The sequence below is a fragment of the Catharus ustulatus genome, chromosome 3 (assembly GCF_009819885.2).
Source record: "Catharus ustulatus isolate bCatUst1 chromosome 3, bCatUst1.pri.v2, whole genome shotgun sequence".
Classification (NCBI taxonomy): domain Eukaryota; kingdom Metazoa; phylum Chordata; class Aves; order Passeriformes; family Turdidae; genus Catharus; species Catharus ustulatus.
In genome coordinates, this window is record NC_046223.1 from 85,883,926 (window position 1) to 86,107,047 (window position 223,122).

Below are 223,122 nucleotides of genomic sequence, written 5' to 3' on the forward strand. Positions count from 1 at the left end.
TTGTCGTTCTGAAGGGTGCAATAATACATATTTGTTGAGTCATGGAAACTATATCCACCCTCACACTAAGGAAATTATTAAATCCTGCTACTCCACAATTAATGCAGAAAGCTATCTTTGCGTCAGTAATTCTGGTAGAAATCCAATACTTTGTAGGTAGACATCTGACCTAACTTCAGTGCTCTAGAAATAATATTTTTTATTTGAAAAGATCATGAATATGACATAATACAACTTATCAGCAGTACAATCTTCTGCAGTCCTCACTAAGTCCTTCAAGTATGAAAGACAAATTTCTTTGTTCTTCTGTCAGCAAATACCAAACATGAGAATGTGAATCATCTTTTCTCTCTCTTCCTCCACTCTTATCAAAGGTATATCTTTAGGATTTTGATGCACTCTCACACAGCAATTTCCTAGGGCCACAAATGAGAGGTAGGAAGTGGTCATCTTGGCATCTGCAGCCAAGGGATCCTAGCCAACCTCCCAACACAAAACCCATTAATTCTTAGCAAGGATTAAATTCCAGAATGCCTAGAGAATTACAGAGAGGTGGTAACACTACTACATTTTCTACAAGCGTCCCACTGATTTCTGTTTTTTTCCTAGCTCTCTCCTGCCAAGTAGCATAGGAACTCTTTGTTCATGAGTAAAGAAAATACATAAGCTGAGAACAGGTGGGTTTTTTTAAATGAAAGAGGCAAAATCCCTGCAGATTTTAATTTTTTCCCGTGTGCTGGTATCAAAGTATAAATATACAGGCCTAAAAGCTTAATTATGTATGACTATTTCAATCCCTTTAAAGGTCTCTGTTGCTTCCAAGGCAGTGATTTTTGTTAAAAGCTAGTGACTGAACTTGAAGCCAAAGGCCATGTAAACTGCTTATCTATTGATTAGTTAGTAGAAAATGCATAATTGCAAAGACTGAATTGGTTTTGTAGGGAGGCACCTTGAGTTTAACAATAAATGTCATGTGTAATTTGGGACCAAAAACAAAGAACTGAATGGCTGCCTTTAGACACAATCTGACAGCTGAAATACATTTGTCAAACCAGAGGGAGCCTAATAATAACTTATTCAGGCAAATGTGACATTATCCAGCCCAGAAATATGCTGAAATGGTTCACTTTGTATCTACATACAAATGTTTTCTGTACTTCACTGGTAGTCACTGGCAAATAATTTGGCAAATTTCTCCTTTACTCATATTTCTCTTTTTTTTCTATTATTGAAATTATATTTCATTCTTGATATGATGAAATTGTTCTTTGCAATTGAAATATTCAGAATGTTACAGTACTTCTTATTATACAGATAGTTATTGTGTAAAATTACAGCAACCAAAAATTAAGGCTTGGATGTGTATCATCTTTTTTCTTATGAAGACTTCATTTTTCTTATATATGTTTGCAGTTTAATGGTTGATCAAAATAATTACAGTAAATTCACGAATACAAGCCGCACTGAGTATAAGCCGCATGGCTGGGTGCTGGCAAACATTTCGTTTTTTGTCCATAAATAAGCCGCACCTGAGTATAAGCCGCTCTGTGTTCGCAGCGAGGACCCGCGTGCAACGAAGTTGCCAAATAGTAACCCAACCACGGCAGGGCGGGGTTTACTGGCTCAGCTCGGGCCATGAGGGCTCGGGGCTGCTGACAGGGCTGGGTGGCCCAGCTCGGCGCTGCTGCCCGGTGGGGCTGCTCGGGGCCGGCCGCCGCCACCGCTGGGCTCGGTCACCCCGGCCTGGCGCTGCCCCATGGCGGCAGGGGGGGCACAGAGCCCGCCGGCACCTGCGGCGGCGATGGGAGCCGGGGATGGAACCTGCCTGCTCCTGCGGAGGCGGCAGCGCGGGAACGGGAGCCCCCCAAGCCACGGGGCCAAGCAGAGAGAGTTGCCCCTGCTTTCCCTGAGCTGTGGGGCCAAGCGGAGAGAGCTGTCCCTGCCTCCTCCGAGCCGCGGGGCCAAGCAGGAGAGAGCTGCCCAGCCTTCCCCACCCCCTGTGCTGCCTGCAGGGAGCAGCTCCACCTGCTGTGCAACAGAGTATCAATTTGTAACAACCGCGTAAATGCAGGGTTTTACTGACAGGAGCTCGGCTTTGCAGTTTGCACTGACTTGGTTTGCACTCCCAGGGTTGAAAATGTCAGAAAATTATTCACATATTGGCCGCACCTGAATATTAGCCACATTCCCGGTATGGGACCAAAATTTTGGTCAAAACAGTGCGGCTTGTATTCGTGAAATTACTGTATGTTGTAAATTAATTTCTGAGTGCATCTGCTCTTTACCTCCTGCCACATATTGTTTATTTCTGTGTCGTTCCAGTTCCCTCGGTCAAAATGGACAAATGTTTCCTCCTACTGATAAGAATTATGGCAACAAACCTGCTACCCTTGTGGTGCTCCTATTCCACAAATCATGTTGGAGCTGTACAATGTGTTTTATCCACTCTTGGAATTCTAAGTTAATATGTCTGTAGTGTGGGGCTATGGGAATGGTTGTGACAGCCACAGAGCTAAGAAATACCACTTATTACTCAATAGAGTACATAATGTTATGTTTTGATATGTCATTTTGCACCATTCTGTTAAAACGAAACAACTGGCAACTTAGGTAATCAGTTTTTGTTTGACCATGTGCAAACCTCAGCCATACATGCCTTGATTTTCTCTCACTGGAAGCACTGCTTATGGCAGTTATTTATATGGAAATTATGGCTGGTGCATGGCTGCACTAATTCAGGTTTCCACTGTGAGAAAGAAATTCTCAGGTTTGGTAAGATACTTTACAAATACAAAGCATCATTTCGGATACCTAAAAACCTCCTTGCCGTTATTACATGTTCAAGTACCTAATTTTTAATTTCAGCTCTGGTCAGCCTCAATGTATCTCCCTCCATTATGAACTGAGGGATAGGCAACTGAAAATTCCTATTTATCAGCCTGATGCAAAGCCAGAGAACTCTCACTTCCACTGCAGAGATTCATGCTACAAGTTCCTGTCTAGTCCTTTGCTATTTGCCCTGGTGACCCTTCACTTCTCTCTCCCACCAGATGCTGCCTGCTCTCCTGCAAGGTCCAGCCTTGCCTGTCCTGGAGGGCATGGTTAATGGGGTGAAGGGAAATAAGGAGGCTATGATAGGGCCAGTGCAGGTTAGCGGCACAGTGACAGTTTTCTAACATTTGCCACCAAAGCAGCACTTGTAAGCCTCCTGCTGCGTTGCTTTACAGCTACAAGGTTGAAGTTGAGAAACTGGAACTATGGCCTCATCCTTCTCCATGGCCAGGACTACAGAATGCCTTACAGCACCAGGAATTTTTCTCTTTCTATGCTCAGGGGCCTGGAATTCCAGCATCTGTGAACTTAGTTTGGAAGACATCAACCACCTCTAGTCCTACCATGTCATTCAGAGCTGTGACCATTAGCCCACCACTCCTCAGATAGCCTTAGTGCAGATGGACAAAATAAAAAGTTAAGAGCAAGCATGTTACATAGCAGAATTCAGAGTTCAGGTGCTATAACTCCTCATCTCATGCCTCTTTTGCATGGTAATACTCTCTTATTTCTTTCTGATCTCAAGGCTAAAGGCAGAGATTTGAGTAGCAGCAGTAGAAGAAAATGATCTCCTGGAGGACTCAGGCTACTGGATTTGTGCAGGCTCAAATCACAAATTGCTATGGAAAGGCAATACAGCAGCAAGGATAGGTGTAATAAGGCATTTTCTAGGCTAATATTGATCACCAACCTCATTCCTTCTTCCTTTTGTTTATACTCAAATGAATTCTTGTCATTTCAAGCATATAGACTTGATTTCTCTCTGGATTTATTCTTTCTCCTTCCACTCAGATGGGTTTATTATGCAATAATACTGCAATGAGTGCTAGGTGGGAAGTAATGATTCATTTAATTATTTGTTTGGCTTTGATACAATAGCTTTCTAGAATTTGCTTTGGAACACAATATTTCTCAAGAGCAATTATTTTAAGATTGTGATCCAAGGGGTGCTCAGATGGGCTGGACTAGTAAAACATGAACAAAAGCTCAGAAATAATGAATAACCATTTCTATTGTTTAAATATAAAAAGAAAATAAGCAAGTCTTTCTGTCCTTCTATGGAAAAACAATAAAGGACGGTTATTTATCTAAATTAAAAGAAAAAGATGCCTATATGCCTCACTCAGTACATAAAATTTTAAAATCATAGAATCATAGAATAATTTGAGTTCAAAGTGACCTTTAAAGGTCTTCTAGTCCAAACCCCCTACAATGAGCAGGGTCAAAACAAAAAAATAATAGGCTTTTCATATGTCAGCTCTTGATTTAAATGTTAGAGCTGATTTTACGTAGGAAGTTTCCATTGCAGTCTTTCTGAAGCAGCAGCAGAAAATTATTTGTGCCATTCCTGTGCAATTCTGACTAGAACTTTTAGCAGCCTCATAGAAAAGCTAGCAGAAAGGTGATAAAGCCCACTATGTTGAAATCTTGAACAAAATGAAAAGCAGAATCCCTCTTAGATGGACTTCTAGTCCTTCCAGCAAGAAGCAGACAATGTCTTATAACACAGAATGACAGCACTGCTCTTTGCAGAGCCAGCACTGCACCTTCGTGGGGATTGCCCTCGGTTACTGTACTCACGGGACCCAACTTCTGAATGCCTGTTTTGGCAAGGAGGTCCCAGTCCCACTGTGCGTCAGATGTGAACATGTTAATATTCAGATGAATTGGCACAAAATGCCAGGACTCTCTCCACAGACTCTCATATGTGTGAGGGTTTTGTTGATAATTACTGTGGCAGAAGAGCATCACACTAAAAATGCCCTTTTTAAACCATTTCACTTTGTTCATGATACTTACAGTAGTTTCACGAATACAAGCCGCACGGATTATAAGCCGCACCCCCGGTGCCTCGACAATGTTGCTGTCTTTGTCAATAGATAAGCCGCACCCCGAATATTAGCCGCACTTTCGTTCGTCACGAGAATCCGTGCGCAGCTTTCACAAATTGGCCAATTAGTAACAGGATCGCGGCATAGCGGGCTTTACTGGCTCGGGGCGGGCCCAGGCAGGCTCGGCCCGCTCATGGTTGCTGACGGGGCCGGCCGGGTGGTGCTGCAGCCGCCGCCACGCTCACTGGCCCCCCTCTCCCGTCAGCACCGCCCCGCCGCTGCGTTCACGTACTCGCCCTGCCGGCGGGCCAGCCGCTGCCGCCGCTGCCAGGCATGCCGGCCGCGTCGCCGCTGCGTTCACGTACTCGCCCTGCCGGCGGGCCAGCCGCTGCCGCCGCTGCCAGGCTCGCCGGCCGCCCCCTCCCGTCTGCACCGCCGCCGCGTTTCCTCGCCCTGGCCGGCACTGCAGGCCCCCGCACCGCCGGGCTCCCCCACGCTGCTGGCCCCGATTCTGCTGGGCTTCCCCCGCTGCCAGGCAGCCCCACCCGTCGGCCTTCCTGCTTCTGCCATGCTCCCCTGCACTGCTAGCCCCAGTTCTCCCGGGGTCCCCCGCCCTGCTGGCCCGGGCTCTGCCGCCCCCCCTGCCCCGCCCTGCTGGCTCAGGCTCTGCCGCCCGCCCCCACACTGCAGGCCCCGCCTCTGCCAGGCTTTCCCACCTCAGCCGGGGCCGGCCGGGCTCCAGCTTGGCTTGGGGCTGCCGCGGGCTCTCACTTCCGTGTTGGCAGCTTTTAGAATTTTGTTAATGTATTAGCCGCCCCGGAATATTGGCCGCACTTCCGGGTTTCCACCAAAATTTTGGTCAAATTGGTGCGGCTTGTATTCGTGAAATTACTGTAATACTTTATTTGCTCTGCAATAGTGGGAATGCCCTCAGATCTCATCAGAAGGCGCCCCACTCTGCTCAAGACAGAAAGCAGACTGTGAGCATATACAATAGGCACTATTCAAAATTTAATTGATAGAAAAGGTCCATATGTGAGTTTAGATACAAAGAAAATGTTTTCTTCCCAATAAAATAGCATGGATGATGGAAGCTATAACAATTTTAGGGTGGATTAAGAAACAATAAACTTGAAAAATTATGTGCCAGAGAACAGGTAATAAAAAATGGTGATTTTGCTTGGGTATGTTTTTCACCAAGTACTAAAGTTTTAGAGACATAAGTTTGAAATAGCTTAAAATAGCTTTTAATTTAGAATAAGGCAGAACTATATTCACTACATTTTCTTCAGTACAAGAGATCATTATTTCAAAAAGACTGCAATTGTTTTTCATTATGCAAAGAGAATAAGCTTCAGCAAGTGGAAAAGCTCTTGTGTACCACAGGTAAAAGTCATGTCAGGAACTATGCATATAATTGGTATTTAAAAGTAATAAAATAAGAGGGTGAAATTGTAAAAGGGTAAAATTATTCCACTCTCATCTGAAGAAAATAAATTTGTGGGGAGAAACACATGTGGTATCTTTGAGGACAATCTACCATATTATTCCAGGAGTCAATTCTGTCAAGACCTTGTTATTAATAGTATAATACTTTTGTGAATATGTACATTTTTTGCAGTTCCTGCTTGAAAATTGATGTGGACTTTCACTGCTTAAAGGACACTTGATGAAGCACTGGAAACAGAAGATCATGTCCTTCCTGTTATGAACAATCTCCACACAGATTCTTTTTTTTTTTCTTTATTTGGTTTTCTCCCTTTGGTGTGCAAACTTATTCTGCCAGCTAGCATTTTTGTATCTACAGTGATACAAATTTAAGGTGATAGGAATAATAAGGTTTGAAAGTGGAAGTAATTTTTTTTACAACACAAATTGGCATATTTTTTAAAAGTAAGGGTCTTTCAGCCTCACAATCCCTCCTCAAGGTCTTCATCACATTACAACTGTCAGTTGAGTATGTGGTTATCAGTAATTAAAAAAAAAACCAAAACCACAATGCAGTCCTTTTAAATTTCTTCACAGTTTACTAATAAAAAGTAAAATATAAAACTTGAGTAAGCAGCATTATCAATATATTGCTTTTTAATTAGTTATTTTCCAAAAAAAATCCACTAAAACAATTTTTAAAAGAAGAAAAAAATAGGTGAAGCAACTCAATGTAAAACTTCATAGCCCCTCTAGAGCATAAACTGTGACGTGAACTAAGCTGGACCTTCTCCACACCTCTAAGAACACAAAACAACTCCATAATGAAGGCTGAAGTAGTTGGTTGTCTTTGCATGGTGATACATTTGTTTAGGATAAGAGTTTCACTCAGATTTGTATATCTTTTTTAAAATATTTTTAATAATTCTAAATATTCAATTTTATTTTTTAAACCTCCTATAAAAATATGTTAAAGAGGAAGTGTTTTAACAAAATAATTTAATTTGGTTTTAAATTATATTTTATTAATAATTTAATTTTCTCCAGGAAAAAAAATTAAAATAAATGCCTAAGAATTTCCATCAAAAAAGAAATGTGTACTTAACATTTTAACATTGATAAAATGCTTTCACTATGAAACAGACTGAGATCACAGTCCATTTACCACTACTCTAATGAGAGAAAAAGGCCACTAAAAGCCTTGGCCAGTCTCAGGCCAGAAGCTACTCCTACCTCACACAAGATATATATTATTGGAATAATATATAACGTCTAGCACAGCACTTCTCACTGCAGAGCTGCACAGAGCACTGTACCCTGCAGGGCTGACTCTTGAGATGTTACCTAAACCAGGCTTCCTCTCTTTAGGCATGAAAACTAAACTGGACACTAGTTCTGAGAAGCAGCTCTGCAAAAAATACATCACTTCCACTCTGGACCTTAAACCAGGAGAACCCCAAACTTAAATATATGATTGAATGTCCCTATTTTAGGAAGATATTCTAGCAAGTATTTAACTATGTGTTCAAGATATCTACAGAAAAATAAAGGTTTCAGTATTTTCAATAGAACAGAGGATACCTGGAGCTGTAGTCAAGAAGATCTAATCTGAAGAAGTTAAAGGTCCTTTTCAGGATACTAATGGGTAAAATTATATGATGATTATATGATTTTGATATTGGAGACTACTGATCTTTCTTCATTAGACAGCAGGGTCTTTTGTCCTGTGATACTCTGATTCAGGTGTGAAAGGTGATGATGATAATGGAGGCAAACTATTCCATCCATTGCCTTTCCTCAGTCACAGGAGGTGCCTTGTCAAGAAGGGTAGATAAGACACTTAGCTTTCAAATGGCTAAACTAGGTGAAACTAATTTTTTTCTAAACATTGTGGGAATAGCATACTTTCTATTTTCAGGTTTATCTGTTAAACTACGAAACCCAGAGTAGCCAATCAAAACTCGGAGATTATTCATTATAAACTGTAATTATGCAGCCATGGGGGAGTAAGTACACAAAAGACTTTAAAACACTAATTAACTCTCGGAAGTAAAAAATGAAATGTGACTGAATGCACATTATAATAAATATAGGAAAAATTATGCTGCAGTGACAGCTCAAACAAAAGACTCCTTTTTAAGTTAAAAAAAAAAAGGTGATTTCACATTTAAACTGAACTCTCACTTTTTGAATACTGGGTTTGCAAAGGGAAATTAATATAGCATATATGTGAGCTAGTAGTGAAATGTCCAGAGATTTTCTATTATTTTCTTCAGTTCAACACCCCCAAAATATCCTGAATCTTTCACCTTTTACTCACCTCTCATTATCAAGACAGAAAATCTATTTGGAGAATTTCAAGGTTTTCAGCTGCAGCAGAAAAGCTCACCCTTATTTCTATTGTCCCATCTACCTACCCTGATCTCCACCTCCAACTGCACCTGAATTTGACTGGGTTCTAATTTTTTTATTGAAATAAAGGTATTGCTCTGAAGTCCACCTCTAACACCTTGAAAATTTTCCCTTTACAATACCTCTCCCATCATTCATCATCTTCTAGTTTCCTATCTCCTGGTTATAGTGGTTTCAGGGTTTTACCATAGCATTCCTGCATCAATCCATGTACCTATGAGCAGCATCCAGGGAAAGAAGCAAGTTAAACTACAGCAATTTGGAAATATTTCTGACTTGTACTGATCTTCAGCACAGATTTTAAAAAAATTCTTATGACTCACGACAACATCAGAATTCACTGTGAGAAGAAGTTTAATTTAATCTAAATCACCAAAATTCAAGTCCTAGGAATTGAGAGTCAGATAAAAATTTAATATATTATAGTCTTCTGGATCAAATAATTTTCTTATAAAATAGATATGTTCACTTTCTGGAATGCTGTCAATACAAAATATTCATGAAACACTCAGATTGTATATGACAAACCATAAAGGCACTGAGAAAAAAAAAAAATTATTTCATAAATTTCATTAGCATAGAGTAAATAATATATATGCATTATCAATATGCAAATTCAAACATATGGAAATATGTCTCCAGTCATAAAAATGCTTGTACTGCAGTATTTTACATGTTTTGTTGGGGAGGGTAGGTAAACCTATGCTCAAATACTGGAACATTTTGGAGACAAAATGGTTTATCAGAATTGTTAGGTTTTTCTAACTGGAAGGAGGTTTGAGGAAAAGAAAATTATAGAAGATGTATTTCACATGTTTCTTAAAAATAACGAAAGGCACTCAACTGGTATTTTCCTATCAAAAACAACTTCTTACTTTTCCATCCTTCAGACAGTTAAAGAATAAGAAGCTGAGTTGCATGGCCCTGCTGGACATCCAGGACATTATCTTGTCAAGAGATATGAAGTCCACATTTTTTAACCTGAAGTGCTAATAAATAGGTTTCAAGACATCCCTTGTGCATGACTGAACAACGCCCCCTGTCCTAAGACAGCTTGTTTTGGAGGTAAAATTACTTAGCTGAGGAGCAATCTAGTTTCATTTTTGAAAGATAAGGCAGCTATTTAAAGTTGCTTAGAGGCTTGGAGCGTTACGGTTTTTTCTAGCCAAAGTTTGTAGGTTTGAATATAGAAGAGTGAAGTAGATAACATATTAGAGACATGGAAATTTCAGTTAATGATCTGATCCTGCAATTTGTGATATATTTATTACTTTGCCAATATTCACTGTATCTGTGATAGACAGAAGTAGTTGATCAGGCCAAAATCATAACAACTTGTTAATCTGTGTTCAGGGATTATTTTAATGAACAGTTTTAAGATAAAAACACCAATTATGTGGTTGAAACACAATGTAACAAAGATAGTCTGACAAGTCTAAAAAGAACAGAACAAATGACCCTGTTAGCATAGGAAAAGTCAGTCTGGAGAGCTGATATTACTATTTGTAGTTTTTAAAAAAACACCTGCTCATCCTCACTGGATGCCAGGTGCCCACCAGAACTGCACTATCCCTCCTGTCCTCAGCTGGTCAGAGGAGAGAAAATAAAACAAAATGCTGTGGATTGAAATAGAGACAGGGAGAGATCGCTCCAGTTAGTGCCACAGGCAAAACAGGCTGGATTTGTGGAGAAATTAATTTATTACAAGAAGAATCAGAGTAGGATAATGAGAAATAAAGCCAAACCTCAAAACACCATCTCCCCCACCCCTCCTGTCTTCCCAGGCTCAACTTCACTTCTGATTTTTTCCACCTCTTCCCCAGGGAAAGAAGGAAACATGGGGAATGGAGGCTTAGTGGTCAGTTTATCAGGTTGTCTCTTCCACTCCTCACAGTCTTCTCCTGCTCCCCTGTGGATCCTTTGCACAGGGTGCAATCCTTGAGGAACAAACTGCTCCAGTGTGGAGCCCGCATGGGGTCCCAAGTCCTGCCAGCAAACCTGTTCCAGTGGGGGCTCACTCTCCATGAGTCCACAGGTCCTGCCAAGAGCCTGCTCTAGTGCAGGCTTCCCACATGGTCACAGCATCTTTTGGGCACCCAACTGCTCTGGGATGAGGCCCTCCTGGGGCTGCAGGTGGATCTCTGATCCACTGTGGATGTCTGTGGGCTGCAGGGGCACAGCTGCCTCACCACAATCTTCCCCATGGGCTGCCAGGGAATCTCTGCTCTGGAACCAGGAGCACCTCCCTCCCTCCCTCTCTCCCTCCCTTCTTCACTGACTTTGCTGTCTGCAGGGCTGCTCCTCTCCCATTGTCTCACTGCTCTCTCTTCTCCTTCTTAAATTTGTTATACCACCTTGGCCAGCGGCTTGTCCTTGGAGCCAGCTGGCACTGGCTCCACCAAGCATGGGGAAAGCTTCTGGCAGATTCTTCTCTGCAGAGGAGTCATCTCTGTAGCACCCCACTACCAAAAACATGCCACATAAATCCAATGCATACACTGAGTCTCATTTCTGCTGCTGAAATAAAGACCAGGCAGCACCCACAATCTTAGTTGATGACATTTTTATTATTGTCCATGCTGATGAGGAGACTGAAAAGGGAAGAACATAGCATTTGAAAGAGACGATAAGATATGGCAAAACATAACTAAAACAAAAAAAAACCACCAAAAAAAAAAAACAAAACAGAAAAAAAAAAACAACCAACCAACAAATAACAAATTAAAAAACCACCATGTTGACAGGCTCTTCAAAATTGCCTTCAAACCTTCCACTATATTCTTTTATATTATTCATTTAAATACAGTAAGCCTAATTCTATAATTTGGAAATACTCTAAAAATCTCTTCCCGTACACATATGCCCATTTTGGCCCCATGAAAGATCAGTTAAAATGAAAAACACAGCAGTGTTGGGAAAAGAGCAGCAGAAGAGATGCCTCTCACAGTGGCATCTCTGAAAAAGCTGCAGTGAAGAGAATGAACTTGAGTCAGTTGGGAGAAGAAAGGCCAGCTATAACCTGTAAGAGCAGAAAATAAAGGCTACACACTTAGGGCAGCTGCCACCTGAAAACATGAAAAATAAGCATTCTGTTGGCAACAACTGAGCTTGAATTTCAGTTTCTTTCTAAGACCTCCATTTTCTTTCCCTGACTCCCATAGCACCACAGGAACCCTAAAAAAAAGGAAAAGTCTTTTGAGTAGTATGGAAAAATTCAAGCTTGATTTTGTTCAGATTATTTTACTTGCTTTTTGTCTATATGCAGAGCTCCTGCTGATGCACAACATCAATTGATATTTACCATGTATATCTCTAAAGAGATTTATATTTAACATTTTTTATTCAACACAAACACAGGCAGTAACACAGTAACACAGTTCACTTGAAATATGCTCTTGCTACAGAAATGATGTTATTTATGGGCCAACAACTTTTGCCAGTGCGTGTTCTGCACAAGGCAACCCTCCCTGTCTCATACCATGCAAGAGTGGAATGAAAGCTGTTAGCATCCTGACAGCAAAACACAAGGCTGTCACTCCACTTTAAGAGGCATTTGTCTGGGAGAACAGCAGAAAACAAATTTCCATAAAGGCCTTCTTAAAGCTAAACATTATGTTAAGAACTATAATTTTTAATTTAATTTTAAAAAAATAAAAATTGAAGACTCTGCAGTCTATTTGCATTTTTAATTATTCAAGGCTTACCAGCTCCTGCAGCACTTACCATCATTAGCAACTGCATCAAGTCTCTGCAAGGGTGTGTGAGAAACTTCCCTTCTCCTTCTTCTACAGAGACTTTTCAACTATTTAGCTTTCCCAACCTCCAGACTTGCTGATTAGTTTGGAAATATGCCACCTTCTGTTATTTGGCCTCTCACATACTGTTGCCTGTCTTCTCTCTTTCATTTCATAAAAGAAAATGTAATACCATGTTCAATAATTTCACAGCCAATGCCATACGAAGTATTCATAAACCCAATACAAAATGTTTTGCATTTCGTGACACCTCATATGTTCATGACCTCCTTCTCTCCTCTTGCAGAGCATAGTCAACTTTCCCACACAAGGAGGATGGTGGGTCAAAGCCTTGTACTCATTCAGTATGAAAGTTTGTATTTGTCACCACAACTGCTGCACTTTTAAACAAAGGATACCACAAGACATTCTCCAGAGGAAGGACTCTCAGCTTAGCTCTTTCCATTGCTGAGCCACTGAGATCATGCAATAGTCAGCATGAAAGTATCTGGCAAATGGGATTGTAAATAGGAGAACAAAGTGCTACATGAAAAAGCACAAATTAAATTTATCCTTGAAAACTCAAGTGTGCTAGTCCAGGAAGGGTGTTGTTTTCCATTTAGTTTGAGATAGGTAATTCACAGACTGAATGAGTTTTAAAAGTTAATTCCTAAATAAGGGAATGTGAAGGCTTTTCCTCTGGGAAGAATGTATATATGTCAGCATTCTACCTGATCCATTTTCAGACTCAGGGGAAAAAGCTGTATCAGTGGGTAAGGGGAATAGATGCTATACCAGATAACAGTAGTTTGGTAAAAATTGATTTTTCCTGAAAATTGATGCAAAACATCAGTAAGATATGGGAGACCCATGGAATTCTGTATACTGCTAGAATGTCTCATTAAACAACCAACAAACCAACAAAACATTTCCCTAGCATGTTTTCAGCATCTTCCTTTATTTAGCCTTTTATTATTGCAATTACTTTTTTCATAAATTGTTGAATTGTTTACCTTTTATTACTGAAAACCAAATGGGATTGAAAAAAAAAAAACCTCGGCCTGTTTACCAAGAATCCCCAGACAAGATGGTGCCAATTTATTTACCAGTGCAAACAAAAATATTTTGGTTTAAACTCAGATCTTATAAAAACAGCTGTAAACAAACTGTCACATCAGTACTACATCAGACAGTTGTTGCATTAAAAATAACTTTTTAAATGTTTAGCAAATTAAATAATGTCCTCTTCTTCAGTCATTGTTGTGTTTTAAAGAGACATCTTTATCATGCCATGAAATCATCACATGCATGGGTATATGAATAATTTATTTTGAATTCACTGAAGCATGCAGTTTTATATGTCGCATTTATTCTAATCCTAATATTTTTATCGATGTAGTTGCAATCAGTTATCACCACTGTTGGTCACCAAGGTTCTAAATTGGACTTTATCTATCTACACAGTTTTTAAATGTTATTTTTGAGTGGAAAATCTTCATTTTCTTATTTTCAAGTTCACTATTTAATATTCCAAGTGCTGGTGCACAGGGTATCAAAAAAAATGCAGCCTATAGGTCACACAGGCTGTGAGAAGCATTTGTATGCAGACACACACGATCACATAGCATTTCTGGCCAGCCTTCCAAGGCCATGCTTTTCTTATGCAAGTCCATGTTGCATCCTAGCAATTAAACAGTCTTTAATGAGCAAAACCTTGAGGCCCACTCCATTAGTACCCGAATGACAAAACATTCAAGCAGCAAAATCCTATATTTGCACCTGGTAGATAATGCATTATTTTTCAGGCCCGGACTCTTTGCCACAAATGAAACAGAAGAAAGTCTTTTTGTATGCAGAGAGCATCCAAAGCCAGGCGGATTGACAGTAACACATAATTTTCATCCAGAGAGCTCAAAAACAATCCCATGCCCTTAGCTCTTGTTCTATCACTGTACACCAGCTATCTCCTCACAGAAACAGTTTTCTTTCTGCAGCACAACTCAACAGCAAAATTCAGAGCAAAAGCATATGAAGCACTATTATTCTCCTGCAAACTTTCCAGATAGAAGGAACATTTGTAGCAAAGGATGCACCTTAGATTATCATTCCTAAAATATGCTATGTTACCATATTTTGCAGATTCGACTTGTGAATGTTGGTATATTCAACTTAGCAGCTAAAGAGGCTCCTGCCACAAAATATTCACCATTTGCTCCTTCATTGCTGTTGCTAGACAGGCAGGCAGAATAGCACCAAACCCACTGAAGCATTGTCATATATCCTGATACTCACTTTCAGTTGCCTTACTGTGCTTGACTGTAGGTGCTCCAGCTCAGGAACTGGTTCATGTTTGCTTCAATTCGTCCTTCCATTTGTTGCAGCAAGGTCTGCCACAGAACAAACAATAGAAAACACCAGCTGCCTTCAGTCACACAACTTTAATCCATCTGGTTTTGTCTGCCTTTCATTAATATCTCAATAAATGTCTACAAATTCTCCCCTACTGCTGTAAACAGTGAAGATATCTAATAGATGAACAAATGGTAAATGCTATAAATATGCAGTCTGAAATAACATGAAAATCAGTAGAGTGTCAAGTTGCAGTGTATAGAGATGCTCTGCACAGTAATCTGATTGTTCCAGATGTATTTGTTTAGAAAACATTTGCAAAGACAAAAACAAGATCTAAGGGCAAAATAGGATGTAAGACCAACCTGGTCTAGTAGAAGATATCCCTCTCATGGAAGGGGAGTTTGGAACCCTTCTTTAAGGTTCCTTCCAGTCCAAACTATTCTACAATTCTGTGAAAGTGTAGACCACAATTTGAAACACATTTACACTGACAAAGATCCCAGGGTCATAGTAAATGAGCTAATTAAGCTTTAGATAAGAAAATTACTGTGATTTCTGGATGCTTCAGCCAGCAAATACTAAGATTACTGAAGAGCTGGTATTTATCTCTATAAAGAGCATTAGTGAGACCATTACTGGAATATTATGTCATGCTGTGCAGTATACAATTTAAAAATTACTTATTCACAAGTTAGAAGGGATTAAAAATGTTTTCAAAGTTGTAACCTGAAAAATACATCTGTAAAAGTGTTAATAAGCTCTAATTAGTTTATTAATTAGGAGGCTAAGATATTACTTGTTCAGCTTCTTTAAATGCATGTAAGTAAAATATTCATGGTTCTTAGCTCTGTATTATAATAATTTTAAAAATGCATAATGAGATTCAGTAACCAGAAAACAATGAAAGATTAAGTTCAGACTCAGGTTTAACATTTCAGCTATGAGCCTAAGGAATCACAGGGAAAATACTAGGGCAGATATGTATTCAATAATTTTTTGTATTTCTGAGTTAAACCTTTCTTTCTATATATACCATATCTTATGCAGAAATAATGTGTAGCTTAGGGACTGTCACTAAATGAACATAATGTTCACCTTTAATTTAAAAATTCATAGAACATTGAATATTCCTCAAATTACATGGTTTTGGCTTTTATTTTCTTTTTTCTTTTAAAGGAAAGGAATCTCCAGGAAAAATATCTTTATTTTCCCATACATTTCAAGTGGATGTCATCTAGAACAATACCTGTTTGGATTTCATAGTTCTTCACAGTCTATTCAGAACCTATCTGTCATATTCAGCATTCAAAGATTAGTTCCTAAAGACATCATTAGAGGCACAAAACTCAGCATCAGGACTCACCAAAGACAACCACAGACAAAAGCATGATCTGAAGCACATGGTGTAAGGCACTCACAGGCAGAGAGAATTCCAGCAGACTGTTTCTAATTAAACAGTCTCTTATAATGCTCAAAAAAAATGTACAGTAGTTTCACGAATACAAGCCGCACGGAGTATAAGCCGCACTTCCGGTGCCTCGACAATGTTGCTGTCTTTGTCAATAGATAAGCCGCACCCCGAATATTAGCCGCACTTTCGTTCGTAGCGAGAATCCGTGCGCAGCTTTCACAAATTGGCCAATTAGTAACAGGATCGCGGCATAGCGGGGTTTACTGGCTCAGGGCAGGGCCAGGAAGGCTCGGCCCGCTCATGGTTGCCGACGGGGCCGGCCGGGCAGTGCTGCAGCCGCCGCCACGCTCACTGGCCCCCCTCTCCCGTCAGCACCGCCTCGCTGCCGCGTTTGCTCGTCCTGCCGGCTGCCCCGCCGCTGAGTTTACTCGCCCTGCCGGCGGGCCAGCTGCTGCCGCCGCTGCCAGGCACGCCGGCCGCCCCGCGCCATGTTTGCTCGCCCGGCCGGCAGGGCTGCCGCCGCCGCCAGGCTCGCCGGCCGCCCCCTCCCATCTGCACCGCCGCTGCGTTTGCTCGCCCTGGCCGGCACTGCAGGCCCCCGCACCGCCGGGCTCTCCCACGCTGCTGGCCCCAATTCTGCTGGGCTTCCCCCGCTGCCAGGCAGCCCCACCCGCCGGCCTTCCTGCTTCTGCCATGCTCCCCTGCACTGCTAGCCCCAGTTCTCCCGGGCTCCCCCGCCCTGCTGGCCCGGGCTCTGCCGCCCCCCTGCCCCGCCCTGCTGGCTCAGGCTCTGCCACCCGCCCCCACACCGCTGGCCCCGCCTCTGCCAGGCTTTCCCACCTCAGCCGGGGCCGGCCGGGCTCCAGCTTGGCTTGGGGCTGCCGCGGGCTCTCACTTCCGTGTTGGCAGATTTTAGAATTTTGTTCATGTATTAGCCGCCCTCGAATATTAGCCGCACTTCCGGGTTTCCACCAAATTTTTGGTCAAATTGGTGCGGCTTGTATTCGTGAAATTACTGTATCTGCTTTTGACCATTCAAGAATAAAATCTTCTGCTACTATGAACAGCTTGATTTTCAAAGCTTCTTGTAAATTCTTCCCTGTACAGAGTGTCAGGTCTCAAGAGCCATTCTGCTGCCTTCTTCCAAATTGCACCTGCATGTCTGGGATGCTTACAAAAAGCTTGAGAATATTTAGGCTGTTAATGCTCTGTAAAATATTTCACTTCTTGTTGAGCTGTTTTGTCTTAATATGCTATACTCTTCATTTATGATACTCCCATTTTACCTCAATGGTTAAACCATATACTTTTGGGGACAAGTACAGCCTTTTTCCTGAGCTCTCTACAGCCCTGGGCCAATAGAGCCCTAGGACATACCTGTGTTCACTGGCAATAAGTAAGAATTTAATACAGTTAATTGACAAAAGCCCTGCAGTTAACAATACTTTGGCATCTCCAAAACACTGAACTGCAGATATGAACAACAGGGCACTAGTTCATATTTACTGCTGCTGTCCTCAGCAAGGTAAAATGTGTCCTTTCACTCATGGTGCACACAGGAGAATGTTTCAGGACTGAGAAATCTCCCTTCAGTTTTGGACAGCGAGTTCAGCTAACAGCATCTACAGCCTCAGATTGCTTCAAAAATTACTTTTTCCCAGTGGTCAATTATTGTGCAATGTTTTCAAGTACTGATGTTTCCAGCAAGCCCAGGAGTCTTTTCTTTCAAAGAATATCATCCACTAAATATCACATATAATAACTCAAACAAAATTACATAATTTCTACAATTATTCTTTACTTCTTGTCCTGTACAGCATTGTATATACCCTGTATAGCTGTATGACTGCCCATATTCTTCACCTAGTGAGCCTTGGTTGGCTATCTTCCTTCTAACTTTTGCATTCAATTCCTCATTTTCTTTTGTCTTTTGTTCTTTCTTACACAAGCAACTTAGCTACAAATGTAAGATAAATATCAGCACACCCCCACTTTGTTTTAACCTCTCATTTAACCAGATTTTATATTGATAATCACCATTTTGAAACCATGCAGTTTGCATAGGAGAGGTGCATTAATGGAGCATGGTTACAAAAAGTGATTTAACTTAACATCAGTCCTGTCTTGCAAAAATAGAGGGCACTTTAGAGTCCCTGTTAATTTGTTCATGAGGAACATTCAGCAAGATGGGCTTGCTGTGAGGAAGGAAGGTTCTTTTCAGATAAACTGAAAGGATACAGGAGCTTTCAAGGAGCAGCAGCACCGTTGAATGTTGCTGCAACATTCTGCAGCAAATAACTGTAAATGTGGTTTGACTAACTTGATAGTGCTTCAAAAGCACAACACACAGAATAACAGAGGAAGTTATTTATCTCTGGTCATCAAGGAAGAGTAGGCAAAAAACAGTCTTTCTGATTTTGGTTAAAAAGAAACAAAATTATTCATATATTAGCATACATTTCAAATAAAGATGAATCAAAATTATATCTCGTGAGGTCTTCATCTTATTAATTCAATTCTGGAACAAGTTTTAGGACCAAATTTTGAGAACCAAGACCATTCAGACCTTAATTTATGCCCAGAAGGATAATTTATGAGATCAAATGTGCCTGAAACCATGTGTCTTTATCCATCTTTTCCCAGTATATAAGAGTCAAAATCCTGTTATTTATTCTCACATCCATTCTGTTCATCAGTGGATGGTGGCACAAAGTCAAGACTACTTTTAAAACTTCCCCTAGAACTATTTTACATAAACTATTCTAGCTTATTCTATTATGAAAAGAGGGAAAAAAAGAAGTAAACAAACAAAAAGCAAAACATAATTCTGCTACTAAGCACAGTCTAGCTGAAATTACTTTCATAAATAATTCATTAAATCTCCAGTATTAAAAAGGTTAAATCATTTTTATTTGATGGGGTTTGGTGTTATTAATCCTTCAGAATAAGAATTAGAAATTGAAAAATCTCACATTATTTGTAACTGTGGTGGAGATGCGTGTTTTGTTTAATGCAATTATAAAGGAACTTTCTGAGTTGAAAATGTACTTTATTAAATTTCTAATTATTACCATAGACAGATGCAATGGGAAAATTTTTTTTGCCCAGGCCATCCTAAAGACAATGCAAATTTCAATGAAGGAAGAAGCATGGCTCTTTTTAAGCTTCATTCCCATATTTTCCTTCCTGCTAATTCTGAAATTGGGCATTATCTGGGCTATCTTCTGTGTATCTATTCTTCCTATTGAGAAATTAATTTCCCATATAAACTTGGAAATCCATGATTATCTCTTTTCAAGTGAATTATTTTTAATTTCAATGACAATTAAAAACCAGGTGGGAAAAATTATATATTTGAATCAGAAATGTAAATCTTCATGGTTTTGAACAAAGCAAAAAAGCAGGGTTTTTTATTTTGGGATGAATTAAGGGTCTCTCTTCTCCTTTTTTTTTCCCTTCTTTTTTTTTTTTTTTTTGAACACCTAAATATTTACAGCTAATAGAATGGACTGAGAAGAAAATTTTAGAATGGATTGGGATGGTGTGGCCCCTTCTTATTTTTTCTCCAAGCAGCTTAAAAGTAGGGCCTTTCAGTCAACTGTAAGACTCATGTTCAAACACACATCTGTCTTTTTTGATGGTATTTGAGCATTATTTCCAAGGACAACAACTTTACTAGGTTTCTGTGTATTTGTCGGTAAACTTTTCTCATTCCCTCTTCTTGACACCAATAGTTTTTATAGAAAGTGTTTTATACATTGCATTAGAGAGGGAGTAGTAACAGATGGTAGGAAAAAAAGGGGTTTGGTTTGTTTTGGGTTTTTTTTTTTGCTGCAAACCCCAGATTTTAGTCCATGCCTCACCTATAACGCATTTTCTGCAAGTGAAATCACAGGTCAGACCACGAGGGATAGCAAGCTCACAATCTGTCTATGGAAAATTTAGTCCAAAAATAGGCTACATAAGAATATTTGGTTAAAAAGTTCTGTAAAGCACTGTCTGTTTTTAATTTTTTCTGAAATATTTTTTCTTCTAAACAATCAGAAAAATCCAGTTCAAAACTCACATCGTTTTTCACTAAAATAGTTTTTAATATCTTAAATAAACAAAATAGCCTTAAACTATTTATATTGTGGATTGAAAGGCCACCCACATATTTCTGAAAAAAGTATTATTTTGGCAGTTGGAGCAAAACACTTACAAAGCTGGATTTTAAGAAATGTCTGTTTCACCGTCTTCAAATAGCAAGTTGGCTCAGTACTGGCTCTGATATCCGAAAATATCACTGGGTTTTAGTTGCATTTTGCACTTGAAAAAAATTGAAAGGGTTTGCAGATGTCTGTCTTATGTTCTGCTGTAATTTTTTCTTGTTTGTTTTTCCTAGTACACGCCTATTAAACAAAACAAAAACAAGAAAAATTCCCAAATCTTGGTCTACATACCAAACTAGGAAAAGATTGCAGTGCACCTCCAGCTCAATTGTATAACCACACGGGCAACCAAAACTAATCACTTCTATTTTCCTGGTGAAGTGTTGAAAGAGCTGCTATTTTGACCAGCATGAATTAGCAGGCAATATTTTAACTATCAAAGTGAACCCTAATTCAATCTCATGATAAACCTCAGATGTCAAAGTGTTTTCAAACTGCCAAAGCAGCCTGTGAAGGCACAATAACCCGAGAGTGAAGCCCCTGAAATAGCCTCAGACTTCCCTGTATGGCAAAATGGCACAGGGCAGACAGAGAAGGGGTTTCAGCTGGTGGTCCCAAAGAAGCCCAGCTTTATCCCAGTGACACGTGGTTAAGTGAATTAATGTGTTGCAGTAGCAGATGAACAATGCTTAGCTCACTTCTGCTGCATTTGCCTCCAACTCCAGTTTGATGGAAGGAGTCAAGTGAGTGCCAGTTCAGAGATACCTCTACAGGACTGCTCTCTACTGTCCTACTGGACACAGCTCCCCACAACCTTCAATGGAGCTGCCAAAGCCCACCTTTGTTTTCTAGGTGGGTGTGGCTTAAAAGTAAATATTTTTGCTATGGTAACATGTTAGATGGGACACAGAAGATGCACACACCCTTTTTAATGAAAAATGCTTCCCAAAGAACAGAAGTTAGAAAACAAAAGTGTAAGCAGTACCTGTTGAAATTATTTTAGGGATTTATTCAAGAGTGCCCAAAAAACCCAGAGCAACTCATCAAGGCAGCCAGCTGGCAAGCCCAGCACTTCCAAAGTGACAGCCAGACTGCGGCAGCTGCCAGCTGATCAGATGTTGTAGCTGTTGAGATAGTATTTTCCATATCGAATCATATATTTATATCTAACTCCATTACTATCTAAAATACTCTTTTTGTTCTCAAAAATAGAGATTCTGATGGAAAACTTATCAAGAAGAGATTTAGAGGCAAAATTAGATATTCAATATTTAAATGGCAAAGTTACGTTCCATGTTCCCAGAATGCACAAGGATCAGAATCTCAGTTCACCACCTCTGTCTCAAATACTTCAAGGGATAGAGTATATGAACAAACTTAAACCTTTGAAGAAGCAAAACAGTTTGCTCTACAGAAAGGCCTTGTACAGTATGCATACAGAGTTCTGCAAAAGTAATTTCAGGAACTGGTCATGGAAGCCCACTGGAGCAGATCAGATTATAAATTGAAAAGGAAACACTGGTTGGATCAGCTATCAGCCTTGAAACTGTATTATCAAACAGCCTGAGAATGGGTGCTTGAAGGTGCAAAGTCAAGAGTCTTGTGAAAAAGCAGGTTCTGCCCTATGTCCCCAGCTGAAGTCCAAATTATTCCTCGTTTTTGCAAAGCCACCAACCACTGCTTGAAGGAAAGAGAATGAACAAAAGGTGACAACTCATGTTCTAAGAATGTTGTTCTAAAATCAGATCCCGGGACTCAGCATTGACTCATGGCCAATGAGCTGCATGAACTTTTTTACAAGGGTAAAAATAGCATATTTGCACATTGTTAATTATACACAGTAAACTAACACCTTTATACCAGCTGCTGTGTATCACTACAATGGCTCACTGGGCATTTATTTCTAAGGTTCTAGGAGGTGTACTAAGGGGGGAAAATATAAATAATGTAAAATCCTTATCCCATCTCTCAAGGTTATGAAATTCAAATGGCTTCACATTTTTTGATGCTGATTCTCTTTTATGGGCTATGATCAGGTACCAAGGAAGCTAGCTAAAACATGATGTCTGCAAAATAAAGCATTACATCACATCTTGACTGAAACAATAGATGTGAACACCTCTTCTTCAAACCTTTTATTAAAAATCTCAGTGTTCAAAGACAGCAAGTTAAAAACATTCCTCAAAGTTTAATAAAGACAATTCAGAGTATGTGCACTTAGTTCTCCAAGCACTTGAGTGTGCAGCACTGCACAGGATTCAAACTCTTCGGCATAGAGATCCAAAGTGGTGAAGAATATGAAAGAAAAATCACATTTAATTGGACCAAAAGGTTATTAGAATTTTCTTGGATAGCTGGTGTTTGTGATAATACCAGCTTAATTAGGCCCTAAGTAAACTCTGTCATGAACCACTACTAAGACAATTCTCTCCCAACCTCAGCATACCCTAAACTCTGAGCTTCCATCTCCAATGCCTTTGGGAAGGGCTCAAACCAACAACATACTGCTTCATCATTGCCTGCGGTATTTTCAGCTCTTTACAGTCTCCATGTTTAAAATGGCATTTCTGAATTCAAGAGGATTTTCATTTTTTTCAAGATTGAGTGCAACCCAATCTCCTTATTTCTTCTCTTTCCACACTCCAGAGCTGTTACCTTAAGGAAAGAGAGCAAGTTACATAAGGGGAAAGAAAGGAATCTGAGATATTGCTACCTTTGTTGCTTGCAAGCCTTTGATCTACTTGTACAAAGACAAATATGCTATTTTGGCTATCTGTATTGTGCCTGCTGTGGAAGAGAGAGGGTTTGGAGAAAAGGAGGGAATACTTCCTACAGGATTAATTCTCACATCACAGTATCTGGAAGGATAGCAATATCAGAATGGGTGCAGAGAGGCAAACAAAGAATTGAGGCAAATTATAGTCCTCACTGAATGAAGTAGTCAAAAGAGACCACATTAATCACAAGCAGGTTCCCATCTTCTTGAAGCAAACTCAATAAATACATGTCTCAAATTACAGCTAGACTGCAAAATTACAAATTAATGATACATAGAAGAATTTATGTTAAAGGAGCATTATTAAAGCTGCCATTCAGCTGCTGGAATTCAGACTTAGGAAATGACAGAACTGTCTGTAGAGACATTGTCATTGACCTCTCAGCCTCTACAGAAATATATAAACTACTGCAACATTTTTTTTCATAATCATACTCAGAGTGCAGACTGGTCAAATCTCACAGAGTAACAGAAACACAAGGGGCTCACATCCCTTCTCTCCACTGCAGCTCCACACCTCAGCACAACCTGGCATCTTGCTCTTGTCCTGTGACTTCACATCAGGCTCCCAGAGTGCGTGGATCTGAGTCAGTCTGTGTGCTGCCCACAGATGGAGCACTGAGATAGAAGTTGTGATGTGCCACCTGTGATTCACCACTGCTGTCCACTTCATGTCATAGTGTCCAGATTTACTGGATTGAGAGCACCGAGATGGAAAAAAACGAGGCACACATCATTCAACCTGTCTGATTTGATGTTTGTTTGGATGGACTGGGCTCATATAAGGGGCTTACCTCTTTTCTGCACATTCTTAAAACATTTTTACATAGGCAGTATATGAGTACACTCTCACAGTTCTTTCTACATAGGTCCTCAGTAGAATTTGGGAAGACTTCATGGACCATCTTCCCAAAACACATCTGTGGAAAAGGTCACTGGCACTAGCGGTGTATGGCTGAATCTGAGGCAGATGTTAAAATCTAAATGTAGGTTTTCTCACACAATTCCCAGCCCTAGGATTCTGCCTTGCTCAAGAGATGCCTAACCTGTTCTAAATAGGTTACTTATTACCAGCCCGGATTATTATTTAACTCTTCAATTCTAATACCTGCTATAATCATTCTGGTTTTGAACAGCTGACTTTCAGTTTCCCATTTATTCCCCCTACTCCAATCCAAACAATAGGGTATCTGTTGTTCCTCACCAAACTGTCACAGCAAAATCCAATGTTTTGTTTTATTTATTTTCTTTCTAATTCATTACCAAGTGCTTTCACCAGTTCCTTCTCCAATTTTCTGACTCCCACCCAGCCTCTATCTAATCACACTTAAAATTTATTCCATTTGCCCCTTCTGGTTTTACTCTACTCCTCACAGCAAGAGAAAGATTACTTTTTCTTCTTCAAGAGACCAGACTCACCAGAAATCAATTAAGGGAAAGTAAGGGAAAGCTGCTGAAGCTTCTGCAGCCCTAACCTCAAGCATACTCAAGTAATTTGTATCAGCAAGTTATTCTTATGAGCTATGAGAACCACATCCAGTTATTCTATAGGGATGGACAGGTTTAGCTTAAGCATCATTTTGGGATCACTCTGAGGAAAATCTGTTTGAAGAAAAATGGTATTTGAATTTCTTTGGCCATTTTAACTATAAAAATTTAAAAATTCTCTACCAAGTATTCGCCAATTTCAGTTTTCAAAGAGATTGAAAAAGGTTGCCCATGACAAAACAAACAAACAAACAAAACCAAACAAACAAATAAAAAAATCCTTCAACTTTTCAGACATCTTTGAAGACTAGGGAATTTTAAAGATATAATCTCAGAACATTATAGCAGGGGCAAAAAAATATCTTCCCCAGATGGTACTGCTGTTTGTGAGGAGCAAAAGAGAGAGAATGATGAAAGGAAATGACTGGAAAAAAAAATTACTGGATCACTTTGGTTGAAATTTTCCAAAAGAAATTACAAACATGCAAAATAAAAAATTTAAAAGCTTCATTCCCATTAAGGCATTCTATTCAGAAAAGTTTCCAATTACCACTTATTATAAGGAAATTCTGTAAAAGGATTTATATAATTCTGCTTACGTATCTTTTAACTCCTATGCTTTTGTGGAAATTAAATTATTTATTGGGGGGAAATGGTAATATTTTGCATACTGTGTTTGCAATTTAGATTGCAGAATAAGAAACTCTAGGTCTTTCTAGGTTCCACAAATACTGACCCGGAATGGTTTGCATGTAGTCATTCTTGATTTGGGACAGGAGGACAGATTCCTGGCTTTCCTTTCAAACCTATTTTCTCAGATTAACAGAACACTTTTTACACATCCTACACCTACACACTCTTAGAACTACAATTATGGGCATTCACATCATCAGTAGCCTAAAAAATCCCTTTTACATCAGCAACATATAAAGAGAAGCAGTAACTGCTTATGTTAACTGCAGCTAAATTTATCAGGCTGAGTATTTTGCCTCTAACCATTTTAGTTACAACAAGTCACACAAAGATAGCACAGAAATTATAACATCTGAGGGCTGTTGAGGCTACATTGCCATTAGCAAGAGGCAGAGGTGCCAATAGAAGCAGTTTTATAGGTAAAACAATTAGTTCTGAGGACCTACTCTTGGTAGCAATACACAAATGTACATTATTTTGGGTGTTTCACTATAGACTGGCCCTACTCTGGTCCCATGGACAGCCAGCGAACTGTTGGACTAGAGCAGGTGAGGTCCTGGAGCACACCTTCTGACTTTATCAGAAGGAATTTAATTAATCTCTGGTATCTCTAACTGAGACAATCACTTCAAAAAAAGCACTCCTGGTCCAAACCAAGATGCTATTGTAGGCACATCTTGTCAATGAGGTTTATGAAGCTATAGTACAAGCCAGGACTGACCCTTTTGAAGTTAGTGTTACAAAAGGAAGTCAGCAAGATCCAAATCAGGACCCTGGAACAATATTACTGAACTTTAAAGCTGAATTAAAAATGCTTGCAAATATAAACCTATAAAGGTTTATATTTGCCTGCAAGGGAAAGGGAGGCAAGAAGACAGTGTGAGGTCTCAGCAGGTGAATTAGAGATAAAGCTCATCAACAATTTAAAGAATTACCGGGAACTGTTACATTAGTGGATAAGCTAGGTAGCCTGTAAATTCATTATTATCTCAGTTGAACAGAAAGACTACAGGAAGAGAAAACTTGCTTTACTTTTTGTTGGGGTCATGCAGGGCTAGATAGAGAATCTATGTGGATTGTGTGGCATGAGGAATTTGTAGACTCTTACAGGGTAGGCAGAAGTTACCAATTTCTAGATTCCCAGAAGTCCCTTTTTTAGCTGAATTCTAAAAATTTAAGAGGGAACTGTGATGTAAACATATGTATTGTTGTAGTTATAATGCCTTCAGGCCAAGTAACTATTATCCAAATGAGGCATATAAATTAATTCTTCTGATGTGCAAGGGAGATTCTTTGCTTATTTATCTGGTGTGGGTGAAGGGACCTGTGTGTGCATGAAATGGTTTGGGGAGTTGTTTGTTTGATTTAATGAGTATAATTTTTGTATTGAATTTTCTAGCATACATTAAATTTCAAGCAGATCATTATTTCTATGCAGAACCTCATTGAAGTATACCATTATAGACCTTAACAAAGAAAAGCACACTACATGGTTTCAGAGAGTTCTTTCTGCTTTTTCATAGAACGAAATAAAATAATTTTTAAATCCCATATCAAAACCTGCAATTTTATAAAACAGTATTCAGAAAATATGAAAAAATACATGGAGAAGATTCAGGCTCTCTCTCCATGACCAGGTTTTCTACCTTCCAGGTTCAGCAAGCTAAGTTTAGCACAAAGAAATTGATGATTCGTCCAGGTCTCAGGCTCAATCTTATTTCTTTGGCACATTTCTATCTCTGCCACAAAGGCTTGAAAGATTTTGAAGGTGGGCCCACAAGAACCTCATCAAGATTAACAAGGCCACGTGCAGGGTCCTGATGTGCAGATGGCTCTGGCCATCTCATGCAGAAGTACAGGCTGGATGGAGAGGGGATTGAAAGCAGCCCTGAGAAGGACTTGGGGCTGCTGATGAATGAAAAACTCAGTATGACCTGGCAACGAGCATTTGCAGCCCAAAAGCCAACCATGCCCTGGGCTGCATCACAAGAAGTGAGACCAGCAGGTTGAGAGAAGTGATCCTGTTACTTCACTCTCATGAGACCCCTACCTGGAGTCCTGCGTCCAGCTGTGGAGGCCTCAGAGGGCAAATCTGTTTCTCTGCTAAACATTGCCCAGCTTTTCAAATAATTTTTGAGTATGAGATCCAAAGCTGCACTTGAAACCAGAAGTTTAAATTAAAGGTTTCAGAAATGTAGGCAAAATGTTATTTGCTTGTAGAAAACAGGCAAAATGTAATCATGTGAAGGCTGATCATCTAAGCTGTCAAACTAGAAAAGAAAATCTGTCTCCATTAAGGAGAATATGTTCGTGAAAATCAGCCAAAGCCCGAGTGAGGCAGAATGGTACAAACTTTCCTGTTTAACAGCTATCTGACAAAGGGGTCTCAGAAGCACTTGGTATGGTTCTAGGTCAGCATGACTCTAATCTGAAGGATCCTATGAGCAAAGGGAGATGTTTAATTTCGGTAGGCAGTTACAAATACATTCCTTGTGCATTCCTAATGGGTTGTGGCTGGTTATCCCCCATGAATTCATCCATAAAGCACACTCCTTTTTGTATAAACACAGACTGGAATTTAGTGTTAACTCTGTTATCCTAGTTACTATAACCATTCTTTCTCATCTCATTTTAGTAAAAATTATTTTCTTTTGTCTTTGGAACAGCCTTTCAGTCAAAAAAGAATAGAAAATAATAGGATTCTTTTCTTTGTAATGTACCATTTCTTGTTTCACACTTAAACCTCAATAACTCTGGAGAACTAATCCTTTCCAGAGGAGGGGAACTTGTCAGAGTCTTATATGTACTGCGAGAACTGTGTGGTGTCTGAACTAGACAAGGAAAGTTTTACACAGAATAAACTTGTATTACACAAACATGGTTTAAGTAACCCTAAGATAGTCAGAAAGTGAAGAAGACCTCATCCAGTATAGGAAAGTGAAGATAAATGGATTGTCCAAATTGGAGACTTATTCAAATGGGAACTTATTCAATAAGCACAACTGTGCTTAATGCCTATTAGTCTGCTGGATCTCAGTCCTATCCCATGGAGGATCTCACAGCTCCATTTTTCATTTCCTTTTGCTGTAACCTTATATTCCCCACTTCATTCCAATATCTATCTTCTCCTAAACCTGTTGGCTCACTGACAGCCAACCTTTGGTCCCTCTCCCCTCCCTCTACATGTTGGGGCTCAGCCATGTGCTCGGCTCAGCCATGTGCTCTCAGATGAGGGGATTGCACAATTGCTTGTGATTTCTGCTTTGTTTGCAGGAGACATCAGCCCCACGCTACAAGTAGGACCCTGAACCACTGAATCCACTATTTCCAGATGGCAGAGAGTGCTGCTGGAGTGCTTCAAGATGTGTCAGCAATGAGGAGCAGTGGTCTGCATGGCATGCTTTGAAGGGGAAGGAAACCTCTCCCTCTTAGAAGACTTCTTTAGCCCAGATCACTCCAGCACAGTTGGCAAAGCAATGGGGATCGAGTTAAGGCATAGGAATGGGATTGAAGCAGGACAAAAGGCAAGAACAGCTGATTTTGCTGCCAGAGACAGAAGGGAATAGCCATTTAGCTTGCCTGGGTGTTGCCCTGCAGAGTGGAGCAGGCACATCAGGGCTGACCCCATCCCTGGATGGAGAGAGCTGCAGCCCAGCTCTCCTCACACAGAGCTGCCCTCAGCTTTCTGAAGGGTGTTCACAGGAAGGATGTCTCCTTTCAGGGCTGTCTGCCTCCTGTTCCAAGGAAAGGGCCTCCTAGACACACAAGCATTTTGAAATGTATGGAAAAACAAGTTCTGAGGCCCGCCAGTTTCTGACACTACACAGCCTTGCCTTTTTATATCTCCAGAGAGAAGGTCCTGTCAGAAAGATTTGTTATAACAGGAGTTGTTTTGTGAGGAATAACATGGAAGCCTCATTTGAAACACCCTGCTTTCTTTTATCTTTGTCTCAAGAACACTGACATGAAATTAATCTCATCTGAGAGTTTAAAGGGCTTAATTCCATATTCTTTTGTGACTGTTAAAAGAAAGAAGCAGGAGGCAAATTTAACTACAATGTGAAGTTCAATTATTTCAATTACCACCTCCTGCCTAAGTGAAGTCTGTTCCTTCAAAGACATCTGCAATTTTATACTCATTTACTCTTAAAATAGCATTAATTATAATAGTTTAACTGGAAATTATAAAAGAATACATGAAAAATACAGAAAATAATTACAGACGTACATTAAAAACTTGCATGCATGTTTAATCTATAAATTAATTATTTACCTTACATAATTAATCATGCAGCTAAGAACAAGCCTCAACAAGTATCTCATGAGTGTAAAATGAAATTTTGGTCCCTTTTAAAAGTCATTAATATGGGATCCTACTCTGCAGGCCATTTCACAAAACAGAATAAAGAGATATTAAGTAGTTGACGCTTAACAAAAAGCACAATAAAGTGGTATAAATGGCAGGGGAAACTATCATATCACTTCAGTGCTTTCTCTGGAATGGGGATGATAGGTGTTGGGGGGAATGTTTCTCTGTGTGGGAACTTGCTAGAGTGTGGATCAATGAAATGACAGAACAAAGAGCAAACAAAAAAGACAGAAGAACCACCGGGAAAGATAAGACAATGAAAGATTGTTGCACGGTAGGAAAGGGAGTGAAGTGACTATGAAGCTGACAATGCTCTAGGCAGCAACCCAGGGTGTCCACTGCAAAAAGTCTGCAAGGAAAAAAGATGCATGGATAAAGACCCTCAACAGAAGGAAGGCAGGATTTTATCATTTTCTGTAGTATTTGTCAGTCAGTACGCATGGAATTTATTTCAGTTTTGCAAATGGTACCGAATAGACACCTTACATGAAGAAAACCTCAGTGTTGCAGATACACAGGAATGGAGTGCATTTAATACTCTGGTTACAGACTGCCCTGTGTATGGTGGTTACTGAATTTAGTCAGAACAGAAGATGAACTGACACAAACAGGTACATTTCTGAGAGATCCATTTTAAATCACAATCATATTTTGTGATTAATCCTGGGAATTCTTCTCTGCTCCCTGAAAAGGCAGGTGCTATAACATCGCAGTGAATAACCAATAAAGTAACTTAAATTCTGCTTCGATTGCCAGGTTCCATTTTACCCAACCTATGGCAAGCACCCTCTACATATTCAGTGAGAAACTGAATGAAAGATGTATAGTCCCATGCATGAACAATCTAAATATCAAAAATTTTATTACCAGACTTCAGCCAGAAAAGTTACAGTGGGCATTGACAACAAAACAAGTGCAAGAAATTTTTACATCTCTGCTCTTTTTACTGGGCTGTACAGCACAGGTTGATGCCACTTCTTTGCTGGGATCAAAGACACCCACACTTATTTTCAGAGTACTTCTGTGCAACATACTTCCCAATCCATGTGCACTGATCCTGCATTATTACCTGGCAATACTGAGTCAGAAAGACAGAAAATAATCTGCTTTTTCTTTTTTCTAAACCATATTAATTGTGTTATTTAGATCTAAGGGTGGAGTTTGTCCTGATTCTGCAGTGGTGAATATTAATGGAACCAGACCAATTGAAATTCTCTGGCCACCATTGACGAACCTGCAGTGTTAGCATTTTATGAAGCACAATGATATCATCCAACAAATAATATTTCATCAGATCCTAGCTGACAGCTTATCTCTAAATCAGAATTTTCAGAATAATTCAGTTTATCAGAAGTAAATCTGGTAAATAATAGCTCCCATTATCTGAACTCTCATCCTTCAATCCTTCTCTATCTGTCTCTGTATTATACTTCATCATTCCTTGGAGTTTCTCCTTAGCCATACATGTCACTGTTGCCAAAATTCCCCAAGGGTGGCATGAAAAAAAAATACCTAGACAAACAGCTAGAGTATATTTTAACCTCAAACACTGTTATGTTAAAAACATAATTCTTCTGTTCACTGGATATTATATCCCTCTGCTTAAACAGACATTGGCAGAAAAAGAGAATGATTCCTAGAAAAAAGAAAGAAAATAGTATTTTATGCAAAAATATGTCTTTTTTATACACATATAAGGTAAAATTTGGGGGGGAAAAATCTCAAATGCTTATCCCAAATCACCCTCATTCATTCTTGATAGTAATAAAAATAGTTCCCTGTATGGCCTCAGTGATAGAATATAGTTTAAATAGGATTAATGCCTAAAGGGAACATGCACTAGTGGAAAAAATAAAACAGAAATTAGTGATAGTTTTATTATCTGTTTTACTTTAAAGTTATAACCAGGATACCTCATCATATCCTGAAGTGTGGTCAGGGGGCCTCATGACCAGCTCTGGAGTGCCTGTGACACAAATCACAAAGTCTGGAGACAAAGCAACTAATCACCACAGTAGTCAAATATATCAAGCATGTTATGGTCATTCATAATACAAATGGAAAATACTGACATCACTCAGCACAGCCCAAATCCTTTAATAAATTAAAATATCATTTAAAAAATTGAACACTGCTGAAGATGGATCGAACATAATTCTGCATATTGGAGCCATGTTTCAAAGTCCCCATACAAATGCTAGGACTTCCTCAAGAAAAGGGATCACAGAGTCTCATTTCCAGTTGTCTGGAGAAGTCCAACCATTAAGCAGGTCTATAACAGAATAAGCAGCACATCTATGCTGTTAGAAAGCATTGACATAGAGTATGGTTATCATATTCAACCAAGATTCTGACTCACTTCTAAGCTTTTAAAGAAGATAAGACATGAGGTTCAGAGACAAAGAACTCAAACCCAGTATTTTTAGATGTAATTTTTGTACTCATTTCATGGAGTGTTTGCATTCATCTAGTTCAATTTGTGGCTTTTTGAGATTGACTTTAAAAAACCCATATTTTCCTGATTGCTCAAGTAGGGAACCTAGCCACCTGTTGATGCTGCTGGGCTCAAAACTCCCTCTTAGCACTGGAATATTTAGGAGTAACTTCAGCAAGGCAAAACAAATTTTAGGCACAGCTCTTTTATTTCTAGGTACTTTATCAAAAAAATACGGTATTAATTCCAGAGGTGATCACTAGCTAAGGAACAATCAGATACTAAGAAAATGAGGCCCAAAAAAATTTAAATTAATATGTACATTTTTTAATGAAAGCTACAGGCATACACATTTAATTCACCTGGTCTCATCTCTGCTCTTTCATAGTGCTGTATCATTCAAATGAGATTTTATGAAAGTATCCAGGTCTCTGCAAATATCCATAATGATACTTTTCCTGATGACCTTCTTTTCAAGAGAGATGCTGATATTTTTAAAGAAGTGGCTGTCTCTCAAAACAGCATTTTTTATTATGTCATTATAAATTAAGTAGATTTCTTCCCCCACTCAATTTACATCTTAGTAAAAGAAAGCATTTAATGTCCTTAATATCTAGACGAGAAGCCTGGGAAACATAGAGAATTTTTTTTATAATTGCCACTGAATTATTTTTGCAACCTAATAGCATAAGCCTGATGAATGGTTTATCATGGCATGTTACAGGAAAGGGCACTACTTTAATCAAGAAGTTTTCGGTTGCTTTACTAAAATGTTTTAGTAGGCAGCAAAGGCTTAAGAAATTAAAGATAAACATAAATAATAGACATACAGGTATATGATCTACAGGTATTATAATTTAAATGCAAATAATACCCATAAACTACTATCTTTTGACTTGGCTTCATGCCTTCTAAGCTAGTTCAGAACAGGAGAACAGGACCTAAGAAGGAACAGTCCTGCAGTCAGACATGTCATCTCAATGCACTACAGAAAAGAAGATTCCCCATATGTCTGTCTATTGCTGGGTAAAACAATTAAGATAGGAATCTAAGTAACAATAAATTTCTTATGATTGCATTTTCTGTATAATTAGCTGTTTCTGTATTTCTCTCTGTAGGAAAAACCTGCAAACTGTAATACTTTTCACTGACTCCTTTTTTATATCCATCCAGTTTTATAATTTCTTCCAGCTTCTTTTTGTCTTTGCTATCACAGGTGTTCAGCATCTCCTCCAAGGCAAAGAAAAACTGGATTAAATTCTAATTAAAGGACAATACTGAACTACTGTTGGTGGACAGATGAGGAAATGGAGAAGAAACCAAAAATATCTTTAAAATATTCTGCAGTATTTTCTCTTTCCATATGAAGTTTCCCAGCTAAATGCAATTGTAATAACACTTCTGCAGAGTATAAGAAAACAATGTTAATATTTTACACCATAACTAGTTCTAGATTTTATGTCTTTTCACCAATATTTAAGCTCAGCTTTGTGTTTACTGCAGTGGAGTCTTTGAAGAAGCAGCTGTATGGAACAATCCTGCCAGGCAGAAAAGCCACACAGATTCCTGGCTAGCTAAAGCCACACGTTTGAACACAGAATTAAGTGGAAGGCTCCTTAGCCCAACATGCTCTATCAGCCCATGGGACAGTGACTGCATTTAAGAGAAGAATAGAAGGTGACTAAAGATTGATTCTTTCCCTAGAGGATTCTCCAGCCTCCTGAAAAGAGCATGTTGAGGGGCTGCTTCAGTCAGAAGTTGGAGATAGATGATCAGATTTTACAGTTACTCCATAAATCCAGCTGTTATTAAAACCTGCAGAGTATTTGGTCTGCACAGCATCCCAGTGCAGTACACACCAAGTTTAATTAAGTTTGAACTGCAGCTCTTCTTTCTGTTTCTTTTGAGCATGATGTCTGATGGTTTCACTGGATATCTCTTCCCACTTACGTGAAAGTTATTATTTTTCCATGCTTTAGTCTTTTCTCATAGCAACAATTCTATACCTCTGACTATTTTTTTATCCCTCATTATTCCTTTTCTTTTATGTCTGGGGTGAGTAGAGCTTCACTCAGCCTCTGCAGATGGAGTATACCTGTTACAACAAAATCAAAACAGCAAAATTGATGTTTCATCCATTTTTCTTAACAAAAATTTTCCTAATTCTAGCCCTCACCACAACTGGTATTTCAGGCAGAGAAATGCCTTCATAATGACATAATAGACATTGAAATTCACTTCTATCCCTACCCCCAAGTTGTAGAAACATACTTATGATTTTCAAAGTTCTTTTTTTAACTATTCATTTCAGAATAAGGTTTTTGTGTTTCCTTATTTTTCAGTCAGCATCTTTTTCTAACTAATCCTGTCCCTAGCCAATCCAAGCTTATTTCAGAAGATACATTTTTTCCTAGTAGAAGAGTGCAATATTATGCACATATGAATCTGCCTTTCAAGCAACAGCAAAAGGACAGGTTGTATTAAGTTGTGTCTAGGAGATTTCTCATTCAAATACACATTTCTTCAATAAGCACAAGTGGAACACAACAAAAAGTGAATTTCTTTTCCTGACAGCTTTTTCTTGAAGTGAGAGTACCTTAATGTATAAATTCACCCAAAGAAAAAAAGGGGGGCCAGTTAGTCCTCAATAGCATGTTAACACTTGACCTTCAATACAAATGTGTAAATTAACTGTTAATAAATATCTTCACTGATTAACAAATGGAACAAACTTCAAAAGCAAGCCAGTGATCTAAATGAAATTGAAGATGTCTGGTTTTTATGTGCTGAGAGGGATATGTGCCTCTGTGTCTTCTGACATAGTTAAATATATTCAACAGAAAGCTTTCAAACAATGTTGTATTAAATGCCATGTTGAACTCCTATTACTTTCAAGCAGGTCCATTTAAGTCAAGAATACATTTGTATCTAGAAGATAATAGCAACACTACTTCTGCTGTAAACCCTGACACAGAGCAGTTTACACATGAAAGACAAAGTCCTCCAGATTGATCCTTATTATCTAGAGTTCACAATTTGTAAGTAATTCTGAGTGCAAGGACTTGAAAATAAAAATATGACACAATGCCAGCATAAGAAACCACTGAGAACCTCTGCCTGTCTTAAAATTTTTAAATATATTTGGATAAAATAATTGTTGTAAAGAAATAAAACTATGCTTTTACAATCTTGAGAGGATAACAGTGGGATTTTGTTACTTCTCGTGTTGTCACTAAGTGAGCAATAAATTCATTACTCTTTTTCAAAAGGTTTCCATGATTATGCAAATACCTGAAATGTGGCTTCTGTCATTTTAACACACAGAATGTCAATATATCTTCTAACATGCCCATGATGGCTGCAAAGTCAAATATATTTTATAGTTCTGCCATAAAATAACCATTTGAAAATCCTTCCTTCACATGTAACCAGATTAATTTATTACTAAACAATAAAACATGAGTCCTAATGAAAAAATAGGAATTATATGTTATTGTCCCAGAACTGAAAAAATTGCAAGACATAGCCTATAAAATTTCTTTCTCTCTTTAGCCACATCTCAGAACTAATTCCTCACCAAATAGTTTCTCTGATGGCTTTGAAAAGATGCCATAACAAGGCTCAATCAAAAGGCATAAAATAACAAATTTGACATTACTGAGAGAATTGGAGGCTAGTCCTAACTAGAGGATGAAAGCAATAGGGCTAAGCAACTATAAAATAAAAACTTGGGCTTATTCTGTGAAGAGAAAGCCATAAAATTAATCCTTGTATGAAAAATGCAACCACCAGAAGATGGTTCCTCTGAATTTAGAAAATCTACAGATTTCTTTTACAGTTTTATCTTCCTTAGGCAGTGGTTAGGTCCAGGCTATAGCAAAGCATTTTTCCACTATCACTTTGTGATGCTGACTTTAGAAAAGGCTTTTCACTAGACAGTGATTTGGCTTCTTTTAGTGCTAGCAAAGAGAACGGGAAAAAATAATTACTAAAGTTTAGAATGTTCTCCAAAACTTCTAGGGATTGATGTAGTTACTGACTGAGGCTGGATGCTGATTAAGTGTTTCAGCAGCATGGGATGAAAAGTGGGACAGGCAGGGCTGTTCACCACTAGTCTGATTTACTCACTCCCCTGTGCTGGGAAATGAGAGCTCTGTCTGCCACTGAACTCATCAGAATTTCTGCTTGTCTGGAGTGACCACATGCAGCATCCTGTGTCCTTTTGTAGGCTCCCAGGGCACAAGGAGAACATTAACACACCGGAGAAAGTTCAGTGAGAAGCCACCAGGGTGGTCAAGGGCCAGAGCTCAAGATGCAATGAAAAATGACTGAGAGAAAAGGACTTGTACAGCCCTAGGAAAAGAAGGCACAGTGGAAGTTTTTCAATGCTGGTCCTATATATGACCTGCAATATAAAGGCTTTCCAATATCAGTCAAAGGAATCTTTTTATAAAATATCTAAATGTTCCTTCTTTCATAAGAAAAATTTTGACTTTGCACTATGAATGCCATCACTTTAAAATGCCAGCTGACAGGCCTACAAAAGCTAGTTATTTAAAGCAAATTTAAGAAAGTGTGAGTCAGCATTCAGAAACACATCTCATATGTCTCAAAAAACAATGGACAGCAGATTTTAGTTCAATAGCCTATGATTCATTTTCCCAGTTTATGTATTAAGTGCTAAGGGGTGTCTCTGTGTGTTTAAAGATAATTTGTATGCCACCCAAAACTGCAAACCTGCAATCAGCTTCAAACATGACACAAAATAAGAAGGCATCAGGTTAAATTATTTCTTTTTCTGAGGCAATTGCATAGTGCTGAAATTTTATCACATTTATGCATCACAGTTTCTATGTCCCTTCCATTTACTTCATGAAGTTCAGAAAAAGGACAATAATTTCCAAATCATCACCTCAACCAATCTGGAACCTCATAGAAGTAGTCCTTGCTATAACATAGAGAGATGTCTCATTACCGCAGTCTTTCACAGCACCCAAACATAAGAAATGCTAAACAGTACTATTTCAGTGTTCAGTTGCATATCTGAGATTTTAAAGTGTTGGCCCTGAAAAGAAAATTAGACTTAAGACAAACATGAACTGGAGTTGACAAATTTCTTCTTCCACAACATAGAGAGCTCACATTAAGCTCCCAATATAATTTTATCTTTCAAATTAAAAGGAAGTTCCAATTGTGTTTCTTTTACTTATCACAGTGAGTTAGAAATTACTTTCTTGGTTAAACAAGGTGATTGCATTAACAAAAACTACACTTTCCATATTCAACTGCATAAAGAAATTTTACTCATAGAACCTTTGCTGCAAAATTATCAAAAAGACTTTTTAAAATGCAGATCTGAAGGCACAAAATATGGGTAAGTACTTCACCTAACTCTCAGTTTTTCCAGAATGCACAAATGCTTCACTTACCTTAAATGTCAAAGAAATGCATAATACAAGAAAATAAACATCCCGAAGCCAAAAACTTTTCAAGGGCTTGAAACAATCTCAAAAAAATTATTGAGATCACACCTACCTGTGCTAGAATAGAAGCATTTGCCTGAAGAATTTTCCTTCAATGGCATGAAAATAGTAGCTAATGTATTTATGTAACCTGTGTATATGTATTGAGAATCTCTGATTGCAAGAAAGATATGCAGACTTTTTATAAATCTAACAGATGAGAGGTTTACCACAACATACTCAGATAGATCACTTCCAAGACATATTACTGCTTAAACATTCCAATAGTTCAGACTAAATCCTCCTTTAACAGGAAACCAAGCAACCCAGCTGGACCGGTGTCTAAGCACTTCTTCAAAGTCTTATTGCTGCTAGAGCTACTCCCCTGCTACAGTGGATTGTAAAACCAGTAATTTATTATAGGCATAGGCATGATTCAGAAGAAAGGTAGCTCCAGAGTATTACTTCTCTGTGAGAAACTCAAGTGAAGCCGGAGTGCAGCAAAATCTTAATTCCCCTCTGGATGTTGCCTGTGAAATGCTAGAAATGCAAACAAATTTAATTAAATCAATGCTAATCCCCAGAAAAACAGAGGGAACTGAGGCATTTATTTCCCAGATATTTTCAAGAGAGGTAATTAGCCCACAAACCAACCTACAAGATAACAAGTAGGAAGGGGATGGCACTCTTGGTGCTCCCTTAAGGAAGGGCAGTAAGCCAGAGCTTGGCTAAGACCTTCAAGTTCTTCAGGGCAACCAGAGTGAAGGAGAGTCATTTTAAAGTAGCAACAATGACATCAATGAAATCTCCTGAACGTGTTTGACTTCAGAAAAGCTTCACACAGTTTCCAGAATGCTTCTGCCACACCATGGTTGAGGTCTCAGACCTGAAATGACCCAGAATTATCTGTCTGGCCTCCAGCTGGTGGCTCAGGAGTTCACAGGTCTAGGAGAGGCACTGTGGCAGATCTGTCAATCTGAATCCTTTGCTTAACTGTGAAAACAGCCTTGGCTATTTGTTTAAAACAAACAAAAAAAAAGCAAACCCACAAAAACAAAACAAAAACAAAACAAAAACAAAAAAATAAACTAAAAACATTGGAAGCCCATAAATACAATTTAGGAGGTTCAGAAAATTCTGTGGACAATTACTACTACTGCTACTGCCACTACTACTACTGCTGCTACTACTACTACTACTACTTCTACTTTTCCCCTAAAAATTTGTCACGGGCGGCAGTGATAAGACAGACAAATCAGGAAGAATATTTAGCCTGATCCATTGTCAATGCCCACTGTAATAAAAATGTTCTGTATCTATTATATCAGCCTCCAACTATCTTAACACAGGCACATATAAATTCAGCCTCAAAAAATCATTATTACATTAGATTATTTTGCTGGGAAAAACTCAAACCAGGAAAAATTCTTGCTAAAATTGTACAAGAAACATTGTATAGGAAAGGTGATAGAATCAGGCACAATATTCCAATGAAATGTATTCCATTAAGATACATTAAAACTTTTACATAAATTCAGGATAATTTATTTTCTATCTGAGGTGTTCCCTAATCTTGTCTTAGTTTTCACTGAGGTACCAACAGAGATGGGGAGGTCTTTGACTCTTTGTATTCTGTATTCAGACCCCAGTGAGAGACAGGAGAAGTTCCATTTATTTTTTCTAATACAATTACATTGCATACATCAGCTATGGATTAGGTTTACGATTTTCTAATTCCTTTAGGTGGTCCCTTAAAGGTTGTTTCTGGAATCATTCACAAACAGAACAGGTGTGAGTAACAATGCTTTACAGTAGCCAATATATCTATGTTTTTTATATAAATACTTTGGGAGAAATTATCTTATAATGTAAGATGGTATGACTCCTTTGATACCAAAGTGACTGAACACATTTACCACTGTATAGGATTAAACATTTTAAATTTTTAATCAGGAAAGGAGCACATCATTGCTGCCATCATTTCAACCTCACATTGCAGAAAAGAATTTTTGAATAATTTCCTTAAAAAAAAACATTGTCTTTTAAAAATCAACAATGTAGATGAACCAATAGTTATGAGCTAGAGCATAAATACACTTTCATACTATTTCTTCTGCCTGTATCAACACATCTGTGTTTGCAAGGTTCTAATAATTTTAGAGGGATGATCTTTTTTAAAAAAGCACAAATTGGATCAGTGCAGGTAAATTCAAACAATCTATTTGAATACAAAAGTAAGATCCTTAGTCTAATCTTACATAAACAAACTTAAAACAGTCCTATCTTTTCTGCAAATAAGTAATCACATGCTTCAGGAACTGTTGGAAAGATGATAAAGATGATTCCTGAAAATCCACTTTATAAGAGAAAGATACAGAGAGACTGTTCAAAGGTAAAAATTTGCTTTCATTCCTCAGGAGAGAAACTTTCAAATAGATTTTATTAAGAGAAAAAAAAAAAAATGTATGGTGAAATATCAATGACTAAAAAGCAGCAGAGAGGCCTTTACAATGAGAGAAGATGTCCCCAGAGCTCACTGACATTTCCAACACAGAAAAAAATCTGTCAGGGATTCCTTTTTTATTATTATTTTTGTGGAAAGTAGGAATTTTATAAATCCTAGAAAAAATATTTAAGCAAAGCAAGTAATGACAGTCAGTCTTAATAGCATCAGAGTACCATGAAATTTTTTATAACAATTCACATTCAATGTAGAGTCATCTCATGATGAAAACAGAACTGACCAGCTAAATGTTCCTTTGCTGGTGTTTTTATTGAGATCAGAAATTAATTAAGACTTGAAGCTGTTTTGTCTGATACCTAGGGAAAAAAAATAAAAATAAAAAAATAAAAATAAAAAATAAAAATAAAAATAAAAAAACCAACCAAACAAACTAAAAAAAAACCCCCACAAAACACAAGAAAACTACTTCTCCCTTGCAAGAAAGAAAATCTATACCATTATGATTCAATCCAGCACTGACATGCACCTTTTGAAGATAAAGGTGTGGTCAACAATTGTGCACAAGAACAGCCTTCCAGTTTTGAACTGTTTGTGGTCCTTCTCTTACCACCATAAAAGCAGAGTTTTAACACATTTGTCCTCCCAGTACTGCCTTGAGAGAGGAAAGTTTTATGGAAATGAGCTAGACTGATCAACAAAGCTCCAGATCATCAAAGGCTTTTAAGCCTCTCACTCCCCCTCACTGCAGCCTTGGCGATCTGACCCAAGGACTCTGCTGAAGGTCATACAGCTGTCTGTAGATGAGCACAGAATTCAATCCAGCTCTCTAAATTCCCAGAATACTAGTCTAATTACACTTCCCCAAATCCTTATGCCTTTAGTAGACTGCTGAGATGATTTTTCTGTATAAGTAGTACTCTGATTTTTTACACATAGATACATCCTGTCACTCTAAAACTACACACCTTCAGTTGCAAAAATACAGGAGGTGGGAGCTGGTTGCTTTCAGACAGTTTCAATTAGCTTTAATGTTGCATCGGTCTGGATTATTTCAATTAAAGCCTCCTTCAGCATTCCTATTCAGATAACAATTGTCTTTGTATTTTATAAGGCAATGTTTACATGCACATGAGGTAATTTTCTGCATTGCCTGCACCCAGCCCAGCCTATGCTGTGCACACCTCGTATTTCCTGTGTGCTCAGGTGCCCTAAGTGTGTTTAGTTGCAGTCTCTGATTCGGTCATTAGATGTCCCTGCACCCTTGGTAGGATTCTGCACCCCTGGTAAACAACATAAAGCTGAACTAGGTCAGTTCTGGGAAGTCTGCTTGCTGTGTTTATGCTTGATACTATCCTGTTAACAGGTCTCCTCTTTAAGAAGGCCTGTTGTTTACCATTTTGAAGATGTAATCCAGGTGTTTACATATCCAGAAATATCAGCTAGCTAATCCCAGTTAAATAGCATCGTTCCTTCTATTCATCAGGACAAGGTGCTGCTGACTGTCAGCTCATGCACTTTGTCCAGTTTAGACTAACAGCTTTACCAATGACAGCTAAAGATGCAATTGACTTTTCATATGCTATAGGCATATTGGTACTTTCCCTCTCCACTTGAGTCTGTGCCTTTGTAGAGCTCTGGCCTTCGCTCCCTACTCATTTTCCTTATGCAATATTCAGTCTCCAGAATTATAAAGTAATTTTTGTGGGGAAGAAAACCCTTTGGTTTTCTTGCAAGTAGATTCGGTGGGGGTGAAAGCCTGTTGATTTCCTCATAAGTTATAGTTTCTCATCAGATGGGATTTCTGGACTCCGCAATTTTATAATCAATCCCCTCCCAAATTTAACTACAAATTAGTTAAGCTTCAAAAAAAATAAGAAATAAATCTTAAAATACAAACTGCGGTGTAAAAAGCTCCACACTGGTTCCCTCAAGACTGTAAATAGCTTCAACAGGAGCACCAACTGCACAGTTAAAGTAGCACAGGCCCATTGCATTGCATCAAAAGAACTGATATCATCTATTCTATCAGCAGAAGGAATGCATTTTTATAATGCACTCATCAAACAGGAATTTTCAGAATTGACCAACAGTATTGAAGTATCCATTCTGTATTTGTGGATGTGAAATAAGTCTCACAAAAACAGGGGAGAAAAGGTGCTTTTCTTCTCTATCAGGTGGCAAACTGAATGAATGCTGTACAATATTTTTATATTGCCTAGTGATTCAGTAGCTGTCATTTAATTTCGCAGAGTCCTTTTATATTATGAAGTGGAAATATACTCAGAAGAACCAAAACTCCCTGATATTAAATGTTTTTCTCTGTAAAGAAATCCCTGCAAATGTAACAAAAAGAAGAACTGTAGAAACTATTTTAATTGCTTTCCTATAGTTCTGAAAGAAGTGATGGCACTTTGATGGGAAGTTAATGTCTGCAATTTAACAAATATGTGTATTCTTATCTTTTCACTTATATTGTTTCATGTATTGTGAATGTGTAGGACTGTGTTGGTTTCCTCACCTTCAACAAGCACCTCAGCAAAAAGATTTTTAGTGAACTTTTTAGTCACTGCTCTTTTCACTACTTTTATATTCTGTGAAATATGATGTAAGTAAACTATATATTATAAAAGAGGTTCTGAGAAACCTCTGGTTCATGATACATTCTCACTCTAAATTTGCACCAACCTTTGTAAAGGTTCAGATGCATTTAGATTCTGTGTAAAAAATTTTAAGATGTCTCTGAAACTACAACCTACTTTTACAATCCAGTCACAATTCAGAAAAAATAGAAATCTGGAATCCAAAACAAAAGACTAATCTGTCTTAGCATCCTATTTAGACTATGTCTTTGCTACTTATTTATCATTCTAAGATTTCTACCTCTGTAAATCATAGCTGACAATCTAAAAAATCTAATATATGTATTATGTTGAAGGGGAAAACTATGAACATAAGAAAGGAATGCTCCCAGGGCTTCAGTCTAACAAACACATTCATGTAAGCTACACTCTGCTCAAAAATTGATTCAGTAGATTTTATGAAATTGATTATGTACTTTAAGTCAATTATATATCATTTTGTAGAAATCAAGCCAAAACCATGATGGAATCAAGTCCTTTGTACACAAGTACACTTGGCAGACTTACTTACAGGACCCTTCAGATTATAGCTCTCCATCTGTTGTGTGTTAATGGGAATTAGAATAAAGCTAATTTAAGAGCTGAAAGGCAATGCACTTTCACTAAAAAAGCACAAATCCAGTCTACTAAGATGGTTACAAGAAGTCTCAGTAATGCAAATATAAGATACTTATCTGCTCTTGCTGGATCTGTGCAATTTTCTGGAAGGAGAAGTTTTCTTCCCTTGCAGCAGAAGCTCTGTCTTCAGTCTCTGCAAATTTTCAGAAGAACTGTCTGCACTCATATCTGAGTTCTATAGAAGAAAATTATTAAGTCCCATGTGGGACTTTTCAGTTAGTTTTACAAAACACTTAAACTGACAACTATTCTACAGCACACTGTTCTTTGTGGAAAGTAATATAATTTAATGGATGCAATAAAATTAAGCATGTAACATAATTCATAGCAATTTAAATTTATGTGTCATTAACTGCTATGCTGCAGAAAAGCAAAATATAATTTGAAAACATTTCTCCTCCATTGTGAATAAAGACCCAATTTTGAAGTAATGATGATACATTACAGAAACATTTCTGTACTTTTTGGTAGGCTCTAGAATATTGAATAAGGAGCTCTGTATCTTTGCTTTATGCTTCTCAATCATCCTCATGGTGATAGCCAATACTTTGTTTTACATAAGTGTTATTTGTCAGGTAAATCACTTATGCCCAGGTCTAGGTATGTGCAATCAGCATTCTTCCTCCCAGTGAATTCCATTTTTATCCAATCTGCTCCCATGAGGCATGCAGCACACGTGACTCCAATATAGCTTCCACAAATCCAGTAGTGAAATGTTTTTATTCACCAGTTTCACTTATTTATTTGTTTTGCTGTGAAATTTGCTGGGTAAGCACTGTTTCCAAGGTGTATAAGAAAATCAATGTCAAAAGTCTTGCTGGGAGAATTCTAATGCATTTGAAATTTTTTACCGTGGTACTTAATCTATCTTACCTTCATTATCAGGAATCTTGTCACATATGTGATAAGACTTTGTTACTGCATTAGAGAATTGAATACTGATAAGAGGTTGTTATATATGATAAAAATTTGATCAGACTGTCATATTGCAGTAGATTTCACAGCTGATGTAAGAATAGTGGCAGTGATCCTATTCGTGGATTTGTAAAGTATACGTAAGGTTGGAACTCAGTCCACCTCTGCATTCCTCTTTCCTGGTTTTGCAGAGTCCTAGGATATTTTAAGTAAAAATTACATCTGTTTCCTGAGTGCTTATATACAGCACTATATTCCATTGCTTTCTATAATTTCTCTTTTTCTTCTTGTTGCCATGAAGTATTTGTTACAACTAGACCTCCTTTTCTTCTGTTCCTACTTCTTCCTTATGATTCATTTTATTCCATCACAATATCTGCGTTCCAACTTCTTTTTATTTTGTAGGCTTGTTGGGGTTTTTACACTTGCTTTTGTATTTTAAATTATGCTTCTGGACAAAAAACCTGGTCATCATGAGGAATTTTTGCTAATCAGAGTGTGATTTTTTTCTAATAATTTCCATAACTCCAGGAACTCATTCTTTTAATATGTGTAAATTAACTTCTTTTTTGTGACCTTCACAAGTCCCAACTTGTTTGGAAATTTTATCAACAGATAAGTTATACTTTATAGCACAGAGTTTAAAAAAATATGCAATTTTTTCTCAAAAGTGGCCACTGATGTTTTCATTTACTAACAGTGTCAGTGTCAGACTTTCTGTGAAAGTGAGCATCTCACCCTTAAACCCTTTCTTTGGCATAAAAATTTTTGTTGGCAGAGTAGCTGTGGCAAATGTCTGTGTCCAAACCTAGACAGCCCAAAACCTGAAACTACAGTCCTGGAAATACCAGCATGGGAAACTGCCCCTCTTGCCAGTTAGAAAGTCTGAATATCAACAGTTTGTACTGCACCCTGCCCTATGTATCTGACTTGAAGTCCTGACCTGGAATTGGGATCATGCAGAGACATCCCACAAGCATATTCATGAAAACCCTTAGTACACAAAAGCAACAAAAAAGTTGCTTAATAAGTACTGTTTTAAAATCAGCTGTCTAGTTGGCATTACTACTAAGACACAACAATACCAGTTCAGGAATTTTAGTTTAGTGAAGAATTCTCTTAGATTTTTCCTAAGGGTGTTGGATTTCCCAAAATAGTTAATTATTTCCAGTCGAGAACAGAGAGCCAGCATCAACACAAGATATACAGACATGTTTTTCATATATGAAAAGGAGAAAAATGGGGAAAATATAGGGAAAGAAAAAGGGAATCATATGAATTTGACAGTCAAGGTAGGACAGAATGTTGTTTTCACTTTGCTCTTGTAAGTTTAGACAGAAATATGCTTATCGCTTTCCTAGGATAAAGCCAACATCCTATCAACAGAATTCCTACAAAGCAAGACCTTTTCACTTATGAATGTCTCAAAGGTATTCGAGCAAATGGGCCTTATGTAGAGGCCACAAAAAATTTTCAGAGAAAACTCAGGTCCCAGGAAAGCAGGAACTTCTTTACATGTCATGACCACACTTACTCATGTGGAGACTGTAGGACAAGGCAAGACAGCTTCTAAAATCCTGCAGGGCTCCCGGTGAGGGATGCTAACCTGGGATTTCACATGTTCTGTGCATTAAATAAGGATGACCATGCTTGTTTCAAATTAGATAATTAAGTCACTGCTAAAAAGTTAATATGGAGCTCTGCAGTTCCTGGCTGCTCAATTTTTTTTTCTTGTCGCTCTTTTCTGAGCAATGCTGAGTGTGTGCTGCTACAGCTTCAACACTAGCTGCACATAAACACAGATGGACTATTGGAACTGCTACATAAGTTACAGAAGTTCTCAAAAATGCACATTCAAACAGAAAACAGAGGCATCTGTGGTAAATGAAGGAAACACAGGGCAGTGACATCCTCCAAAGACACTGTTCTTTCTCTTTCATCCCAGGTTATTCAAGTTGTTTTTGGGGATAAGTTGGAGCCAATGCCGAGTCCCCAGATGTGAAGGTAGGGTAAAGAGACCTGTTTGTTTTAAAGTGCTGGTCTAGAAAATTCTCCTGGAACATTTCCACAGATTCTAACACCCAGGAAAGCATCTGAGCCCAAACAAAGCTTCCAGCCTGATGAGAATGTGAGCAGTTTCACAAAAAGTACCTTTTTGCAGAAGCAGAATCCCAAACAGATCTCAGACAGCAGTAAAACAGCTGCCACTAACACCTTCAGGACATGGCAGACAGACTCTGATGACCTTCAAATATAGTGTGATAGTAGCATTTATTTGTTTCCAGCGTGTTTATGAAAGTGAGGCTTGTACAATACACACACAGCATCCCTATTCCACAGCAGCTTCTTATCTAAATAGACAGGCAGATAAAAGGTAGAGAGAGGATTAAGCACACAAGCAGAGCAAGAGGAGTAAGAGCTGGCAAATTTCATGTCAGCTCACCTACTTTTGTTTACTTGTCCTTTGGGCAGAGTTTAATTAGTAAGGGATTACTTGACAAAAAGACAGAGGACAGGGTATAGATATTAAAGATGGCCAGAGGGAGGGAGGAGAGGCACACAGAGAGAGTCTGGAGAGAGGCTGAGCTCAAGCTCTGTAAGAAGTGGAGCTCAGGGGGTTGCAGAAGGTGGCTGTTCCTAACTGGAACTGCAAAAAGCAGTCAGATGTCCATGTGTGAGCTGTATGGGGACAGAGGCACCACCCTGTTTCACCTCTAACAAGTGCACAGCACAGAGGCAGCCTTGAATTGGGAATAAGGACACACAGCCAGCCACTGTGTCTCACATAGGTATGAGGCTATACAGAAATTTTGCTGGTTTTAACTTCTTCTGTGCCAGAATCAGCCTTGAGCTGGCTCCTCCAAAACCATTGTCTGGCTGATCATCAGTGTGATGCTATTCTCTGCTGCCTCAAACCAGAACGATGAGGAATCCCAGTTCACTGCTCAGTAATCTCAGGGATAAGGTCCTCTTCCATCAGCACTGAGCAGAACATCAAGCTCAGCTGACAGCAAAGCCTGGTTTCTGAAAGCTGCATCCTCCAGGGACAGCCCTCATTGCATTGAGGCATGAAGAAGCTGGGGCCACTGTGGGGACCCAAAGGTAGCAATGATGAATGAGAAATTGAAATTAAAAATATATCTGAAAAGGAGCTAAATAAACCCTCATGTTAACACAATCTGCTGAGAGGTAGAAAGAAGGTACACTGCACTAGCTTATTTTCTCCTAATAAAAGGTAAGCCTTCTCAGTTGCAATTGTCTGGTAAATTCTGAAGACAGGAGCTACTTGCATATAGCTGTAGCCATCAGTGAAATGCAGAGGGAAAGATGGAGGAACTGCCAGTGGATGGTGGTGTTGTATAAGATAAAAAAAGTATTTTCTCACTTTTTACCTTGCATTATCTGCTAGGAGTAGCTAATAAACACAATAATCCTTCACTCCACTCTCACCTTTCAAAATAATGTACCAGAGTGGGCTGGAAAGCAACTTCAGGCTGAGACACAGAGGAGATGAGAAAACTGCAGAAAGAAGAAGAATTAAATAAGGAGATGGAATGAAATAGGAAGGTCAGAAAGCAGAGAAAGCAGATGGCAACACAGGGAAAAGAAAGAGACCAGACGAGAGGCCAGATGGTGACCAGGGGAAAGAATCAAAAAAAAATGGTACTTGGACAAATAATTGGTTGCAAAATGTGATTTTTAAAAATGAATACAAAATATCAATCAAAGACTAAGAATTTAGGGTTTATTCTGGACTGAAAAGGAAAGAAAATGGGATTTGTGTAGAACAGATTTTCTTCTCGGCTTCTCCCTTCCAGCCCACCATATGCCCCATCTCAGGGTGCAGGTTTTACACTGGAAGTAACTTAACCACAACAGTTCCTATATCACAAAAATATTTTTGAACTCACATACTATTACTTTGATCAATTCTTGCATTCATTTTTGGGGATGGGTTATCTTTAATTGAAAGTTTGCATGCACAATGTTGTTGGAAATTTTGAAGCCTATTCTAGGAATCACAGAAAGAATGATCAAAAATTTAAAATCTCAACAAGTTATTAACACCATTTCTAACAATACACAAAATGAACAAATTCTATAATTTTTTTTTCCCATCCAGATTAAACTTTTCCTTCTTTGAAGTGTAATTCAGCTCCTAGACTCCTAATTGTACATGGAATAATTCTTCCTGCTCTGTGTGTATTATGCTCTGGTATCTTTGTGTGTGAATATATTTGCCACATCAATTTTTCAAAGAATCCCTTTGAAAATACTGTTTGGAGCTGGATGTGTCTTATAGAGGTCCTGCAGTAAACTGAAGTGCTGGTCACCATGAGAGTGTCATAGAAGGCACAGTGAGCAAGGGGCCCATGCTGATCTCATTGTCCAACTCCCAGGAAGACCAGGGTTAGCTAGAACAGGCTGCTCAGTTGGGTTTTGCTTATTTCCAAGAATGTAGAACTTACAACCTCTCTGGAGACCCCTGTCCCACTGTTCAATCATTCTTATATTAAAACAGTCTGTTCAAATAGAACTTTTCATATTTCAGTTTGCAACCATTGCCTCATACCCTTTTGCTTGGCAGCACTGAGGAGCCTGGTCCTGCCTCCTTACTCCCTCTCATCAGGTATTTTTAAATGTTCTTAAGATTCCCCCCTGAGTCATCTCTTCTGAAAGCTAAACAATCCCAGCTGTATTCAGCATGCAGAGTAATACATGTATAATACATTTGGCCTTGTAGAATAGTACACTGAAACTGCAAACACTTCCAGACATACAAATCTGCAAGGAGGCAAAAAAAAAAAATCATGGAAGTGTGATGTAACTGACATCTTCATAGAAAAACAAGGTCACAACCTTATTAAATTATACATGACAACTTCTCAAGCTGCTTAATGAAAGTGAAAAAGCAATTTTTATGTATGAGAACAACTTTTCAGTAACTACTTTTGGAAACGATAAAATTACACCCATCCTCACATAAAATACCCAAAAAATATTCAAAATTTTTCTGTTTGGAAGGGACACCGACTAAGAATTCATCTAATTGATATTTCCCTTAAAGCTTTTCAGTACCAAATATCAAAATGAGAAAGAACAACTGAGCAATAAAATCAAGAGCTATAGCATGGTTTAAAGAAAGAAAATGTTTCTTTACCTTTGTTTTGCATCAGCTGCATTTCCAAAAATGCAGCTACAAGATACAGATGAAGCCCTGCTGGCTCAGAGACCTTCAGAAATAATGGAAAATGATGATGATGGTAATAATAATAGTAGTAGTAGTAATAATAATAAAAAATTCATTTAACAGTGCAAGATAAGGTAACATGGGATACAAGAAACAAAGCATGATGCGAGTAATGGCAGTGTCACACTGGTAATGTTATAATAGATAAACCATAAGGGAGTTTATTGGTGGCAACAACAACATCAAAACTGATTTTGTGAGATTCCATAGAAGGAACCAGCAGCAACAGTACTGGGAAAACCAGGTTCTGCACATACACAGAGTCCATTATGTAAACAGGGATAAGCATGATGCTGTCAGACACACAGAGATAGGATTCCATCAAAAGCATAAAAAAATCTTGTCAGATGAGAGGTCAATACTTGTACAGCTGACAGACAACCTGCTTCCTGAGGCAACATTGTCAGAAGAGGTTTTTCACAGCATTTCTCTGGGTTCAAACAGAGCAGATTACTGATAGCAATTGAAGTAGAAACAACAACAACATACATATTAGTAGTTCTTACATTATTTAAAAATTCTCCAAGCCTTGCCCAGCCTAATTAAAGGCAATCTCCACACTATTTCCTGTTTTCCTATATTTAAATATTGGAAATAAAAATTTATCATTAAATATTGTAATTAAATTTTTATATTTACTTCTGCTGGACTGTGAATTACGACAGCCACTAACTTTGTTAATGACAGTTATCTCCACACATATAAATCAGGAAGTTTCAGGTCAGGTCTTTAAGTAAGAGTCCTGCTGACTGTCACCTGCCCCTTTCAGAAAACCATAGCAGCACCCATTCCCCTCCTGAAAAAAGAAGAACAAGAAAGTCTTGTTCTATAAAAAAAATATAAAAAATTGTATATAAAAAATATATACTGTTTCCACAATGAAGGTAAATTTCCATAATTTGTAAATGTTTTTATCTCTCTGGGTAGGTTTTTAATTTCTCTTCCTCTAACCATAGCTTCAGTGGAATACAACCCTGGAGCACACATTATGGTTTTTTGCAAGACCTTTCCAGAAACTCCTGCCTATCAGATCAGTCTTGTGCACAGGAAATACAGTAATTTCATACTTCACTCTCACATGGTAAATGTAGAAAGCAAAACCCTGATGAACAAATGCAGATGCTGTGGATGACAAGGAATAACTACGAACTGTGAAAGAAAAAAGTGAACATTGCTAGGCTAAGCAAGAAAGAGTAAGTATTATCTTACACTCAAAGAGGAAAAAAACTAAGGTAGTGTAAAGGTACAAGCAGATGTAGTACTTAAGACATCTTCCTTCTTGCCTTCTCTTTCACAGCTAAACATCTCCTATTACCATTAAAAAAAACTGAGCTTCCATCTTTCTTCTTCTGTTTAGAGAAAAAAAATGGGAAAAGATCACATCTCTGCAGGCTTTCTTCATGTAAAGAGATGTATTTGATAGCTTCATTCTTTTAAAGATGATAACTATAATGTTCAACTTAAGTTGCTACCCCGCTGAACAGAGTTTTGTGAACAGTAAATCTATCAGTTACTCTATCAGCTAAATCTAGAAAGATCCTTTCCCGGCATCAAGAGAAAAGCAACATGCCAAGCATAGGAAGAAAGATGTTTCAGCTCCTTAGGACTTCCCAGGATAGAAGCTTAAGGCAGCCCCATGAGTAACAGAAGGTTGTGTATTGGTAAGCAAGTGAATGATAATCTCTTTGAGCAGATGTACTGTAGTCTTTATCTCCACTGACTGGAAGCGGTGATCAGCCTGCTGTTTTGCTGCTTACTAGGAAAAAAAATCATTTTAGTTCCATTTAGATGTTAGAAAATACCAAAGAAAGTCATAGCACTATCAACATGAGCATCATTTGTTTATTAGCGATCATCCTAAAGCAGGCTGATGAATTTTCCTCAGAATTATGCTGAATTGCTCAGTTACTACCATACTTTTTTCATACCCTTATCTCCTTTGTCACACTGAACAGTATCTAAGTACATTAATCCTTTTAGGAGTGTACAGTCTAAAAAAGTTTCAGAAGAAAGCAAAGGTAATGGGGTCAAGCAGTCCTGAGAGATATATTGACTGGTAACTCTTCATGTAAATGTATGCACATGATACTTTTCCTGTTCTATCTGATAAGGGGTTCCAGGACTTCACAACTGTGATAGCAACAGCATAACAGCAAAGATTCTTGAAGGCCTCAGAAAAACCTGGATATATTTTTTGATTGCAGAAGTAGCCCAGGATTGTGTTCATGAAAGACAATTAAGAGCTGCATTAATGCATCACCTGCTTCAGTTTTGTGTTTGGACTAGAATTCCACCATGGTCTCTGCAACTGCAGAGCAGCCGAGCATCAGGCTCCTGGTTTTGGAGGAGAGAGGTGTCACAGAAAATAGACAAGCTTGCTCTGAGCCTGAGCAGTAAGCTTGACTTTAATGGAAAGTTACTCTGAATTAGGGACTGCAACTCAATGCCTAAATGCAGTCATGGATGAGATCAAAGACTCAGTTAATCTACTATTTTATCTGTGTTTATGGCAAATAAATGGATAAAGAAATAACGACAAGAAGAGGAAAGCAAAAGTGACCTGGTTCCCAACTTGCCTTCAGTTCATTTGACTGATTTTGTGGAATCTGATTTTGTTGCAACTGGAGGATCCCATTCCCAGATAGTTTTACTGTTCACAAATGTCTCAAATTCCTTCTTATTCTTAAAGGAAGAAAATGTTTATAATATCATCATTAAATTGGAAATTATTTCATCTCAGCAAACTGCCAAAATCCAAAATATAAAAGCTCAGGAACAAGGCATGCAATAGATGCCTGAAAATTAAATTGGATATTTTCTTTCTTCTATCTTACAAGAAAAACTGAGTAATTGAATCATTTTCTCAACCGTTATGCCACTTGTCTTTCAGGCCGAAGATTTCAGGACTCGGTAATATTTACTTATAGGGAAACCCTTCCATTCTTCTGATAACTTTCACCACTATCTCATTCCAATTTCTAGTCTTACTAGGCAGTATTGCTACTGCAGAACAAGAGTATGACACACCATTTAATTTTTCTTTTAAATTTTCCTTTCCATTTTATCCCTGCAGATCAGGAGGCTGAGAGATAAGGCTTGATTTGGCCAAATTCAACAGTAGAAAAGGGGCCAGAAGAAAGGGTTCCTCACTTTTAATCAGAAGCCTGAAGCTATGCTTCATGTGTGTTGGTTACTAATCATCTATCTGGCTTTTATGGAAATAACAAATACCAGAGAAAAGCTTGAGGTTATTTAAAACTTATTTCAGAATTTTATATCTCCCCTTCCCCAGGTTGAGAAACATCTCTCAGGTAAATGCAGTGTGGAAATTTTAAGGAAAATAGTTGGCTAGACCAGTAGAGAAATTACTTAGGGTACAGAAATTACCTGAAGTGGAACAGAGATGGTATAAATTCTGGCTGACAGCATAAAATATTATTTTATTTTATCAGTAACATGAGTGAGCTGGCATCCTGATTTACATACCTAGGGAGGATACCTAAAACTCAGCACTGTGCAAAACAACTTCTAGGCCATCTTTATGTGGCAATGTCCTGAGCCCCAGACTTACCAATAATTTAAAACACAGGTCTTCTGAATGGAGTCCTTGAAGGCCTAAATTGTCTGGTTTTGGGTTTTTTCAACCAAAGGAAACAGCTTTAGTTGTATTTAAGCAGCATAACAGTGATTATTCTAGGTATGTGCAGCAATGCACTCAGATGACCAGTAACAAGTTGGATTTAACCCATTTGTAGTCACTTATCCTGGGTGAATTTTGGCATCCAGCTTTGCCCTTCCCATGTCTTGGTAGTATATTTGTAGTGCACTATTGAGTTTCAGCAGAATTTTTTAAATCACCTTTTTAACAATATATAATTATTATTGACAGCAAACCAACTAGAAGAAACACTTCTAGATTAATTAACAGTGACCCATAATTAAACTCTTCAGTACTTAGAGATGGAGTGGTCCCTTGATAATATTGCTTTAGTTTTAATGAGTGTTTATCATCCTTGTTTGCTTCCCCTGTGGCAGTTACCAAGGCTAGCTACAAAATTTCTTAATTAAGTGGAACTACATAGAAGGGACTGCCTTAGCAGAAAACAGCTTGAAATATTTACGATTTAAGCATAATCTCAAAGTATGCAAACTCCTGCCCTACAAATTTTTAATCATAGTTTACCTCTAGAGCTCAATCCTTTTTGTAAGTCCTATCTTGACACTAAAAACAGTGCCATATTTTAGGACTGTTCTTGTTCCTTTATCTCTGAAAGATAAGAATGTGTTATTAAATGTCTGCCTTCTCCAACATGTGAATGACTCAAAAATACACTTTTATATGAAAGCTTTGATATAGGATTTCTGTTTCCTAGCCCAGGTTTCACTAACCAGTTTCTAGAGTAATTAAGTAAATCAATTTATTGCACATTTTCAAAATGTAGTCTGACAAATTAGACTTCTAATGGAATTAAAGGATCACATTCCTACCAAATTCCATATGGATCTTAGTACCCCGAGTGCTCTGAGGAAATCATCTGCCTTTCACTAATTCCACATTCTCAGATGACACCAGAAATGGCAGACTCCACCATCCTGAGAAAAATTCCTTTTGCTTCCAATTGTAGCAGATTGAAAGCTGAAGTAGCTAAAAATAAGATAACTTATGGGGGGAGTTTCGTCTTTCAAATATAACACACATAAAAATGTTTACCTGGTTCACACAGGTAATACTTCTATGATGACACTTTATACAATATCATTATTATATGTAAAACATGTAAAGATAAATATTGGCCCTGCTAATGATCCTTCTATAATAATACATTTTTTCTGCAGTAGAAACCCTAATCATCTCCACTTTGCATTGTGCTGCTGGCAAGGTATTCTTAATTTGTTTTGTTGGACCAATAACATAATGTGCATGAAAGTTTATACACTAAAGAAGGGCAAACCTTATCTGGTCAAAGCCAAGTCTGCATGGTAGCTGGTCTGAGTAGTTAAAATCAGACAATCTTGGAAAGGGAGGGAGGTTACCATTGTTTAAATCCTAAGTAAAAATAGAATACTGATTGGGTTCACATGAAGGTTATTCTTTAAGTGACTTGTGCTTGCAGATTCTTGCTGCCAGTCTAGATACTTTTTACGTTAAAGCACTCCAACAAAAATTTTTAATGGGGAGAGACCACTAGAAATGCCTACCTGGTAGCATTTTCAGGTGTAATGCAACAGTAAAAGAGGTATTGGAAAATAAAAGGATGAGTATGGAACACTTACGTTCGCCAACATGTAACCGGAATAGTTGTCTGTGAAACTGGAGCAGAGCTGTTGGAACAGTGAATTTAGTCACTGCCAATTCTTGGCCTAGTTAGAGCTGTGTGCCTCAAACGGCATTTCCCACCACTTTCTCTTTTACTCCCACTGTGCAGCACTTTCCCTGCCCCAGCCACAGTTTGGCATCGGATTGTGCCAGCCCTGAGCACTGCTGCAATTTACTGCTGAGTCATCACTTCACCACTGTCACAGAACATCACCATCACTGCTCCGACAGGAATATTGCACCAGCAGCCTTGTGGCACAAGACAGGAGGCAGGATTGCCAGGCACAGGCAGCGGAAGAGCAGAGCATTTTGTGTTCTTTCGGGAAAAAGCTCTCATAAGGGAGCTCCCTGGGGTTTATGGTCACTGGTTTGGAAACAGCACATTCTCTCTCCCCATGCTCACATGCCATACCTCCAGAATGCCCAAAGGAGCAGTGCTCAAAGGCAATGGGAACTAGAAGAGACTTCCATTGTTTATCATGGTGCTGTTGAAGTCTTCTGGGGTTGACAGATGCCGCTCCAGAAGGTTAATGAGATGAAGAAAGCTCTTCCAGCTGGACCATAAGAGGGATTATGTCTGAGCAGCAGATAAACAGATTATTCCAGAAACAGACACTGCTTTTTTTTACAACTTCGTCACTCTTGTCTTACCACTCCAGTTCCCCGGGCTAGAAGTGTGGGCGTCGGAGGGGTTCGCCCAGCTCTTGCACTCCAGCACCTGTTGCACTCTCCATGGTTGCAATTCAATGCAGTCCAAGGCTGGAGACACCTGAAAAATAAAGACATTTGGGGATTTTAGTTCTCTAAGAAAACAGAATACTGCTACTTGACCAAAATATTCTTGTTTCCTGCATGACTGGTCTTGAAAACTGAATGATCAACAGACAGTATGCATTTGAAAACTGGATTAATATTTTTGGTCATCTGCCTTGCTCTCCAAGTTCAGGGAAGCAGAGGTAAGTTCATGTATTAAAGGTTCAGATGAATTTTACATTGCATATAATATGTTGCAAAACAAAATATTTGCAAGATCAAGGGCTTTCATATTTACAGAATTTTTAGTTTAGAATGTGGTGTTTTGACAATTTAATTAGAGACCTTATGGTTACTGATACTGCTATAAAGCTGAAAAAGGAAATATTGGCAATATTTCTTATGTCTGCTTTGCAGGTTTTACAATATCTGTAAGAGATGCCATTTAGCTTCATTTTACCTGAACATGTTCTGTTCTGAAAAAATGCAGTCTGTAAGACAAGTATACGGAAAGTGGAAAAAAGGCTGAGAGATCATCTAAGTGTTGATGTGGGTAAAGATGGTCTTTCATCACTGAAATTAGGAAAAAGTAGCAAAAGACAGTCATTCTGATTATCAAAAACAACTTCAAAAACTTCTAGACAGACAAATTCTGGAAGAATACACCATGCTGGCAAATACACAAAAAATGGCAATACCAGTAAGGATTATTTGCAAGAAAACAGATTTACAGGGAACTTCTCTGTACTTAGTACATCGGCTAACTATTGCTCTATTTAAAAATATTTAAAAGTTCACAACATTTCTAAAGCTACTTCAACAACAAAAAAGAAAAGATGGTGATATGATTTTTCCTGATTAGTCCCATATTCAAAAGATTTAGAGCTCTGGGGAATGCATTTAATTTTGGAGGAGGTTTTTTATTAACTTTTCCATCTCTGCTTTGATATTTGCATAATTGAATTAAAAGCTAACATTACAACTGCTATGTGTGCTCAAGTCAATGACCTTCTAATTTTATGTCAGGCTTGTTAATTAAATGTAAAGAATGTAAAATTATAAAAGATAAGTCTCCTCAACATTATCTAAATATTTGTCAGGGATACAGTACGAAATACAGTCTGCTGTCAATACTAGTCAGAAAGTTTTATTCGGGGTTTTTTTTGAGAAACTCCTGCTTTTCTTAAAGAAACGCAGAAATACAGACCACAGTTCTTGTCTTTCAGTTAACTCTGTAAATCTTCTCTAGTGGACAATTAAAGTACTGAAAAAATCCTTGGGAAAATATATGGTTAGCACTAGAATTATTTTTGTGGCTCTTGAATTTTACTTTTTGATTCTATGCAAATATTTTCATTTAATCACTAATGATATTTTGGAAATGTGGACAAAATGAGAGAATGATGATATTTCATGTCTGACAAGAAAACAAGATTTATCAAGATGCATTGTTTTTGCATTTAAGTTGCATATTCTGTGATGGAAAGAGACAGAATGAATTCCAGGCAGTTCACATATGCTTGATGGGATTGTTGCAGCCCCTATTTATAATTACAACTCAGAAAGCAATAGGGGCAAAAGTAGCATCACATAATTTTACCAATTGTAAATTGTGATTACATGTTGCAATACACTTTCCATAAAAGGCCAGGAAAATGATGGGGGGCTACCTTGACAGGGAGGAATACAAAATAACTAGAAAAATTCCTTGCCAGCGGTTCTATAAAGTGCATATGGTATGCACAAATGTATAATAATAATTATTTTTTGACATTTAGTCATGCCATACATAATATTTTTAAACTATTCAATTTAAAATATATGCACAGAGATCTCAAAACACTTACTGCTTGTGCTAAGAAATTTCTTTTTCAGAGCAGAGTTGTTATTTTATGACAGCATTAGGGTCAGATACTTAGAGAAAATATTTTTTAAGAGTATGTAGGCTCTCCCAGTAGTCTGAATATTTGCATGAATCACTCATTAATGCTCCTAACATAGGTGTCTTGAGACCTTTAAGGTCATTTAAATTTGCAGCACAAGTAAACTGTGGCAGACTAGGAAGTAAGAGACTAAGATATAAACCAGCTCCATCTTAAAAAAAAAAAAAAATATATATATATATATAAATAATTTCTAAATTTTTAAAGGGTTAGTCAGTTGATTTTTTTTTCTCATGGAAAACTCTTTATTTTCTCACATTTATATTTAACAAATAGGTGGTTAACAAATATGGAGGTTGTTTAGTAATGTTTTTTGGTCCTTCCTCCCTGTCCCTATTTAAGGACCCATAGATTCCTTGTCCCAGCCATTTGGAGGCTCTGCAGGAGCCCCTCCAATTCCACAGTAAACTAACAGGAAGCATTAGAGAGCAAAATAAAAGTTACTATGCTTAACTCGGGCCATAATTTTGCCACTGCCCTGACAAAAAATTGTCTCTAGCAATGGAAAGGGAAAGTGAGAATGGTAAAAATTTTATGACAGCACAAAATGCGTATATTAAACCACTGAACAGACAGACTACCAAAATGCAGAGGAGTTTTGAACTCTCAGAACTATGCCTTGATGCTGGGTACATCCTAGCTCTTGATACTGAGAATACAGAGGGCCAGAGCGTGTTCAAGGCTGTTCTGTGACGTTTTTTATTCAGCAAGGAAATATCTGCTATTTACTCAGCCATTCCTTAGGACACAAAGGCTTTGTGTGTGCTCTGTGAAATCATTTTAATTCATTCTGACTCAGCCCTTCCCGCTAGGCTGTTCTAATTCAGCAATAAATGTTTCAGATCTTCATTATTATAATTGCCCTCAAAAAATTAAAAAGAAAATTTAAGCAAATTTGTACCGAAGGAAGAGGAAAATCGAAGAGTATACAACTTCAAACAAAGAAAGAAAACAAGAGTATATCTGTTCTTTGCACTAAGATTATCTTCTACTCTCATCCATAAAATAAGAATGATGTTAAGGTTGGTTTTCCTGGTTGGGCTTATAAACTTATGAAAAGTAAGAATTTTCCTTTTTTCTCTCCTATCTCAAATAAATATACCATTGCACTATATATGGGATTTGACTTTTTTCTGTTTCCTGGCTAGAAACCAAACTTTAATATAAATACTAGACCATTGTCACTGAATCTTAAAGATTAATTACAGAAATAGTCACAACTGTGCCGTAGGGATTAGTGAGCTACATGTGAATGAACAGCAAGATATGTGGGATTTTTCTCAGAAAATCATCTTGTGGACAAGATGACCACTATTACTAATCAAAAGTTTCTCCTTTTACCCAACATTAATTTACAGGGTACAATAAAATAACTGGGAGTCTTAACCTACTAGAAATCCAGATTGGTCGTGTTCATTTCTCAGCTAATTCTGGAGTCTTTGTGGTGCAGTGTACTAAGTGACATGGCCAACACCCATCACATAGCAAACATGGTGTTTTCTTTCCAGAAGACAGCTTTCTTCCCCAAAGGAAAATTCTGTGTGCATTCTACTGCGTTTTGATGCTTAGAAATCTTTTAAACATGTTTTCCTTCTTCTTTAACCTCTGTCCAAGCTAGTCTCTTTGGGATTAAAATTAGTCTTCTGATCATTCTCTGTCACATAATTCTTCCATGTCAATCAGGAATTAGGTGCCCTATCTTGTACATTCCATGAGGTTTGTACTTTGTCACCCCAACTGTGCTTCAATTTCTTCCTCTTCAGAATGTGTGATATCAAATAACACACTTCTTAAAAAGAAGTCATATACATGTCTGCTGGTATTTAGTCACTGTCAGCTGCTATTTACTAGACAGAGACTTCAGAACAGTAACCTGTCTGGAAAACATAAGATTAACAATAATCTGTGAGTACCCTGGCACCTGCCACAACGTAGGTGTGTTTGTATACCCTTACATAATTGTAGCATGCCTCATCATTGTATGCAAGCATCAATCTATGATTCAGACTCAGCATCAATCATAGAAACCCCAGCAGTTTTGGGTAGGAAACCGTGATGCACTCATCTTTAATTCTGTGATTTCATGGTGATGGCACAAAATGAAGACATTTGTATTCAAGTTCTTTTCCCTTTCCTCTTCTGCCTCAAAACTAGAGGAATAAGTAGTCATGCTTAGATCAAGAATTGGATTAGGTGTCCTCCAAACCAAACTTGGTCTGTGCAGCTTGATACCTAACTAAGTTAAGTAAGGTTAAGTGCAAGTCAGGCTCTGTCGAAATGAGGTGGAGTTAATTAGCCAGAGACTGTAGATTGTACTGCAGAATGAGGGACCCCAAACTGTGAGGAAAATCAACCAGTTCCAATTACACAAGCTGAAGTGATTACACTGGCACCTTTTCATACACCAGACATCCCAACTGTTATCATATATGAATACAGTTATCTCCATAAACCCACTCTGCACTGCGACTCTTTGACTCATACCGTCAAAACTGTTGAAATGTTTGCATACATGGCAAAGCATCACTGGAACTTGAACTTAAGCTGTCTCGTTGACTTTCTCAGAGAAGACTGTACCTCTTGAGAATGACTAATCAGAAAATTAAGAGCAGAGGTGCTCAACTGAGTGTTTTATCACTGCAGATTGGATGCATTCCTCCAAGAACTACACAAATGTTTAAGGCATTTTCCTGCATCCTTTGATATCATATCCATATCAATTAATAGAACAGTCTTTCAGGTCAAATGCTTCTAAGATGGTCAAAGAAATATAAATAGATACATGTTTCATACATGAGCATTAAAACCAGTCACTCTTCAGTGCTGTTTCTATAAGCAGACTGTTGCCAGATTCACAAACTAGCAAGGAAAACATAGATAGCCTTTGAAATTTTTATGAATTCCAGCAGCAGAAGCAAGCACAGTTGATGAATAAATATTTTCACCTTTCTGTCTGAAAGAGAATGTAAAAATTTCTACCTTTAATGAGACATATTACATCTATGAAAACATGAGTTTCTTACTATGCTTTTTTCAGGTTACAAGAAAATGTGTCAAAATCATATGTTGGCTCAAAGATTTCAGCATGTTCAATATTTGTGGTGTGTACAGACAGCATTTATTGTAAATGTGGCTTGATGATCAGTATACAACAATTATATTCACAAAAGCAGAAAAATCTCACCAGTTGCATGTTATGCTTTCAGTTCTCATATATAATAGGTAGATTTTCCCATTAATTGTATAATTAGTATAATTCAAAGAAGTTACTAAATTATCTGCTCTAGAGAGGGAGACAAAACTGTTTATCTGTTAAAAGATCCATACATAAACTCCATTAAAATTGTTCTAAATTCTTTGTTTCTTCCTGAAGTTGATTGTCAATTGTATTTCTCCACGTGGAGAACCACACAGATATGTATGAGCAGAGGAGGAGGGGAACAGCTGAGGGATTCTGATATCTATTTTACCTTCCTAGTGTTACCTACTTGCAGAAATTAAATTCTTCACACTTACTGAAATCCAAGAGCACACTGATTTATGACAGCCATGATCTTTGGTACCAAAATGTAAATCTAAGTTAATTTGAAGGGTTCTGAGAAGGAACCATCATCTAAGCTTTCAACATAGAACCATTAAAACAAAAAAAATTGGAGTCTTTATTAAAATTTACACATTTACTAATGTCATTGTTTATATCATGTATTTCAGAATAATTTATCACATTCTTCTTCAGATTTATTTCTATACACATTCTGAGGTGTCAGTTGTTTCATTATAAGCAAACATTTAGCATTTTTAACAAAAGGATTACAGTAGGAATGTATCACAAAGATTCATGGGAGCCTTACCTTAGTAGAGCATGATGTTAACAGTAACCAGATTCTTCACCTTTGATAGACATTTAAAGAAGCTTTATCACATGTTTCTGACAAGAGGCAGGATTTATGAAAACCCACCATTTTCCTGGATTCTTGGGCAGGAAACCCCTTGGTATAGATCTAATTTTAAAATGAACATAGTCTTTAAAAGGTTGAAAATTACAGAACTTTTAAGAAGAAGCCTGGAACTCCTCTCCTGTGTGGTAGAGAGATTGAGTGCAGATTCTGAACATGTGAATGTGATGTTTTGTCATGCTGAATCCAAGCAAGAGATACAGGGATCAGACATATTTTGTTTCTTGTACAAAGTCTCCACTGCACAATCAGAGCCTGGCACCTCCCTGACATGTAAAGGTGATGCTGAGTCTTGCATAATACGACATATTGGTAGGTACAGGAAGGGTTCTATAGTGCTGAGTGTGTAACCATTCTCTTTGTGGTTCTTGTACAGAAAGTTCATGAGCATAGAGATCCAGGCCTCATTCCACAGGCAACATTACTGTTTAGTCACATTGAAGAATCAAATTTACAAAGCCAACGTACCAAACAGGAATTACCAAACTCCTTGTTGTCCATATTCATTCTGAGAAGTTAAAATTACCTCCTTTTAAAATATATGTCTTAGCCCTCTTTCCTTTTTTTGGAAATTGAGGCATTCTTGGTCACAACTTCTCTTCTACTGAAGCCAAGCATCAATGTTAGCAGCTTATCTTTCAGCAAAACTTCCCACATAGTGGATATTGCCCTCTGACTCAGCAATTCACTGGCTAAGTGCACTAAACTTGCAGAAGTGAGATCCAAAGTGAGTTCCCCCTGTGCCTCAGCTACCTCAGTTACAGCCCAGATAAGAGCCACCAGGAGATAACAATCATCATGTCTCAGTCCCTTCCAAAGTTCTTTCCCTGTGTGCATTAAAAACAGTCCAATAATATATTGGACATGAAAATAAGTTCAAGCAAGCCGTATAACCTTGGGTTTAAGGGTGTTGAGCTCTCAGAAAGACCTGAGCAAATTAAATATTAGCACTAATTTTTCTAGTATGGAATTTCATGCCCTGAACTTTTCAAAACTGTGAGTCTTTACAGTTGTGAAACTCACTTGGAAATGCAAAGCAAACACAGTTGAAGTAGCAGTATCTGGCAAAGCAGCCCTGAACTCCAACAAGAGTGAAACCTCCACTTTCACATTGGCATGGGAAGATAGAGATTGCTGCACACAGGCACTTGGTGATAAAACCATGCCATATTTTAATCTGTCCCTGCTCATCTAAGCCCCTTCAAATCCAGTTAGACTCTTCCCATGCAACAGATCTGAGGAAATATGATGTGGAAAAAGAGATTTTGAAAGGAATATAAGGAGAGGACATGTAATGGGCACCCTGACTGTCACTGGCAAGCTCCATTAGATTGTGGGATCCTCACTATGGCCACAACAGGAGGAGAGTGCCTCTGGGTGAAGAGTCCAGGTATTACCCCTCTGTACTTTCTATGCTCCATCTGCTGTTTACACTGATCAGCCCACTAAGAAATCCCAAAATAACTTTTCAGGACTAGTCAGTATGCTTTTGTTACTGGCTCAATTATCAACAAAATGTTGGCCCCGCTATCAATTTAACCATAACATGTTTACAGATCTTTGAATCAACCTTCCTGATAAGTTTTCCTCATAGTATTTCAATACTTCCTTTATATAAGTCTTGTCTTTTAATTATTATTTTATTGTGTAGGCAAGATGTCTCATTTATCAATCAAGCATTCCTCTCTATCCTAACAAGATCCACTGATTTTTTCAGACTAATCTGCTTTTTCACTCATTCAAACCTTTTGATGATTTTAATAATTAATTATTCAGACCAAAAAAATTGTCACTTTGAATTTTGCTGTCAAATCTTTAGCTACCATGTTTTTAATTCTTATCTTAGTATTCAATAGCACGTAAATTTTCTCAGGCCAAATAAAAATAAATGTTTACTGACAAGATAATGCTGTAGATAAATGTTCTACCCAGAGATAATTGCTGAAAAATGCAATTTTTCAACTCCAACTACCAACTCCAAATTTGAGGACTTCCAAAACTAGTACTATTAACAGAGAAATTAATAAAGTTATATAGAAAAGCATCCACTCAATTTACACAAAAAGGTATGAATAAGACCCTCTTGCTCCCATGTTTATAAAAGCAAATCTAAAACAACCAAAGCTGACCAATTATCTGAATACCTTGAAACTCTTTCTGTTTAGAGTCTGTTTCAATAATGATGTACTTTTCCTTTTTTGACATGCAGATTATTAAGAACATATAGGAACTTTTCAAATCTGCTCCTCCTGCCTTTTTTTTTCAGTTAGGGTATACATTTGATAATGCAGGTCTCAAGAGACACAGAGGAGAGGTCTGGCCTAATTTCAAGAATTTCAGATTTTTAATATGTGGAATGAATACCATTTATCTGCCTGAAACCAAAACCTGAAGAGCAGTACTATGCACTTGAGAGATTGGTAGGGATATCAAAGCACTTTGATTAGATCCCATATGAATTAGATTGCTGTATCATATTTTGAAAATTATTATATAATAATTGTTGTTTTGAAAAAACTTTGTTACATTTGATCTAAGTTCAGGACTAGATGTCAGGAACTCCAGAATTTAATAACAGCTGACAGTGATTCTGTAGATAACCTTGGCAGAACTACCTCTATATATTTCTGCAAGTATGTCACTTGGAAAATTTGGACATGGTGTAAATTCTTTCATGTGAGAATAAAGGAGAGTTAGACCTTTGTTTAAGGCATCTTGGAGATTAGCTGAAGTAGAGTAAAGCATTATCAGACTTCTACAGTTATCTGTCCTTCTGCCCTAGAACTATCAAAGAAAACTGAAAAACTTAAACATACCTTTTAAAAGTAAAACTAAGACAGTCACCTCTGTGAAACAACAGGGTTAAACAATAAAAAGTCAAATTGGGCAGGGTATATTTGCAGTAAACACTGAATATTTTAATTGCATGTCCTTGTATGAGAAAAAAAGATTTAGAAAAAAATTACAGATGTTATTTATTTTAAGAAAAGTTAACCAACCTGGTGGTATTTGTATTATTTATATGATCAAATTATGTAATTGCAAAATTTGCTTCACTCCAGTTTATTCGATTGCTGTGTTGCATAGTAAAAAAAAGGGATCAACTAATATCTATGTCTTTTCAAATCTTTAAAGCTTGTGTCTTTTTTAATCGTTTTTTTCTAACCCAGAACACTGAAATCAAGGCATCTGGAAAGCTATAGACAGATGCATATTTTAGTAAAGTATATGGCTGAAACATCTGGTAAAAATTTCCCAGTTGAGAATTTCCACAGACACAGGGGAAAACACAGATCTGAAGAATTATGAGGAAATGTTTATGCCAGAAGGCAAGTTTTCTTCCGTTCACAATCAGCAAATATTAGGAAATTCATGCTGGACACTCATGTGCAGAGAAAGGCCAGTGCTTTCTCCAATTCAAATTTTGCTTTAGTAAAAAAGTGATTTCAAAGAATTATGATAATAAAAATTATTCTAGTAAGAGAAATTTACTAACCACAATATACAAATTAAATTAGACCTATTGCAATAGATATACTTTAGAAACAGAACAAAAAGAAAAAAAAAAAAAAAACAAGAGCATTGACGAGAAAGAATGGAAAGAGAGAAAAAATTTTTAAAATTGACACCCACCCTAAATAGTATGGCAGAACAGTGAAAACCGAAAGCAGAAAACAACTGGTCACTTCTCAGAATGAAAAGCCCAAATAGGGACCCTAACAGAGAGACTTTGAAATCATTACAACAATCATTTGAGAAGAATCTCCTTTGTAAGTTTTACGAATAGTATAATTCTTAATTCAAGTTAAAGACTTAGAGGTAAATCCTGGAGAGGAAGCAAATCCTTCAAGAAAGGCCTCTGCTCCATCCAAAAGCTATCAAAGAGCTTAGTGACAAAATCCTCTGCCCCAGTTGGTCAGGTTGCCTGGGCAGCTGGTCTATCACAGTTAATGCACCTTGTGAAAGGTAATAGACTTAGGACTGGCTACTTTCCATGTGGATTTTTGATTCCCTCTTCTAGAGGCTTTCAGGAATCTCCTTTGAGATTTCAATGGCATTGGATCTTCTTCTCTCATCCCATATGACACTCCAATAACTGTGTCTCAGCTGACTCAGTGTATGGCCACTTGTGGGTTCTGTTCAACCTAACAATGCATTTTCGCAGGAGAAATTCCTTTTAGGCAGTTTATGGTTCATGACCTGACATCAATGTGGAAAAATTACTTCCACTTCATTTCATGTCAAATATTATATGAATGCACCATCATTTTAAATTACCTTGCAGCAATTAGGCAGTTATAGGTCTGCAGGTCAATGTCCCTGGCATGCATTATAAAGTAAAAACAATCGCCTCTTGTGGCTGTTTTAAAATTTCCTTTCTTTCAGACAATATTCATCCCAATCAAGCAGTCAATTTTTTTCCATATCAGAGTAGCACCCATTTAGAAATATAGATGTTACTAGTATGATTTCTACACAGTAAACAATGGATGTTCATTTGGAAATTAATAAGAGCTGAGACATATATAGATTGACATACATATATACGTCTACTGACACATATGGTAGAACATTCCCCATTCTTCATTTCACATACTATTCTTTTTATAAAAGAATAAACATATAAAAGTATGTTTTTCAATTCTTTTTCTCTTATCATTTCTCTGCCCACTTTTCTTTAAACATTTAACACAATTCCAAAGTGTCAAGATAATGTGTTTTTAACCTTCCTTATTTTCTCTTGATTTGCCTAAGAAAAGGATAATTAGTGTGTTATGTGCAACATGACATTTCTTCTTTCTCCAGCAAGCTGATAATTTTTTACTCTTAATTTTCTTGATAGTGCTACTCCTACTGAACTTATTCCTTTTTAACCCTATTATTTCCCCTTATTCATCCGTTTGAAGCTTTAAACCATTTTTCAAAGTAATTTTTTCACTTGATACATCAAGCTGGAGAAACACATATATCTTACAGTTTTCTAATTATTTCAAATTGTCTTCTATTCTGCTTATATTTTTGTTTATTTTTCATCTGTAATTACTGCATCAAATTACAACTGTAAAAGGTATTTCCAAATTTGCTTTAACATCTTCATTTCTGTGTATGCAAAATTTTGGAAGATAACCTAAAAGATACTCATTGCTCCTGTCACATGATCCTACAAAAAGCTGTATTTCAGCTCATTTAAAACTGTAGTTTATGCACTATTTATAACATTAACTTTTTCACAATAAATTTAGCTGCTACATCATGTAATAATGCAACACAAATACTTAGGAAGTGGAACCAGATGTGTCCTGAATTTTTGTCATGGGAGTTCCTATACTTGAGGTTATCTTGACAGCCTCGAAGTTTTTCCATTTTTCATAACTGAATAGCTTAATATGTAAAATTTAATTCTAAGTCTTCAATTCCTAGTCACTGATTTTGCTTTTTTTCCTAATGTAGCTGTTCCACTTTGCCAGGAACATTTAAATATTTATTGAATACGATGCCAGAACATTCACAACACTACCATCCAGTTGCAAAGAAACAATCATAGTCTCTTCTGGTTAATTCTTCAGTTTATGTGAGGGAAGGATAGAGGAGTGCACTGTGGAGTAAAAGAGAGACTGAAGACAGGTCTTTCTTTTCCCAAAGGCAATAAAACTCCCGTTCCACTTCTGAAAGTTTCAGGGTCTAGTTCTTGGGATAGCTTCAAGGTTATGAACCTGATTTGAAGGGAGATGGTCCTTGAAGCCCAAAGAAAAGATAAGATTTTAAAGACTTAAGGTACAACTATTTCTCATTTTACTTATCTGCTAGTGTAGACATTACTTATCACTGTACTGCAAATTTCCCTACAGGGCGATATGCTCACAAATGAGATGCTGTAGCACAAAATTGTGGATCTAATCCAAAGTCACTTTTGAAAACAGCATTTAGAGCTTCTGTGTCCTGGGGTCATGTGTTGAAGTACAAGGAAATTATTTACCAAGTCACTTGAGACTCAGTTCCCCTGTGTGGTCAGAGGCCGCTTCTCCTCAAGCACAATAATTCGATCAGTGCAGGGATTCCTCTATAATGTAACAAAAAGAATTCTCAAGTTCATGTTCACTTTCAAGACATGCACTTGCATTGGATACCTACTGCCTAGGCAAAGCATATTTATGTATTTTCCTGTTTTTTATTTTTACAGAAATTCCTAATAAAATAAACCGTGCTGAAGCCAAACATCTTGCAGTCACCTCAGGGTCAGACAAAACAGAAAGAACAACAAAGCGGTCCAGGGTATCAACCATAAGGAGGATATTTGACATGGCAAAACACCGAACAAAGAGGTCATCCTTTTTCTCAACTGGTGTGAAAGTTTGCCCACAGGAATCAGTGAAGCAGATTTTAGCCAGTCACCAAGCTTACTATAGATTAAGAGGTAAGATGATTACTGTAGTATGTACTTCCTCCTTCAAAGTCTTTCCTTTAACTGAGGAAACACAGTAATTTTCCAGAATCTTGTTCTTCACCTTTAGGCAGTGTACATGCGATTGACTTTATGATTTATTTTTACATAATAAAATGTTACATGTGCATCAGCAGTGTTCAAGATAGACAGTTACCAGAAGAAAATAAAACAATGCACTCAAAGGACTAATGAATTCAGAGTAATTGCACAGTGTTCTAGCACGGCTGAGCATGAAGAACAAATTCTGCTTGCATTAGTGTCAAAAGAAGTACCACCTCTCTCAAAAGAGCAGTTACCACCATTGCTACTCAAAATCAATAGCACCAGTTTAAGACAGATATTGGAATTACTTAATGGTCATTGCACAAACATGTTGGTGTATCTGTAATTATATTAAGACTAGGGCAGTGTTGGTACACAATAAACACTGAGATAGATGATTACTAGCAAGTCATGAAAAAAGCTTAGGGAAAAAGATGTATTTGAGACATTTTAAAAATAAGACTTTCTCAGTTAGGTCAGTCCCTTCCCAGCTCTTTTTTTTTTTTTTTGCTTCCCTTGCCTACAGAAAGCCTATTGAGTTACTGTCCCAACTGTCAGTCCAATTTTCTCTCTTCCTTCATCTACCACGTCCAGTCTTTCATCCTGTAGCTGTTCTATTTTGTGTTAGTAAAATGCCTGTATTTGCACTGCAGCTGGAGAGTCCAAAGCTAATTCTAAAACCTAGTCAGCATTTCTGAGATACAGGTATCTGAGGAAACATCTCTCCCTAAGTCACCTTTCTTTATCTATTTTTCCTCTTTATCAGACACCACCCATTCACATTCATCTGTGTAACCTGGCTGCTCCTCAGCTCTCTTTCAGGGAACCAACTAGTTCCCTCTGAAATGAGACCTGGATGTAGAGCTGCAAAAATTTTACTCCAGCAGCCACTTGTTATAGGCAGCATGGGAGAACTACACTAATGTCTGTAGCTACTCCTACAGATACAAAAATATCCATTGTAGCATCCAATGGGCATTAGATAGAAATCTGAAATGTATCACAGAGGCTGATCCAAAAAAGCATTTCTTAAATAGAAACTAATCCTGAAAGTCCCTGAAACTCCATGGATATATCTCAGATTGGGGTCAAAACAAGTCTATCCTGAAACAGACAAGTATCATTAACCTAAATTCAAAAAACTGTAACTACGACCTTTTCATTAAAAAAACTGAATATGATAGTACTACCAGCTTTTTGGAGAGCAGTGCATCAGCTGGGATATTGGATTCTATAAGTCTTGTAGTGCAAGAAGGTTTAAACTTATACTACTTTTCCCCAGCAGTGTCCTACACTCACAAAATTTTCTAAGCCGGTGTCATCCAGTTCTTCAACTGAAACTGGAGTACTTCCCAAAAAGCAAGCAACAAAACACACTCTACAGCTGAATAATTTGTACACTCCTTCATTAAAAAGGTGTTTCTGCTCCCTTGAACAATTGCACATTTTCCATTACAATGTCTTTCATCAAAACGTAAAAAAAAAATTCCTTCAAGGAAAGATCTGAACTTCTGGTAAAGATTCCTGCCCTCCCAGGTGAGCATGTTAATTTATCTGATTAAACTGATAAATGGGAAAAAAAAAAAAAAAAAGGTGCACTTGAAAGTGTGGTGACACAAGTGTCATCCTTGAATCTGTAACCACAGCGGAATTCTTCATGCAAAGGCAATCTGGTAGCCGTGCTGGAGCCTGTGAGCCTGTACCCATCTGTGGGACAATCTTAACCTTCATTTTGTTTTAGATATATACTTTCAGGTTCTTTTCTGTGTATAAAGCCTAGGAGATGACCTCCTTCAAGTCCCGTGTCACACTTGTAATTGGAAAAGCACTGTGGATCCTATCAGTCCTCTAGAGAATTTTTCTGCTAAGAAAATTTAGGCAATTTTATTCTTTTTTACACATATATGTATTCCACACTTTCAGAGCCGAGCACACAGCACAAAACAGCTCAGATGTAGAAGCTCAGACAGTTGCTGTTGGATACCTGAGCCTACTGTGACCTTATACCAACTCTGAAGTACCACATCATAGCTCAGGTCACCATGAGGACAGTCCCTCATGGGGCAAACTGGGAGAGCACACTACAATGCCTCCTCAACTGGTCATGTGTCACATTTATCTCGTAACTGGATTACTCATCAGATGGTATACCAGAGAGTTGCAAGAAAAAGGAGATAGAAAGTAGCTTTATTTTCTAGCACATAATAAATAAATCTCTTCAAAAGATAGCCTGTTCTTTTTTAATAACCTGACCACATCTGCTCCACATGCAGCTGCTCTACTGGGAGGGCAGGTCGTTCCTGAGGTATTATTGAGGGGCCCTAACACAGCTAGGTGAGTACATCCCTACAGCAAGTCTAGAGTATACTTACCGCTCTAATTTCAGAGACACCGATATTTTAGATAATGCAGATAATGAACTCACTCTAAGCCAAAGTAGGTATCAAGTACTGAAAATAAATGTCCCATCTCACAGTAATGAGCTTTGCAAAGTAAAGGGCTAAAGGCAACAGCTTTTAAATTACTAGTAAGTTTTGGTTAAAATGGTTTTTCTAATAAGTTTAAAAATCCCCTTCTCTAAAAGAATTTTTAAACAACATTCTGAAGAAGTGTGTTCCTCCATCTTGAGTGATGAATGTGTTAATGCCAAATCACTGCTAAAAGGCTTGCAAGTTTACTATTTGGTACAAAACATCTACGCCCAGCCCCTTTCTTCTTACTCAGTCTGCCAGGAAGCTGTGTGGGAAGCCTTCCGTATTTTTCTGGATCGGATTCCTGACACTTCCGAATATCAGAACTGGGTTACTGCCTGCCAGAGGGAAACCTTTTGCATATTCGACATTGGCAAAAACTTCAGCAATTCCCAAGAACACCTGGAAATAATTCAACGGGTAAGGATTATTGACATTGGTTTAAAACTGGGAGAGACTTCCAAGTTCTTCCCCAGCTGCTTATTTAAAGGCAAAGTATTGCTCAGGAAAAGGAGGGGGCATGTTTTAGAAGGAAAACGTAAAAGTATAGTAAACAAAAGAGCTAACAGGCTCAATGGTTGGATACACCCACTAGTAAAATGCTGTTTTCTTAATCTTTTTGCAGCGAGTAAAACATAGAACCTTCCAGGAAAGGTAAGTAGCATAAGTAGAATCTTGCCACTTGATGTTACTGCCTTCTCTGAAAAGATATGTGTAGATGTGTGTGTGGATGTGAGCAGATACTCATATAGCACTGTGGTGTATTTGGTGTGTGCTGTGAGAAATGTGTATACTGGATATATCACAGGGCACAGTAATTGAATCAGAAATAATGGGTGTGGCCAAATGTCTGAGTTACCTGCTCATTTCAAGACACCACTGAATGTTTTCTCAGACTAATGTGAGCATGAAACACAGACATGGCTTTGCATTAGGCTAGTGTTGATTGAGAGTGTGACAAAAGTTGCTGTAACTCTCAAAAGGAAAGTCAGCTAAATAAAAGTTTAGCTGAGAGGCTACATTAAACAATAACATGAGAACTCTATGCCTACACTTTAGATTTCTCCTGCATTTTTGTACATCATGACAGTGCTAATTAATGTAATACTTTATTCTGTGAATTCTTTGAAAAAGAATATGCTCCTGGCAATGCTCAGAAGTTGGAGAATGGCAGGATTAGAGCTACCCCACTGAACTCTGGTTCTCTGTACATAAACACAATAGTGCAGCCAGACAAATCCTTGTCCACAACTTCTGACTGGTGGATGTATTGATTTTTACCTTCAAGTTTTCTCTGATTTTCAAAATATTTTCACATAATCTTTTCCATTCATAGGTTACACTGTCTCATGATCATAGAGGTCTTATGTGTCTTAATTCATTCTGACATGGAAGATCTGAGGTATTTTTAATAGTGAACTCCCCTGAAGTCCAAAGGGAGGCCTTTTCATTAATCCTAGTGCAAGCAGCAGCAGCAAGGCATTAAGTGAAGTGACTGATCTCAGAGTTCTTAGGCTTTTTGTGAACAGTACTGTTTTCCCTGGACATGATACAGAAGAAGAAAATTCCATGAAATTGCTTGTATTTTAGTTGGAAATACAGACAGCAATGATTATGCATGATTGGAGTTCATCTTTACTATTGTGTGGCTTAGAAAACATTTTGTATCTTCTATAGATGTCAAGTAGAGATATCAATCTCCAAGTATAGATGCAACACATAACTAGTTAGCATTGTGAAAATATTACAAATAATACTTTAGTTCTCACCATGCAAGATATCCAGAGGACATGGTAAATCAGTTGTAATTCATTCATGTTCTATATTTATGTTATTAAACATCTAGGTTATTCCTGTGTAGAAATGCAGCTCAGACATCTTTATTGACTGTGCTACAAGCTTTATGCTGTCTCAGTTAACACCACACTACACATTTGCAGTGCCCTTAGTTCTTTGATTCAAACCAGTTTTCACAAATGCTCCATCTGTATGCACTGTAGAACATTTGAGGAATTATACTTTACTCCCCAATTTCAGGAGAGAAAAATCTCAAAATATCCCTTAGAAGATTCTTACCTAACAATCTAAAATTTCTCAAAAGTTACAAATTAATAAAAATTAATAGAGTAATTTCTGATCTAAGTAAAATAATTTTTAATACATCTATTTATTTTAAAAGGTACTTAGAAACTATTGCTGTTTTCCAAGCAAGCTAACAGTATCTATTAAAAATGTATTCACCACCACATGACTGTAAAATTCAAAACAGAAGATAATCAACAAAACCAAACCAAATCCTGTGATACATCTTACCCACCATATTCTTGTTTGAGTTTTTAGCTGTCCTCCTTGAGGACCATGGTAGGCATTAACCCATGAATATTACATCCAGAAGCAAACACTAAAATTTCGACATCTCAAAATAATCTGGATTCAGGAATCTGATTTGATACTGTCATTATTTGGAATCATCCTTATGGTATTATAATGCAGGCTGACAATTGAAAAATAAGCCCACCCACTATTTTCTCACACCACACCATATGAAACACACCTGAAACCTGAAATGTCCATTGGCTCTAAAATTGGAAGAACCCCAAAGCTCTCACTGAACTACCTTGATAGGATGAGAAATAGCCAAGAAGACAAAGGCTGATTTAGGTGATGTACAAGAAGTCTTGTTTGCATTTTAGACAGTGGTCAATCCTTCTTTGACTGCCAAGTGCACTGATTTAATCTCTGTGATCCCATCCCTCTGGTGGCATTGATAAAATCTGTCACAAAACCTCACGAGCAGATTCCTGACAGGATTGGTAGTCCTTATGCTGTTCCACTGCCTCACAAAATATTCTATTAGAGGTAACTTCTCTCATTTAAACTACACTTAATATAGGGATGATTTCTATATGTTTTTGATTTTTTACACTTTTGTCATTGCCGGTACAATATGCAGATAATTAAATCATTCATTTTATTTAATTGATAGGAAGGATGAAATATCAGCAGAGAAAACAGGAGGCAAAAAGGTGGAAGACGTTCCCTCCATTTCTACAGGTAAAATCAAATATACTTGTTCTGTGTCTGCCTCTAAAAAAAATTGCTAAGGCCAATGATTCTTAGGTCTTAGAAGGCTATAATTCAATGAATGTTTTAGAAGCATGAGAAGTTCAGTGGAGTGGAAATGTTTTAGTACAATAATATTTGAGGAGAATTTTTTTATCTCTTTACAACATATGTATTCAAAGTTTGTCTTCAAATGTATGCGTTTCCCTAGTTTCAAACTTAGATAATATAATTTTTATTATATTTAATGTAATAAATTATATTTTTCTTCAGTTATAAATAGTTTTCTTCAGGTTAATTTTTCTTCAGTTATAAAATACCATGTAGAATGTCAATTGGTGCATTTTGTAAACCAAAATAAGCGAGCAAGGCAAATAAAGAGTGACAAGCAAGAAAGAGTGATGCCAAGACAATAAGTTGATCAGATTATTATAATTAGTCCTACCAACCCTGTTTTGTACTACAATTCTTTGAAATAATGTTAGCAATTCACACACACAGTGACAAAAATGTGCAAGTATGATCGTTTTGGTTCAAGAAGAAACCATCCTGAACATATATTCTTACTAAACATAACAGAATCTTATTGGTAAGGATGGTAATTTTCTGGCATGGTAATTTTGCCTCTAGGTGGAAAATTCTGACCTGGAAGAAATTAATATATAATTATATATTATATATTATATATTATATATTATATATTATATATTATATATTATATATTATATATTATATATTATACATTATATATTATATATTATATATTATATATTATATATTATATATTATACGTTATATATGTTATATGTTATATGTTGTATGTTGTATGTTATATGTTATATGTTATATATAGAAAAATATAAAACACAGCAACTTTACCCACACCCACTACCCATTCCACGGCCACCTTCCACTGGCTCAGGCTTGTGCTCAAGCACATCCTCCTGAGGGAAAGCTGCTCCAGTGAGCTGCTACCTGACCAGCACACAAAGGGGAAGACTTTTGATGTGCAATCCATTCTTTCCTGACTTTTCCTTCTATCCCACCCCCCACAGGCTCTCCTGGCACACCCCTCTCTCCGTATGCACCTAATGGCACAATGCTCAATGAAATTTTCAACGACACAAAGATTCCTGTAAAGGTGAGGGCAGCCTGTGCTTCTACCCACTTTTTCACTCACCTTTTCCTTTTGAGCTCAGCTAACAGGAAAGAGGGAGAAACCTTATAAACAGTGCTTATAAACAATGAGTCCTTCCCTCTGTTTCAGCTAGCAGGACTGAAGGGGTTTATTAGCATCTGTTATACACTGGAGTAGGGCATGATGCTTTCTGAGTATATATAGTACAAAATACAAAAGCATAGCGACCAGTTATTAGGCAGTTTTCATTCTTTTAAGGCTTCTGTTGCCTATTTTGCACCATTTTGTAGCATTACTCTTCATTAAATAATGCCAGAAAAGCACACCTGCTGGGCTTTCCATGGCACAGCACGTAGGACTGGGCCTTCCTTGCCTTTCTCTGCCCAGCCAGCTGTCAGAGGGTTCTCCACTGTGTGTCCTCAGAGCAGCCATGCAGCAGGGCACTGGGGACTGCCCCTCTGCACACTAACAGCACCTGTTGCAAGAGACCTCTGAGAGGGCACGGGTGCTGGGAAGGGGTTTTGTCTTCCCTGACCTGACTGTTGTGGTCTCAGCACACGTGTGGCCTCACAGTGGAGGGAAAAGTTGCAAACACTGTTGGGAAACAGCAAACAAAATAAGACTACTTGAAATAGCAGCAAAGTCAACTGCATAGGAAAGGTGTATCATGGTAGGGATAATTCCATTTTATTATGAGAAAAAAAACAATTGTAAACCTCTGAACATGAAACCACTGTGTGACTTTATGATGGTGGAACCAGACTTGGTAACAGTCTGTGCCAGTAAAGTTTGATCATCTTCTTATATGCATATAAGGCATATAAGGCAACTCTTAAGTTACTTCCCAAATAATAGAAACTTGTTTGCAAAGACAGAAGAATTAAGCCAACAGATATACCTAGGAACTTTCAATTTTTGTGGAATATAGTTCAGGAATTTATTTGGGGGATGGGCTTAGACAGGAATATTTCTATCTATTAAATACTGAATTGTGGAGGGGGGAAGATCACTTAGTTTTATTTCTTTATTTCTTTCCTTTTTGTACTTGCCTTTTCTTTTCCAGGAGCTGGGGACAAATGCAGTCCCTGAACTGCCTGTGGAGCAAATGGTGGAATTCAGTGTCACTCTCACTGATCAGGAGTACACAGCTGAACTTGGTGACCCCAACTCCCCAGAGTACCAACAACTAGCTGCCAAATTTCAGCTACAGGTAGGGATGCTTAGTGAATGTTAAAATATTGACTTTGTACCTTGGCTGAGGTTCATACTATGAAGTTACCTCCACCACAAAGTAGGGTTAGAATCTACTGCCCTCACTTTAAACAGGTCATTCCTGTTTTCTCAAGACTTTCACATTTCCTTCATGAGTAGTATCAGCTCATTTAAGCCATCTATTCAGCCACCAAGCTGACAAGCCAACATCTTTGACATCACTAGAAGCCTAGATAACTGATGAACAGAATAACTTCAGGAATATTGTTCAGACTTAATCAGGAATTCATGGGCAGCACTTTGTCATAATTTAATTTCTACAATAAACCTAATGAGAAATGTAATATAAATGTTAAAAGTAATTAGCTACTGTTGGCTGAGCTATTTTTCAAAGGACATACACTCATTGTGCACTACCATGGCGTATGTAAGAATTGGAACATCTGTGGTATTTTCTTACAATTAATAATATTAACTGAATGTTCAGCTATCAGTTTAACTGATAGCAGTTAATGACTTGAGGTTCCCAAAAGGTTTTCTTAGTAAAATTAAATAAAGCCTCTCATCAGTTTCATGAGCATTCCTTAGTGGAAGCTAATTCACTTTCCTGGTTCAGTTCCAGATATGTGTAGAAAAATGGTGAAGGATGCATTGGCAGAGCTGGAAAAAAAATCTTCTCTGAAGATTTTCAGTATTACCCTCAGAGAGAAGTGCCTGCAGACATTGTTTACTACACATATAATGCCTCTTCTATTCAAAACCATGTAACTGGCTATTGTTAACATTAGAATTAAAAATGTATTGCTATTCTGTTTGTACAAGACAGTTAAAACTGTTTAATTTCTAAATGATTTATCAAATAATCTAAACCCATCTGCATTTGCTTAATATTTCTAAATAATTAACAATTTACAGGTGACTTGAATCAGAAAATTATTCATGAACCAAAATTGCTGAAAATGAGAAAACCATTTGATTCATGTTGTTTCACTTGCTGTGTTACGAAATAGATTATCACTTGTTTGCATAATTACATTACTAAGAAAAGCAATATTTTGTGCTTCTTTTTACTTATTAACAGGTAATACAACAAGTATATGCAAATATTGTGTTTACGCTGAACTATTATGGTACCCAAAAGAGCACAGTTGAGACTGTTTCCTAAAGTTTTTTCTGAAATATGAAAAATATTGTCTAAGTAGTCAACTTGTAATTGCCTTTTAGTCATAGATCTTATGCTGAAATTTTTTTATGGCTTTCTATAGATGAAAAAAATATTTGAGAAACTTCCAGGATTCAAAGAAATCCGCGTGTTAGGATTCAAGTAAGTAAGAAAATGGGGCTTTCTTTTTTGTTGGCTCCTAGGGTTCTCCTCTTCCTTTTTGACCTCAGAAAGGAAGAGAGCTGTAGAACAGTGGGGTGTGTATTGCTGTAAACAGAAAGGAATTTTACGGGAATGTCATAGGGACAATATGATAGGAAGTGCAAACTCATCCCAAGGGAGACTATTAAGCTTTGGAATTACTTAGTAAAAGTAACTTTGATTCCCTGGAGTTTGAAGCATACAATAAATTCTTTGAATTGTTTGTCAACAACCCTGTATTAAGCACTTTTTAAAATGGCAAGATAAAGAGAGTTAGTAGCATGGTTATTTAGATGACAACTTTTCTGCCCTTCATGAGTCACAGTGAAGGTGCCTTGGCAAGAGTGGGTTGGTTGCAGGAGGATACATATTCACACATATAAAACTTTTCCAGTAGTTGTTTCTCAGGTCTTTCAAACAATTAAAATGTTTCACTTTCTCAGTGAAGCTGTGTTCTGTCTTTCCATTTATTTTAGTTTTAGCTTCCTCTTGTGTTTACTACTAACACAACCTCTTGTGTACTTTTACAATAGAGAATCTATAGGGTAGGGGGAGGACATTGCATAAGAATCAAATGAAAAACAAATAGCTAATAGTAAGAAACTGCAAAAAGGAAAAAAAGAGCAGGGGGAAAAGACAAATGTATGTGGTCTCATGCCACAGCATCAGGAGCATTCAGTACTTTAGCAATATTTAATACATGAAGAAAACTCATATTGCAATGCCATTTTAGACAACAATATCCCTGTTCCTAGCATTTCTCTCTGCAAAAATTGCAGGGGGGAAAGGAGAAAGAAGAGCAAAATAGTCTGAAAATTAGTTCTTTATATTTTTTATATTGAAATTAATAAAACAAAAAGCTATCTACTGCAGTACAAGCAGAGAAAATCTGTAGTAGCATCTCATGGTTGTAACTTGCAATACCTAACCTCTTTGTGACTCCAGGAGATCTGGGATTCATTTTGGTTTATAACTTGGAATTAGCTGCTATGAAAACATTAATCAGTGTGGAAGAATTAGATTGATTCCCATTATCCAGTAATTTAGTCAGCTTTGGGGGTTACAGATCAGCAAAAGAAGTGGGCATTATATGTAGAAGGTCAACATAGTCATGACTTCCAGGGGTAATTAATGGTTCAAGTTAGCCCTGTGGCTACAGCCTGAGTAGCCATCATGTGTGGCAACCATGGCCATGGAAAGTACTGCCACCAGTGCCCATTGCCACCACAGAGATTAGCAATGGCAGGGCTCAAACTGCAACTCAGGCTGCACCATTTGATGACAGAAATAGGAAAGCTGATATTTCAAACTGCCCTGGTAAAGTGAAATTCCTCTTCCCAAACCACAGTGAGTCCCATTGTTTGGAAGGGAAAATGTGAACTGATGGAGAGTAGACTGTCATTTTCACACAGAGAAAAAAATTCTAGATGACACATAGAGGATAAGATAAATTGTTAAAAGATGTTTGTGATGTGTATGACTGAATGATTTACCAGTATACATGAATCTTGTTTTTCTTTCTTTTGCAATCCTTTCTCACACTCTTTATTCTGCGATGAAATGAAGACAGAAGAAGGAGAAAGATGGGTAATCCTTCTGTAATTAATAATTCATCGTTTTATAGACTAATTATAGTAATTATGATTATTAATAATTTTATTATCTACATAGATAAATCAGTGAATGTCTTTATCTTGATATGACAAAGTGAATTGGTTGTGTTCTGCCTAAGTACAAAATTTGTGATATAAATTGTCAGGGACAGCTTTAACTTTAATCTGAATGTTTCATGTAATCAAATTTTGTCAGGATTTCTCTGAAGGAAAGAAAATATTTGACCTAAGAAAATTTGCATTTATGTGACTAAAGATTTATATCAGCCCTATACTGAAAGTGAAAAATAAGTAGGGAAAATTTATATTCAAATTTTCATTTTTGATCTGCTGTTTCCTAGCTCTATTCCCATGTACACAGTATTTCCAATAAGTATGTAGAATTTGATTTGTTATCTCCATTATCAAGCCAGATAGAATAGCAAAGAGACCAGTTACTAGCTTGATAAAATGCAGGGAGATTTTCACTGGTAATACAAACAACTACAGAGCCTATTGTTGTTGCTGCTTAAAAGTGCTACTGGGGAATAATCTGTCTAGCAGTTTCCCAAAATTTCTCTTTTGCTCATGCTTTAAAAGGAAGAATCATCTAATGTGTTTCCTGAATTCTTGCAATGTCATATAAATGCAAATACATAGCCAATACTAGACAAAGTGAAATTCTTCTCTCTATAGTTGACATCCTAAAAAAAGAAACATTGTGGAATGGAAATATTTACAATGTTATTTACAATGTTTACTCATTATTTTTCATTTAATTAGGTGGATTTAACATGTATGAAAAATGTTGTACTAAAAATAGTGAATATTTGAGGCTTCTGTTAGACATGAATGTCTAGGGAGAAACCATACACACCCATTTGGGCTTGGAAAAGCTAACTCCCATTGTGAAAAAGTTATTTGCTTGCCACATTAGCCTGCTGTTCTTTAAAAAAGAGAAAAAAAATTGTCCTATTTGTGATAAGATTTTTGCTTATCTGCAGTTTTATGAACCCTTTTCATAGGTTCCTGAATAATTAATGCGTGATTATGGCTTCTAATAACCCCAGTATGCATTTCTAGCTGTTTGAATCAATAGTCAAGGACTTCAGACTACATTACCAGTTCTACAGATTTCTGAGTAGTCAGATTAAATCAGATTATGTTGGAAGAATTTTACAATTTTCTTCAATGTGGGAATTTTTATTAAGAGTTATGCATAGAAAAAAAAAAGGGGTTAGGTGAAGGAAAAGTAATTTGAAGGTGACAATCTCATTAGAAAGAAGCAAATTTTGCATTCCTGTTAAAGAAGATAATATGTATGATTACATATTTGTTTGTTTGTGTATAAAATAATTTCTCAGCCAGTGACTGATTTGCTGCTCTGGGCATTTTCACCTTTCTTTCCCCCTTGCAGATCAAGCAGCACCGTGGCACGATACGTGGTGAACTTTGAGAGAGATGGCTCCGAAGCCCTAGGCACAGCTGATGACATCTCAACTATTGGATCTAATAAAGTTGAAAGTGAAAAAATACCAATTTCTCCAGTTGAAGAGAGGGAAATATCAGGAACTAAGCTGACAGTAACAGACCTTCAGCAGCTGGTTGCCTCTGCACTCCATGAAGACCAGTCCCTGCCAGTGGACCTGGGAACACTTCAGTTTACTGACGGTCAGTAAAGCAGGTGGCAGGACTCTTGCCTTCCCAAACTGATGCCATTTCAGAAAAAAATGCAAAAGTCCTTTGCTTGTCTAACAGATTATTTTTGTCTGACATAGTCCATTCTCCTTGGTGTTGTACAGCATCCTAAGGATGTAGTGAAATAAGGTAAATTTTATAGTAAAATGTGTCTTCCTGGTATGGACAATCTCCTTTTTTTAACAAGAAAAAAGTGAGATCTGCCTCTAACATAAAATTAGCTTTCTGAAAGCTCTGTCTTGGTTGTAAGCAAGCCATCTGACCTCTCAGCAACATCAGAGAGATCAACACCTTAAACAGCATTTGATCTCAAGATAAAATCAGTAAAACCATATTTCACTCACACTCTGAAACACAGGAAGTGCAGAAGACAAGCTGGGTGTGAAAACCTCCAGCAGAAGCTGAAGGTCTGCACTCTGTTCAGTAATCTAGATAATAAGTATCCCTTTCTAATTCCACAATGATTTTTGCAAAGCTAGGAAACAACTTTTGGAGAGATGTGTTAAAAAGGGGAGAAAATAATTTAAAATATTTTTTCATATGCATATTTACTGAAACAGCCTCAAAACCCATACTGAATTTTAGCTACAGTGTTTTGTTTCCAAATAGCAGCATTTTCTTGCCAAAAAAATGTATTCAGTTGAACTAATACTTTCTGTAAGAATAAAGTGTCATATTTTAATGTAGATTAAAAGTCCCAAGAAAAACTGTATATAGAACGCTTAAATAATAAATATTTTAATCAACTTTCTCCCAGTAGTTAATTCTAATAACCAATTTTGGAAAAACAGTTTGCATGCAAGTACTTTAAAGATCTCCTCTGAGAGGTGAAAGGAGCAACTTGAGCTCTAAAGTCAAAACACAAACAATGGTGTGGACTCAGGGTAAAACTGGAATAACTTTAGGCTTAATGAGCACAATATAACGAGTCATCATAGCCCATGTGAATTTGACTGAGGGGTTCACACTTCAGATGATTTTAAGCATTCTTCCATGGTTCAGCTCTCTGCAGACCTATCCCATTTATGCTAAATAAAGCAGATGAAGAATAGCGTATATAAAATTGGGGTTTCTTCATAATTGTCTTTTTGAATGGGAAATGATGCTCTTTTTTGCATCAATTTAACATGGACTTTTTAAAATAATTTGATGGAGAATATTTTGGTACTTTTTTTTAATTGGGTTTATGTGTTTTGATCATTTTTCAATGTGCAGCTGCTGAAGTATTCTGTGCTTTCTCTCTCTCTCAAATGTTTTTGATTTTTTTGCAGAAACTATTATACCACCTAGTGATTTAGACAATGATATCCAAGGCGTGGTCACTATTCCTCTGGCAGGCCCTGATTTGGTAGGTTAATAATGGGTTTTGTGTTTATTTATTTCTCCATGGGAAAGGAAATTAAACAGTGTTAAGAGGTACGTAAACATACAAAAAGTTTCTTATGCTAGAATAACATATGTGCCTTTTGTACATGCAGCAAGGGTGAATGTTGTATTGGTGTACTGCAACAGAGATACTGTTTAGAGCACTTACAGGTGAAAATTACTGCTTGATTATCCTTCCCAGATTTAATTACAAAGTAAACAGTGCCTCATCACTTCATAGTACATCTTAATGACAGAAAGAGAGCAGCTTATAGGGCTGGTTAAAGTCATCTTTCTTCGGCCACTTTAAAAATTGCAGGCACTATGGTTGAGATCACTTGCACATGCCAAACATTTTACACATCCTGTGACTTCACAGCAGCCTTCCAGTATCTAAAGGGGGCTAACAGGGAAGCTGGAGAGGGACACTTCATCAGGAACAGTAGTGACCGGACAAGGATAATGGATTCAAACTGAAAATGGGAAACCTAAGTTAGGTATACAGTGGATATTCTTTACTGTAAGGGTGGTGAGACACTGGCACAGGGTGCCTGGGGAGGTTAAGGATGCCCCAGCCCGGGCAATGTTCCAGGATTGGTTGGATATGGCCTTTGAGCAACCTGGTCTGGTGGAAGATGTCACTTACCATGGCAGCAGGTTTGTGACTAGATGAGCTCTAAGACCCCTTCTCACCCAACCCATAATATGATTCCATATTGACTTAGCTATTTGCTAGCTCCTGTGGCTAAAGACTATTGCCTTTTTAGCAATGAAACTCAAACATAATAATGAAAGCTGCTCTTTTAAAACTTTTTTAGGAGGAACTCCCACTAGGTTATCCCAGTCCAGCAACAGTGGATCAAAGAGGAGATGTATTTGTTGGTGAATTTACAACTGAAAGCCCTGATCTAAGTGAAGAGATCAGCATCCCTGAAGAATTTAATAATTTTATTACATCTGAACCTGATTTTCCTACCAAACCCTCCAGAGAACCATTTCAGGACAGATATCCATACACCCAAGTTACTGCTACCGACCACCCAAGTTTCACCGTGCCTTTCAGTGCTCTGGGCAGCACCAGCAGTCCAAAACCAGAGGATTCCTATTTGCCTCCCCCAGCAGATGATTCTGCTGGCAAAGACTTACTCACTGATGGCTATGAGCCTCCAGTGGAGCTGGCTACTGCAGGAAGCTTCACCACACCTGGTCTCCTGCCTGCTGCAGAGGTGGAGAGTGCAGCTGAAGAGAAGCAAGAGCTGACTGGTACAGCAGAGCCTCCTTCCGAGGAACCTGACAAAGAGAGCCTGTCTGGACAAGGTAAGACACAAGAGATTTTTGTGTAAGACAGGGTGGGAGAGGTGCAGCTGCTGTGACACACACAGACACATGTCAGAGCAGTAAGCACTCCTTTCCATTATGACAGAAAATTCTCCTTCACAACCAAAGGTGAGAAATGTGCATTTCTGACGGCCTCTTCAGCAAAATCCTGGTTGTCAAACCCAACAACAAAAGCCTAAGGATAAGGAGCACTTAGTACAGAGTATTATGGTAAAATTTCAAAAAAGACAGAGCAAAAAGACATGTCAGGAAGAGAAAAAAAAAAAAAAAGGAAGTTCTGGTTTAACATTAAAAAAATTTGTTTGTTAAAACATGGAAAGTAAATTACTTTGGGCTCTACAGACAGTTGTGGGTGACAGCAGCAGGAGTAACATGACATAATTTCTTCCAAGCAAAGAATACCATGGCTCAGAAAAGCTTACATATCTACAGGTCTGATTAATGTGAAAAAAAAAAAAATTCTGTTTTCTGTATTTGTTTATTGTATTTTATCCATGCAGTAGGCATGGAGGCACCCATCTATATCAGGAAAAATACATAATAAAAGAGAAAAGGATATATATACATATGTGGAGACAAGTCTGGATAATGCAGCCTTTCAAATGAAAAATACATGATAGAAGCGTTTCCCACAGCTGACTCTGCAGACTAAAGAAAGTTCAGACCAAAATAGTAGGGTCAGCTTCAGGGCACAGGCAAATTGAGCTTTCCCCAGAAGGCAAAATATCTGTGAGGTTATTGCTTCCATCACCTCAGCAGCAGTTACAAAGCACACGAGCCACTGTGGGAGGGAACTGCATTGTGTGGGGCAGCAGCCCCCACTGACAAAGCAGCAAGAGCCATGATTTGGAGGAGCTGCCCTCCATCTGTCCCAGCTCTTGTCTGCTCCCTCTCCAACACTGCTCCCTGGGCTGGCCTTGCCATCCCAGTGTTAGGTCAGTAAACTTAAATTTTATTTACACTTCAAAGCCTGTGCTTCCTGTGTAAGATGCAAGAGGTCACTACAGGCACAAGGGAGGAATTCATTCTTGGATGAATATTCATATGTGCTTTGTCTCAAATTTTTGACTGACTCTCTACAGAAAAGCTGAGGGCAGGTAAGCACATTATGGGAGTCAACAGGATTCTTTGATGTCCCCACATAGTCTCTAAGCAACACTAAAAAAATCTGCAGAGGAAAACAAACAAAAGGCAAATTCAGGGCAAAATGCCAACAATATGCATTAGCTCGCACGACACTCGCTGTTTCTGGATCTCTGAGAATGTCAGGCTCAAAGTTTGCAAGTTTGCTCCCTGCTGCAGGAAAGTTCCCTGTTCCCATAGGAGACTCTGCTCTGTCCCAGCTCAACCAGTTCCCTCCCTGCCCAGGCCTTGGCCTTTCATGCCCCTCCTGTAGTCGAGAAGTCTCTTGAAGTGAGAATAGTGATCCCTCCTCCCCCTTTCAAGATGTTCTTCCTTATCCTCCATGTCCAAAACCAGCAGGAAGAGACCTGGCCACATCCTGTAAGGCAAATAGGGGACGTTTGCAGAGTTGACTGGAAACACTCCCTGCATGGTGATAAGATCCTTCACAGTGTTATGCTGGACCTGCCTGGCAGAAGTGTGGGAGTGGGAAATGCATCCATGCATCGTACAGCCCATAGGATTGTGTGGCTGGATCCAGCAAATCACTGCATCAGCATTTTAGAGAGTGAGGGATGTAAAAGGTGCCACTTGGGAACACACAACCATCGGCTCCCAGCTGGGAAGAGGAAGACATATTTCATGGTCATGTTGTTTTGCATGGCAGTTAATGCACTGAATATAAACTTCCCATTCTATCATCTTGCCTTTATACACAGAGCTTGGAAATGGGAGAAAAGCAAATACTTTATGATTAGCAGAGTGACTTAAAGTTTAGAAAAATCACTTCTTACAAGAACCAGTTGTCAGTGTTCCTGAAAATAATGTTTATGATGAAAAGTTTTACATGCACATATTTTCAAATGCATGCTGAGAAGACTTGTAGTGCTACTGATAAAAGCATAGCATACCTTCAAGTAACATTCATTATAACTCTGGAAAAATGTTACATTTGCAGGGAAAAGAAAGTCATGCATTTTTCATTCTCTTCAATCATTGTGTTAGGGACTTGATGTCATAAGAACTACATAAAGTCCCATATCTATTTCCCAATTTCTTAAATATCTCTTGCCTATGAGCTCCAAATGACTGAAGGAAAGAAGCAGAGTGCCTTTAACTCACCTGTACTGACCCTTTAAGAAATTATTTGCTGCATATTTAGGTTAGAACCTGTCAAGCTGCAAAACAGAACAAAATCTAGAGCTGTAAAAAAAAAAAAAAAAACCTCCCCCAAAATAAGGCATCCTATCTTGTTTCTCCTTGTTGAACAAAAGTTATGTCTAAAACAAGCACCAGAATATAAGAATTCCATCATTATTTCTGCAGCTGAGTAGCTGGAGGAAAAAATAATTGTTCCCTGTCTAAAAAGTAAAGATGCTGTGTTAGCAATGACTCAAAGCTGTAGCTATTATATTTTCTTACAAGCTTATAGTACACAAAGCATACTGCATGCTTAACAGTCAGGAGAGCTGTTGAAAACCTATTTATTGACTTATTAAAATGTATGCTCTTTACTCTTTAAAACTTTTTCCCTTTGTAAAGCTTTTTTTTCAATTCTGACAGTCCTGTGTGTATGGTATTTCCTGTAGTCTTTTATTTGCTGATATATTGTGTATTTCATGGGAACTGATAGAACTCAATCTGGAAATTCAAGTTTTATTAAAGTCAGCAGTGTTAGTACTATTAATTTTAATATGGCAAACAGAATCTAGCTGGTACAGAATTTTGTTCTTGGCTGCATTTCATAGCTGCTGTTCTTAGTAATATTAAAAGAAAACCCAAAAAACTTCTATTGGTATGAAATGGCAGGAACTACTCAGGCAGTGTATATGAGGTTGAACAGAGGATTAGGGTCTAAACAGTTGTCTAAAATTCTGTATTAGTTTTCAGCCATTTCCCCACCCTACTGTTCAGAAGATGGAGCACCTTTTCTTCATCATATGTTTAGAAATTTAAATTCACTCTTATTTACCATGAAAGAAGAAACTGGCCACCAAAGTAACAAAGTCTGAGGTTCTTTTAGATATTAGCCCTTTTTCAGAGATGGACTTTATTGTACTGCCTGTCACATGCGTGCACGCACACCACAGGCTCCTAAATATTGAATGTCTACATCCTACACCAACTACTTTAATTGTGTCTGCCTGAGGTCACCAAGCAAGTAATAAAATTTCTTTCACAGCTCTCAAAAAGATAATCAGTCTCAGCCTCACACACATGAATATAGGCAAAGTTCTGCACACAAAACCTGGGGAAAGGTGAGCAAAAACAGTTTAGGGATGAAGGTCCATGAGAAGTGTCCTTTTCAACCATGCAAGAATGGGATTTGTGGGAGGGATGAGCCAGGAGCAGGTGTGGGATCCCTTTCAGACAGGGCTGTGACAGCGCAGTTCTGCACAGGGAGCTGCCCATGGGCAGCCAAGAGCAGGACCAAGAGTGAGGATTGGAGTGCCCTGCTGGCCACAGGGTGATGGCAGCTACTCCACCCCTTGCACTAGCCCAGAACCAGCAGGAAGATGCCAAGCTGTCCTTAAAGTAAGCCTAGTGTTCTGAGATTTCACTATAGAATTGGAAGAAAGACTGGTGCAAATTCCAGAGCTTTTATTGAAAAGTTTTGAAATGCCTGCATCAGACGTCACTATTTCAACATCTGACACCTCAGAAAGATTTTTCTTTGCTGTAGCACCTTTAAAATCTTGTCTATTTCTATTTTCCATTTATAACCAGTGCAAAAAAAAAAAAAAAAGCTTCTTCCCCCTATTGTCTGAGATGATACCTGATCACTTTTCTCTAGCATTCTTTTTTCTTCATATTTTTCTCCTTCTGGATTTAAAAGTCATTAACATTTCTTCTGTATGGTTAAATTTCTTCTCTTTGCAGTCCTCCTGTGATTATCTGAAAGAGTATTACAATTCAAAAGAGAAGCAATGTATGTAATGCATTAGATTTTGTCTCAGTCAAAAACTAAGAAAATTTCAGCAGTAAAAGAAACAATAATATTTGGCTTCCTAATCAGTAATTTGAATTTGTTTTAATTGTAGCTACTAACAAATGGTACAGTCCAGGTAAATATTTATCCCAAAATCCTGGCCATCACAGAGGAGGCATTATTTCTGGAGAAGTTATTGCAAAACTAAAGAAAGCTAGCAGTAAAATCCTTCAGCTACTCAGAGGTACTGCATCTCAGTTTGACCAGCCTGGGTCATCCTCAGGCTCTCAAGAAAGACTCTGAGAAACAAGACTCTGCAGGGTTTATTGCAGGGGTTTTTTTTGTGAGAAAAAAACACTGACAAGGAGTACATGATGGTGACATCTTGGTATGTGTAACTGATAAAAGCCTCATTAATTATAACCATAATTAATCTCATGTTCACACAAACCTACTGTGAGTTGTCCCCATTAATATTATCCTGCTACCCAATAGGAAATTATGTGGCACATTCTTCACTCAGTCTTATTTCCAAGTAATCTCTAGGGAAAAAAACTCAATTTTTTGCGTATTTGTGGATTCTTCCTGTCTCTGGTTGCTCATCCTCAGCTGCCTAACAGCTGTCTTTGCTTAGCACAATTTTCTATTTGGCATAACCAGCGTTGTCACAGAAAAGAAAACCCCGTTGTTTCTTGCAAGAGCCTCTCTGAATGTTCCCAGGATTGGAATTCACCCATCCTTTGTGCCAGGAATGCTCACCATTTTTTTCACATCGATGGATATAGAGGGTAAGAGCTCTTCTGTTTCCTTGAATATTTTTTATGTTTTCCTTGTGTTACCTTGGATCATAAACTGACAGGATTTTCTTGACGTTTTTCCCCATCAGCTTCTCCCTGTGCCCTGCTGCTTGTCTCTTGCTGCTTCAGATGTGCAGAGAAGCTTTTGTGAGGCCTGCCTGACATTTAACAGGTAGCTCTGGCAATGTCATTTTCTCAAGCACTTTATTTAATATTCAGTAGTCTGGAAGTTGTCTGTAAATTGAAGATGAGGGAGTTTCAGCAGGCCCACATTAGGATATGTTAGATTGAAGGAAAAGTTTTGACCAGTTAGAACTGCCTGCTCTTAGTATTCCTGAAGAATCCTAAACATATTAGAATAAGTTATTAGCATCTGGTCAGATTTTAATGATAGCATTCTGCCCAGCTGTCTCTGTGCTGGGAACAGCAGGAGCAATTGGAATAGAACAAAATCTGCATCACTTCTTCAAAATATACTTTAAAATGCTGAAATGAAATTACTAATCCAAGTGAAAAAGTTTGAGAGAAAGTGAGCACTATCTGTATTTCCAATTTAACACATGACTTGTTTAAATTATTAAGCTATCCAACCGTTTCTATTTTACTTTAAGGTTAAGCTTTTCTTCCTTCAAATATTATTTCTTATTTATTACCCCCCAAATACACAATACAAATGAACCAAAACAAGTGATAATTTTCTTTAAACTCAATTGGTAATTCCAATGACTCATTGAAATGACTGTGAAGTACTGAAAACAATTTATATTGCTGATAAGGAAATTTGCTTATCCAGAAGCAAATCTTCCAAGCCACTTGTTTAATGAAAAAATGTAACACCTCGTTGTGCACCTATGAAAATGGCAGGAAGACAGACCTCAGTGCTCACCACTTGTTCAGTCACACTTTGTAGCCAAGCCTACAAACCACCCATAATTCTTCCTCTTTGTTAGAGTGCATGAAGGAGCTCTCCCTCCAGGAGGGATATATATGTGTTGCTGCATGTGGTCTAATTCCACTTGTTCTAGAAAATTAATTTTCTTTAGAACTAAAGGGCTAAAAACTTATTTGAGGCGGTTTACAGTTTTTAGACATGACTGCAATAATTCTAATTGTCTAATAAAGGAGGGTGGTAAAAGACAGAAATAAGTTCAGAATCTGAAGAGCCAGTATCACAAATAATTTCAATACAGTAATGTCCTGAATAAGATTAATTTAAAACTCCTGGCCTTTGCAGTGATGTAATCAGAATGATACTTTAAAACAAATAATGCAGACTTCTGTGCTGGGAGTGTAAGGTTAACATTTGCCATGTCATAAATGAATGAAACTAATGAAGTTTACATGTCATGTAGTCCAGTTGGAACAAATACTAGGCAAAGTGGCACTGCTGAGACTAACATGTCCTAAATAATGCATTTCCCTCACTTAGTAATAATCCTTGGTCTTGCTAGAAATGCTGGGTTTGAAAAAAAAAATTGTGTTATGACCAAATGGTAGTAAAACTTTGACTTTCTAAATTATTATCTCACTCTCTTTGGAGAATTCAATATCCTTCCAGCATAGGAGAGTCCACTTGACCTCAGACTGGAGATTTTTTTTGATACATTCCTTGTTAGAGAAAAACAGAAACCATCTGCATTGGACTGTTATAGACAAGTTGTAACTTGGGTGCTCTGAATCATCTCTCCTCCATCACCTGTTCCATATCTCGGTGGAATTTTGTATCCCTGTCTATAGAGGGGGCTTGGCCTTCAAACTTTGATCTTCTCAGCCATCTTGAGATGCCTTACATAGGTAATGCTAATGGCAATATCAACTTACAGTAATTTCACGACCATAAGGCACACCCTTTTGACTAAAATTTTCGCCCCAACCTGGAAGTGCACCTTATAGTCCGATGCGCCTTATCTAATGTACAAAGTTCGGAAATTTGCCAACCCGGAAGTGCGAGCCGCGAGCCACGGGGGGGAGCCGGCAGAGCCACGGGAGCCAGATGGAGGCGGGGCTGCGGCTGCCGGGTGGAGGCAAGTCCAGGGGCCCATGGTGCTGCGGCTGCTGGGTGCAGGGGGGCCCAGGGCCAGCAGAGCCAGGGATTCTGGGTACAGGCAGGCCCGGGTGGAGGCAGAGCCGTGGCTCCTGGGTACAGGCGGGCCCGGGGCCCTGTGGCTGCCGGGTTGGGGTGGGGCCTCGGCCAGCAACCGCGTGGGGTGAGCTGGGGGCGGATCCTCACAACAAAAAAAAAGTGCGCCTTATAGTCCAGTGTGCTTTATCTGATCTACAAAGTTGCGAAATTTGCCGACTCCTGGGGGGGTATGCCTTATAGTCCCGTGCACCTTATGGTTGTGAAATTACTGTAAGCTGCTTGTTAGTAAGTTTGAAAAAAGTTTTGATATTTAAAACTAGCAAACAAAAATACATAAAAATCTTAGAGAGACATTTGCAATAATGTTTATACTAAATTAAATGTGATTTCTTTTTATGAATATTTATTTTCAACTTAAACTCCTGTCAGGGGTGTCATATACTGTTTCATTTTAATTGTAATGTCCAAGTAATTTCTGAATTTTGGTAGAGACAACATGCAATTTTTTTCCCATAAGTCCTTAACGTTTCTTTCTCAATTAAACTTTCTATAAAGTTCTGCAGAGGAAAAAGCTAAACTCAATTTCAACCAATGATATCTGGTTGTAAATTAGGAGACAGAAGTTTCACTTTCATTCTGTAGAATGGTAAGATCATTACATGCATCAGTAAGAACATGATTAAACCAAGCCTAGATGCAAAATATTTCATTTCTTCATTTTACTGCATTTACATGTTTGGGCTTCTCTTTTGTTCTTCTCCAGTTGGTAGACTTTTTAAAATCAAATTATTGTACTATACAATATTTGTACAATGGTGGTGCCAGTAACAGAATTTTACAGTGAAAATTTTATACAGGGTCAAACATTCCTTTAATAACTATCTTTATTGCCATGCAGTTTGGAATAATGGGCTTTCAAGCAGAGTTGGAGCAGGGAATTGTTGGCACAGAAAAGCCTGCTGGGTTGACTGAGAAAATAAAAAGTATTATTCATGAATGGCATCTTCATAGCTGAAGATTTCAGTTCCTATGGTCCATCTTTCAATAAAAATTGCCATAGTTTTAATTTATCTTTCTAGAGATTGAAAGGAGTGAAGTTGGAAAAATATTTTAACACATTTCAGTCCTTTCTCCTAAATGTGTATGTAGCCTTGAGCAGTGGCTGAAGCCCTGGCTAAACTTGTCTTAGATAATTAAGATAAACCCAAAGTTCCATTCTCATCCCTATTTTATACCATCTATATCTATACCTACACCTAGACATCCCTGTATCTCCTTCACCATTTCAGAATCAGACACTGACAATTCAGAGTGAAACAATAAAAATCAAAATTATGCTGAATAAATCTCTAAGAACTTCATAATATGCCCACATAACACTGCAAAACTTGAATAAAATTTAAAAAAAAAAAAGAAAAAAGAAAAAAATGTAATGTGGCTTGAGAAGAATGTATGCCTAAAGCATCAAGGCAGGAAACTTCAGTGGTGAATGCATGGCAGGAGAGGAGAGGAGAGGAGAGGAGAGGAGAGGAGAGGAGAGGAGAGGAGAGGAGAGGAGAGGAGAGGAGAGGAGAGGAGAGGAGAGGAGAGGAGAGGAGAGGAGAGGAGAGGAGAGGAGAGGAGAGGAGAGGAGAGGAGAGGAGAGGAGAGGAGAGGAGAGGAGAGGAGAGGAGAGGAGAGGAGAGGAGAGGAGAGGAGAGGAGAGGAGAGGAGAGGAGAGGAGAGGAGAGGAGAGGAGAGGAGAGGAGAGGAGAGGAGAGGAGAGGAGAGGAGAGGAGAGGAGAGGAGAGGAGAGGAGAGTCAGCATCAACTGCAGTTACAAAAAATAATTTTGTTTTTTCCCCTTTCTGGTTAAAAGGAGTTTTTGTGCTCTCATTAACAGTTCCTTTGAAACTATGGTAAGAAGGTTAGTGTTAGTAATACTTAGTATTTCTTCCACAGGGAGTGAAGAGAGTATTCTATGGACTGCTCACTAGCTGTGTTTTTTTTCGTTTTTATTTTCCCAATATAAGTTCTATGAGCAGTTAGAGTAACAATGTTTCATTTTTGTATTGTCACTGCTACTCAACAACAATTGGAAAGTCAAATGAAAGTCATGTACCTTAATCCAAACATTTTATGTGAGAGCAATCCCAAATATTTATTTAACTGTTGTTTTTTGAAAAACTAGCTTATTGCATAAGACTTCTGCACACCAGCGTTACATGAGAGTCCCTTGAGACTAATGGCTGTATGGACAATTCAGCAGCAATTTTATGTGGGTTTAGCATTCAGCATTCTGCCTGCCCCCTGACAGCAGTGCTCTGGCTGCTCTGGGCTGCTCAGGTCCACAATCCAAGCACATTTAACAGGCCAAGTCTGCACTAAGGCATCTGGCCCAAAGTCCTTTCCAATGTCAGTAAGATTGAAATGTATTCCTGCAGTGAAACATAAAGCCAGAAGGATTTTCCCACTGAAATATCTCCTTCTATCTCTCTCTCACAGAGTCACATTTTTCTTTTCAACACTTTGAGAAAAATCAGATTACCTACATAACTACACCCAAGGCACAATTTAGAAGACCAAAATGCTCCTCATTCTACAACTTTCATTCCATGAACTGTTTCCTCATACAAGTGACTACATAGTACAAGGGGTGTGGGGGGGGCAAATATATTTAGTGTTTCATGGCAAGTCTTAAAGTGCCCATTTGATGATGAAATTTAAGAGAATCACTGGTTTTAGCTTTCTAATATCATGTTTTTCTTTTCTATTTTAGGTCCTTGGTCAACACATTACTTGAATTTGTATCATGTAACTTCTATTTTGTTTTTTGTTTCTACCATTTTGTAAACTAATAAATTTTGATACCACAAAATTGATGGGTCCCATCATCTACAAAAATTTTCTCTGATTTTCTCCTGTTACACAGTTGATAAAAATATAGAAAATGGTTGGGAATTTAGAGAGTACTTTTAATTCTGAAGGATAAGCATTGTAACTTGTCAGGCTTGTTTCCAAACATTTCGAAGTAAAATAAATCAAAAAGAGCATTCCGGGTTCTCCATTTGGGGTGCTCTAAAACTGTGATGGTGTCATGCAGTATCGTTTACAACATTTAGATGGATGTCTCTTTATGTTTCCAGGTGTTTGTAAAGACCCAGCCTGTTTCCACATAGATCTCATTATTTTAAATTCATGAAAGAAATTTTTTCAAATTTAAGTGAGAACATTCAACAATGGGAATCAGAGATATTACATCCTCCTGAAGCTATTGTTTTAAGCAAGAGGTTTCTTATTTGGTTTTGATGTTATTCCTTTGTAGAAGTGCATTTTTCTTTGCAAATTCACTGCTGCCTGGGTTTGCTTCCAAGATTAGCATGGCACCATTCTTGTTTAATATATATTTTAATATGATATTACTATGGTAGCAAATAGTGCAGAACTTCAATACAAAGTATCTTACCATAGATGACAGCCATGGTATCCCTGGCATTTCTAACATGTTTTCATGTAAAGGTACTTACAAATCCCCTTACTTCACAAGAGCATTTTAATCTTGGTTACATCATTTTTTAGAGCGACTTTTAGAGTGCTTGAACACTAGTATATAATTTTATCAGGCAATCTCAGTAGCAGGTGAGGTAAAGGTTCTGTAAATGGTGAAAGTGACTTGTCACATTATGGAAATAAGCAACCACTGACCTACTGTCCATACAAGATATCTGATCATACACCTCAGCTCTCTGTACAGTATTCTTATATTCTACGCAGGATTTTGGGTATGCTTTAAACACCAGCTATTCCTGTATTGTTTAAATTATGTTTGTGTTTCTGAAATGCTTATTCCTCTAAAACTGCTGAAACACGAGAATGCCAAAGAGTCATTAAGGCTCAACATCAGTTTCTCAGCATATGAATTTGACACAAAAGTAGGATTGCTCAGTTAATAGCTGTTTGTTGTATGTCCACCTGTTGTACTTAAATTATTAACTTGAAGTTGATTTTTTTAAAATATTGAATGTATTGATTTCCTTGTTTCAAATCTTTACAGAAAGTCTTTTTCAGAAAAATTTAAATTGAAGTAAAAGCAGTCCTTTATAAAACAGCAAATGGCAAATGGAATTACTATTTTCAGCCATGCTATAGCCAATGCATGTGAAAATGATAATCAAAAACAGAACGAATTTTTAATCTCACAAGAAAGTGATATTTCAGAGGGTTCTTAAATGTACAGTGACCAAATATGAAATTGTTAAAGGCAGATGGATCAATCAAAATACCGACCCTCAGGCATTACACAGAGAATTCTTTATCTGCACCGAAAACTTTGTGTGAGTTGAGTAAGACCAGCTAACTTGCACCAGTGAAATATTTACAGGAGTCAGACTGTAGTGAACTGCATCTTTCTGCTGCTGTCAGGCAGACCTGGCTACTGTGAGGGAAAAGCAGCAGAGCAATAAATATGGGCTTGGCTTTGCTCTTAATGGTTTGGTCTTAATCCTTATCCATCTTGGAGGAACAAGTGAAGAGTTCTTTGCTTTTTATTTCTTCAGTCATTGCAGAAGTAAATAATATTACTGACGTCCCAAAAAGAAATCATGGTAGAGATCCCAATGAGATGAGGGCAATGTCATAACTCAGTTTGGGAGTGCACATCCCAAATCAAATGCAGTCCATTGCCCTTCACAAGTTACTTAGCTAAGCAGGAGAGTCAGTAAAACAGGGTTGTCAGGTACCGAACAGAAGGTTGGCCTCGATACCCATGTGGAGATAGCTAAAAAGCATCCTTCATTCATAAGGAACCTAGACAGGAGTAGTAATTTTTGGTTGCTCAATGCCCTGAATTCTGTAGTGGTTTAGATTTTCAGGTCTAGATTTCACAAATTTTATCTTACTCTTTCAGTTTTCAGTTTCAGGTAAAAGTGAATAGTCCTGAGAATAATGAGATAAGATTAAAATTACTAAGCAGTATTTTATTAAGATAGAAAATACTCTTCTTGTGACATCATGTAAAAATGAAATTTATTTGCATATTTCATGCTGAGAACATAGATAATGAAGCACAGCTGCAAGGCGTGGAAATTTTCAAAATAAGATGAATTACACAGAACACCACAGTAGTGGAGTGAGTAGCAGAGCTAGAGCTGCACTCTCAGGCTGTCCTATGAAAAGTGAGACTGCTCAAAGAGCTCCAGTGTGAATGCTAAGGAAAAAGGTAAACAGAGAAGAGTTTGTAAGACTGAAGATGAAGAAGAGATGGTGTGCATTCCCAGTGAACTCAGGTTCCCTGGAGTCAGAGGAGAAAGAGGTCTGTGGATTTATTGGACATTGAACCTTGTTTCTGGAGGGTCCATACAGACAGACAGAATGACAGACAGACCACTGTGGCTCTTTTGGCTTGGTTTTGCAGTTAGAAAGATGAATGGAATCAGTAATTATGTGTTGGGAGACACTTGTTGTGACACATTAGGTTAACGATCCTCTTCTCTTAATTCTCTTAATCCTCATATTACTTGTGTCCCAGTTAAAAATTAAAGGCCTGGAACATAAATTCAACGCTTTGTCTGTGCACAACAGTCCTGTATCCAGGGATTTAGTGACATTTCAGGCACCAACCAAATATGTAAATTTGAATGCAGCTATTTTTTGTATCCATCTGCTACTGATATCAGCAGAGCTGCACACAAGGTGATTCTTACTCTGTATTATGAACCAATCTCTTAACTGCACACCTCTCCTCTCTTTGGTTATTTCTTTCAGCCAGCAAGTATGCAAATATACAGAGACATTGTAACACTGTAACTTTCATCATATACCAAACATGTACAGAATACCCACCAGTGGACTTGGAAAATATGTCAGTGCTTATTATGCTCATGAAGGAAAGGAAATGTCAGGACCTCTTAATGTATAACATTCTGGGCCTGCTCATTAATGCAAACCCACCAGGAAAATGTCTCATGGCAATTTGACCTTTCCCAAACAATTACTCCTTATTCATGGTCAATTAGAAGGGTTTTCCTCACTAAAAAAATATGAGAACCAACTGATCAGATACCTAAAAAAAAGTTGTTGAAATGGCAGCTGATTTTTTTTTCTGGTAAGTCAAATCTATGTATTTCATTCCCTCAGCAGGGAATAAATGCCTACATGGAAAACTCCTTTTACAAAGATTTAATATAGCACGGGCACAGGAAATTGTCTCTTAATTTAGTGTTTTCATGTCTTTGCCAGCAGGTATTTAATTTTTGATATAACGCTCTTGGTGCAATACTGTCCTGCCTTGGCTATGCAGTACAAAAGAACATCTGGGGAGTTCAGTGAACAACTTCATGGCAGGATAAGAGGTGGCTGAAATTTGAGTTGCAGTTTTTATTGCAGACATCAGCTTTTCATTCCATTGTATTGTTTAACTTTCAGCATGGTTACTCTGTGGTTATATTTGATTTCAGCGTCTTATTTTGTGCCTCTGTGCCCTACACCTGAACGATAGTGCTGTAGACTAAACTTTATGCTGAAATTAAATATGCTGAGATTCAGTGTCAAAATCTTCAGTTTGTACTTGTAGAGGGTTCATAAAATAATTTTCTTCTGATGTAGAAATCTCATCTACAAAGCAAATTGGTGAAGTTTTACAAATTTACAATTCCTTTATGATGAACGATGTAAGAGTATTTTGTGTTCTTTTGCAACATTTTATACATATTTTTATGTGCATATGGATTCACAGATTCATAGAATAAGTTAGATTGGAAGGGACCTTTAGAGGCCATCTAGTTCAACCCCTTTATGATAAACAGGATTATCTTCAACTAGATTAGGTTGCTCAGAGTCCCATTCAATCTGACCTTCAATGTTTCCAGGGATGCAGAATCCACCATCTCTCTGGGCAACATGTTCCAGTGTTTCACCAATCTCATCACAAAAAAAAAAAAGGATCTTCTTTACATTGAGTCTGAAAATCAATATATATTGATGTTATATATAAACCTGATATTTTAAATGCAAAGGTTTGGGGTTTTGCTTTACATTTCACTGACTAGCAGGTCAAGGGAGGTAATTCATTTCTGAACTCCACTCTTGTCACAACCCAGCTGGAGTACTCTCTTCTGCTCTGGACCCCTCAACACCAAAACAGACCTGCTGGACAGAGTCAGAGGGCAGGAGCCCCTCTATGGAGACAGGCTGAGAGAGCTGGACTTGTTGAGCCTGGAGAAGAAAAGGGTCTGGAGAGAGCCTTGCCATGCATTCCAGTACCTAAAGGGGGCCTAGAAGAAAGTTTGACAGGGATCTTTGTAAAATTGCAGAGTCATGTAGTGACAGGACAAGGGAGAATGGCTTTGAACTGAAAGGGTGTAGGTTTGTGTTAGGTATTAGGAAGAAATTCTGTAGTGTGAGTGTGGTGAGGCACTGGAACAGGTTACCCAGAGAAGCTGTGAATGCTCCATCCCTGGAAGTGTTCAAGACCAGGTTGGACGGAGCCTTGAGCAAGCCGATGTAGTGGGAGGCATCCGTCCCCATGGCAGGGGGGTTGGACTAGATAATGTTAGGTTCCCTTCCAACCTAAATCATTCTGTGATTCTATGAAATATCTAGGTCTTCTGTGTTCCATGCATAGTTCCTAGCTTCTTAGCATTGAATTCTATTGAAGTCTCCTGTAGACAGAGGAAAATCTTGGTAAAACCAGCTGCAACTCATTGTACTGCTGATCTCAACATGTCACTAGGTGAGTCTTGCAGCAGTAACACAGCACCTGTTAGAACTGGTTAGTTATCCCTGGGTTTGGGACTGGTGCTGTGCCACAGCAGGTGCTCAGCAGCCCCTGATGTGAGCCCATTTAATTTTACAAACACAAACTGTTGGGTCACTTGCTGTCTGTCTCTTTCAGCTGGAGACACAGTGATTGCTAAGAACTGGCAGCTTATGAAAACAGGTGATACATGCTCAGAGATCATCTTGGTATGCCCTCAAGGCCTTTTAAGTTACTTTGCTTGTAATAAGAGGATGCCAGAAGACCTTTGTAGTCTATGTATAGACCGTATGTATTTATATACACAGCTATATGCCAGGCATGCAATATATATATATATGGCTGTATATATCTGCTTCAAATTTGCTGCAATTTCAAAGCCACTTTAGTACATGTCTCTCCTGTAGTTTTCTTTCTAAAATATAACCTGCCTAACAAATGCCTTCACAGTAGTATGCTGGAGCGTGTGCTCTCGTGCTGAGAGAGATGTCTGTGGAGCTGCAGGCTCATCCCATCAGCAGATCATCCTGCATTAATGCCTCATGCACTAATGCTAGCAAAGCTGTTCCAAGTTCTCTTAACTGATAAGTGACTCTCACTCCTTATCAGCATAACGAGTAACAGCAAGAGCTTTGTAAACAGAGAACATCACTAGGCTTTGCTTTTCTAATCTGTCCGTATCCTTAATCACACAAGAAACACGAGGACATGGCAAGAGAAGAGCATCTGAAGCTTTTAATGAAATGAGGTGGCAGGACAATTCCTACCTCATTCAGTCAAGGATATTCCCAATGCAAAACTTTGCTCTCCTTTCATATTTTCATTGGCCACTGGGAGGAAAGTAGCGTGTAGGGAAAGGAAGAGTTCATCAGTGCGAGAAAATTTTCTTTCCTTCTCCCGGTAAGTAATTTTGCCTGAAGGGGGCTGCTAAAAGATCCACATGAAGCATGTTACATCACTGGAAAAGGACAAAGTCACTAAAGTCACCAGTTTGGGCAGGAGGCTGTTGGTGGGGACCATCATTTATTGTGAAATCATTGTGGCCAGGTAGCTGCAAGCTGAATTCAGAGTCCCATTCCTGACACTTTAGATTTGGATTTCAGCTAGTTGTCACATATCCTAGATCCATGCCAAGCACCAATGGGAATATCACGAAAGTTCTGCTTCAGGTACAGTAGATGGCATCTTAAGGTTCGAATATTTTTTCATTACTGCTGTCTTTTGGGTAAATTGACACAGTTTGGATCTGGAGAGGCTATATTGTTTTTTGTAATCACATTTTATGATTACTGGCAAATAATAGCTTTAACTTTTCACAGAGGGAAACAGAATGACTCTGGCATACAAGTGTTCCAAGCAGAGAGCTCAAAGCTCCAATCTCCCCTTTCAGACAATATAAACTGACAGTGTGATTATGTACCTTCAGAACAAGAATGTGCTTTAGAGGTTCAGGAAATACTTGCCAAGCATAACTATTAAATATAGAAGCTGCAGAAATCCCATCACTCAATAGGTGTATGAGGTATTTTATTCCAGTCGTCCTTCTTGGTGATGGCACAAACATTTTCATATTTAGATACTGCTAAGCTTATTGTTAAAAATGTTTCAGTGGAAATACCATATACATGTTTTGATGTTTTTTATATATGCTTGATGTTTTTTATGCTTGCTTTTCAACATGGCTAATTTGGTTTTATCCTGTTTTCCTTCAGCAGTTAAGATCATGGAAGAACCAGAATCATCAGGTGATGACATTTTTGTTACAGCCAGCACTTACGACAGGTTGCCTTTCTTCACTGCTCCAAGTGATGTCTCCACCATGCAGCCCGGAGCTGTCGTGACAGACGTGCTGCTGCCGATAGCACCGCTGCCTGCAGCCACCAGCCCGTCCTACAGCCCCTCTGAGATCATCGAGCAGTCCCTGGAGTTACCAGATTCTCCAGAGCCAGCCCCGGAGGGCGCTCCCGTGGATGGCACCGGGCTGGGCGTGCAGGACATCGCCGCTGAGCTGGACCAGATGGGCGCCGTGAGCACGACAGCGCTGGACGAAGGGGAGCAGGGCAGCGCTTACATCCCAGTGCTGACCACCGAGCCTGCAGAAACCACCCCAGCACCAGGGCTCAAGTATGTCACCACCAGCTCCATGACAACTGCAGCCAAAGGCAAGGAGCTCGTGGTCTTCTTCAGCCTGAGGGTGACCAACATGCACTTCTCTGATGACCTCTTCAACAGGAGCTCGTCAGAATACAAAGCACTGGAACAACAGTTCATGCAATTGGTGGGTGAAAATCAACTTGGACAACACGTGTGGTGGTCGGGTGCAGTTTAAAGGAATACACTGAAGTGCACAGTATTTAAACAATACTAAACCCAACCACAGTTCAATCTGATAAGCTGTATTTTAAAGGATCCACAAGCCTGGGATGCTCTCAGAGTATTAAGACAGGGTTTATGAAGTCAGTGATGAAAGATTTTACTTGATCAAGAGAACCCAGATCTATGCCTAGCATGTAATTTATTTGGCTTTTTCTTAGATCCACATCAACAGTATAGCAGTGCTGATTATATCTGAGGCTTGTGTCTGCTTGCTGCATTTAAAAATAGGCTTTTAAAAATATATCATAGCATAGACTGTGATTAGATATGGATTTTCTCTGTTGGTACAATAGGCCACAGGTCAGCTCAGTAACATTTCTATTATACTATGCCCTAACCTGCCTAGATTGAATGTTTGAAAATAATTAAAGTTGGCTTTTGAGTGAGGTAATTTTTTTCTCTTCCAGATGAATAAACTCTCTAGCTGCTATGCATTTCATTACAGGGGATATTGCTGCCCATCCATCTCAATACATTATTGAGAAAAGAGCAGAAATCCAGAAGAAGATACTTCTAAACAGAAAAGTTAATTTGTTGGTGGAGCTTAACAGTTTTATTAAACTCGGGGAAATAAATCTGTGATGTGTGCACTTGATAACGAAAATTGACTATAAGAGAAATTAGTAGCAGGTAGATACTGACAGTAAGTTAAAATAAAGGCAAATCTCTGTTTTGCAGCTACTTCCATACCTCCAGTCCAACCTTACAGGTTTTAAGCACTTGGAAATTCTCAACTTCAGGAATGGAAGTGTGATTGTGAACAGCAAAATGAAATTTGCCAAGACAGTGCCATACAATATCACAGAAGCAGTACACTGTGTTTTGGAAGATTTCTGTGATGCTGCAGCCCAACACCTCAATTTGGAGATTGACAGCTATTCCCTGGATATTGAGCCAGGTAAGATTGCATTACTAATGTATGTGCAAAATCAAAACTAAGCAGACAATCTTTTTTCAGACTCTTGCAGCTTTAGACTATCTTGGGAATAACCACATTAGCAATAGCCTCCCAGAGAGAGGGGGTAATAAGACAAATAAAAGATGTTGCAAATTCTCTGCAGATGTATTTTCATATTGTAATGAAAAGCTGGGTGGAGCTGTTGGGCTGTGCATGTTCACCAGCTGCATTTCAGAGACAAATAGAGTGATCTCTAGAGCAAGTGCTGGGTGAAGACACGTGTAAGAAATGCTCACGTGCAGCTTTCAGGTGTGACATGCAAGTCTTGCACTGGAGTATGGAAACATAATTTCTGATGATTATTGCAATGTTGTAAGCAAACCATGGTTTAGAGCACCATTAAATCATTTTTAAAGGGATACAGCATTCAAAACAAAATGAGACAATATTTAGGAATAATTGGATTCTACAGATACTCACTAATTGGAGCATGACTTTATTTAAGCAGTAGTATATTTAAGCAGTAGTATAGAGTCAAAATAGAAGAAATTGTGTTTACAGAGCCAGTATATTCCAGTACAGGTGTTTCAAAGCCTGATGCGCTTTAATCTCAGAAAACAAGCAAAAAAAATGAACACCAACCTGTGTAGCAAGTAAAGGTAATATAATCAAATTGCTTTTTATTGTGAAACTGAGAGCCATCTAGTGGTAATAATGTTCTACCAAAGTGAAACATGGAATGGGGGAACTGACAGTCCAAAACCTGTATCAAGAGTCAGCAGCTGCAAAGGGCTGACTGCACTGGCCATAAATAATTCTATTAAGGACCTTTAAAAATGCCTGCACAAAATATTCCATTAATCTAAATGAAGTGAAAACAGAAAATATATCAAATTATCCACGTGTTAAGTATGCATGTGTTAAGGCAGATGACATATTGTCACAAAAACTCAGCCCAGCCAAATGCTCAAGCCAAGCTCCACTTGTTGTTGGAGTTACACATGCAACCCTCACAGTCCAGGAGCAAAGGACATCCCAAACCAACATGCACATGGCATATAGCAAAGGGAAACTGTACATGCTAAAACCCACTAGTCAAAAATTCAAAACAGGAAATAGCCATAAAATTATTGAGGGATTATAAGTGAACAGCTCTGATGGATTAATTTCTGCCACTGAAGCATGTCCCAGTGTGTGTCTGATATTTCCAGTACTCCTACAAAAAATGCAATCCTCATTTTTCATTTAGTGTTACTGAGTATCTGGTATATAGAGCATGAATGGCTGCAGAAGAAAACTCTCAGCCCAGTTACAAGCTGCAACATCCAGTACAAATCTTCCTTTTAAACTACATAATTATAAAGGGCCACATAACCTAGCTCATACCCGTGTATCTGCTCCCGTTTTCTTCTCTGCTCTCTTTTCCTATTTTTTTCCACTTTTTTTTTCTGGATTCATACACCTTACTAATGCCACCTTTGATGGCAAGAACAGGATTTGTATCCCCTGATGTGCTTCTCACCTTTTGCCTTGTAAGGTTTTTGCCCCATGGTACACAGGAAACAGGCTCCATGGGACAAGGTGATGAGGTGGATGCAGCCCTCCTCCTCATCACTGCATCAGCACAAGCTGGGTGGAGGAGTTGAGCACTGGATCAAAATCACTCTTTCTGGGTTTTTGTTTGGTTTTTTAAATTCATTTCAAGTAAGAAGCAGGAAATGGGAAAGGAGAAGCAGATTAATTTGGACCTTCCCATGAGCATCAGTAGGGTCCTTTTCCCTTAATCCCTTATAGAGATATCCTTCACTAATATTTAGAAAACAAACAAAAAACCTGTGTTTTTTGCTTTCCAAGCAAGCCTACCCAATGTTAAGATACCACTAAACAAACAAACAAAACCCTTAAACACAAAAAAGAAAAACCTAAAAACAAACAAAAAGCCCTAAAACCCAAAACAAGAACAAACAAAACAAGCCAAAAAAACAAAAACAAAACAAAAAAAACCCCAAACCAACAACAAAACCAAAAAACCAAAATCAAAAAAAAAGAAAAAACCACCACACACAAAAAAACCCCCAACACTAGAAAGTCTGTAAGCATATATTTTCTTTGGAATATGACAGTATTTCTACAGTATTTCTACATTGCAGGTCTTAGTGTAATATTCAATAATCTAATTCCATTCCTCTGTCATGTCCTAAATTATGTGTTTAGGACCACTAAAGTTGAAATTTTTTCTCACACATAAGCCTGTAGCACAGGATCCATGAGGGTGATGACAGCACTCACTGCAAAAACAGAACAAAACCATCCAAATGTGAAAATCCTTGTCAGTGAGATGGAAATAAATTCACTGCTCAAAAGTGACGGGGTAAATCAGTGCAGATATCAACATGAACTTGCATGCTTGCTGTGTCCTGAACAGGAAGGCTGTGTGTCCTTTCAGGCTGGATGACATCCTCCTATTAGCATGCCCAAGTGGCAGGCCAGCAAACATGAGCTGCTTTCTCTGCTGCCACAAGCCCTGCCAAGGCCCTTTGGGTAATGCTTCAGTTAATGATTTCCCCATCCTTTACAGCTGATCAGGCAGACCCCTGCAAATTCATGGCATGTGACAAGTTTTCCGAGTGCATAATGAACGAGTGGACAAAAGAGGCGGACTGCCTTTGCAAGCCTGGCTATGCCAGCCAGGATGGATTGCCCTGCCGGAGCCTGTGCGAGCTGGAGCCCCATCTCTGCGTCAATGGTGGGAAATGTGAGCTGGTTCCAGGAAGAGGAGCTGTCTGCAGGTAAATGGATTGGTGAATTCTGTTAACAGCCCCATAAACTTTGCTAATAAGCCAAAAGCCCAACAATCAGATGCTGCAAGTCACTCTGCAAACACCCTTCTGGAGTATAAATAGTCTCACCGTGGATAAATCCATTTCTGCCTCTTAGTATACACAGAACATTATGATCTAGTTATTTTTAAAGATGCTTCAGACACTTATTAGAGATTCAGCATCATTGGCAGAGATGAAACACACAAAGGCATGCATTCCTCTCAGATTTCCAAACACATTTTGGAAAAATGAAATAACACATTCACAGCTTCGCTACTGATTACATGGTAGCATTTTTTAAAATTACATTTTTCTAAGATGTATTAAAAAGGAAATCTTTATTCATGTAGACTGTGATTCCAGACCACCCAATAAAGCACATGAAGGCTGAAGCTGCTTTCAGGGCTTTCTGGGAAAGACTTGAAGATTAGCAGCTCTTCCTTACTGCAAATACATTCCTTAAGGATTTTTAAATGGAATTATCTTAAGTCAATACTGAGAACTATAGAGTACTTGAACATATTAACTCTCTTTTGCAAAGTATCAAGTTACTTCTCATTGTAAGACTAGACAATTCAGAGCATTATGTGAAGCTCTGTACTAGATTGGCACACAGTAGCTGACCAGCCATGTACACAAGCAACAATCAAGTTACAATTCTTGCATTTCTTTATTCTCTCTTAATACTTCGACTAGATTAATGATGCATCTTTTACCTTGCTTAGGATTAACATCAAAAAATAAGACCACTTATTTTTTATATTATTCAGAAGAAATTATTCAAATTTCAATATAATGAGAAATTATTAAAATTATTCACTGTAAAAACCCAACAACCAAAATTAATTTTCTGCAATGGACAGAAATTATATTGAATTCACCACAGTTACTGCCAAATTCCTGACTTTCAGAGTCACAGTAGAGCAGCTGCAGCACTTAGTACTAGAAATCAGCCTGTGAGCTAGAAAGGATCTCTTCAAAATTTTGCTGAGGTAGCAAGGGGTCCGACCCACTCCTCCAAAACTGATGCACTATGAAAATAAACCTTTTCCCATTCAGAAAAACCCTGGCTTGATGTATAGGTAAAACCAAACCATCACAAGGAATTATAACAGTACTAAAAATAATAAATGAAGTTTTTTTGTGAAATATAGCAAGTCACAAATTCCCACCACTGTGGGACTACCAGTTTGTGCAAACTTGTATAGTCAGAGAGAAAATTATGGTCTACTATTTGCATTTGTGTTCCATGTAAATTCACTTTCCTCTTTTTCGTCTTAGGAGTAGAGTCCTGCTATTTGTAGTAGAACTCTTATTGCAGACCTTGCTCCCCTGAGTGAAATCACCACTAAACAGAATATGGGCTTCAAAGATGTGTTCAGACATTACCTTAAAACACAGGTGAACTTCTAAGATTCTAAACCACAAATGTTACCTGTGAGGCTAGAAATTTGTCAGAGATATTTAAAATGAATTATTTCCTTAAAATCTGTAAGTCAGCAGGGAGTATATCAGTGTTTTTTTATTTAAAATTCACTCTCACAAATGTAGAAACATTATCTTTCCCATTATTTTCATGCAAACACATAACAATTATTTAGTGGAAATAATGAGTTCATATTGCATTACAGATTTTCCTTTTTTTTTGTTTAAGATACTAAGTAATTTTTGTCTTTAAGTTTGGTACATTTTTTCTCTTCCTTTCCTTATTTTAGATGCCCTGTACGTAGACACCAGCTTTACCAAGGACAGCGCTGTGCAAAATTTGGTCCAGAACCCACACAACCCTTCATTTTTAAACATCTCATTTTTGGCTTAGGAAGCCTTGGTTTTCTTTTCATCATTTTAATTATTAAGATAAGAAGAAAATGCAAAAGAAACTCTAATTTGCAGTAAGCTGCTCACAATCTTTTCCTTCACATTTCAAAATATTCCTTTTGTTTCTTTTGCAATTTAAAATCTTACTTAAACAAAAATGTTCTGCATTGTAGAAGTCCTACTCTCAGCAGCTGCAATTCAGAAAATGCTGTAAGGATTAATCCTGCTTTTGAACACGATGAACCCCTATCTAGCTTTTGTCACACGGCTTGCAGTGTAAGTGCTTGTCTCAGTTCCTCAGAGATCCTTGATCACGAAGCATTACACGAACTTGAAAACACAATTCAGCCTGGAGGTAAACTGCATGGAAATCCCTTTCTCATCCCTCAACAAACAGCCCTACCTGAAATAACAGGTCCACCTTCATATATTAACTCCACAACTAAATCAAACTTGAAGCTACTCTCTTGCTTGGCAATTTCAGAACTGAAAATACTAATGCATTCATTGCTTTTCACATTTACTGCAGCGTAGGTTTCATAACAGGACTGTAGAACTGCTTTTCTTACAGCTCTCTTGCATGGCTCTGGCAGTCTATCCTATCTGAGTGCTTTAGTCATTTAGAGAAATAATTAGTGGTTTGGTTTCTTTACTCTTGTAGATCACCAGATGAGTTTACAAAATCAAGACTGACAAGTTAGTCCCTGGACCACTTCATTTCCAGCACCAGCCAGACAAAACCAAGGTTTGTGATTATTTTCAAAAACCTTAAAAATTTGTTGTGTCCCATTGTCAATGTTAGCAGGGAGCCTCTTTGTAGTAATTCCATACAAAGAAAAGCTCAGATTTTTTGGATGCTTAATATGACAAGTACATTTTCTTCTTAAATGTTTTTATGTAACAGAGTTCTATTTTGTATAACCATGTGCTGATGTGGCAGTCACTGGAACATATGAAGGAAGAAGAAATACTTGAAATGATAAATTAACACACAATGCAATCCAAAGGGGAGGTTTAAATAGCACTACTGGATCACCTAAAATCTCAGTCTGGTTAAGCTACATAGAGTTTGACAAATAGGAATTCTATTTTGAACAAAATACTGCTCATATCTCAAGTATTAGTTCAACTTTTGCAACTTGAAACCCCTTGTATCTTTGTGGGGGAAAAAAAGACAGAAGGGAGAAAAGCTGAGTCAAAAATTCATCTAAAACTGGCAGGCTGTTTCTGATATATCTGAGTATGTCCTCTTGATAGGTACAAAGTAAAGCTTTTACTTTGCCATTTTAATTTTTCTGAATTACAGCCCAACTAGGAACACAAAGCTTTTGCTATAGGTGTCAGCACCCAGTGTTATTGTGGAGAATATGAGCACAGGAGTGCCCTTGGCACTAGCTGGACATTATGGAAGACAGGACACCAACTACATGAATCCTGGGCTCCTTACATGTTTATTGTTATGTAAATAAAGGAAGAAGCAAAGACACCATACAGAAAGATTTATTGTCACTGATCATCATACCCAGGCGTGGTCTCTTCAAGTACTGTGGCCACAGTTACAGACTGAGCTGAAAATGGGAGAACTAGAAAGCAAAGATAGAGATGAACAAAGACAGAGATGGACAAAACAGCAGGGAGTAGCAGTGTGGAAAAGCTCAAGAACGAACTCGATTTGCTGCTCTTAAAAGCACGAGCACAGATGTTTGCAATTAGTATTTTACACCCACCTTAAAAGAAATGTGCCTATAGGCAATTGTAGACCAATAAACTTTCGTAATAGCTAAACTACTTAAAACTACTACATAGAAAAGCATTAAATATTTTATTAAAGCAATAAAATGGCGCATCTGTGAAAGAAAACCAGGTCTGTGCCATCTAGACCATATTTGAATTGTTAAAAGTACATTGACAAAGCTCTTCTCAAGATCTAGTTAAATAAATTAAGTTAGTGAAAAATCCAGCAACCACAAAATTGAAATGGGATTTAAAAATTAGGTGGCTATTTTCCACTGTTACTTAAGTTCACAGTGAATATTTACATCACCCTTAGATTCAACATGTTTTTAATGATTTGAAAAAAGTTAATGGCAGAAGAAAATGAAAGTAGAACAGCTTCCATTAGCTGAAAATAAGAGGAGCACTTTGATTTCACAATCTAGAAAACTCCTTTAGGGCTAAAATCTTTAAAATAAATTATGGCACTTGAAATGAATTTTCAGGAGGAAGTGACTCTCTACCACTTATAGGCCAAATTAAGAATTCGGTATTTAAATTCTGGTTTGCAATATGTAATGACAACAGGGACAGCTTTTTAAAATGCATTATCTAGTATAGCTCTGTATTTATAAAGGCATATATGAAAATAGGCAAAAGGTTCCAGTAGAAGCTAAAATAACCTTCAAATCCTTCCCAAATATGAAAAAAAAAAAAAAAGTCTCCATTTTAGTTATAGAATTACTGTGTGGAAAATTATTGCAAAACTTAGTTATCAGAAGGGGTTTTGATTGGGTGGAGTTTTACCCAATTAATCATCCAAAAACTGACGATTTTTAACAAATCCAGGGATGTTGCATCCACAACTTGTCAGGGCAATCTCTTCCAGTGCCTCACCACAGTTGAGAATTTCTTCCTTACATCGAATCTAAATCTCTTTCAGTTTAAAGCCATTCCCTCTAGTCCTATCGCTCCCTGCCCTTGCAAAAAGTCTCTCTCCCTCCTTCTTGGGTACTGAAAGGTAGTCTCTTTAGGTACTGAAAGGCCACCAGAAGATCCCCCTGAGGCCTTCTCTTCTCAAAGCTCAATTCTTGGAATGAACTACAATTATCTTAACAGATTTTAGTGTGACATTGCCTGTTAGCTATTAGATAAACAGTGCATTTACAAATTCAACAATACTTTTCAAATGTCTTACAGGACTTTCTCTTATAGGTATTCAAGAAAGGAGGTCTGCATTATTCAAGATTGGACTTCAGGATGAGTATGAAAAAGAAAAAAAATCAAGGATTCCTACAGATACAATAGTTTGGCTCTAAAACCTGTGCACATTAAAAAAAAAATAGTTTTACTGAAGGACAGCAAATGACCAAGTTGAGCAGCTTTTGAGTATGTCTAAAATGTCTGGTAGGAAGTCCCCACTACTAAGATGCATGCATTAAGCTTTTGGTGCTTACACATCTTAACTGTTTTATTTAAGAGCTGAGTGCTAGAAACAGATTTTGCTGAGATGTGACATTTTTCGATACAGTATGTTACAACCGTTCTCAATGGAACTTCAGCGCATTTCTATACTCCTTTATTAACCTTCCTTACACACACTGATGCAAATGGTGAATGGAAGTAAGAGCTGTCATTGACCAAAGGCCACATTAAAAGCTTCTTCATTCCTCCATGAACACTCACATTGCAAATCACACAGAAGTTGGATTTAATTTTTCAAGGGTTTCTATGAACATCAGATTCCTATTTTTCTGTTAATAAACACATAATTTTTACATATGTACATATTTACCTAACTATTTAATTTCTGGTGACAGTGGAACTATCAGGTTATCCTAAGACTTCAAACTTTTTGCTGAGATACAATATGTGGAGTTCCATCTTTTCAGAACATGAGATCTGTATTTACAAGCACCCTCCTGGTAGTGAGTAGATTAGAATTGCACATGAGCACCTACACTTTAGACTGAGTATCCACACAAATAATTTTGAGAGGTAACTGTTAGTTTCTCTAGGAGAAATCCAAGCAGACAACAGGTGACCATTAAGTATTTTGTAGGCTTATTATGAATCCATAATCCTGATTCAAGTACAAGCATTATTTTACCTTGAGTATCTTTTTCTTGAGTATATATCTCTATTTATATTCTGCACCAGTGTTGTATTCAGGCACTTGTTTGCTGCTTGGTGCACACCAGAAGTTGTACTTACAGCTCAAACTGAGCTTCTACAAAGTTCATGACTATCCTGGATGACAACTCCTCATCCAGATGTGAAACTTTCGTGCATTCAGGACAGCAGCTGATTTTAGTGACAAATTCTTACTTTGTACCATGCAGTTACCAAGCAAAGACTGAGCTTTAGTTCACCTTCCCAAGTCTGCTCAAAAGAACTGTTTACAAATTCCAAACTGCACGGATTTGCCTGCAAAACCACTGGAACCGGTGACTGCGTTCGAACGAAGGCAATGCACCAAGAATACGAAGTTGAGTTTCTACAGCTGAAATAGTGTTTTTACTTACTTTATTTAAGTAGGAAAGAAAAATAAAGAAGGAACCCAAGATGTGGTTTTACACAGTAACACTTCAGAGTAAAATTACTGTAAAAGTACTTTTTGCAGGGCACTGGCAGTCATCCTTGCCTACAAAGGCTAGCTTTTCACTATTGCTCATGTAAGCTAAGAATGCATTAAGAATGCTGATAGCATTCCATTTTTTTCCATTACAAATGTATTTTTCTATGTGTTTAGTGTATTTCAACTTACACTAGCTATCATTAGCCAGATTTTAAAAAAAGTAATTTTAAAATGTGTATTTTAATAATGATTATTCATGATTGTATTTATCACTCTCAACTATTAATTACCAAATATATTTGCTGGACGTAAACCTTTTGTATTTCAATAAAACATAATAAAATTATTTACTTGAAAATTTCACAAGGAATTCAAGTTGTACCTAATCTTACAATAAAATTCGTCATGTTACTTTAAAACTGATGTAAAGTTACAGTTAGAGATAAAAGCCATAAGGAAACTGAAACAAAATTACATTTCCTAGATAAAGTATTAATTACTTGAATCTTTTTAAATTTAAAAAATTCCACTCTGATTTGGCCCTTAAGATGAGAAAGTTCCCTAAGGGCACACAAACAAATAAAACCCCACAAAAGCCATACCACATCTCCAACTCAAACATAAAGCTTCCCTCACACCACACACATCCAAAGCAGCAGAATTTGTGTCACCAGGCACTGACACAATCTAAAATTAAAAGGATGCAGAGTACACAGTATAGCAAATGATAGACATATTGGACGTGAGAGCAATAAATGTTAAAAAAAGTAATAAAAGTAAAAAGTTACTTGTTTAAGTAACTACTGAGAAATGAAGTATGAGATTTAATATAACAAAATCGGAATTTACTAATATCAGAATGTTACTTTGGAGAAACACTTATCTTAGAAAGTAAAGACAAAATCTTTACTAGAATAAAACTTTAAAAAGCAGGTTTAAGCACCAAAAATATCTCATGGAAAAGCAGACAGTACCAGCAAAGGATTATTTTTATCTTTCTGTTAACTTAATTAACCCTTATGCTTCAACTCTTCAAAGACAAAACAGTAAGAAGATACAAGTAAGATTTCAACATGGAGTGTGTTTATTTTTAATTTTTAATTTTTCAGTACAGTATTAGGAGGTCAATTAAATACTTAAAGATTTTTGAGAAAAACCAGAGGATTCAACTAGGTAAAGAAAAACACAAACTTATCAGTGGATAAAAGACAAGCATTGAATGACTTTAGGATCTTCAGAGTAGCATTCTCAAGAAAATGTTTATTCCTGCATCACCTACTCAGGAATGCAGCTTAGTGTGGTGATTCTCTTCCTCTCCTCTGTTTTGTGGAGTATTTTAGGTAGATCTCACCTACAAAGGACAGTTTCACTGACAGGAAGAATTATTTATTTATTTATTTATTTATTTTTAATGAAACACACAGAGAACCAAAAAAACCCCCTAACTATAATTTTCTCCGTAATTGTAGACCAGAAAGGCATCAGGTCATTCTACAGTGCTAAAGATCAACCCTCTCCCCTCCTTTTGTATTTCCTCTCCTGATCAACCAACTATAATTACTGACACAGTACAAGGGACCATGGAAACAATTGGTAAGCAGTTAAATAGTCAGACATGTAAAAAAAATAAACTAATCTCGAATTAAAATTAATTTGTTTCACAAAAAGTTAAGTAAAACTAAGAGCAGAAGCTGCTTTTGGGGCAGAGTGGAAAAAAAAAGGGGAAAAAATAGCAGCCTGCTACTGTGCAAACTAGAATACCCTGATTTCTGGAATGCATCTTCTGCTTCCCTCAGGCATACTTGTGGAGCAATGCTGAGAGGTGGAAACATCTCATTGGAGATGTCCAGCCACCAGACCCTCTTCCACTATTTCCAAGTCCATTTTATTTTCATGATAGCTCATATCTAATAGTCATTTAGTAAAGAAAAATTTCCATACACTCCATTCTGAAGAATAAATTTTCTTTCCAATGCCAGTCAAGGAAATCCTGACATAACTAAAGGAACAGACTGGAAAAATTCCGTTAATTTTATTTAAAGTTCCCTACAGGTATGTTTACACACATACATATCAAAATATTTAAGTACATATATGTGTGCATACCTACACACACATGTAAGCATTTGAGGTTCTTTGCTTACTATGTTCAGTCTCTTAAGATTCATGGATCTTTAAAGATACATACACTGATATAGCATATGTCAAGTCAAGCAGCTAAATCCAGACAGAAACAAACACAGGTAACGTCAGTGATTTTTCCTCCTTGGATCGCATGAGGGAGCACAGTTTCTTGCAGTGCTAACTGTCCAGGAACTGGAAGTTGTCACATTTTGGTTCCCATGCAGTAACACATTAAACCAGTAATCTAAATTTCATAAGCTGCACCTTTAAACTCATGCAACACCTTAAGGTTTGCACACGACTTTCCAGCCAGCAGTCTGATGCACTTCTCCTTTCATCTTGCAGCCAAAAATGACTGTTTCAGTGAAGAATCTGGGTAACATGAAAACAATTTTCTCGATTGCAATGACATGACCAGGAAGTAGAGTGGGTCTGCAGCAGAAGCTGAGATTCCCTGACACAGTGGGTGTGTAGAGAGTTAAATACCACTTGAACATCTACACATTATTCCCATAAGGAGTGTATTTATAACAACAATCAGACTGTGGCATGCAACCACAATCTAAAGTCAGCAAGGAGTTTTCTCTGCGCTGTAGAACCACCCCTCTTGAAAATTAAGTATATTTATGCATTTAAAAACTAAAGTTTCCAAGAGTTTTCAAGCTGAGTAAGGACTGAGGAAATTATTTTATACTGCAAGCAAACTGCCAATTAAAAAGGGCAAGAGTTCATTTTTAAGTCATGCTATGTAATTGGACATCAAGCTACTTATATTTTGAATTTCTATCAGAGAGATAACAAATGGTCATGTTTAATTTGTTGAAATAATGGCCAGCAAGGTAAAGCAATCTTCACATAAGTGAAAGAGATGTGTCTTAAAACTGTATGAAATTAATTATTCCCACCCAAAAAACTCCCAAACAAACTGCTTAATAAGGGAACTATTACAAGCTATGAAACTTGAGAGAGACTAATATACAGCTCAGCATCCAAATCACTATGATATTCCAGTACACTAAAAATTGTAGCTATTGCATCAGCACATAGTATTAAGATGCGTTATGTTATTCGACCAATTTTTTACACAGTCTAATAAAAGGTACAGACTTTGTGTATCTTGTTACAATTAAAGAGGATTTCTGAGGCTCAGGCCTCAGTATTCAGTTAAGTTATACTGCCAGCAAAAAGCTGAACATATTTCCCTTAATGCTATCCTTAATCTTATACATCTTCAGATACAAGGCTTGGACAATTTAGTGTAATATATTGAAATTACACTACCTGGCTAAACAAACTGTCCAAGAATTGCTAACAGAAATGTGGTCAGAAAAACAAAGTCTAAAGCAGATTTGTACTAGAGAGAAAAAAAAAGAATCTACAAGAGAAGTGGTATAAGCCCTAAGGAGCAGTACATTCTTTGAGGACCTCCAATATTACACTATTTTGACGTGTATGAATGCTTTACTTGGAATGTACAGAAAACCATTTCTTTTAAACCAAGACAGAGAATGCACTAAACAGGAGTTTATAGGTCTCAAGTTTAGGAGGATTTCCCATCAGGTTCTGGAAAAACAAAAATCATTAAATACAGACACTAACCAGTTTGCAAATCAGGACATAAAATGTCTCAGATTATATAAAAGTATACTCCAACTTCTCCGTAACAGAAGTCAAAGCTAAGGCCTCACAATTCCAGTTATTAAAAATAGCATATTCTCTTTACTAGGCCACCACTTGAAGCCAACTACTCAGTGTTTTAAAGAAATGATCTTATAAAAAGATGGTTGCAGTGCAGTTCTTTGCAATATGTATCCAAGTACAGACAGACTGCTTAAAAGTGTTAAGAGTTATAACAGAAACTGTTAAAGAAAATGCAATATATAAACAAAATGCAGCAAACTACACTGACTGAAGTTTCTTCAGGGTCCTCATACCTAGTAAAATTCACTACACAAATTAAACATCATGAAGTACAAATTAACAAACCACATGATTAATAAAATCTGTTCACTTTATATTAAACATCTCTACTCTGATTATAGAACGTTTAGGCCCTCTGCAGCACAGAGGAACTCTTCCCTTTGTATCACGGGCAAGGTTCTCATCTCGAAGGCTCCTGTGTCGAATGCCCAGTTACTTCAACAGGTTCTGCAGCATCGCCGTAGCGTAGGTAGGGCGAGCTTGTCTGCTTGCAATTGCGTTTTGGAGATACTGGATGCCTCCACAGCGCTCCCAAATTTCTTCAAACTGTCTCGGTAAAATTTCAGCACCTCGTTTTCTGGTTAAGCCAGTCTCTTCAAGATTAAGCTCACACATATCCATATCATCCTTACCTGAAATGGTAAAGGGAAAAAGAAAACATTTTTTACATCATTCAAAGGTCCCATCAATAAAGATTAGATCCTTGTTAATTACATTTCCTGCTCTGTAGATCTGGTTTGCTAGTAGATTTCAGAGCTTATGAGGAAGTCCACAGATACAGGCATTTTCCAGGGTTTTTTTGTTACACAGAGAACACTAAAGCAGTTTGAGAATAAATGCGTATCAGATGCTGCAATTGACAAAGTTGTGCTTAAAGAGCGAACAAAAAGGAATAAAGGAAAGAATCTGAAAGATCACCATTTTGATATATTCCTCTGAAACCCATTGCAGGATGGCAACTGCATTTGGATTACATACACTTGCAGTTTCAGGCCACTTCACAGTGAACTGATTTACTTTTGGTTAAATGTAGCTAAGCAACTAAGAATTTCAGACTTTGGACCAAGTAGCTAATCTGTCACCTACCATCCAAAACAAACAGCGTTTATCAAAGGGGACCAACACAGGCAATCCAATGAAATGATATGCATAGCTCACAAACTAAATTGTAATCTTATTTTTATCAGGTACTCACGACAGCAGTGCTACTTTTAGCTATCGGCTTTAGCACTGAACAGCAACAGTTGGTATAAGGAATTCTACTTTAAATAATTTGCAGAAAATGAACTTTTGTTGCTAGTAAAGCATAATTTTAAGTGAAACAAATTGGCTATGGCTTTTCCTCAGTCTCTAAGTTAAATACAAAAACTCCAAACACAGAACTGTAAGCAGCATTTCTCCAGTGTTTTCTCCCCTGTTCACTACCCTCCAGAAAAGGAGGATACATTTCACTACCAGATAAATCTCTACACTATTCACTGCAACATTTATTTTAATTTTTTAAGATTAAAATGCTATCCTCCCATACTAGCATAAAGTAGCATAAATAGAGTAAAAGCATCAGCTTTCTAATAGCCCCATGCTATGGAATGACAATGCAACATACACAAATTGTTTTGATACAAACTGCTTGTAACTCTTTATAGCTAACTAAAAAACAGTATAACAATTGATTAGACGTTTCCCAGATAAATTGTGATTTTTATGTTCACACTGCCTCCAGTTCACTGAATAATCTGAGGACTTGTAATAATAAAACCCTTTACATTTGGATTCCCACTCTGTCCATGGCTTCCCAAGTGGAAGTATGTGTACAAGTAAAACACAGGACCACTTATATGTCCAACTGATATTCCGAAACATTTGGCCACCATCAACAGCAGTCCTGAATCCTCAAATTCTGCTCAAATAAGAATTTCTGATGGAAAAAAAAAAACCAAACCAAAACAAAAATAACTTGGGAAACTTAGAAACTCGCCCTCTTTTTCTAAAGCTCATTATCAACTCTGAACCTCTTAGAAATTGCAATTTTGCTTTCAACACCAACCTGCTACAAGCAGAATGGGTGCCTTGTCAGGGTGAAGCTCCATCTGCCGAGCAATCCAGGGCCCATCAAAGTGTGCATACCACCAACCCTTCTTCTTGTTCTGGGGGTCCTTGTACTGGTCTGCGGGGCGGATGAAGGGAATGCGGAAGTAGCGCTGTTGTCTATTTATTTCAATCTCTTGCTGTCTGCCTGGTAGCTGGGCTGTGGGGTTCTGTTGTGCTATCATACAAAAAAACCCCAAAAATAAGTGAACAAAACCATTAGAAAACAAGAAAGTCACATTACTTCCTATATTAATCAGCACATTAAAAAAAACCAAACAAAACAACGAAACAAATAAGAAAACAAATAAACCTCCCCCCAAAACCAAGTGATTCTCTCTGAATTCAAGGCCATCTGAAGTCTCAGCAAACCTAAAAAGTACTCCCATCTCATATAATGTGCATTCTGTTAATTGCAACAGCTAAAAACTGGTCAGAAAAGGCTCTTCTTAACTGCTGTATCTACATGTTGCTCAAAGACATGTTCAAACGAAACAAAGTATATAAAATAACATACTCTGCTTTAAACCAATATTTAAGGTAGAACTTCCCATATAAAATTTCTTACCAACCAGAAATATTTATTAGTAATTGCTTTAGTTCAGTCTATTTCTTTGTAAAAAAACAATCACAGTGCACAGAAGCATTTTCAGTTACAAATATACAAAGTATCACTTGATGTTCACAGTCAACACAAAAGGAAGTATAATACTGTTAGAAAGCACTAATTTGTTAATAGAAATGTTGACAATAAATACTGCTTATTACAAAGCTGCCACCAAACAATTTTCTGCCTAGATTTCTGTATGCCAAAGTCTGGCATTAGAACTAATTTCTGGCTGCTTTCCTTTTTCAAGGAATTATTTATTTCAGACCATTAAGATCAGCTGACTGAACTTCTAAAGGAGAAAGTTACAGGAAATTTCTTCAAGTTTCATATATATTTTTGGTAAATATTTTCCACATGCATTTTTGGACTTTTTGAGTTCCTCATATTTCAGACTCTGGAGAGAAACTTGCTTTCAAATAAAAGCACATACTCCATGTTAATTCATCAAATGATCAACCTTCTTAATCTTACATATACACTATCATAATTACAGTAATTTTATGACTATAAGGCGCAGCCTTTCGACTAAAATTTTTCCCCGAACCCAGAAGTGCGCCTTATAGTCCAGTGCGCCTTATATGATGTACAAAGTTGTGACATTTGCCACCCCGGAAGTGTGAGCCATGAGCCATGAGGGGAGCCGGCAGTGCCACGGCAGCCGAGTGGAGGTAGGCCCAGGGGCCCATGGCTGCCGGGTTGAGGCGGGGTCTCGGCCAGCAAACATGTGGGGGGAGCTGGGGGCGGAGCCTCACTGCAAAAAAAAAAAGTGCGCCTTACAGTCCGGTGTGCCTTATATGATCTACAAAGTTGTGAATTTTGCCGACTCCCGGGGGGTGTACCTTATGGTCGTGAAATTACTGTAATTTTAAATAGTGAATGCTGTTAAAAGCGAGATCCTTTCCTTTGATAGCTGTGCCTGCAAAAGTTTGTTACTGATCTCATTTTAGTGGTGTACACCACCATTACAGACACCCTGTTTAAGAACTTTTATCATCCCAACAGAAGAAAATCAGTATAAACTGTTTGTATTTTTCAGCATAAAAAGAATGATTAAAATTGAATTATATTTTTTTCCTTGTCTATTGAGCAACAAAGGTAATTTCTGAGCTAATATTTAATAACATGAAAAAGGAAAATTACTTTTAATAACGCATTTTTACAGTCATGAACAGGACTAATACAGATTAGCAACTGCACCTTGAAATTTCTTCTAAACCTGAAGAGCAGAACCTTAAAAAACCTCCATGTGTTATACATATCAAATCTCCTTTTTTTTTTCTTACGTGTGCATAAAAAGCAAACATAGAAGAAAAAACACAGACTTTAACAGGTGAATGCTACATGTACACATGAACTCTGATAAAACACATACCTTAAGGGGAGACAAAGAGTTCATAAAAAACTAATTTTCTACAGATTGTCTGAACATTTATCCCAGCAGATCAGTGCTTCAGTATTGACAAATACTTTTTGCACTGCAATGGTAATTGCTGAGGCTCATTTCTACCCCAAGCATATCTAAATCCAAGGGCTAATCTAGAGAACAGGAATGCGAAGCAGCCAGTGGAGTCTCTACTCGGTGCTAGAGAACTGTGGCTCTTTATTCAGAAGAAACCATCACCTGAATGTTAGTTTTTGTGCTAGGAAAACAGTTGTTATATTGAGTCCAGAGTTTTGCTACAACAAAAAGCTATGTGCAAACAATTAAAAAAAAGGTAGAACAAGAATGTTATTTTGGGGGATGTGTGGAGATTATACATAATTTACATAGCAAGGTTATTTCACTCTCCTTCCCATGACCCCTCAAATGGGTAGGATTTCATGAAGACAAGTACATTTGTAAATTACTAGAGTAATGCATAATTACCATCAGATGAATAACACTGTCAAATTGTATTTTTTCTTTTTTTACAATTAACTTCTATGTACATGTGTAGCAAAACACTGGATCAATGTTAGTATAGAGCTCTCAAATGCTCCTATTCTTCAAAGTTAGCTTAAACAACTGTCTCCTCACTTACTTGAGTTGTTCATAAATGGTGCAAAATCTGTGAACAAATATTACATGTTGAACAAAACATGAAAGTGCAGATCCTTTATGAGTTATGGTTTCATTACCTCAACATTTTTCACCAATGCTGATAATAGACAAATGAGAATTCTAGTTACAACATAAATACAGATTTGAAGTACTTCTACTAATTTTCTACTTCTATTTTCACTGGGATTTAACCTCAAAATTAATCACTTTAATAATTTTCAATTCCTGTTATAAAGCCTCAGTGGTATACATGCTAAGCACAGATTGGTCTGACAAATCTGCTAGTTAATTAATGTAGTACTTTTCTTTTTTGACATTTCTGCTAAAAAAAACTTCCAGAGCTCTGTCAATGCCAATAATAATATACAAACGAGTGCTTAGCTTCTTTACTGAATACATGAATTTAATTAAAGGATACTTGCAAAATTACATTAAAGTATACTGTAAAATTACATTAAATCAATGAAGAGATGGAAAGAAAAAACTACATCATTTGAAGCACATATCTACTGACACCAGAAAGTCTTTTAGGTCAAGCACCTAAGAAATCAGAATTCCTCCTTACTACCTTCTCAGATCACTACTATATATATATATATATGTATATATATATATAAAATATGTGAAATTCCCATGTGGTATAATTATTTGCAATACAAAGAATTACACTGGCATTCACATTAAGAGTCTCTAAAGGTCACTATCAACTTCTTCTGAACTGCAAGGTTCTCTTCTTCAGAAATACGACGTCATATTTCATTGAAGGTAAAAAAATACAATGAAAAACATTGAAAAGAATGCAGCAAATGTCTGAATAAAAGTGATAAGGACATGAACATTCTCAGCTTTTTGTGCAAAAATCCAAAGATCATCCCTCTTTGATACTTCCCATCAGCAATACTGTGTATGAATATTTTACCTACTTAGCTCCAGAGAAAACGTGTGAGCTCAAATTCAAAACAATTTACCACTTTGCAGTAGTGCCTCAAATGCCTTTTCCTGTCATTTCAGTCATAAGTTTTCTTAAGCACCTAAAACCACTTTTCAGACACAAGTACCTATTCTTTGATAATACCTTCTCCTGGGCTCCAGATTTTGCCTGCCATATACCCATACTAAAGTTCCCTGAAAACCTCAAACTCAAGTAATGCTCAAGTAATGCATAACTCAAGTAAATGAAACAAGGGGAAGGAGGTGCCTTTATACCTGGACTGAGATTACCTAGGCACCTGCATTCCCTGGGATGTTTATTCTCCATGTCCCAGGATAATGTCTTAATCTCAGGCTCATGTGACTTTGAGGAGAGCACTTTCTCCCCATCTTCCCTTTCCTTTGCCTCTCCCATGAACAAATATCAAATATCAAATACACTGGAACCAAAGACAAAAGGAATGATCTGACTAAATTATTCTATGCATTTACAGCGATTCTACAAATTTCTTAGATTCCTTTTATAACAGATGATCACCAGATTTTTGAGGTGGGATGCTGGGAAAAGAATAACAGTCCACTTTGTAAATATCACTCCAGAAAGCAGGTACAGAATTTTCAGGTCTGGCTGTCTTAAACTCCCACACTTTCTTGATGAATGGAAAAGAAAGTCATTTACTCAGATTAGTGTGTTGCTTTGTCAACAAACACCTGCCTGTGAAATGAGTAGAATGAGTGTCCTAATAGTAAACAGGGTCTATGCAAAATTTGTCAACCCATGAGCCAAAATTGCAGTATCAACACTCACAGTTTTTTTTAAAAGAGGATGTGACATGCTGTATGTAAGCAGTGATACAAGCAACAGAATTATTAGCACCTCTTAAAAGTATCTACATCTATGTCTACATAGCTATATATTATTAAATATTAAAGTAGCACAGTAATGAACATTTAACAAAAAAAGCACCTGCATCAGTAGATCAAGAACTCTATCAGATATCAGCTGGATGTGAGAAAAGGTTTTAAGAGACCTGTTTAGCACAAGTAGCTGGGTCTACTGAAAGTGTTTTAATTTCTGTGAATAATTTGCCAGTTTCAAACTTTCCAAAATATGTACTCTAAACCAACACAAAAAACTCCTAAAAACTCCAAGTTTCTTCAACCTAGCAAACTCAAAATCCATTCCAGAAATGTTTTCTTTAGAAGATTATCACCAAAATTATTATAAATACAAAATGATCTCTCTCTCCTCACCATAGTCTGTGACTGATTTGGGAGCACGCTGTTCTGTTTCCGCATTGCGTTTCTTGTTCTTGGACTTCCAAGCATGATACACCTTTAGCCTTCGGTGGAACTCTTCTCTGCAAGCTGCCAAGAGTTCAATATCTATCCCAAAAAAAGGAGAAGGGGAAGACATGAGTGAGAAAAGTCACAAAAATTATTTATTAAATGTTTTTCTATATTGATAAGATATGAGATCAAGTTGTAATACTAGTATGACAAAATGTAACATCAGAAATCTTCATTCTCTGCAGGTCTGTGTTTTATGGCCCAGAAAGTCCCTCAGAGTTTGATGAATCCTATTCTGCTTTAGAGTAAAGGCAGTTCCCAAAGTAGCTGTTGTACTGGGACACTTGGAGCAGTGAAATATTACAAATATTTCTGACACAATATCACAATACAAGTAGCACAGAAACAAATAATAAAAAGATTCAATTGCACTGCTGAACGTTATTTCTGCAACTGGAAAGAAAAAAAAAGAAAAACAGCAATTTGACTGCTTAGATTTGCATCCTTTTTTCATGTATCTATTTTAATTTTTCTGAATTTCATATGCTAAGAGACTGAATGATGACAAGGCTTTTTCATTAGTCATCTCAGAGTATCCAAGCTGGCTTCACAAGGAACGAACTCCACTTATTACTGCACCATCTATGCAGCTGAAAACATTGCTCCAGTCTTGCATATGTAAAAACAGTAAAAAAGAATGAGTTAGATTCCAATTACTACTTCCAGGAAAACATTCAGAGTGATCTTGAATCACAAATTAACCAACTGCTTTCAATAAGAAGCCAGAAGAAACAGTAATATCTAAAAAAGGAATAATTCTTATTGTTTCTATCTTCACAACAATGAGGCCAAAATGATTAATGCCCCACTGTGAGCTTCCAAAAAGAAGTTCCACATTTTGAAAATTAAAGAATAATATGAAAATCTAAGATAACATATTTTTACACTGTGCTTTACATGACATTTTTGCTTTCTTTATGATCTGGTGACAGCAAGAAGTGATAGTAAAAAAATTCTTAGAACACGCAAATTCTAGGTAAAGCATAATAATCACTGTTCCCTCTGTGGAAGTACATCAAACTGAGTGAAATTAATTAAGAAGTTATGACATGTATTTTATGACCCAAGCCATTTAATATCATAAATATATAATCCCTAAAAGACATAACAATGGAAATTGTGTTTCCTTATTATGGAAATAGCTCCATGTATTGTTCTTTCGGGGCTAAGAGTTATTTTTTAAATTAATTTTTATTCACTCAAACTAGATAAACTTTTTATCTTTGTTATAGAAAGAAAGTAACACTTTTCATATAACTACAACTTGAACTCTTTCTCAGAAAAAAAGACACTTACCACAGGATGTGTTGATTGTATCACGAAGCTCTGCATATTTCCACTTACTGAGATCGTGCTTCTTAGTACCAGCAGCAGCTTTTGTGGCTTGCACTGCAGGACCCCTAAAATTATTTTAAAAATATACATGTAATTTTTTAAGTATTAAATAGGAATTGTTTTATGAAGAGGAAGAGATCCCATGATCAACAATGTATGAGACTTATTACCATGCAGAATTCTAAGACAAAATACCGTATTTTCAAGATGCTCTAATTATTAAGAGAAATGAATATATTTTATGCATCAAATCATGTAATTATCTGATTTGCCTCCTAGATATTAAAAGGAATTGTCATTAATACTGTTCATGTATGAAAAGACACATATTCTGTGTATCTCACCACACACTGATGTACATTTTACTTAGTGCTGATCAAGATGCAGAAAACAAAGACCAACTGTAGCCATTTTTAGTTCCATTCAAAAAACAGACAAGGAAAAATATTTCTGAAGTAGAACAAAAAGGAGGAAGAAAAGGCATTTCCTCTGCTATTTAAAATTGGTCTAGGACAAAATCTTTGTTCCAAAGTTTGAGAAAATATTCTGTCTTTGAAAAAAATCTAACTTGAGAGAAGAAACCAAATTAATTCTATATGGGCTATCTAATAACAGCAACATTCATTCAGGGGTTAAGGTTGATGATACTGATAATAAAGAAATACCAAGGTAAAAAAAGATCACTCAGACAAAAGGCTGACCAGTAAAAAAAGACCCATCAAAATCCAGTGTCTTCCAAAAGCAAAAGGTCTTCACCATGTAGCTAATATACAAGCAAGTAAACAGCAAATGCAAGTGAGAAATAATTACTAAAATCTCTAAGAAAATGCACAAGGTTTCCATGTACAAAACAAACACGAGATATAAAGATAAGCCTGATTTTTTTTTTTTTTTCCCCCAAGAAATATGGTATGGATAAGTAGAACCCTGAGGAATGGAAAACTCCTGAAGATTATTTTTTATAAAAATAAATTCATAACACTGTAACATTCAGTGATGATCAGCACACCTTTTAAACACTAAGGAATTCAAGAACAGACAGTCTTGAATGATTTTATCAGCCTCTGCTCATGACTAAGAACTTCTTGATGCAATAAGAAAAAAACAGACCTTTTCATCTGAAAGTCTGTTTGTGCAGTAATATCCTTGTGGGACAGGGACATTATTAATAGGTATAATCTAGTGAATATTATTTTCACGTTTATTTTTCCATAAATGTCTCATGTGGTACTGTGAAGTTTTATGTTTATTTTCCTTTTTTAATTAGTAGATTACAAAATAACTATTATAACCTGAAATTTTTCTTTATGCTGATACAGCACAAAGCAGAGATAACAAATGCAATTTAAATTTCATTGAATAAACCTAACATTCTTCTTAATAACAACTGAACCATCTCTTCAGTATAATTAAAACTAAAGAATCTTGCAGTAGCATCTTAATGCCTACTCATAATATTAATCCCAGTCCACACACAGCTTCCAGCTATGTGTAAGAAGTCCAACTAAAAAATTAACTCCAACTTAGAACTACTCATGAGTGTAAAACAAATAACTGGACAAACTCCTTCAAAATATATACTTTAATATTTTGTTATTATTGGCACACCTGTAGGACATTAAGGATTCCTGATAAATAATTTCTACTGCCTGGTATCTAACCTTCTTGAACCTAAATTGACAAATCCTAAGGATTTTCCTTATTTGGCAACATTACCCACCACTCTAAGAGTTTGCTGCCTAATTTAGCACAGCAGAACTAGGCTGTACCTTCTCTGGTTAAATCAGTAATCTTTAAGAATGCTAATCCAATTGAATGGCTTAGTCTTTCTAATAAGGTACTACTCTGCACTCTCAAGATCTCTTGCTTGTTTTCTACATGACTTCAATCATAACAGTATGGCATTAAGAGGAGCATCACGCCTGACATTCAGTCTTCACTGCTCCATATGACAGCTATGTATCATAAACAGTAGTTTCAGACTAAAAATACAAAAGATCAGTCTCACATCAAAAGTTCCCAGTGTATGAAAAGTGAGACAAATTTAGTGAGACAAGCATGTACTGAGAGGCATTGCATTTTGAATTCAACCAAAACACAGAGCCTCTGATTTTGCCCCAAAGTTTTGTCATTTTTTTGTACTTTAAAAATTGGTCACTGTCATTGGAACTATGTCAATATATGCTATACAACATGGCCATTTAAATTCACATGCTATCTTAAGTACACACAATGTGGTTTATTCCTATTCTTAAAATAACATTGCAGGAAAAAAATTTAGTTACCAGCTGCATTCTGATCATCCATGCTACCACTAGGAAACCCACGAAACATGTGAGACTGATCATCTTCAGCCTATATATACACAGCTTAGTAACTTGTTAAACAACAGATTCTCTTTCAAAAACTCTAAACAATTTTTATTCTTTTGTCAGCTTCATAATATCAATGTCAAAGGTTATTTCTGCCCTCAAGTTGCAGAAAACACCTTTCTAATTACTTGGTGATAAGGAAGGCAATCACAATTTCTTTGAAACAAGAATTAGTATTTTACCAACTAGTATATTCAGACCAAAACCTGTATTTATCTTTCGTTTTGCACTGTGCATAAAATCTTGCATTTCCATTCAAGAAATCTCAGAAAGGGACTTTGTTTGGATATCTTAAGAGGGTTTTTAATATGGTCTTACCATAGCAGTTTTCAAAACTGCTTTTATTTTAAGGGAAATATAATTAGAATATTTTCTTATTAAATGCACCAACAGTTACATTACTATTAAATGACTTCATTAACTTTGTGCTCAATCTGTAGAAATATGCCTTTATAAGATGTGGAGCCTTGAGTTCTGTTATCAAAAAGTGAGAGGAAAAAAAAGCTGGAGAAACATTAGCAAAATTACAGGATACATTAAATATTTATATTCATTTTCAATAGAATCAATCAAAATAGCAAAGAAATAATTGCTGAAACAAAAAAAGTATTGGTAAAGAAAATTTCTCTGAAAGAAATAATTTACTTATCTGCTTATGACTTAAAAAAAACCCAGATTACATTACTTAGAATTCCATAGTAATTCAACCCATTTCATGTGTGATTTGTTTTTATAAAATGATTGATTTACTGGTGTTATAACTTCTCACCTACCTAGACAATATTTCTGACATTTCTGTGGCCATTTGCTCCCTACAAGAAAATTGGTAAATGAACATAAACCAAATATATTGATATAAAAAAGCCCTTATAACTGTGAAAGTGTCTTGACAATCAAACTGAAGTCAAATGAAGTAAACAGGAAATGGCTACTTATGTTAAATTATTTCCATTCAGACACATACACACAAACATATATATATATATACACACACACACACGCAGAGTCCTGATTCTGTAAAGAGCAATAAATCACACAGGGCAGTGAAAAATAGATGGTATGTGAAAAGCTTTACAGCAATTACATCATAGTTTTTGAGCAGAAGTTATTCAGTATATTTGATTATTAACAGGTTTATTGGACAAAAGCGAAGTAGTGAATATAAGGTATTACAAATTGATTTAGACACTACAGATGCATACTAATAATGATTACTGTGGGGTGTTAGTATATGAGAGGACAATATCAATTTCTTTTGATTAATTAGTCCAGCTTTTATCTATTAGAGCATTCAAATGGAAAAAAATGCCATACGCAGTCATTTGTGGCTTTGTTCCATTGGCTCTGCAAATAAAAGACATTTATGTTAGACAGACTACTGCCTAGTTAATATTCTAATAATCTGAAGCGAGAAAAGGTGGGTCACAGCATTTCCTGCTCTCTCATATCTTCTTTATTATCTTATGAAATTTTTTTGTTATTATTTTTTAACTGATTATACAAACCTTTCCCCCCCAAGTTTCTCATTCAATCATGACTTAAATGATAATCTGGGGGAAAAAAATGCACAAAAATGTAGAAGTGAAAGCTTCCCCCAGCCTTTCTCCCCTGTCTGATCTTTCAAAATCAGAGACTTTGACACATGCTACTGATCTATTTCATGCTTTGATAAGCATATCACAAGAAATAACAGCAATCCTCCTGTAGTTGCTCTGGGAACAGGATGGATGCTTCTTTATGCAAGCTGTGAATGGACCCCAAGTCTAACTGCTATACTGGAAACCCAGAGGTGCACACATGTAGCACTAAACATGCTACATTAGGACTTTATTTTGGATTGTTCCAATGCAACACCCAGAACAGATACACCCACAACACTCTCTAAGACTAGCTCCTTTTGGTTACATGCCATATTGAATGTTTCAAGAAGCCACATAAATGAAAAATATTGCCCAGTTGAAAGCAGATACCTATTGTTTGAATTATTTTTCTACTTAAGTGCTAATCACTACCATTAATTTACCCCCTGGGTGCAGTAAAACATGTATTACACATCCTTTCAAACTGTGGATGAGTAGCAAAACTGGATAAAGCTAGAAGAGGTCCAGCAGATTCAGCACAGAATAAACACAAATGAAAGTGCTGGATCTGCTGCCAGAGCAAACAACTTTTCTTCTTTGAAAGAAGCCAACAAATAAATTTTTCAAGGAAACTGCTAATACTTATGCACCCTGAAATATCTATGAAAACCATGAAAGTGAATACAGCCAGATATTGCAAAGAGAGAAATGAGCTAGAGGCACTCATTTAAATACGACAACACGAAAGTGTCACATCTTTCTTAAAATTGAGCACACAAAATCACCTTTTTCTTCCTCTTTTCACTCCACAGTTACTACCATACAATAGAAAATATCCTTTTATTCATGTCAATATGTAAGCATGAAACCATCTTTTAGAAAACTGTGTAGAAACACTGCAAAATCAGTACACTGCACGAATTAGTAGGAAGTCATACATGCTTTATCTTACAGCAAAATTTAACAGGAAAGGAATAAATACTTATAGAAAAGTCAGTGATTTTAGTGTATCACATAGTAATATGTCAGTCTCAAATATAGAAGACCATAACTTCTTCAGACTCTAGCAATATTTTGATTGGTATCATGTAAAAGAAGTCCTGAAAAATTATTATTTAATTATTAAATTACAGTAATTTCACGAATACAAGCCGCACCAATTTGACTAAGATTTTGCTCCTAAACCGGAAATGCGGCTAACAATCAGGAGCGGCTAATACAACCTCAGAAGTGCCTGCCAGAGTGCTGACCCGAGCAGCTGCAAAGTCGGCATTTTGCGATTGTTACAAATCGCTACTTTGTTGCACCGCGGGTGGAGCCTGGCTCCCTGTAGGCAGCACGGGGGGCGGGGAGAGAGGCGGGAGAGCTCTCTTTCCTCCTCTGCCACAGCCCAGGGGAGAGACGGGGGGGGCCCGGCGCCGCCATTGCCGCGGCCCGGGGAGGAGGGGGGAGACCCGGGCCGCCCCTGCTGCGGCCCGGGGAGGGGGGGGGAAGCGCGCGCCGCCATTGCTGCGGCTCGGGGGGGGGGGGAAGCGCGCGCCGCCATTGCTGCGGCCCGGGGAGGAGGGGGGAAACGCGCGCCGCCATTGCTGCGGCCCGGGGAGGGGGGGGAAGCGCGTGCCGCCATTGCTGCGGCCCGGGGAGGGGGGGGGAAGCGCGCGCCACCATTGCTGCGGCTCGGGGAGCCGACAGGAGCCCTGCGCAGCCATTGCTGTGGCCCGGGGAGCCGACGGGAGCCCCGCGCAGCCATTGCCGCGGCTCGGGGAGCCGACGGGGTGCTTTGTCCCCGCCTGCCGCCGCCGCGGCAGGAGCGGGGAAACTCCGTCCCTGCCCGCCGCTGGCGCCACGGGCGCAGGAAAGCTCCCTCCCCGCCCGCCGCCGCTGCCGTAGGAGCAGGGGAAGCTCCGTCCCTGCCTGCCACCGCAGGGCAGCGCCGACCCGGGGTGACCGAGCCCAGTGGCAGCGGCGGCCGGCCCCGAGCTGCAGCACCGTGCTGGACCACCTGGCCCCGTCAGCGGCCCCTAGCGGGCCGAGCCTGCACAGCCTTAGCTCAGCCAGTAAACCCCGCCCTCCCGCGGTTCTGTTACTAATTGCACGCGGGTCCTCGCTGCGAACGACAGAGCGGCTTATATTCGGGTGCGGCTTATCTATGGACAAAAACCGAAATATTTGCCAACACCCAGAGATGCGGCTTATAGTCAGTGCGGCTTGTATTCGTGAATTTACTGTATATATTTTGTTCTAACCAATAGTTTTCATTTCATTGAATTTCTATAGTTGATACCTTTAAGGCAACTCCTGAAATTATACGAAAATCTATCATCTGATTTCAGTAGAAGATACTGAGGTCTGGTTAATGTTTTAGTCTGATTTTTAACAAACCAAAATAAAATCCCATATTAAATTAAAAGCATTCTATTCAGGTTTTGATTGTGCTATTAACTATTTGAAATAGACTTTAGAAACAAGGGAAAACAATTGGTAATGAGACAAAAAATATCTCACAAAAGTAGAAAAATCTATCACTTCTTTCTAGATTTAGGTATTACCTTGTTCAAGAAAGGGTTTACATCTTTGTGCTAACGTGTTCAGACCATTCAGCACTTTCCAATCACTCAGAATGGTCTTCAGTCTCCCACCAGCTACACAGCAGAACTGTGCTAGCTATCCAGCAGACAGAAACTCATAAAGAGTTGTGATGACAATTAGTTCATCATCTATTCTGGGATTATACAAAAAAGACAAATGCCAAAATTCACCTATGAGTAGTAGGAAACGCAGCGGAAATTAGAGCTTCACTGACAGAAAAGCTACTGAATTCTCTGACCTCTTCTTGTCTATTGCCTCCCTCTCTCCTTCTTAGGAGAACTCGGCCAGGTCATAACACTAGAGTGACTTTGTGTTTACCTTCAAAGTATTGCACCAAAATTCAGACAGGGAAAATGGTGAGGCACTAGAACAGGCTTCCCAGGGAAGCTGTGGATGCCCCATCCCTAAAGGTGTTCAAGACCAGCTCAGATGGGGCTCTGAGCTACCTAGTTTATTGGAAGGTGTCCCTAACTATGGCAGGGAGGTGGAATGAGATGACCTTTAAGGTCACCTCCTTCCAACCCAAACCATTCTGTTTCTGTGAATGGAACATGTCAGTCTCATCAGAGATAATATGACAGCTATTGTACAACTCAGGGAAGAACCATAACTATTTCAGTGGAACTGTCTAAAAGTCAGTATTGAACATGACAAAAACATTACCCACCATTCTCAAGCAGGCATACAGTTATTAAAAAAAAATATACATCTAGATGAAAAATGGGTAGCAAATGGAACACATCTGGGAGCTTGAAATTCCTTGGCAACATAGGGAATTTTCTTGCACTCATTTCAACAACAACTGAGTACAGTCATACTAATGAAGTCACCAAGCATGTGATCATGTTCATAGGTCCCTTTATGCACCTTGACCAATAAGTACTATTTTTACTGGAACTTCCAAGCTGCTTCTAAGGAATGACCTTTTACACATGAAGAGCCCTTGGAGCTTTTGCTTTCCAGACATGGTAGTGTGGTTCTGTGCATCAAAAGTTAAGCTCTTCTTACTCCACATCAAAAATCTACACAAAACAAGACTAACACTTAACATTTGAACCCATCTATATTAGGTATTTTCATTCCACTTGAAAACAACTTACCAGTCAGGCTCCAGAATTTTCTTTTATTTCTGCATTCCAAGAGGGCTTCTTGTGCAAAAAAAAACCAAACCCCACCCACACAAATTCACTGTACAAATGGAACCATCAAGTCCTAGCAAAGATGTATCTTATTATTACTTACTACTGAAGAAATTCCATTCCTTACTTTAAATGAGTCATAAAATCAAAATTTTAAGTTTGCCATCCTTGCTAGATCTCAAAAAAAAAGAAGAACTGCAGTCATATTCACAAGCACCTACAAAATTACTGATGTAGCAAGATGCAAAATGAAGAAAGTCTAAGCAAAAGCAATCTAACAAATTTCAAAAGTTAATTTGAAAAACATTCTAATACACTGACTTAGAACCTCCATTTAATGAACACAAAGTTCCTTAAACTGAACAAGAGCATAGTCTTCTCAAAGGGATCAGGATAGTGAGAAAAAAAACTACAGAGAAAAAAATGTAACTACTTAACTCCATACCTGCGCAATCCTAAATCAAGCTGAGATTCATCACTGATGAGTTCTGCCTCATTCTGGGCAATTCTCATTGCAAGCTCATGGTCACGACGTTCCTGTTCAAGCACTGCCTGGTGCTGGGTTTCCTCCTCTCGTTCTCTAGCTAGCTGAGCCTCAATTTCAGCCTGTTTTAGAATAAGACACGTTTAACCTTACCCAATCATAACCAAAATGCTACATAAGCAATATCAGAAAAACATAGTAGATTATTAACTTTTGAAAACACGTACAGTTCACAGAACTGAAAAATTAACAAGATTAGTATTTAGTGTGACCCAAGAAAGATGAAACAAAGTGAATCTTGGTTTTCATATAGTTTATAAAAAATTATCCACCACCTATATTACCGTTTTAAATAAAGCATCAAGTAACTATTATTTATTTTTTAAAAATACGTGAAATATTTTGTTCACTGTAAGAGCTGGACAGATAGATGGAGACTTCAGAAAGCTTTTGAGATGCTGTTCATTGCAGAGATGAGGTTACAGTAGTTGTGGGGCGTGGGTGAGCCTATAGCTGATGGCTATAGGCAAGCCGTGTGTCCTGAAGCCCCATTCCATTCATGTTACAAAGCATTATATTTTTTTTTGTTGTGTATTTTATTATGTAACAACTAATTAATACTTTTATTATTACTTATAGCCTATTTCAACTACTAACATTACTATATTCATGCTACTATTTTTTTAACAACAAAAGGTTAGTATGTTACAGTTTAAGCTAGAAGTTGTTTTTCAGTTTTCTTGCAGTGGAAAATTTTGAGATCTTTCTTTTACTTGTAACATTGGTTTTCTTCTTTGCGAAAATCTTTTTGCTTGGTAAAAACATTTTTTGTTTGAGGTGGATTTATCCTTTGCTCAGAGTCATAAAAGCCCATTCCAACTCACTTGCTCTTTGCTTTCTCAGTTACCCGTTAAGACTGGCTCAGCAATTTTTTTCTTCTATATCAAAACTTGCTATTATTTCTATTCCTTCTTCAGATTCTACATTCAAAGATGTTTCTGTTATACATATCTGTGAAACCTTCCTGTCAAATCCTTATCCTTCCCAACAGTTCGCTATTATAACAGTTAGTCTTCAAAAGTTTTTAGAATCATAAAAACTCAAATGAAACAGTTTATGGCTACTCCTCCATAGCACTAACATAATACTTCTTGATATTCTGCTCTTGGCATTACAGGACTTTGTAATAGGCACGACTTTGGGTATAACATTTCGAAAACGGATTAAGACAGACACTGGAATTCTCTGTAGAATTGATCTGAATTTGAATTTAAGCAAATGGTAGAACTTCCAACTTAGTGCAGTGCAGGAGAAATTCAAATATACTGCCTCTGCCAAGCCAAACAACAGCAGTTTACTGTCATTACTCCACAGAAAGCCTCGCTTACACAGTAAGTAAAACAGGACCATTTAATTCATACCTTCAAAAGGCACAAACATCAAGTTTTAGCAGTGCCCAAAAATTAACAAATGAAACAAAGCTGCTTCCCACCCATCATTGTAAAGTTGCACCATTAAAACACTAAACTGTACAGTTACACCAGTGACTTTACCCTATGAATCTCATTTTAGATTAGCTGACAAAACCTATCACCAGGAGGAAAGATAATGAGAAATTATCTGTATGTGGGAGAATTAAACACCCTACAGGATGATGTATCCGCTTGGATCCAAACCACAGTATTTTAAAGTAAAAGTGTAAATTACATTCTGCACTGCAGATACCCACAGCTCAGAAACCAAGAAACATTGACAAAGAAAAGCACTATAGATGTTCTTTTTCCCATAAGACTGCTATCCCAGGTCACCCAAGCAATCTCCAAGAAAAAACTAAGAGGAATATAGGAGCCAAACACACCTCAGAATGAGAGCTTACTAGAAAATCAGTAAGAATTGCTGTAAATCATGGGGAAGGGTGGAGGAGTGTGGTTTGAGCTGCATGTATTTAGTGTACATGAATGTAGCCAAAGGAGTTACCAAGGACAGTCCTGCACCCTCTCATTCTGAAATTCAGAACCAATATTCTGAAAGTGTTTGCAGTTAAGCAAGTAAATGACACAGTACAAGTCGAGATGTGACTTTAGTAAAAGAATGCCAAACTTGCCTGACATGGACCACCCATAAATCCTTCAAAGGTTAACTTAGGATTCTCCAATGTTGTATACTTTAAAAATAACATTTTAAAACCCTTTAAAAACAGAGGTACCTCCACTGAGAATATCTGAAGTTGCATGGAAACTAGAAATAGATGATCTGTCTTGGGATCTTGCTCTAAACATGACATTTGCCTTATTTTTACTAATAAAGCAACACTAGTGAATCACTCTGAGATATGCATTTATAGAAAGAAGCCATTAAACTCAGTAGAGAACATAAGCTACAAAAAAGACTTATAAGCAAGTAAATGAATACAAGAAACAAAACACACAACCCCAAAACCACCACAATAACAAAAAAATCCCCCAAAGCCACACACAGCTAAAGCATTAACCTGAATACGCTTTTCTTCCTCTTCCCTCTTTTTTCTCTCTTCCTCTTCTTGTTTTCTCTTTGCCTCAATCTCAGATTTCCTATTACATAAGAGGAGAAGGAAATGAAAACACATCACTGTGATACAAGTGAGCAAGAAATAGTAAGAAATACAAAGTCTCTTTTATAAAACTGAATGGTAATCCAGAAGTCAGTGCAGTCCTGATGACAGGATACCACATGTTAAGTTATGAAATTTCTCAAGTTCATCTGTACTTCCAGCTGCATCATATAATTTCTTCCAAATTTCTTCCATATGCTCTTCTGACACTTGCCTTATAAATCATTGGGAAAGGAAATGTTTCAACACTGCACAGAACACCTGGAATACAATCCAAGTGACTCTCTAAATGAAAGTATATTAAGATAACTTCATTAAAAAGCCTTTCCTGTTTACTTCTGATTCTATAACCAGCAACTTAGTCAAATTGAAGACTCACAGGCGTCTTTCCTCTTCTTCCTTCCTCCGTTTTTGGTCTTCTTCCTCACGTCTCTTTCTTTCTTTTTCCATTTCCTCCTGGATCCGTCGCAGCCTCTCTGCTTCATCCTCTTGCTGCTTCTTCTTTTGCAGTGCACTCAGAAGCTGCTCTGAGCTTTTTACCAGAGCATCATATTCTTTCTGTATCTGTTCTCTAGTCATTATAGTAGTCTGCAAAAATAATAAGGTGGTTATTCTTTTTTATTTGTACTTCACTTTTGAAAGTATATACTAAAAAAATATTAAGTGAAATGTGATCACTGAGCACTATACTTAAATCATATATACACCTCAGGGTTGGGAAGTCTAAGTCCATTCTTCCCCTTCTTTCTAAAATCCTGAGGACCCAGTCCTCTCCCCTCTCCTATAAAACCATACAAACTAATCTCCATTTCATCACTGAAATTAAACATGACTTCTTTTCAAAGCACGCCTTCATATGTTAGATCTTGCAGTTTTAAGGAACAGAAATTAATTCTTAACATGCCGGATGGAAATCAAGGACGGTCCATGTGTATTTTGCACTGTGTTCTCATCTTCTTTAGTGGTTATGTACAGCTCTGCTTTAATATCATAGTATAAAATAGTTTTTCTTAATATTTCTGCTAGCACCCAGAAAAAATATTGTATTGTGTTGTGACTTTTTAGAAAAAGTTATAACGACAGGTCAAAAATGTTTCAAAAAGAGCCTTTGCTACAGACATTTTTAAACCTTATTGACTGGTACAATTTAATTTCATTTTACAATTCATATCTTACTAACAAAACTGCAATATGGGGGGTTTGCTGACCTTTTCTAATAGTGTATCATGATGATAATCAAATTATATACTTTTTATTAGAAAAGAGAACTCTAAGTTGACAGGTTAACTCTACCATCTTTTCAACTGTGATCTTAAATAGAGAAGTCTTAATATGATACACTAAAAAAGCTTTAATATTGCATGAAACTAGAATTCAAGAAACCAAATTTTTTCTATTACTAATAAATGCCAGTGTGCTTTCATTTTTCTTTGTGCTTCTGTGGCAAGAAACAAAGGACTACAGACTGGAGCATAACCAGCAAGCTGAATTCTCTTTACTACCAAGTGTGAAAAACCCTTAACTGGAAAATAAATGTCTTTATTCAGTGACAAGTGTCTTTAGTCTGTGAAAAATGCCTCATTTCAGCCCTTATTAATCTAAACTACTGATAATATGCATTATTCCAATAATGAAAGCAACAAACAAATTATTGACAACACTCATAATATCAACATGCATTTTTTCTTTAAAACCTTCAGTGCTAGTTTTGACACACAGATACCAAAGTCTAGACATATGCACCTATTTTCAAGATTCACTTCAGTTACATTTCCAAATAATTTTAACAGGATGACTGAAATGAAAGAAAATTAAGACCAGTACATTAAAGTATATTTTCTATTAAGAAAAATGTATTAGCCTTCTCATTTAGATGAAGTTTTTTAAAGATTCCAGTGCTAAGATACTATTTCTCTCATTATTACCACATACCTTAATTTTGGTCATTAAAGCATCAATAGAATCCTCCAGCTCCTTGACCTGCTTGCTTGTCTCTGCCTTCCCCTCCTTCAGAGCACTTACTACTTCATTAAATTTGTCAAGTCTCTTCTTCAGTGTACGTACTTTTATCAGGCCATCAATGCTGTGAAGGTAAAACAGCTTATTTTTATCTTGAGATGATTTTGGAAGGTGATATTTCTAAAACTCCACTAGTCACTCATGTAATAAAGGTAGATGGGGACACAAGTTACGCCTTCTGACAAAACTGACCCTCTTTTTTGAAGTTTGAGCATTGTCACATCAAGTAACTAAGTAATAGAGCCTTTTCCAAGCAGTAACCAAAATTACTCAGCAGACAATGACTCAAAATGGAAAAACACATTTTTATCTTGAGAATTAATTTGGTGGTTTTGGGGTTTTTTTCCCAATAATAAATCATTAGTATCTCCTAGAGGATTTTAACTGGAAGGAATAAAGGCTGAATAGTGCCATTTATTCAAAGAGCAATAACAGAATGAACCAGATAAAACTTAACTACACAGCAGGGAACAATCATTACACCCAAAAGAGTGAGAAAACAAGGCTGGGGAAGAGTTCAGGAAAACTCAAGAGTTTTTTTAAGAACCACTATTGAAGGCCCCACACAAAAGTTACAACTCTGCAGACAATCTTCCTAAACAGAAATCACTGTACTGGGATTCGCAAATCAACACACGGAAGTAGAAATGAAATCAAAGAAGAGCAAAGAGCACCAACTAATTCAAAAATTTTAAAAAAAAGTCAGAAATGCCAAGATTCAAAATGAAACATAGTTCTCAAAGGATTTAAAAGAATTTATGAGAAGTCCACAACAAGAACAGAGTTGCATCTCTGTCAAAGAACAAAAAGGTGTGAGCAGAGTTTAACGACTGAAGTAGTTTTTCCATCAATATTCCCTGCAAGCAGCTGATGGAATTAATTTCACAAGAAGACAAGACAAATATTATTTCTAAGATAAAAATGAAAGTGAGTCTATAAAGGAAGGTGTGAATGGGTAAAGGACAAAAATTAATGAGCTTAAATTAAATTAGACTTAATAAAAGATTTCTAAAAACAAGGCTGTCACTGAAGGATTTTATGAACAAAGAGCTAAAGAAATGTCTTTTAGGTAAGGGTCAGATTTAATCTATTCATCCTCGGGAAATAGCTAAGGAACACAGAACCTCTAGTCTCCTTTAATTGCACTTAGCATCATTCTATGATTTCAGATAGATTTAGTTAAGTAAATCTCTTCTTACAGCCACAAGAAAATATTATCTAAAACATATTTTCTTCAACAAAGGAATATCTTCTTACCGTGGTTTGTGCTTTCTCTTGCAAAGCCACATACGAACAGTCTTTTGTATTTTAATGCAGGCACTGGCTCGATATTTTATCTTATTTTTCACTGTAAACATACAGGAGATAGAATCTTAATGGTTTATACAGTTTAAAACAACTTCTATCTTCCTCACACATTTGATGTCTTAAAACTGTACGCAGACTATCTATGCTTGAGAGCTTGTTCTATATTGGAACCACAACATTTAAGAAACAGAGTAGCAGAATTCACAATCTTTGGCCATGCACAGAGACTCTCACTCAAAACTGACAGGAAAATGAAACGTGCACACTCACACACCCCTCCAGACTGAGAGATACCAGTAAGCTCTCTTAAAAGTCACAGCCTCTAGCAAGCAGGAAACACTCAGCTTGGAGTCTTAGTCCTGTGTTGAAGAGTAATCAAGTAGCCAATATCTGATAGAGATAATAAAGTGGCTGCAACTTCACTGAGCATTTCTCTACAATAATGGAATGAAAAAAACCACAGAACAAAACCTCTAGCTTTTGTTCTAATACAGTCTTCATCTAAAGATTCTAACTAAATGACTGAAACCAAGAGGCAAGTTAAACAAAGAATCAAGGCATTGGCACATGCATGCGTGCTGAGTATTTTAGAAGTGCAACAATAAACTAGTTTTTACAGATTCACTAGAGAAAATAGATGCCTGTGGATCCAGACTGCCTTTAGCACATGGTTTGTGAACACAGTGATGTTTAACCAATGGACTTAGGTCATCACAAAGATGCACTTTATTTTTTGTTAACTGTTTCAGCTTTGTATTGGGAATAAAATTGGCTTCCAATTTGCCATAAAATACTACAAGGAAATAATAAATATTATTTCCCTGTGTTTCTACTTTTTGCACATGGTGATATACTTTCTGTCCTGCCTTTCTGAAAAAATAGACTAAATGGCATAAATGTCTAGGTCAAACACAAGATTTTAGTGTTACAATCTCTGATGCTTGAAATCTGTACCATAAGAATTCAGAAATTCTATTTGCTCCATTATAAACCACAACAAATAATAATCAGTGACAGATGTAGAAGTCATGACTGTACTGGCCCAAATGCACAGCTGTGTGTGCACTGGCATGAGACCTTTATGCTTTTCTTCCCCATTTTAATGCAGTTTTCACTCTCCATGCTATTAGAGATTGCTGACATACTGCATCAGACCTTTCCCCATCTCCCAGACACCTTTACTGAAGCACAACACAAGTGCCAATCTCTATTCCACACCACCTTATTCCTTCTCTACACAGTGAACTTCAAGAAAAATCTCACTAACTCTGAAATCAAGTACTCAGACTTCAGTATGTAACATCTTCTATACATGTCCTAGGCCACATTTCAAGGCGATAATAATTGCTTTGCTGTATTTTTAACAAACATTTTGATTTAATAAAACATAAAACACATACATTTAATCACTGAGAGAGAACACCATTGAACTTTTTTCCAACGACTGCAGATAAGCCAGCGATTCACTCGTTTAACCAGCTCTGCTAAGTGATCCGGATCAGACTTCATTATCTGATCAAACTCTGCAAACTAAACAATAATTAAAACAAGTTTTACATATTAGGAGGACAGAGAGTGTTAGACACTATTATTTAAGATCATGCTGAGTTAAAATATTTTTAACGTAAACTTACAGCAGCTTTACTAAAGTTAGTAGATAAATTTTTTTACACTTTATTCTTTAATGAGAACAGAAATTACAACTGCAGATTTTTTATATGTTTGTTTTATGGATATCCAATATTTGACATTTTCAATAATATAGCCATTTACTAATCACCAAAAGTATTTATGGCCAAATTTTTTTAAAATTAATTGTTTTTCTACATCCTGGAAATGAACTCTGGCCTTCCACAACTTCAAGACACATCTAATTATATACCTGTGGAAAAAAACAAAAACTGAAAGCACTTCTCAATTTTTAACCTTTGTATAAGGTTCCCATTGAAGGTAATGTTTTCTGAAAATCCTGTACTTCTGCTTTTTGGTAAGTTATGTGACAGGAAGAACATTCTTCTGGGATTACAATAATTTTCCTTTCTCATCACAATAGCTCTTGACTTCATCTCCTTTCTCTGAATAGAAGCAGCAATGCTCAAAATCATAGAAAGAGATTTCAGCTATAAAGAGGTTTTACTAGAAAATATTTCTTCTTGGCCCTGACTTCCTCTGTTTTTAATAGTCAACATAATTTTTTGAATATAAGCATTGCATTAGAAATACTGTAGCACCAGCAACAAGATTATAAAACCAATTGTATCAGTACTAATTTTGTGGTTTATTCAAAGAAAATGAACAAATTATTTACAGAAATCCTGGGCAACATTATTTAGGTTGGCCACACTTTCATCAATGTGTTAAAAAATGTCACCTTCAAAGGTCCTTTCAAAATGAAATTATTCTAAGATTCATAATCATGAACTCCAAGAAAAAGATTACCTTGCCAGGTCTAAAAAACACCTTGGTTAGCCCAAATTTGTAATCGTTTTCATTCAGTCCCAAGGCTTTAAATAGGGCCTGAAACACAAAACAGAAAGGATTATATTCTACCTCCTTCAAAAAACCACAAAAACCAACATCAAAACACATTTTCTCTCCTGGATGATACAGAAATATATTATTTTCTTCCTTACTTTGCAAAAAAGCCTAGGGTCCAGTCGAGCCAATTTTTCAGGCAAGTACTTCTTGTACATATTGTATAGTTCATGAAATGAAGCTCGTGATGGGAAACCACCTTGCATCAAATCCAGAACGGACACCATCCCTAAATTCACAGAGACACGAGCACAAAAGCTGGGATCAGTAACACTCAAATTAAGCAGTGAATTTTATGATAACCAGTAGGTTTATGACACAAGACTCAAAGACATTGTTCAGGGACTAAACCACAAAGTTCAGCTGGGATTTGATCAAGCCTGTAGCGTTTTTTGATTATGTGATCAGTCACAAAAAAAACCCAAAAAAACAAAAAAACAAACCTGAACACATGAGAAAAGCCCGTAAAGTTTTCTCCCTATTTGAGAAGTAACACTCAATCATCCACAGGATTTTTTTTCTAATATTTCTAATAAAATTTTTTTTCTTTTTCAGCAGATTTAACATTTTAATTTTTAAAGGGAAGGGGAAAAAAAAATCCACACCCCAAACCACCAAATAATGCCCAACCAGGCTTTTCTTTTAATCATGTGAGCGGTATTTGTGAGATGAGGTGCAGATGCAACCTCAAATACACATGCAGTGCTAGAACATCTAGTGTACTTGAAAGGTCTCAACTGCTAAGATGTAACTTTAATGTCCTGAAAAATGTTACTACATTTTGGCTGCAACTAGGACATCAGTAAAGCCCAGACACACTCAGATCAATTACTTCAGCAGCACAGGCCATACCAGTTTCTAGCCACTACTTTATATAACTCTATCAACAGAGGTTTCAGGTAAGTTTTCAAGTTAGACTTGTGGTTGTTGTCATAAAACTTTATCTTTGCATACTTGCATTCAACAGAAATTTGTTTATATTTGTTTTTGTATATTTGTATATTTGTTTTTTGTATAAATTTGTTTTTATGTCTTTGTTTTTCAAAAAGTTCAGTGGGGCTTGAGCAAATAAAGCTGTAAATTTAGAAAGCATCTAGCACTTCAAGAATAATGAAGACACAGCATTTCATTCATGTTGGATGTTCAGCTTCAAATCATGTTAATAGTGATATAAAGAAACTTATGAGAAAGTAAACCAGTATAATTAAACTCGATCAAAGTATATATAAAATCAAAGAATGTTGGTGTGCTTCAATTATTAGATATCTCAGCTAACACTGACTGCCTCTAAATACACACAGGAGTTTGTAACACTTCTGCCACAGAAATTTAAAATTCTATGCTCCAGACTGAACTGGTGCTCTATTAATACTGATGCTCTTTGCAAGAAGGGTCCTAACAGCAGTTCAGATGAATTATTTCTAGGGTTCTATTGAATAAAATGAGTGCTAAGTTACTAAAAATCTAAATAGCATAAATAACCTACCTCTAGAAAACAGTTCAAACAAGGAAATACTGCTTTCATCCCACTTATTTCAAACTTAGGTTAATATATAATCATCAAAGTAAAAATCAGAGGGAAAAATACCAGAGGCATATATTACCTGAACACTGAAGCTGAGAGAGGATCTGTCCTCCTTCAAAATGGTGATTTGTCATCTTTAGATTAGGTTTGATACAGCGAATAAAGCTCGACCCCTATGACCAAAGCAAGAAGTTAGCAAAATCCACAGATTTTTAAAACTCCTGAAATAGCAGTTAATGATTTAAGACTTATGAGTGGCAGGGGGAAAGATGTAAAATATTAGTATTCTAAAAGAGAAATGCTGACATTACCATAGAATCATAGAAAGTTAAGAAGCTGGAATAGGCCTTCAAGATAATTAAGTCCCAGACCCATTCTTTTTCTCTCACATTATCAGTTTTACACTGTAACCTTGGTCTTGATGTAACAGATCCCAGTACTCAAGCTATGATCTGGATCCTCAATTCTGTTGAATTTTCACTGAACTATTCTCCTTAACATGTATAAAATCTATGAATTATGACTCTAGATCCTACTACCTTCATTATCTTCTACAGTCACAACACTAAAATGCTCCAGAGTTCACATCAGCAAACATGCTACCAGACTCCATCATGCCAGATGCCAGATGAACCTGACTTTCCTTAACTTCTACTTTTTACAACTTCCTTTGGCTCACAGTTTCAGTCTCCCTTCCCTGATGCTGTTCCAGTCTGCTCCTCTGTTACGACCACGTGTGCTACAGTTTTGACCACTGCCCTCTCTGATCATTTCATATTCAGCAAGGCTAACATTTTGCCAAGCATCATCCAATTATTCAGATTTTCTTGTTACAGTGCTTATGACAACTTTGCACATACTGAAACAAAACTGGGACTGCGAAAACATAGTATTAATCCCAGCTTGTAGCATATTCTCTCTTTTTCCATCGCTCAGCTAAGAATGAGACAGCACCTGCCAGGGGAGCTCTACGTTGACAGTATCTCCTCAATCGTGGGTTAGCTAAACTCAAGAGTACGGCAAACCTGGTCACACACTTTTTTTCCCCTGGACTGTATTTCAGTTCCAGAATGTTCTGGGTGAAATAGATCACCCTTCAGACCAGTCTCATGACTACAGTAAAATCTTATATGCTGGTCTTACTCCAGCACCTCACCCCTTTGCTTCCCTTGGTTTTCCACCTTTTTTTCTTCTTTTTTGACAGAGCATAACCTAGTACCTATAATTGGTTAGAACATGTGGTCAAGAGAAAGAACACTGTGTTCCTCCAAATCCAAATTCTAAAAGAAAATGGCATGTTGTACTACAGGGAGAATTTCACAAACTATCTAATTGCATAAGACAAATATTTATTAGGGTATTCAGGTTCTTTGACCATCTGTGCATTTACACCCAGTCACAAAAGCAAAATAAAAGATAGTAATTTTAATTACTTTATAGAATCTGAAAAGAGTAATTAATAATAAATTCTTGCATATCTTGCTTCTAAGAAACATTTCTAAATTTTCTGCAAATTAGTCATTAACAATAACCAATACACAGAAAGAAGTAAAAATGACAAAAAAAGGAGATTGCAGCACAGATTTTACATTGCTTATTCAAATTGTTTAACTTTCATTCTACAACTTTTTTGAAGGTAGTGCATTTTCCTTTTTTTAAGTAAATCAATAACCAACACTTGTACAGCAAGATGTTCCTGAAGTGCCGTGTAGCTGCAAACTGTTAAGTAATTACTAATTACATTTATTGTAAGCCATAATATTGAGATAATCTACAGTAATTTCATAACCGTAAGGCGCACTGGACTATAAGGCACACCCCCCCCCAAAGTTGGCAGAATTCGCAACTTTGTAGATCAGATAAGGCGCACCGGACTATAGGGCACACTTTTTTTTTGCAGCGAGGCTCCGCCCCCAGTTCCCCCTGCGCAGTTGCTGGCTGAGGCTCCGCCTCAACCTGGCAGCCATGGACCCCTGGGCCCGCCTGTACCTGGCGGGGCCGGGGCATGCGCGACGTTGCTCCATGCCGCCTCACTGGGGCTGGGCTGCGGCCGCCGCCGTTCCATGCCGCCTCCATGGGGCCAGGTTGTGCCCACCGCCCCTCCGTGCAGCGTCCCCGCGGCCGGGCTGTGCCCACTGCCCCTCCGTGCAGCGTCCCCACGGCCGGGCTGTGCCCGCTGCCCCTCCGTGCAGTGTCCCCGGGGCTGGGCTGTGCCCGCCGCCCCTCCTTGCCCTCTCCCCGGGGCCGGGCTGTGGCCACCCATCCCTCCGTGTCGCCTCCACGGGGCCGGTCTATGCCTGCTGGGGCTCCACTCCACCTGCACGGGGCCGGGCTATGCCTGCCGGGGTGCAGCCCTGCCTCCACCTGGCAGCCATGGCCCTGCCAGCTCCCCCCGTGGCTCACAGCTCTCACTTCCGAGTAGGCAAATTTCCGAACTATGTCCATCATATAAGGCGCACTGGACTATAAGGTGCACTTCTGGGTTCAGGGAAAAATTTTAGTCAAAAGGGTGCGCCTTATAGTCGTGAAATTACTGTATTTTGCCCTACATCAGAAAACTGTGAACCTACACTGGTATATATACTTACAGTACTATGAAGCTTCTCAAGAAGCAAATTTAACTGAGTCTGTAAAAGAAAACAGGTATTTCAGGAGCCTTACCACGGCAAGTACAGAAACTTATACACCAAACAGAGGTACAGTATTACTGCATGCATGTTCATTGTTAGCGAGACAGAACTGATAAACCAAACATTCACAAATTTTAATAGACAAAATCATGCAAGTGTGCATGAATGGCCCTGAGGAAATTGCTTGCATTTAACTGTACAACAATACTGCATGGACTAGTCACTTATTACAACACAGTAATCAAAAAACATGCATGTCCATTTAGAGAAATAAAAAATAATGACTATGTAATAGAATTATTTAAAAAATGAGACCAACTTGCAATCATTTTTAAAAAACACACTGATAATTTGTGAAATCCCAAATTTAATCTATAACAAACATTATTTGTATGTTAAATAATTAACACAGAAAGTATATTCTCAGGCTTTTCTTCTGTGTTTTTTTTGAAGTTATGTCAACATTTACCTGCAATAATCTATTTTTATTTCTAAACTCTTTAATTCCCTATTGATGACAAAAAACTACAATTTTAAAATGACATTTAGTGAAGTTGCATTTAAATATACTGTGATGAGAAAAGTCCACAATACTACTATTATTTGGAGTCAAGTCCAGGATAACCAGAGACTTGCTATCAGAGAAAACAATTTAGAGTTGCTATTGAGAGTAATTGGTAGGGACTTAAAATATTCCAAACTCACATCAGAAAAACAGCAATATTTTTACTTTAGAGGTGCGTCTGTTTTGCCACATAAATTACTGCTGGGCCAGCCTTTCTAGTTTTTTAGCAAACTTTAAGTATATAGACTGCAGCAATACAAATTTCACTATGTCCTAACATATTCATTTTCAGCACTGGAAGAAAATTCAAAGGATCTGACTTTTGACTAATTTTTTTTTACCAGATCTTTCAATTACCTTGAATCCAAGAAATAAGATTTGTATGGGTAATGTACATCACCTACAGCTGCCAGTTGTCCCTCTGGTAGATCAAATTATTTGGGATTTTTTTAACTTAACATGTATGTGGTTAGAAAAAGTGCCACAAGAAGCATGACAAACACTAATAACCTCCTGCTCAGTTCTCACTTACACATACTCTACATCTCAACTTGATCATAATAATTATGTTTCTCAAGTTGCAAACACTTAAGTTTGCAAGTGACAGACTAAATTCCATCAACAAAGTACACTACTGCTCGAGGGAAAATACCCCTTCCTTATAGTCTGTGCTTTGAAAAGAAATAAACCAGACATTCTCAGGTGAATTTCTCCAACAAAATGTGTATGACTAAATCATAACAAAATTATTGTTAAAAAACTACTACTCTTTGAATTTTCACAATTTAATTCATCATTAGCACAAGGTCAAATCAATTCAAACAATCTTGAAGAGATCTGATGGCAAATTAATCATTATTTTCTCAACTGATTTATGAAAATTAATTTTAATTAGTTATAAGGAAGGGATGTGTGAAGGATTTCATAATGAGAAGTCCCTGCAACATCATCTAGTAATTGATATAATTAGAAGCAGTTCTAATTTCAGTAGTTCAGAAAACTGACTTACAAATTAATGCACTAAGAATTCTTATTCTTAAAGAGATGAAATATCTAGTAAGATAAAAGACCATATTTTTATGTCATCTGAAGTGAAATTTTCAAGGCTATTAGTGTTCATCAGCATCACATGCTGTGTCTGGGAAGGTAACACTAAATGAATTATTGGAAAAAACATACACATTCAAAATGCCATGAAACTTGAAAACATTGAAATAATTATAGATTGATGGGCCAGATCCAAAGAGGACATTAGCTGTGCTCTAGCAGGAGAGGTGAACACTCACGTTCAAAAGGAAATCCAAAAAAGTTTCCCACTCAATTTCTGCTTCACTTCAAAAATGCTTCCCTTTTAATTCACCTCTCCTTGGGCAGTGGTATAATGCACAAGTCCACATCAGCTGAATGTGGGGTGCTAAATCTGAGTGAAATTGAAAATCCAGATGGAAGGAAGAGGAAACTACCTCAAAAGATCCCCCAGCTGATTTCATTTTAAAAATACAGTTCTAAAAATTGTGGATCCCAGCTTCACAAGAGACTCATAGTTGCAGGGTTTTCTCAGGACATGGCTTATTTGTATGCAACTTTTCAGACTACCTGATGATTGTGTATTTTACATTAAACCAATTGTTACACTTTAATTCAACAACCACTATAGAATAGGAAGGAGTTAAAAAGAATCATCAGAGCAAAACTCAGGAGAGCAGTCTGTCCAATTCCCAGTTATATGCCAAAACCACTGCCTTACAAGTCAGGCTCTGTCTCCTACTCTTCCTGGCCCCATGAAAATTTTATTCCTGGCAACCTAACCAAACAACTCCAGAAGTGTATAACGAGAACACCCTTTGTCAGACTGACCAATAACTTGGCACTCGCTACAGGAAATAAAACAGTCATAGAACACTGAATATAGTATAGACCTGAAGCAGAATACTATTGGTATAAAATAAAGTTATAAAAAGCAAGTGTGCTGCTACCATATCCTCCCTGTTCTTCAGCCCTTGCATATTTAGGGAACAGTTCCAAAGGCTAGCCACAACATATGATTACGCAAGAAGGAATTTATCTTGTAGTCCCGATCCAATACTTACCTTTGATATGGAGCAGAAATGCAGAAAGACTTTTCTGCTACTGGCAGTATCTCACTCTACATGCAGGTTTTGTGGATTATTCAAGATACTTGTTTTCCACAGGGATTGTGTAAGGAGTCTAGCTAGGAACATGAGGTGGGTTTTTGGTAGCCCTAGGTAAGGTAGCATACCAGAACTGTTTCAGCACCTGATTTGACTTGTTCATTGGATCTGGCCCGTGTTGAACGTGCGGAAAAGAGCTCTTGTTGAAATTGCTGCAGCTCTACCAACTGAAAATCCATGAGATTGAAAAATTTACCTGCAGCCCACGATGTGCCTGCTTTTCATCTCTTAATTCCCCTATTGTTCTCTTTCTAGCCATCCTGAGCTGGAATAGTCCAGCTAAAATAAAACTGCTGAATGAGAAAAGGATGCAGAAAACATTTGGAGAAGACAGGGTTTGAAGGTCAGCTTTATAAGATCAGAAGAAAGGAGAAAATGAGGAGAAGCATCAGATTCAGTTATTGAGAAAGGAAACATTCAGTACAATGAATATCTTCCTGTGTAAGCCATAATTAAGTATATATTTCAGAAAAGGAAAAACAGTGGTTAGGTTAAGTATTGAATTTTGAGAGTTTGGCCAACTGTAGAGAATCAATACATCTTCTAGAAGACATAATTACACTAGAATGGAAGAACACATTTTGTCACATCTAGAACCTTTTAAAGTCTACTGAATCCAGATTTAAATCTCAAAACCTTTTGAATAAAGACTTCCATGTGACTTTGAAAGATTCTGACCTAAAGATCACTGTATAATCTCTGTAAGGACTATTATGGAAGACACTTTTGACAGAAATGCACAGCATGTAACTTAAACATACCAGTTTCTTATAATTCAACAGAAGAAAATCATCTATTTAACCAAATTTTCTTCTGAATCTCAAGTTACTGCTAGTTTTTCCAAGCTTAGGTTCTACTTAATTCAAGTAACATAAAACTGGCAGACATTACAAGAAGATTTTAGTACATGATTTTACCTTGAATTTGTTGCCCACACTGATGAAACTGAGTTTCCCAGCTTTTTGTTTGGGATCCTTGTTGTTGTTAGTGTTGGCTTCAAACAACTGTCGAACAAACTTGTCCTTGGATTCACATATAAGAGATTGAAGGGACATGTGCAAAGCATCATTGTTTTTTTCCACAAATTGCATCTGAAAAGACAACCCAAGAGATAAGAGCACATTTGTTTTACTGTCAAAGTTACTTCAGTCTAATTTGAAAACTAAAGGAAACTTAGTTACATACTTAATTCAAAAATCAACAAGAATACATGGGGTAAATATTCATATATTATTTCAAACAACTTTTCAGTTTAATACACAAAACCTGAATGCCAGAGAAAAAAGACAGTCTTAAATGTAAAGGATGTTGTAGGAATTATGAAACCCAAAGGCTTGGTGCCTTTAAAGAGATCAGTTGGTTTTTTTTTGTCAATGACTATCCTCCTTCCATTTCCAGCACTCAGCACACCATCATCACCTGGGAGTTCTGAGAAGCTTAATTCTTCACTGCTTGTAATATCATTTAAGATCTATCGAGAAATGGGAATTAACGTGCACACTTAACTTGGTACATCTACACAGTTTGGAAAATGAAAGGAAAATAGGTTATTTTAGTAGTACTATGACTATGAACACTTGATTTAATAAAATATATTGTCTTTTCCTACAAGCTTTATATCCCTGGTTTATTTGAATTGGTTCACTAACTTTGAGAAGAACAATACATTACATTGAAACTCAGAGATCAATACGTTAGTATCCAAATTCACATCAACAAAATCCTCAATAGCTTTTGGTGAAACTTAATAGAGACTTTGATATTAATGAACAGAAGAGGCCATGACTACTTTGAAGAAAATGCCAATTTGCCAGATATTCCATAAAAGGGTGATAGGAGTCAAAGGACAAACAGGGGCCTCCAAAGTTTGCTTGAGCCATGAAGACACAAGGAATATGAATGCAGCCAAATAAGTGTCCCCAGCACAAATCAGACCATGAGAACTCACAAAAGTGCAGTGAGAAGAAAAAAAAAAAAAGAAAAAAAACAAAACCAAACAAACAAAAAAACCAAAAGCAAACAACAACAGGAAAATAACAGAAGTACTACAAGGGAGCTATTGTCCAAAAGTTTTAAGGCCCAAGCTAAGAAAGTCCCTCTGAGGGAGAGGATAAAGTCAAGTCTATTAACAGTTCCTGGACCTCACATCTGATTAGCTCTGACAGCAGACTTTATGTGATCAAATCTGTCTCCTCTGTTCCTGAAGACACTAAGGCATTATTAGTGTATCATGATGAGCCACATGGTTAAAAATAGAGAACCTGGAACAAAGAAAAATTGGTTCCAATTTTATTGGAATTCCAAATTTCATTTATTATTTTGATATCTACTCTAAGCAACCTCAGAAGAATCATGTAGTTAACACAGAGGGTTCAACTTTCTTATTTTTAAAATGACTCACAGAATCCAACTACTGCAAAACATAATCTTCATTCTTGGAGCATTCTGAAGTACATAAAGACAAATCCTTCAAGCATGTTTTTTCAATTGGCAGAAAAACCTCTTTGCAAGTAGTATCCTTCATACATGCTGAAGTTATACAAAACAACAGAGCATTATGGATCCTCATTTTATCTTAAACTTTTGGTTTTGAAAGTTGATGATCTAGATACTGGCTTCAGGTCCTACAATGTTTTTGTACAATAAGTAATAGTCAAAAAAGCACAAGAATCTGGAATGTATTTCAAGAGTAGCAATTTCAAGTATTTTGTATTTTTACACAAATAAGTTCATTGCCAGTATAAATGGAAGACACAAAGTATGATGGGGACTGTGTACAAGGAAAACCATGCTTCCAAAAAGGTACTCTTCACTAACAATACTTTTATTCACATAGTTTATTTTTCTCCCCAGAATGTAAAAACCTTTTGATGCAATATTTGCAGTAGATTGTGAATCAATATATTTAATATTGACACCATTACCTATAGATTTGAAACAAATTTTTACACAAAACATATGTCATTAAAGTGGGCTGTAACCTCAAAAGTGTCAATTCTGTCAAATACTCAAAAAATTGGTTTCAAAGTTAAGACATATCAATGTTTGAATTTCTGATCACAGGAAATTCTGTCATTTAAGCTATATGCACTGAAAAAATAGAAATGTTCTACAAAACACAATAAGCATAGTGTTCCATAGATAAAATTACCGTTTCATAGCACACTGCTCCTGCAAAGTGTCGGATAATAAAGCCTTCATCATCTCTGATATTTCTGTGAACAGCCAATTTAGACTTTCTAGGAATCTGGAATTAAGAAGATGAATTACAAAGAAGTATTGCAATGGAGACTAAGAAAAAATTTTTTCTTAAGAACACCACCATGATCTGCCAGGAGCATTAGGTATTAAAAGTCAGATTTCCTTTAAGTACAATTGTGCTGATCATTACCATTTCTGTCCAAACCATGATATTCTAAAAACCTAATTTCAAACTCTTCCACACTCTTAAATACATTGCATTCAAAATACAAGTCACCAGGAATGCCAATACCAGCAGTTGATTTGGTTTTGCTTTAATCAACACTTCCTGTATCATTCATTTGAGCTGATGAATAGTTTTGTTATATGAATAGGATTAGACAAGTTTAACATATGGTTTTAGATGGTATATCTTAACAGGTAAGCACCCAGCTGATCATGAACACGCCACCAGAATGTTTCATTGCACAGCAATTCAGGTAAGCAGGATTAAGTGGAAACTTAACACAAGGTAAATGGATGACAATTTTGGTAAGTGAATGATAAAGGATGGTTTCTTTTGCTTGCATTTTTTCAGCATTTTTTATCCCAATAAAATTCATGTATATAAGTTGCAACAATTTGCCTTAATCTTTCACACAGTGCTGCATGTTAAAAAATAAACAACAAAAACATTTTCCTAGTATGATCCCCATTTTCATCTCTGAAGTGCTAGCTCACTAGACATGAGTCAAACGTTCTTGAAAGCAAGCAATTTTTGAAAAGAACAACGAAATAACTCATCTGATATGAAACAATCTAAATTAAAATGTGTTTTTACTTCCTTTTCATGCTTTACATGCTAACAAACTTCAAATGTAGGTGAAGAATATGGCTTTAGTTTCAGCAGGATATTAGAATTGCTTGAAGCCTTCAGTGAACTTTTCATCAAATCCAATAACCAAACTTGTCCTTAACAAAGTGGTACAGACTGTGCAGACTGAGTGGTATGAGATTTCTTACGAAAGATTTTCATTAAATTGAAGTGTTACTATCAACTGTTCCAAGAACTGTTTCATTAAAACAAGACAGACAACAAAAATAAACCTACTGAGAGCCTGAAATGGTCCTTGTGTTTTTGATGCACAACTGAAGTAAAATGCTGGTCACTTGGTTGGGGAAGACGATTTTCTTCATCCAAAATATCCAGTACTCCTACTAATTTTGCTTCAATCAAATCTATTAATAAAAACCATATATTTACAAAAATTGAATACATCAACTCGTATCACACATGTAAAAGGTGCTGATCTGACTCTCTACAAAAGTACCTATGGAAAGCCATTAAACAAAATACAAGTCATGGAAAATCAGTTCTATATATCGTAATTGATACGTATAGTATATCCATCAAATCTAGATGTTCTGACTCTTGTGGAACGTGGAAGAAAAAGATCATTAATCAATGGTTTGATTTTAACTCTTGATCTCAAGTAGAAATTAATCATTCAAAAGGTGCCTAAGTCTTCTCACAGTATGATCGTAGGTCTTTATGTGATGATTGCTTCAATTGCTGGGGGAGATTTTAAAGCTTTTCATCCACATTTCACCACATGTCAAAACTAAAAGGTTGATATTTCCATTTGATAACATCATCCAGTGAGAAGTAGAAACTTGTTTCAGGAAAGGCAGACCAGACTTGAGCATACAGCAGTGGTTTCACAAGTTTAAACAACTGCATTGCTTTGACCTTTCACATACATATACCAAAGCCTTGAAAGCTGACACAGAAATCTATGCTCTTGAAACTATTAGACACAAACTCACAGTTTTGCAACTTGCTTCCATTCTCTATGAAACTGTTCTTGTAAGAGGAATTTTTACTACCAACTTTTTCCTGTGGAAAGAGTGAAACTGCTAATGCTTGTACTGCAGCAATGGCTATGAACTCTTAAGACTGTAAATTGAATGAGGCTATATATAAAATTATATAATTACTAATGCTATGCATATTTTGCCTCTTCTGCTTAAATCTTTTCATCCATGGTAGTAACAAGAAGCTTGACAATTCAAGAAGTACATACCTATACAGTCCTGATTATCTACATAACGAACTTCATTAACCCCCAGGCCTTCTTTCTGGTAAAGTTCTTGTTCCTAAAGTTACCGAAAAAATGTAATTGAAAACACCACTCTTAATTTTTTTTTAACTGATCAAGAAAAAAACCAAAAATTATAATAAACATGAGGTAATTTTAAAAAATATAGCATTAATCAGAACACATTTGAGAATTTCCTTACACATCTTAATATATTCCAACTTTAACACCTGAATGATAAGTCTGTTCAAGTAAATACTTCCATTAGGTATTAGCGATTACCCAGTCTCTGGATACCTCATTGCTGGTTTTCAAAAATCCACATTCTTTTTTGACACAATCAGATGTCACATAATATGGAAACAGTACGTTGAATGATTTTTTAAATTCAAATATAATGTGTAATCTTATAAAAAGCAGTGCTACTTCAAGTATCTCTTCAGGAAAAAAAATTTCTCAAATATAACAGTAAAAAACCAAATCCTCAAATATAACATAAAATATATCATACCTCTTTCAGAATTCTTTCATTAAAAAATTGCTGCAGTTTTTCATTACAGTAGTTTATACAGAACTGTTCAAAACTGTTGTGTTCAAAGTACTCTGAAAGACAGAAGTTAAACTTTCATGATAAAACAGTGTTCCAAGAGTTTATATTAAGTAGTAAATAAGAGAAGCTTCACAGTGCTAATATTTAAAGATGTGTGCAGATCCATAGCCATTTCTTTCAGCAAAATGAAATATTTTTTTACAGATTTCCAAGTTGTGCACAAGGCATTTAAAAATACTGCAGCAGATGATATTTCTAAGACAAATGACAGACAGTTGGCAGCGGATCAAAGCAAGATGCTACCAAACAGTGAAATTGTACCAATACATACTTACACATCTATGATACAACAGGTTGGCACAGAATATCAAAGCTCTAAAGACCTGAAATCCAAAGGCTGTTCCCCTGGACAATCTTGGCAGGACTTGAGCCCATGACAAAACATGCCCTGTTTTAAATTTCAGTGAGCCAAAGGCAGCAAAAGCTTTACAAGAACCATCAACACCAAAAAGAAAACCCTCCCACTCTTCATTATAGAATTTGTTATTGAATCTTTGGTGGGAAAAAGTGACAACTAGAAATTAGTTTAAGTATACTTACCAAAACCAGCTATATCTAGAACTCCAATGAAGAAAGAAGAAGTTTCAAATGGAAAACACTGGTTTACCCTTTTCACTACGTGATCAAACAGATGACTATACACAGTTTTAGCCAAGGCATCACGAGCATTGTTTGCTTGTTCCACTTTCAAGGGTACCCTAAAAAAAAAAAAAACCAAGATATAGATCTTATTTTTCAAAATTCCTTACTGTGAAATGCTGAGATTAGACTCTAAACTTAAAAAAAGCATTTCCAATACTGTAAATTAGGACCTAAACCACTCCCTCCCCTTGAATCTCTAGGCCAAGGCAGAAACAATCTTGTCAAGTTAGAGCATCTTACCTGTAAAAAAGAATAATATTTTGCCACCATCAGTAGAAATGAGATTTAGATGCTTTCCTAATTGTTTATTAGATAATTAGAAACTGTATTGACCATTTCCAGAGAATTATATTTAAAATATATACATCACCATCTACAAAACGTATTTCTACTATTTATCTATGACTTGTTTTGTTAGAATAAAGCTTATAGTTTAGTTTTTGTCCTGGCATCTTTTTTGCTCCTCACCCCATCACACCAGGAGGATGAGGGCGAACAAGAAGCTGAGAAGGAACACAGTTGGAACAGCTGACCCCAACTGACCAATGGGGCATTCCCTAACATATGGCCTAATGCTCAGCAATAAAAACTGAAGGAAGGAGGAAAGTGTGGAGGGGGAAGAAGCCCCAGCTAGGCTTCCTTGGAGAGAAAGTCCTTAGATAAGAATTGCTTAGCTGGAGAGACTAATCATAGAAATATTCCCTTGTTACTAGGCTCCACACCTGATCTTCTGGTACATTTCATTGGTTATAACTTCCTGGAAAACCTTGGCTATTGGTCCATTTCTTAGGCTACTCAAAACCTGTAAATCCCCTGTTTAGACCTAGCCCCCATGGACTGTGCTGTGGTTGGAACCCTTTGCAAGGACAATAAACACCTGTGAAACATCCAACCTGCCTTTCCTGGTCTCTTCCCTCTGCAGGGGCTAGGCTGAGTCTTACCTGAGATACCAAGAAGATCTATCTGGGTACCTCGTGGCAGCCAGGGGTCAGGCACCCCCATACCCCGACAGCTACAGGAAAGGGGAATGATGCTACAAGTTTGAAATTTTTTCTTCCCAAGTAACCATGACACTTGATGAAGCCCTGCCATCCTGGGGAGCTGAACACTAACCTTCCAATGGGAAGTGGAAAATGAATTATTGGTTTTGCTTTGCTTGCACATGCAGCTTTTGCTTTACCTGTTAAACTGTCTTTATTTCAACCCATGTGTTTTCTCATTTTTACCCTTCCCCATCCCACTGGCATGGAGTAAGTGAGTGGCTATGAGGGGCTGAATTGCCAGCTGGAGTTAAACCACAACAACAGCTTACCCATATCCTTCACTTCCCAGAATTCATAAGCACTAAACTAACTAATAATTACCTTTTTTTTTTTTTTAATTTCTTCAAGGATAATACTTTTGATGCAAAATCATGAGAGTGATGGAGATTATTTTCAGTCAAAAGTGACTGGGGTAAGGTATGGAACCAGAGTCTCCATTCCCAAAGGACACTTGCAGCTACATTACATTTGATAGTAATTAGCTTTAACACACAATCTTGTCTTCCACTAAGCATCTATCTTAAGGTAATGAGTACTGACAGAAATCTCAGCTTATAAATAGAAGGAAGGTACCTTTGCATTCTGTTCTGATACGTTTAAGAGATCAGAATGCTAATTCCCATCATCTGCAGACCTATTACATAATATAATACATTAAAATAATTTATGCTTTTCACTTACATGACAAATAGCTGCACTGCTAGAGCATGTATTTACAAAATGGTCCGAGGTGAAAAAGCAAATTCTGCGACTATTAAATACAATTCTAAAAACTGCACAAACCCTTGTTATTAAATTTCAGAGTATGCAGCAAACACATATGGAAAGAAAATGTAACCCTGCAATGTATTTTGCACAACTGAAAGTTCAGAACTGCGAAATAAGGCTGAAAGTGCCCTGAGACAGTAGACACACAAGAGCCCCATCACAGAACTGACGTTCAGAACAAGTAGCTTTCTTCTCACGAACTTGCTTTCCCTCAGCTTTTCCTTTCTTTGGTATGCACAAAGAAAAATGAATCTCCTTCTTTCTCTTGTTTCTTCCCTGATCAGGAAAAGATAAATTCTCCTTTCTTCAGTTCACCTTCCTTCCCTCTCCTCCATTCATCAGCTACTTGAATGGAATAGAGAAAAAAAATGGCAAATTCTAAGCACTTTGGTAAGGCTGCAAGAAAAAACCTTGTTGATCTTCATGCCAATCTCTTCAGCAAGGTTTCCACTGAGCTAGAGTTTAAGACCTGGGGGAAAGCACAGATGGGGTAGATTTAACCTGTGGACAACTCCATGCAGTTCCCAAATACATTCCAGAACAAAATTAATTTAATCAAAACCATGAATAATTTGCCTGTGATTGACAACTGAAGGAGAGAGCAGGTGAAGCAATATCCATCAATTACTGTTATCCAATATGGATGGTTCATAAATAAAGTAGCCTGGATGAAATAACCCTACCCAGTTAAATACTCCACATAATTAAAGAATATAAGCAGCACATTTGTAATTTGAGAAAAGCTAAAGTTCAAAATAATGTAGAAAAGTATTTTTTGAAAAAGTTTTTTCAATGGACGCTTCATTAGCATCACTAAAAAAATACATTTTGGTAGAAAATGTACTGCAAAAGAAGCTGGAGGACCTGGAATGATGCAAGTTAATTTTTTTTACCCTTTAAAATAATTTAGTTTGTGATGATAGAGTCCTCTGTGAAAAGTCTTCTTGGAAAGGAAGAAACTGAGCAAGAGAGGAGCACAGTAGCACATTTACAGTCTAAAAGAAGCACCAGATTTTGAATCCTAACACATTATTTCTCTCTGTAAACACACTTCACATGGATGGCAAAAACATCATCCAACAAGGTAATTATTACGGGATTTTGGGAGACAAGGACAGATAGACGTAGCGCAGCTGCCGAGTCCCCCAGGCAGCTCACTGCACATGAGTATTTAATGAAATTCAGAGAGGTTGCATTTAGCATCACCCTCCTACTGTTCCTTGTTGGCTCCACTGTGCCCAGCAGAACAAAGCCTTTGTTATACTCTGAGTGATTTCAGCCGAGCTATTTATTCACTGTGACCTATTAGGACTCACATGATCTACTTGCACACAAAAGGTCCCTAAGAAAGAGAGAGAAATGACCAGCTCTTTGGGTTGCTAGAACAAAAAAAACCCACCAAAATAACAAAACAGTGTACTGTCAGAACTCTAATACTGACAGCTGTCAAATAGTTTCTAAACCACACTATCACAGAAAAAATGGTGTCTGTTTAACAAATACCTAAAACAGTCCAATCCACTTTTCTTGTAGGTGTAGTAAGCCACGTGAGAAGATGATATTGGTCTATTTATTAGGATATGTTTGCTTTTAGATGCACAGGTTTAGGAAATGCTAGTGAAAAAGGTTTAACACTCTAATCATTGAGATGTTGAGTCTGCTGAACTCATTTTTGACACCCCCAAAATAAAAATAAGATCTGCTGGCATAAAAACACAACTCCTTATGTTTGCAGACTTTTGAAACTGCACAGTGCTAATAACACTCCAGGCTTATAAAGGATAAATATGCTGATCAGAAAATCTTTACAGTTTTAATCAAAAATGTAAACTCAAAGCTGCAACAAAAATTAAGAAATCTTCCTTGACAGTGTCACCTGAGAAGTGATGACACGGTGTGCCTCATAATGGTGGTGGCTTGATATGTCCTACCAAACATTCTCAAAAGGAAAATAAACAGACAAACCTTATGTATATATTACATGTACAACAGTCAAAACTAATCTGTTCTCAGAGGCTGAATCAGCAGTTCACTGAGAACATTTTCAGTGGAGTGCCATCTGAATCTGACATGGATACAATTTATTCAAAGCCCTTCCACTTCTATTTAACGCTTTCACTTAAAAGGAATGTGAAATTAAGGGTATTCTCAAAAAATGGGCTCTAATAATACTGAATTAAGAAAGCAGAAAATCTTGCTAACAAGATTAGCATACAAAATTATTTTCAAAAAATTCATAATGTAAAAATCCACAAGATATATTTCAGTAAAGGAAAGTAGGTTACTGGTAAACTGAGGAGACTTAAAAAAATACAAACGCAATATGGAGAATAACCAGGTAAGCAGTAAGTGAACCTAGAAAGATCAGCAATCACTGATCACTTTTACTGAATTCAGTAAAAAATGTTATTGACTTTCAAAATCTGCAATGTTCATACTGTCATGCATTACTATGGGTACCATCTCTACTGTATAATATGCAATTTTCTACTCTAATGTTATCCACAATACTGACAAAACTTCTCCTGGGTGAATATATCAAAGATTTTGCTGTCAATTTAGACATGGTCTGGAAAAGAGCAAGTAGTAAAAACTTGGTCAATATTTTTCCTGCAAGACCCACATCTTCCTACACATTAAGCTAGTAAAAAAAGGGAAAAAATTACTTGTAACACTCCATATCATCTGATAAGGCAGCAAGACGACAGTGACTCAAAAGTCCCCAATTTCTAGTGACTGGTGTGGGAGAGAGAGGAGGAATTTACATTGGGCAGGGAGAGAAGAATTTACTCTCCTTAAATGGACTATTGAATACACAATTAAGAGGTCTACATCTTAAGCTTTTAACTGAATGCAGAGTAACACATCACTCTACCCCACTCCCCTCAACATTACTTACCATTTGTCACTGCATTAGAACTTTTTCCATAATAATGATTTCCAAAGTAAATTTCAAAAGACAAAATACACAAAGAACTCAAATAAACTCTATTAATACAGATAATTGTAAGTTTCATATAGTAAACTTTTGGCATGATGTGAATAAATTATTTCCAATTCACTAAAACAATCTGATTGTTTCCATAAGTGAATAATAAACATGTATTCTTCTAAGGAGTGAATGTTCATTAGGTTCCTAATTAAAAGATTTATACATTTAGCTGAACACTGAGAATTACTTTTAATGTGCTCAGAATTGCTTAGTCCAAGTTCAGTTATTGATGTTTCCTTGAACTTCTGAAAATACTCAACATAGAAGACTAAACGTTAAAACATACAGATCAGTGGCAGACAGCTAGCATCCCTGACAGCTTGCCATGCTAGGATCAATCTCAGCAAGAGAAAATTTGTGGTGGAAGGTAGCTGTTTTTCATAAATAAAAGGTAACTGTATTTAAAATTCAGTTTTGCAAGAGTTGTAAATTTCAGTTTTGAAATGTTATCACCAGTACCATATTTATACATTCTTTATTCCTTCTCTATGTGCATATAGAAAGAAATCACTATCTTGCTTCTGTGCCTAGGAAGTTAACTTGATAATAGCTTCAGAAAAAAAAAAAAATCCAGAATAACTCACTTTCTATCAGTGTTTTTGTGAAACATCACTATCAGTCAATATTAAATGTGTGTTCACCAAAACCAGCAAAAAGCAGTACATTTCTAGATTACTACTTGCAGGGGTGTTTTTAAAGTTGAAACTTGATTTCAGAAGAATTAAATACGGCAAACACAAGGACACTGATCGCTCGGACCTTAAGAAGGGTGGATATACTGCTCTCTAATTAAAGTAGCCCAGCTCTAGTGATGCTCTCGCGGGAGCTCGGTGCAGCCCTCGTGACAAAGACTCAAATGTCTTCTGAAAGACTTCAGATACCGCATTAACATTCCTTGATAGAGTTTATCTGACAAACCTTCCAGCACATCAAATTTCTGTGCAGGCTGTGGATTTAACTGGCTGGCTGCTATTCTTTCTTTGGCCACACAGCGTACTCACTGACACACGAGAGATTTTACACAACGGCAGGAGTTACTTATTCAAAGTGTCTAGTGCCGTAAGCCTGCTAGCCTTCAGCACTCCGATTTCTGTACGGGCTGTACCTGGGCCTGGTAAGCCATCAAAAGAAGAGCTTGGGCCGGGAACACCTCAGTTCACCCTGATCCTTTGGGTTTCAGCTTTTGTATTTTTCAGATTCTCTGCTGCTTAGTGTGTAACTGTGAAACTTCGTATCAGGTGTTAGTTCTCTTCACAGGGTAGTTAGACAAAACAATCCCTTCCCAGCTAGAGAATCAAGGACAACTGGTACCCAAAAAGCATAAACAACAGCGAGGGAAAGGGGGCAAGCCGGGGCGCTGAGACTTCATAGCCTGGGGTTGTGATTGCACAACTGATCCCAATATGTAGATGAACCAAAATCCATGAAAGTGTAAAAAGTCATGACCGGGATCCTTCTTGGACTTCATTTGGGCGTAGCCCCGGCCGGGATCTTGCACTGCCCAAAGTGCATCTTTTCAATAAACACCTATTTTATTCCTTTTGCTCTGTCTAGTTTCTGTTCCAGGTCAGCCTTTCCAGGCAACAACCCCTGCAGCTGGTTAAGCGGGAGCGGGGCCGCTTGTGCCGGTGGGTGGGTGAGAGAGGGGCAGGGCGGCCCCGGCCCCGGCCCCGGCCCCGGCGGCGGCACTCACTTGATGACCGTGCCCTTGGCGCCCCCTGCCGTGGTGAGCATGACGCGCGTGGTGAGGCTCCCGCGCAGATCGTCCTCGTCCAGGCCCAGCAGGGCCGCGCAGCGCTCCAGCGCCGCCTGGCTCCGCGCGCGCGGCGTGCAGCCCCCTGCGGACACACAATGCACCGTGAGGGAACTCACCCCTGCCGCTGCAAATTACCTCCTGGCGCTTCGGTTCTCAAAACCTAGAGAGCCCCTCACAACAAACACAAAAATAACACCCCGCCCAGAAACTACACGTGAAATGCTGTATTTCTACAACACCGTCCAGGTTGCTTATAGGGAGGAACTACCCCACAATGCAAAAGTGCTACAAACTAACACTAGTGACTTAAAACTTTGGAACTTAGCTATTCCTGTAATCCTCCAGGCTCCCTTGCTGTGCAGCAGAATTGCCTGCTAGGGCAGACTCCTGGCACTTGGATTTCTGAGATAAGGCTCTGTAATATCTGAGATAAACAGCTGAGAGGTGCCCTCCCTGCTGCTCTGCACCTGCCTCTGTGCCAGCAGAGATCTCCAGCTGGAACACCATCCACTTCAGTAAAATCTAGCACTGATTTACGTTAATTTCCTGTTGCTCACAGTAGGGTAGCAATAGAAATTTAGAGGGTCTCTGTTAAGAGACTGCCTGAAGCAGTTCAAACTCACACCCTGGGTGAGGTGAGGGTAGAACAAAACATGTATTTGGAATTTAGAAGTTCAATACATTCATTTACATTTTAGAAGTTCAATAATTTATTCCAGAATAAAAATGGGTCTGAATTTCAATATTTAGAGGATGTAAGTTCTCTGGTGATGTTCCCTGCTCTAAACCCTGACTTTCCTTACCATCTGTGGTTCCCACTCTTCTTATTCATTTTCTCCTCAAACTGACATTTGCACCTCTTACTCTTCCACCTTGTCAGTGCCTAAACCACAGCTCACAAACGCCCAAACAGGGAAGCTCTCTGGGAAGTTTACTGTATTGAGCTACACAAAGCCACTGTGCATCTCTACACCTGCATCTTCCCAGATTCATTCTCATTAATTATGTTCATTTCAGTTATCTTCATGAAAGTGGCAACAGCAGGAACTGACACTGGGGAGGTTCTTCTGATTTGATCTACAGAGGGGAAAAAAAACCAGAACAGCTCACCCATGTGAAACCCTTAGGTACCCAGTCTGAATTCAGCACTGGCCCTGATTTGACACATGGGACTAGAGCCCAACATGGTCTCTTCTGAACAGAATGTTTTGTACAGTACTGTGCCGATTCTGTACTTGGGGTCAGGAGCTAGTGAACCTGCAAGGTTAGCACTCATTTAGTTCATCATTCAGAGTACCTTTCAAAATGTTCTTTTGTCTGCCTCTTCCAAACTGCACCAATAGTTATAACATACTTGAAGTAGGACTAGGAGGAACCAATTTCACTCTATCTATAGACCTAAATACTTATGTTTTCTACTACAGGTGTATTTGTAGTACATCCAGACCCAGAGGAATCAGTCCTTCAGGAATATATAGACAGCAGTTCTCAATTTAGAGTGGCTGACTTCAGTAGTAAGGTAATAAGGACAATTCCCAAATCATTAATTCTCCTTCATCAACCTTCATGCACATTCTGCAATTAAGTCCCAACTACACTTGTACTGCTTCATCTTGTGAGCAACTTCTTCAAATTAGGAAGTCATATTTACCTAAGCTTTTGCTGTAACTTTTTTTTCTTCACCTCTCAAAATACTAATATGCTGTTATTTTTGGAAGTCAAAGGACATAATGTCATTCCCTACAGATGGAGTTGCTAATTTCTAATTTCAAGATATTTTTGTGATATTAGAGAGAAGTAGGACTTTAAAGCTATCATTAAAATACAAGTATTGTTTTAAGACACAAAATGGCTCTTTTCTTTATATCAAACTTTTCACTGAACGAGTTCTTCAACAATTTCAGGGCAAGCCTATTTGCTTTCAGAGCACATAAAGAAGAACAACTTTAAAACAAACAGGTAAACTTGACTTTAAAATGGGGTGAATTAAGATTGAGTTACCCACGAACACAAAGAAGCTTTCAAAAGCAGTAATTCACATGCAAAGGAATGCCTCTAATCAAGAGGCATTTTCAGTATTTTTACAAAAAACTATTTATATTTCATCTAACCTGAAGTACTCCCAGCTTCCTCAAAATCAATATTCCCAAGGTGAAGGACACCAGCCACTACTCTAAAAAGGTCAAGTTTTTCTTCATCATCCAGTCCAATCTTTTTCATTGCTGTGCACATTCTGTTGAAATCTCCATGATCATCTAACAGTGGATCCTTCAAGGAACCTTCTTTAAGATACTATAAAAGAAGGAAAACCAAAAATTCTATGTAAGTGCTTTAAAGTAAATGTAAGCAAATATTAACAGCCAAGAATAAGTCATAACAAAAAGCACACAAAAGCATGCCAAACTAAGTAGAGATTCGAGTTCTTCATACAATATAGGCTTCGCAAGAACCTTAATTTATTTTAAATTGTTGATACTTGGAAGCATGATCTTCAAACTTTAAATTCAAACCAAACTTCAAACTATGTTCAGAGAGCAGAAGCTAGAGAGAATGTGACTGCTGAGGACAAGGGAGTATAAGATAATGAGCAGAGGGAAGGAAAACTTTGGCTAATGGAGCTACTGGAGCATTTAATACAAAGGAGTCCTAGCCCCCAGCAGCTGAAAGAAGATGGAGCTCCTTGCAATAGGATGACAGGACAGGAGTACAGGACAAATCAGAACCAGGAGAGTTATCCCTATTCTAAACAGACTTATTTAGAGAAATACACTAGTTAACTTTTGCTGGTAATTAAGAAACAGAAAAGTTGTTTGCAGTGCTGTATGGGTTAAGAATACTAGCTATGTTCTGAAATACTAGTTTTAACATTTTGCCGATTTTTCTAATTTAAACACATTGAAAGCTATTTTAGCTATAAACCAGTTTAAATAGTAGGAAGTAACACATCTGCATGCAATCAAGAAACTACATGAACATGCACAGACTAAGCTACATTTTTACACTTATTTTTAAATGTTTTCAATTAAAAAGAGTAAGTAACCAAGTAAAAGTCTTGTTAATGTCAAATAAGCTAACATGATTTTTATCAAAACACCACATGCATCTGAAAAATTCACTTCACACAACATGTAGGCACATCAATAACATTAAACTACATGTTAATTATGTAAAATGATCACCTCATCTTCCTGATAAGGAAAACACAAAAATAATTGAAGTATTAATTAACTATTCCAGCTACTTTTATTCAAATAAACAATCTGAATATTTTTTATGAAATGACAGAGCAAATACTAGATTTCCAATTTAAAAACCTGAACAAGGCAATATATTTCTTGTTTAAATGGCTGTATTAGGTTTAAATATCATTTAACTCTGAGCCTTCAAACAGATATGGCAGCAACATATAAGTATTATATAGTATCATATGTTCTGCTACTTCATGTCATATATATTTTCAGAACTATTCTCTGAATATGTTTTAATTTAGACAAACACTTATTTCAAATGAAGTCTTCTCTTATTTCAAGTCTGTCAGAGGACAATTTTATAACACCCACCTGTAAATCACATTAATAATAGGAGATTGCACAGGTTCGTCTTCCAGTAGCAAAAATAAGTGAATGTTGATACTCTGTGCCTACTCATTACAATTCATCATGAAAGGCAAATTGGGCAAACTGAGGCATAATTCCCCAGTGCTAGCCCATATGCTTGACAAGAATGAAGTATCTACCAGCTTTCTGCCTCACAGTGATTTCATGCAAGGATTTTTGTATGTGACTCCCCACCATCCCTGATTATAGAAAACAGCCTACATTTAACAACAGAAGAGAGGGCTACATGCTCAGTGTTACAATAATACAACCACTAGAAATCCAGGGGTAGACTTGACAATGTTGACATGGGCAAATGAACTATTATATAGCCTCCCATAGCTAAGCATGAGCTTCAAGACCAAGTTATGAAAGAGATGGCATGGCCACTTGGTGGAAAGAGGTTCTTGTATAAAGTTTTGTTGGTATTTTTGTCAGGTATATGGGCAGATTACCCTGCTAGTGAATCACAAATATGGATTTGATTAATATTTGAAATATCTTTTAGCTACACAAATGTGAATTTCATACTTTGAGTAGATAAAAATTTTATTAGAGAACAGAGTTTTAATTAGATGTTTTAACAACTTCCAATTCATATATGCTAATAATTCAGAACAAATTCTTTAGTATGCTAGTGTGAACAGTTCAAAGGTTTAAGTGCTACAAATTCTGGTAATTCCAGTTCTAAAAAATGTAAACAGAGATGGAGCAAGAAGATATAAATGTTTTGACTTTCATCCAGGAAATACCATGCTCCAGAATAACTAGCAGTTAATAGTAAGGGGAAAACAAAAACCTTTAAAGTGCACTGAGGAGGAGAATATAGTCATGGCTAGAAGTGAGGTTGCACTACTGATTTATAGAATAGTTTGGAGCATCATTTCAAAACTCCAAGTAGTAGAAATGGCTGCAGGAAAAAACATTGCTTCTGACCTATTCCTACCAGTAGTTAAGATTTTAAAAAAGAAAATTACAAAAGTATTAGATTTTTGTTTTCCACAGAAGACAAGTTGCATCATTAAGTGTTACATTATTTTAAGAATGAAGAGGAAACCATTTTATATACACTATTCCATTTGGGATTTTATGATGCATGTTAAAATGTATTTCTAGGGCTGAACTCCAAAGCAGAGTTCTGAATACAGCAGCTTTGAGAGTACCCTCTTAGACCTATAAAGATGTGTAAAATGAACACTTCAATCCACACTGTAAAACTGTAATCACTTGCAATTCTGTCTCCATTACTTAGCAATATAAACTAACTGAAGATATAAACATACCTCAGGACTTTTGCGATTTTGCAAAATCTGCTTGTCTGTTTCTTTGTTAGCGAAGAATCTGGTACAGCCTCGATTTAAATACTGTAACAATAAAAAAGTGGAAATGCATATTTAAAGAGAGAACTAAGGAAAACATATGTTTTTATTTAAGGCTTCCCCTGCATGGCTTGATTTAACCATATGATGCAAACAACGTGGTAAGTTCTCCTAATTCATTCCTTGGAAATGTATGTATTTGCATCTACAAAATTAATAAACTGCAACAGTACCAAACTTCTATTGAAAGTTTCTTGATTTTGACAACTAAAATACTTTTTGACACAAAAGAATATTCATTAAGTCACACAATATTTCCTTACTTTTTGATTCTATTAAACATATTCAAAGAGTCCAGGATCATAGAAAAGACAACCAAAATTAGGAACAAAAATTAATTTTCTGGCCTATAAGTAATATGAAACTACTAATTTTTCTTCACCAAATATTTCTATAGGTAATAGAAGACATAGTAAATTAAAAAGCCTGACGAATATTTAAAGCTTATAACATGGTGTCCGCAGAAGCCTTATTTAGAACCTGGCTTCTGATATCTACCTCATGTTTATAGTAATCACAGATTTACTGTTTTTTAAAGCAGACTGAATTTAGATTTAAATAATTACTGTTGCTTTCAGCAAAATGGGATCGCCAGTTTTTTCTTTCTGATTTGTTAATCTGAGTGTAAGAACTCTGTCCAAAAGCTTGGACAGAGCTCTTTGTCTGAAGGAAGTGAACTGATTCTTTACTCTTTGATAGAACAAAGATGTTTTCTAATAGGTGAACACAGACAATTCTACTTTCCGATTAAAATTTACATGCAAAATTCCAAAACCCCGTAATATTCTTCAAAGCATTTCTAACAGCAGAAGAAAACTTGGTGACAAATTTAATTTTAAAACAAAGTGACAGCTGTTCAAAGCTAGCTTGGTGTTTAACAAAGTATTGTAGCTTTCTTTATCAGCCAATAAGAATGCAAAGCATATTTTAAACACAATATATCACTGTTTTACAGCCTTGCTAACACAATCCCAGAAACTGGGGATGAGAAGTGAAAAAGGTCATACTTTTCAAAAAGAGAGTGTGGAAACTTATCTGACAGGTTGAGAATGTGAACCAGCATGGTATTAAATGATAACCTACATAAAAGAAATTTAATCACAAGATAATGGTTTTCATTTGAAAGCTAAAACCTTGGGGTAAATTTATATATTATACTGGGGAGAAATTATATTTTTAAAAGAACACAAATACACTGTTTCAAGTTATCATACAGAACATCTGAATACCATTGTACTTGGGTTTTGGTTTGTATAGTTTGTTTGAGGTTTTTGTTTGCCTGTTTTGTTTGGTTTTTTTTAGTGAAGTACAACACACTATTGTGACTTCAGCAGCCCAAACATAAGGCAATCTGACTTTTCTGCCTGAAATTTCTGTGAAAGAATTTCAGCTTCTCATCCTCATCTACTGTTCTCCTGGTACAGAATTACTCCAGGTACAGATTTAGTGTGCAGCTTTACTTTCAAAGTCATGTGATTCATTCCAAGGCACAAAGACCTACAAGGTTCAGCACAGGGTTTCCTCATGACTTTAAATTTCTGAAAACTTCTGCAGGGCAACCTAAAACACGAGCACCCAGGACTGCACACTTTCATGTGGGTTGTGCTGGAGAATGGTTGTGTAAGAAACCTGCAGAACTGCAGGGCTATTTGCATAATCCTTGGCCAAATAAATTCTCACTTCCCCAGGGAAGCTGCAGGGGAAAGATGGACGAATACAGAGGCAATGGCCATGAGTGCTCCTGCAATCCAGAGGACAGGTCAGGCAGGTGCAGCCAATGCAAGGTTTTGGTTTACATGCCCAGAGCAATGTGTCCCTATGCCATGATGGCCAAATGGATGCAGGGCAGGAGATTCCAGGGATCACTTAAATCAAAGGGAAGCAAACCCAAGGCGTAAAGAGAATTAAGTTGTCTTTTATCTTTTAATAATGTTATGCTCCTTTGGGGAAAAAAAAAAAAACAAAAAACTAAACAAAACAAAAACAACGAACAAAAAATACCCCTTACATTTCAGATGGTCGTATTTCCAACTAAGTGTACTTTAAAGAAATCAGGCTTGAGTCTTAGAACTCAAGCTAGCCCTGATTTGGACTTTGACTCAATACACCATAAGGTTCAAGACAAGGGGCACAATAGAGCCAATGCAAAACTGTGACTTAAAGGATGAACTTTTCTAAATAATCAATTTTAGAGTCCGAGGTTTTTTATGAATATTTTTCTTGTACAAAAATAGTACTGACAGGAAAATACTGAATCAATCATCAAACCTTGCCTTGTGTAACATCACTATCTATTATCAGGAACTTGAAAAGTGACATTTCTGTGAATTCTGAACCAGACATGCAGTCAACAAAGTGTGGTAAAAAAAGCGACACAAGCATGCTTATTCAGAACCATTTTATGATGAAAACTGAAGTGGCAAATAAGAATAAAGAACACAAAAATCATCTTGACAAAAAAATGCAAATTTAGGAGGAAAATTGATCTTTTACAGTTTTGTTTTTCTAAAAATCCCCCATAAAGTGATACATGATGAAAATTTAGTGCAATATGGGTAATAAACTTTCAGAATATTTATATTCAATTATGAGCTTACAAAGATGAAAATTATCCTAAGGCTTTGTTTGTTTTATTTTTAATTAAAGATACCCTACTTTAAGGGAGAGAAAAAGCTGTTAATTTTTTTTTAATTTAACATGCAGAGCGGACCGTTCACATGCAAGGAGCTCAGAATTCAAATAATACTAACTTATGGTAAAGCAATAAAATTCTTAATGGAAAGTAAAGTGCCTGCTACAATCTTAGTAGAAGTCAAAAAAAAAAGTGACAGTGTGATAAGGCTGGTGAGACTATAAACTCTTTATACATGAAATATGCAAGAAAGTGTCTGTAAAAGAACTCAGGTTGTTAAGTGCTGTCTTGCACCAGCTTGATTTTAATAGGTTTAAAGTCTGACCCTGACATCTACAACTTTGGGTGCTCTCATGAGCAGAATTCTTGATTTTAAAAAATCCTCAATTTCAAAAAATCCTCAAGAGCAGGTAGGCACCATGTTCTAGAAATAAAAATCTATTAACTTCAAGAAATAAACTTGAATGGAAAAGTGGCTGCACAATGAAAAATGCACATGAAAAATCTGTTCAACATTTCAGCTTTAAAACATACAAGAGAATACTGCAGAGAATCACTGCAGAGTAAAGAAGAAAGTTTTGAAAACTATCTCCACATTTTACAAATAAAAATGGTACTGGGTATTCTTAAGTATTGTGTTTGCTGAGCATTTCAAAAGAAAAACTTTCCTTCTTGGGAATAGAAGTAATTCTTTACTAATAAGCATCAGAACAAGTTTCCATCACATAGGTGAGTACAAATAGACAAAATATAAAAAGATACAAACGAAATAATTAAAGAAGTAACATGAGGTCTATGAAGCCCCCTAGGAATGCCTTGAGAAAGTAAGCAAACTTGTCCTATAGTACTGCCATGGTTTTTAGAGAGCAAGATCGCCTTGATACCGCAGTACAAATGTACCATGCATGTAACATGGAAGTGCAGCCCTGCGCCCATTTCCATAAGGGAGAGACTAACTCAGCCAAGCCAAGAGGCAGCAGCTGCCTATCTGGTGACCAGTGTACTCCCACGTTTCCCAGAGTGAGTGCACTGATTTAGGTCTCAGTTGCGCAACCCCCACTTTGCACAAAACTGGTAGGACATTTGTATATTTAAAGTTTCTAGCCCTCTGCTGAATTTTGATGGAACTGAGTACAAAAGATAAGCACAGTCCAAGTTTTATTTAGAAACCCAAGTAGGAAGGTTAACCAATGAAGAAAACAATCTGCAATAACTTAATTCTTTGCAATGCTTCTCATCTGTTTAAGATCAAGGAAGTCTAAAGAGATGACAGTCATTTAGCTCATGTCCTTGTAATTTCACATTGTTATATTACAAAACCCTTCAAAACCCAAGAGATTTGGTCCATGTATTTTAGGAATGCACAAAATTCCGCTTCCATGATGTTCCAAGCCAAACACAAGGCAAGAAATGGTGAGAGATGGAAACAAATGACAGAACACAAGAAAAGAACTGATTGGTATTTACCAGGAGATTTAATTTGCACTGAAGAAATTCACATTTTACATCTCTAGAAGAGCCCATAACAACATTACTAACAGCTGGGTATGCAACAGTACATTTTCTGGAAGAGCACAGATTCCTCAATTTTAAGATAAAGTATAAGAATTCTTCCGGTAAGGAAAAATTTCAGGTAGCTTTATTCCAAGATCAAATAGATTTATCAAAAAGAAAATCTGGAGTTTTTTAATAGGAATGAGTCTGTCAAAGATAATAAATAGAGATTTCAATATGATCTATAGGAAAATCTGTATATGACGATATGACAAGCTTTACAAATACTGGCTCTGATACTCACCCTAAAGTTGTCAGGAGAGCTTAGATACAGCTTTTCCCTAATGTCTTCTGGAGCACCAGCACAAAGCCTGTAAAAGATATGATAATTCCTCTCTTCTTTGCCTTGCACACAGATCCTAGATTTCTCCAGAAGGTAATGTGACACAAATCCACCAACCACCGAGTTCTAGGAAGAAGAAATATTTTTCTGATTATCTGAATATTTCTTGCATTATTTGAGATTCATGTTTTCAATTTACTTTTGGTTGATCATGACTTGCTCAATAGAAATTGTTCTAAAGAAGCTAGTTATACCTAATATATAATAAGCCTAGAAAAAAAAACCAACAATGCCTTCACCATTACTTCTCTCCCCAGCTCATGTATTGTATATACATACACTTTTCTTAAAAGAAGGGTCTTCTTCACCCCAAAAAGCAGAAATCTGTAGCAGAACCTCAGGAGTTACAGCAAAGAGCATTGCTACAGCCATCCTAACACTTTTTGGATGACAGTGCTACCGTCTTTAGTTGTTTTTCACTGAAACTCTTGTAAAATAAAAGGGTTAAAATTATAGAATGATTATTTGGACAATGTCTTTGGCAAATTAATTCTTGAAAAAAAAACCACAACATTTTATTTTCCACACTTGCACTTCTTTATTGAGAAGGAATTCTGATACAGATTTTTGAGAGCTATTTGTTATCTGGTGTATGATAAAATTCCCTGTGACTGGAGAAGTCTTAATAGCAATGAAATTCCTGAACTTAATGGTCATTACAGGAACTAAGAAGGATTAACTGAGTGACAAATTTGATTGCAGTTATGCAGTTGTTCCCTTATTCAGGAGGTCTCCATCTGTACTCACACCACTTTGGGAAACCAGACCTAAAAAGGTGACCACTAAGTGAGATGTGATGTCTTGTAAAAAAGGGGCTCAGGTAAACAGGCTGATCTTGCAGTGGAAAACTGAAACAAGCTTTGAAGCTGTTTTTGAAGATACTCAGGGGGCTATTTGCTTCAGCTGAAGTAATTAAACTGAAACACCATGTATGTGTTGGCAGGGAGGTATCCATCATGAGCATGAATCCATCATTTTAAGTAAAAATTTTGATCCTTTCCATAAATGTATTATGATGAACCAGACCAACAGATAAAGTCCCTCTTCTCAGAAAGGAATTTATTTACTATCTAAACTATTAACAAAAGTTCTGAAGTTAAATTACAGTAATTTCACGATTATAAGCCACACCATTTTGACTAAAATTGTGGTCCGAACCCGAAGTGCGGCTTATATACAGATAAAGAACAAAAAGTCGCTGTTTTAGTTTGGAGGACAGGTGTCTGCTGAGAAAGGCAGGAGCTTCTCTTTGAAATGGAGAATGTAAACTCCTCCCTCCAAATTATTATAATTTTGAAATCAAGGGGCTTTCAGGCAAAACTATGGGAATTAGGAATAACAGTTCTTTTCTAGGGAAATTAAAATAAAAATACAGTACTACAAAGAAACAAACTCCAAACCCTGACAAAGTCAGAGTACAACCTGACACCCCATCAGGCAGGGTGTTGGTAGCAGTCCCATTACAGTAATTTCACCACTATAAGGTGCACCCTTTTGACTAAATTTTTCCCCCGAACCCGGAAGTGCTCCTTATAGTCCGGTGTGCCTTATATAATGGACAAAGTTTGGAAATTTGCCAAACCAGAAGTGAGAGCCGCAATGGGAGGGGCAACGCTGCGGGAGCGCCGAGTAGCGAGGGGGGGCGGGAGCGGGCGGCCATGGCCAGCAGGAGCCGCAAGGGGAGGGAGGGAGCTGCCGCCGGCCCCGGCCTGGGCAGATAAGAAGCTGGACAGCACCACTCCCGGCCCGGGCGCGGGGGAAACGAGAAGCTGGGCGGCCCCGGCCTGGGTGCAGGGGGAATGAGAAATGCAAGCTCGCAACAGCCCCGAGCAGAGCCCGCCTGGCGGTGGCATCAGAGCAGCGGCGGCGCGGCCCGGGTGGCCAGGGGGAAGTGGCGGCGGCGCAGCCCCTGCGGCCACGGCAAAGCGGCGACAAGCAGCGCAGCCACAGGAAAGTGGTGACAAGCGGCGCAGCCGTCGGTGCGGCTGCGGAAAAGCGGCTACAAGCAGCATGGCCGCTGCCGCGGGAAAGCGGGGAGAAGTGGCACGGCCGCCGCCAGCCGGGGAGAAGCTGGGACACAGCGCGGTCACGCGGTGGGAGCCGTAAGCTGTGCCAGATGGCACCGGGGCGGGCGGGAGTGCCGAGGCCCGCTACATGGGGACGGCGCCTGGGGTTGCATTTAAAGGTTACACCGATCTTTTAAAAATGTTTGCAAATTGAGCATCTGCCAGTAATCCGCTACTTTGCTGCACACCGCGCAGCTACTCCCTGAAAAAAAAAAGTGCGCCTTATAGTCCGGTGCGCCTTATGGTCGTGAAATTACTGTAAATGGTGGCTGCATCCTCCTGCAGTGACAGATGCGGTTCAGTTGGAGCAGTGCTCCTGCAGAAGGTGCAGTTTCCCTCCACAGGTCCAGTGGTGATGTGGAGAAATCTAGTTTTCCTCTGGAGTCCAGTGGAGAAAGGGGCTCCCTTAGTGTCCCAAAACCTGTGGTTTTATCTTGGTAAGAAATGTTGGGCTCTTCCCCCTGGCTGGAGCAACTTCCAATGGGATGCAGTAATTTTATCAGTCACACAGTGGGACTCAATGGGCCAGTAGCAGAAAATGACTCTCTGGAGGAAGGATGGGGTGTGAAAAGATAAAGAACAATGCCCCACCTGGTTTCAATGGATGGCCCATTAGCAGAATATCTGCCGTGGAGATAAGGATCACTGCCCCCACCCTCAACAGATGGTGATAGAATAGATATCTTTTATCACACTCTGTATTGTAACGTGCAGCTTATAATCAGGTGCGGCTTATATATGGACAAAGAACAAAAAGTTGCTGGCACCCGGAAGTGTGGTTTATACTCAGTACGGCTTATAATCATGAAATTACTGTACTAACCAAATGATGAAAACACTGCATGCTCAAGACCAGATAGTGAGCTTTAAGTCTGCATGAAAATAAACAAATTCTTGTAGTTGGTCTGTCCTCAGTCAGAAAGATGAGGAAGCACACATGTAATCTCCAGACAATATCAACAGGAGTCTTCAACTTGGACATATGACCAGTCATACAGTTGTCCTTAATTGTAGAATGTGTGTATATATATGCCACCGAAACAAGAGAAAATGTTTCTTAAGAAATACAGTTGAATAGTATTTCTATCAAAAAACCAATTCCTTGACTTCTGTCACACTCAAAATCAGTAATTCATTTGAAGTTGAAATACATTTACATCTAATACACAACTCACACTTACTTGAGCATTAAAGGAATGGATGAATACCTAACAGCAAGTTAGTCTTCATATGAGAAGATACACACACAATGAAGGAACCCATTGTTAATCTTTTGTGGGCGGAAGCAATTTTCCTACTGACTTGCCACTGCCTTCCAGTAATGAGACAGTACAGTGTGGCTCTGGTTTTCCTTTCAAGGTGACACAATACAAATTGAATCTATAAAGTAGGACAGTGGCTATTTCCTGCAAGTCTAATTCAGCCTTCTGCCAGTCTAGCGTTTCCATTATATGGCAAAAAAACCATCACTGGTTATGTGTAAGAAAACTCCAGTACCTTTTCATTGAAGTGAATTTCAACAAATTTCCCAAAACGACTGCTGTTGTTGTTGCGAACAGTCTTTGCATTTCCAAAAGCTTCTAATAGGGGATTTGCTGTTTAAGAAAAATAATTTTTATAGTGTTAAAATTCAGTCAAGAAACTACAGAAAAGAAAGAGAGAAAAAATACATTCTAATTAATCGGGGAATTTACTTGGAATAAAGAAAATCAAAGGAAAAATGTTACCTACTAGAAGACTATATTTTGCAAACTATACTGGATATATTGTGGTGGAACATAAAATTAAATATTTAAGTATCTCATAACACTACAATATACTTGAATCAATACTGCAAGAAATTCAGAGACAAATATCAAAAATTGTTCAGTGATGTTCTTCTATAGGAAGCAGATAAATAACTGATACATAAACTACATGAGACAACACAGAATTTGACACTTCCCAATTATTTATTATTCATGAAATCTAAACTACCCACTTATTCCACAGACAAAAATGTCACTTAAATGTCATGCGTGCAATGTATTAGATTGATTCAGAAATTAATAAATACAATATCAGAAAAGTGTGTTGATTTCTAAAACCAATTAACACTGCCCTTTCAAATTAGGTCAATTAAGTGACTGACTGACTTGATTTTTTACTGGCTGCTGCTTTTCAGCATGTTAAAGCCCATACAGAAAGAGTGGAAGCAAGCAATCTAATTTTCATATACATATATATACACACTCACACAAAACATCATGCACAATTTAAGCAGTTTGAAACTGCTTATTAGTTATGAAATAGAAGGTGACTGAAAGACTACATTTTACTAGCTTTGAAGATCAAAGAAAAAAAGTAGTTTACTGAATCATGTTAACAATAAACCACTAAAAATATCTGCGAGATATTTTAAGGTTTCTAGCTAAAAATAAGCACTGGAAACTAAGTGAGCAGAAACTCAGATTTAGCCATTTAAATATCTGCTCCTACAAAAATTAAGAATGAAGGAATGACATCAATGCTTGGATAAAATATGCATGATAATGCATCATGTAATAGGACATGAGACTTAACTTGGTTTTGGTTTGGCTGTACTTCCATTTTTTAACAAAGTTTATAAAAATGAAAATCTGACTTCTTACAAGATCTTTGATAACTATTCAGTCATTTTATGCAATATTAAGTTTTAAAGAAAGGATTATGAATAAAACCAAATTGCACAAGGTCTTTCAGCTAGGCTAAAGGTTCTTCTAGTAATACATATGCCACAAGCATATTCATTAAAATCATGCCTAAGAACCTTCAGAATTCATGCATCAGATGCTGTTCTAAATTAAAAAGCCCAAATTCTTTGAGGAATACCTACAAGTACCAATTAATTTGCATCAGGCATTATACAACTCTTGCCCACTTTCTAAGTTCCTTTAGCACACAGTGGATTTCACTAAGGAACTGATTTAAGAACTACAGCAACAAGAGATTAAAGCCTCCAGTACTTCTCTTGAATAAGTGGTTCAAATTTGAAAACAGGAAAATTTAAAGCAAAAGTAAATAATTTTTTTTAAGAAAAAGACACAGTGTCAAGAAATTTCAAAATAAATTTATTCTATGCTATAGAGGACTAAAACTCCTGAGGAATTATTAGATTGGCTGAGGGTTGTTTGTTTTTCAGATATTTCTATTTTCTCAAAAAGCTATTTTCTGTTCAATTAGGAAGGACATACAAGAAGCTCAACGAGAAGGATCAACGCAGTCTCTCTTTACCTTGTTTGGAAGTCTACTGTAAAGACAGATACAAAGTTCTGTTCTGAATTATGTGATTTCTGACAAAAAAATGATATAACAGAAAAATGATCCAGAATCATAATTGAAAATAAACTTCCCTACTTTATTTGACTTTGAGAACTTGATAGTGATAAGGAGGAATTACATTTTCCTGGTACTAACAGATAGTAATGAAAAAACAATCTTGTTCTTACAGATTTTATGCAGTTTAAAATTCCATTTGGATTACCACCTCAAGTACATTAGGTGTGTAAAGTTCAATTCAAACACACACATAAACATTTTCTAGATAAATGACTGTATGATACTATAATAAATAAAAATAAAGTAAACCACAAATGGAAAAAAAATTCAAAACCTTTGATCAAGATCAACTACCAGTAAATTATGCAATTATGCTGTAGAAAGTGTGATAGTATTTCTATCTAGCTTTTATTCACTTGCTGTTGAGCCCCATTTCTGAAAAAAAAAAAAAAGAAATTGGAACCTTTAGTTAAATTAAAGAAACTTTAATACCTTCTACAATTCTATCATCAATATCTTGGCCACTGCCATAGGATTCTGTCAAATACCTGTAAAGCAAGATAAAAATATCAGCATCATTCCTCTCATGTCAGGTTTCCTCAATTAATCAGGGTTTAATATGGCTGTACACAAATACTAACTAATTACTATACGGAAAGCATTCTGATTTTAAATTTCAAATACCTATGCACTTTGACATAAACTTTAATTTAAACTTTTAAGTTTTCTTTTTTGTTGTAACAAAAATATTCTTGCACACTTCAATTTTTTTCAATACTTCCAGACGTGCTACAAATTTCTTTTTCAACGTGCATATGAAAATTACAGTTTAATGGAAATATAATCAAACTATTACTGTATTGCCTGTATTTATTAATAATTTTGTTAAACACTTAAGGTTTCTTGTCTATTTCCTGAATTTAAGACTGTTGTCATCCATACATTTTCTGTATTCGTAACTATCAGTGTTAATAAAAATCCACACAGAGATGGTGAAGATAAGAAATTACAGGTGTAATTAAGGCAAGATTCAATTTAGCAATTGAGGAAAGAGAAAAGAAAACCACAATGTACTTGCTCCAAAGTTCCAGTCCTTTTTAATTTTTTTTTTCCCTGCTCACAGGCCATGCTTTCTGGAAATTCACAGGTGAATCTGGGACAAGTTAAAAACAGTTCTTGAAAATGGGGCCTTTCAAAAACCATCTTTGCACTAAAAGAGCTGCACTAATACCTTTTATTTTCTAATCACACACGGGTAAAATTTCCAGCTTTTAAAACTCAGTAATGTTTTGTACATGGACTCCATGGTGGAGGGTGGTGGGGAGAAGAAACAGCAAGGAAATTTGCCTGTTGTGTAACGAGTTCTTCCTTTGCTGAGAAGCAGAAGAATAATCTTTGTTAAGAGCATCTCTTGTGAGATATTCTTCCAGTGCCTGCTGTCTTTTTTTGTTACTCTTTATCAGGAACAGAGTCAGGATGTCCTCTGTAAAAAATCATTGCCAGCACCTTGCAGTAATTCTCACGGCTATCTATGAAAGGTTGCACAGGGGCAGTGCAGAGCAGTATGAAGGACAGACAGGCAGTTGGGACAGTTCTTCACGGGATATGGAAAATAAAACCTCTACTGTAGAGAAATACTAGAAAATACATGATGTTAGGGAAAAGGGAGTTAAATATTTAGAGAGGGAAACAAGTCCAAGGTGGGGCAAGAGAGCATATTTACACTACCCTCACGGTGCTTTCCTGCATAATCAGGCCACCTATGACATGGGTGTATTTAATGGAGCAGTTCTTTCCAGTTACAGTGTTCCAGAGTGATAAAAAGCCATTAAAAGATAATGCAGATATGGAAACAAGGCTGATATATATCAGCAATATGGCTTCCATTTATTTTAATACACGTGATTTACTATTGGTTGCACATGAACATCAATAAATAAGTAAATCCCACTATTCAGTCTTATTCCGTAACCTAAGGTAAAGTACATTAAAGTTAAAAAGATATTCAAGCAAACTAAAAAAAAAAAGACCTAGGGGAGAACACAGAAATACACATTTATGGCAAAACCAACAGTGTCTTGCAAGATACAGTTAAAATGCCTAGTTAAGTTTTTTTTATCAACCACAATACCAGATGTGCAATACCACAATGACTGCATCATAAACCATAATAACTACATGATGTCAGTACAATTAAGTTAAAGTTTCTGTATGTAGTTGTTTCTGCATGTTATCATGTCAGCATTTAACTCAATTTCTTGTAATAAAGTGCATGTAGAAGCTAATATATATCTTACTGAATTGTATCTTAAACCCACTGATTATCTTAGTTTGCTCTGCGTCTATGTCAACCAAATGCATAAACACAAGAGATTCACATATTAACTTTGGTGCAAACATACAAACCTCAAAACAAATTTAGTGTTTTCTGTCTTGCCAGCTCCTGATTCTCCAGAGACTATGATGGATTGACTCATCTTAAGCACTTTCATGTCACGGAATGCTTTATCAGCTTAAAAAGAACATGGTTAACGTGACAAAAATTAATACTCAGCAGAATTGCAAGGATAAAGTTATGCTACAATGAGAAAATGTATCATTTTCAGAAACTATATCTTTACAGTTGAATGCATTACAGTTTATTAAATTCTGTTTCTTTTCAATTTATACTACAGTTGTAATTCTTCCCACACCAGCATGTAAGAAGTCAAAGTCTTGAAAACAAAGGCCTACTCAACTATATCCAGAATATTAAAAGAAAACCAAAATCAACCATCTAGAACTAAATATTTTAAATTAAATGTATTTACAAAATAGTAATCAAGGTTAATTTTTATATATTTTTAAGAGGGAAACTTTCAGTTGTACTTTGCAACAAGTAACATCTGAGGAAACTCGGAAAAATCTCTCATTATGCAACAGGTACTAAAACCCAGCTAATTATATTTTTTATTTCAAAATGAAATATAAAACAGTGAGAAGACTTTTTACACATCAAAGTTTGATTATAGTTTCCAATTATTTTTTATTTTCAAAAGTGACTGAAATCAGATTTTAGCCATAAATAATATTTTAATGTACTTTCTGTTTGTAACACAAACATATGAAGGGTAACTGTGTATGTGCTCTGGCAATGTAATATAAGGCAAAGAAAATTACTACACTGAACAACACTGCTGATGATTATTATGCCTTTTTCACTTATAAAGTTTGAATTTGTTTATTTCTTTTTTAGGTTTTTTTCTTTTAATGATTGCAAATTATATTTAAACTGCTTAGACTTAAAACACTAGAAGTACAGAATAATCCTAACAGAGTTGTCACAGTTACTCATTTCCAAGTTCTTCAAATTGCATCTCAAAGATGAGAAGATTTGCAATTTTAGCCATTAGTGGTTTTATTTTATAATAGTTGAAAATAAATTAATTACTGCTACAGGTGGCAATTTACAGATAACTCTGAAGTATTCAATGTTGTTTTTTTTTTTTTTTTAAGAGACAATATAGGCTCAATACATACCAATTGCAAAAACATGTGGTGGCAATGTTCCCAGCGATCTACCCTGGTACTTTTTAATAGTTTCTGAAGAGTAAAACTTGGGTATATCAAAGTATGGATTCACTGCAATAAGAATGTTGGCTACATAGGTCTGTGAAGAAAACAATGGACAGCAAATTATTAGGCAGTATCAAAGTAAGTGGTTAACAGCAATTGTCTATTACTATTGCAGATGGTAGCCTCCATATAACAATTGCATTTATGATTCTCTCCAGTTAATGCAAATACAAGACAGGATATATTGTTAGAGTTCCTTTAATTATCTTCTCAGCATTTCTGTGAAATTATCCTGGGAAAATTTCCTAACCACCGGGCTGTGGAGTATGTCCTGAATCCGACCCTTCTCCCAGTCTCCTTTTAAATTATTTCCTATTGTCTGCATTACTGGATCAAGGACGGGACGCCAAAACCTCCTCCTCAAAAGCAAATAAACTAAGCTCATGGATAGCATAACACACTGTGCTCCAGTGAGGAGGATAGCTTTTCAATATCTAATGGAAGCAACTCAGCAGGAAGGACTGACAGGATCCTGCCTGGAAATGCATTCATGCCAGGCAATAAAAGCATTCAGCCACAGAGAAATACAGAATGCAAATGTTCTCTCACAGAGAGGGAATTTGAGAAGAATCTCAGACAAAGACTGCTTTTTACCTTTCCATAGAACAAGGAATACTGAAGAGAGGGGGCTTTTTTAATGTTTCTGAAGGAAACTCTCAAAGCTTGGTTATAATTGCCAGGTTACATAGAGGGAAGAAGAGGGGTCAGAATCAAATTTAAAATCAGATTTGCAGGAAAAGACCTGCAAATGAAGAAAATGAAGTAGACCTTCAGCTTCAATAACTTATTTGCTTTGCTGTTACTGAGAATGCCCCCAGAAAACTGAAACACGGATTGTGTGATAAATTAATAGAAGGTTGGATTGCACAATATATGACATTTCTTAGATAGCTCTATTTTCAGCACTTATTTCACCAAAGGAAAACTTTTTTTCAAGAGTTACAAATATTGATATTAATTTTTCTTTTAATAACAAGATAAATAATGTTAACCAGGATTTTTTAAAAAGCATAAAACTTGACAAGGTAAATGTAGCTAAATTATAAAGTGGGAAAAAAAACCAACTTTTTTTTCTTTCAGAAAATACACATGTTCTAGACAACATATTAGTAATATTTGTTTAATCTGAAAAAAGGCTTTAGGAAAAAAAAAAAATACTATCCCACCCCATGAACAGTTCATATTCAGAATTTTACTTCCTTGGGGGGCTTTACTGTTTGGTTGGGTTTCTTTAAGAATTATTTTGCCTGAACAGCATTTAAATGGCCATTTTTATTTATTTATTTTAAAGCTGGTGCTTGATCTTGACCATAAAAAATTTAAAGCTATGTAAATTAACTGCAACAGAAGAAAACAATTATACTTTCTTTTTATATTTATATAAAAGGGTTTAGCTAAATTAATTTTACAATATATGCTAAAAGAAAAGTTAATTATTTTAACACAGACACTTAAAAATACGTGGAATTGTTGTCTATTATCCCTGGTCAGCTTTCTACTAGGGAAGAAAATAAGAAAGAAAGAAAACTCTTATCTTCTGTTTCGCAGCTGTCAGTGGCTGGGCAGATGGCAAGGACAAAATGTAATTTAGTCAGAATTCATTAAGTACAATTAGGCAATTTGATAGCAATATAAAAGATTAAGATGGACATCTGAGCTAGGAGGTGTCAAAGACGGCACCTGTTTGCTTCGTTCAAAAATAATGAAGAAAGAAAACCATCTTTGTTAGCAGTGAAATAAGTTACCTGTAGCAACATTTGTGATACAAAGCTGTGCTACGGTTGCACACGAACAGTCATGTAGAGAAAAAACTATTGCTCTGCCTGCTGAATGGAATTCTGATCTAAAAGTATAATGTAAGAAAAAAAGGAAAAAAAAAAAAAAGCCCTATAGCCGCAACCTTTCCATGTTAGCAGTTCTGTTATAGGAGAAGAAACAGAAGTGGAAACACTTGGTGAATTTTTGAAAGGACATCTCTATCAGACTGGTTGTCATGACACACAATACTTACGTAAATTCTGTCTTTACTGTACCGAACTTTGATATTGTGAAGGAGAGTGGCTTCATTTAAATACATCAGGGAACCTGTAAGTAAAAAAAAATCACATACCATCAAGAGCTCCTATTTAAGAACAGACAAAAAACTAAATCTTGAATTAAGAAGAATATTCTTCCCTCTCTTTGTTTACAGTTTAATCCTGTCATTTCTTTACACTGTCCTGAGGCAGGAATACTGACTCAATATACATTTTAAAAAACAGAGACTTGTTCAATTGGAGTTACAGAAAGTTGCTGAACAGAGTCAGACTGCAGGAGCCTCAAATACAGGTTCTGCTCAATGTAAGCTCCTTTAACCAGTCTGTCAAACACAGAGCATCTGCCTTCTCACCAGCCTCTAAGCACAGAACCTGGTGCCTACCAAAATCCCTACCAATGACTGTTTCCTTCCTTCCAGCTCTCCTCTCCAATCCTAGCCACAGTGTCCCCAGGGTCATGCCATCCAACACCCAGCATTTGGAGTGACAGCTGGCTCCTGGTGATTTTTGAGTTGATGAATATAAACATCTAATCTGGATCTGGAGAGAGCAATAGCAGCATCACAGCAGGCACTAACCTAGCTTCCCCTGCTTCAGTTCTGAATTTTGTGAGCACTAGGCCTCCTCAAAGAAACTGTTAGGGGAAAAAAAAGTGCTGACATACCAAACCCTAGCTATATTTTTCCCCTTTCTTCTTTGATATAAAACACCTGGCCCTGAGATTAGCTCAGTTGGTTAGAGCATGGTGCTACTAAGACCAATGTTGTGGGTGTGATCCCTGTATGGGCTATTATTAATTTAAGGGCTGGACTCAATGATCATTGTGGGTCCTTTCCAGATCAGAACTTTCTGTGATTCTGTAACTGCTGAAATGTTACAGGGTGGTGGCACCACAGAAAGCTTCAGACTGTATGGGTTCACATTCTGGGGAAGCTGGTCTTTGTTTTCAGCTACAAAGCACTGGAAAGTATCACCAGCCTTAACTACAGAGGTAATTTCCAGTTCCCACTGTAATACTGTTAAAAATATCCCTAAACCAAATGAGGGCACTGCCCATTACACAGCCTCCATTTTCAAATATGCTCAATCCTTTTTATCTCACTGCTTAAAATCAAATGTACAACACTATTTTGTGTAGTGACAACTAGGAGACTTCCTGTGATACAGTATAAAAACTTGTATACATCCAACCACTATGGATGGAATAAGCACTGGACCATTAATGTCTTTTTTTTTAAGGAAGGACTAGACATGGCACTTACTGCCAGTTCACATGGTGGTGTTAGGTCAGAGGTTGGATTCAGTGATCTCAGAGGCCTTTTCCCACCTAATTGGTGTAATAGTAGCTGCTACCTTGCGCCTCACACAAGGGTCACATCCACCTCTCATCTATAATGACCAACAAAGTTGTTTTATGTGAACTGACACCCTTTCTCAAGGGCTGCAGCAGCAAAAAAATAATTCTAACTTATTTACACAAATGTGTAAAAAGGCCTACTAGGCCTTTTTGTATGACCTAAAGTCAACCTGCCCAGCTACCTTGCCCCGCAAGGATACCTGCAGTTCAGCAAGCAGCTCTAAACATCTTTCAACACTCCTCCTGCTGAACCAAAAAATACTGGCAAGGGAAAATGGGAGCTTCTCAAAAAATCTGTGTTTTTGTTATCCATCTTTTGCCTTTCCTCCTGCAGTGGACAGAGGAGTGGCTGTGGCTCCATCCCCTACTTACCTGCACTAGACTGGCCTGAAGCAAAGTCAGGTTCATCAGCCAACTGCAGCCTCCCTTTGGCTTGCATAGCTCTGCTGAATAACAGCCCTTCCCTCCATTACATGACTAAATACAGCTTTGTTTCAAATATCTGAAATCATTCAGAAGAAACCACCTTTCTCTACAAAATTCCTTGCACTGATATTCCTGTGTTGGCAGAGGCACACAAGGCACACTTTAGCTTTACCCTAGGTAAACTCTCCCTTTAGATCATAACAGCCTTGAAATCGTGGCTGTGCACAATTCCTTCATAAAACAGCAGGCTGGCCCCCATCACCACAGTTCCTGCTCTGCCACCACAGCAGACACACATTGCCCCACAACCCCACAGTCACTGGCAGCTGCAGCAACCAAGCACAGACACCCTGCACTGCACAGCAGGACTCGTCCTCCCCTCCCCAGGCATTCTCGGTTCACATGGCTGAGAAAATGCCACCGAGACCACAAATTGCAGGTCTGCCTTCACCTCTTTTATTGGGGTCATCCCAAGAGAAAGAGACATTAAAAGGTAATGGGTCAGAAACAGAAACTGCTGCTTGCTCTAATGAAAGTTGAAGTCTCCTTCTGCCTCTGTACAAGACTGGGAGGGGACAGCATGGTAAAATACTACCAGAATTAAATCTGAAGTAATTTGAATCCTCAGTATTGAGATGAGAAACTGTTACATAGTAATTGTCCATCAACATCCTTGACCGTATCTTTGTAGGAACCTCTCTGAGTTTGCAGTATTTTAAAGGAAGCAGTTAATCATCAACTTTTTATTAGGTTGTTTATGTAAAAATCAAAGGACCCTAGATTTCATTGTGTCCCCAGTGCTCTCATTGCAATTAAAGCAGCTATACCTGCAGACTCAGTGTGCAATGGGAGCTTGCTCCCCAAGGGAATGCCACCACCTCAAGTCATGCAAACTAAGGCTTATGTCAGCAAATTCAAAATTTATCTTCTTTAGAATAAATCCTTTAGAAGAGGCATCCATATCCAAAGGCAAAGGAAGTCACCAGAGACGGAGAAATCTGAATATTCATATAGTTCATGTCTAAATATAACCAGTGTATATATGTGCATTTAGTTGTCCATATATTTACTTACACACACACACAAAATTCACATAAGTGAAGTGAGGCACTGAAAACTAGGAAATGTCAATACCAAATTTATTCATAGTGGCTCTCCTGCACATACCACAGAGCAGGGTTTCTACTGAAACTTATTTTAGGAAGTAATTGCAAGGCTCTGCATCTGTAGAACTGGGGTTTTTTTAACAGTCTTGTCTAATACCCTGTCCTTATACCCACCTTTTAGGATTTTTTAGAACAGTATTATAAGCACTCAGTATAGGTGTTCTTTCTTAAAAATCAATGATACCCAACACAAATACTCTCTGACAGAGAAGGAAATTGAATTTGAGATTCACACATCCTGCAAATGAACAACTTGTAAGCAGCAAGTTAGAATATGTTAAGAAAGTTAAAATCATGTTTGATACAGAAAGGATTATTGAACAAAGTATTTTTCAGTTTTATCTTCTCAGAAAGCCAAAGAAGATATTTTCTCTGACTTAGTTGAACAGTATTCTGTTGGAATCTTAAATTATTTCCATAATCTCATTCAAATTTCAATTCCCTGACTAGGACACACAGGTGTCAAGACATCTCAGTAAAATCACTGGGACAGATGCACAGATTAAGGGCATTTCCCTAGCAATCACCATGTACAGAGAATACAGGTAACAGCTTTGAAAAGCTCGAAATAACATCCTTTTTGCAAAAATATAAACAGCTGGAGGCATATCTTATCTAAGTCAGATCATAAGATTCAGATCTCATATTTTTGTTTCTTATGGAGAAGTTGTAACAGCTGCATTTCCTGTCACGGAATGTAAATACTAAACCCTGTTCCAGGACAGGAATTGAGGTTACATCACCTAGACCAGACCCCTAACCTCTATTTTAAACGAAGAACAATAGAAGATATTTTTGTCCACCATTTACAAAGTCTTCAGTATTTTCACCAAGCAGTAAACACTATAGAAAAGGTTTAAAAGACTTGCCTTCATCAGTATTCAAGACAGGAGAGGCTCTGTGATTGGCTTATAGAGTGCAGCAACAGCAAAATATTTAACAGTTGTGTTAAAGCTGATCACAGCACTCACTCAGATTCTCAGTATTTTCTCCCCTCTCCCTAAATTTGACAACTGTTTCCATCCATCTAATTATAAAATATTTAACAAAATAAAAGCCCTGCAAATCAACAGTGACATTTATTACACAAGCTCATCTCAAAACTCCTTCCCCACCAGCACTCCTGTATCCAATTCAAGTCTATCCATTTTCAGGGGTCCTGATAGGTCCAGATTCCCATTCCCAGTTTTGTGAAGGTAATCTTAAAATTTATTTTCCATTACCTCTACTTCCACAGGAATGGTATCTGAGAAATCCCTTAAATGCAGGAAAATGCTATACAAATACAGGTGCTGATAATGACACTGAGTCTTTTGCCACACTATAAAAAGTACAGTTACACCCATAATGCTGAATGGAGTATTTCTGAAGTCAAGCAACAGTTCTGTGTGGGAATTAGATAACTATCCATTCCTCTAAAGTGTTCAAATGAAAACTAAAACACACAATAAATTATATTTAAAATGGGCTTCCTTTAAGAAGTTTAAAGGACTAGCAAAGGTCATACATAAATTCAAACAAAGACAACAAGGAAGAAACAGGAAGCTTGTAAGGAAACAATACTATTTTCATTGCAGATTTCTTCTGAAATGCATAATTTATTTCTAAATTCGTAACTTACAATTATCTTCCACATCCTTCTTGCTATCCTCCTCTGCAGGAAACACTTGATTGATAGCAGCCTGGAAAGTCTGTTAGATAAGAAACATTAATACTGTCAGAATTCCATAAAATAGAAATATAGTTCAAATACATCTCATGCAATCATACAAGTCAGTGCACTGCAATTGTACATGATTTCAAATGAAGTCACCAGCTTTATACTGCAGAATTGGAAATTTTACTGAGTTATTAGATGCAGACAAAAAGCTGCTGCATTTATATTACTACACTAGATTATAAAAATGAATTCACTGTAATACATATTTTAATGCAATTATATTTGATTCTCAGGTAAAAAATTGCATGTCATACTGTGCAATGCAAAAAGTAAGACTGAAAAAAGTATTGCAGAGATAACAGCATTATAAATGACACAATTTCCTCAGTTTTGCAAAGAAGGAAGAATAAAATGTAAATCATTAGTTCAGTCAAAGGACTGTGCTGTCATTATGATATGCTGTTTTAAAATATTCCTACTTAAAATATTAATGTTCAATACATAACATCCTCTGTATCACCAAATACTGTAGCTTTGGTTGTTGTTTATTGGGTTTTCTTCTTCAATAAATCAATACTAAAGTAAAACAAGACCTTTCTTCAACCCTTGTATTCCAGTCATACAAAACGATCATTTATCAAGTGTTCACATCCAACTGGAAAAATTCATAACAAAAGCAACTTTGTTTCTTTTTTCATCTTCAGAAGTCATAACTTATATTGCTGTAAAAAGGAAGGAAAACCATCCAAGCACACATGCATTACAGCATCTGCACTAAAATATCTGTTGTACAAAGGAGATCTTTAATTATATTTTTTTGTTTACTGTAGTAACAGCTTGTTTGAGCTAGCGATGAATGAACAAAACCCCCGTTGTACCAATTAAACATGACAGCCACCATGCCACTGCAGGCACAGGCTCCTTTTCCCCATGGAAATGGAGACAAGTAGTCTAATATTTGAAAAGGCAACCGACCGAATCTAAAGAATGAACCTAATAAACAAACATGTTTGCTTGTTTAACACTGTACTCAGCAAGGTAGTCCCACGAGGAAGATCTCACAGGGAAATTTAGGAGAAAGACAGCAACTTGTTTCATATTTGCTTGAGCACAACGGCTTGAGAGGTCCTGGGCCTTATGCCATCATTAACAGCCACAAATTCCAACTCTCTTTGAAGTGGGAAGGGTTAAAAATGTCTCAGAGTAGAATTAATTGCTGTCAGATGGAAAACATTTAATCTACAATATCCCTTCCCTACCAAGTTATCATAAACTATGCAATCTGTAGCCATAATAAAATATATTTTGTCATCCCCTTATCAGGATCTAATGCAGAAAAATACATACAAGATGTTTTGCTAAGGGAAACAAAGCTGCTCCATGACGTTGGAACATGTGAACATCCATCACACCAACTTCCTTCAAAATATCCTTTATCAGAGTTTGCGAGGGCCATGGAAGCCTTCAACGTCTTTACCAACTTTGCTCCCTCTCACAGTTTTACTGTAACTACATCTTATCACCATTGTCTCTAAAAGTTTGCAAACAGTAAAGGTAAATCTTGTTTAGTAAAGATGTATTTGAATACAACAGTTCCCCACATGATCAGTTCCCTGTGCTTGAAACACTGGGAAAGTTTAAAAAGAATATGACCAGCTTCACAAAAAAGTGACTTCATTTCTTGTTCTTGTCTGTGTAAATGTGTAAACCCATTAACCCCTAACAAAGGCAGGATAGAATAAACATGATTCCCAACTATTCTGTGAGATTCTTCATAAACTTCTGATACTTTAACATTTCTGGAGCTAGAGTCAGCCATACTAGAACTATACCCGAAGAGGAAGGGTTTTTTCAATGTCCTCACCATTCAGTCTTCTGATTCAAGATAAATTCAAAGGGGAAAAAAAAAAAGATAACTCAAAGAATTCATGCTGTACCCTATCTGAAAGCTCATGTTTTTCTGCTGGACTTCTTTAGATAAGAACATAGGTATAGTTTCAACTGTGCCAACAAAAAATATTTACTGCTGTATGTCACAGTTGGAATACTGCTTTGTGTAAAAGTAAGGTACTTGTTAGATATGTGAATATGATAGCTAGATGTTCAGAGTTCCAAGTACTAAAATCTAGTATTTTAAACAGAAAATGAGCAAGGTATCCTAGATCTATCAATAAGAAAATATCCAAAGAAATTCTTTACTATATTGTCCCATTTTAAATTTTTTTTAAAACAATTATTTTAAGGAAAAAACCCTTCTGATACTTGAGGGAAGACTTTTGCATTAATCATAGTTTAGGACAAGCTTGTTCTAAGAAAGTAGAAAGTATATTAATCTTATGAGACAATAAAGTGGTCTTAGGAAACAAAACAATGTTTAAGGAATTTTGAAGGGGCTTTTTTCTGTAGCCTTTGTAATGAAGCAACCCTTGAAATCCAATGGCAAACTTAACTATTCTCCCAGAAACTAGATGAGTGAAAAAAGATATCTTTCCATTCAAGCAGGATCTTCTTTCTACCATGTAATCCAATATGTGTAACCATGCCTTCCTTTATACCTTCCAGATACAGACAGGAGACATCCCTACTGTCAGCTGTATTTCACAAACCAACCTACAGCAGTACAAACTGTGTGTAAGACAGACAAAAGCATGTCTCACTTGCGCAAGCACGTTGCGCCCACTGTTAAAAAAAAAAAACAAAATAAACCAACTTAGCTTGAAGCATTGAACTTTGAACATTCTTATCTTACCTTCAAAGTACATTTTTTCATTTATATTTAGCTGGGAAAAATACTTTTCTGGTTATTCACAGCATACCAGAGCAGGTGGCCCATAAAACCTTCCTGACTCTTCAGAAGTGGTACGGAGCCATAAGGTGTCTCTCAGTCGAAGGCAGGAAGGGTGTCAGCGAGTGCCTGCAGCACCTCACACCTTCCCAGTGACTCCAGAAACTCATGACTGCTGATGGTCTAAGAACTGCCTGCCCCGTACTCCTCAGTGCCCCATGGTGCCAGAATGGCATCGCAGGGTGCAAGCCCTTCCAGTGCTTCTCTTCCTAATCACTTTATTTACATTTGCTACCTCCAGGAAAAGAGTAAACTCCCTATTTGGCAATTTCACTGTCATCTGCCTTCTCCTTGTTTTAGCCTCAAAGAACAAAAAGATCTATGCAACAGGATCCAAGATTATGAATCCCAGTACATTCAGAAAAAAACACTTTAAGGAGAAATGAAAGCACAATACTAGTTGAGTTTAACAGCTGGTTTCCTCTCTACCTGCCTCTTCCTTCTACCAGCAGCTTGTGACTGTTGGTGGGCCACAGGCCAGGACTGCCAGCTCTGGTACCACCAATCCAGTTTGGAGCCTGTTCTCAGGGCAGGACTCCAGCTGTAGGTGGAACCACGCTCATTAGCAAAGCATTCTCCAGTTTCTCTGGCTTTTTTTCCACTCCTGGCATTTATAAGCCTTGCCAGCCAATGTTCTGCTTTTTGGGAAGAGGTTCCCATCACGTAACACATGCATCCTCTGTTCCAGTAAAACGCTCCTGCGGCTCGCAGTATGTTCTTTGTGCAGGGCAGGCTGGGTGACTCAGATCCCCACCTCTCTTAGACACACAGCCTCTGCACAGAACTGTAAACATTTGGGGATGGGCTGTGGTACCCAAAACTGCTACTGCTGGGGTTAAGTGAATTGGGATGTTGGACCTTCACAGAGTCTGGAGTGGGTAACTTGGTTTCATAATGTGAAGCAACCTACCACCACAATGGCCCCAGCTCCTCTGCCCCCCTTCCACTGCTTGCTGCCATCCTGAAAACTTTCCACTTCTTCGCGTCAGATCTGTTCCCTGACCTGGTTTGGGGTGTCACACACACTCGGCAGGCGGAGCTGGGAGAGTGCCACTCTGCAGTGCCAGAGCTGGTTATGGGTGGGGATGGGAGGGAGGGGTTTAAGACATGGTGAAACTGCTGCCTTGCAGCATATACTGCAGTTACTGACAGCAGTGTCATAAAAGGCAATAATCAAATATATGCATACACATTTCCTTTTCAGACTGTGACCTCTGGTAAGCTACCAGTGCCTACAGAGAATACATATGACATGGTAATGACCCAGATTAAAAAATAATAATAAGTTACACTGCCTGGATATGTTTACAAGATCAGGTTACTCCTGTCCTCCCTGTAATTATCATGGGCAACTCTGGAGCTGCTATCATACATTCTTGCTGAAGAGCACTTCTGAACTACCATTTTAAGAAAACAAAGTGATAACGAGTATTAATGCTGACTACATCAAATGAATGGTCTAAGTGCACAAGGACAGAGTAATCTCAAAAAATCAAAAAGCAATGAGAAATTTTTCTCTAAAACAAAAATCAATGACACCTTGAAAAGACTGAGAAGGTAACAAAGAAAACTTTTTTACTCCATCTTTATTAATATAAGGTTAATTAAGTTTGATGGTTAAAAAAATAGGACCATAATCTCTACAACATTTAGACTGTGAAGTGTTTGTTCCCTTAGATGAGTGAACATTAGGCTCTTAATTGATCTGTTTAATTCAAAACAGCCAACAGCAGAATAGCAAACTCCCTAGACAAAAGAGGGTTTTTTTTGTTGTTGATAAAACCATGAAACAAACTATTTGCATTTTAGTATAATTTTTTATTGTTTTCTTCGGTTATTTAAATTATATATGGTCCCTGAAAGGAGCACATGTTAGAAATAAATAGTGACTCAGAAATATCCTTATCCTTATTATTGTTCCTGTTTCAATGTAAAGACTTTTGCTCTTCATGACATCAGGACCATCGGGAAATATAAACAGAAACAACAGTAGGGGTGAAATTCATTTAAGTAATTTTAATATTAGCCATAGATTTTGAATATTTAATATCCTTGTCTGAATAATCTTGCTCCTCCTCAAACTGACAAATGAATACTACTACTACCAAACCTACAGACTTTATCTCTCTCACTCAAAAATCAGATGTTACACTTGCTTTGTATTTCTAAGGAAGGCAAAATCAACTTCCTCTCCAAGATGCACAAAAAAGAAAGCCTATAAACATTCCCCCAAAGGAAGGACTGCTGCATAACCTTTTGACCTATGACAAGGCATTCTCTCCTACTGCTGACATAAAAAAAAGAAGTTACAAAACACATTGTTGTCTTTCTTACATCCTTGAATATAAAGAAAAAACAAAACTATTAGAAAGGGCACAAAAAAAGATATTCAAAAAGACTGAAAGCAACTTTTAAGGCAGTGGTAAACTTATTCTAGCTAGTACAACCCAGGAATCTGACAATTTGAATTAGGATAATTGATAGCTACAAGGTGCTTCCTGTAAAAACTGACATTTAGTTAACAGCATACTGAATCTGAAAGATGTCATGATAAATCAAGCCATTGGAGCACACTAATTAGGATGAATTGGTGGTCTTAATTTTTAAAGTTACATTTATTTTGACTTTAATGTGATGTAGCAATTCCATAGGACCTTTGTTTGACATCATATTACTTCTCAAGGTACTTAAGAGGATTCATCTCTGTCTTCATCAGTCTAATGGTATCTAAATCTTAGCCAGGGCCTAGCACATCCCTGTAGGACCCTTCCTATGCATGTAGGGAAAAGGAGAGAAGCTAATCTCAACAGCAGGCTCTTAATCAGTGTCTAATTGAGGAAAAAAAAGCATACAGTACTGACTCAAATGGCTATGGAGATTCAAACCTCCTCTCTTTCATGAGTATGTACTCAATGCATGTACAGATAACTGACGAAGTACACATTTATCGGTGTGGGGGGTCCATTGCAATACAAGCTAAAGCTGAACAAAGATCCTAAGACAAACTTAGAACAGAAAACTGATTTTCCACTCCTTTAGGCTGTGTGCAGTTGAAGATACTGGCGAAGACCTGGCCTACAGGTAAGGTGGTTTCTTGTATGTTTTCTCCCTTTTCCTTTGTTTGTGAGATACTTACCTTGCCTTTCTGATTCAAAGGCTCAATAGTTAAGTTGTCAGGGCCAATGTCCACAATCATCCCCATCTGAAACCCATCAGTTGGGTGTGGAGCCCAGACGGGCTTCCCGTCTTCCATTGTGGGATCTATCCAGTATTTCCTGTAAGAAAAAATAAAACTAAAATCAAAACACTTTGTATACAAATTGAATAAACCATCAGGATTTACTACACAGACTTTAGTTTATTATGTTTATTTCTGTTACTCAGTATGAAAGGAGACAGCTGCTGCAGACTGGAGCCAGCCTTTCTCCAACTCTCAATGCTTTGCCTACGAGGACACCCCCTAGACTTCAGCAGGGAGAAGACTGAAGACCAGAACCATTTTTCATGGGATCCACACACTGCTCCCTAAGGTCTTTATCCAGCTTCCCTAACTTGTGAACCATGAAGGGAGTCTATCTCATGATCAAATTAGAAGTGCAAGACAGATTCAAAGCCAAGACTATACTAGGAGTGTGTATATATACATGTATGGATACACATGTAAAGACACACACATATATATATATGTTCATGCATGTAGTGGGTCATATGAGTAATGTATACTTGTCTGTACTTGATCTAGTGTACAAATATTTATATTTTTGCAACAGTGCATGTTGAGGCATATGAGCAGAAATCCAGTCTCTTGGCATTTGAGACAAACAAATGTGTTCACTCTTTTTGTGTGACTGAGCATACGGCTTTCAAATAACCCACAAATATATTTAGTCTCAATTGATTTATCATTCTGTTAAGTATTTTAGAGGTTGGCCCTCCTGATACTGTAACATTACAGGTTTTCCTGTTAAGGAACTTCATTTTCTCTTAAAAAATGACATGAAAGTTGTTTTGAAATAATTTTGATCTGCAAATGAAAAAGATGCAAAAGCCAAGATATTCAAACCTTATGCTACTCAAGTTATACAGCTAAATAAGCTCCCAATTAAAAGGGAGTCTTTGATTGCACGCAGTACTCATTGAGCTAACCAGGAAAGTTGCCAAGGTTGGCACACTCTGAATGGCTAATGGTGCCATTTTAAATATGCTGAATTGGTCCCTTTTTTCATGGGTTTTTTGTTGTTGTTGTTGGTTTGGTTTTGGTTTCTTTTAAACCTACTTTGTAGTCCTTACCCTAATAAGAATAGAGTCCACTCAGCTTAAAAGTCTCACTTCTCCTGGCTGTTCCTTACTCTCCTCCAAAACTCATTCACATACTAAACTGATACGTTTTAGTCATTCCAAAATTTGTAAAACGTAATCTCATACCACCAAGGTGTAACTTGCCTCTCTCAGCATGAAAGAAATAAGCCTGCCAAGCAGCAAAGAAAACACTGGCAACAAACTCCAGAAGGCTAGGGAAAGCTCAGCAAAGTGTCCCCCATTTTTCTTTTCCTCTATCTGAAGGAAAAAGAAGATGCAAAATTTCTCACAAAAATGAAGGCTACAGATCCCTTTGCCATAAGCAGCAGCAAGGAAAAAGAGTGATTGGCCCACTAGAAAGCTGTACAACTACAAGCAGAAAAGGACATTCTTGCCCCTCAGAGGATCTGTCAGCCCATGCTGCACATGACTTGCTTTTTATTGCCTCCAAGGACAGGTTAGAAAAATTTGAAGGGAAGGAAAAGGCTGGCTGTGATCTCTTTGAGAATGCTGCTGGTCTTAGTTAACAGCAAGCTGTCTTATTCCTTGGCAACCTGAATGTGAAATTACAGGAAAACTTGTGATTTACTTTTCTCCCATGAACAGAACATAGTAACTTCTTTTAATTACACAGAGAAAGGTTCTAAAAACCTCCAGTGTCACATTTACTTCTGTTTACTTCCAGCCTTTTGCCACAGCCCATGAACTCTACAAAACAGCATCTTCGTCATGTATTGCCATCACTATATGAAAATCCTGTAAACAACATCTGTATTCACTCACAACTGGTTGTTGGCCATTTTTTCTTTATTTTATGATACTGAAAAAGGAATTTTTTTCCAGACAGACCTGACCTCTAGATCCAACTGCCATCATGAGCATAGTTGCTAAACAGCTGAGTTTATTTCTGGATATAACCAAGCCTTCATTTTTTCACAAACCTATCATTTGCTTTTAAAATGCTAGTTCAAAATAGTAGTTAAACGATATGTCACAAAACCACTAAAAACAAGGCTGTCTTTTACACCCCAAGTAGCATGGTCAGGGCTCTGGACATAAGCATGTTGCACAAGAAACAAACCCTAAAATTACTGCCAGAATTTCAGCAAAAGTTAGAATCCAGTCGCCCCAGTTCACATCCAGATGTTTCTGCTTTTTTCACTGACACGGCTTTTTGCATTCTTACATATTCTTAAGGTAACTTCATACTTTATTAATAAATTATGACAGGGGAGTGTCATAAGCTGAAGAATCCTCTTGAAGGACAAAGCAATGATTGAATTCAGCCACCACCAGGAAATGCAAGTTTAAGAAAAGTACCTGAGGCTTTGCAAGCATCTGAGACGCCGGTGGATGAAAGCAATCTAAATAATTGCAAGTGAGTCAGTTATTAATGGGACACTTAATTTTAATAAACACAGTCTTCTGGCTGAGTAGTGACATCAAACCAGTTGTAACATTTTGGGTTTATCACCACTCCATCTCTGTCAGCTGGGACTCCGGAAAGGAGTACACTGAAATCGGATATCAAAACCTACCAGGTATTACCTGCTCTATTATTTACACCCCCATCTGATGTATTGTGCCATTGCCTTGAGACAGATGCATGAAGCCTGTTCCTGAACAGGCTCTTGAATAGACAGTTTACAGAACAGCATTTTACAGTGAACAGAAACTGTCAGTGGGAACAAGCTTTTTTTCCTGATATGCATCCATCTAAATCCAATCCACATGCAGTCCACCACATTGCTAGAAGAGCACACCATTTCTGAAAGCAATGAAGGCAGAGACTCATGCCCAGGCTAAAAGTCCGTAGGTAACCAATTTGATAGCAACATCACCAAACATAAGGAGTAACCTGGTTGATGCTTCCAAAAAAGGAGATGAAAGAAGTTATCATCCACATTTGCATGTATGCACTCAACGTGTATTGATTGCTCTTCAGTTGTTGGATCATTTTGGTCTTCACAATTAAGACATCTCCAAAATGAAGAAGAGAATTCGTAAACATTATGCTTTGAAGTGGGAAGCCAGCTGTCCTTTTCTCTTTCTACATAGAGAGACCTCAGGAAACTGGTACTGGAGTTTCTCTCTGTTGAGCTTGAGAGGGATGGTAATAAAATAAGCCTTTGCCTGAAGCTGGTAGACTTAATAGCTATTCCTTCAAATGTCAGATTTCTTCATAATTGGTATGCAATAATAGACCTTGCCTTAATTATCAGTGCTTAACACATTCAGCCCTGGCTAAACACTAGAACTAGTGTTCAAACAACTTGCAAGACAAATTCCAGATTCCAAGAAAAACCACCAACATTTCCATAATTTTTTTTGTGCACTATTATTCCCACTTTTGGAGACTGTTTAATGACAATCTTTCTTTAAAAAAATTCTACATTACACATTGAGTATAGGAAACAACTAAGAATTTCTCAGTTGAAAGCTGAAACACTATCCTCCCATTTATGTTTACCTAAGTAGTGTTGATTTTAAAAGAATGTACAATTACATTTGGCTGTTATGGACTATTCAAAAGGAAATCAAATGCTACCATCTGGTGAAAGAATTCTACAAAGGCAAAATATAGTAATGCAATTTTAAACCCATTGCCAGAGCCCAGAGGCAGGCATTTGCATGATCTGATCCTACTTACTATCCTATGAACAGTCTGCTATACCAAGGCACTGTACTGATTGCTCAATTAACTAATTAAAACAAATGAAAAATTAGACTTCTTTAAACAACCAACAGTAATTCACTAAAATGGCTAAATCCAAGGAAAATAAACTAATTAGCATAGGTATAGTAGTAAATTATCACTGTCAAACACACAGGATTTTTATATTAAAACCACCTTGCACTTTTGTGTTTAAGAGCTGCTTAAAATTCTGCTGATTACAGCAGGCTCAGGAGAATGCTCTGGGAAAGGTCCTATAAACATACAGAAGAGACAAGACAGAGGAAAACATTCCTATATAGTGGTACCTTACTGTCAGACAAATTACTTTTACAACCCTAGTTTACTGCTTAACTGAAACTTCTCCAAGTCAAAGCTCAAGCAGCATGCAGCACTCTACTGCAGGTGACACAGTATTTCAAATGAATTTCAGATAAAGTAGAGATTTATTTTTATTTGAGCTAATTACAATACAGTAACAGCTGCATTGTTTAACTGAGTGTTAAACTGATACCGTTTTTATTATTTATTTTTCCAATTCACTACAAAACTCTGCTCTAACACATTCTAGTTTACTCATGTCACTCTGCAGCTTTTTCATAACTAGAATAACATCAGCTAAATAACTCTGTCAAGCAGGGACTTCTGTCAAACTGGAAAAGAACAAATAGATTGGAATATAGCAGAACAACACAGAAGTACCTTCAAAACCAACTTGCTTTGAAAATCTTAACCCCCAAATTGTTAATTGTCACTACCTTCTGTAGATGTATTCATGTAAAACAAAGAGTAATCATTCCACATCTGCGAATTACTAAATAAAAATTTCTTTTAAAGCTACCTGCTCTGACTGCTTGGGACAACTTGAGCACAACAGCTGATGAAATTATTCTCATGGCATGCTCATTTTCGTGTGCATTTGCATATATCAGCATGTTTTCAATACTGAGCAGCCAGAAACTGATTTCTGTAGTACTTCCAGATTAACCACTCCTTTATATTTGTGTTCATCTGTATTTAACATTCATATAGGAAATACTTTCTCTGTTTTTGTGTTTACTATTCAATAAGAAAAGACAACACAGTCCCTCGTGCTTTAAGCAAAGGAGACATCTTACCTTCTTGACATTTTATGTGGCAATTCCCAATCAGTAAAGCACAACTGCAATACTCCATATCATTTTTGAAAACACCTTTGCCTAGAACATCGATACTCTTGGAAGAACAAATTTTAAGGAGCAGAAGAAGGGGTGTGGTAGGGACAGGATTAGCCAAAGACCTGTACAGCTCCCTCTAAACCATCTCACTTCCTGTGTGTTAACTGCCACTGGAGCCATTTCATCCCAGCTACCCTCCTGGCTTTGTTCCCTACTCTGCCTCCTCCCCTCCTGACCACCTTGAGAAGTACTGATGCATGGCAGGAGATGGTCTGATTAAGAACACGTACTTCGGAAAAAAAATACATGCTACTTTATCTGAATATATTTAAATTATTGCATCATAATAAGCTGTTAAAAAGAAGGAATTCATTTAATGGTAGGAAATTTCTCCCACAGCAACTGAATGTTTCATATAAATCACCAACCTGAAAATGAGGTGATACAGGCATTGTTCAAGAACTCTTAGTTTTGAAACAAGTATTTTATGCTCTTTTAAATGCATCATATTGAATCAATCAGCACTTTTGTAAATCTACACACCTTTGATATAACAAAAATGTAGCCCATTAAAAAAGCACCTATTGTAGGAAGCTTATCCAAAATAATTTGTACGTGAACTGAACAGATTTCTGTAAGGCCAGGTGTCTTCAGGTGGTGTTTACTAAGTGCAAAATTCTCAATATTGCTCAAGAAATAAAAATAAATCTCACGTGGACAAGGGAATCTGCCATTGGAGGTTACAGTGAAGCTTCAAGAAATCCAGAGGGAGGAGAGTTCAGGCAATTTTAACAAGCATAACAACTCTGCAGATACGGCAGAGAAAATGAGTCCACAAGAGAGGTTGTACACAACAAAAGATCACTTGTGGCACACCAACAGAGGAGAAACAGCAAACATTTTCATGAATTGTACCATGTGAGAAGATGACAAGCAGTGGGGAAGATGGAAGATCAAAAGAGACTTAGCAAAGGAAGACAACAACATATGTCATGTTAATTAACAAATATTTGTCCAATTCAACTACTGTTATGCAAAACCAAAATGAATTTTGTACAGCTTGTAAGTTTGTAAAATTCTAACCACAGAGGCAGTGGTCTTTTGACTATGACACTGAGAAATTAAAACTCAATTAGTATTAGAATCAGCAGGGTCTGATGATTTCCTCTATGATTCCTGCTCTTCTGTCAGATTTTTAAGGTACTGTTCTCACAAGAGCATTATTCTTCTTTTAACTCCTACTAAAAAAATAGAGGTCTTTGTCCCAATTCTTATTCATTAAAATAACCTGAGAAGAGCTTCCTGACAAACCAAGAATTAAGTATGCCAAGGGGATCTGCGTAAGCATTTTCAATCAACACCAGTGACTGCTACAGTAATAGCAACAAGCAGAAAAGAGTAGAAAAACACAAACACAGTGTCAAATTTGAGCAGCAAAGTCAAAATTAAAGAAAAGGTTCCTCAGTAATTGTCTGACACTACTTCAGAAGCATTACAAAAGAGAAATGAGGACTAGAAAAAACAGAAGAAAACTAATAGGGCCATAAAAACACTTTTGAAAGAGGTTGTTCAATGTAACTCTTTCAGGCTTTGCAAGTCAGCACTAGTGAAACCAGCAGGCAGCAAGAGGAGAAGAAAAGACATACCAAGGCAGAAATCACCAAACAAAGACATCAAAGCAAAATCAAAAGTATCTTAAGCCATCTCATAAAATATAAAGAACACATAGAATGCACTCCTGCAGATCTAGCTGCAGTAGTTCAAGCAGACAAGGTGAACTCTGGAGTTGACCAGCCCTGTGGCAGTAGTCATGCTGTATGACCACTGGCAGCAGTGCTCAAGCACAGTGGCTTAAATCATATTCCACAAGCAGCCTCAACAAGGTCAAATTGCTTCAAACCCCTTGAGCTAGCACTTTAACAGTGCATTTGTTTATATCCTCATGTGCCACTTTTTCCAAGTGTAAACATGAGAAAGAGCCAATACTTCTTGAAGGTTGAGGATGACTCTCTCTGAGCTAATGAACTTCAAATTCTCCTCCGGTTATGTCATTTTTCAGCCTTCCCCACCCATTCATCTTCTACATCTCATACTCTCCTGCTGTCAAATTAGAGTGCCCTGTTTCCCCACCCAGCATGTGCTGCTGCCAAGCTGTTGCTCATCTTCAGGTGACCTAAGACAAGAGCTGGTATGCTTATTCTCTTTAAGTCTATGCAGCCATCAGTCTCTCTTATAGCTTCATATACAAGGTAAAACAAAAGCAACCAATTGGCCCTAAGCCTGCCAAAAACAAGCTACCTCTCCTCCAGCACAGAAAGTAGAAAATCTAATTATGCAAATTTTTTAAAAATACACTAATAAACTCTTTTATTTGATTCCCAAATACTTAAAAGGAAATGGATCACTTATCATAAATATTGGTTATTTATCATATAAATACCAATACCTGGTCACTGGTTTCCATAATCACAGCTGCAGAAGCTGCTCATTTTAATAAGCAATTAGGGCACCAGAATTTCAATATTTTGTAGACTACCATCAGTGTTGGCTAAAGCACATCTTGGTGTAGCCAGCAGGGCCTTGTACCAGTTAAAGCAAGCATATATTGCATTTTATACCAGCTTTTGTCCAGCTGATTCAAAAAGAGGCTGAGATAGAATAGATTACTGGGATTCAGTCTAACTCATATGAACACAGATAAACCCAAAACATATTCATATCCTCTATACAAAAAATCAGAGGAATATTCCTAACCATCAATTAAGGGGGGAAAACCCAAGCCAAACAGAAAAAAAATAAACCACAAAAACAAACCCCACTTTTGAGTGCTTTTGAATTTTTATTAATTCACCAGCAATTCAAGAACTCTGCACAACTTAAGTATTTTTTTCAGAAAAATAATTGAAGTAGAAAGCCTACACTTCCTAGTGACAATACCATCTATTTAGTACTTTTAGATGAGTGGTGCTAAGCCCTTGATGTTCAAGCAGCTCGACAATTCCAGCAGAGAAAGTCAAGAGCTGAATCATAAGCTGGAGCCTATCACTAGCTTTGTTCTCCATGGCAGCCTCTGTGAATGCTTCAGAAATACCCCAGGGTCTCCTGAGGGTGACCAACACCTCCTCTGACCCTTCTCTGAACCCATGTATTGTTAAGTTTTGAACTTCCACTATATATATAACCCTCTCACTGCAGAATAATCAAATGAAACTAAGTAAATGCAGAAATAAGCAAGCAACCAACCTGCACCAAGTTTTATCAGTTTGATAAACGCATACGCATGAATAACTGAACAGAGGCACATTTGCCTGGCAATTTGTTTTTAAAGTCCAACAATAAAAACACATTGCCAAACACTTCCTGGTACATAGTGAAAATTGAACTGATATTTTAGGAAAATAAGAATACATACTTAGCCAGAAGCCAAGTCAAGTCAAATAAACTGAGCAGTGCAGATGGCAGCATCAAAGGCTGCTGGAGGGTGTGCAGGAAACCTCAGATGCTTGCCCTCAGACCAATACAAAGAGCCTGGGCTGGGAAAAAATCTATTTGTACTTTCTGATTTACTACCAGTATAACAAATAGCAAGTAAATCAGATGTTTTCAAATGGTACTAACTTGGATTTGGCCACTTTATTAGAGGAGAAAATACTAGAAACTAGTGGCAATCAGCATCTGTGAATTAACAGGTGTAATCCAGGAACTCTCTGTACAAGATCTATACCTCTTTCAGAGACAGAATTAGTTCTTAAAAACACATTACCTGTTTCAAACTTCTTTTTCCTCTCTCCATATCAGCTTGTACTAATTACAAAAAGTATGGTGTAGTTTATAGGCAATGAGCTGAAACACAGAAAATCTATGACAGACCAGTGAACTCAGGAGAAACACTCCCTTCAGAAACACACCTAAAAAATGAAGATTCTTGTCAAAATCTTCTCAAATATTGTATACAAGTAAGTAAGTAAATAAATGAATAAATAAATGCTATTGCCAAGTTCACAGATCTCATTGATAACAGTAATTCTGAGGGAGGTGACTGAAAGCTTTCCCTTAACATAAAAGATCATGAGAGTAATTTAATTTTAAGTAAGTAATTTTAACAGCAAAGACAAGAAAGCTACTCCAATAAGTGACACAGAACATGTTTTGTCAGCAAATCCATTTGTTTCCTCGGGAACATGAGTATAGTGGGCTCATTACGATGAGACAAAAAAATAGTAGCTGCAACAAAAGATAAAGATCAATTTACACTATCTCAATCTCAGAAAAATTATCTGGAATATATGATTTAGGAATAAAATACACTTAAAATTCATAAAAATTATTGAAGGACTAGAACATCTCTCCTAAGAAGAAAGGTTGAGAGAGTTGGGGGTTCCGATTAAAGAACAAAAGGCTCCCAGAAGACCTTACTGTGGCCTCTCCATAAATGAAAGAAGCCTGTAAGATGGAGAGAGACGTTCTATCAAGGCCCCAAGTAACAGGACAAGGGACAACAGTTTTAAACTGAAAAAGGATAGATTTAGACTGGATGTAAGAAAGAAATTCTTTACAGTGAGGTTTGCCTGAAGAAGCTATGAATGTCCCATCCCTGGAAACCTTCAAGGTCGGGCTGGATAGAGCTTTAAACAAACTGGTGAGGACAGAAGGGTAAGACTTGATCTCTGTAAAGGTCTGTTCCAACTCAAACCATTCTGTGACTCTAAAATAACCTTTAATGCTTGTATGTTCGTGAATATTTTGTATTTTCACAGAAGGCCAAGTACTGTAAAGGCTTGGCATGTGACCAGCAACAAGCCAGCCAAAATCTGCTATTAACACTGACGGGATCTTGGCAGCAGGGAGAACTACAGGCCATAACAACTTCCACATTAGCCACATCCTGACCACAGCTCAACTCTCTCATTTTTTTGGCAAGATACTGCTTTCTGCAAGGTTTGAGAGAGTTCCAGGCTTCCCTAAACCTTGGTATAGGGTCATGCAGATTATAGACTCTGAATTAATCTTTGCACAGATTTTGCCACAGCCAAACAGGCTGTTTTTCTTTTGACTGATTGTGTCTCAGGGAACCACAGAACTGATGCAGCTCCCATAGCTCCAATACTTTTATGGAACATGAGTTATAAGAAATCTAGCTCAAGAACATCACACTCACTTCTTGTTCAGAAAATAGTTAGAGGATTGAGATCAAAGTCCAGCTGCGTTTTACCAACTTATTTAAGTACCTCAAATAGATTACCTGAATTTCACTGCCCATCTCCACATAAAATGTTATTAATTTAACATGCATGCTGCAAGAAAGTGCATCCCTGCTCATGATTCTATTAAAATCAACGAGTAAAAATTACCAAACAGCAACATCACAAAAATGGTTACAAATTTTCTGCCCAAGTGTTACAAGAGACCAGGCTTAGCCAGATGCATATTTTAGAAGAAATCTGGGATAGTTTTAAGGTTTTCAGTAGTGGTGTACTTGTGCAGGCAACAGAGCAAACACACTCTCTCTTCACAGGCAAGAGAAGAGAACCACCCCTGAGGCTGGGAACTGCATGGCAACCACAGGCACACACAGTCTCAATATATCTGATATGAAAGTAAACCAAAAATAACTTATGCAGAATCACGGCTCCCAAGACCAGCCCTTAAGCATAATTACAAATTCTATACAGAAGCTCATGCAGAGGACAAACCACCAGAGTCACATGCTAAGAACAGCCTATTTATTTTAGCAAAGAAGCAAGAAGTAGAGTTAAGGAAAGCTTTCAGTCAGGTTGTAAAATCAGACACAAAATGCAGCTCAGGTGTTTTTAAATTCAAAACTTCCTGAACAGCTGTTATGCTGCCACTGCTATTTCCCAGTTGGGGTCAGCAGTTCAAAGCATTTATCTGGAGCACTTGAGCCTTCATTTCAGACCATGCAAAATATTTTATACAAAACTGCATCTCCAGAGGCTAGGAAACTCATCTAAGAAGTAACACCAGGTCACCAAGTCCTGCCCGTGCAGCCTTCATTTAATTCAGCTGCAGTGGTTTCAATCTAGATGTCCAAGAACTGTCCGTCCAGTGACAATGGGATGGTTAGACATTTTTAAGGGAGTAGTGGATCTAAGAGCAGACAACAGAGTGAAGCTCTGCTAAATAAAAAAGATACTGCAATTATCATTGGCACTTTTTTCTTTTTCAATTACATGAATATTTTGTTTCAATTTAATTACAGTAGTTTCACGAATACAAGCCGCACGGATTATAAGCCGCACCCCCGGTGCCTCGACAATGTTGCTGTCTTTGTCAATAGATAAGCCGCACCCGGAATATTAGCCGCACTTTCGTTCGTCGCGAGAATCCGTGCGCAGCTTTCACAAATTGGCCAATTAGTAAGAGGATCGCGGCATAGCGGGCTTTACTGGCTCGGGGCGGGGCCAGGAAGGCTCGGCCCGCTCATGGTTGCCGACGGGGCCGGGTGGCCCAGCTCAGCGCCACGGCTCGGCGGGGCTGGCCGGCTGGTGCTGCCGCCGCCGCCGGGCTCGCTGGCCCCCCTCTCCCGTCAGCACCGCCCCGCTGCCGCGTTCGCTCACCCTGCGCCGCGCCTCGCGAGCGCCGCGCCCGCCCCGCGGCGCTTTCGCTCGCGGCGGCGGCGCTTCGCGAGCGGCGGCGGCGCTCCGCGAGCGGCGGCGGCGCTTCCGCGAGCGGCGGCGGCGCTTCGCTCGCGGCGGCGGCGCTTCGCTCGCGGCGGCGGGGCTTCGCTCGCGGCGGCGACGCTTCCGCGAGCGGCGGCGGCGCTTCCGCGAGCGACGGCGCTTCGCTCGCGGCGGCGGCGCTTCGCTCGCGGCGGCGGCGCTTCCGCGAGCGACGGCGCTTCGCTCGCGGCGGCGGCGCTTCGCTCGCGGCGGCGGGGCTTCGCTCGCGGCGGCGGCGCTTCGCTCGCGGCGGCGGGGCTTCGCTCGCGGCGGCGGCGCTTCCGCGAGCGGCGGCGGCGCTTCGCTCGCGGCGGCGGGGCTTCGCTCGCGGCGGCGGGGCTTCGCTCGCGGCGGCGACGCTTCCGCGAGCGGCGGCGGCGCTTCCGCGAGCGACGGCGCTTCGCTCGCGGCGGCGGCGCTTCCGCGAGCGACGGCGCTTCGCTCGCGGCGGCGGCGCTTCCGCGAGCGACGGCGCTTCCGCGAGCGGCGGCGGCGCTTCGCTCGCGGCGGCGGCGCTTCGCTCGCGGCGGCGGGGCTTCGCTCGCGGCGGCGACGCTTCCGCGAGCGGCGGCGGCGCTTCCGCGAGCGACGGCGCTTCGCTCGCGGCGACGGCGCTTCGCTCGCGGCGGCGGGGCTTCGCTCGCGGCGGCGGCGCTTCGCGAGCGGCGGCGGCGCTTCGCGAGCGCCGCTTTCGCTCGCCCCGCCGGCAGGGCTGCCGCCGCCGCCACCAGGCTCGCCGGCCGCCCCCTCCCGTCTGCACCGCCGCCGCGTTTCCTCGCCCTGGCCGGCACTGCAGGCCCCCGCACCGCCGGGCTCCCCCACGCTGCTGGCCCCGATTCTGCTGGGCTTCCCCCGCTGCCAGGCAGCCCCACCCGCCGGCCTTCCTGCTTCTGCCATGCTCCCCTGCACTCCTAGCCCCAGTTCTCCCAGGCTCCCCCGCCATGCTGGCTCAGGCTCTGCCGCCCTCCCTGCCCCGCCCTGCTGGCTCAGGCTCTGCCGCCCGCCCCCACACTGCTGGCCCCGCCTCTGCCAGGCTTTCCCACCTCTGCCGGGGCCGGCCGGGCTCCAGCTTGGCTTGGGGCTGCCGCGGGCTCTCACTTCCGTGTTGGCAGCTTTTAGAATTTTGTTAATAGATTAGCCGCCCCGGAATATTAGCCGCACTTCCGGGTTTCCACCAAAATTTTGGTCAAATTGGTGCGGCTTGTATTCGTGAAATTACTGTACCCTCTCTTTAACATTGTGATGGGATTAGGAGCATATAACAATTTTCACCTCAGGGACAAAATGGTAAATGAAAACACCTATATTATTTTCAACTCCAAGTAACATACTTCATTCATTTTGTTGCTTTTTATTCTTTCCTAAAATATTTTGAATTAAACTGAGCACACTGTAAGGCAAGCTAAATATTTTGCTTTCAAAATCAAAGATATGCTATGGAAGACTTGAATGGTCAATTTAAGATATTTCTGGTTTGGATTTTTTTTTTTCTTTTTTACTAATTGCAAAGATTTTAACAATAACCATTAAGTCAAGGAGATTGTGTCAATAAAAGGAGAACTTCAGAAAAAGAGGGCATATTTATTCGCACTTTTTTCCCAGTCATTACTTTTCCTGATATAAATCTGAACTATAAGCTTTAAACTCAAGGGATACACCTCTGTTAGCAAATAACATGGTACAGTAGAAGTAACTGTGTGTAACACTGAAACAGCAGCAGTGAGGGACCAGTGCCCATACTACACACATCTTGAGAGTTTTACTAGTTTTAGTTTGTACCACATGTCTTTAGTCTGGTCCCCCCAACTGAATATGAATTCACATCTGTGGACTATCAGGTGTTTAAGGAGCATCTTTCAGGATGGTTTCATCCAAATAGGATCCAATGCAGACAATCAATACAACAGTAAACTCCTAAGATGAACTAAAACACTAATGGAGACACACCTTTACTCTTTATCCAGCTGCTGATGGCTACTGGCATGAAAAGACTCTTGTTCTAATATAGTGACAAACCAGGTTACAGCACATTTCCCCTTTTTTATCTGCACTTCAACTTTATAGTAATTTTTATCTTGGCTTTATTCTTTAATTTCAAGCATGAGTGATCATAGCTACCAATCATATATCATCATTAACCAGGAAAAAAAAAAAACTTAAAACAATCCAAAGATAGTTGTTTTAAGCAATATAAACTGAGTTTTACTCCCTTCTCTCATCCTCAAGGACAGACTATTGCTACTACAACACAAAAATTCTGCCTTAGACCTCCGAAGTTCAAAACTTTAAATGTTACTTCTTAGAGTTCAAACAACAGCTAAACACAAGTTTCACCCTTCAGAGCTTACATAATTGTAGTGATCTCACCCTCTAAAGACAAAGTATGATTAAAATTATCTTTAGTTCCACTTCAATTTCAAGATGCTTTAGCAGACCCCATCCTGTGAGCCCCTAGCAGGCAGCTCTCCCCAGCCCACGCAGGCACACTGCACTCCAAGTGCCTGTCAAGCAGCCCTCACCCTGACTGCAGAAGGACACACAGACATTACTGTTGTCTAATCAAACAGCTCTCAAAGCCAAACATCACTTGCATGCTCAGCTGGTAACTCACCACTGGCTCCCCATCAGATGATGCTGTGGACTGCAAATGTGGAAGCAACAGCAACAGGAATGCGAGTAAGTCCTGTTCCTGCACGTTTCGACATAGCCCTGTTCAGCAGTCCAAACAAAAGCTTGTACTTATTCAGCCTGCAAATAACTTTAATCACCATGTTTTGTCTAAAACTAGGGTATAGATTCCTCTCTCTGGTAATTAATCTTACTGCTTTTCAGACAGGAAAGATATGAATTAGGGCTTTAAGTCAAAAGCACAGCTAGTATTAGCAATTGCACAGACCTAACCACATATCAAAATTTCTGTTCCTGTTCCAACATCACATTATAAAAAGTAAGCTTTTATTTCATTTATGGACAATATATAAAACACAAATCTAAATTGTTTCAAAAACACACTAGAAGATAATATTAAAAATACCTTCAAGGGGATTGCAAAAGGCTTACATAGAGATGCTTAAAGTTCCCAAATAAAAGATTGGTGCGATGTCAACTCTTCCCCACAAAACCACAGATACCACCACCAAAAAATCCAAGTAAAGCTCTCTCATCCCTCTGTCAGGACAAGAGGTACCCAGGAAAAAAGTCACATTTTCCATTCCTTGGTACCATTCTCCCCTACAGAGGCAGTACGAGTCCCAGCAACAACAGAAAAATCTGTCAACGTGTATGATCTGTACTTCTAGGCAGTTCTTTACTGAGAGGGTGGGGAGGTGCTGAAAAAGATTGCCCTGAGAACTTGTGGATACCCTCTCCTGAAAGTGTGGCTTTGAGCAAGCTGGTCTAGTGAAACATGTTCCCATCCATGGCATGGGTGTTGGAACTAAATGTGCTTTAAGGTTCCTTCCAATCAAAACCATTCCATGATTCTGTGTTAAAAATAAACAAAGTAAGTCTGTATTAATAAGTAGACTCAAGGAGCATACAATCCTTTTGCAGACATAAAGGTTTCCCTTTATTAAAAGCAAAATATTTGATACAGCAAGACAAGCATATCCAAAATGTTAAGCATATTTTCACAATGATTCAGCTTTAAAATTCAGACCTTCCCAAACCCAATGTTTTTTTCCATAGCGTAGAAGATTTTGTTCAGCAAGTGTTCTCATTTTCCCAACTGATACTACCTGCAACATTTTAGAAAAAAAAAAAGAAAAAAAAAAAAGGCTAAAATATATACAAGCATGGCCTGAATTATTTGGACATAACCTGACTTCAGATGTTCAAGGCCAATCTAGAAAAGCATTACTTGGATCATCAAAAAATAAAAAAAAAATTAACATTTCAAAAAGAAAAATGCATATATTTACCAAACAACTATTTTTTTCTTGTGTTTGTTCAACATAAAGGGAAAAAAAGGAAAATATAACAGAACCTCCATTACAAACCTTCAGGAACTTACTACCAAAGTTTCCTTGAGCTATCTCATGTCAAAGATGGTCCACATTCATTGTGTTTCTCAACTGTAAAAGTAGGGTGCTTTTTGTGGATCACAGAGATTTGGCCCATATAAAATTTAGGATTTAAAAAACACTCCTCTGGAACAGTTAAAAAAACTGCTGGCTTGGCAGCCTCCAAAAAGGAGATTTAAAAATAAGTAATATTTCAAAGAGCCTACACATATGAAATTTATGACAAAAATTCAGCAGAATAGTACTCAGCAGAAATTTCAGGGAGCCCAGAAATAAAAAAGACTAAATGATTTTTTAATGAGCAAAACTGACATCACAAGTTCAAACCATATCTCAGCTAGGTGCCTAGATATCCACGGGCAGACAATACACTCAATATCAAAACCATCAAGAAAGGTAATCAAATGGATTTGCCTATATGAGTGAGAAGGACCAGAAAGCATGAAACAGACATTTCTACTCAGTACTTTTATCTAACTGACATTCTTAAATAAATTTCTGATTTTTTCAATACTACTTCCAAGAAACAGGCCAATTTAATCCAATCTGCTGTACATCATTTGGATTCACCCAGGTGACACAAGAGGAAACCCCAAACTTAATTAGATCATTTCAGATCAGTTGCTATGAAATCCATGGGTTTTGTTATTTGGCACATTTAAACCTATTATCCAGTTAATCAATTAGAGAAGAGGATAACGTGAAATAGTTCTTAAGCATGCTTCAAAGATACTTAAATCTTCTTATATTTTTTCTTTCAGTTGTAACACCTTCTGTGATCAAAAGCAGCATTTCTAAGGCCTTCCTCCAATTCTAGAACAATCAAAACCAATAGTTTCAAAATCTTTCCTGCTAAAAATACATTATTACTAATTTCTAACATCAAAGACACATCCCTTTGTTCTTCTAAGGTTAAGGCAAGACATCTCTTTGCATAACTTTCCTCTAAATGCTCAGTACCAGCCACACAGAAATTCCAACTCTTTGCCAAATAAAAAATGGTAAGGGTCATGTCATCACAGGTTAAGTACATGTAATAATTTACATGGAAAACAAACTACAGAATAGTTCAATCTAGCAGAAAAAGCTGTAATACACAGCCAGTGGAAACAGACACCAATAGACTAGCAACAGGAATTATTTTAAACACGATTTTGAAAATGTTTTGAAGAGTTACTTTTAACCACTAGCACACATTTTAAATTAAGACTTTTTTTTTTCTTCTTTCCAGTTTAATCTTTCTCTATCTGATTTACAAGATGTCACACCTGGTCTGCAAAGCAACTTCTTAGGGGTTTTTTTTGGTATACACACAGACACAGTCAAAGGTAAGTACTAGTGCATTCTGACCAATACACATGAGAACCAGCCAGATTCTTGGCTGGTTTCAGCATTTGCAGATATTCCATGGACTCGGAAATGTTAATGGTGTCAATCAAAAAGCCTAGAAAACCGTTCAAAAAGTCACATACAAAGTCCTCATGTTAAAAACATTCAATTGACATATTCCTGATTACAAGCAAGACCCACACCGTGCTGGTTATGGAATAGCAAACCACAAAACAGTCCCTGATTTTTTTCATGGAAAACTAATACAGAAATAGTTTTTAACAGATGAGGAATATAATGCAGAAGAGAATGTACTGCTGTTGAAGGAAAGACTCCATGTGAAGTCATTGTGAGGTCATGTGAAACTTATCATCAGTGGACCCACAACAACAGTCCCTCTCTCTCAAGGCTTTACAAACAATCGTCTTCAGCTTCCTTGACCTGTGGTCTACAGTACAGCAAGTCAAGTTCACTCAAGCATTCTCTTTAGAACTCCAGTCTGGAAGCCTTCAGCACTTCCTATATTCCAGCAAATATACTTTTTACTTCAGATATATGGATATATATATATATTACTATATATTTTCTTTCACCTAAAATTTGAGCTCCATGGAAGCTTAAGCTACAGTAATCTAGAATTCAACACGAAAGTTAAATATGACTAATTCAAATTCCTCCTCATTAACAGAAATGTTTCAAATTTGCTTTCGTGAGGGATATTTCTTCACAGTGTTGAATGAACTGAGTATCATCTTGGATGGGCAGGGGGAAGCTAACTCCTCACAGATTTCCTGTATTTCTTTTCTAGAGTAAAAAGTCCTCCTTGGGGATGAGTTTTTGGTTTTGAATTATTCATGGGAACTAGAAAACTAAAAGCTTTTAGGTATAGTTGTTTCACATCATCATATGATTAGAGATCTTTTAAGGTCATCTTAGAAAAAGTTCAAAACAGTGTGAAAGAAACAACTGTGTAGAATGTGAGTATTATGAAGACCCTGGAGGATTATTACAAGTCAGGTGCTTCCTCAAAAACCCAGAAAACTCCAGTTCCTTTGGTTTTGAGACAGCAACCGTCACATGGGGTTCAGCCGCCTCCCAGTGATCTATATGAAGTCTTGAGGCAAGAACTCAAAAACAACTGAATTCAAAAAGAGTAAAATGAGCAGCCCAACTGATACAACTTTCAACTAAACTAAACTAAACAAAAAACCAAAACAAAACATAACGAACCAACAGACCTATTTTGCAAAATGCATCAACATATGAATCAGTACCTGTCACACCACTTACTGGAGCCTCCACCTCTCTTTACAAAGAGTCCTATTCCACCCTCCACAATAGCATACCTGCCTTCAATTACAGGGAAGTATGTGCTTCCTTTTATTGACTGAAGGACAGAGTCTGAAGAATTATCTTATTATTTCTATTAATAAATTAAAACTATGACATTGCATTTTGGTATCCATGCTCTGTTCAGAGGAAATTCACAGCTTCCAGAGTTTCTGCTTTACTTGAGTGGTTAATGAAAAGAACTTGCTGGCTGTTATGGCCTACTCTAACTTATAAAAAAAAAATGCATGCCTCTTGAATAACTCCAATAACTTGGGAACAATAAAGGAAACAAGATTAATCAAATGCCTTCTCAAATGCCTGTACATCCAGTTTCCATACTGCCTTCAGAGACAAGGATGAAACATGCTGGCTAATTTCCCAGTGTTATGACCTGTGAAGAATACAAATTTAAATTTCCTAAAATAAAGATATCACTGCATGGCTGTTAAGAAATAATAAACTTTTTTTTAGAAGCGACAAGTTAGCAAAAGTTGCTGACATTCAAGTACAAGAGAGAAACACAACTATATTTCAAAGGTTATCATAAAAACATTTGCTTTTTCAGCTTCCATTCTATAAAACTCATTCAAGTTTTACTGGATGCTGTAGTTTGCCTAATTTCTCCATGCATCCAGCAGCCTGGGCTATGTGATGATCCTCCCTTGATACAGAAGCTTTTGACAGCATTCTGGAAACATGTCCAGCATAACAGTAATAGCAGCGTAGGAAACCCTAATACACCAGGTGTGGCTTTGGAGATGCAGCTGAGCCACCCAGGAAGTGCTCTAATAACTACTGCAGCCTTCCTGTAAGCTTTTACCACTAAGGGGCTCTTGACCCAGATTTATACTGAAAAGCATCAGGGAGGTATAGGACAAAGGACTGATTTTTTGCCTCACCTGCTCTTCTACTGTACCAGTGGAATAAAAGATAGGCTTTGATTGTAGTGAATGATTTTCATCTTCTTTGATACTTGACTTTTTCCCTTTCTCTAGTATCCCTTAGTTTATCTTTTCTCCCAACCTCAAAATGCCTTCTCTTAAAAAAAAAAAAAAAAATAACATCTTTCTCGAAAGAAACTCTCATTTAGAGTTAAAATTGTCATCTAAAAAACTCCTTACAATGCTCTGGACTGCTTTTTGTTTTGGGGAACACAAGAGGCCCAGAGCTGCCCATTCTGCCAGTGGAGCTGTGCTAATCTTGCCCTGTGCTGAGCCTCTGAGCAAGGCTCTACCTGGAAGGTCAATCCCATCTGCTCAGCCTCCCCTGTCCAGCATGCACCCAGCTCAGCAGCCACTGCTCCAGATCATGCTTTCCCATGTGGCTGCCTCTGCCTACAACACCCTGCTCATAATTTTGGATGTCTGGTAGTTACTCCCCTTGTCAAGCCTTTCTACTCTAAACTGCCTCCTCCTTACACATTAAGTTGCACTTAAAATTAGCCTGAAAAGTAGATCTTCATCTCAAAGCAACAGTATTCTCCCCACTTCAGTTTTTTCAAAACAGGAAGACTGCTACTTTGGTCCAGGAATGCAGTGATTCCACATGCATTTTAGGAGGTAAAAGGCATCGGGCTTTCTTTGTGAGGGTGTTCTTGGCTCAGCATGTCATCATCTGGTGCAAGGATCACTGTGAAAAGCCAAAGGAGTCGCCATCAGACCAGCAACTCACAATAGCTTGCAACAACAAAGTATTCCTTCCTGCTGACTCACATGGACAGCGAGCACGTTCTACTGCAGGGCTTCCCAGGCAGCGCTGGGCACACATGAGCCAAGCTTGCCATGACAGGAATGTTCCCTGCAGCAAATGTGTCCTCCACCTCACTCTCCAAACCTCAGCCTGATGAACAGGGTTAACTGTAGATTGACAGTTTTCAAGTAATTACAGCCATTCCCGATCCAGTGCTGACTGGTATGACACTGGTCATTCTCCACAAGGGAAAGTAGAAAATAAAGAAGAAAACACCAATTTTGATTAAACTTTCTTCCCAATATTCAAATTCTCTTTCTACCACATGTTCTGCCCTGCATCTCTCCACTACCCTTTTGACTAGACACCAAGCCTGGCTGATAAGTAAAGCAAAAGCCAGCATCTCTTTCATCCTCAGCAAACCACACTGATGCAGCCAGTTTTACTTGCTCTATGGTACAAACTCCATTTGCAATCTGTCTTGATATAGGCGGTCGACAAAAAGCAGGTGAAGCTGCATGCTCATCTGACGCCATGCAAATCCTTCCCATTGCCAGCAAGTTGTGAAACACAAAAGGCAGGATATCCTGCAAGTAGCGTAACACAAATGAAAAAGAAAAAAAAAAAGGGCATGTGTCCTTGGAATAATTTACACATGGATTCTTTAGGGGCAGAAGCTGATCCTGAAAAAAATAAGTCTGATCCAGAGGGAGACATGTTGTGAAGCAAATACCAGCACACAAAGCACCAAGGACCCAGGTTGTACCAGTGATCCAAGGAGATGAATGATGGGCAAGACACCATGCAACCCAGGAAGCCAATCCAGGTGACATGCTAACAACATCCACTGGAGCATTCATTATGTTCTACACTCTGCTGAACTCCAAATGAATGCTATCACATGCATCTGGGTCAAAATTTGACTGCCATTACATTCAACAGTGCAAAGAGGTGATATCAGCTATCACTGAACCAAGGTCTGCATCCCATTACTTGCTACAGCCTAGCCTGCAGCACCCAAGCTCCACACCATGCCATTCCTGTCCCAGATAGGTGGAAGCCCTTGGAAGACAGCCTGGTATCTGAAAAAAGGGGAAATGCTCCTCAGCTAAGGGAAGACTTTTAAAAACCCTTCACTCTCCTCCCACATTTTCTTCTTGTTAGTAATGAAACAGATGCAAAGAGCTTGACAGGAGTATAGTAATAGAAAAGGCACAATAGTTTTCCTTTACTTCCCTAGGTATTAGTACAAGCTTTTAGCTTGTGTTAGAAATACAGCATAGTCCAAAGAATTGCAGGAGAGGCACAAGGGAAGCGATTTGTCAGAAAAAAGGGGAAAAAAAATCCTTGTTTTTCAACAGTAGTAACTTGAAGTCTGCTAAAACCCAAGCTTCAAAAATAAACAGCACCCTCACCAATCAGTAAACATTGTTCAGATGCTTGCTAATATTACTAGGCTAATTTTTCACAACATAAAATTGTTTGGTTTTTTTTTTTAATGTGGCTATTACTTCACATTCAACTCAGTTCTCCTATCTTTACATGTGTGGCAGTTACACGACTTTTCCTTACACAGAGGCTTGAAACAAAATAAAATTAAACAGTTGGGAAGAAAGTCCTCACACAGATGTGCCTCCTTCACTGTCAGACTGGAGATTACTGGTTAGAGTTTTGTGGGTTTACCTGCCTATAAAATGTTCCTCACAAAATTAGGCCATGAATTTAAAATTAAGCAGCTGATCAAACTGAACAAAACATAGCTACAGCAGCCTCACACACAGCTGCAGCTTGCCCATTCAAATTTCTCCCTTAAGTATATACAGTGGAGGAAGTAAAAGCTCCTTTTGAGAAGGCTCCTATCTTACCTGGATCCCCTAAAAACTATTTGGACATTTCCAACAAGATGACCAATGGAAATGAGAGGCTGCTAGAGAGAATATACTGAGTCCTAGAAAAACATAAGCCAATTAGCTTTCATTAATTACCACTAACCACACCTTAGCACACCTTCAGATGTCAATCCAAAATCTTAACCTGTCTTGGGGTGAAATACTCAGCCCAAATTGCAAGGCCTCTTGGTCTTACACCCACAGCAGGCACACCCAGGGTCAGTGCCTGGACATGTGCAGGGATCAGGCAGCATCTTACGTTTGATGAGGAAAACATGGATTCAAAGTCCTGCCCAGGCATGGTAGGAAGGGCAGCCCCCAATGTAACCTGTTTTGCCCAAAAGCCATCAAAACATCATTTTTCTTCTGCTACAATCTTCAAGAGTTTCCTCTTGCAGGGCTCCCTTTGGTCCTCTCAGCTTCTCAGGCTTTCCCACCTTGGCATCACCCTTCAGCCTTCATGTGTTTCTTAAGAAGGAGCTCACCTCAAAATACTCTTCCTCTTCCCAGCAGTTTCCTGTTCCCCTGCTTCCAGCTCCTCCCTCGGGCTAAAGCAGCAGTCACTCAGTAAACACACCAGAGACATGAAGTGCCTTTTGTCTGCCCTCTTCTCTCCCAAAGGGATTTGTAAAGAGACCAGGATTAATACTGAAAACAACTCATCTCAAACAGCTGGTTTGTTTTTTTTTTTAAACCATATAAATTTCCACTTCCATCCTATGTACTCAAGCAGTCAGTACTTATTACTCACTCAAAATCTCAAGCTTTCATTAAATAAAAACAAACAAAAATATCAGGAAACAACATAACTGTGTTTTTTTAAGGCATTAAAAAAAAATCTCTTTCTAAAGAGATCAGTAACAGATCCCAGACTGTAACAGAAGCTCAAAAGGCAATTTAAAAAATCTATGGATCAACTTCATATTTTATAACCCCTGCTAGGGTCACTACTACATGAACAGACACAGAACTCTGTGGCAACAGAAACAAAGAAGCTAAACTCCAACACTAGCTAAAATAAACTGGTTTTAGTTCCAAGTTAAAAGAAATCTGGTGCAATATTTCACAAAAATACATACATGCAAAACTGGAAAAAGTTGCAAGGATGTAAACTGAAAGAGCATAATCTTTAAGAGTATATGGTCAACACATTATTTATGTTTGTCATTGCTGATTTGGTGTTGAATATATATCATTTAGCATATAACCCAGAAATACCCATAGCATCAGATGCCATATCATCAAAAGACTGCGTGTTCATTGACAATCAGAAAGATTCCTACAGTCACAAGAAAAGCAGCTACTTAGACCACTTAACTATAAAAAAACATGTTCTGTGGGTGTTGACCTTTTGAGCAAGCCATGGCTTGTACAGCATGATAAAAGGCTAAGAAACTTCATGGCTAAGATTCCTCTCCCTGGGTTAGTAAGAAATAGTCATTTTCCTTTGAAAGCATGTAGAACTTTACAGCAAAACATAAAACAAAATCTAAAATTTGTTTCACATTACCATCAGAATATGGCACACAAAGTATTTCAAAAACATCCTGCCACTAAACAAAGCTTAAAATTTGTTCTTGCATAAATGATCTAAAAAAATACTAAGGTGTAAGACTTTTTCAAAAGCCTGTAGTGTATGTCTGAACATCCAAAGAGAAAATAATTTAATAGAGGACATTCATGCAGTGAACCAAGCATTATCTCAAGGTCCAAATAATCCAAGATTAAGTGTCTGACAATGACTAATTTCAGGTGTTTGAGAAGATGCAAGAGTACTGTAATGGGAATGACAATTGAAGACAGAGAGCATCCCACCATCTGCAAAACCACATGTGTACAGAGGAAACAGAAGTGCTTTGTTCCCAACAGCTCCAATTCAACACAACTACAACACCCCACCTCACCTCTCTTCTGTTTCCCAAGAACTTTGAAATTTGAAGCAATGCTCTTAACCACAGCCAAAAGAAGATCAGCTACTAAAATCTGTGAAAACCATTAGAAACTCTATTTTGGAAAAAAATCAGAAGAGGACTGACAGGCCCAGCAGTACACTCACTGAAAAGCAAGCCAACAAGTATGAGAGAAGGTGAAACAGTATCATTCCTGGCACGTCCACATAAGTAACGCTTCTTGCTGTACAGCAGAGAGATGATAGAATCCACTGCAGAATGCCATTTGTGTACACAAGCACATCAGCAAACACTGAAAAAAATAACTCAATAGTAGCCTAGAAAATGAGACAATGATTTATATCACTACCAGTTTTCCTACCTTTGTAAAAGACTCCAGGTAACAAAAACAACAACAAAAAAAAACCCAACCTAAAACAACAACAACCAAAAAAAACCCCACCAAAACAACCCCCAAAACAAACTAATTCTCACCCTCAAAACCACCACATGTACCACCACAGAAATAAAAGTCTGTATTATCCTAGGGTCCTCTGAAGTCCATGATCTTTTACAATCCTCTCCCATCCTACTCTATGATTCTGTCCCTGTGTGTGACTCTGCCTGGATGCCCCTGCACACAGCAGGGCGTTGGAACTAGATCCTCTTTAGGGTCTTTTCCGACCCAAGTCCTTCCATGATTCTATGACTCTATTAAATTCCTTACATATACTCTTTATGTCTGTACTTCTCTCTGCAAAGGGCTCTGGAAGCATTTGTCTAACTTTTGGTAGAGGCAACGAAGGTTACACAGGTCTAAGAGACTGCAAAAAATAGGATGTGGCTTCCTGAGAGAGGGTGAGTTGAAGAGCAATGACTTACCGCCCCTGGTCTGCCTCCTCTGATCTCTGCTGCACTACCTCTGCAGCATAGATTTGAAAAAGAGAAAGGTGATGGGATTTGTTGCTTTCCGCAGAGCCAACAGTTTGCACTGGGGTGTGAAGGAGCCCCATGACCATCCACACTGATGGGAAGGGCAGAGAAGATGCACCAATTAAGGTTTTCTCCTTTCAGGGTCCAGCAGTGAATTACCTCAGCCCAACCTGTCACAAAATTGCAACCCAACAGAATTGTTAAAATTGAAGTCAGCAGAAATGTTTGTCAGGTTCTACATACCTGAATGCTCTGCTCCCTGTCCTGGAAACTGCAGTGCATAAGCAAGGCCAACATCAAAAAAAGCTTACTGCACACTGCTAAACCTTGAATTGGATGAGCAGTTACAGAGCATCGTCCCCGAAAACTCTCTAATGCCTCGCCTAAAACAAGCAGAATGCCATGATACGCAGGTTTGGTGTCCCTGCACACAGCACTCACCCCGACAAAAGGAGACAGCAAAATTGCCTATCTTTGGCACAGAGGACTTGGTGAAAGAGTTTTACTCCTATCAATTCCCCCACTACAGAGCAGCTGTGATGGACTCCACTTGAAGAAATCAGGAAAGAGCAAAGCACAGATGTGAACTTGGAAGGGAGTGTCATCAGCCCACCACAGGCATGATCTCCTGCACAGGTCACACCTAAGGACTGGAGAAGGACATGCTGTCCTCCCACAGACAGCTTCTTCCTGAACATGGCTACCACACCATCACCTTATAGCTGGGCTCCTTTGGATCTGGAACACTGCAAATGCATCTGACGTGATCAAAACCTTTGCTGAGTGCATGGCATCAAAGACAGTACAGCAGATGAGAGGAATGGAGCTCTGGACCATACAAATCTGAACTTGCTCAAAATGCAAAAAGTCACAATCTTTCCACAGCTTAAGCTCAGGCCTGAAGGATCCATAGAAATATTTAGCTATAATTCAGAAAGTTGTTGCTATTTTTGTAAAATGCAGCCAGAGATCTTGCTAATACTGAAGAGATTTTTGTGAACTGGCTTTGTTAAATTCTCTACTTCTCTTTTTTTTTCTCCACGAATTTCAAAGCAGTCCGCTAAGTCTTGTTAATTACAAGGAAAACAAATTTGCTCATGAAACAATTATCCACTATGTAAATAATACTCTTAATTTAATTGTCTGTTTAACTACCTCTGCAAAATAAATTCAGCAAACTCTCTTAAGAGGTGTTGTTAAAAAAGAAAAAAAAAAGTTCTATGAAAAATAAGGCCTTCTGTTGAGCATTTACAAACCCAAGGTTCATTCAGACTTTCAGCTCAAGACTGAGAATTTCTCTTTAATTTCTCTTGGAGTAGATCAAGCCCTAAAAGATGCACATATGGATGTGGCCACCCCAGTTCTGGTAGTGCTTACAGCATCTCCACTTGGCACTGCCAGGACCAGATCCCAGTTTGGAGACTGGCCACATTCTGCACAGCAGCAGTGCTGTAAGCTGTGCATACAAAAAGTGAAGTTTAATTCCAGATGCCTCATTCATCTCTCGTTCCCTGGAGCAAGCAGAAACTGCCCTTCACCCACACACTTGCAGAGGGAGAAGTACTCACTGTACGAGGAAGGTCCCTTGGTTTGACAGAAGTGTTTCAGCAGTGACACAACGCCTGGGTATGACCTGCAGCACAGCCACAGCAGCCAGACACCAACCCACACTTAATCCAGCTTTCATGCATGCCCTGCTACTGACAGTAGCTGCAATTTAGCTCGCTGAGCTCACACTTGCCTACAGGAGCAGCAGCCAGCACTCTATCTGCAGGTTAAATGTCATGTAGCTGCAACTCCCTTTTAAGCAGGAAGAAGTCAGCATGTGCAGGTGCACCGAGAAATCCCAAACCACCTTTTCAAGGCCAGGCTGTGCTGTTCGCAGATGGCAACAGGTTTTGCCTTGGAGCTGCAGCATCATGGCACTGAACAGACTAGCCCTCCTCAGCCTCAACACCCTCTGCTCTGATTCTGCACACAGCTCAACAACAACAGCAAAAAAACCCAAGAACTTGCTTTAGCTAAATACTGAGTAGGCATTCTAAGATGGTCACTTATCAAAGACAGCTTTAGCTTGCTTTCCCCAACAAAATACATACATTAAATGTATATGGTCATTACTTACAGAAATCATTCTACCAGCAACTAAAGTTCCCATGGATTTATCTGCCCTTTTCTTGACATCATTAGTAAAAACCATGAAGGCTGCTGATGCTTCTCATTCAGCTCTGCAAAACTGCTGATTTTGTTGGGGTTTTTCGGAGGGAGGGGAAGATTCATCTACAGCCATCACTTCAAAACCTACATTTTTCTGTGTTCTTTAGAAACACAAGTCACTGTCACTAGTATTTACTAAAACTTAAGACAGTCATTCATTCCAAGAAGTAACAAACTAGAACCTTAAATAGATGGCAAGCTATGTTAAAATGTTGCCATTTTAAAATCCCTATCAGACTTTAAAAAGTGGATACAAAAAGATAAACATTATATTTGGCTATTTTCTTTTTATTTGGACCTTAGGAAGTAATTTTTAAAAGTGTTTCAGACCCAAAGATGTTGTAACACTAGGACACAAGTTATTCAGCCACACAGAGTATATTCTAGAGTAGATGATGAATACCTCAGGTTTTATCCCTCTGATTTTCCTGGTTTAAATCACAGTATGGTTGTACACCTACATTTCCTACATTATTACAGGCTATACTCCTAAACCACAGCATTTTGCTGTCAAATGCAGTAGTTTGCCTCAACACTAATTATTTTAAAACCAAATGCCTTAAGCTGTAACATGAGATGACCAGCAACTGAAAGATTTATAGGACTTTATCAGAGAAACTGTTCATCTTTTGAGGACTGAAATTACTTTTTTCCCCATAAACTCAAGCCCAAATACAGACAGCACCTGAAGAAATCATCAAGCTGAAGCCCCTGCATGAGAACAAATAAAACAGTTTTGAAGAGTGTTTTTAATATACCCTTAACACAAATCCTATTTGACTTTCAAAAACCTTTGCAGAAATGAGATTGCACACCTTAGTTTCTTTCAGTTTTCCCTAAGGCATAACAGATTTTAAGAACTTCATCAAGTCTTTGGTGCAAACTAGTTTCATCTTTTTTGCTACAGTCACTGACAGAAGAACACAGACCACTTGTCACTAATCTTAATACTCTAGCATCTTCCTGTCTGCTCATCTCATCTCTTTCTGCTGGAAATGAGCTTGTCTAGCTTTGTGGAACACACTTTCCAAACATATATATTCTCTGCAGATACATTTTCCAAAACCTTCCTAAGCCCTGCTAACCATTTCTGGTAGGTGGAGACATTTGAATTTATCTTTCTTACCAGACTGTGACCAGAACTGAACACATTATTCTGTTCACTTAAGCTGCACCAGTACAAAAAGCTAAATGCTGTACTTCAACAGCACTGCATCCCCGTGCTTCCTGTGATCCCACATAACCCTCAGATCTGCTTCCATGGCACTGCTGCCAAGTCGACTTTACCCATCTGCATTATGGGATCTTCTTCCTGAAAATAGTATCTTGTACTCAAATACTGCCAAAATTTCTAGAACTTATCAGAAATCTCTTGTCCTCCAAAGCAGAGCATCAAAAACAGTCTGAAAGCCCTACTCAATCTCCTTCAGATTTTGTGCTAATTCTGTTGATCAAAGACATAAATGTCAACAAGTACAAAGGTGCCAGAACTGTCCTCAGCAGCACTTAAACTGATGTTTGTTGGTGACTCATAATAATTTTCTGAGATTTATCACCTAGCGCTGTTATCTCTAGACCTGGTCCCTTTGGTTCAGCTGTTCTCACAAACTTACTTCAATTGAACAATTTTCCTAAGAGCAGCCCTACTGGGTCAAACGTAGGTCTGTTGTCTGCATTACGTCAATGCCTGAAATTAATACAAAAATTTGATAAATAATTGACAGTACCTTCCCAGTCTATTGTCCCAGCTCTGTGCTCAGCCTGGCAACTCACTAAGCTACTTGAGGTACTCCATACAAGTCAGCCTTAGTGGGTTTTCGTCCATTAATTTGTCCAGCTGCTTTTCAAGTCCCTGTAAACTTTCAATATCCACATGCTTCAGAAAGGATTTCTAAAGCTTAGCTAACCACACTTGGGTCAAAACCAAAAACACACCCCTTTTGTTCATTTTGAACCTGCCAGCTTAATCGCGTGCTTTCACATTTTGTACTGATAAAAAGTTAGTCCCTACTCAACTCAGCCACATTACTCATAAGAATGTCAAAATTTCTAAAACCTGAAATCTTTCCTCAGAGCAGTGTTATCAAATAACCCACAAAAATACAAAGGCTAGATTGGGTCGCAAAGACTTCACCCTGGCAGAGCAGGCACAAGGAAGCACTATTTCACCTTCCTTATGAGAACATTATTGTTAGTGGGTCAAAATGCTGACCCATTATCAAAACAAAGGCACATGGCAATGCCGGAGGCTGAAGGACACAGTACTTTGTGCATATTATAGAGGAATGCCCTCTCTGACTAGAAATAATGGGGGTGGGGAAATTAATTCAACTTAGAATTTCTGCAAACTAATACTGATGTGGTTTTAATTCAGAAAGCTATTCAGCCTCACAGGAAAGTTTACTGCCTTTATGTTTTTACTGCTGGTTTTATAGTTTTACAGTCAAAGGCATAACTGTGCCTTCACTAAATGGTTTATTAACTTAGACACATTAAAAATACATCCACTAAAGATACTGTCAAACTAAATCTTAATTTCTACGTTATTACAAGCAACATCACAAAGGTTTGGAGCTTCTGTTCTGATAATTCTGATATTTACTCTCCCACCTCAACAACACTGAGATCTTTCTTTGGAAGTTATTTTATAAACCATGCCTTTAAGAGTTAACTTTTGTGTTAGCAGTCTTATTATATTTAAACAAATACTGCAAGACATTTGCTTACACTTTAAAATTTTCAAAATTAACATTTTAAAAATTAAAAGACTTTTAATTTTGTTAGGCTTTTTTTCCACTAAAAAATAAAATTTTAAAAGCGCAAATGACATTTAACTCACGAGTTCATCTCCACCCTGTTAATTTGTCACACTTGCAACAGAAGGAAGACTCAGTCCGGTGGCCAACCTTTGTACTCGGATGGCTGTGAACCCAGTCCATAGGCCGCCCGCAGCCCGGCGATACCAAGTGAACTGTAAGGAATTAGGTCGCCTCAAAGGTCTGTTCCCTCCGGGAGCACCACAGGGCACAAGTCACGACATACTCCTTCTCCGCACCTTTGTGAAAACAGGGCTGACAGACAGCACTATTCGCTGAAACAACAGACAACAACCATCCTTCTACAGCACCAGCCATCCATTAGCACAGCTACCTCCATCCTGCAGGCCTCTGGGGGCATTTACTAGCTCAGAACCTCAAGTATTAGACAAGCGCCGACAATGTAATTGCTGCACTGCAAGTCGTATTCTAGACCATTAACAGGACGATCCCTTTTAAGTTTTCCTATTCAGTAATGAATGCAAGTTAGAGGGATGGGGTATTGGGTTTTATTTGCACATCACAGTGACACACGCTGCTCTCCAAACCGCAGCCTGCAAAAGTACTTCAAGCAGAAATACTCCAGAAGACGTTTTTCCACTGAACTACACTGCGTCCGGCCAGAAAAGGCTGTAAAAATTTTATCTTCTCTTACAAGGACAATCCCAGCAGCACAGAAATGTTTCTGAAGCGAGGAGGGGAGCTCAGCTGTAACTCCGCAGGATCGGATTTCCCAGAGGATGATACTAAAAAAACCCAAACAAGCCCACAAAGGGAAGAATCCCATGACAGTGAATTTAAGGAAGTAAATCAGAGTCCCGAGGGATTCTGACCGCACTTCCCCGGGAAGCCCCGGCTGCGGCAGGTCCGTCCCGCGGAGCGCTCGCCCGCCGCGGGCCCGGCCCTCGCCTCGCCCGCCCCGATCGCACCTGCCCGGGCGGGAGGGGCAGCGCGGCGGCCGGGCCGGAGCCTCCCGCCGGGGGCAGCAGGGGCGGCGGGCGCCGAGGGGCCGCGTCCTTACCTGCTGCTGGAGGGGGTGGTGCTGCGCTCGGCGCCCCGCTCGCTGCCAGCCCTGCCGCCGCCGCCGCTGCTGCGCTGCTCTGCGCCGCCCCCGCCGCCCGGCACGGCCCGGCCCGGCCCGGGACGTCACCGCCACAGGGCCGGCCGGGGGCGGGGGCAGCGCCGGCGGGGCGGGGGCGGCCGGGGAGGCCGGCCCGGCCTTTCGCTCCGCGCCTGGGGTGCCTGACAGGGAGCTGGGGCCCGTCCGCGCCCTACGCCGCAGAGGTGGTGCTGAGGGGCTGGCCCACGGGTGTTCTGTGCGAGTTGGGACTCTTCCTTTATTTTTTACCGACGCGGTTAAATAAAGGGTCATTTGGGAGCTTTGTCTGTACTGACCCGTGAGGAACGGTGCCGAGCCGGCGGCGGCTCTCCTGCTGCACAAACCTTGGAGGTCGGAGGGGGTTTCAGGCCGGTTCCTCTCCCGGCTCCCCCCGGCCCTGTGCTGTCCCCGCCGTGTCCCCAGGGCCCTGCCTTGGCCGATGTGACACGGGTGGCAGCAGCGATGGTGGTGCCCGCTGCTGAGGGGCAGAACAGCATCGCTGCCAGCCCTGTGCCTCCTGCAGGGCAGCCCGGCGCCAGCCGGGCTCTGCGATTCCCCCGGCATGTGCCCGCACCCGGCCATCCGTGGCTGAGGCTGTGCGCTGCTGTGAGCCGGGCAGCGCGGCCCAGCTGGACGGCGTTGCACCATTCCCGGCCAGGCTGCCAGCGCTGGTGCTGCTCCCTGCCACCCCTCCCCTGCTCCGCGTCACCTCCCTGTGCCTCGGCTTTACCACCATGCATTCCTGGCGTGGCCAGCTGGTTTGTCAGCTTCCCATAGCACTGTGCTTCTCTCCACACAATACTTCGTGAGCAGCACAGTGACCCCGACTCTACGTGCAAAGCCTCCTTGTTCTCCGCCCGGTGTTTCGTTCATACATATTTTGCTGAGAAAGGGAAACAAACCACTTTATACTTCAAAATCTTGTGTTTTCCCTGAGTTTGCGGCCCTAGCTATCTTTCGTTAAGCAGGGTTGTTTTTCACTGCATCCTTTTTGAGTGTTTGGACAACACCAGGGACATGGTGGGTACAGCTGCTGGCTAATAAATAATTTACATAAATTTCTTCAAGCCATAACTGCCCGTGTAGATATGATAGTCATATGCCCTGGCCTCTTTTAGTGGACAAAGAGAAATCCCAAGGGCTTCTCTAGGGGGAATCTAGGGAAACTCAAGGGGTCCGTCAAGGATCAGAGTGGATGTACACATGGAAAATGGCAGTACATTATAGGTGCATGAGTAATCCTGCATCCTGGGCAGAGCATGGGTGGAGTTCAATCCTGTATCCAGATTAACATTCCTACAGCTCCTGAAATGTGCTGTGAACTTGTTTTGGTTTTTAAAATATTCCACATGCCTGCAAAGTGGCAAGGTGAATTTGATGGTTACATCTTCGCTTGACATAATTTGAAATATTTAACAATTTTGACAATCAAAACACTGTATAACTTCTAGAGCATAGAAGCTTGTCTTTGGCATTACTTTTCAGGGTAGTACTTTGTATGGTCAGCCTTACTTTTATTTGTAAAAGAGAGATAAGGATAATTGTTATCTGGGGAAAAAAAAGGTGAATGGGCAAGTAAATGAAAATGTAAATTTGGTGACTGGCTAAAACTACCTCTGTTAGCAAAACAGGATATAATGTCAGGAAACGATCAACAAAATACTTTCAGTGTAAACAGTCCAAGCAGTGCTGAGCTCTGTCGCACCCTCTGATGTGCCTCTCCCTCATTGGAAGCAGCACGTCTCTACTTTCTCCCCTCTTTTCTCCCTGGGAAATTTATAAATAACCCAAGACACAGCAACATCTGTTCTGTGAATCTTCAGGGAAAAGACAGGAAGACTCACATGTGAAATCTGAGTACAAGATCTTCAAACTAAGCAAAGGAGGGGGAAATCAGAAAGAGAAAACGTGTTTTACTGTATCCATTGCCTGCATGTAAGGAGCATTTCCAGTTCCATTCCTAGGGAAATGGGATGAACATCTGTAATTTCAGTCTAACCGAGACTTTTCAGAACACCAGGAGCAGTGCAGATGGCTTGGAGGTGCCAAGCAGTCTTTGTTTAATAGCTGTATAAGGAGCAGATGCAGTTTGAGGCTGGGAGGGAGGGCAGAACGCCTTTAGCATCACCGCGTTCCTCCCACACCTGGGTGCACCAGGAGGGACAAACAGCAGTGGAGAAGCCTCCATTCACACGTGGCGATGCACAGAGGTGTCGTGTCAGCGCTGCTGGAGCTCGGGGCAGGCTCACACTCTGCACACCACAGCAAGAGGGTCTCTCGTGAG

General features: G+C 38.1%; 2 protein-coding genes across 4 annotated transcripts; one reads left to right on the forward strand and one right to left on the reverse strand.

Annotated features, from left to right (window-relative positions):
- Positions 1-55,686: 55,686 nt before the first annotated feature.
- IMPG1 (interphotoreceptor matrix proteoglycan 1) lies at positions 55,687-113,546 on the forward strand. Its single transcript, XM_033054169.2, has 18 exons — positions 55,687-55,753; positions 67,631-67,864; positions 70,661-70,827; positions 71,033-71,061; positions 73,394-73,461; positions 74,526-74,611; positions 75,672-75,818; positions 77,086-77,144; positions 78,750-78,770; positions 80,193-80,446; positions 81,745-81,821; positions 82,657-83,155; positions 99,552-100,117; positions 100,894-101,113; positions 103,692-103,902; positions 105,651-105,827; positions 105,927-106,108; positions 106,415-113,546. Exons 1-18 carry the CDS (start codon positions 55,687-55,689, stop codon positions 106,444-106,446), a joined length of 3,096 nt encoding a protein of 1,031 aa, XP_032910060.1. The 3' UTR covers positions 106,447-113,546.
- Positions 111,106-220,836, reverse strand: MYO6 (myosin VI). Of its 3 annotated transcripts, XM_033054172.1 has the most exons (35): positions 219,763-219,841; positions 189,950-190,088; positions 183,930-183,999; positions 179,335-179,408; positions 177,228-177,357; positions 176,115-176,220; positions 174,201-174,256; positions 171,909-172,006; positions 168,247-168,411; positions 163,721-163,801; positions 160,953-161,133; positions 158,779-158,923; positions 152,181-152,338; positions 151,542-151,633; positions 151,016-151,088; positions 150,043-150,170; positions 148,903-148,998; positions 146,669-146,842; positions 142,953-142,991; positions 140,444-140,537; positions 138,938-139,068; positions 138,744-138,821; positions 137,705-137,834; positions 136,254-136,344; positions 134,910-135,060; positions 133,357-133,565; positions 132,879-132,957; positions 130,349-130,509; positions 125,910-125,939; positions 125,369-125,407; positions 122,185-122,288; positions 120,793-120,924; positions 118,589-118,615; positions 115,917-116,135; positions 111,106-114,501 (listed from the first exon to the last, which is right to left on the reverse strand). In XM_033054172.1, exons 1-35 carry the CDS (start codon positions 219,768-219,770, stop codon positions 114,302-114,304), a joined length of 3,888 nt encoding a protein of 1,295 aa, XP_032910063.1. In that variant the 5' UTR covers positions 219,771-219,841; the 3' UTR covers positions 111,106-114,301. The 3 variants fall into 3 exon arrangements, with proteins under 3 accessions (XP_032910063.1, XP_032910061.1, XP_032910062.1); XM_033054170.2 differs by lacking the exons at positions 111,106-114,501; positions 115,917-116,135; positions 118,589-118,615; ... (5 more) ...; positions 132,879-132,957; positions 219,763-219,841 and adding an exon at positions 220,761-220,836 and having other exon boundaries at positions 133,338-133,565; XM_033054171.1 differs by lacking the exons at positions 111,106-114,501; positions 115,917-116,135; positions 118,589-118,615; ... (12 more) ...; positions 140,444-140,537; positions 142,953-142,991 and adding an exon at positions 142,999-146,099.
- Positions 220,837-223,122: the final 2,286 nt, after the last annotated feature.

Bases quoted from the DNA above. Each gene is read 5' to 3' on its own strand.
- IMPG1 (XM_033054169.2), top strand. From the start codon at position 55,687: ATGCATTTGAAAACTGGATTAATATTTTTGGTCATCTGCCTTGCTCTC. The intron at 55,754-67,630 runs GTAAGTTCATGT...TTATTTTTACAG, and splicing joins CCAAGTTCAGGGAAGCAGAG to AAATTCCTAATAAAATAAAC. The intron at 103,903-105,650 runs GTAAATGGATTG...TCCTTATTTTAG, and splicing joins GGAAGAGGAGCTGTCTGCAG to ATGCCCTGTACGTAGACACC.
- MYO6 (XM_033054172.1), bottom strand. The intron at 158,924-160,952 runs GTTAGATGAAAT...GTGTGTCCGCAG, and splicing joins GGAAGCTGGGAGTACTTCAG to GGGGCTGCACGCCGCGCGCG. The intron at 136,345-137,704 runs GTATGTGTTTTA...GTATGTTTACAG, and splicing joins TTCTCTCTCAGTGATTAAAT to TGAAAAATAAGATAAAATAT.